Source organism: Dryobates pubescens, chromosome 20, assembly GCF_014839835.1.
Source record: "Dryobates pubescens isolate bDryPub1 chromosome 20, bDryPub1.pri, whole genome shotgun sequence".
NCBI classification, from domain to species: Eukaryota; Metazoa; Chordata; class Aves; order Piciformes; family Picidae; genus Dryobates; species Dryobates pubescens.
In genome coordinates, this window is record NC_071631.1 from 22,238,779 (window position 1) to 22,508,557 (window position 269,779).

General features: G+C 61.5%; 2 protein-coding genes across 2 annotated transcripts; both read left to right on the forward strand.

Annotated features, from left to right (window-relative positions):
• The first annotated feature begins 11,538 nt into the window (after nt 1-11,538).
• ELAC2 (elaC ribonuclease Z 2) lies at nt 11,539-33,819 on the forward strand. Its single transcript, XM_054171115.1, has 25 exons — nt 11,539-11,811; nt 11,887-11,937; nt 12,007-12,077; nt 13,347-13,411; nt 14,342-14,399; nt 14,819-14,887; nt 16,182-16,262; nt 16,329-16,403; nt 17,299-17,357; nt 20,068-20,126; nt 20,204-20,276; nt 21,236-21,348; nt 21,433-21,531; nt 21,982-22,120; nt 22,194-22,279; nt 25,046-25,155; nt 26,472-26,568; nt 27,490-27,628; nt 28,825-28,863; nt 28,993-29,102; nt 29,530-29,629; nt 29,708-29,828; nt 30,028-30,106; nt 31,294-31,438; nt 33,577-33,819. The coding sequence occupies exons 1-25, from the start codon at nt 11,543-11,545 to the stop codon at nt 33,817-33,819; spliced, it is 2,550 nt and encodes an 849-aa protein (XP_054027090.1). The 5' UTR covers nt 11,539-11,542.
• A 7,734-nt stretch (nt 33,820-41,553) lies between these two features.
• Nucleotides 41,554-234,360, forward strand: DNAH9 (dynein axonemal heavy chain 9). The gene is made up of 66 exons (XM_054170731.1): nt 41,554-41,659; nt 42,212-42,423; nt 42,815-43,048; nt 45,656-45,823; nt 48,493-48,609; nt 48,966-49,116; nt 50,166-50,280; nt 51,636-51,704; nt 53,340-53,466; nt 54,860-55,115; nt 56,910-57,151; nt 58,761-58,896; nt 61,978-62,174; nt 63,135-63,559; nt 67,065-67,287; nt 70,867-71,033; nt 72,531-73,401; nt 77,988-78,118; nt 78,289-78,415; nt 81,777-81,929; nt 83,128-83,253; nt 83,877-84,116; nt 88,412-88,572; nt 89,590-89,746; nt 91,217-91,321; nt 93,396-93,553; nt 94,501-94,639; nt 96,011-96,298; nt 97,520-97,730; nt 100,133-100,260; nt 101,432-101,540; nt 102,244-102,391; nt 103,822-103,996; nt 107,048-107,221; nt 108,006-108,213; nt 114,086-114,251; nt 115,659-115,761; nt 117,775-118,014; nt 119,215-119,376; nt 120,768-120,964; nt 122,706-122,868; nt 124,018-124,141; nt 127,399-127,541; nt 131,205-131,366; nt 133,622-133,855; nt 134,911-135,171; nt 139,046-139,471; nt 142,736-142,855; nt 149,181-149,369; nt 150,833-151,068; nt 152,530-152,652; nt 155,646-155,850; nt 162,653-162,817; nt 165,270-165,410; nt 168,773-168,943; nt 170,910-171,032; nt 191,297-191,490; nt 192,500-192,648; nt 195,708-195,835; nt 210,625-210,852; nt 212,746-212,937; nt 213,994-214,185; nt 218,267-218,437; nt 222,012-222,194; nt 232,380-232,769; nt 234,104-234,360. Exons 1-66 carry the CDS (start codon nt 41,584-41,586, stop codon nt 234,329-234,331), a joined length of 12,633 nt encoding a protein of 4,210 aa, XP_054026706.1. The 5' UTR covers nt 41,554-41,583; the 3' UTR covers nt 234,332-234,360.
• The last annotated feature ends 35,419 nt before the right edge of the window (nt 234,361-269,779 follow it).

Here is a 269,779-nt window from a genome sequence, read left to right on the forward strand (position 1 = left end):
TCAAAGGTCCCTTCCAACCCAAGCCCTTGCAGGACTCCATGGCTGAGGCTCAGAGCAGCTGGGGAAGCCTCATCTCTGTTTCCAGAGCCTGGTCAGCTGCAGTGGGAGAGGAAGCTGTCTGCATGCTGCTCACTGGCCTCACCTCAAGGCAGTGCCAAGCAGCTGTGTGCCACTGGCTGGGTGTGCAGTGGGCAGCAGAGTGACCTGCATGGAGCAGGGCCCTGCTCCTTCTCTGGCAGGGGCTGATCCAATTTCTGCTCTGACAGCCAGGGTTGAGGATGAGGGAGAGCCCAGCAGTGGGGTGAGGGGTGACTGCCTTTCTCTGGAGCAGAAAGCAATATCCCCTTGCCTGGGGGGACTGGGAGGGATTTGCCTCTGCAGGGGGTGACAGAGCCACACAGCTGCTGGGCTGGCAGATGGCCCTGGGGGCTGCCTCTGACTGCAGCTAAGAAATGTCAGCTCCTTCCTGATGAAGCTCCCTGGTAGGACCTTGCTGTCTGCTCTGAAGCATTCTGAACCCAAGCACTGCTCTGGCCCCAAGCACTGCTCTGGCCCCAAGGACTTTGTTCCTCTTTCCCCATTTGCTTTCCCTTTCCCTGGACACCCCAAGGTGTCCTGTCCCACTCTGGGAGGCTTGCCCCTCTCCTCCTTCAAGCTCTGTAGTTACTAGTTGAGAAGCAGCCTCTGCTCAGCACACTGCCACCGATGTGGGGACAAAGCACCTGCAAGTTCACCTCCTGGGGGCATCCTGCCAATCACCCCCGTGTGAATGCCACATTTATGGCAAAACCTTCCCTGCCAAAGGGCTCTCTGCCCCTGGGAGTCTGGCTGCATGTCACTGATGCTGCAGTGCAGCACTCGGAATCGAGGAGTCACAGAACTGCTCAGGGTGGAAGGGACCTCAGAGATCATCTCCTTCAAGCCCCTGCCCTGGGCAGGGACCCTCCCCCCAGCACAGCTTGCTCAGGGCCTCATCCAGCCTGGCCTGGAACACCTCCAGGCAGGGCACAGCCACAGCCTCCCTGGGCAGCCTGTGCCAGGCTCTCCCCACCCTGGTACTGAAGAACTTCTTCCTCAGCTCCACTCTAACCCTGTTCTGCCTCAGCTCCAAACCATTTCCCCTTGGCCTGGCTCAGACACCCTCAGGAGAAGTCTCTCTGCAGCCTTCCTGCAGGATCTGGAGTGCAGTCACACAGCACTTACAGGATGGCCAAGGGCTCAGGCCCAGCCAGCAGGGATTCAGGCAGGGCAGGTCCTGCCTCACCAACCTGATCTCCTTCCATGCCCAGGGGACTGCCTGGGGGATGTGGGGCAGGCTGTGGATGGAGTCTGCCTGGACTCCAGCAAGGCCTTTGCCACTGTCCCCCACAGCAAGCTCCTGGCCAAGCTGTCAGCCCCTGCCTGGGACAGCAGCTCTGAGCTGGGTGAGGAACTGGCTGGAGGCTGAGCCCAGAGAGTGGTGGTGAATGGTGCCACAGCCAGCTGGCAGCCAGGCACCAGTGGTGTGCCCCAGGGAGCAGTGCTGGGCCCCAGCCTGTTCAATATCTTTATTGATGATCTGGAGGAGGGCATTGAGTCCATCAGCAGTGAGTTTGCAGCTGACAGCAAGCTGGGGGCAGGAGTTGAGCTGTTAGAGGGTAGGAGAGCTCTGCAGAGGGACCTTGCCAGGCTGGGCAGATGGGCAGAGGCCAAGGGCAGGAGACTGAACACATCCAAGTGCCAGGGGCTGCACATTGGCCACAGCAACCCCAGGCAGTGCCACAGGCTGGGGTCAGAGTGGCTGAGAGCAGCCAGGCAGAGAGGGACCTGGGGGTAGTGGTTGAACATGAGCCAGCAGTGTGCCCAGGGGGCCAAGAAGGCCAAGGGCATCCTGACCTGCATCAGGAGCAGTGTGGCCAGCAGGAGCAGGGAGCTCATCCTGCCCTGTGCTCAGCAGTGCTCAGGCCACACCTTGAGTCCTGTGTCCAGTTCTGGGCCCCTCAGGTCAGGAAAGAGGTTGAGCTGCTGGAAGGTGTCCAGAGAAGGGCAACAAAGCTGGGGAGGGGTCTGGAGCACAGCCCTGGGAGGAGAGGCTGAGGGAGCTGGGGTTGCTTAGCCTGCAGAAGAGGAGGCTCAGGGGAGACCTTCTTGCTCTCTGCAACTCCCTGAAGGGAGGCTGTAGCCAGGTGGGGGTTGGGCTCTTCTGCCAGGCAGCCAGCACCATAACAAGAGGACACAGTCTCAAGCTGTGCCAGGGGATGTTTAGGCTGGATGTTAGGAAGAAGTTCTTCCCAGAAGGAGAGATTGGCCCTGGGGATGTGCTGCCCAGGGAGGTGGTGGAGTCCCCATCCCTGGAGGTGTTCAGGAGGAGCCTGGATGAGGCCCTTGGTGCCATGGCTGAGTTGATCAGATGGTGCTGGGTGAGAGGTTGGACTTGATGATCTCCAAGGTCTTTTCCAACCTGGTTAATTCTATTCTATTCTATTCTATTCTATTCCTTCAGGTGCTGGAAGGCAGCTCTAAGGTCCCCCCAGAGTCTTCTCTTCTCCAGGCTGAGCACCCCCAGCTCCCTATCCTCACGGCAGAGCTGCTCCAGGCCAGGCATGCACAGCAGGTTTGCTGCTAAAAGCCCCCCCTGGGGCTCTGCACAGCTGAGCTCAGCAGGATTTAGGACAAATCCCTGGAGGTTGTAAGGCCAAGCAAGAGGAGACCTCCTGCAGGACCTTGCTGACCACTGATCTGCACAACCTGCTTGCAGCACAAAGCACCTGGGGATTTGGGGATCTGAGAAGTCCTGTAGGGAGCCACATTCCCTCAGGAGCCTTGAGGAGAGAAGAGTTAGGAGGCTGCAGCCAGGTGGGGGCTGGGCTCTGCTCCCTAGCCTCAGGTGAGAGAAGAAGAGGAACTGGCCTGAAATTGTGCCAGGGGAGGCTGAGGTTGGAGAGGAGGGAAATTTTCTTTGCTGCAGAAGGGATCAGGGCCTGGCAGAGGCTGCCCAGGGAGGTGGTGGAGTCCCCATGCCTGGAGGTGTTGCAGCAAGCTGTGGCCATGGCTCCTGGGGCCAGGGTTTGGTGGCCATGGTGGGGCTGGGTTGGTGCTGGACTGGGTGAGTTGGAGAGCTTCTCCAAGCCAAAGAATTCCATCATTCTTTGAGTCTATGACTCTACATCAGCCCTTCTGGGAGCACTAGGAAGTGGTGTGGGCAGACAGCTGCTGAGAGGCTGGTGGCTGTGACACCATGGTTCTGGGGCCACTGTCACACAGTGACAGTCTTCCCCTCGTGGTGCATTGTATCTGCTGCAGGGCAGAGGCAGAGAAGAGCACTGCTGTGAGGAGGCTCCAGCCTTGTCCATGTTGCATGGTGACAGAAGCAGCAGGGTGAGCTGCCTGTGGAGGGCAGACACAGGGCAACTGCTGCTGCTGCTCAGATCAGCTCCTGTCATGGAATCAGAGAGTCCCAGCCTGGGATGGGTGGGAAGGGACCTCCAAAGCTCCTCCAGTCCACCCCCTGCAGCCAGCAGGGACAGCCCCAGCCAGAGCAGGCTGCTCACAGCCCCACACAACCTGCCCTGCACTGCTGCCAGCCATGGGGCAGCTCCCAGCTCTCTGGCCAGCCTGGGCCAGGCTCTCCCCACCCTCAGCACCAAACATTTCTCCTTCTCTCCACTCTCAAGCTCCCTCTCTGAGTTCCAAACCATTCCCCTGCCAGAGCAGGATTTCCCAGGGCAGGTCACACAGGAACACATCCAGGTGGGTTTTGGAAGCCTCTATTATGGGTTTGAGTACCTGGGATGTCAACCACAGAGTCCAGGGGGTAGAGAGGTGCAGGGCTGGACCAGCAAGTGAAATCCTTTGTTATTCCATTCCCAGAAAGCTGCCTCTGCCCTTTGCAGGGGAGCAGCAGAAGCAGCTCAGCCCTGCTTCAACTCCCCCTGCTCCCTTCCCCCCAGACTGCCAGCCCTCCTGGGCTGCAGGCAGTGGGCCCTGGAGCTGCTGCAAAGCTGATTTTAGCTGTGCCCCTCAGGCCTGGCTAGGGAGGCACAGGAGGGCAGTTGAGGCCCAGGGCTTGGGCTGGCTGAGGGAAAGCTTTTGGGAAGGTGGTGGCCTGGTGAGGCTTGTGGAGAAGGCCAGGCTGGAGAGCTGGGCTGCACATGAACCCTGGGGTACCTCTGCATGCCTTGGTGCTGCTGTGTTTGGTGTGAAGAGCAATTCCCTTGGCATTTCCAGTGCCCTTCAGTCCTGCTGGGAGTGTCTTCTTTACTCCTCTGGCAGGGGGTGAAGAGCATCTGCCTCGCTCCCTACAAACCCAAGACAGTCTCCAGAGAAGGAGACTCCACAGCCTCTCTGGGCAGCCTGCTCCAGGCCTCCAGCACCCTCACAACAGAGAACTTTCTCTGGCTGGGCACACTGAGAGAGCTGATTTGTCATCCTGCTGACTGGCACAGCAGCACAGGGAGCTAACCACAGGAGCAACTCCCCAGGGCTGTGAGGGAATCCTCACCTTTAGCAGGTGATAGCTCACACTTCCTTATGGAGCCACAGGACCCCAGAATCCCAGCATGGGGGGGGTGGGAAGGGACCTTGGGGCATCATCCAGTCCACCCCCCCTGCTCAAACAGCAGCAGCCAGGGCAGGGCACACAGGAACACACCCAGGGGGGGTTGGAAGCTCTCCACACCAGCAGACTCCACAACCTCTCTGGGCAGCCTGCTCCAGGCCTCCAGCACCCTCCCAACAAACAACTTTCTCCTCCTGCTCAGATCCAACCTCCTGGCTGCCAGTCTGTGCCCACTGCCCCTTGTGCTGGCCCTGGGCACCACAGGAAAACATCTGCTCCACAGGGGCTCAATCCCAGCTGCTAAGTTGCCATCTGACATCCTCTCCCCACTCCTCCCTCCCTCCCTTCCCAGCCTGCCACCTTCCTGCCCCCTTCCCAGCTGCTCACATCATCTTTGGTTCTGCAGCTTCCCCAGCCCTGGCTGCCCCTTCCTCCATCATGTGGAGAGCACTGGGCTGTCATCTGGCCAGGCCATGAGGGCTCCCTGGGTGCCTCAGCATGGAACAGCTGCTGACAGCCACATTTCAGGGTGGGTCAGGAATTGCTTTGCCCTCAGTGTTCCAAGCAACAAACTTCACAGGAGGCCTGAGTGAGCCACTGACCCAAGCCAAACCCCTCTGTGCTGCCCTTACCCTGCTCCTCTCATGAGCTGCAGCCTGTGTGCCTGCAGGGTGAGCAGTGCCAGTGGGGGCTGTTAGCAGGCAAGCTGAACCTTCTGAGGGTCCCTGAGATAAACATCATCCCTGGGCTGTCCACAGGCTCTTGGATATTGCTTTTCCACCTCTGCTGTGGCAGGGCTGATGCTGGCTGCTCAGCTGCATTAGTTACCCACACTCTGCCTCCCTGGGGGCTCCTCAGGAATTAGGGCCCAGGCTGGGGGCAGTTCCCTTACAGCCCCCAGGCAGTGCTGCTCTCACAGCAGATCTCCAGGCTGGGGTTGATCACTGCCTGTGATCCTCAGGAGATGGAGAGATGAGGCACTGGGGGGAACTGAGTCTGTAATGTGGGGGTTATTATCAAAGGTTCTGCAGACCTCCTCCAGGAGAGCTGCTTGCTGCCACAGCCCTCCCCAGCCTGCCAGGAGTTCAGCTCAGCTGTGGCTTCCCACATCAGCAGCAGTCCCTGCAGAGCTGCTCTGGGATCCCCTGGCCAGGCTGGAGCCATGGCTGAGGTCAGTAGGATAAGGTTCAACAAGGCCAAGGGCTGGGTCCTGCCCTTGGGGCACAGCAACCCCAAGATTGCTCCAGGCTTGGGGCACAGGGGCTGGAAATGCCCAGCAGAGAAGGCCCTGGGGGTGCTGGGGGACAGCAGCTGGAGAGGAGCCAGCAGTGCCCAGGTGGGCAAGAAGGGCAGCAGCAGCCTGGCCTGGAGCAGCAATGCTGTGGGCAGCAGGAGCAGGGCAGGGATGGTGCCCCTGGGCTGGGCACTGGGGAGGTCACAGCTTGAGTTTTGGACCCCTGAGTCTAATAAGGACATTTTGGTCCTGGAGCAGGTCCAGAGAAGGGCAACAGAGCTGGGAAGAGGTCTGGAGAACAGGGCTGGGGAGGGGCAGCTGGGGGAGCTGGGGGTGTTGAGCCTGGAGAAGGGAAGACTCCAGGGAGACCTTATTGCAGCCCTTCAGTACTTGAAGAGGTTGATCAGCAAGATGGGGACTTGGTTTAGTGGTCATGGTAGTGCTGGCAGTTGGGCTTGATGAGCTTGGAGGCCATTTCCAACCTTAGTGATTCCATGACTATGATTTGGAGCAGGGCCTGTGGTGCCAGCACCAGGGGCAATGGTTTGGAACTCAGAGAGGGAGCTTGAGAGTGGAGAGAAGGAGAAATGTTTGGTGCTGAGGGTGGGGAGAGCCTGGCCCAGGCTGGCCAGAGAGCTGGGAGCTGCCCCATGGCTGGCAGCAGTGCAGGGCAGGTTGTGTGGGGCTGTGAGCAGCCTGCTCTGGCTGGGGCTGTCCCTGCTGGCTGCAGGGGGTGGACTGGAGGAGCTTTGGAGGTCCCTTCCCACCCAACCCAGGCTGGGATTCCATGGTTCTATGCCAAACTCCCCCAGGGTGATGCTCTCAGTTTCCCACAAGCTCTCTCCCAGCAGCCCCAAGCCCTCTGTCACCACCTGGCAATCTGGGTCACAGCTGGAACTGCCCTGGCAAAACTGTGTCATGCAGCTGGTGAGTGCTGCAGGGACTGACTCTGGGCTGTCCCAGCCTCTCCACCCACAAAGCTGTGGTGCCAGGGCCACACTCACCCCAAACAAGGACCACAGCTGGAAAACAAAAGGACATTGCCCCTGACTTTGCAATCCTTCCCCTGTGTGAGCACCCAGGGAGCAGTGGCAGCTGCCCCACTGCCATCAGCCTCAGACCTGCTTCTGAGGGGTTTATTCCTGAGCACAGCACAACCTGCACAAAGCTGCTGAGATGCCACAAGTGGCTTGGTGAAGTCACAGCACTGAAAACTCTCCTGGGAGAGAAACCCAATGGAGCTGGGGGACACTGCCAGGAATCAGTCCATGGAATCACAGCATGGCTTGGGAGGGAAGAGATCATCCAGCTCCAGCCCCTGCCCTGGGCAGGGACCCCTCCCACCAGCACAGCTTGCTCAGGGCCTCATCCAGCCTGGCCTGGAACACCTCCAGGCAGGGCACAGCCACAGCCTCCCTGGGCAGCCTGTGCCAGGCTCTCCCCACCCTCACTGCCAACAATCTCTTCCTCCTCTCCACTCTCAGTCTCCCCTCTCCCAGCTCAAAGCCATTGTTCCTCAGCCTGGCACTCTCAGCCCTTGTCCAGAGTCCCTCCCCAGCTCTCCTGGAGCCCTTCAGGTCCTGCAAGGCTGCTCTGAGGTCTCCTTGGAGCCTTATCCAGGCTCAACAGCCCCAACTCTCCCAGCCTGGCCCCACAGGGGAGGCTCTGCAGCCTCTGCTCATCTCTGTGGCCTCTCCAGCAGCTCCAGGTCCTTCCTGTGCTGGGGGCCCAGAGCTGGAGGCAGTGCTGCAGGTGGGGGCTGAGCAGAGCAGAGCAGAGGGGCAGAATCCCCTCCCTGTGCTGCTGCTCTTCCTGCTCTGGCTGCAGCTCAGCACTCAGCTGGCTCTGGGCTGCCAGGGACCACTGCTGGCTCCTGGGGAGTTTGTCACCCCCTGACACCCCCAAGGCCTTCTCCTGCAGGCTGCTCTCAGCCACTCCTCACCCAGCCTGGATCAGTGCCTGGGATTGCCCTGCCCCAGCTGCAGGACCTTGCCCTTGGCCTTGTTGAACCTCCTGAGGTTGTCCTGGGCCCAGCCCTGCAGCCTGCCCAGGTCCCTCTGGATGGATCCTTCCCTGCAGAGTGGCAGCAGAGCCACACAGCTTGGTGTCCTCTGCAGCCTTGCTGGGGGTGCCTCAGTATCCCTGTCACCAGGGAAGATGTCCAGAGCACTGTCCCTGTATGACCCCTGGGGGATGCCACTTGCCACTGGTCTGCACTTGATGAGACACAGCACAGCTCCTCTTAGTTGTTTGAAAGCATTGGCTGGAGCTCCCCACACCAGCAGGGCTGAGCCCTGAAGAAGCTTTTGTGCTCCCAGAGTGGTATAAAAACAGGTACTAAGCACAACCCCCCTGTTTTCATGGTTCCTGGTAATTCACCTGAGCAGAAAATCACTGCCTCAGGGAGGAGGGGCTGGAGCAGTGGCACTCCCAGGGCACCCACCTTGAGGAACTCCACCTTTGGTTGGGGAGCAATTTGTGACCTAACAGGAGGAGCAACTCCTTTAACTGGAGGGAGCTGGAGGCCTGGAGCAGGCTGCCCAGAGGGGTTGTGGGGTCACAGGATCACAGAATCACCAAGGCTGGAAGAGACCTCAGAGATCATCGAGTCCAAGCTGTCCCCACAGACCTCATGACCAAACCATGGCACCAAGTGCCACATCCAATCCCCTCTGGAACACCTCCAGGGATGGGGACTCCACCATCTCCCTGGGCAGCACATCCCAATGGCTAACAACTCTCTCTGGGAAGAACTTTCTCCTCACCTCCAGCCTAAACCTCCCCTGGCACAGCTTGAGACTGTGTCCTCTTGTTCTGGTGCTGCTTGCCTGGGAGAAGAGCCCAACCCCCACCTGGCTACAGCCTCCCTTCAGGGAGTTGCAGAGAGCAATGAGGTCTCCCCTGAGCCTCCTCTTCTGCAGGCTAAGCAACCCCAGCTCCCTCAGCCTCTCCTCACAGGGCTGTGCTCCAGACCCCTCCCCAGCCTTGTTGCCCTTCTCTGGACACCTTCAAGTCTCTCAATGTCCTTCTTAAACTGAGGAGCCCAGAACTGGACACAGGACTCCAGGTGTGGCCTGAGCAGTGCTGAGCACAGGGCAGGATGAGCTCCCTGCTCCTGCTGGCCACACTGCTCCTGATGCAGGCCAGGAGTCTCCTTGTGTGGAGAGCTTCCAAACCCACCTGGCTGTGCTCCTGTGTGACCTGCCCTAGGTGACCTTGTCTTGTCTTGGATGATCCTCAGAGGTCCCTTCCATCCCCTGCCGTTCTCTGACCCCCTCAGGGTGGGTAGAGGGAGCAGAGCCAGGGGCTGGGAGCGAGGCTGGGCTGCAGGGCTGTGACGTGCAGAACGTGCATGAGCAGCACACTGGGCATGGCCTGCAGCAGACCTCTGATCTCATCCAGCAGTGGGGAAAGGCAGGGCAGGGTGCTGCTCTGAGCTATTGTGTGAGGAGAGGGGAGGCAGGAGGAGGGCCAGCAGTAAATGGGTTAGAGAGATGAAGAAGGACTGACAGAGCAAGATGTAAACAGCCACGGGGGGGATGTGGAGGCTGGGACAGGTCCCCCCCCCAAGGGCTTGCCTGGAGCACTGGGCAAGAGAGGGAGGAGCATTGGCACCGAGAATAAAGGGAGAGAGTGTTTGGAAAGCAAAGCATGGAGAAAGATAAGGATTGCCTTTGGAAGTAGGGAAGAGAAGGGATGTTGATGGTTGGGCTGTTTATGTTGGGGGACTCCGGTTACAGTGAAACTGAGTGGCTCTGTCTGAAGCAAAGGGAAAGCCCCCGAGGGCTCAGAGGGGGCTCAGAGAGCCCAGAAATAAACAGAGCTCTGGCCTGGGTTGCTCAGTGCTTGTAAACAGGCCTGAACAAGGCTCAGACGGGAGAGGAGCTGGGGAGCAAGTGGAGACTGGAGAACCAGAGGGTAATCTGGGGGCAGGGGGGCACTGGGAGGTCCAACCTCCTGCTCAAAGCTGGCTCAGATCTAAGGCTGAGTCAGGGTGCCCAGGGCTTTACCCTGCCAGGTCCTGACAAGCTCTGAGGAGTGGAAACCTGCAGCCCTGCTGCACACCTGACCCAGGGCCTCAGTTCTCATCTGGATGAGAGGACAAAGCACAGATCCAGGCTGGGTGAGGAGTGGCTGAGAGCAGCCTGCAGGAGAAGGCCTTGGGGGTGTCAGGGGGTGACAAAGTCCCCAGGAGCCAGCAGTGGTCCCTGGCAGCCCAGAGCCAGCTGAGTGCTGAGCTGCAGCCAGAGCAGGGAGAGAGCAGCACAGGGAGGGGATTCTGCCCCTCTGCTCTGCTCTGCTCAGCCCCCACCTGCAGCACTGCCTCCAGCTCTGGGCCCCCAGCACAAGAAGGACCTGGAGCTGCTGGAGAGGCTCCAGAGGAGGCCAAAGAGATGATCAGAGGCTGCAGAACCTCCCCTGTGGGGCCAGGCTGGGAGAGCTGGGGCTGTGCAGCCTGCAGAAGAGAAGGCTCCAGGGAGACCTCAGAGCAGCCTTGCAGGACCTGAAGGGCTCCAGGAGAGCTGGGGAGGGACTCTGGACAAGGGCTGGGAGTGCCAGGATGAGGAACAATGGCTTTGAGCTGGGAGAGGGGAGACTGAGACTGGAGAGGAGGAAATTGTTGGCAGTGAGGGTGGGGAGAGCCTGGCACAGGCTGCCCAGGGAGGCTGTGGCTGTGCCCTGCCTGGAGGTGTTCCAGGCCAGGCTGGATGAGGCCCTGAGCAAGCTGTGCTGGTGGAAGGGGTCCCTGCCCAGGGCAGGGGTTGGAGCTGGATGATCTCTGAGGTCCCTTCCAGCCCAAACCAGTTTGTGATTCTGTGAGCCTTTTCTTCTACCTGGCTGGCACCACCTGACATGCTCTGCCTCACCAAAGCCCTGTTGCTCACCAGCACTCACAAGGCCCCGGGCGATCCCCTCCCCCCTAGCCTGCCCAGCTGCACACCCTTGCTGTGACACAATCACAGGACGTATCGGGGTGGAAGGGACCCTACCAGGTCATCTTCTCCAACCCCCTGCAGGCAGCAGGGACTCCTCCAGCCAGAGCAGGCTGCCCAGGGACACAGCAAGGTTGATGTTGAATGTCTCTGGGGATGAGGCCTCAGCCACCCCCTTGGGCAACTTCCTCCTGATGTCCAACCTGGATCTCCCCTGCTCCAGTGTAAAACCACTGCCCCTTGTCCTAGCCCCACAGCCCTTCTGAACAGTGCTTCCCCAGCTCTCCTGTAGCCCTTCAGGTACTGGAAAGCTGCTCTCAGCTCTCCCCGGAGCCTCCTTTGTGAACGGCCGCAACTGCCTCATCCTGTCTGCAGGAGAGGTGTTCCAGCCCCGACCATCTGCATGGCCTGCACCGGACCCTCGCCAGGACTTCCGTGTCCTTCCTGTGTCCCTCTCCAGAGCTCCGGCAGCCCTTCGGGGCAGGTCCCGGCCGTGTGCCGGGCCGGGCCGGGCCGGGCCGGGGGAAAGCTGCGCTGGGTCCCACGGCTGCCGCGTGCGGACGTTGCTAGGCAACCGCGTTGCTAGGCGCCGGAGATGCTGCCGCCAAGCAGCGCCTCGCAGCACCGCCCCCCCGCGCAGGGGAGTTCCGATTGGCTAAGCAGAGACACGTGACAGCGGACGGTGGCCGGGATGGGCCCTGCAGCCTCTCCTCCGGGGCGGGTCGGTGTGGGAGCGTGTTCTTGCTTTCCATTGGTCCTCCCTCGTCACATGGCGGGGGCCTGCCGAGGCCGCCCCGCGCCGATTGGCAGCGCGGGGCGGGCGGGGGCGCGGCGCGGATGTGGGCCCTGCGGCGGGCGCTGTCGCCGGCGCTCGGCGTGGCGCGGCAGCCGCCGGCTCCTGCAGCGGGCCGGGCCATGGCCGAGGCCTCCTCGGCGGCGCGGCCGGCGCGGCGGCCCAAGGACGTGCCGCGGCACGTGTGGGCCCGCGAGCGGCGGCGGAGCGCGGGGACGGGCCTGGCGAGCCCCAACACCGTGTACGTGCAGGTGGTGGCGGCCGGCAGCCGCGACGCGGGAGCCTCGGTGTACGTCTTCTCCGAGTTCAACCGGTGAGTGTGCCAGCCCGCAGGGAGCCCCCGCTGCCGCGCCCCTCCCGGGCCCGTCCTGACCGTCCTTCCTCGCAGGTACCTCTTCAACTGCGGCGAGGGCACGCAGCGCGCCATGCAGGAGCACAAGTGAGTGGGGACCCGGGCGGGGGGCTCGGGGCTGCGGCGGGCTCGGCTCATCCCCCTCTCGCCCCTCAGGCTGAAGATCTCCCACCTGGACAGCATCTTCCTCAGCAGGGTGGCCTGGGCCAACGTCGGAGGGCTGCCGGGTGAGTGGGGGGGGGGCGGCTGCCGGCTTGTCCGGGGGGCTCCTCTCAAGGCCCGGCCGATGTCTGGGCCAGAGGTGGTGGCTTTGCAGGCCCCGTGGGGACTGGGCAGTGCAGGGGTAGTGGCTGGTAGTCGATCATCTTTGAGGTCGTGTGTAATAGTTGTGCTTCTCCCCTGCCGTGCTGGACGTGGGGCTGCTTTGGGTGGGGAGGGCAAAGAGCGGTGTCGGTGGTGCTGGGGTGGTGCTGTGGCGCTCTGCGGCGTGGGCTCAGCCCCAGTGACAGCGCAGGAGAACACGTGGTGGAAGAGGCACTGCCTGTGCTGCAGCATGGCCACATCCTCCCTCAGCCCCGGGAAGGGAAGGCGTTGGCAGTGTTGCAGTGCCGGCAGGGAGCTGTTGGAGTCAGGCTCACTTGAGACCAAAGCGTTTGCAGAGGTTTCAGACCCACTGCTGTCACAGAATCACACAATGGTGATTCTTGCTGCAACCCCCTGCCAGAGCAGGAGCACCCAGGGCAGGGCACACAGGAGCACAGCCAGGCTGGCCTTGAGAGTCTCCAGAGATGAGACCTGCTCCACCTCCTTGGGCAGCCTGCTCCAGGGCTCTGCCACCCTCCCAGCAAGGAAGTTCCTCCTCCTGTTCAGATGGAACTGCCTCTGGCCAAGCTGATGCCCAGTGCCTCTTGTCCTGCACCTGAGCCTGCTTGGGTCAGGCTTGGGCAGTGCAGGAGACAGCATTCCCTCTGCTGGCAGCAGTGACCTCTCAGGTCTGACTTTGCTCTTCCAGGCCCAAGTGTACCTACCTCTTGTCCTGTCACTGGGGACCAGAGACTCTGCCCCCATCCTCCTGACCCCCACCCCTTAGATATCTGTAAGCATTGCTAAGTTCCCCCTCAGCCTCCTCCACACTACAGAGGCCCAGCTCCCTCAGCCTCTCCTGTGACAGATGTTCCAGCCCTCAAAGCAGGGAGAGACCAGAACAGATCACTGGGGATCTTGTCTGCCAAAGTTCTGGAGGTCTCCTGGAAAGGAGGAGATTAGCAATCTGCTGAGGAACCTTGAGCCAAGGTGTGACTATCCAAGTCTGTCTGCTGAGGGCAGTGCCTTGCTGAGCCTGCCCCAGAGCTGAGGCAAGAGAGGATTTGAGACTGAGTTCAGCTCTGGGCTTTGTGCAGAGACTTGGCACTCCAGGGCCTGAGGAGGATCTGCCTTGTGAGAGCTGCCAGTGGTCAGTGGAGCTGTGACTAAGCTGCTTCTCTCCTCTCTTGTAGGGATGATCCTCACATTAAAGGCCATGGGGCTTCAGAGATGTGTTTTCCTGGGGCCACCAAAGCTGGTAAGGAGTGGGAACCCTCCAGAGCTGTCCCTGGAAGCAGGAGAGCTGCTGTCAGAGCAGTGAATCATTGTCCAGCTCGGGAATGCTGGTGTGAGTTAGTGCCAGCCAGAGGGCTCTGCCAGGAGGGCTGGCTCAAGAAAGCAGATCCCTTCAGTCCCAGGACAGCATCAGGCTTCTGCTCCTTGAATGTGTCCTGTCAGCTCTTGTTCTGGGGAATCATCTCTGGGGGGAGGGATGGCTTTTGTTCTCCTGTCTGCTGCCTCCTTGTTTGCTTTTGGTAGAAGCCTGCTCTCTGATCTCCTGCCTTGTGTGATCCTCACCAGCCTAAAGCTGTGTCTGAGATGAACATTTCCACCCCTCAGCATGGTTTTCAGAGAGTCCCAGCATGGGGAGGGCTGGAAGGGACCTCTGGAGCTCACCCAGTCCAACCCCACTGCCCCAGCAGGGCTCCCACAGCAGCTTGCCCAGGGGCACAGTGCCCAGGGGGGGTTGGAAGCTCTCCACACCAGGAGACTCCACAACCTCTCTGGGCAGCCTGCTCCAGGCCTCCAGCACCCTCCCAACAAACAACTTTCTCCTCCTGCTCAGATCCAGCCTCCTGGCTGCCAGTCTGTGCCCACTGCCCCTTGTGCTGGCCCTGGGCACCACTCAGCAGAGCCTGGCCCCAGCCTCCTGCCCCCCACACTTCAGGTGCTGAGCAGCACTGAGGGTTATTTCTCCTTCCACTGAGGTTTCATTTCCTTGCAGTGTCTGCTGCACAGGATGGGCAGAGTGCTGCTTGGCTCTCCTCTCCTCCTGAGATGGGACACCTGGCCAGGGCTCTCTGGGTGTGTGTTGGGATTTGCACTTCCCTGGGTGGCTGCAGCTGCTCAGGTGCTGCTGCACTGCAGCTCCCAGGCCTGGCCTCCTGACACAGAGTTTCTCTTCCAGCAAAACTATTTGAAAGCCATCAGGCTCTTCCCTGGCCCCCTGAAGAGGATGGATTTAGGTATGTAGGTCATGAGGGGGACATCAGCTTCTGACCTCTTTCTGTTTCAGCTGCAGCCAAGCTTGAACAGTAACAGCAGCAGGGTAAGTCCCTGTGGCTTTGACTCACTCCAGGAAAGCTTCAGCTGCCTGCTCAAACCATCCCAGAGCTGCTGCCAGCTCTGCCAGCCTGCCTGACAGCTTTGCTGGTAAAGCCCTCTGAAGGCACTGACAGAGGCTGCCAGTGAACTTCTCACCCTGCTGCCTGGGCTCTTTCCTGGGGGCTTTTCAGAGCTTTGATCACTGACTGCAGCTGGGGGGAGGACATTGAGCAGGGTTTGTTTAAGAAAGCCACCAAAGCTCTTTCCCTGGCTTGGGTTCTTGTGGAGGAGGAATCCTTTGTGCTGCAGTTGCTGATGCTGCTTTCTGCTCCCTTCCCAGCTGTGCAGCTGCACACAGAGCCTGAGTACAAGGATGAGACCATGACAGTGCAGCAAATACCTCTGACAGGTGAGCCTGGGGCAGCTGGGCTGGGGGAAGGAGTCCCTGCCCATGGCAGGGGGCTTGGAACTGGATCATCCTGAAGGTCCCTTCCAAGTCAACCTGTTCTGGGTGAGGCTGGAGTCAGGCAGGAGAAGCACTTGTTGGGTAGCTGTGCTTGAGGTGCTGGGAGGAGTGGTTCTGCTTGCAAGCCTCAGTAAGGAGAGGTTCAGTCATTGTGTGCTTGGCTCAGGAGAAGGATCCCTTGCAGAGGAGCAGGGCCTGCTGAGGCAGGGCCCTGGCAGTGCCTTTAGGGGTGGGCATAAAGGATGCCAGGTGGAGTGGCACAGGACTGAGCCATTCTCAGCCAGCTGAGTTTGCTCACTGCCCCAAACAGAGATCCTGAGAGCAGAGACACTTGGGTCACACCAGCCCCAGGAAGGCTGCAGGCCTGGGCAGGAGGGCTGGAAACTGCCCAGCAGAAAAGGCCCTGGGGGTGCTGGCCAGCAGCATCTGAACAGGAGCCAGCAGTGCCCAGCTGGGCAAGAAGGGCAGCAGCAGCCTGGCCTGGAGCAGCAATGCTGTGGGCAGCAGGAGCAGGGCAGGGATGGTGCCCCTGGGCTGGGCACTGGGGAGGCCACAGCTTGAGCCCTGGGTTCAGTTTTGAACCTCTCACTCAAGGACACTGAGGAGCTGGAGCAGGGCCAGAGAAGGGCAACAGAGCTGGGGAAGGGTCTGGAGAAGAGGGCTGGGGAGGAGCAGCTGAGGGAGCTGGGGGTGTTGAGCCTGGAGCAGAGGAGGCTGAGGGAGACCTCATTGCTCTCTGCAGCTCCCTGAGAGCAGGCTGCAGCCAGGTGGGGCTTGGGCTCTTCAAGCAGTTGGAATAAGTGATTGGACAAGAGGAAACTGTCTCAAGTTGCCCCAGGGGAGGCTCAGATTGGTCATGAGGAGCAATGTCTTCTCCAAAAGGGTCCCCAAGGCCTGGCCCAGGCTGCCCAGGGAGGTGGTGGAGTCTCCATCCCTGGAGGGCTTTCAGAGCTGTGCAGCTGTGGTGCTGAGGGCCAGGGTGGTGCCCTGGCAGTGCTGGGTAGCAGTTTGACCTCAATGCCTCTGCCAAGCCTAAGGGTTCTGTGGTTCAGTGGCTTGGGTGGCAGATGCCTCCTGAAAGAAGTGAGTGGGGAGTGCAAGGAGAGGTCAGCCTGGGAAGAGCTCTGTGTTCTGCTGCAGTTTAGTGCTGACTGTGATGGAGGAGGGGATGCTGCTCATACTGCTGTTGTCTGCCCCTTTGAGTGATCTTTGTCTGCTGTGATTGGATTTGGGACAGGAAAACCTCCAGCTGCTGAAAGTGCATTGCCTCAGAGCCCTGGAGCAGCAACCCAGGGAGGCAGCAGCCCCCAGGGAGGCAGCAGCCCCCAGGGAGGCAGCAGCCCCCAGGGAGGCAGCAGCCCCCAAGGAGGCAGCAGCCCCCAAGCAGGGCCTGGATCCCCAGGAGCTGCACAGCAAAGCTTGGAGGAGGACAAGGAAAAAGGCAGTCCAGAGAAAGCAGGTGAGGTAAATGGCCTGAGCCTTTGCTCTGCACACACAGCAGGATCAGGACAGGCTCCTGGCCTCTGGGCCCTCACTTGCACACTTCTGGAAGTGAGGCCTGCAGAGAAGCTCAGCTGAAGGATCAGTGGGGCAGAAGGAGCTCTGCTCCTTTGGAAGCTGACCTGGAAGTAATGAAGCCTGGACAGTAGGAGTGTCCTGTGAGGCCAGGCTGAGGGAGCTGGGGCTGTTCAGCCTGGAGAGGAGAAGGCTCCAGGGACACCCTAGAGCAGCCTGCCAGTACCTGAAGGGGGCTAGAAGGCAGCTGCAGAGGGACTGTCCCCAAAGGCCTGCAGGGCCAGGCCCAGGGGCAATGGTTTGAGATGAGAGCAGAGCAGATTGAGATTGGATGTGAGGAACAGGCTCTGCACCAGGAGGCTGCTGGAGCACTGCAGCAGGCTGCCCAGGGAGGTGGCTGAGGCTCCATCCCTGGAGCTGTTCCAGGTGAGGCTGGACAGGCCTCTGGGCAGCCTGATCCAGTGGAGGATGTCCCTGCTGAGTGCAGGGGTTTGGACTGGAGGAGCTGTGGAGCTCCCTTCCAACCCAACCCATGCTATGATTCCTGCTTGGGCTGTGATTAATCCTTGTGGCAGTCTGCCCTTGGCTGGAGTGGAGGTTCCAGCCTCTGATTTCATTTTGAGGGGGTGTTGGGATTGGGTTTGGGGGTGTTGGGCTTTACTTTGGTGTCTTGTAGCTAAAAATGTGGGCTGTGGCCTTAGGTGCTGCTCAGGTTCTGCTGCTGTGCTCCAGGCTGGCTGCCTGGTGGTGTTCCTGGTCACATTTTAGCCAGCTCTGAGCTGGTTTTGGCTTTAAGCAGGATGTTTGTGCTGGCTGAGTGGTTCTGCTTCCTTCTGCAGGTGAGCAGCAGTCCTGTGGCAGCCAACAACCTGAGCTGGTCATGGCCTTCCTCTGCAAGGTGAGCTGGGACACAGCCCTCAGAGGCAGGGTAGAGCCCCAGGAGGGCAGGGGTGGAAAGGACCTCTGGAGCTCACCCAGTCCAACCTGCCTGCCAGGGCACCCAGGAACACATCCAGGAGGGCTTGGAAGGACCCCAGGGAAGGAGACTCCACAGCCTCTCTGGGCAGCTGCTCCAGGGCTCCAGCAGCCTTCAGTTAAGGAGTTCCTCCTCATGCTTAGATGGAACTTGCTGTGTGCAGGGTTGTGGACTGGCTGTAGAGCAGGATCCCAGGGTGTTAGGGGTTGGAAGGGACCTCAGGAAATCATTGAGTCCAACCCCCCTGCCAGAGCAGCACCACAGAACCTCGTGCAGGTCACACAGGAACACATCCAGATGGCTCTGGGAGGTCTCCAGGGAGGGAAGGAGACTCCACAGCCTCTCTGGGCAGCCTGCTCCAGGGCTCTGTGAGGTCCTCCTCATGCTGTGGTGGAACCTCCTGTGCTGCACTTCCAGGGTCAGAGTGACTGCAGCATGAGTGGGGATGAGTCACAATGGAGGCTTTGGAGGTGTTCATAGACTCACAGAGCTGTCAGGGCTGGAAGGGAGCTCAAGGCTCAGCCAGTCCCAACCCCCTGCCATGGGCAGGGACACCTCACAGCACAGCAGGTTGCTCACAGCCACCTCCAGCCTGGCTGCAAACACCTCCAGGCAGGAGGCTTCCACCACCTCCCTGGGCAACCTGTGCCAGGCTCTCACCACCCTCCTGGGCAACAACTTCTTCCTCACAGCCAATCTCAATCTCCCCACTTCTAGTTTTGCTCCATCCCCCCCAGTCCTATCCCTCCCTGACACCCTCCAAAGTCCCTCCCCAGCTTTCCTGCAGCCCCCTGCAGATCCTGGAAGGCCACAATGAGGTCTCCTGGGAGCCTTCTCCTCTCCAGCCTGCACAACCCCAACTCTCTCAGGCTGTGCTCACAGCAGAGCAGCTCCAGCCCTCTGCTCCTCCTCGTGGCCCTGCTCTGGACACCTTCCAGCCCCTCCAGAGCCTTCCTGGCACAGAGGCTCCAGAGCTGGCCCCAGAGCTGCAGCTGTGGGCTCAGCAGAGTGGAGCAGAGGGGCAGAATCCCCTCCCTGCCCTGCTGGCCACACTTCTCTTGCTGCAGCCCAGGCTCTGCTTGGCTCTCTGGGCTGCAAGTGCTCCCTGCTGGCTCCTGCTGAGCTTCTCCTCCCCCAGCACCCCCAAGGCCTTACGGAGCAGCCAGTTAAGAGCACACAGGTTCCATTCTTGCTTAGTGCTTACAGTGGGGAGTTCTGTCCTGCTTGCTTGGCTAAAGAAGGGACTGAGAAGCAGCAGCACCTCCAATCCTGGCTTCAGTTTTGGGCCTGTCACTCCAGGCTGGGCAGGGACTGGCTGGAAAGCAGCCCTGAGGAGAGAGCCTTGGGGGTGCTGGGGGAGGAGAAGCTCAGCAGGAGCCAGCAGGGAGCACTTGCAGCCCAGAGAGCCAAGCAGAGCCTGGGCTGCAGCAAGAGAAGTGTGGCCAGCAGGGCCAGGGAGGGGATTCTCCCCCTCTGCTCAGCTCTGCTGAGACCACAGCTGGAGCTCTGGGTCCAGCTCTGGAGCCCCTGTGGCAAGAGGGATCTGGAGGTGCTGGAAGGTGTCCAGAGAAGGGCCAGGAGGATGAGCAGAGGGCTGGAGCTGCTCTGCTGTGAGGACAGACTGAGGGAGTTGGGGCTGTTCAGTCTGGAGAAGAGAAGGCTCTGAGGTGACCTCATTGTGGCCTTCCAGGAGCTGCAGGGGGCTCCAAGAAGGCTGGGGAGGGACTGCTCAGGATCTCAGGCAGTGATAGGACTGGGGGGAATGGAATGAAGCTGGAGGTGGGGAGATTCAGGCTGGAGGTGAGGAGGAAGTTCTTCCCCATGAGAGTGGTGAAGCCCTGGAATGGGTTGTCCAGGGAGGTGGTTGGGGCCCCAGCCCTGGAGGTGTTTAAGCCCAGGCTGGATGAGGCTCTGGCCAGGCTGATCTAGTGTGGGGTGTCCCTGCCCATGGCAGGGGGGTTGGAACTGGATGATCCTTGGGGTCCCTTCCAACCCTGACTGATTCTATGATACTATGAGGGACATTGAGGGCTGGAGCAGGTCCAGAGAAGGGCAACAGAGCTGGGGAAGGGTCTGGAGAAGAGGGCTGGGGAGGAGCAGCTGAGGGAGCTGGGGGTGTGCAGCCTGGAGCAGAGGAGGCTGAGGGAGACCTCATTGCTCTCTGCAGCTCCCTGAGAGGAGGCTGGAGCCAGGTGGGGCTTGGGCTCTGCTCCCAAGCAGCAAGTGACAGGAGGAGAGGCAATGGCCTCCAGATGCACCAGGGGAGGGTTAGGTTGAACATTAGAAGAAACTTCTTCCCTGAGAGGGTTCTCAAAGCCTGGCCCAGGCTGCCCAGGGAGGTGGCTGAATCCCCAGCCCTGGAGGGGTTTCAGAGCCCTGGAGCTGTGGTGCTGAGGGCCAGGTGATGGAGCTGGCAGGGTTGGGGTAATGTAGGACTGGATGATCCTTGGAGTCTGTCCCAGCCCCAGTGGTTCCATCACCTGGGGAGCCAGCAGGTCCACTCAGGGCCTTGGGGGTCACTTGGGGTGGTGGCTGTGGGGGGGCAGGGCTGGGGGGTGGCAGAGCAGAGCTCCCCTCCTGCCCCTCTGCCTCTGGGGCTGCTGCTGACTTTTTGTTCTTTCTGACTTTTCAGATCCACCCAAAGAAAGGAAAATTCCTGGCAGCTAAAGCTCAGGAGCTGGGCCTGCCAGTGTGAGTGTGAGCTGCCAGCTGGGCAGGGGCATGGCAGGCAGCTGGCTGCGGGCAGCTCACCTCGGTGTGCCTTGCAGGGGGACTCCAGCCATCCTGCCCATCATCACAGCTGTCAAGAACGGGGAGAGCATCACCTTTGAAGGCAGAGAGGTGAGGTGGGGCTCTGCTCTCTGCTGTGCCTGTGCCACCCTCCCTCCCTGCCCTTCCTGCAGGGTGTTTCCCCTCCCAGCAGCCGCTGGGCTGTCTTTGGCTGGGGGCTGCACACCAGGCTTGGCTGCTGCCTTCCTGCCTGTTCCTTCTCAGCCCTGCCCAGAGGCTGCCTCAGGGTTTGCTGGGTTGGAGCTCTGGGTGGCTGCTTTTGGGTCTTCTACCAGCCCCAAGATGTTGCTGAATGTGGCTGCAGCCCTGGAAGTGTTTCAGGCCAGGCTGGATGAGGCCCTGGGCCTCAGCCCTCGAGGTGTCCCTGCCCACGGGGCTTGGAGCTTCGATGATCTTCAAGGTCCCTCCCAACCCAAAGCATTCCATGAGTCCAGGTCTGGGAGGCTTCCAGGGGGATGATCAGGGATGGCCTCATTTGTGGCTGCTGTTTGCCAGAGCTTCTGCACCTCCTCCTGGAGCAGGCCTGGGAGTGCAGCCCTGCCTGCTGGAGGGCTGGGATTTGGATGGCTCCCTCCTGGCTCTGCAGCTCTTAGCCCCCAGGGAGCTCAGTGGGTCAGGGGTGCAGGGTCCATGGCAGGGAGAGGCACAGGCAGCTCTGGCTGTGTCCAGGTGAGGAGCAGGTGGAGATCCTCACCTGGGAGCCAGGGCTGCCAGCCTCTGCTGGCACAGGAATGTCTCAAAGCCTTTTCTTGTGTCTTGAGTACCTTTTGCTACCATCTGAACTTGCTGTGGGAGCCTGGGGGCTGCTGAAACTCCCTGACATGAGGCTGTGGTTGGCTCTGAGACCAGGGCTGGGGTTTACTGGTGTAGAGGAATGGAAAGCTGAGCAATGGGAGCAGGGCTGGGACTGGGGAGGGTGGGGCTGGCAGAGCAGCTGCCACAGGAGCTGGCTGCAGTGGTGTGAGGGAGGCTGGGGGGCTGTGGTGTGATCCCTGTGTGTCTGCCTGCAGCTCTCCCCTGAGGAGCTGTGCACCCCTGCTGACCCTGGCCCGGTGTTCCTCGTGCTGGAGTGTCCTCACCAGGGCTTCCTGGATGCCATCTGTGAAAATGAGACCTTCAGGAGGTAGCAGGGGCCTGGGGGTGGGCCTGGGCTTTTCCAGCCCAAAGGGCTGTGTGCCTGAAACCCAGGGACTCTTTTGTGTCCCAGGTACCAGGAGGGGCTTCCTGAGCACCAGGTGGCCTTGGTTATCCACATGACCCCGGAGCCAGTGCTGAGGGACAGCCGCTACCAGCACTGGATGCACAGGTACAGCTGCAGGGCTGGGGGGGAGCTGCAGGGGGGCTGGGGGGGAGCTGGGCTGCAGGGGGGCTGGGGGGGAGCTGGGCTGCAGGGGGGCTGGGGGGGAGCTGAGCTGCAGGGGGCTGGAGGTAAGCTGAGCTGCAGGGGACTGGGGCTGGGGGGGAGCTGAGCTGCAGGGGACTGGGGCTGGGGGGGAGCTGAGCTGCAGGGGGGGCTGGGGGGGAGCTGAGCTGCAGGGGGGCCTGGGGGGGAGCTGAGCTGCAGGGGGCTGGGGCTGAGCTGCAGGGGGCTGTGAGCTGCTGCTGCCTTGGCTGCCGGTGGCCAGCAGCTGCTTTTCCTGCAGCAGCAGTGCCTGGCAGCGTGGCCCTGGGGGCTCAGGTGGGGTGCTGGGGGAGTGCAGCTGCCCAGCTCTGAGGTGTTTGTGCAGCTCTGGTGCTCTTGCCTCTGCTCTGACAGATTTGGGCCTGGAACCCAGCACTTGGTGCTGAATGAGAACTGTTCTGCAGTGCACAACCCCCGCAGCTACAAGATCCAGACTCAGCTGAACCTCATCCACCCAGAGATCTTCCCTCTGCTCACCACCTACAAGAGCCAGGTAGGCCAGGCCCTGCTGGGCTGCCCCCCTGCCCTGAGCAGCAGGAGGTGCTTCAGGTCCCTTGTCCCCGCAGGAGGAGGAGGCAGTGTGCGGCGTGCCCCTGGTGCGAGCAGAGTGCCTCCTGAAGTACCACTTCAGGCCCCAGCAGGAGTGGCAGAGGTAGGTCTGCAGGCTTGGCCTTGCCAGCTCTTGGGGGGTGGCTCTCAGCAGCCTTTCAGTGTGAGCCTGTGGGGAGGGAGGAGGGAGGAGGCTGTGCTGAGATCCTCTGCACAGTGAGGAGCTTCAAGGCCTTGTCCAGGCTATGTGGTGCTGTGGCTCTGTGGGGCAGGGGGGGTGGGCTGGGGCTGGGGCCTGATGAGCTTTGAGGTCTTTCCCAACCTTTATCACTCTGTGATGATGAGCTGGGAGAGGGGAGACTGAGACTGGAGAGGAGGAAGAAGTTCCTAAGAGTGAGGGTGGGGAGAGCCTGGCACAGGCTGCCCAGGGAGGCTGTGGCTGTGCCCTGCCTGGAGGTGTTCCAGGCCAGGCTGGATGAGGCCCTGAGCAAGCTGTGCTGGTGGGAGGGGTCCCTGCCCAGGGCAGGGGATTGGAGCTGGCTGAGCTTTGAGGTCCCCTCTAACCCAACCCACTCTGGATCTGTGTCTCCTGCTGGTGGCTGCCAGCTGTGCCTGCAGGGATGTGTGCTGAGAGCAGCCCCTGGGCAGCGCTCTGAAGTGCTGCTTCTGTCCCCTCACTCTTCCAGCCTCCTGTGCTCCCCTGCCCTCCACTTTACCCTCATCTGCTGTGTACCCAGCCCTGGCTGTGGCCTGTCTGGGGAGCCCACTGAAAGCCTTACCAAGCTCTTTTGGAGCCTCAGATGGTGTCAGAGCTGGAAGCCCCAAGTGGAGAAACAGTTGCAGACTTCTCCACTGGTGCTGGCACTGTGGCAGGGGAGTGAAGCTGCTCAGTGAGGGTCTTAAGGGCAGGGAGCAGGTGGTGCCTGGGGAGAGCCACTGCTGTGGCTCACATTTCTGTCTCTGCTGGCCAGGAGGACCCAGATGCCAGGAGGAGCTGGAGTTTCTCTGCAGGCCTGTGGCAGGATCAGCACACAGGTCCCTTGTGCTTTGGAGTGCTGCCCAAGCCCCTGGGGTGGCTCTTCCACAGTGCCAGAGCTGCCTTGCAGTGCCCTTGCAGTGCCCTCTAGTGCAGGCAGCTCTGGGAGGGGACAGTGCCAGGAGCTTCCTGCCGCTCCACTTGGGTGGGATGACTTCTGTGGTGTGGTTCAGCCCAGCCAGGCCTTCGTGGCACATCCCTCACAGGCCTGGCTGTATCTTGCCCCACACCTCACCATGGAACTGCTGTGGAGGCTGCCAGGAGGCTGAAGGGCCTGGGACATCGGTGTGGGGAGGGAAGGCTGAGAGGCCTGGGGCTGGTGAGCTGGAGAAGAGCAGCCCCAGAGGGGAGCTGAGCAGTGCTCACAGCGGGGCAAGCAGCAGGGGCCAGGCCCTTGGCAGTGCTCTCCTGTGATGGGACAAGAGACAGTGGACACAAACTGGAACCCAGGAGGTTCCCTCTCAACTTGAGGAGAAGCTTGCTGGGTGTGAGGCTGCTGGAGGCCTGGAGCAGGCTGCCCAGAGAGGCTGTGGAGTCTCCTCTGGAGACTTCAAGCCCTGCCTGTGAGCTGATCCTGCTTTGGTAGGAGGGTTGGAGTCAGGCGCCAGAGGTCCCTTCCAAACCCCCCATGCTCTGGTTCCATGACCCTGTGTTGTGGGGCGGCACTGTGGGAGCGTGGCGTGGCACGGCGCTGTGGGGCGGCGCTGTGGGGCGGCGTGGCAGGGTGCTGTGGGGCGGCGTGGCAGGGTGCTGTGGCGTGGCACTGTGGGGTGGCGTGGCATGGCACTGCGCTGTGGGGCGGCGCTGTGGGAGCATGGCGCGGGGCGGCGCTGGGGAACGACGCTGCGGGAGCGTGGCGCGGGGCGGTGCTGTGGGGCGGCGCTGTGGGGCTGGGTGGCATGGTGCTGTGGCGTGGCCTAGTGCTGTGGGGCGGCGTGGCACTGTGGGGTGGCATGGCATAGCACTGTGCTGTGGGGCAGCGCTGCGGGAGCGTGGCGCGGCGCTGGGGGACGACGCTGCGGGAGCGTGGCGCGGCGCTGGGGGACGGCGCTGCGGGAGCGTGGCGCGGGGCGGCGCTGAGGGACGATGCTGCGGGAGCGTGGCGCGGGGCGGCGCTGGGGGACGACGCTGCGGGAGCGTGGCGCGGGGCGGCGCTGGGGGACGGCGCTGCGGGAGCGTGGCGCGGGGCGGCGCTGGGGGACGATGCTGCGGGAGCGTGGCGCGGGGCGGCGCTGGGGGACGGCGCTGTGGGAGCGTGGCGCGGGGTGGCGCTGCGGGAGCGTGGCGCGGGGCGGCGCTGGGGGACGGCGCTGCGGGAGCGTGGCGCGGGGCGGCGCTGGGGGACGATGCTGCGGGAGCGTGGCGCGGGGCGGCGCTGGGGGACGACGCGGGAGCGTGGCGTGGTGCTGGGGGACGGCGCTGCGGGAGCGTGGGGCGGCGTGGCGCGGTGCTGTGTCACACGGTGCTGCGGGGCAGGGCGGCACGGCGCTGCGGCAGCGTGCTGCGGCAGGCGCTGCGGGGCAGGGCGGCACGGCGCTGCGGCAGCGTGCTGCGGCAGGCGCTGCGGGGCAGGGCGGCACGGCGCTGCGGCAGCGTGCTGCGGCAGGCGCTGCGGGGCAGGGCGGCACGGCGCTGCGGCAGCGTGCTGCGGCAGGCGCTGCGGGGCAGGGCGGCTCGGCGCTGCGGCAGCGTGCTGCGGCAGGCGCTGCGGGGCAGGGCGGCTCGGCGCTGCGGCAGCGTGCTGCGGCAGGCGCTGCGGGGCAGGGCCGCACGGCGCTGCGGCAGCGTGCTGCGGCAGGCGCTGCCCTGCCCTGAGCCTGGCCTGTCTTGCAGAGATGCTGTGACTGTCTGTGACCAGGAGGCCTTTGTCAGCGAGGCCTTGGAGCTGCCTGACTTCCAGAGCCGTCTGAAGGAGTGCAAGGAGAGCCTGCCTGCCCTGCCCGGTAAGCACCAGCAGCTGCTCCAGGCCCAGGGGGCGCTCCTGGTGCCCCTGGCTGTGAGCCCGGGCAGAGCTGGCAGCATGCAGTGCCCTGGCTGCTCGGCAGCCCTCCTGGGGCTGTGCAGAGGATGGGCTTGGTGCAACCTGTTAGCTGCTTTCAGCTGGGCTTGGGCAGCTTTGTGCTTTGGGGATCAAGGGCACCCTTGGCCCATTTGCAGATGACCTCAAGCTGGGCAGGAGGGGGATTGCTGGAGGGGAGGGGGCTCTGCACTGGGACCTGCCCAGATGAGACCATTGGGATGAGGCTCAACAAAGCCAAGAGCTGGGTCCTGCCCTTGGGGCACACCAACCCCATGGATGCTCCAGGCTTGGTGCAGAGGGGCTGGAAAGTGCCCAGCAGAGAAGGCCCTGGGGGTGCTGGGGGACAGCAGCTGGAGAGGAGCCAGCAGTGCCCAGGTGGGCAAGAAGGGCAGCAGCAGCCTGGCCTGGAGCAGCAATGCTGTGGGCAGCAGGAGCAGGGCAGGGATGGTGCCCCTGGGCTGGGCACTGGGGAGGCCTCACCTCAAATCCTGGGTTCAGTTTTGGGCCTCTCACTGCAAGAAGGACATTGAGGGCTGGAGCAGGTCCAGAGAAGGGCAACAGAGCTGGGGAGGGGTCTGGGGAACAGGGCTGCAGGCTGGAGTGAGGCTTCTCCCAGCCCTGGGGAGGTTTCAAAGCCCTGGAGATGTGCTGAGGGTTTAGCAGGGCATGTGGTAGTGCTGGGTTTATGCTGGGCCTGGGTGGCCTTGAAGGTCTCTTCCAGTCTAAACCATTCTTTGAGTCAGGTTTTCTAAAGCTGCTGGGATTGGAGCTGAGCCTGGTGGGGGCTGTTGGAGACAAAGCCCCAGAGGCTGTCTCTGAGCTAGGCAGAGCTCTGCTCATGTTGAATGCTGTCCCAGCAGCCACCAAGTGCATCCTGGTGTCTGGGAGAGCTCCAGCCCCCTGTGTCCCTGCTGGATTCCAGCTGTGCTGCTGGCAGAGGTTTCATGCTGTCACCCAGCACCAGCCCTGACTCCTGGTTTCAGGAAGGGTCAGGGCATTGTAGAACAGGAGCCAGGTCCCTCCTGAAGTGGCAGCTGTGTGGGGGGCAGTGAGCAGAGGCCCTGCCTGGCCCTTTGGACATGCAGCTGTGTGTGACCTGCTTTCTGCTTCTGCTGCTTCCACCACCCCTGCAGCTGCAGGCAGGCAGAAGTGCAGCTGCTGGGGATTCAGAGCCTGTGGAGCCAAGTGCCTGTGTGGGCAGTGTGTGGGTAACAGAGCTTTGTGGTCTGCTTCCTGCAGGGGGTGTGGACTCCTACCCTGAGATTGTCTTCCTGGGCACAGGCTCTGCGATTCCCATGAAGATCAGAAACGTCAGTGCCACGCTGGTGAACACCAGGTACCCCCAGGCACCACACACCACTGCCCATGCCTCTTGCCACTGCCCCCAGGGGCTGCTCAGCATCAGCACCACAGCACAATGAGCTGTGCCCACAGACCATTGGGACAGTTAGGGCTGCAGAGCACAGAGAGGTTGCTGCCTTACCCCAGGAATGCTCCAGGCCTGGGGCAGTGTGGTTGGAAACTGCCCAAGAGACAGAGCTGGGGGTGTGGATCAACAGAGGCTGAGAATGAGCCAGGGGGTGCCCAGGTGGGCAAGAAGGGCAGCAGCAGCCTGGGCTGGAGCAGCAATGCTGTGGGCAGCAGGAGCAGGGCAGGGATTGTGCCCCTGGGCTGGGCACTGGGGAGGCCACAGCTGGAGTATTTGGTTCAGGTTTGAGCTTCTCACTCTCAGAAGGACATTGAGGGCTGGAGCAGGGCCAGAGAAGGGCAACAGAGCTGGGGAAGGGTCTGGAGAAGAGGGCTGGGGAGGAGCAGCTGAGGGGGCTGGGGGTGTTCAGTGTGGAGAAGAGGAGGCTGAGGGAGACCTCATTGCTCTCTGCAGCTCCCTGAGAGGAGGCTGGAGCCAGGGGGGGCTGGGCTCTGCTCCCAGGTAATCAAGAGATGGGGGGAGAGGAAATGGCCTCAAGTTGCTGCAGGGGAGGTTTAGGTTGGACATGAGAGGAAACTTCTTCCCAAAGTGGTTCTCAAAGCCTGGCCCAGGCTGCCCAGGGCAGTGGTGGAGTCCCCATCCCTGGAGGGGTTTCAGAGCTGTGGTGCTGAGGGCCATGGGTTAGCCTCAGTCAGGAGAGTCAGGGGGTGGGTGGATTGATGATCTCAAAGCTCTTGTCCAGCCCAAATGATTTTGTGATTCAAGTCCAGAGCCTTGATGGGCCCTGGTCAGAGCTCCTGCAGTGTCTTTGTGCCTTGTCTTCGGCAGCCCTGGGCGCTCCCTGCTGCTGGACTGCGGAGAGGGAACCTTCGGGCAGCTGTGCCGGCACTACGGGCAGGGCGTGGACGCTGTGCTGCGCCGCCTGGCGGCCGTCTTCGTCTCCCACATGCACACAGATCACCACTCGGTGGGTGCCAGCAGGGGCTGCTCTCTGCCTCTCAGCTGCAGGGACAGATGCTGCCTGCCCGGCTCCTGCCCTTGAACTTCCCCTTCCTGCTCCCCAGACACTCTTCCAGCTGTGTCTCTCACCCCCTCTTTGTGGCAGGGGCCCCTGGGGGCTTGTTGGGCTCCTCTCCATCTCTTTCTTAGCTGCACCCGTCCCAGCTCCCTCCAAGGGAATCACAGAGCCAAAGAATTGTTCTGGCTAGGAAAGACCTCTTGAGGTCCTTGAGTCCAGCTCTCACAGAAGCTCCAGGTGCTCTGCCCTGGCTTGGGGCAGGCTCTTGGCTGCTCTGCCAGCTCTTGTCTGCAGGCTACGCTTGGCCTGAGCTGTTGAGCAGACTTTGTGCTCTGCCCTTTCTGTCTGGGAGCAGACAGCAGGCCTGGGAGGGGCTGGGTGGCTGTGTGCTGCTGGCCAGAAGCAGTGCTGGGGCAGCTCAGCAGGCTCTGGCTGCTGGCAGTGCAGCAGCTAAGGATTTCTGCCAGGGTTTCCCCAAGGTGCAGCGTGCGGGGCCCGGGGGCGCCCGGCGGCGGTGTGCAGGGCCTGGAGGCCTCTGGCTGCGGCATGCAGGGCCCAGGGGCACCTGGTGGCGGCGTGCGGGGCCCGGGGGCGCCCGGCGGCAGCGTGCGGGGCCTGGAGGCCTCTGGCTGCGGCATGCAGGGCCCAGGGGCACCTGGTGGCGGTGTGCGAGGCCAGAGGCTTCTGGCTGCGGCATGCGGCGCCGAGCCGTGGCGTGCAGGGCCCGGAGGCCTCTGGCTGCGGCATGCGGCGCCGAGCCGTGGCGTGCAGGGCCCGGAGGCCTCTGGCTGCGGCATGCGGCGCCGAGCCGTGGCGTGCAGGGCCCGGAGGCCTCTGGCTGCGGCATGCGGCACCCAGCCGTGGCGTGCAGGGCCCGGAGGCCTCTGGCTGCGGCATGCGGCGCCCAGCCGCGGCGTGCAGGGCCCGGAGGCCTCTGGCTGCGGCATGCGGCGCCCAGCCGCGGCGTGCAGGGCCCGGAGGCCTCTGGCTGCGGCATGCGGCGCCCAGCCGCGGCGTGCAGGGCCCGGAGGCCTCTGGCTGCGGCATGCGGCGCCCAGCCGCGGCGTGCAGGGCCCAGCGGCGCCTGGCTGCAGCTTGCGGGGCCCGGAGGTGCCTGACTGCAGCTTGCTGCCTCCTCTCTGCAGGGGCTGTTGAACATCCTGCTGGAGCGGCGCAGAGCCTTTGTAAGTAGTGCTGCTGTGGCCCTGCTCTGGGCTTGCCCTGCAGGGAGGGGAGCTGCCCCCAGCCTTCCTCCAGGTGTTTGTGTGTCGGTGCACACCTCCTGCTGAGCTTCCCCCTCGCTGCCGTTGCAGGCAGCCCTGGGGCAGGCGTTCAGCCCCCTGTTTCTGGTGGCCCCTGAGCAGATCATGCCTTGGCTGCAGGAGTACCACAACCACTGTGAAGAGATTCTTGGAGACATCAAGTGAGTGCTGTGTGTGGAGAGGGCCTTCCTTGCTGGGTCCTTACCCGAGGCAAACTGCTGGCATCCATTCCCCACAGCCCTTTGCTGGGGGGGACCTTTGCCTCCTTCCCCTGGCTGTACAGTTAGGCTGTGCAGGTTGTTAAGGGGAGAGGCTTTGTTACTCACTTGTGCTACTCAGTGGAGGCTTAGGTTCAGCCTTTCCCTTTCCTTGGGAAAGAGAAGCTGGGTGAGGGAAGGAGCATTTGACAGTGGGGAAGAGGAGGGTGGCTGAGTTACTGTGCACTGGAGCAGTGAAAGCAGGGGGAGAAGCAGATGGTGCACAGAAAGCCTTGTCTGGAGTGAGCAGCAGGAGCAGTGGGCTGCTGCAAGATCATCTCAGGCTTTACTTTGTACCTGCCCTTAGTTCTCTCTTCTCCCCTCCTCACAGGTTGATTGCTTCCCAGTCCCTGGTGAAGGGCTGTGAGAACATCAAGCCCAAAGCCAAGTGGCTTGTCAGCTCTCTGCTGGAGAGCTACGACCTGGCTGAGGTAAGCTGGCAGGCTGCAGGCTCAGTGGCTGAGGGGGCAGAGGGCACCTGAGCTCTTACCACCTCTGTGCTTGCTCAGTTTCAGACTTGTGAAGTGCAGCACTGTAAAAACGCTTTTGCATGCTCCATGGTCCACAAATCTGGCTGGAAAGTTGTCTACTCTGGTGACACAATGCCCTGCAAGGCCTTGGTGCAAATGGGTAGGTGACAAAAGCCCTCCTCTGCCCGAAGAGCCTCTTGGAGGAAGGTCTCAAGCTGTTAGTGTCTGAGGTGGGCACCTCCAAACCCTGGGTGCTCTGCCTGCAACCCCAGGAGGGGCTCAGGGGGGATGAGAGTTCCTGAGGGCAGCTGCCCTGGCCAGTGCCCACCTGGAGATGCCATCTGTGCTTCTGTGCCCAGGGAAGGATGCGAGCCTGCTGATCCACGAGGCGACGCTGGAGGATGGCATGGAAAAGGAGGCCATAGAGAAGACACACAGGTGGGCTGTGCCCTGCTGCCTGCCCTGCTGGGAAGGCAAGGCTGCTGAGCTGGCTCTTGGCCTTGCAGCTGGTGGGCACCCAAGTCCCGTAGGTGGTTTTGGTGCTTGTAGAGCTCCTCAGCACTAAAAACGGAGCAGTAACCCTCAGTGCTCTGCTCAGCACAGGATCAGAGGCTGTTAGGGGCTGGAAGGGACCTCTGGAGATCAAGTCCAAGCCCCCTGCCAGAGCAGGAGCATAGAATCCAGCACAGGTCACACAGAACACATCCAGACAGGGCTGGGAAGGCTCCAGAGAAGGAGACTCCACAACCTCTCTGGGCAGCCTGCTGCAGGCCTCTGGGAGCCTCCCAGTGAAGAAGCTCCTCCTCATGTTGAGGAGCCTCCTGTGCTGGAGTTTCCATCCGTTGCCCCTTGTCCTGTCCCAGGGCACAGTGAGCAGAGGCTGTCCCTGTCCCTGTCCCTTCCTTCCTGACCCCCAGCCCTCAGATATTTGTAAACATTTTTTTAGATCCCCTCTCAGGCTTCTCCTCTCCAGACTGAACCCTCCCAGGGCTCCCAGCCTCTCCTCCCCAGGCAGTGCTCCAGGCATCCTTGGAGCCCTCCCTTGGACTCTCTCCAGCAGATCCCTGTCCCTCCTGAAGTGGGGAGCCCAGAGCTGGATGCAGTCCTCCCCAAGTGGGGGAAGCTTGTCAGGAGATGCTGGGCACTTTCCAGGCAGGCCAGCCCAAATGAGAGACCTGCTGCTTCATGGCACTCTAGGACTATGCCCAGGAGGTGGAAGAGCCATCCTGTCCCCACAGCTACCCACAGTTCAAACTGAGCTCTGCAGCCCAGGGATCCTGAGCTCTGCCTCCAGTGACCCTGAGCTGAGCTCCAGCAGAAGCAGGGGGCCCTGTGAGCAGCTTCTCTGAGCTGCCCACGAGGTGCAGTGCAGGGGGGCTAGGCCCAGTGTTTGGCTCAGCCCTGGCCCAGCCTGTGGAGCTCTCAGGTGCAGAGCTCCAGCTGATCACAGCTGCTCTCCTGTGCTTGGAGGGGTCTGGGGGCCAGGGCCTTGCCAGCAGTGCAGGCTGCTGGGGGAGGAGCCCTGAGCAGGGCCAGCTGGTGCTGGCTGAGCGCTGCCTGGCATCTGGGCTGGCGTGCAGGCCTGGCTCAGCCTGTGTGTGACCAGCCTGTGGTTGCTGTTGCAGCACCACCTCTCAGGCCATCCAGAGTGGGCTGAAGATGAATGCAGAGTTCATTATGCTCAACCACTTCAGCCAGAGGTATGCCAAGATCCCACTCTTCAGCGAGGACTTCAGCGACAAGGTCGGCATCGCCTTCGACCACATGAGGGTAAGCTGGGGGCTCCCAGCCAGCCTGGGGCACAGCCTTGGTCTCCCTGGGGCATGGCTGCTCAGGGGTGCAGGGCTCCCCTTGTCCTGATGGACCATCTGCTTCTGAGGAGCAGTGTCACAGGATCACAGCGTGGCAGGGGCTGGAAGGCGTCTCTGGAGATCATCCAGGCCAAGCCCCTGCCCAGGCAGGGGCACCCAGTGCAGGGCACCCAGGAGCACATCCAGGAGGGGGTTGAATGTCTCCAGAGATGGAGACTCCACCACCCCTCTGGGCAGCTGCTCCAGGGCTCCAGCAGCCTTCAATCACAGAAGTCCCTCCCCATGTTCAGATGAACTTCTGATGTCCCAGTTTGTGCCCACTGCCCCTTGCCCTGTCCCTGGGCACCACTGAAGCAAGCCTGGTCCCATCCTGCTGACACCCACCCTTGAGGTGTTGATCAGCACTGATCAGATCCCCCTCAGGCTGCACTTCTCCAGGCTAAACAGCCCCAGGGCTCTCAGCCTTTGCCCATCACAGAGCTGCTCCATGTACCCTCTCCACCAAGTCCCTGTCCTTCCTGAACTGGGGAGCCCAGAACTGGACCCAGAACTCCTGATGTGGCCTCACCAGGGCCGAGTAAAGGGGGATGAGAGCTTCCCTTGCCCTGCTGGCCACACTCAGTGCACCCCAGGACCCCTTTGGCTTTCATGACCACCAGGGCACATTGCTGGCTCATGGGGAACTTGTTGCCCCCCAGCACTCCCAGCTCCTTCTCCACAGAGCTTCTTCCCAGCAGCTCCCCCCTCAGCTCTCCTGCTGCAGGAGGTTGTTCCTCCCCAGGGGCAGGACCCTACCCTTGCCCTGGTTTGCCTTCATGAGGTTGCTCTGCCCAGCTCTGGTCAGGTCTGGCTGGATGGCAGCACAGCCTGAGGGGTGCCAGCCCCTGCTCCCAGTGACACAGGGACACTGTCCCAAGGACTCTCCACCCCTTTGTCCAGATCAGTGACAAAGATGTTGAACGGGGATGGACCCAGTGCCAAGCCCTGGGATTGTCCTCCACAAGGGCCACTTTTGCTGCTGGCAGTGGACATCAGCAGCATGAGGAGAGGGTGGCACAGAGTGAGGCAACTGCTGGTAGCTATTGAGAGCCCTAAGACACTGAGTACTTGCCTTGTGTCACCTCTGTGCTGTGCATGTTGCTCCCAGCTGAGAACCTCATTGTGCCACCATTCCACTCTCTTCTCACTGCTGTGCTGCTTCAGTGGCCACCTGCAGAAGACATCCAGGAGCCCACATCAGAGTGTGGTCACAGCAGTCAGAGTAACTCATTGATCAGCCAGGACTTGTACTGTGTCCACAGCCTTTCTTGTGAAGAAAGTGTCAACAGCTGACTGGAGAGGAGCCAGCAGTGCCCAGCTGGGCAGGAAGGGGGCACCAGGATCCTGCTGGCCTGGAGCAGCAATGCTGTGGGCAGCAGGAGCAGGGCAGGGATGGTGCCCCTGGGCTGAGCACTGGGGAGGCCACAGCTTGAGTCTTGAGTTCAGTTTTGGGCCTCTCCAAGAAGGACATTGAGGGCTGGAGCAGGTCCAGAGGAGGGCAACAAAGCTGGGGAGGGGTCTGGAGAGCAGGGCTAGGGAGGAGCAGCTGAGGGAGCTGGGGGTGTTGAGCCTGGAGCAGAGGAGGCTGAGGGAGACCTCATTGCTCTCTGCAGCTCCCTGAGAGGAGGCTGCAGCCGGGGGGGGGGTTGGGCTCTTCTGCCAAGAAACAACAGACAGGACAAGAGGAAATTGCCTCAAGTTGCCCCAGGGGAGGTTCAGGTTGGATGTGAGGAACAATTCCTTCCCCAAAGGCTTGTCCAGGCCTGGCCCAGCCTGCCCAGGGCGGTGCTGCAGTCCCCATCCCTGGAAGGGTTTCGAAGCCCTGGAGCTGTGGTGCCGAGAGCCAGGGTTTGGCGGTGCCCTGGCAGTGCTGGGTTAAGGCTTGGACTGGATGGCCTGGAAGGCCTCCTCCAGCCCAGACGCTTGAGTGGCTCTGAGCTGGGGCTGCGGGAGCTGCGAGCGAGGCCTGGCCGGCGCCGGGGCCGGCGGCACCGCCCCGAGCAGGCCCAGGGCAGGGCCAGGCCAGCGGGGCGCAGGTCTGAGGCCGGTGCCTTGCAGGTGCGGCTGGGGGACCTGAGCAGCATCCCGAAGCTGATCCCCGCCCTGAAGGCCTTGTTCGCGGAGGACATCGTGGAGATGGAGGAGCGCAAGGAGAAGCGCGAGCTGCGCCTGCTGCGGGAGACGGCCGCGCTGCTGCAGCGCCTGGCGGCCGGCGGCGAGCCCCAGCCCGCCGCGAGCAAGCGCAGGCAGCCCCCGCAGCAGCAGCCCCTGCCCGCCAAGAAGCTCAAAACGCTCAACTGAGGGCCCGGCTGCCCCGGGGGGCCCTGCTGCCCTGGGGGGCCCTGCTGCCCCGGGGGCCCTGCTGCCCCGGGGGCCCTGCTGCCCCGGGGGCCCTGCTGCCCGAGCCCTGCTGCCCGGGGGCTCGGCTGCCCAGGGCCCTGCTCCCTGCGGGCCTCGGGGCACCGCCGCCCGGGCGGCCTCGGCGCCTGGCCTTGCTTGGCCGGCCCCGGAGCTCCGTGGGCTGAAGCCACCGAGCAGGAGCAGAGCAGGCCCAGGCCCAGGCCCAGGCCCAGGCCCTGGCTCTCGCCGGCCCCTGTGTGGTTTTATCCTGCAGGCTGTTAGGAGGCAGCAGCAGCAGTGACCCCTGTGGGAGGTCAGGCCTGGGGAGCCCCTGTGGGGCCAGCAGCAGCCCCAGCGGCGTGAGCAGGCCTCGGGGGTGGGGAGCAGAACCCAGGGCCCAGGAAGTGCCACAATAAAAGGGGCCCTGGTTGAGCTTGAGGTTAGGTTAGGGGTGTGAGTGCTGCTGTGTTCCCATTTTACTCTGCTGATCCCTCTGGATCTCCAAAGGGTCCTCCAGACCCTTTGGTTAGGGTCTGAATAAACCTCTGACCTGGCTGACCTCAGGTGGCTGTTTCTGTAGTGTAGTTTCTGCTCTTGGTGTGAAGAGCAAGATCTCAGCCTGGTGCTGCGGCCTCCTGCCCCTTCTGGCCGTCTGTCCTGCCAGCAAAACCACATCTTGCCCCTGTCCCCCTCCAGAGAGGAGCTTCTCCTCTCCCTTCAAGCTGGTAACAACTGGAGGTGGCTTTGGAGGGGCTCCAGAACAGGCACCGGAGAGGTTCTGGAGCAGATTCCAGTTCTGGGTGCAGGAGCTGGGAAAGCTGAGGGGGAGGGTCTGGGGTTAAGAGGAGTGCTGTGGGGGCTTCCTGGGGGGCAGCTTTGCTCTTCCCCTACCACTGCTTTAACCACATGTGTTCAGGAGAGCTTGGCATGGCTCCAACCCAGGAGTTCATTTTCAGAAGTGACTCAAAGGCTCTGGGCCCCCAGGAGCCACTCAGCAAATGCCAGCAGCACATCCTAAACACTCAAGACTTCAGTGAAGTGATGGCAAATGAAGACACAGTGGCAGCCTGGAGCCTCTGGTCAATCCCATCTGCTTCAGTCTGCAGCAGAACCCGGGCACTGCCCCAGCTGGGTGCTGCAGAGAGGATCTGCTGGGCTGTGGGAGCTGAGTCAGGCTAGGCTATAGTGTGCAGGGGTCAGTGGGAAGTGGGGTGCCCAGGGCAGGGCACAGGTGCTGCTGGGACAAGACAAGCAGCTCCTGCCCTGCTCGGCGTCCCTGGGCTGCTTCTCTGGAAGGGAAGAGACTTCCGCTCGGGGAAAGGAGCAGCTCACACAAGGCTGTGGGAAGGGACAGGCGCTGGAGCCCACCTCGCAGGAGCTGCAGCTCCAGGTGGTTGATGCAAGGACGGTGCCGTCGGGAGCAGCGCGGTCTGGCTGGCCCCGGGCTGTGCTGGGAGCCGAGCGGGCCAGGGGGGCACAGCTGGAGCCAGGGAGGGCACAGCTGGATCCAGCCGGGGCTGCGGGGCTCAAAGCCCAGTCCGGCCGAGCCTCCTCGCTCAGGACGCCGGAGCCCGCCCTCGAATTCCCGACACGACGCCGGGGGCGGCTCCTCGGCATCCCCCGGGCGACGGCGACTCCTCCCCGTAAACAGTAGCCGGTGCCGGCGGGATGGAGAAGGAGGAGGCTGCGGCGGCTGCGGCGGACCCCGATGCCCATGCCGATGCCGACCCCGATGCCCATGCCGATGGCGACCCCGGAGCCGAGCGGCTGCGGCGGGCGGCGGAGCGGAGCCTGGGGCTGGCGGCAGGGCAGGGCGCGGCGGGGCCGGCGCTGCGGGGCTTGGCTGCCGGCGCGGCGGGGCCGGTGCTGCTGGCGGGGCCGGTGCTGCTGGCGTGGCGCGGCACGGACGGGCGCCTGGCGCTGGGGCCGCCGCCGCCGCCGCCCGGCCGCCGCAAGGCTCTCTTCTTCCTGCGGGGCCCCGGGCCCGGGGAGCCGCTCTGCGGGGACCTGCCTGCGGACCTCCTGCCGCACTTCGCCGCCCTCGTGGAGGAGGTGAGGAGCGGCCGCGGGGCTGCCTCTGCACCCGCTGATCCCTGACGGGGAGCAGGGGCTGGCACCCCTCGGGCTGCGCTGCCGTCCAGCCAGACCTGGCCAGGCTGAGAGCTGGGCACAGGAGCCTCACGACGCTCACCAAGGGCGAGGGTAGGGTCCTGCCCCTGCGGAGGAACAACCTCCTGCAGCAGGAGAGCTGAGGGGGGAGCTGCTGGGAAGAGCTCTGTGGAGAAGGAGCTGGGAGTGCTGGGGGGCAACAAGTTCCCCATGAGCCAGCAATGTGCCCTGGTGGCCAGGAAGGGCAATGGGGTCCTGGGGTGCACTAAGAAGAGTGTGGCCAGCAGGGCAAGGGAGGCTCTCATCCCTCATTTCTCTGCCCTGGTGAGGCTACATCTGGAGTGCTGGGTCCAGCTCTGGGCTCCCCAGCTCCAGGACGTGGATTTGCTGGAGAAGGTGTTGCAAAGGGCTACAGAGCTGCCGAGAGGACTGGAACAGCTCCCTCGTGAGGAAAGACCTGAGAGAGTTGGGGGGGTTCAGCCTGGAAGAGAGCAGCCCAAGGGGGATCTAATCAGTGCTGGTTCATACTTCAAGGGCAGGTGGCGGGAGGATGGGACCAGGCTTTGGCCAGTGGTGCCCAGGGACAGGCAGTAATGGGCACAGACTGGAACATCAGAAGCTCCAGCTAAAGACAGGGAGGAGCCTCTGTCAGTTGAGGGTGGTGGAAGCCTGGAGCAGCTGCCCAGAGATGTGGTGGAGTCTCCATCTCTGAAGACAACCCCCACCTGCACGTGTTCCTGTGTGACCTGCCCTGGCTGACCCTGCCTGGGGCTTGGGCTCCAGGATCTCCACAGGTCTCTTCCAACTCCTCCCATGCTGTGCCATGGTGATGGCACTGGGCAGTCCTGTGGGCCCCAGTGGTGGTGAATCTGGCACCCCAGAGGTGCTGCTCCCAGGCGACCCCAGAGAGGGTAGCCCTGGGCAGCCCTGGAAGCAGGGGCTGCAGGTGGTCCCAGAAGTGGTGCCCCTGGGTAGCCCTGGAGGTGGTGTCCCTGGGGGAGGTAGCCCTGGGCACCCAAGTGGAAGCCCTGCCTCCCACTGGTCCCCCTGAAGCCTAGCCCTGGGGTGGGGCACATGGTGGTGACAGTCCCCCCCTGGAAAGGGGCTGCTTGGCTCCCCTCCTGTCTGCTGATGTGTTTGCAGGCACAGCTCTGCCTTTCACAGCACCTCCTGCCTGCCAGGGGCCTTGGAATCCACTGGAACCTTCCAAGTTCTGACCCCTGTGGAGTCTGTGGGGCCAAGCCACACTGTGGCATCAGGGCAGGAGCTGCTTGAGGTGATCTGGCCCATCCCCTGCTCAAGCAGGGTCACCCAGAGCCGTTTGCCAAGGACCCTTTTGCCTTTTGAGTGTCTCTAAACAGGGAAACTGCACAACCTCCCTGAGCAACATCTGCCAGTGCTTGGGCACCCCACAGTGAGAGAGGTTCCTGATGTCCTTCTGGAGCCTCTGCAGTTCAGGGCCCTGTAGCCTCAGGGGGGCTGATGGTTCCAAAGGCATCTCCAAGAGGTTTGGGTGCTCTGTCCTCCCTGTGGCAGCATCCTGAGCCAGACAGCAGCACCTTGATGGATTCCTGGGGGCTCCTGACCTGGGCAGGTCCTGGCAGTGAGGTTTGGATGAGAAACCAGAGCAGCAGCTCGATCTGGGGAGCTCTGGTGGTGGGGCTGGGGTGTGAAGGTGGTGACTGGTGGATTGGATTCCCAGGAGCAGCTGCTAGGCTGCCTTGGTTTGGTGGGATAATGCCTGGTGTGCACAGGGCTCCTGTTGCCAGGTGTCTGCTGAGCCCAGGGGGGCCTGGCAGGGCTGCAGGGAGGGTTTGTGTTACAGCTCCTGAGCCAGGGCAGGCAGAGCCAATGGGCACTGCTGCAGGGACATCTCTGCCCTGCTCAGCCCCCACCTGCAGCACTGCCTCCAGCTCTGGGGCCCCAGCGCAGGAAGGACCTGGAGCTGCTGGAGAGGCTCCAGAGGAGGCCACCAAGATGAGCAGAGGCTGCAGAGCCTCCCCTGTGGGGCCAGGCTGGGAGAGCTGGGGCTGTGCAGCCTGCAGAAGAGAAGGCTCCAGGGACACCTCAGAGCAGCCTGCCAGGACCTGAAGGGCTCCAGGAGAGCTGGGGAGGGACCCTGGACAAGGGCTGGGAGTGCCAGGATGAGGAACAATGGCTTTGAGCTGGGAGAGGGGAGACTGAGAGTGGAGAGGAGGAAGAGATTGTTGGCAGTGAGGGTGGGGAGAGCCTGGCACAGGCTGCCCAGGGAGGCTGTGGCTGTGCCCTGCCTGGAGGTGTTCCAGGCCAGGCTGGATGAGGCCCTGAGCAAGCTGTGCTGGTGGGAGGGGTCCCTGCCCAGGGCAGGGGGCTGGGGCTGGCTGAGCTTTAAGATCCCATTTTTGATTCTACAGTTCCAGTCACAGCTGCAGAGAATCTCCAGCACCCTGGGGCTGCTGGGGCTGCTGGTGCTGCTGGTGCTGGTGGTGCTGAGCTCTTTGCCCCTTTTCCATCTGGTGTCTATCTGCAGCTATTTCACTCTTTCAGCCTCCCCCAGCCCAGCTGCACAGAGCACTGTTGTTTGTCACCAGGGACAACCTGGCTGTGCCAGGCTGTTGCCACAGGAGTTGCTACCACAGCTCAGCCAAGCCCAGAGCAGCTCAAGCCCAGCCCAGCCCAGCCCAGCCCAGCCCAGCCCAGCCCAGCCCAGCCCAGCCCAGCCCAGCCCAGCCCAGCCTGGCTGTGAGAGCTCTGCTGGCTGCAGCTTTGGGCAGTGGCCTGGGCAGTGCCTGTGCTGTTGACCTGCAGCAGTGCTGCTGTGGGGACCCTGAGTGACCCTCCCCACCAGCAGGCCCAAGGAGGCAGCAGGAGGTCTCCCTTGCAGCACATTAGGGGCTGGCCCCTGCCTGCCCTGCTCACCAGCCCTGCAGTGTGGACAAGCAGCAGCAGTGTTGTGAGGCCAAGAGGCCAAGGCCGTGGAGCTGTCTCCAGCTGCAGGTTGGAGAGGCTGGGAGAGCCTGAGCATGGGGCTGCTCACTTTGCTGCCTTCCACCCTTCCCAGCTGCTTGGGTTTGGGGAGGAGGGGTCAGGGTGGGCCTGCAGAGAGGCCCTTTCATCACCACCTAGAGTACTGAAGGGCAGGCTGGGCAGGGACTGTGCAGAAGGGCTGTGGGGATAGGCCCAGGGGCAATGGTTGGGAACTGGAGCAGGGCAGAGTTAGGTTGGAGCTCAGGAGGAAGTTCTGCACAGGGAGGCTGGGGAGAGCCTGGCACAGGCTGCCCAGGGAGGTGGTGGAGGCTCCATCTCTGCAGACATTCAGGATCAGACTTGATATGTCCCTGTGCAGCCTGCTCTGGCTGGAGGAGTCCCTGCTGCCTGCAGGGGTTGGGCAGGATGCCCCTGAGGGTCCCTTCCAGCCTGAGGCACTCTGAACCTGCCCTTCCTTCACGTTAGGCAGGGTCCTGCCTGGGCCATCCCTGGGTGTGGGTCTGTGGGCTTGGCCAGGAGAGCAGCTTGGAGCCTGCTGGCCTCTGCAGCACTGCTTGCTCCATGTGTGTCCCATGGCTCCTGCTGTAGGTGATTGTGCCCATCCTGACCAACAAGCAGAACCATCAGGGCTGGCCCAGAGCGGTGTCCGAGGACCTCAGCCGCCACGTCCACCGGCTCAGGAGCACTGCTCTCAAGGTGGTCGGCCAAGTGAAGGGCAAGACCCTGCTGCCTCTTCCAGCTGGCTCTGAGGGAATTGAGGACATTGATCTGGACAATGAGGACTGGTGAGGACCCCCCCTGGCTCTCCACTGGCCTTCCTCCTCTCTTGCATGTGCTGTGCCTTCTGGGGGCCCCCCTGCCGCTCCTGGGGAACTCTTCTTGCCCCTGACCCAGACTGCCAGGGAGGGCTGGGGCTGGGAGGGGGATTTTGTACCTACAGCTTCCTGCAGCTCTTCTCAGAGCTGTTCATGGTCCCATGGAGACCTCTGGAACCTGCTGGAATCTGGCCTCTTGGACAAGCCCTGCACTGCCCTGTGCTGCTCCTTTGGCTTTGAGCGCTGGGGGCCTCTCCACTCATAGTCACAGCTCTGGTAGCTGTCACCACCCTGAGGGTCACTTACAGCCTGTGAGGGACAGACTCTCACCTGCTCCCTGGGACAGGACAAGGAGCAAGGGATGTGAGCTGCAGCACAGGAGGTTCCACCTCAACACAAGGAGGAACTTCTTTACTGTGAGAGTCCCAGAGCCCTGGAGCAGGCTGCCCAGAGAGGCTGTGGAGTCTCCTTCTCTGGAGCCTTTCCAGCCCCATCTGGATGTGTTCCTGTGGCACCTGAGCTGGATCCTATGCTCCTGCTCTGGCAGGGGGCTTGGACTGGGTGATCTCTTTGGGTCCCTTCCAACCCCTGACATCCTCTGACCCTCTGACAGTCCTCAGGAGCAGTTAGCCACTTGCTGACAGATTGCAACCAGAGAATCATGTGGGCTGGAATGGCTGCCCGGGGAGGCTGTGGCTGTGCCCTGCCTGGAGGTGTTCCAGGCCAGGCTGGATGAGGCCCTGAGCAGCCTGTGCTGGTGGGAGGGGTCCCTGCCCAGGGCAGGGGGCTGGAGCTGGATGATGCCTTGCAGCCCAAATCATCCTGGGAGCTGCAGCTGCCCATGGGGTCACTTGCAGCTGCTCAGTGCACACCAAGCCATGTGGTCTGTCCCTTGCAGCTTGCAGCTGATAGACAAATCTCTTGTGCCTGCTGCTGAGTCAGCCATCATAGACTGGGGCCACCAGACCCAGGAAGCACTGAAGAAAGACTCTGCAGAGCCTCTGCTGCAAGGCACAAACCCCAGCCCCAAGGTGGAGCTGCAGTTCTGGAAGAACAGGTACCCTGGGCAGCCTGGCTGGGGCATGCTGGGCACTGCTGGGCACTGCTGGGCACTGGTGCTGCATGGAGGGAGAGTGGTGGTGCCAGGCAGAGCTGCTGCTGGGAGCTGAGAGCCTGCCTGAGGCTCATGCCAAGGCTGAGCTGAGGAGAATTGCTCCTGCATGGGAAGTAATCCTGACCCGAGAAGTGTCTGGGAGGTTCCCTGGGCACTGCCTGTGCTTGGCCCTGCCCCAGCACAGGGCTGCCCCTGGAGGGGATGCTCTGGGGCCCATCACTGCTGCCTGGGCTCCAGCCAGGGCAGCAGGAGCTGGGGGGCATCTGCAAGGGCTGCAGCTCAGCTGGCTGCTGCTCACCTGCTGCTGCCAGGGGAACTGCAGCTGCTCAGGAGGCAGGGAGTGGCATGGCCTCTTTGCCCCCCTTGTGCCACGTTGGCTCAGGCTGGGCCAGGGAAAGCATTTCCTCTGGAGAGATGTCTGCAGCACCTGCGAAGCACCCATGGCTTCCTTCAGCAGCCAGCAGCAGAGCTGCTCTGCTGCTGCACCACAGCTCTGTCTGTCTGTCCTGCAGGGCTGCCCTTGTCTCCTGCAGGACCTGCCTCCTGCTTCACCCCTGGCTCTCAGCCCCTGTGCAGCTGGAGGAGCGAGGCCCAGGGCAGGGGGCTGCTGTGGGGCCAGCTGCTGCTGCCCCAGCCTGGGGCTGTGACCTGTCTTGGTTCTGCAGGTGTGAGGACCTGGAAAGCATTTACCACCAGCTGACAACCAGGAGGGTCAGCAGCATGCTGGGGCTGCTGGAGAGAGTTGAGAGCAGCTATGTGCCAGCCTTCAAGGCCATGCTCATGGACGTGGAGGCAGGTGAGATGCTGAGGCCACCTCACCACAGTGCTGCCTTATGGCCTTTGTCCACAGCTGTTTCAAGCCCAGTGGTGGCACTGCTCACCTGGAGCCTGCTGTGACCACTGCAGCCTTCTTCCTGGCCTGCAGTGAGCCTGGGCTGGTTGTGCTTGGCCTGATGCTTTTGTTTGCAGGCTGGGCCAAGGGCCTGGAGCTCAGGGGGGGTGGGTTTGGGGCCTCACTCTGCTGCAGTAAAGCTTTGGCAGTGATGCAGCAGGACTCACCCCAGTGTTCACCAGCTCCTCTGGGGTCAGTCTGCAGCAGCTGAGGTGCAGAGTCACAGCATGGTAGGGCTTGGAAGGGAGCTCTGGAGACTGGGTCCAACCCCCTGCCAGAGCTGGAGCACCCAGGGCAGGTCCCACAGGGACACATCCAGGTGGGTCTGGAAAGGCTCCAGAGGAGGAGACTGCACAGCCTCTCTGGGCAGCTGCTCCAGGCCTGCAGCTGCCTCACACCAAAGAAGTCTCTCCTGGTGCTGAGGTGGAGCCTCCTGTGCCTGATTTCTTGCCACAGCTCTGAAGGAAGCTCAGGACATTCAGCTACACCTGGCACCTCTCAGGAGGCACCTGGAGGCCATAGAGACTGTTGAGTTCAGCAAGGTGAAGCCTCTCCTGGTGCCCCTGCTCCACGTGGTGTGCTTGCTCTGGGTCACTTGCAAGAGCTACAGGGTGCCCATGAGGATAGCTGTGCTGCTCCAGGAGATCTGCAACCTCCTCATCCAGCAGGTGTGTGCCTCTGCTGCCTCCCTCCTCCCTCCCCTCTTCCCTGGGATGCTGATTTTCAGCAGGAGAGGTTACACAGAATGGCAGAAGGGACCTCTGGAGCCAGAGCAGGAGCACCCAGGGCAGGGCACACAGGAGCACAGCCAGGCTGGCCTTGAGAGTCTCCAGAGATGAGACCTGCTCCACCTCCTTGGGCAGCCTGCTCCAGGGCTCTGCCACCCTCCCAGCAAGGAAGTTCCTCCTCCTGTTCAGATGGAGCTGCCTCTGGCCAAGCTGATGCCCAGTGCCTCTTGTCCTGCACCTGAGCCTGCTTGGGTCAGGCTTGGGCAGTGCAGGAGACAGCATTCCCTCTGCTGGCAGCAGTGACCTCTCAGGTCTGACTTTGCTCTTCCAGGCCCAAGTGTACCTGGCTCCAGAAGAGCTTCTGAAAGGGGAGGTGGAAGAGAGCCTGGGCAAGGTGCAGATGGTGCTCAGCATCCTGAATGGGTTCAAAGAGTCCTTTGAGGAGAGGAGGGAACAGCTGCACACCTACTATGAGCCAGGCCAAGAAGTGAGGCTCTGGGACTTCCCTGCCACCATGGTGTTTGCCAGGCTGGACAGCTTCCTGAGGAGGCTGCAGATGGTGGAGGTGAGACTCTGGCCTTCAAAACTCCTGCCCAGCTTCAGGAGACCTCTGGGGCTCTGCACTGCCTGGCTGGCATCTTCCCTTCTGCAGCTTCACCTCTCACCAGGGGATGCTGCTGCTCCCTTTGCTGTTAGGTCTCCTGCCAGAGCCAGGCTAGGACCTCCTCCTGGCACATCCTGCTTGGTGCATGTGTGAGATGCACAACTGTGGCCTTCTGGCCAAGTTGGCAGTGTCCTGTGGGGCTCCCTGCTCCTGCTGGGGCAAGGGAATGGAGGGTACTGGGAGCTGGGCTTTTCATGGCTGTAAATACAGCAATACCTCCCCTAGACTTCTCTTCCCACCAGGGACACCCTAGAGACACCTAGAGCTGGGCCCAGCCTGGCTGGGAGATGCCACAGGCTCCCCTTGAGGCTGCCCACTGCTGGGCTGTGCCACATGGACTGGAGGGGGGGCAGGGGCATCCCTTCACAGGGTCTGCCCAGCTGGGGTGCTGTGCTGCTGCCCTCCAGCTCCATTCCTCATCAACCATTTCCTCTTTCACCTCAGGAGACAAAGCAAGAGGCTTCTGGCTTAGTTTTGCCTTGAAAGGGATCTGTGCAGTGAACCTTAGAGTGCCAGCAGGGAGAGGCTGGAAGGGAGCTCTGGGCATCACCCAGCACAGTCCCTGCTCCAGCAGGGCACCCCCAGCAGCTTGCCCAGGGGCACAGTGCCCAGGGGGGGTTGGAAGCTCTCCACACCAGGAGACTCCACAACCTCTCTGGGCAGCCTGCTCCAGGCCTCCAGCAGCCTCCCAACAAACAACTTTCTCCTCCTGCTCAGATCCAACCTCCTGGCTGCCAGTCTGTGCCCACTGCCCCTTGTGCTGGCCCTGGGCACCACTCAGCAGAGCCTGGCCCCAGCCTCTTGCCCCCCACAGCTCCTTTAGCTCTTGCTGAGCATTGCTCAGCTGCCCTCTGGGGCTGCTCTTCTGCAGGCTCCCAGCCCCAGGGCTCTCAGCCTTTGCTGCTCCCAGAGCTGCTCCAGGCCCCTCAGCAGCTCCCCAGCCTGCCCTGGACTCTCTCCAGCAGTTCCCTGTCCCTCTGGAGCTGGGGAGCACAGAACTGGACCCAGGGCTCCTGATGTGGTCTCTCTAGCACAGAGCAGAGGGAGAACCTCCCCTGCCCTGCAGCTCCCAGTCTTGTTTCATGCCCCCTAGGACCCCATTGGCCTCCCTGCCCACCAGGGCACACTGCTGGCTCATGGGGAACTTGTTGCCCCCCCAGCACTCCCAGCTCCTTCTCTGAGGAGCTGCTTCCCATCAGCTCCCCCCTCACCTGGTGCAGAAGGTTGTTCCTCCCCAGGGGCAGGATCCTACCCTTGTCCTTGTACCACATCCCTGAGCCATGGCTGTCCTGGCTGTGACCCACCTGGCAGCCTCTGACTGGCACTGGCTCAGTGCCCCCTGTGCAGGGTGAAGCTCCATGGCCACACAGCTCTCCCTGCAGGGCTGTCCTGAGTTCAGTGTCAGCAGGATGGCCACCAGCACCTTCCTGTGCCTGAGATCAGCACAGCTCTGGTCCTCTGAGATAAAGGGCAAGCAGCCCTTGCCTTGGGGCTGCCAGAAGAGGTGGATGGGGTGGGGTGGTGGCAGGGCTGCCCAGTGCTGTGCCACAGCTGCAGGAGTGCAGCACTGCCCTCAGCTGTGGCACCTGAGGGGAAGGCCCTGCCAGGCTGCAGGGGAGGGGAGGGGAGGGGAGGGGAGGGGAGGGGAGGGGAGGGGAGGGGAGGGGAGGGGAGGGGAGGGAAGGGAAGGGAAGGGAAGGGAAGGGAAGGGAAGGGAAGGGAAGGGAAGGGAAGGGAAGGGAAGGGAAGGGAAGGGAAGGGAAGGGAAGGGAAGGGAAGGGAAGGGAAGGGAAGGGAAGGGAAGGGAAGGGAAGGGAAGGGAAGGGAAGGGAAGGGAAGGGAAGGGAAGGGAAGGGAAGGGAAGGGAAGGGAAGGGAAGGGAAGGGAAGGGAAGGGAAGGGAAGGGAAGGGAAGGGAAGGGAAGGGAAGGGAAGGGAAGGGAAGGGAAGGGAAGGGAAGGGGCCATAGAGCCATAGAATGGTTTGGGTTGGAAAAGGCCTCTGAGTTCCTCCAGTCCAACACCAACCCAACCATGGCCCCAGGTGCCATGGCCACAGCTTGCTGGCATGGGGCCTCCACCACCTCCCTGGGCAGTGCCATGTCCCCATCTTAGCAGCTAAGGTCAGCTGGGCAGGGTCAGCAGCATCCCCTGGGAAGGAAGAGGCCTGAGCAGGAGCTTTGGACACTTGAGGTTCCTGTCACTGTCAGAGTCTCAGCTAAGAGCTCTGCAGCTGTGCTGGCTGACATCTCAGGGGCTCCTTTCTCCTCTCCAGACACTTCACAGCCACTCTGCAGGTGGCACAGAGGCAGCAGCAGGTGCCACTGGGCAGGGACACCTTTGGCAGCTGCTGCCCAGCATCTCTCTGTGCCCTTTGTGCCACTCCTCCTGAGCCCCAGCAGTGTGCCTGGGGAGGTCCTTTGGCCTGGCACCAGCTCAGCTGTGTTGTGGCAGCTGCTGTCACCCTGGCTCAGCACCTTAACCTCTCTGTGTCTCCACTGACTTTGAAGGGGCTCCTGACCACTGCCCTGGACCTGATGAAGCTGGAGAAGCTGGAGTTCAGTGGGGTTAAAGGGAAGGCCCTGGGCCAGCAGGTGCAGGAGATGTGTGAGGAGTTCCAGGAGGCCTACAGGGTCTTTGCAGAGCGAACCTACAACTGCCTGGACCTCACCAACCTGGTAGGTGGCACCAGCTGGTGGGGATGCCAGCAGCCTCTGCATGTGCAGAGCAGCTTCCCCACCTCCAGCCCTCTGACCTCTTCCCAGCTCCCTCCTCACACACTCACAGCTTGCTTTGGGCTGGAAGGCAGCCTCCAAAGTCATCCTGTCCGACCCCTGCAGGCAGCAGGGACAGCTCCAGCCAGAGCAGCACAGGGACACAGCCAGGCTGAGCTTGGATGGCTCCAGGGCTGGGGCTCCACCACCTCCCTGGGCAGCCTGTGCCAGTGTCTCCCCAGCCTCCCTCTGCAGAACTTCCTCCTGAGCTCCAACCTAACTCTGCCCTGCTCCAGTTCCAAACCATTGCCCCTGGGCCTATCCCCACAGCCCTTCTGCACAGTCCCTGCCCAGCTGCCTGCAGCTCCCTGCAGGGATTGAACTGCAGCTCTGAGGTCTCCCTGGAGCCTTCTCTTCTCCAGGCTGCACAGCCCCAGCTCTCCCAGCCTGTGCCCCACAGCAGAGGCTCTCCAGCCTCTGATCACCTCTGTGGCCTCCTCTGGAGCCTCTCAGGCAGCTCCAGGGCTCTTTTGTGCTGGGGGCTCCACATCTGAACACAGCCCTGCAGGTGAGGGCTCCCCAGAGCAGGGCAGAGGGGCAGGATCCTCCTGTTAGGATCTGATCTGTCACTGAAGGGAAGAGAGAGCTGCTGGCCTGGCCTGCAGAGGTCTGGGGGTCCCTGCAGGTCTCCATGCAGCACATCTTGCTGGCTCAGGGCCTTGGAGCAGTGGCTGCTGGCAGTCCTGGACTCCAGCCCCCTCCAAGCTCTCCCTGCAGGGGCTGCCTGCTGCTGTGCAGGAGCTGCTCCCACAGCCAGGCTCTGCTCCTGCCCAGCTCAGCTGCTCCCTGGCCATGTGTTTGCTCCTGGTGGCCACAGGGCATCTTCTGCTCTCAGGATGTGGAGACCCCTGAGTGGTTATCATCACTGCTTCCACCAGAGGAACCTCCCCAGGCCCCTGGGGCAGGGCTCCATGCCCACCCAGTCCAGAGCTGCTCATGTGCCACCCAAGCAGGGCACAGCAAGGGTGCCAGGGGCCTCCCCAGTGCCTGTCCAGAGCCTCCTGCTCTTGGCTTTCACACCAAGCCTGGCTGAGCTCTGAGGGGAGGGTGGGAATGGCCCTGCTGAAGGGACCTGGGGCCCAGCTGGGAGGATGTCTGCTGCTGCCTGGCCTGTGTGCCCCGGGGCCAGGGTGCTGAGCCTGCTGAGCAGCTCCTGCTCAGGCCTTCCCACCCCCCAGAGCAGGCAGAGCTCAGACTTGGGTGGCCATGGGGAGGCTCCATGCTGAGCAGCTCCAGCTGGGCACTGCAGGGGGGGCAGCTGCCCATGGCAAACACCCAAGGGGGAGAGCACCCTGGGGGAAGCTCCTGCCCAGCAGCCTCCTGCTCTGCTCCCTCCTGGGCTGGGCTGAGGGATGGCCAGGATGGCAGAGGGGCACAGGGCTGGGCAGGGAGACACAGGGCTGGCAGTGGGACACAGAGCTGGGCAGGGAGACACAGGGCTGGCACTGGGGCACAGGACTGGCAGTGGGGCACAGAGCTGGCAGTGGGGCACAGGACTGGCTCTCTTAGCCCAGGGCCTCCCTGCAGGGCTGGCAGAGGCTGGCAGGGGCCGGCAGGGGCCGACAGAGGCTGGCAGGGGCCGACAGAGGCTGGCAGGGGCTGGCAGGGGCTGGCAGGGGCCGGCAGGGGCCGGCAGGGGCTGGCAGGGGCCGGCAGGGGCTGGCAGAGGCTGGCAGGGGCTGGCAGGGGCTGGCAGGGGCCGACAGAGGCTGGCAGGGGCCGGCAGGGGCTGGCAGGGGCCGGCAGGGGCCGGCAGGGGCTGGCAGGGGCTGGCAGGGGCCGGCAGGGGCTGGCAGGGGCTGGCAGGGGCCGGCAGGGGCTGGCAGGGGCTGGCAGGGGCTGGCAGGGGCCGGCAGGGGCTGGCAGGGGCCGGCAGGGGCTGGCAGAGGCCGGCAGGGGCTGGCAGGGGCTGGCAGGAGCTGGCAGGGGCCGACAGAGGCTGGCAGGGGCCGGCAGGGGCTGGCAGGGGCCGGCAGGGGCTGGCAGGGGCCGGCAGGGGCCGGCAGGGGCTGGCAGGGGCTGGCAGCCAGCTCAGCCAGCCCCAGCCCCCTGCCCTGGGTAGGGACCCCTCCCACCAGCACAGCTTGCTCAGGGCCTCATCCAGCCTGGCCTGGAACACCTCCAGGCAGGGCACAGCCACAGCCTCCCTGGGCAGCCTGTGCCAGGCTCTCCCCAGCCTCACTGCCAACAATTTCTTCCTCCTCTCCACTCTCAGTCTCCCCTCTCCCAGCTCAAAGCCATTGTTCCTCAGCCTGGCACTCCCAGCCCTTGTCCAGAGTCCCTCCCCAGCTCTCCTGGAGCCCTTCAGGTCCTGCAGCCTCCCCCACAAGCTCTCAGGACAATCTGTTCCCAGCCTGCCTGTGTTGTTGCCCCACTGCCCTGCAGCTCATCCCAGCCCCCCAGCAGGGCCCCCCAGGCTCTTGGCTCTGGGGCAGTGCAGTCCCCAGGCTCTGTGCGGCTTTGCCCTGCTGCAGCAGCTGAAGTTGTCCTCTGCTCTGGCCAACCTTCCTGGTGTCTGAGAGGAGTGACCTGTGGCTCTGAGCCTCACAACTCCCTGCCTTGCCTTCCCACAGGACTTTGAGCAGGACACCTTTGCCTTCCAGCAGAAGGCAGCAGAGCTCGAGGGGCGCCTGGGCACTGTCTTCAGCCAGGCTTTCAACGATGCCTCAGACCTGGAGCACACCTTCAAGGTTTGGCTGTTGTGTCCTTGCCCTTCTGTGGGAGGGAAATGAGGGCCCCTGTGGGCTGCCTTGGTGAGCATTGCACCAGCACCTGAAGGGAAAGCTGGGGAGGGACTCTGCTGCAGGCTCTCAGCCCCAGGGCTCTCAGCCTTTGCTGCTCCCAGAGCTGCTCCAGGCCCCTCAGCAGCTCTGCAGCCTGCCCTGGACTCTCTCCAGCAGTTCCCTGTCCCTCTGCAGCTGGGCAGCCCAGAGCTGGGCCCAAGACTCCAGAAGCTGCCTTACTACTACAGAGCAGAGAGGAAAGACCTTCTGTCACCTTGGGTTATGATTTTCTTCCCTTTTCTTTCCCTGCCTGTCCCCCCCAGGTGCTGGAGATGTTTGGCAGCCTGCTGGAGCGCCCAGGGGTGGCTGCAGATGCTGCTGACAGCTACTCTGTGCTGCTCCACAGGCTCAGCAGTGCCCTGGACCACGCTCAGCTGCTCTACTGCAGGCAGATGAAGGCTGAGCTGGAGCTGGGTGAGCAGCTGTGCCCACACCTCACCGGGCAGCAGACTCTCTGCAGGAGTCTGGGGGCAGGAAGCAATTTGCCTTTGTGATAAGGAACCCAAAACTTCCCAAACTCTGAATGTTTGCATCCTCTACAGCTCCTGGTGAGGACAGAAACACCTTGGCAAAGCCTGCTCAGAGTAGACCCATGGAGTTGTTTGGGCTGGAAGAGGCCTCTGAGCTCTGCCAGCCCAGCCCCAACCCAGCCCCACCATGGCCACCAAACCCTGGCCCCAGGAGCCATGGCCACAGCTTGCTGCAACACCTCCAGGCATGGGGACTCCACCACCTCCCTGGGCAGCCTCTGCCAGGCCCTGACCACTCTGGCAGCAAAGACATTTTTCCTCCTCTCCAACCTCAGCCTCCCCTGGCACAATTTCAGTCCAGTTCCTCTCCTTCTCTCACCTGAGCCTAGGGAGCAGAGCCCAAGCCCCACCTGGCTGCAGCCTCCTCTCAGGGAGCTGCAGAGAGCAATGAGGTCTCCCTCAGCCTCCTCTGCTCCAGGCTGCACAACCCCAGCTCCCCCTCCCCAGCCCTGTTCTCCAGACCCTTCCCCATCTCTGCTGCCCTTAGCAAAGCCAAGAATTCTTTGGGGGATTCTCCTTTCCCACTGTGTGTCCCTGGTGTGTGCCTGGCAGCAGAGCCTTCCCCCAGCAAGCCTGAGACCAGAGCCTTCTCTCCACACTTGGTGCTGCCCCAAGCACCCCATGGGACTTGCAGCCTGGCTCCTGTGCTCCCAGTGTAGGGCTCCCTTGTGATGTTGTAAAGCCAAGCAGTGGCTGTGCCCTGCCTGGGGGCGTTCAGGGCCAGGCTGGATGAGGCCCTGAGCAGGCTGTGCTGGTGGGAGGGGTCCCTGCCCAGGAGCTGGATGCTGGCTGGGGTCCCTTCCAGCCCAGCCCTTCCTGTGCCTCTCTGGAGGCAGCAAAGCAGAGCAGCTCTGTGCTGCTGAGCCTCGGGGGGTGTGCCTGGGGGGTCCCCAGGGCGCTCCTCACTCAGGTGCTGTCTCCATGCCTCCCCAGGCCGTGCCCCTGTGCACAGGAACATGCCCCCCGTGGCGGGAGCCCTGCGCTGGGCGGCGGAGCTGCGCGCCCGGATCCGGCTGCCCCTGTGCCGCCTGAGGAGCCTGCCGCGGCGGTGCGTGCTGCCTGCCCCTGCTCACTGCCTCTCCTGCTGCCTTCAGCAGCCGTGGGCAGGCTCACACCCTGCCCAGGTGGAGATGGGGGACCAGTGGTGTCCCTCAGGGCTCCCAGGGGGCAGGGGCTGTCCGGGGTCTGCAGCAGGAGGCTGGGGCAGCCCCAGTGAGCCTGCGGCTGGCACCAAGCTGAGTGGTGACCTCGGTAAGGCTGAGGGAGGGGACAGAGCCATCCAGAGGGGCCTGGGCAGGCTGCAGAGGTGGCCTGAGGAGAATCTCAGGAGCTTCAGTAAGGCCAAGGGCAAGGTCCTGCACCTGGGTCAGGGCAATCCTTGATAGCCAGAGTGGGGCTGAGGAGACTGAGAGCAGCCCTGCAGGGAAGGCCTTGGGGGGGCTGGGGGGCAGGAGCTGGGCAGGAGCCAGCAATGGGCACTGGCAGCACAGGAGGCCAAGGGCAGCCTGGGCTGCAGCCAAAGCAGTGTGGCCAGAGCTGGAGAGAGAGGATCCTGCCCCTCTGCTCTGCTCTGGGCAGACCTCACATGCAGGGCTGGGGCCAGCTGTGGGGCAACCAGCACAGGAGAGACCTGGAGCTGCTGGAGAGGGTCCAGGGGAGTCCACAAAGATGTTCATAGTGTTGGAGCACCTGGGGACAGGTTGGGAGAGTTGGGGCTCTTGAGCCTGGAGAAGAGAAGGCTCCAGGGAGACCCCAGAGCAGCCTTCCAGGACCTGAAGGGGACCTCCAGGCAGCTGGGCAGGGACTGTGCAGAAGGGCTGTGGGGATAGGCCCAGGGGCAATGGTTTGGGACTGGAGCAGGGCAGAGTTAGGTTGGAGCTCAGGAGGAAGCTCTGCACAGGGAGGCTGGGGAGACACTGGCACAGGCTGCCCAGGGAGGTGGTGGAGGCTCTGTCCCTGGAGACTTTCAAGACCAGGCTGGATGGGGCCCTGAGCAGCCTGCTGCAGTTGGAGGTGTCACAAGTGGCTGCTTCTGCAGTGCTGCTTCCTCCTGAGCCTCTCTGCTCTGAGCAGTGCTGGCTGCTGAGCTGGGGTTGCCAGGCTGTGTGTGAAGCTGGGACCAGGCAGTGTGCTGGGGAGGCCCCAGCAGCACTCAGCCCTTCCTCCACCCCAGGACCTGGCTGCTTGCAGGTTGCCATGCAGACATCTGAGAAGGGGCACACTGGGGAGCCTGGGTCCCAGCTTGGGCAGCCTGTGCACAGCAACATGATCTGGGGTTGATGGGAGGGGGTGGGGGCCAAGGGCCCCAGTCAGAGCCCTCCTGCAGTGCTGCTTGTTGCTGGAAGGGTGAATGCAGCCCCAGAGGGCTGAGCAGAGTGCTGACCTTGTCTGTTGTGCCAGCAGCTGCCTGGAGCCTGCTGAAGCAAGAAGGGTGGTAGAGAAGTGTGAAGGACTGAGCCAGCTGCTCGACAGGTAGGTGGTGGCTCAGGCAGGGCTCTAAGTGTCCTCCTCAGTGCCACCTGCCAGCACCTTTGCCAGCCCAGGGCCTGCAGCATCGCTTTCTAAGCCAGAGGCAGTTTCCTGATGAGAGAAGAGGAAGGCTGATGCTTCATGCCATGGTCTTCCTGGCATGCCCTGAAAGGGGAGGAGCAAGGGCTGTGCACCCTGGCAGAGATGCTGGACCAAGCCCTGTTTGATTCTGTGACCTCCAGCTGCCCTGTGGGGTGCAGAAGCTGCCCTGTGGGGTGCAGAAGCTGCTCTGTGGAGTGCAGAAGCTGCTCTGTGGGGTGCAGAGGCTGCCCTGTGGGGTGCAGAAGCTGCCCTGTGGGGTGAAGAAGCTGCCCTGTGGGGTGCAGAGGCTGCCCTGTGGGGTGCAGAGGCTGCTCTGTGGGGTGCAGAAGCTGCCCTGTGGGGTGCAGAGGCTGCCCTGTGGGGTGCAGAAGCTGCTCTGTGGGGTGCAGAGGCTGCTCTGTGGGGTGCAGAAGCTGCCCTGTGGGGTGCAGAGGCTGCCCTGTGGGGTGCAGAGGCTGCTCTGTGGGGTGCAGAAGCTGCCCTGTGGGGTGCACAGGCTGCTCTGTGGGGTGCAGAAGCTGCCCTGTGGGGTGCAGAGGCTGCTCTGTGGGGTGCAGAAGCTGCCCTGTGGGGTGCAGAGGCTGCCCTGTGGGGTGCAGAAGCTGCCCTGTGGGGTGCAGAGGCTGCTCTGTGGGGTGCAGAAGCTGCTCTGTGGGGTGCAGAGGCTGCCCTGTGGGGTGCAGAAGCTGCCCTGTGGGGTGCAGAGGCTGCCCTGTGGGGTGCAGAAGCTGCCCTGTGGGGTGCAGAGGCTGCTCTGTGGGGTGCAGAGGCTGCCCTGTGGGGTGCAGAAGGTGCCCTGTGGGGTGCAGAAGGTGCTGAGGTGGCAGCATGGTGCAGAGGCTTTGTTGCTTGGGTGGCTGGGGCTGACCTTGGTGTGTGAGATTCACACACAGCCACAGAGTGGGTTGGCTTGGAAGGGACCTCAAAGCTCAGCCAGCCCCAGCCCCCTGCCCTGGGCAGGGACCAGCACAGCTTGCTCAGGGCCTCATCCAGCCTGGCCTGGAACACCTCCAGGCAGGGCACAGCCACAGCCTCCCTGGGCAGCCTGTGCCAGACCTACCAGAGCCCTCTTCAGCCCTCTGCTTCCATCCCCAGTGGTGTCACTGAGCTCTTCAAGAGCTGCATTTCCCTGGGGCTGTTGGGGGCTCCCTGCAGTCCCTGTGCAAGAGGTGAGGGCAACTGCATCCATCCCTGGTGTCTGCTCTGGCTGAGCCTCCTGTCCTGCTTGGACACTTAGGGAGTGCCCAGTGACTGCTTATCCCTTCCTTCAGGCTGGATGCTCCTGCCAGGCTGGTTCCAAACCTAAAGCCTCTGCTAGAAGTGCTACTGAGAGAGATTTGCCCTCCTGGCTTGGTGCTGCCACTGGGCTTTGGGTGGCTGAATGTTTTGGGTGGCTGACTGAAGCCATGTTGTGTGTGGAGATGTTCTCCATGGGGGTTGCTGGTCCCCAGCCCTCAGAAATGGCCTTGGCTTTCACTGGGCTCTGCCTTGGGCTGCTGCCTTGGCAGCTCCATGGCTCTGTCTTATTTCTGGCAGGTATCAGGAAAAGCTCTTCATGAACTGGTCCCAGACAGTCTCTGAGAGGTCTCAGTACAACCTCACTCAGCCTCTCCTCCGCAGGGACCCAGACACCAAACTGCTGGCAGTGAATTTTGACCCCCAGGTGAGACCCCTGCAGCCTCCCTGCCTGAGGCAGGGCTCTGAGCTGTGCCCAGAGCTCTGCTGGGACTGCTGCTGGATCTGTGCTGGCTCCATGGAACCCCTCTGGGATAGGCAATGCCACTCTGCCATCCCCTCTGGGGGGCTTTGCCTCCTGATAAAACCCCAGGAGTGAAGCTCCAGCAGAGCCAACTCCTGCCCAAGGCAGTGGCAGAAAGTGCCTGAGGAGCCAGAGGGGTAGCTGGTGTCAGAGCAGGGCTGGTGGTGGTGTGGGGAGTGTTGGGCATCATCCACAGTGACAGGCTGGGAGAGCTGGGGCTGTGCAGCCTGCAGAAGAGAAGGCTCCAGGGAGACCTCAGAGCAGCCTGCCAGGACCTGAAGGGCTCCAGGAGAGCTGGGGAGGGACTCTGGACAAGGGCTGGGAGTGCCAGGCTGAGGAACAATGGCTTTGAGCTGGGAGAGGGGAGACTGAGAGTGGAGAGGAGGAAGAAATTGTTGGCAGTGAGGGTGGGGAGAGCCTGGCACAGGCTGCCCAGGGAGGCTGTGGCTGTGCCCTGCCTGGAGGTGTTCCAGGCCAGGCTGGATGAGGCCCTGAGCAGCCTGGGCTGGTGGGAGGGGTCCCTGCCCAGGGCAGGGGGCTGGAGCTGGCTGATCTCTGAGGTCCCTTCCAAGCCATTGTGTGACTCCAGGCTCTCCAGAGGTGGTTTCATGTTTTATGTAGCTGAAGTTTGAGCTTTCTGAAGGGGTATAAAAGGCCCAGGAGAGGTCTGGTTTGTTCCTCCAACACTGTGGCTTTGAATTTCCCTTCCTGTGGCCCAGGAGGCTTGCAGTGGATTTGGGATCTTCCCTCTGTCCCCTCCAGCCTGGCCCCAGCACTGTCCCTCCACCTCCCTCATCCTGGTTCAATAACCTCACTCACTCCATTCCCATCACAGCTCAGCCCTGCACTGAGTGCTGTTGCTTGGGCTGGGGGAAGGCTCCAGCAGAAGCCTTTGGTGGAAGGTGGCCACAGGAGGAGCTGAGCCATGGTTGGGTTTACTTTCCACACCCAGCCCAGCAGCAGAGCTGGAGCCATCTGAGCTGCCAGGCAGGGAGCTGCTGAGCTCTGCTGCAGACACCTCCTGCTGAAAGGCTCTTCTGAGTGCAGTGAGGGGACCAGAGCTCATCCTCAGGGCTTTTAAGGGCTGGGGCCTTAACAGAGCTGTCTTGGCTTTGGATGGGAAGAAAAGCAGAGGCAAAGAGCAATGGGGGATGGGTGGTGTGCCCAGGAGGGCTCCAGGCCCTCTTCAGAGCATGCAGCTCTGTGACCGAGGCAGCAGGGAGCCCTCAGCAGCTCTGAGCTGCCAGGTGAGAGGGGAGGATTGTCCTGTGCTGAGCTCTCTGCCTTGTCCCCACAGCTGGTGTCAGTGCTGAGGGAGGTGAGGTACCTGTCTGGGAGCCAGCTGGGAGCCATCCCCCCTGCTGCAGCAGACATCTACTGCTGCAAGGAGTCCTACCGGGAGCTGGTGGCCAAGCTGGAGCTGATGGTGAGCAGCTACAACAAGGTCCTGAGGACAGTGCTGGAGGTGGAATACCCTCTCATCCAGGGCCAGCTGCAGGACATTGACTTGAAGCTGAAAGAAGCAGAAGAAAGCCTGAACTGGAAGATGGAGGGTGAGCAGCTCTGGGCTGGGGCAAGGGCCACACACACCTGGGGCTCAGCAGAGCCCAGCTGCAGCTGCCAGCAGAGCCAGCACTGGGGAGGTGAAGGGCAGTGGATGGAAACCACAGCACAGGAGGTTCCACCTCAACAGGAGGAGGAACTTCTGCACTGTGAGGCTCCCAGAGCCCTGCAGCAGGCTGCCCAGAGGGGTTGTGGAGTCTGCTTCCCTGGAGCCTTCCCAGCCCCGTCTGGATGTGTTCTGTGTGACCTGTGCTGGATCCTATGGTCCTGCTCTGGCAGGGGGTTGGACTGGAAGCTCTCCAGAGGTCCCTCCCAAGCCCTCCCATCCTGTGAGCCTGTGAAGGGCAGCCCCCAGCTTGCCTGCCCCTTTCCATGCTCTGCTGGGGTGCCACAGGCTCCTGCCCCCTCCAGGCTGCGGGGGGCAGAGGCTGCCCTGTGGGCAGTGCCACTGAGCAGACAGCCAGAGTGGGGTCTGCAGGAGCTGGCAAGGTGGGCTGCAAGCATCTCCTCCCTGTGCCAGCCCAAGTGACCTCTTGTGTGGCTGTGTCTCTGAGGCACTGCTTGCTCACCCAGCTGTGCAAGGAGTGGCAGCCCCTGGCTTGCCCCAGTCAGATCTCAGATCTGCTGTAAGCCTCCTGGGCCACGAGAGGGGAAACTCAAAGCCACAGTGTTGGGGGAACAGACCAGCCCAGCCCCATCTGGCACTGGGCTGGACTGGGATAGGGCTGTTCAGCCTGGAGAAAAGGCAGAGGGGAGACCCTCTGGCTCTCTACATCCCCCTGAAAGGAGGTTGGAGTGAGGTGGAAGTCAGACCCTGCTCCCAGGGAATAAGTGACAGGATAAGAGGAAGCAGCCTCAAGTTGCCCCAGGGGAGGTTCAGCTTGGCCATGAGGAACAATTTCTTCCCCAAAGGGTTGTCCAGGCCTGGCCCAGGCTGCCCAGGGCAGTGCTGCAGTCCCCATCCCTAGGGAGGTTCCAAAGCCCTGGAGCTGTGGTGCTGAGGGCCAGGCTTTGGTGGTGGTTGCCTGGCAGTGCTGGGTTCAGGGTTGGAGTGGATGACCTGGAAGGCCTCTTCCAAGCTAACTCTTTCTGTCAGTCTGTGGCTTGTCCCAGTCAGAGCCAGGCCCTCCTCAGCAGCTTGTCCAGCAGGGGGAAATGCTGCAGCTGGAGCTGGGCTCTGTGCTCCATGACTCCAGGTGAGTGAAGCAGTGACCTTGCTTGGTCAGTTGTAAGTGCAGAGCCAGGGAAGCCACGGTGTCCTGCTGCTGCAGACAGGCTGCTCACAGGTGCCATGTCCTGATTCTGACATCAGGAGCTGGTGCCCTCTCCTGGGAACACACACAGCAGAAGCCCTCAGGCTGGAAAGCTCTTTCTCCATCACACAGGGGAGGCATTTCCCTGCAGGGGAAGCCCAAGGTCATCTAAAAGCAGCACTCAGCAGAAGCTGGGGCTGGCACAGCCCTGCTGGAGGGCAGTGCTGATGGCAGCAGGGACACTCAGCCTCTCCTGTTCATCCTCCCCAGTAGCAGCCAGTGGGAGACCAAACCTGGGCAGGGGGAGGTGGGAACTGTCAGCCCCCCCAGGGTGGTGGCAGCCCTGGCAGAGGACAGAAGGCCTTCAGGCTGGGCAGGGGGGAGCTGGCAGTGGCTCTGCTGGTCCAGGTGCTGTCTCTTGTGTCGCTGATGGGTGAGGAGTACCTGAGGCCACAGGGTCTCCAGGAGGCTGTGCAGGAGCCTGGCCCAGCAGCTCTGAAATGAGGACTCCATTGCTTCCTTTCCCAGCAGGGGTCTGGGATCACATCTCCAGGGTGGTGGATGCTATCCAGGACCTTGAGCAGAGGACACAGAGAGCCAGAGACAACGTGGAGGAGATCCAGACCACGGTGCAGTCGTGGGTGGCACCCATCCTTGAGAGGAAAGACTCCAAAAAGGAGTCCCTGCTGAGCCTTGAGGACTGCCAGGGCCAGCTGGAGAGACACTACAGCCTGGTCAGGGAGTCAGGGCAGAGGATTCACTCACTGCTGAAGGTGAGGGGGGAAGCTTCCACAGGGCTCTGCTGGCTTTTTGTAGGCTCTGTGCATCCTCTGCTCTGGTCACAGTGTCCAGAGCTGCTTCAGAGCTGCCCCTCTGCCCTCAGCTGGTGAGGTCTCACACTGAGCCCTGTGTCCAGTTCTGGGCTCCCCAGCTCAGGAAGGACAAAGAGACTGAAGGGAGTCCAGTGCAGATGCTGGGGGCACTGGAACAGCTCTCATGTGAGGAGAGGCTGAGAGCTGGGGCTGGGGAGCCTGGAGAGGAGGAGGCTGAGGAAGGATCTCATCACTGCCTACAAATATCTCAGAGGTGGCTGCCAGGAGGATGGGGCCAGGCTCTGCTCAGTGGTGCCCAGTGACAGGACAAGAGGTACTGGGCATGAACTTGACCCTAGGAAGCTTCATCTAAGCATGAGGAGGAAATTCTCTACTTGGAGGGTGGCAGAGCCTGGAGCAGGCTGCCCAGGGAGGTTCTGGGGTCTCCTTCTCTGGAGACTTTCCAACCCCCCTGGCTGTGTTCCTGTGTGCCCTGCCCTGGGTGCCCCTGCTCTGGCAGGGGGTTGGACTGGGTGAGCTCCAGAGGTCCCTTCCAGCCCCTAGCACTCTGTGAGCCTGTGATTCACCTTGCAGTTATCCCCCTTGCCTCCTTTGATAGTCACACCTGGTGTTCAGGGGGGAAGTGCTGTGCCTGTGTGGTGCTGAGCTGCTGCCTGGGCACTGCTGGGCACCCATCTGGGCAGGAACAGGAGCAGCTGCAGCCCAGACAGGAGCCTGGCTCCCAGGCCTGGCTGCTGTGGAGCCACTAGAGGGGAGTCGTGCATAGGCTTTGGGATCCTCCTGGGCAACCCCCTCGGAAATGCTTCCCTGGAAACAGAGCTGAGGCTGCCTGGGGCTGGGCTGGCTGCTGCAGCCCTCTGTCCCTCTGTGGAGCAGGAGGTGATGCTGATGGTCCAGGGAGAAGCTGAGTGTCAGGAGAAAAGCTGCTGGGCAGAGGCTTTCCAGTGGCTTGCAGAGCTGAGAGTCCTCTTGGCAGGCCAGGAGAGAGCCCAAGCTCTGCTCCTCACCTGCATGGAGTGAGGAGCTCTGCGTGGCAGATGCTGTGCACCTTGCCCTGCAGGGAGATTTCAGCTCCTCTGAGGGGCTTCTAAGGTATCCCCAGAGCCTTCTCTTCTCCAGGCTGAGCAGCCCCAACTCTCTCAGCCTGGCCCCATAGCAGAGGTTCTGCAGCCCTCTGCTCATCTTGGTGGTCTCCTCTGGCCCCTCTCCAGCAGCTCCAGGTCTCTCTTGTGTTGGGGACCCCACAGCTGGCCCCAGCCCTGCAGGGGAGGTCTCCCCAGAGCAGAGCAGAGGGGCAGGATCCTCTCTCTCCAGCTCTGGCCACACTGCTTTGGCTGCAGCCCAGGCTGCCCTTGGCCTCCTGTGCTGCCAGTGCCCATTGCTGGCTCCTGCCCAGCTCCTGCCCCCCAGCAGTATCTGTCTGTCTGGTTTCCTCCTCCAGGAGGCTGGTGCCTGGGTACTCAGTGGCATCAGTCCTTAGCTGTGGGCAGCTCTCCTGCAGGAGAGGCTCAGCCCTGCTGTATTTGAAGGAATCTTCTTTCTGTTCCAGGAAAACCAGAGCCTCTTGCTGGCAGACCCAGCATCTGACATCTGGAAGGCCTATGTGGAGTACTTGGATGAGATAGTCCTGGATGGATTCTACAGTGCCACTGAGTGCTCTCTCAAGTACCTCCTGGATAACACAGGTGCCTGCTGCTGCCTCTTCCCTGCCTGCCTCACAGCTTCTGCTTTCTGCTCTCCCTCACACAGGAGCTGCTCTCTCCTCCCTGGCTTTCTGCTCTCCCTCACCCAGGAGCTGCTCTCTCCTCCCTGGCTTTCTGCTCTCCCTCACACAGGAGCTGCTCTCTCCTCCCTGGCTTTCTGCTCTCCCTCACCCAGGAGCTGCTCTCTCCTCCCTGGCTTTCTGCTCTCCCTCACACAGGAGCTGCTCTCTCCTCCCTGGCTTTCTGCTCTCCCTCACCCAGGAGCTGCTCTCTCCTCCCTGGCTTTCTGCTCTCCCTCACCCAGGAGCTGCTCTCTCCTCCCTGGCTTTCTGCTCTCCCTCACCCAGGAGCTGCTCTCTCCTCCCTGGCTTTCTGCTCTCCCTCACCCAGGAGCTGCTCTCTCCTCCCTGGCTTTCTGCTCTGCCTCACCCAGGAGCTGCTCTCTCCTCCCTGGCTTTCTGCTCTCCCTCACACTGAGGAGCTGCTCTCTCCTCCCTGGCTTTCTGCTCTCCCTCACACAGGAGCTGCTCTCTCCTCCCTGGCTTTCTGCTCTGCCTCACCCAGGAGCTGCTCTCTCCTCCCTGGCTTTCTGCCCTCCCTCACCCAGGAGCTGCTCTCTCCTCCCTGGCTTTCTGCTCTGCCTCACACAGGAGCTGCTCTCTCCTCCCTGGCTTTCTGCTCTGCCTCACACAGGAGCTGCTCTCTCCTCCCTGGCTTTCTGCTCTCCCTCACCCAGGAGCTGCTCTCTCCTCCCTGGCTTTCTGCTCTGCCTCACCCAGGAGCTGCTCTCTCCTCCCTGGCTTTCTGCTCTGCCTCACCCAGGAGCTGCTCTCTCCTCCCTGGCTTTCTGCTCTCCCTCACACAGGAGCTGCTCTCTCCTCCCTGGCTTTCTGCTCTGCCTCACCCAGGAGCTGCTCTCTCCTCCCTGGCTTTCTGCTCTCCCTCACACAGGAGCTGCTCTCTCCTCCCTGGCTTTCTGCTCTGCCTCACCCAGGAGCTGCTCTCTCCTCCCTGGCTTTCTGCCCTCCCTCACCCAGGAGCTGCTCTCTCCTCCCTGGCTTTCTGCTCTGCCTCACACAGGAGCTGCTCTCTCCTCCCTGGCTTTCTGCTCTGCCTCACACAGGAGCTGCTCTCTCCTCCCTGGCTTTCTGCTCTCCCTCACCCAGGAGCTGCTCTCTCCTCCCTGGCTTTCTGCTCTGCCTCACCCAGGAGCTGCTCTCTCCTCCCTGGCTTTCTGCTCTCCCTCACACAGGAGCTGCTCTCTCCTCCCTGGCTTTCTGCTCTGCCTCACCCAGGAGCTGCTCTCTCCTCCCTGGCTTTCTGCTCTGCCTCACACAGGAGCTGCTCTCTCCTCCCTGGCTTTCTGCTCTGCCTCACACAGGAGCTGCTCTCTCCTCCCTGGCTTTCTGCTCTCCCTCACACAGGAGCTGCTCTCTCCTCCCTGGCTTTCTGCTCTCCCTCACACAGGAGCTGCTCTCTCCTCCCTGGCTTTCTGCTCTGCCTTCTGCAGCAAGTGCTGAGGGAACCTCCAGAAAGGAAGGGAGACTCCATCCCCCCAGCTGGAGCAAAGCCCTGCTCAGGGGGAGGGACACAGCCAGCCATGCTCCTGTAGCGGGGGGTAAGGGGCAGAGCACACAGAGGCAGCAGTGGCTGGGCAGCAGCCAGGTGAGCCAATGGGGCTGTTGTGGAGAGACTCAAGAGCTGCTTCTGCTGCACGAGAGAAAAAGCTGAGACATAGGATCATAGAATGGTGGAGGCTGGAAGGGACCTCTGCAGGTCACTGAGCCAACCCCCTGCCAGAGCAGGGCCACCCAGGGCAGGTCCCACAGGGACACATCCAGGTGGGTTTGGAAAGCCTCCAGAGATAGAGACTCCACAGCCTCTCTGGGCAGCCTGCTCCAGGCCTCCAGCAGCCTCACACCAAAGAAGTTTCTCCTCCTGTTGAGGTGGAGCTTCCTGGGTTCCAGCTTGTTCCTCATCCTATAGCCTGGCAGCAGTGCAAAGAGCCTGGCCCCTTCACCCTGGCACCCACCCCTCAGACAGCTGTAACCTCTGCTCAGGTCTGTGAAGGGAAGAGGTGGCTCCAGGAGTCACTCCATCAGACCTCCTGCCCAAGGCCCCCATGGAGGCTGAGAGCAGCTTGTGTCCAGCTGAAGCCTGCCTGCAGGGAGGCTGCATCCAGTCCCTCCCCATCCAGCTCCAAACACACAGAGGATGCCATGGCTGTGGCTGGCTGCAGTTTCCAGCTGCTGAGGGTGGTCAGTGAAAGAGCCTTTGGGTTCCTGGTGGTGCTCTGCTCTGCCAGTGCTGCTGGGCTGGACTTGCTGAGCTCTCAGGCTGCTCTGTGGTCAGCTGCAGGGCCTGCCCTCCCCGAGACTCCCCTCCTCCTCCAGCGCTTGTGTCTCATCTCTGCTGCTGCAGCGTGGCCAGAGCAGGGCCAGGAGGAGGAGCAGAGGGCTGGAGCTGCTCTGCTGTGAGCACAGCCTGAGGGAGTTGGGGTTGTGCAGGTGGAGAGGAGAAGGCTCCCAGGAGACCTCATTGTGGCCTTCCAGGATCTGCAGGGGGCTACAGGAAAGCTGGGGAGGGACTTCTGAGGGTGTCAGGGAGGGATGGGACTGGGGGGGATGGAGCAGAACTGGAAGTGGGGAGATTGAGATTGGCTGTGAGGAAGAAGTTGTTGGCCAGGAGGGTGGTGAGAGCCTGGCACAGGCTGCCCAGGGAGGTGGTGGAAGCCTCCTGCCTGGAGGTGTTTGCAGCCAGGCTGGAGGTGGCTGTGAGCAACCTGCTGTGGTGTGAGGTGTCCCTGCCCATGGCAGGGGGTTGGAGCTGGCTGAGCCTTGAGCTCCCTTCCAGCCCTGACAGCTCTGTGGCTCTTCTCCTGTGGGTCCCAGCAGCCAGTTCCCAGCAGCTGCTGCATGCTGTGTGCAGGCACAGTGCCCCTGGCCCCGGGGAGGTGTCTCTGCTCACAGCTGCCTGCAGCCCCTGCCCTGGCACGGGATGTGGGCGCTGGCTCCAGATGGCTTTGCTCCCCTTTGGCCCTGGCATGCCTGCTCTGCCCTGCAGATCCCGAGGCAGGGCTTGCTCCCCTGTTCGAGGTGCAGCTGGACTTGGTGGAGCCAGAGCTGGTTTTCCATCCCTCCTTGGACCCTGGTGCGAGCGATGGCTTCTATGAGATGATGGAAAGCCTCCTGGCCGGCATCTACCGCAGCTCCTCGCTGGTGCCGCGGCTGGCCCAGCACAGCGGCTGCCCGCACTACCAGGTGCCTGCTGCCGCCTGGCACTCGCGGCTGGCACTCGGGGGCGGCACTCGGGGGCGGCACTCGGGGATGGCACTTGGGTGTGGCATTCAGGGGCGGCACTCGGGGGCGGCACTTGGGTGTGGCATTCAGGGGCGGCACTCGGGGGCGGCACTCGGGGGCGGCACTTGGGTGTGGCATTCAGGGGCGGCACTCGGGGGCGGCACTTGGGTGTGGCATTCAGGGGCGGCACTCGGGGGCGGCACTCGGGGGCGGCACTTGGGTGTGGCATTCAGGGGCGGCACTCGGGGGCGGCACTCGGGGGCGGCACTCGGGTGTGGCACTCGGGGGTGGGACTCGGGGGTGGGACTCGGAGGTGGCACTCAGGTGTGGCACTTGGGGGTGGCACTCAGGGGTGGCACTTGGGTGTGGCACTCAGGGGTGGGACTCAGGTGTGGCACTCGGGGGCGGCACTCAGGGGTCGGACTTGGGGGTGGGACTCGGGAGTGGGACTCGGGTGTGGCACTCAGGGGTGGCACTCGGGTGTGGGACTCGGGTGTGGCACTCGGGTGTGGCACTCGGGTGTGGCACTCAGGGGTGGGACTCAGGTGTGGCACTCGGGGGTGACACTCAGGGGCGGCACTCAGGGGTGGCACTCGGGGGTGACACTCAGGGGCGGCACTCAGGGGTGGCACTCGGGGGTGACACTCAGGGGCGGCACTCAGGGGTGGCACTCGGGGGTGACACTCAGGGGCGGCACTCAGGGGTGGCACTCGGGGGTGACACTCAGGGGCGGCACTCAGGGGTGGCACTTGGGGGTGACACTCAGGGGCGGCACTCAGGGGTGGCACTTGGGGGCGACACTCAGGGGTGGCACTCGGGGGCGGCACTCAGGGGTGGCACTCGGGGGTGGCACTCGGGGGCGGCACTCGGGGGTGGCACTCGGGGGGTGCCCCCGGCTCAGGGCTGCGCGCTGCCCCGCAGGCTGACGTGGAGGCCATGCCGGAGCTGGCGGCGCTGCGGCGGGCGCTGCTGGCCCGGGTGCAGGCCGCGCTGGCCGCCTGCAGCCGGTACCGCGGCAGCCTGCAGCGCTTCGCCGCGCTCTGCGCCGAGGGGCGCGGGGAGGCCTGCGGGCAGCTCCCGCCGCGGGGCCGCGTGCCGGACGCCGCGCGAGCCGAGGCCCCGGCGCGGGAGGCGCTCCCGGCGGCGCCGCCCGGCCTGCGGCACTGCGAGGAGCAGATCGAGTCCTGCGAGAGGGTGGCCCAGGAGGTGAGCGGCATCCAGGCCTGCAGCGTCTGCCAGGGCTGGCTGCGGCTGGACGCGCGGCCGCTCAAGCGCTCCCTGCTGAGCGCCGTCCGCAGGCGCAGCCTGGTGTTCAAGCAGCATCTCGTGGACCACGTCACACACAGGTGAGAGCTGCCCCTGGCACTGCCGCCTCTCCTGACACAAGAGAGCTTTGCTGCCCCTGGCCTTTCACACCCAGAACCAACAGGCTGGCACAGCAGAGCGGGAGCAGACCCTGCCTCCGTGCCCGGGATTGCAGCAGGCCTGCTCCCGGCCAGGGCAATGCCAAGCACAGAGCCAGGCTGGGTGAGGAGTGGCTGAGAGCAGCCTGCAGGAGAAGGCCTTGGGGGTGTCAGGGGGTGACAAAGTCCCCAGGAGCCAGCACTGGGCCCTGGCAGCCCAGAGCCAGCTGAGTGCTGAGCTGCAGCCAGAGCAGGGAGAGAGCAGCACAGGGAGGGGATTCTGCCCCTCTGCTCTGCTCTGCTCAGCCCCCACCTGCAGCACTGCCTCCAGCTCTGGAGCCCCCAGCACAGGAAGGACCTGGAGCTGCTGGAGAGGCTCCAGAGGAGGCCACAGAGATGATCAGAGGCTGCAGAGCCTCCCCTGTGGGGCCAGGCTGGGAGAGCTGGGGCTGTGCAGCCTGGAGAAGAGAAGCTCCAGGGAGACCTCAGAGCAGCTGCCAGGAACTGAAGGGCTCCAGGAGAGCTGGGGAGGGACTCTGGACAAGGGCTGGGAGTGCCAGGATGAGGAACAATGGCTTTGAGCTGGGAGAGGGGAGACTGAGAGTGGAGAGCAGGAAATTGTTGGCAGGGAGAGGGGGGAGAGCCTGGCACAGGCTGCCCAGGGAGGCTGTGGCTGCCTCCTGCCTGGAGGCATTGAAGGCCAGGCTGGATGAGGCCTTGAGGAACCTGTGCAGGGGGCTGGAACTGGATGATCTTGTTCCAAGTCAACCTTTTCTAGGACTCCATGAAGCACTCCATGCCATCACATCTCCTGTATCTTCCATGCCCTGGTCTCTGCTGGGTCTGCTCTGGCTGAATGTCTCCCACAAGCAGCTCTATGCTCCTGCTGCCTCTGCCATCCCATGAGCTGCTGCTCCTGGGCCTTGCTGCTGGTGTTGTACAGAACATCTGCTTGTCCCTTCATCCTGCTCCAGCTGATCTCACCTCTGCCAGGGCTCTGAGCTCCCTCTGTGGAGTGTGACTTCAGCCCCCAGCAAGGCTGTGTCCAGCCCAGGAGACACTCACTCTGACTCTGAGGGCTCCTTTGAGTGCCCTCTGTGTCCAAAACAGAGACTGGGGCTGCCTGGCATGAGCTGCCATGGGGAGGTGATTTCAAGGTGACAAAAAGGAGGAGGTTCGGGTGCAGGTTTGCAGTTCAGGCTGTCCCCTCTCTGAAGAGCTGCTCTGTGCCAGCCTGTGCAGGGTCGTGCCCTGGGTGATTTATTGGACTAGGTGCAACTGCAGGAGGTTGCAAAATCCCCAAATCCCAGCATGGAGAGGCTGGAAGGGAGCTCTGGAGCTCACCCAGCCCAAGCCCTGCTCCAGCAGGGCACCCCCAGCAGCTTGCCCAGGGGCACAATGCCCAGGGGGGGTTGGAAGCTCTCCACACCAGCAGACTCCACAACCTCTCTGGGCAGCCTGCTCCAGGCCTCCAGCACCCTCCCAACAAACAACTTTCTCCTCCTGCTCAGATCCAACCTCCTGGCTGCCAGTCTGTGCCCACTGCCCCTTGTGCTGGCCCTGGGCACCACTCAGCAGAGCCTGGCCCCAGCCTCTTGCCCCCCACAGCTCCTTTGGCTCTTGCTGAGCATTGCTCAGCTGCCCTCTGGGGCTGCTCTGCTGCAGGCTCTCAGCCCCAGGGCTCTCAGCCTTTGCTGCTCCCAGAGCTGCTCCAGGCCCCTCAGCAGCTCTGCAGCCTCCATGGAAAAGCTCACAAAGAAATCAAACACTGCTCTGGAAGTGTTCGACAGCTCCCAGCAGTGAGGGCTGCTGAGTGGGGTGGCTGATGGGATCCTCTTTGTCCTTCTCAGCGGCAGCATTCCCTCAGGGAGTTTCTGCAAGGGAGGTTTTTGTGTGCTTAGAACACTTAGGGTTCTTAGGCGGAGTCCCTGACTCAGCAGCTTCGATTTCATTAGGTGAAGTATTTCGGGAACACTTCGGCCCAGCAGCTTGCTCAGCACTCAAATGGCCACTTAAGAGTTCTGAGAGGAAGAGAATGGCTGGAGAGGAGCAGAGCTGCAGGAGCCCCTTTGGGCCCCTTTGGCAGTGCCCAGGGGCTGGGATGATGAGCAGCAGGGTAGGCAGGCAGGGCATCATCCCCCAGATGCTCTCCTGGTCTCTGGTGATTTACAGCTCAGGGACCCTGAGGGACAGGCTGATGCCTGTGCATTTCTAGCCCCTGGGGGCTTTGTTTTCTCCTCCTTGCTTTCCTGAGCTGCTGTGGAGTTTTGCCCCTCACATCCTCCTGCAGCAGGCAGTTACCCTGGGAAAGGAGGCAGAGTGTGAAGAGCAGCCCCTGTTTGCTGCAGCTTTGCAGCCTCCCAGCTTGGGTTTGGGACCTTGTGTGGGGAGATACAAGGTGGAAGCTGTCCTTTAAACTCTGCCCCCCGAGCTCACAGCTCTCTGCTGTCCCCCTGCTCAGACACCTTTCCTCCAACATGAGAAACTGCCAAGGGCCAGGGCTGGGCTGGCCACCAGAGCAGTGCCAGAGGCTCTCCATGAAGCCTCTGCTTGCCAAAGGGAAGAGAAAGGGAAGCAGGGAGAGAGCCTGAGGGGGTGGGAAAAGAACTGACCCAGCTGGGATGGAGAGAAGAACAATGCCAGGGGACAGAGACACAGAGACACAAAGCAGTGTGGAACCCAAGCCCTGGTGGCACCACTGGCACCACTGCTGCTGGGGGCAGGCACTGGGCAAGTCCCAGCCTGGACTCAGCAGCAGATGGGAACCAGATCCAGGAGCTGGGTTCTGGCAGTGGATTGAGGATCCCAGGGATGGGGATGGAAGGCAGAAGGGACAGAGTCCTGCTGGGCCAGCAGCCAGGGAAGAAGAGGCTTGGCCCTGGGGATCCCTCAGCTTGCTCCTGAGGATGCCATCCATGGGCTGCACTCCCCTGGGGGGCAGCTGAGGGTGCCCTGTGCTGTCTGCTCCTCCCCACAGGAGCCACCTCTGCCTTCCTGCCCCCAAGGTGTGGCACCAGCTGTGGCAGTGCCCTTGGTGTGGCCAGGAGCAAGTCCAAGGCAGAGGCTCTCTGCAGCCCAGCCCTTGGCAGGAGCTGTCCCCATCAGCTGCTCCCTGCTAGCAGCAGCCCCTGGCTGTGCCAAGCTGCCCTGAAGTGCAGAAGGTGCCTCAGAGAGCAGAGCCTGAGCTGGGCAGGGGCAGCTCTGGGCAGGAGGGGCTCTGCTCCAGCTCACAGCAGGACATGGATTTATCTGTCCTTGGGGCAGCTGTACCACATCTTTGGTTTCCTTTGAGCATGAGTTGAGGTTCTGATGCCCCACATGTTGCCAGGCACTGGGCAGGGTTAGCCAGACCTTCCCCCTCTCCCTTGCCATCAGCTGCCTGGCCCAAGGCTGATGTTTCTTTCAGGTGGAGCTGCTCTCATTCTGTGCTTTCCTCTGTGTTCTGCAGCTTGGCTGACCTGGAGGAGTTCATCAAAACTGCTGACAAGGGTTTGAGCAAGAAGGTAGAAAAAGGAGACTCTGATGGCTTGGTGGAGGTCATGGGGCACCTCCTGGCTGTTAAAGAAAGGCAGAGTGTCACTGATGCCATGTTTGAGCCCCTGAAGCAAACCATTGAGCTGCTGATGTCCTATGAGCAACCACTGCCAGAGGAGGTCTACAGACAGCTGGAGGTGAGTGGAAACTTGTGGTGGACTCCAGATTGTGAGCAGCAGAGGTTCACAGACTCATGGGATGGGTTGGAAGGGACCTTCAAGGTCAGCCAGCTCCAGCCCCTGCCCTGGGCAGGGACCCCTCCCACCAGCACAGCTTGCTCAGGGCCTCATCCAGCCTGGCCTGGAACACCTCCAGGCAGGGCACAGCCACAGCCTCCCTGGGCAGCCTGTGCCAGGCTCTCCCCACCCTCACTGCCAACAATTTCTTCCTCTCTCCAGTCTCAGTCTCCCCTCTCCCAGCTCAAAGCCATTGTTCCTCATCCTGGCACTCCCAGCCCTTGGCCAGAGTCCCTCCCTAGCTCTCCTGGAGCCCTTCAGGTCCTGGCAGCTGCTCTGAGGTCTCCCTGGAGCCTTCTCTTCTGCAGGCTGCACAGCCCCAGCTCTCCCAGCCTGGCCCCACAGGGGAGGTTCTGCAGCCTCTGCTCATCTCTGTGGCCTCCTCTGGAGCCTCTCCAGCAGCTCCAGGTCCTTCCTGTGCTGGGGGCCCAGAGCTGGAGGCAGTGCTGCAGGTGGGGGCTGAGCAGAGCAGAGCAGAGGGGCAGAATCCCCTCCCTGTGCTGCTCTCTCCCTGCTCTGGCTGCAGCTCAGCACTCAGCTGGCTCTGGGCTGCCAGGGCCCAGTGCTGGCTCCTGGGGAGTTTGTCACCCCCTGACACCCCCAAGGCCTTCTCCTGCAGGCTGCTCTCAGCCACTCCTCACCCAGCCTGGTTTGTGCTTGGGATTGCCCTGTGCCAGGTTCAGGACCTTGCCCTTGGCCTTGTTGAAGTTCATGAGGTTGGTTTGCCTCTCCTCTGCAGCCTGCCCAGGTCGCTCTGGATGGATCCTTCCCTGCAGAGTGGCAGCAGAGCCACACAGCTTGGTGTCCTCTGCAGGCACCACTTGGTGTCAATCCTCCTGAGCTTCAGAACACGGCAGGAGGGCTCCAGCCCCCACTCCCTGTCATTAGAGGGCCTCAGTGTTTGGCTGTTGCAGGATGTGCCTCCACAGCTCCTGCAGTTTGGAGTCCTGTTGAGATTTCCTCCTGCAGCCAGCTGAAGCCTTTTGTTGTGTATGGAAACCAGAGAGGAGCTGGCTCCAGCTCCCACCCCTGCTCCTGCCCCAGCTGGCTGCATGCGGAATGCTTCTGTTAATTAGGGGAGATGGGAATTAGTGTGAAATAAGCCAATCCCTGGCACCTGTGTGGATGAGCAGGGTGATACTGGCACAGGAGTGGCCTTCTCATGGGACCTCAGCCACCCACTGGATCTGTGACACCAAACCTGCCTGAGCCAGAGGACATCACTGGCAGCAGCTTAGGAAAGTGTTTTGCCTCCTTCCCACACATGGCTCTGCTGAGGGAAGGCTTTGGGGGATTCATAGAGCCACAGAATCATTGTGGTTGTGATCTTTCAGACCATCCAGTCCAACCCTGAACCCAGCACTACACCCTGGCCCTCAGCACCACAGCTCCAGGGCTTTGAAACCCCTCCAGGGATGGGGACTCCACCACTGCCCTGGGTCAGGCCTTAACAACCCTTCTGGGGAAGAAATTGTTCCTCATGGCCAACCTAAACCTCCCCTGGGGCAACTTGAGGCTATTTTCTCTTGTCCTATCACTTGTTACCTGTGAGGAGAGCCCAACCCCTACCTTCCTCCAGCCTCCTCCCAGGGAGCTGCAGAGAGCAATGAGGTCTCCCTCAGCCTCCTGTGCTCCAGGCTCAACACCCCCAGCTCCCTCAGCTGCTCCTCCCCAGCCCTGCTCTCCAGACCCTTCCCCAGCTCTGTTGCCCTTCCCTGGACCTGCTCCAGCTCCTTAGTGTCCTTCTGGGAGTGAGGAGCCCAAAGCTGAACCCAGCACCTCAGCTGCAGTGCTGTGTGCAGGGCTGGAGCCTTCAGCACAGGAAGGACCTGGAGCTGGTGGAGAGGGTCTGGAGGAGGGCCAGGAGAATGCTCAGGGGGTTGGAGCAGCTCTGCTGTGAGGACAGGCTGAGGGAGCTGGGGGTGTTCAGCCTGGAGAGGAGGAGGCTCCAAGGAGACCTAACAGCAGCCTGCCAGTACCTAAGAGGGCTACAGGAAGGATGGAGAGAGACTGTTTGCAAAGGCCTGCAGGGACAGGACCAGGGACAATGGCTTCAAACCAGAGCAGAGCAACAAGTTCTCTGCTATGAGGGTAGTGGGACACTGCAGCAGGTTGCCCAGGGAGGTGGCTGAGGCTCCATCCCTGGAGATATTCCAGGTGAGGCTGGACAGGGCTCTGGGCAACCTGCTCCAGTGGAGGATGTCCCTGCTGAGTGCAGGGGGTTGGACTGGAGGAGCTGTGGAGCTCCCTTCCAGCCCAGAGCATTCTGTGATTCTTCTGCTAGAAGAGGTGAGGGATGTGGGGCAGCCTTTCAGGCACAGGACACAGCTGTGGCAGTGGCAGCAGCACACAGCTGAGTGCTTCATGCACTGCTGGGCATGGTGGGAGGCCCAGGAACCATCACTGCCTGCCTTCTGGGGGCTGCTTTCTCCAGGGAAATGGGGAGGGGGGCCTGGAGCTGGGACTGAAAAGTGCCAGAGAGAGACCCCCTCAGGAGGGACTGGTCCCCCTCTGCTGCCTCAGACCTGCCTCCAGCTTGTTTCCCCTCTTCCCATAGTCTCAGTGGCTCTGCTTCCATGTCCTTGGTTATGTGAACTGGGAAGGCAGGAAACCCACAGCCTGGGCTGGCACAGCAGCTGTGGCAGGGAGAGTCCTTAGCTGCTGTCAGTGTCTGGGCCTCAGAAGCCTGATGAGGAGAAGCAAAATCCCTTGCTGAAGGGAGGGTTGATCAGCAGTGCTGTGCATGGCTGCTTGGGTGCAGACCTGAGGAAGAAACCAGTCCTGGACACCAGTCCTGACATGGGAAACACAGGCTGCAGGGCCTGACACAGAGAGCACTAGAAATCATGGAATGCCAGCCTGGGTTGGGTGGGAAGGGACCTTCAACCCCCCTGCAGCCAGCAGGGACAGCCCCAGCCAGAGCAGGCTGCTCACAGCCCCACACAACCTGCCCTGCACTGCTGCCAGCCATGGGGCAGCTCCCAGCTCTCTGGCCAGCCTGGGCCAGGCTCTCCCCACCCTCAGCACCAAACATTTCTCCTTCTCTCCACTCTCAAGCTCCCTCTCTGAGTTCCAAACCATTGCCCCTGCTGCTGGCACCACAGGCCCTGCTCCAGAGTCTGTGCCCAGCTTTATTCTTGGCTGCCAGAAGGCTCCCCTGGAGCCTTCTCTTCTCCAGCCCCAGCTCTCCCAGCCTGTCCCCACAGCAGAGGTTCTCCAGCCCTCTGATCATCTTTGTAGCCTCCTGTGGATCCCATTAGGTCCAGGTCCTTCCTGTGTTGGCTGCCCCAGAGCTGGCCCCAGCCCCGCAGGTGAGGTCTGCCCAGAGCAGAGCAGAGGGGCAGGATCCTCCCTCTCCAGCTCTGGCCACACTGCTCTGGATGCCCTGGGCCCCCGTGCTGGCAGTGCCCGTTGACAGCTCAGACGAGGCCACGGCCCGGCAGCAGGCGCTGCCCGCCAGCGGTGCCCTTCTGCTTGCAGGAGCTGCCAGAGCGGTGGAGCAGCCTGAAGAAGCTGTCCCAGGGGGTGAAGCAGCAGGTGGCTCCGCTGCAGGCCAGCGAGATGGCCGCGGTGCGCCGCAGCGCCGCCGCCTTCGACGCCCAGCAGCAGAGCTTCCGCCAGAGCTTCCGCACGGAGGCGCCGTTCAGGTACGGCAGAGCCGGCGGCGGGGCGCGGCACGGGGCGGGCGGCGGGGCGCGGCTCCGGGCGGGCGGCGGGGCGTGGCTGCGGGCGGGGCGGCTGCGGGCGGGCGGCGGGGCGCGGCACGGGGCGGGCGGCGGGGCGCGGCGCAGGGCACCGCCGGGCGCTCGGCACAGCGCTGGGCACGGCATGGCGCAGCTGGGGCTGTGCAGCCTGGAGAGGAGAAGGCTCCAGGGAGACCTCAGAGCAGCCTGCCAGGACCTGAAGGGCTCCAGGAGAGCTGGGAGTGCCAGGCTGAGGAACAATGGCTTTGAGCTGGGAGAGGGGAGACTGAGAGTGGAGAGGAGGAAGGAATTGTTGGCAGTGAGGGTGGGGAGAGCCTGGCACAGGCTGCCCAGGGAGGCTGTGGCTGTGCCCTGCCTGGAGGTGTTCCAGGCCAGGCTGGATGAGGCCCTGAGCAAGCTGTGCTGGTGGGAGGGGTCCCTGCCCAGGGCAGGGGCTGGGGCTGGATCCTCTTGAAGGTCCCTTCCAACCCAATCCATTCTGTGACTGTGAATCCAGAGTGTCCTTGGGCCCCTGCTGTTTGTAGAATAGAATAGAATAGAATAAACCAGGTTGGAAGAGACCTTCAAGATCATCGTGTCCAACCTATCAACCAATCCAACACCACCTCATCAACTAACCCATGGCACCAAGCACCCCATCAAGTCTCCTCCAACTCATACCTGCTCTTGGTGCCTGCTCTGCCTGGGCTGTGTGGTCCCTGGGGCACTGCCCAGTGTCAGCAAGGGGCTGAATCTGGGTGCTGACTGCACAGCATCTGTCAGTGGTGGTTGTGCCCCAGTGCTGGGCACTGGGGAGGCCACACCTCAAATTCCAAGTTCACCTCAAATTTTGTGCCTCTCACTGCAAGAAGGACATTGAGGGCTGGAGCAGGTCCAGAGAAGAGCAACAAAGCTGGGGAAGGGTCTGGAGAACAGGGCTGGGGAGGAGCAGCTGAGGGAGCTGGGGGTGTTGAGCCTGGAGCAGAGGAGGCTGAGGGAGACCTCATTGCTCTCTGCAGCTCCTGAGAGGAGGCTGGAGCCAGGTGGGGCTTGGGCTCTGCTCCCTAGGCTCAGGTGAGAGAAGGAGAGGAAATGTTCTGTAATTGTGCCAGAGGAGGCTTAGGTTGGAGAGGAAGAAGAAGTTCTTTGCTGCCAGAGTGGTCAGGGCCTGGCAGAGGCTGCCCAGGGAGGTGGTGGAGTCCCCATGCCTGGAGGTGTTGCAGCAAGCTGTGGCCATGGCTCCTGGGGCCAGGGTTTGGTGGCCATGGGTGGACTCAATGATTTCCAAGCCAAACAACTGTGTGACTCTCAGGTGGTGCTGGCAGTGCCACGTGGCTGTGCCATCGGTGTGCCCTGCAGAGCTTTCATCTCTGCTGTGTCTCACCAAGGCACTCTTTGGTTTGTGTTTGCTTTAGAAGCTGTTTCTGATGTCACTGATCAAGAACAAACATTTCTGTCTAGGTTTGACACCCAGAAGCCTTATGAGCTGCTGGATGCCAAGCAGGTGGAGATTAAAGCAATGGAGGCAGCCATGGGCTCCATCCAGGAAGCAGCTGGGCTCTTTGAAGTCATGGTGCCAGACTACAAACAGCTGAGGCAGTGCAGGAAGGAGCTGTGTCTGCTCAAAGAGCTCTGGGACATGATCTCCCTTGTCAACACCACCCTTGAGGCCTGGCAGACCACCAAGTGGGCGGCAATCGACGTGGAGAGCATGGATCTGGAGTGCAGAAGGTTTGCCAGAGAGCTGAGGAGTCTGGACAAGGAGGTGAGGGGCTGGGACGCCTTCAGCGGGCTGGACGGCAGGGTGAGGAACACGCTGCGGGCGCTGCGGGCCGTGGCCGAGCTGCAGAGCCCCGCCATCAGAGACAGGCACTGGGGCCAGCTGGTGCAGCTGACAGGGGTGAGCTTTGTGATGGACTCCACCACCACCCTGGCTGACCTCCTGCGGCTCAACCTGCACGACTTCGAGGACGAGGTGCGCGGCATCGTGGACAGGGCGGCGCGGGAGATGGGCATGGAGAAGGTGCTGGGGGAGCTGCAGCTGACCTGGGGCTCCATGGAGTTCCGCTATGAGCCTCACCCCAGGAGCGGCGTCCCGCTGCTGAAGCCGGATGTGGAGCTCCTGGAAACCCTGGAGGACAACCAGGTGCAGCTGCAGGGCCTGCTGAGCTCCAAGGGCATCGCTTTCTTCCTGGAGGAGGTGGCCGGCTGGCAGCGGAAGCTGGCCGCCGCCGACTGCGCCATCGGCCTCTGGTTCCAGGTGCAGCGCGCCTGGGCTCACCTGGAGAGCATCTTCCTGGGCTCAGAAGATATACAGACACAGCTGCCCCAGGTAGGAGCCCCAGGGATTCTGCCTCCCTGGTGGGAGGTGCTGAGGGAGAGCCTCCCTGCAGCAGGACCGGGTCATGGGTCACAGAACGCCTCTGGTCAGCAGGGAGCCTCCAAGGGCATCCTGTCCTACCCCTGCAGGCAGCAGGGACAGCTCCAGCCAGAGCAGGCTGCACAGGGACACAGCCAGGCTGAGCTTGGATGGCTCCAGGGCTGGGCCTCCACCACCCCCCTGGGCAGCCTGTGCCAGTGTCTCCCCAGCCTCCCTGTGCAGAACTTCCTCCTGAGCTCCAACCTAACTCTGCCCTGCTCCAGTTCCAAGCATTGTCTCTCATCCTGTCCCCACAGCCCTTCTGAACAGCCCCTCCCCAGCCTGCCTGCAGCTCTTAAAATGCAGCTCTGAGGTCTCCCTGGAGCCTTCTCTTCTCCAGGCTTGTGATGGGTTGCAAATTGCCCCCAGCAATGGCCAGGGCAGCTCAGCGGGAGGCACGTGGAGCTGTGCTTGGCAGCAGGGGTGCCAGCTGCAGAGGCCTGCAGGAGTGTGTGCAGACAACACTGACAGGGGAGTACAATTGACAAACAGCACAGGAACCCCCTGGACAAAAGCAGGGGGCTAATAATAGCTTCCCCACACCCTGCCCCCTTCCCTCTTCACCCCTGTACACAAGGGACAAGAGAAGGAGCAGAGAGTTGTTTTGTTAGAGCCTCAGCCACAACAGGAGCACAGCCAAGGGCAGCAAAGCCAAGCAGAAGCCAGAGCTGCTGTCTGCTAGAGCAGGGAAGCTGAAGAGAGAGAAAGTCACCCTACACAGCCAGCCTGTGTTTGTCATCTATCCAGTGGGAATAGTTGGGATTTAGCCTTGTTTTCCTCTTTACACCCAGGGGGTGATTGCCATCCTGCCACTTTCTGTCCAAGAGCTGTGGGACACAGCCTAGACCTACCCCAAGGCTGCACTGCCCCATCTCTGCCAGCCTGAAGGTCCTCCCTTTGGAGGGGCTCCTCTCCTTCTGCCTTCCTGGCTGGGAGGCTCCCTCAGAGCTGTGGTGGTTCCCCTGGTGCTGCCCCCGGGGTGGTTGTGCTGTGGGTGGTGGCTGAGCCTTGCTGGGATGCTGATTCCTCCCTCCCACTGCTGTGTCACAGACCCAGAGCTCCTGCAGCATGAGCTGCTGGCTCCTCAGGGCAGCAGGCATGTCCCTGCTCTCCTCAGAGGGAAGGGGACTGGGCTGCTCACTCAGACATTGCAAACTGGCACACCAGAGCTGGCACCAGGCAGCTTGGCTGCATCCCCTTCTCTGCCCATGGTGCTGGGCAGGGAGAGGGCAGCTGCTCTCCACCTCCTGCTCCAGAGGGTGGAACAGTCATGGGTGACCTCCCCAGGGCTGCCCTGGAACCAGCTTCCAGCCTGGTTCCAGATTCCCTTCCTTACAGAGAAAACCCTGCTGGGCACCCACATCCATACTGGGCACTGCCAGAACCCCAGCAGGGAGAGGCTGGAAGGGAGCTCTGGGCATCACCCAGTCCAGTCCTGCTCCAGCAGGGCACCCCCAGCAGCCTGCCCAGGGGCACAGTGCCCAGGGGGGGTTGGAAGCTCTCCACACCAGGAGACTCCACAACCTCTCTGGGCAGCCTGCTCCAGGCCTCCAGCACCCTCCCAACAAACAACTTTCTCCTCCTGCTCAGATCCAACCTCCTAGCTGCCAGTCTGTGCCCACTGCCCCTTGTGCTGGCCCTGGGCACCACTCAGCAGAGCCTGGCCCCAGCCTCTTGCCCCCCACAGCTCCTTCAGCTCTTGCTGAGCATTGCTCAGCTGCCCTCTGGGGCTGCTCTTCTGCAGGCTCTCAGCCCCAGGGCTCTCAGCCTTTGCTGCTCCCAGAGCTGCTCCAGGCCCCTCAGCAGCTCTGCAGCCTGCCCTGGGCTCTCTCCAGCAGTTCCCTGTCCCTCTGGAGCTGGGGAGCCCAGAACTGGGCCCAGGGCTCCAGACATGCCCCCACTAGGGCAGAGCAGAGGGCAAGAACAACCTGCCCTGCCCTGCTGGCCACACTCTTCTTTGTGTACCCCAGGACCCCATTGCCCTTCCTGGCCTCCAGGGCACGTTTCTGGCTCATGGGGAGCTTGTTGTCCCCCAGCACTCCCAGGCCCTTCTCTGCAGAGCTGCTCTCCAGCAGGTCCCCCCTCAGTGTCCTGCTGCAGTAGCTGCTCCTCCATGGTGCAGTCCCTCCTCTTGCCCTTGCTGTCCCTGCCTTCCACTCAGCAGTGGCCTGCAGCTGTCTGTGTCACTGCTGTCCCCATCCAGGTGCAGGGTCACTGGCAGCAGTGCCAGGGGACTGACACCCCGGAGGGGATGTGCTGAGCCCACTGCCACCTGGACCAGTCTCCACCCTGCCCCCAGCCCTTCCCCCTGCCCTGCTTGGGCTGTGCCTTGCTGAGCTGGGCAGAGCTGCAGGCACCCCTGGCTCCCTGGGCAGGCTGAGGTGCCCATAAGCAGTGCCCCAGAGGCTGCACCATGTGCCAGGGAGCTCTGGCATCCTGCAGCTACCTAATGGCAGGTGGTAAATCACATCATGGATTCATCCTGCCTCCTGCTGGGCAGCTGCCTGCACCTCAGTGCCCATCTGGCAGGTGGCACCAGTCAGCCTCCTCCCTCCCTGAGAGAAAGCTGACAGCCCCTGGGGGCTGAAGCTGCTCAGGATACATCCAGGGCTGGGGCAGGGTATGGGGCAGGGTATGGGGCAGGGTATGGGGGCTGGCTGTGGGGGCAGGCTGTGGGGGGCTGGCTGTGGGGGCAGGCTGTGGGGGGCTGGCTGTGGGGGGCAGGCTGTGGGGGGCAAGGTATGGGGGCTGGCTGTGGGGGCAGGGTATGGGGACTGGCTGTGGGGGGCTGGCTGTGGGGGGCAGGGTATGGGAGCAGGCTGTGGGGGGCAGGCTGTGGGGGGCAGGGTATGGGGGCTGGCTGTGGGGGCAGGCTGTGGGGGGCAGGCTGTGGGGGGCAGGCTGTGGGGGCAGGGTATGGGGGCAGGCTGTGGGGGCAGGCTGTGGGGGGCAGGCTGTGGGGGGCAGGCTGTGGGGGCTGGCTGTGGGGGGCTGGCTGTGGGGGGCAGGGTATGGGGGCAGGCTGTGGGGGGCTGGCTGTGGGGGGCTGGCTGTGGGGGGCAGGGTATGGGGGCAGGCTGTAGGGGGCAGGCTGTGGGGGCAGGGTATGGGGGCAGGCTGTGGGGGCAGGCTGTGGGGGGCAGGCTGTGGGGGCAGGCTGTGGGGGGCAGGCTGTGGGGGGCAGGCTGTGGGGGCAGTCTGTGGGGGGCTGGCTGTGGGGGGCAGGCTGTGGGGGCAGGGTATGGGAGCAGGCTGTGGGGGGCTGGCTGTGGGGGGCAGGCTGTGGGGGGCAGGGTATGGGGGCAGTCTGTGGGGGGCTGGCTGTGGGGGGCAGGCTGTGGGGGCAGGCTGTGGGGGGCTGGCTGTGGGGGCAGGCTGTGGGGGGCAGGCTGTGGGGGCAGGGTATGGGAGCAGGCTGTGGGGGGCAGGCTGTGGGGGGCAGGGTATGGGAGCAGGCTGTGGGGGCAGGCTGTGGGGGACAGGCTGTGGGGGGCTGGCTGTGGGGGGCAGGCTGTGGGGGGCAGGCTGTGGGGGCAGGCTGTGGGCCAGCTCTGGGTGCAGGGAGGGCTGCAGCCCCAGCTCAGCACAGCTTTGCCCTGGCAGTGTGAGCAGAGCCTGGGGAGCTGTGCTCAGTGTCCTGCCTCGCTCAGGAGGGGCAGGAGGGAGCAGCAGAGCCCTTGTGGCCACAGCCTGCTTTGGTCCTCCTGCCACCCCCAGGAATTCAGGGTCCCTGTTAGGCACAGAGCAAAACTCAGCATAGACTCACAGCATGGGCTGGGTTGGAAGGGACCTGAAAGCTCAGCCAGCCCCAGCCCCAGCCCCCTGCCCTGGGCAGGGACCCCTCCCACCAGCACAGCTTGCTCAGGGCCTCATCCAGCCTGGCCTGGAACAGCTCCAGGCAGGGCACAGCCACAGCCTCCCTGGGCAGCCTGTGCCAGGCTCTCCCCACCCTCACTGCCAGGAATTTCTTCCTCCTCTCCAGTCTCAATCCCTCTCCTCCTGTCCTCTGCTGGGGTTCCCATGGCCTTACTGAAGGCAAGGGAGGGCTCTGCTCTGCCAGAGTCATCATTGCCCTGCCAGGGATGGGCACTGGGATGCCTACACCATGGCAAGAGGGCAGGAATGAACTCCCCTGAGGTCAGCAGCCTTTCCCTCATGGCAGCATCTCCTGCTGCTGTGGCCAGTGGAGCTTGATACTGCCTCTGGGCAGGAAGAGCTGTGAGGAGCATTTAGAGAGGAGCTGGCTCCCAGGAGAGTGGTTGGTGCTGGGCATTGGCCTCTGCATGGCTGAGTTATCCAGGACCTGTCTGGGGTGCAGGGGCAGCTGCCCCGTGGGGAACGTGCTGTGGACACCTGGCTGGAAGAGCACTTGTGAGCTGCTGGGCAGGAGCCTCTGTGCTGGACAGCAAGCCCCCTGCCCCTCTGCCCCCAGCCCAGGGGCAGTGCCTGCAGGCTGGGCTCTCACACATCCTTTGCCCTCGCTCTGCTCCTGCTCTCAGGACTCCAAACGCTTCGAGGGGATCGATGTGGACTTCAGAGAGCTGGCCTGGGAGGCCCAGAGAACCCCAAACGTGCTGGAGGCCACCAGCAAACCTGGGCTGTCCCAGCAGCTGGAGGACATTCAGAGCAGGTAGGCAGAGCATCAGGAATGCCAGGGTTTGGGCAGAGACTCCAAAGAGTTTAACCTGTGCTCCAGGAAGCCCTTCCTCCCCCTCCTCCCTCCCTCTTCTCCTCTTCCTCCCTCCCCTCCCCTTCTCTGCCCTCCTGTCCCAGGCTCTGCTCACCTGCTTTGTCCCCCAGGTTGTTGCTGTGTGAGAAGGCTTTGGCTGAGTATTTGGACATGAAGAAGTTGGCCTTCCCCAGGTTCTACTTCATTTCTTCTGCAGATTTATTGGATATCCTCTCCAATGGCACCAACCCCCAGCTGGTGAGCCTCATCCTGCAGCCCCTTTGCCACTGATGCCATCTGGGAGATGCTGTCTTGGGACTCCTCTGGAGCTTGGCTTTCCTGGAGTGCTTTGTCTCCCACCCTCCCTTGGCTGGGTGACAGCTCCCTCACAGCTGGCATGTCTGAAGGGCAGCACCTGCACTGTGTGCTGCCTGATCCCACCCTGGTGCCCTTTGCAGAGGGTTCTGAGAGCACTGCCCAGAGCAGAGGGTGGCAGGGGGTTTGTTCCTGCTGGGCTGCAGGGAGGTGGGAGGAATTCATCTGGAGATCTCGGCCCAGATCTGTTGCTGACCTTAGATCCCCAACCTGAGATGCCCCCAGACATCATCTGCTGCTCAGAGAGCCACTTGCACATCCCAGGGTGGAGGTGCTGGTGCCTTGCAGGGGGCTCTTATTTAGCCACAAGAGTCATTTCCTAGGCAGCTGCTGCTTGCTTCCCCCAAGGAGAGGCCTTGGGGATGCCTGCAGAGGTGAGAAGAGCTCAGCATGCAAGAGGCAGGGCAGCTGGAGGCCAGGCAGTGGCTCTGGGCTGCCTCTGGTCCCTGGGCAGCTCAGGGGCCAGGCTTTGGGTCTGACCTCCTGCACCAGGTGCCTGAGGGGCTCCTGCTCTCCAGGCTGGCTTCTGGAGCTGGTGCCTGAGTGCCATGTGAGGGGGAATCACTCCACATGGACCAACCCTCCTGGGCTCTGCACTGAATGGCTGCAGCACAGAACCATGGAACAGGCTGGGCTGGGAGGGACCTGACTCTGCCCTGGGCAGGGACCCCTCCCACCAGCACAGGCTGCTCAGGGCCTCATCCAGCCTGGCCTGGAGCACCTCCAGGCAGGGCACAGCCACAGCTTCTCTGGGTGACCTCTTCTAGGCTCTCCCCACCCTCAGCACCAAACATTTCTCCTTCTCTCCACTCTCAAGCTCCCTCTCTGAGTTCCAAACCATTGCCCCTGCTGCTGGCACCACAGGCCCTGCTCCAAACTCTGTCCCCAGGTTTCTGCTTGGCCCTTTCAGCACTGCAAGGCCACCAGAAGCTCTCCCTGGAGCCTTCTCTTCTCCAGACTGAACAAGCCCAACTCTCTCAGCCTGGCTCCCAGCAGAGGGATCACCCTCAGCTCATCTTCATGTGCTCCTCCAGCCCCACTCCAAGTCCACATCTTTCATGTCCATTGTGCTGGGGAGGGACTTGCAGTGACCCTTCCTGGCTTGGGAGATGGCTTCACTGTGCTCTTCCCCCATTCCCCAGAGCAGCACAGGCACCTCCTGACCACAGTGGGCAGAGGTCAGCAAGAGCTAAAGGAGCTGTGGGGGGCAAGAGGCTGGGGCCAGGCTCTGCTGAGTGGTGCCCAGGGCCAGCACAAGGGGCAGTGGGCACAGACTGGCAGCCAGGAGGTTGGATCTGAGCAGGAGGAGAAAGTTGTTTGTTGGGAGGGTGCTGGAGGCCTGGAGCAGGCTGCCCAGAGAGGTTGTGGAGTCTCCTGGTGTGGAGAGCTTCCAACCCCCCCTGCTCAAGCAGGGCTCTGGTGGCAGCATGGCACCAAGGGCTGGAGCCCATTCTGTGGGCCAGGGTCTGAGCATGGGCAGTGAGGACTTGTGCACAGAACCTTCTGGATGTAAGGGAGGGTTTCATAGAATCTCAGAATGGTTTGGGGTTGAAGAGCTCTGCATGCTCAGCCAGTCCAACACCAACCCAACCCATGGCCACCAAACCATGCCCCCAGGAGCCATGGCCACAGCTTGCTGCAACACCTCCAGGCATGGGGACTCCACCACCTCCCTGGGCAGCCTCTGCCAGGCCCTGACCACTCTGGCAGCAAAGAAGTTTCTCCTCCTCTCCAACCTCAGCCTCCCCTGGCACAATTTCAGTCCAGTTCCTCTCCTCTCACCTGAGCCTAGGGAGCAGAGCCCAAGCCCCACCTGGCTCCAGCCTCCTCTCAGGGAGCTGCAGAGAGCAATGAGGTCTCCCTCAGCCTCCTCTGCTCCAGGCTGCACACCCCCAGCTCCCTCAGCTGCTCCTCCCCAGTCCTGCTCTCCAGACCCCTCCCCAGCTCTGTTGCCCTTCTCTGGCCCTGCTCCAATGTCCTTCCTGGAGTGAGGTCCCCAACCCGACCCCAGGACTGGGGGTCTGGCAGCCTCACTGCTGCTCTGCCTCAGGCTTGGAAGGAGGCAGCCTGCTCTGGGGGGCAGCTGAGGCCCCTGTGCTGCTCAGAGCTGCAGGATCTGCTCCTGCCTGAACATGTGCAAGCAGACCACTGAGCTGTGCCACTGTGAGGGACAGGCTGTGAGGGCTGCTCTGATCCTTCAGGAGTCTCTGCCTGGAAGCAGCAGAGCAGCAGACACCATGGGCTGCCACCCATGGGAGCTGCCCATCTCCCCCTCTCTGGCTGTCACTGAGAGAGGCAGCTCCTGTCTGGGCCTGCTCTGGGACCTTGCCATGGGCACATGAGGCCTGGCAGAAGCCACCTTGCTGTTGGCAGTGGTGTGTGGCACAGGCAGGGAAGTGTTGTGTGCGCCGCACTGAGCCGGAGGAAGCCTGAGTGACCTTCTCAGCTCGCAGCAGGCAGCTGCTGGTGTTGGGAGCCCACAGCAGCCACATCTGATCACCCTGGTGGCTTTTCAGACCCAGCTGGCTGTGAACAGGGCAGGACTGGGCTGCTCTTTGCCTTCTGGAAGAGTGCTTATGGTCAGGATGGCTGTTAGGTAGGAGCTCTGGGTTGTTGTCAGGACATCAGGCTGGATGTGACCCTCAAATGTCATCCTCTGCAACCCCCTGCAGTCAGCAGGGACACCTTCAACTCGAGCAGGTTGCTCAGGGCAGCATTAAGTTTGACCTTGAATTGCTCCAGGGCCTGGCCTCAACCACATCCCTGGGCAGCCTGTGCCAGTCTCTCACCTCTCTCAAGGGCTCCTTCCTCCTCTCCAGTCTCAATCTCTCCTCTCCCAGCTCAAAGCCATTGTTCCTCAGCCTGGCACTCCCAGCCCTTGTCCAGAGTCCCTCCCCAGCTCTCCTGGAGCCCTTCAGGTCCTGGCAGCTGCTCTGAGGTCTCCCTGGAGCCTTCTCTTCTGCAGGCTGCACAGCCCCAGCTCTCCCAGCCTGGCCCCACAGGGGAGGCTCTGCAGCCTCTGCTCATCTTGGTGGCCCTCTCTGGAGCCTCTCCAGCAGCTGCAGGTCCTTCCTGTGCTGGGCCCCGGAGCTGGAGGCAGCACTGCAGGATGTATTACCGGAGGCAGCAGGAGAGGCTCTCCCTGCAGTGCTGCAGGCAGGGTGAGGGAGGAGGCTCTGCCCCCACGGTGGCCTCCCTGCTGCTGGGCCCCTCCCAGTCACTGCTCCTCCCTTTCCTCTTGCAGGTTCAGAGACATCTTCCCAAACTCTTTGACAGCTTGGCCAGGCTGGAATTCCAGCTGGATTCTGAGCAGAAGCCAACCAAGGTCGGGCTGGGGATGCACAGTGGAGAGGAGGAGTACGTCAGCTTCAGCCAGCCCTGCGACTGCAGCGGCCAGGTGGGAGCAGAGACCTTGTCTGCCATGGGCTGGGTGGGAAGGGACCTCCAAAGCCCCTCCAGTCCACCCCCTGCAGCCAGCAGGGACAGCCCCAGCCAGAGCAGGCTGCTCACAGCCCCACACAACCTGCCCTGCACTGCTGCCAGCCATGGGGCAGCTCCCAGCTCTCTGGCCAGCCTGGGCCAGGCTCTCCCCACCCTCAGCACCAAACATTTCTCCTTCTCTCCACTCTCAAGCTCCCTCTCTGAGTTCCAAACCATTGCCCCTGCTGCTGGCACCACAGGCCCTGCTGTCAGAACTGCTCTCCTGCCCCTTGTGTGGCCAAGATGTCTTAGAGCTTCCCAGCTCCTCTTTTGAATGGTGAGGAAGGCTGGAGGTGAGGTTCAATTTGATTCCTCCTCACACCACATCCCCTGCTGCCACTCTGACAGACCCTCACCAGGGCTGGGTGCTGTCACAGGCCACTGAGGGAGGAAGGTCTGTGGCCTTCTCCTGACAGTGAAACTTCCTGGGAGGTGCTGAAGCTGGGTTGTGCAGCTTGTGACAGGCAGCCCTGGTAAGGAGGGGTGCAGGATAAAACCAAACTGAGCAGCTCTGAGGGGCATCATGGGCAGGAGCAGGGCTTCTCCTTTGCCAGTCTTCCTCTTTTCACTGGATGAGATCAGGGCTGAAATGGAGAATCACAAATGGTAGGGGTTGGAAGTGACCTCTGAAGATCACTGAGTCCAAGCCCTGCTCCAGCAGGGCACCCCCAGCAGCTTGCCCAGGGGCACAATGCCCGGGGGGGTTGGAAGCTCTCCACACCAGGAGACTCCACAACCTCTCTGGGCAGCCTGCTGGGCAGGCTGGGCAGGGACTGTGCAGGAGGGCTGTGGGGATAGGCCCAGGGGCAATGGTTTGGAACTGGAGCAGGGCAGAGTCAGGTTGGAGCTCAGGAGGAAGTTCTGCACAGGGAGGCTGGGGAGACACTGGCACAGGCTGCCCAGGGAGGTGCTGGAGGCTCCAGCCCTGGAGCCATTCAAGCTCAGCCTGGCTGTGTCCTGGGCAGCCTGCTGTGGCTGGAGCTGTCCCTGCTGCCTGCAGGGGTAGGACAGGATGACTTTGGAGGCTCCCTTCCCAGCCAGTGCAGTCTGTGGCTCTGTGATTACCAGAGGGGCTTGGGTGCCAATGTGTTGCTGTGCTTCCATCTCCTCTCCAGGTTGAGGTCTGGCTGAACCATGTGCTGGACAGCATGAGGGCCACAGTGAGAGCCCAGATGGCAGAAGCTGTCATGGCTTATGAAGAGAAGCCAAGGGAGCAGTGGCTCTTTGACTACCCTGCCCAGGTATCTGCCTCTGCTCCTCATCTCCACACAGCTGCCAGTGGGAAAGGCAGCTCTGGGCTTCCCCTCCAGCTCTGACCCTCCCCTCCTCCAGTGATGGCCTCCTGCTGTGGATGGGGATGTGTCTGGCCTCCACAGTCCCAGCCAGGAGAGAGCCAGGAGGAGTTGTCCTTTACCCTGGCAGTCTTCTGATGGAGTTTCCAGGCTGAGCTCCGTGCTCTGATGGGGGTCCTGGGATGATGTGCACTTGGTTGGCTTGCAGAGCCTGGGGCTTGGGCAGTGCCTGCGGCACCAGGGGTCAGGGGAGCTCTCTGCACCCCAAGGAGTGAGAGCTGCAGCAGGAAAACCAAGTGGTGGGGCCTGGTGAGGGCAAAGAGCCCCTCAGACACTCCCCTGGCTGCCTTGTGGCCTCCTGCTTCTCCCCTGCTGCTGCACCGAGCGTGTGGAAGCTGCTGGTGCACTGAAACAGGTCTGCTGAAGGAGTCTGCTCCTGAGCTGAGCTCTGAGCCTCACAGAGCAGATCCCTCAGGTCCTGTCTGCTGTGGCTGCTGTGTGCAAAACACTTGATGGCATGGGCACTTCAGCTGCCAGCCTTCAGGCAGCTCTGCTGCTCTCCATTGCTCTAGGTGGCCCTCACCTGCAGCCAGATCTGGTGGACCACCGAGGTTGGGATCGCCTTCAGCAGGGTGGAGGAGGGCTATGAGAATGCCATGAAGGAGTACCACAAGAAGCAGGTGGCCCAGCTGAACAGCCTGGTGACCATGCTGCTGGGACAGCTCTCCAAGGGGGACAGGCAGAAGATCATGACCCTGTGCACCATCGACGTGCACGCCAGGGACGTGGTGGCCAAGATGATAGCGCAGAAGGTGAGTGAGGGCTGCTGCCCTGGCTGCTGCCCTGGCTGCTGGCCTGGCTGCTGGCCTGGCTGCTGGCCTGGCTGCTGCCCTTCCTGCTGGCCTGGCTGCTGCCCTTCCTGCTGGCCTGGCTGCTGCCCTGGCTGCTGCCCTGGCTGCTGGCCTGGCTGCTGGCCTGGCTGCTGCCCTTCCTGCTGCCCTTCCTGCTGGCCTGGCTGCTGCCCTGCCTGCTGGCCTGGCTGCTGGCCTGGCTGCTGGACTGGCTGCTGCCCTGGCTGCTGGCCTGGCTGCTGGACTGGCTGCTGGCCTGGCTGCTGGCCTGGCTGCTGCCCTTCCTGCTGGCCTGGCTGCTGCCCTTCCTGCTGCCCTTCCTGCTGGCCTGGCTGCTGCCCTTCCTGCTGGCCTGGCTGCTGGCCTGGCTGCTGCCCATCCTGCTGGCCTGGCTGCTGGCCTGGCTGCTGGCCTGGCTGCTGCCCTTCCTGCTGCCCTTCCTGCTGGCCTGGCTGCTGGCCTGGCTGCTGGCCTGGCTGCTGCCCTTCCTGCTGGCCTGGCTGCTGGCCTGGCTGCTGGCCTGGCTGCTGCCCTTCCTGCTGCCCTTCCTGCTGGCCTGGCTGCTGGCCTGGCTGCTGGCCTGGCTGCTGGCCTTCCTGCTGCCCTTCCTGCTGGCCTGGCTGCTGCCCTTCCTGCTGGCCTTCCTGCTGGCCTGGCTGCTGCCCTTCCTGCTGCCCTTCCTGCTGGCCTGGCTGCTGCCCTTCCTGCTGGCCTGGCTGCTGGCCTGGCTGCTGCCCTTCCTGCTGGCCTGGCTGCTGCCCTTCCTGCTGCCCTTCCTGCTGCCCTTCCTGCTGCCCTGGCTGCTAGCCTGGCTGCTGCCCTTCCTGCTGCCCTTCCTGCTGGCCTGGCTGCTGCCCTTCCTGCTGCCCTTCCTGCTGCCCTTCCTGCTGCCCTTCCTGCTGGCCTGGCTGCTGCCCTTCCTGCTGGCCTTCCTGCTGGCCTGGCTGCTGCCCTTCCTGCTGGCCTGGTTGCTGGCCTGGCTGCTGGCCTGGCTGCTGGCCTGGCTGCTGGCCTTCCTGCTGGCCTTCCTGCTGCCCTTCCTGCTGCCCTTCCTGCTGGCCTGGCTGCTGCCCTTCCTGCTGGCCTGGCTGCTGGCCTGGCAGGACAGCCAGGAGGCTGTTCCAGCAGGAGACACAGCTCTGAATTTACTTCTGCAGTGCTTGTTGTGAGGAGGCAGAATCCTCCACAAGCCTGAAGTGCTGCTCTGTGCCATGACCCTGCAGCAGCAAGGGGCTGCTTGTATCTGCCACAGGCTGGTACTGGGAGGGTGACCCTGTGCTGGTGGAGGATGAGGTTGTGTTGGGAGGCTGCTGGATGCTGGTGGAGGATGAGGTTGTGTTGGGAGGCTGCTGGATGCAATCTCAGTTATCACTTTATTCAGAATCCAGCAGGGAGAGGCTGGAAGGGAGCTCTGGGCATCACCCAGCCCAAGCCCTGCTCCAGCAGGGCACCCCCAGCAGCTTGCCCAGGGGCACAGTGCCCAGGGGGGGTTGGAAGCTCTCCACACCAGGAGACTCCACAACCTCTCTGGGCAGCCTGCTCCAGGCCTCCAGCACCCTCCCAACAAACAACTTTCTCCTCCTGCTCAGATCCAACCTCCTGGCTGCCAGTCTGTGCCCACTGCCCCTTGTGCTGGCCCTGGGCACCACTCAGCAGAGCCTGGCCCCAGCCTCTTGCCCCCCCCAGCTCCTTTAGCTCTTGCTGAGCATTGCTCAGCTGCCCTCTGGGGCTGCTCTTCTGCAGGCTCTCAGCCCCAGGGCTCTCAGCCTTTGCTGCTCCCAGAGCTGCTCCAGGCCCCTCAGCAGCTCTGCAGCCTGCCCTGGACTCTCCCCAGCAGTTCCCTGTCCCTCTGGAGCTGGGGAGCCCAGAACTGGCCCCAGGGCTCCAGATGTAGCCTCGGCAGTGCAGAGGAGAGGGGGAGGAGAACCTGCCTTGCCCTGCTGGCCACACTCTTCTCTTTATAAAGCCAGGAAAAGCATTCAGGCTCTTTTTGGGGGCCATGCTTGACCTGGTGTGGGACCTTTGGGTGTCTCTTGTCCTGCACACATCTCCAGTGCTGCTCCCCTGTCCCTGAAGCTGCAGTGTGCAGCCCTGCAGGCGGGTGGGAAGGTGCCCTGCAAGTGCTGGTTGTGGCTCTGCTCCTCTGTGTCCTCCTGGAGGACAGCAGGCTGCTTGCAGGCCTCCTGCCTGCACGGCTCAGCTGGCACTGGTGGTGCTCTGGTCCAGGCTGTGGTGAAGCCTGTTGGCTGTGGAGAGAGTGCTGGCCATGGCTGTCCTTGTCACCCAGTGCCCAGCCCTGCCAGGCGAGCTGCAGAAGAGGCAGGAGCCTCCTCATGGCCTTCTGTCTTCTCATGAAGAGCCTTTTTGTGCTGCTCTCCTGGGCACTGCCCTCCTCCCTCACCAGCACCACTCTGAGTGGGCAGGGAGTGACCTCTCCCAGCAGCTGGCAGGGAGGTTTCCTTCCTCACCAGGGCTGCCCTCGCTGCGGCGCCCAGCCCAGCCCTGGCTCTGCCCTGCTGCCCCGGGGGCTGTGCTGAGGTGCCCAGCTCTGCCCTGCTGCCCTGGCAGTGTGCTGAGGTGCCCAGCTCTGCCCTGCTGCCCTGGCAGTGTGCTGAGGTGCCCAGCTCTGCCCTGCTGCCCTGGCAGTGTGCTGAGGTGCCCAGCTCTGCCCTGCTGCCCCAGGGGGTGTGCTGAGGTGCCCAGCTCTGCCCTGCTGCCCTAGGGGTGTGCTGAGGTGCCCAGCTCTGCCCTGCTGCCCTGGGGGTGTGCTGAGGTGCCCAGCTCTGCCCTGCTGCCCCGGGGGTGTGCTGAGGTGCCCAGCTCTGCCCTGCTGCCCTGGGGGGTGTGCTGAGGTGCCCAGCTCTGCCCTGCTGCCCTGGGGGTGTGCTGAGGTGCCCAGCTCTGCCCTGCTGCCCCGGGGGTGTGCTGAGGTGCCCAGCTCTGCCCTGCTGCCCTGGGGGGTGTGCTGAGGTGCCCAGCTCTGCCCTGCTGCCCTGGGGGTGTGCTGAGGTGCCCAGCTCTGCCCTGCTGCCCCGGGGGTGTGCTGAGGTGCCCAGCTCTGCCCTGCTGCCCTGGGGGGTGTGCTGAGGTGCCCAGCTCTGCCCTGCTGCCCTGGGGGTGTGCTGAGGTGCCCAGCTCTGCCCTGCTGCCCCGGGGGTGTGCTGAGGTGCCCAGCTCTGCCCTGCTGCCCCGGGGGGTGTGCTGAGGTGCCCAGCTCTGCCCTGCTGCCCTGGCAGTGTGCTGAGGTGCCCAGCTCTGCCCTGCTGCCCCGGGGGTGTGCTGAGGTGCCCAGCTCTGCCCTGCTGCCCCGGGGGTGTGCTGAGGTGCCCAGCTCTGCCCTGCTGCCCCAGGGGTGTGCTGAGGTGCCCAGCTCTGCCCTGCTGCCCCGGGGGTGTGCTGAGGTGCCCAGCTCTGCCCTGCTGCCCCAGGGGTGTGCTGAGGTGCCCAGCTCTGCCCTGCTGCCCCGGGGGTGTGCTGAGGTGCCCAGCTCTGCCCTGCTGCCCTGGGGGTGTGCTGAGGTGCCCAGCTCTGCCCTGCTGCCCCGGGGTGTGCTGAGGTGCCCAGCTCTGCCCTGCTGCCCCGGGGGTGTGCTGAGGTGCCCAGCTCTGCCCTGCTGCCCCGGGGGGTGTGCTGAGGTGCCCAGCTCTGCCCTGCTGCCCTGGCAGTGTGCTGAGGTGCCCAGCTCTGCCCTGCTGCCCTGGCAGTGTGCTGAGGTGCCCAGCTCTGCCCTGCTGCACTGGGGGTGTGCTGAGGTGCCCAGCTCTGCCCTGCTGCCCCGGGGGTGTGCTGAGGTGCCCAGCTCTGCCCTGCTGCCCTGGCAGTGTGCTGAGGTGCCCAGCTCTGCCCTGCTGCCCTGGGGGTGTGCTGAGGTGCCCAGCTCTGCCCTGCTGCCCCGGGGGTGTGCTGAGGTGCCCAGCTCTGCCCTGCTGCCCGGGGGGTGTGCTGAGGTGCCCAGCTCTGCCCTGCTGCCCTGGCAGTGTGCTGAGGTGCCCAGCTCTGCCCTGCTGCCCCGGGGGTGTGCTGAGGTGCCCAGCTCTGCCCTGCTGCCCCGGGGGGTGTGCTGAGGTGCCCAGCTCTGCCCTGCTGCCCCGGGGGTGTGCTGAGGTGCCCAGCTCTGCCCTGCTGCCCTGGCAGTGTGCTGAGGTGCCCAGCTCTGCCCTGCTGCCCCGGGGGTGTGCTGAGGTGCCCAGCTCTGCCCTGCTGCCCCGGGGGGTGTGCTGAGGTGCCCAGCTCTGCCCTGCTGCTCTCTGTTGCAGGTGGACAGCGCCCAGGCCTTCCTGTGGCTGTCCCAGCTGCGGCACAGGTGGGCAGAGGAGGAGGGGCACTGCTATGCCAACATCTGTGATGCCCAGTTCCTGTACTCCTACGAGTACCTGGGCAACACGCCGCGGCTGGTGATCACCCCCCTGACCGACAGGTGAGCCTGGGCACGGCTGCCCCTGCCAGCCTGGAGCCCCAGCGTGGGCTGGCTTGGGAGGGATCTCAAAGCTCAGCCAGCTCCAGCCCCCTGCCCTGGGCAGGGACCCCTCCCACCAGCACAGCTTGCTCAGGGCCTCATCCAGCCTGGCCTGGAACACCTCCAGGCAGGGCACAGCCACAGCCTCCCTGGGCAGCCTGTGCCAGGCTCTCCCCAGCCTCACTGTGCAGAGCTTCCAAAGCATTGCCCCTGGTCCTACCCCCACAGCCCTTCTGAACAGTCCCTCCCCAGCCTGCCTGCAGCTCCCCTGCAGATGCAGCTGAGGTCTCCCTGCAGCCTTCTCTTCCCCAGGCTGAGCAGCCCCAGCTCTCCCAGCCTGTCTTTGCAGGAGAGGTGCTCCAGCCCTCTGGTCATGCTCATGGTCCTCCTCTGGACCTGTCCAGCAGTGCCATGTGCTTCTGAAAGCTCTGTGGTTTGGGCAGGGATTACAGCCAGCCCCATGGACACCAGCTGTCCATCACCAGCTGGAGAAGCTGTGGGGCTTGCTGCAGTGTTGAGTGGCTCTCTGTCAGCCATCTGACTCTCCTGTGGTTCCCTGTCCCTCTTAAACTAGGACTGGGCACAGTGCTCCAGATGTGGCCTCAGCAGTGCAGGGCAGAGGGGAATTGGAACCTCCCTCCAGCTGCTGGCATCCAGGCCACTGCCTGCCAGCTGAGCAGGCTTCTGTCAGCATGGGGAGTGGGATCCCTTGGGAAGCATGAGGAGGGTCCTTCAGCAGAGCTGAGCTTCTCCCATCCTGTCTGGAAGTGGTGTGAGGAGCCAAAGCCCCGAGGCAAGGAGCTGGGCTGACCTTGGAGAAAGGGGAGCTGGGCAGAGCTGCTGCTGCGTGCCCAAGGGGACCTTCAGCTCAGGCTTGCACCCTGGGGGGCTCCTGGGCCCTGCTCTGCAGCCCAGCAGTGAGCTGTTGGGCCAAGCCTCAGCCTCTTTGCTTTCTCCCCTCCTGGCTGGCTGTGGCAGGTGCTACATCACCCTGACCCAGTCTCTGCACCTCACCATGAGCGGAGCCCCCGCGGGCCCTGCGGGCACTGGCAAGACCGAGACCACGAAGGACTTGGGGCGAGCCCTGGGCATCATGGTCTATGTCTTCAACTGCTCTGAGCAGATGGACTACAAGGTACTGCTGCACCTCAGCCTGCCTGGGCTGATGGAACCTGAGGATGAGAGGGGTGCAGCTGAGATCACCCTGATCCACCACCTCTCCTCAAATCCTGCTACTCTTTGTGTTCAGCTCCTTTGTCTCCTCCTCTTGCTACTCAACTCCTTTTCCTCCTGCTCCTCCTTTTCCTTCCCCAAGACCTGCACAAGGCTCTTCAGTAGGCAGAGACTCAAACTGTCTCTCTGCCTCATTAAGCCTTCCTTCTGGGGTTCCATTCCACATGAAAGGCTTCCAACACATTGCTCTGTCCTGTTGAGACCGAGGCTCTGCCCTGGCTGGTTGTCCTTGGCACCCACAGCAGGGGAGGGATCTGTCCTGGTTTCCTCAGCTGCTCCCCAGAATAAGGCCAACATTCACAGAATCCCAGAACACATCAGGCTGGAAGGCAGCCTCCAAAGTCATCCTGTCCAGCCCCCTGCAGGCAGCAGGGACAGCTCCAGCCAGAGCAGGCTGCACAGGGACACAGCCAGGCTGAGCTTGAATGGCTCCAGGGCTGGGGCTCCACCACCTCCCTGGGCAGCCTGTGCCAGTGTCTCCCCAGCCTCCCTGTGCAGAACTTCCTCCTGAGCTCCAACCTAACTCTGCCCTGCTCCAGTTCCCCACCATTGTCTCTGGTCCTACCCCCACAGGCCTTTCCCCCCATGTGTGCTGAGCCCTCAGCCACTGCAGCCTACTGCAGGCTGACTCGTGGGTTGTGGATGGGAAGTGACCTCTGGAGATCATCTCATCCAATTCCCTGCTGAAGCAGAGTCACAGAATGGTTTAGGTTGGAAGGGACCTTCAAGATCATCCAGTTCCAAACCCCCTGCCACCAGCCCAGGCTGCTCAGGGCCTCATCCAGCCTGGCCTGGAACACCTCCAGGCAGGGCACAGCCACAGCCTCCCTGGGCAGCCTGTGCCAGGCTCTCCCCACCCTCACTGCCAACAATTTCTTCCTCCTCTCCACTCTCAGTCTCCCCTCTCCCAGCTCAAAGCCATTGTTCCTCAGCCTGGCACTCCCAGCCCTTGTCCAAGTACCTCCCCAGCTCTCCTGGAGTCTCCTGCATGGTCACCCAGAGAGCTTGCCCAGGCTCACAGTGTCCAGGCAGGTTAGGAGTCCCTGCTGGGCTGAGTCTGCTCTCTGCTGGGCTGGCACAGTGCTGTGATTTTGGTGACCTCAGCTTGTGGGCTGTGCCAAGAGTGGGGCCAGCAGGACCTCCAGCAGGACCTCCCAGGTGAGCCTTCAGCAGCCCCAGGGCAAACAGTGCAGGGCTGTCACTGCTGCCCCTGAGCTGTTCCTGCTGCCCCTCTGTGCCTCTCTCAGTCCCACCACAGGTTCCCCAGTGCTGCAGGCAGCCAGGCTGGGCACTGCAGGCCATTTGTGGGCTGCAGTTGGTTCCACTGCTGATTTCCTTCTTTAATTGTTGTGTTTTCTCCTTCCTTTTTCAGTCCTGTGGGAACATTTACAAAGGCCTTGCCCAGACAGGAGCCTGGGGCTGCTTTGATGAATTCAACAGGATCTCAGTTGAGGTCCTGTCTGTGGTGGCTGTGCAGGTGAGTGCAGAAGTGCTGGGAGATAGCTACAGCCAGGGCAGAGCTGGGTAGTCAAGAAGGCCACCAGCAGCCTGGCCTGGAGCAGCAGTGTGACCAACAGGAGCAGAGCAGTGATGGTGCTCTTGTGCTGGGCACTGGTGAGGACACAACTCCAGTGCTGGGTTCAGTTTTGGTTCCTCACTCCCAGAAGGACACTGAGGGCTGGGGCAGGGCCAGAGAAGGGCAACAGAGGTGGGGAAGGGTCTGGAGAGCAGGGCTGGGGAGGAGCAGCTGAGGGAGCTGGGGGTGTTGAGCCTGGAGCAGAGGAGGCTGAGGGAGACCTCATTGCTCTCTGCAGCTCCCTGGGAGGAGGCTGCAGCCAGGTGGGGGCTGGGCTCTTGTCCCTCATCTCAGGTGAGAGAAGGAGAGGAAATGTCCTGAAATTGTGCCAGGGGAGGCTGAGGTTGGAGAGGAGGGAAAAGTTCTCTGCTGCCAGAGTGGCCAGGGCCTGGCAGAGGCTGCCCAGGGAGGCTGTGGCTGTGCCCTGCCTGGAGGTGTTCCAGGCCAGGCTGGATGAGGCCCTGAGCAAGCTGTGCTGGTGGGAGGGGTCCCTGCCCAGGGCAGGGGCTTGGAGCTGGATGGCCTTTAAAGTCCCTTCCAACCCATCCCATTGTGTGAATCTGAGAGTCTCCAGTGGAGCTCTGTGCAATGGCTTTGGAGGCTCCTCCAGGCCCAGGGGCATCACTGCCATGAGCACAGTGTGGTGTCCCTGAGAGCTGCTGGGTGGCAACCTGGTGCCTGGGACCCACAGCAGGTCTGCAGCCCTCACTTGTGTGCTTGCCCAGGGTACCCTGTGGGTGTGGAGCAAAGCCAGGAGCAAGCTCTCTGAGCTGTGCCTGGCTCCACAGAGTTTTCCTTGGGGAATCCTTTCCTGGCTCCTCAGCTGATCCCTTCAGTGCATTGGGGGGGGGAGTGCTGTGTGCAGCCCAGCAGAGTCTTCCAGAAGTGCTGGGGCTGCCCTGCCCATCACCTGCAGAGCCCCAGCCCTGTGTGCTGCCACACAATGAGACACTCAGAGAAGTGTTTCAGCTGGAAAAGGCCTCAGAGGTCATGGAGTCCAACCCTCAGCCCAGCAGCTGGCACTCAGGGGCACTCAGGACTCTGGGAGCAGGATGGCACCAAGGGCTGGAGCCTGTCTGAAGCCCTGCAGAGGGGTCAGGGTGTGAGCAGGGACAGTGAGGACACAACCATGGCCCTAAGCTCCTCCAGGGACAGGGACTCCACCACTGCCTTGTGCCAGTGCCCACTGAGCCTTTTTGCTGTTCTCCATCCTACACCTCCCCTGCTGCACCCTGAGGCCATTTCCTCTCCTCCTTGCCCAAGCCCCACCTGGCTCCAGCCTCCTCTCAGGGAGCTGCAGAGAGCAATGAGGTCTCCCTCAGCCTCCTCTGCTCCACATTAACTCCCCCAGCTCCCTCAGCTGCTGCTCCCCAGCCCTGTTCTCCAGCCCCTTCCCCAGCTGTTTCTGGCCCTGCTCCAGCCCTCAATGTCCTTCTTGGAGTGAGGGCCCCGAACTGAACCCAGTTTCAAGGTGCAGCCTCAGCAGTTCCCAGGCCAGGGCTGACTGCCTTAGGTGCTGGCTGTGCTCTGGGTGCCTGTTCCCCATCTCATGCTCCTGAGCTGGAGCTCTGGGAAGCCTTTGGTGGTGGTTGTACCGGGAGGTGTGCTGGGAGGTGTCCCAGAGAGGATGTCACAGCCAAGGCAAGATGCAGGCAACTCTGGGGACATTTCCTGCTCCTGAGCTGCTCTTTCTGACCCATGCAGCTCAGTGACTTATGGAGAGGAGCCCTTGCAGCTCCTTTGCACTTTGCCTGCCCAGCCTCTTCAGCTCTCCTCGCTGCTCCCTCAGGCTTTGATTGCGATGGGAGGGTGCTGTGGGCAGCCAGAGTTACTCCAGGCGGTGTCTAAAGCTTTATATGGTCAGTAAAACTCCAAAGCAATGCTTGGCCCCCTGCTCATGGCCCAGGGGTAAGGTCCTGCTGCCTGCTGTGTCCTCCACGAGCCAGCCCCAAGCTGTGGCTGTCCTGGTTCCTAGGTGAAGAGTGTGCAGGATGCACTCCGGGAGAAGAAGAAATCCTTCACTTTCCTTGGGGAGGAGATCAGGCTGGTGCCCTCAGTGGGCATCTTCATCACCATGAACCCTGGCTATGCAGGGAGGACTGAGCTGCCTGAGAACCTAAAAGCTCTCTTCAGGTGAGTGCAGCTTTCTGACCTCTGTAAGTCTGGCAGAGGTTGGCTTTGGGAACCTGAAGGCTTGGCTTCATTTCCTTGGGAGTTCATCTGTACTGCATTGCTGTGCCTGGGCTGGGGCACTGCCAGGCAGGAATCCAGACTGGGCAGGGAATGGACAGAGCAGGGCTGAGGAGAAGGACTTGGGAGTGCTGGGTGAGGAGAAGCTCAGGATGAGCCAGCAGTGTGTGCCCCCAGCCCCAGCCTGGCCTGGGCTGAGCCCCAGCAGTGAGGGCAGCAGGGGCAGGGAAGGATTCTGCCCCTCTGCTGGGCTCTGCTCACAGCCCTGCAGTGCTGGGGCAGCTCTGGAGCCCTCAGCACAGACAGGGACCTGCTGCAGCAGGGCCAGAGGAGGCCACAGCAGTGCTGGCAGGGCTGGAAGCCCTCTGCTGGGAGCCAGGCTGAGAGAGTTGGCCTTGGGCAGCCTGCAGAGGAGAAGGCTCCAGGGAGAGCTTCTGGCAGCCTTCCAGGATTTGAAAGGGGCTTCAGGAGAGCTGGGGAGGGACTCTTGACAGGGGTGGGGAGTGACAGGATGAGGGACAATGGCTGCAGACTGGGAGGAGCTGGGTTTGATATTAGAGAGAAACTGAAGTGCTCAAAGCCAGGTTGGGGTCTTGAACAATCTGAGGTGTCCCTGCCCATGGCAGAAGGGTTGGACCTAGATGATTTCTCGGGTCCCTTCCAAGGCAGACCAGCCCAAGGGGCTGTGATTCACAGACAGGTTCAGCCTTGCCCAGCAGCCTGGCTCTGGGAAGGCACAGGATGGGCAAAGGAGCTTTGACCCTTGCCATGGGAAAGGCAGAGTGGGACCTAGCTCAGAGGAGAAGACCTGGAGGATAAACCTGCAGGCCCACTGCCCCCAAGGCCTGTAGTCAAGGGATAGCTGCCCTGCAGTGTGCCTCTCTCCCTAGGCCATGTGCCATGGTGGTGCCAGACCTGGAGCTGATCTGTGAGATCATGCTGGTGGCTGAGGGCTTCCTGGAGGCGCGGGCGCTGGCCAGGAAGTTCGTCGCTCTGTACCGGCTCTGCAAGGAGCTGCTGTCCAAGCAGGTGAGCCTGCCGCTGGGGGGCGCTAGCCGTGCCTGCTGAGCTCCTGAGGCAGCAGCACCGGGGGCTCTGCTGCTCAGCTCCCTGCTGAGGCTTCCCAGCCTTCCTGCAGTGCCTGCGCTTGCAGCAGCCTCTGGGACAGGAGCTGCTTTGTGGGCATCAGAGCAGTGCCTCTGGGAAGTGGTTCCTGCAGCACCTGGGGGTCACACACAGTGGGGGTCACACACAGTGGTGTTCACACAGTGCTGGTCACACACTGGTGGTCACACAGTGCTGGTCACACAGTGCTGGTCACACACTGGTGGTCACACAGTGCTGGTCACACAGTGCTGGTCACACTGTGCTGGTCACACGGTGCTGGTCACACACTGGTGGTCACACTGTGCTGGTCACACGGTGCTGGTCACACAGTGCTGGTCACACACTGGTGGTCACACTGTGCTGGTCACACGGTGCTGGTCACACAGTGCTGGTCACACACTGGTGGTCACACTGTGCTGGTCACACAGTGCTGGTCACACAGTGCTGGTCACACACTGGTGGTCACATGGTGCTGGTCACACTGTGCTGGTCACACAGTGCTGGTCACATGGTGCTGGTCACACACTGGTGGTCACACGGTGCTGGTCACACGGTGCTGGTCACACACTGGTGGTCACATGGTGCTGGTCACACTGTGCTGGTCACACGGTGCTGGTCACACACTGGTGGTCACACGGTGCTGGTCACACGGTGCTGGTCACATGGTGCTGGTCACACACTGGTGGTCACACGGTGCTGGTCACACGGTGCTGGTCACACACTGGTGGTCACACGGTGCTGGTCACACACTGGTGGTCACATGGTGCTGGTCACACGGTGCTGGTCACACACTGGTGGTCACACGGTGCTGGTCACACGGTGCTGGTCACACACTGGTGGTCACACGGTGCTGGTCACACGGTGCTGGTCACACGGTGCTGGTCACACACTGGTGGTCACATGGTGCTGGTCACACAGTGCTGGTCACACACTGGTGGTCACACGGTGCTGGTCACACGGTGCTGGTCACACACTGGTGGTCACACGGTGCTGGTCACACAGTGCTGGTCACACACTGGTGGTCACACGGTGCTGGGCACACGGTGCTGGGCACACGGTGCTGGTCACACACTGGTGGTCACACGGTGCTGGGCACACGGTGCTGGGCACACGGTGCTGGTCACACACTGGTGGTCTGAACACCTGACGTGTTTGGCACTGTGCTGCTGTCCCTGTGGGCATCTCCCCTGCGCAGGTGGCGCTCAGGGCTCGGGCTGGGGGTCCGGCCCACGGTGCTGCCCCCTGTGTTGGCCGTGGTGCCGTGAGCCCCCAGCGCCGCTCTCGCCCCCGCAGGATCACTACGACTGGGGCCTGCGCGCCATCAAGTCGGTGCTGGTGGTGGCCGGCGCGCTGCGCAGAGCGGAGCCGGGGCGGCCGGAGGAGCAGGTGCTGCTGCGCTCCCTGCGCGACGCCAACCTGCCCAAGGTGGGGGGCGATGACCTCCCGCTCTTCCTGCGCCTCCTGGCCGACCTCTTCCCGGCGCTGGAGGTGCCGCGCCGCCGCGACCCGCGCTTCGAGGCCCTGCTCCGGCAGGCGCTGCTGGACCTCCAGCTGCAGCCCGAGGACAACTTCCTGCTCAAAGTAAGACCAAAGCCTCGCTGCTGCCCCTGCGTCCGGCGCAGGGAGCTGCTGGAGCGCGTCCAGAGCGGCCCAGAAGGCGTCCTGCAGGCAGCTGGGCAGGGGCTGTGCAGCGGGGCTGTGGGGGTAGGACCAGGGGCAAGGGTCTGGGACTGGAGCCGGGCAGAGTTAGGTTGGAGCTGAGGAGGAAGTTCTGCTCAGGGAGGCTGGGGAGAGCCTGGCACAGGCTGCCCAGGGAGGTGGTGGAGGCCCCAGCCCTGCAGCCATTCCAGGTCAGGCTAGACAGGATCATGAGCAACTTGATCTGGTTAGAGGTGTCCCTGTGGGGCAGGGGGGTTGGCCAAGATGCCCTTTGCAGGGTCCCTTCCAACCTGATGAGTTCTGTGACTCACTCTCTGATTCTCTGAAGATGATCAGAGGCTGCAGCACCTCTCCTAAGAGACAGGCTGAGGGAGCTGGGGTTGTTCAGCCTAAATAGGAGAAGGCTCTGGGGAGACCTTGGAGCAGCCTTCCCATGCCTGCAGGGGGTTACAGAGGAGCTGGCAGGGGGCATGTGGCAAGGGTGTGGAGGGGCAGGACAAGGGGCAGTGGCTTCAGACTAGCCAGAGCTGGGTTCAGATGAGACATTGGGGAGCAATTGTTTGCAGTGAGGGTGGTGAGGCCCTGCAGCAGCTTGCCCAGGGAGGCTGTGGAGCCTGCAGAGAGTCACAGGGCCTTGAGCAGCCTGGTCTAGCTGTTCCTGCCCACGGCAGGGGGCTGGCACTGGGTGATCTCTGGGGTCCCTTCCCAACCAGAGTGTTGTGTGACTCTGGGGTTGCAGTCACCATGCTGTCTCAGTTGTCTTTGCTTCTCCAGGAGGGCTCTGCAGGCAGATCTCGGTGGAGGACACTCAGATGCTGGGTCTGGTGCAGTTGCATCCTCCCCTAACGCCAGCACTGGCTCAGCCCCTGAGCTTCCAGAGCAGCTAACTGCTGTAGGCTGGTGGAAGCAGGGGCCCTGGAGAGCAGAGCCTTGCTGGCTGGTGACTCTCAGGTGTCTCTGGGGCTCTGTCTCAAGGCTGAGGACTTCACCCACCCTGCTCAGCGTGGCTGGGCCAAACCGAGTGTTGGGTCCATTTGTGTCTCTGGGCCACATCTTCCTGCAGAAGAGGCCCAAGGGGAGGTATGCTGCAGGCCTGGGCTCCAGCCAGGGGTCTGTGTGTGAGCTCTGGGGCTTCTCCCCCAGGTGGTGCAGCTGGAGGAGCTGCTGAGCGTCCGGCACTCCGTCTTCGTGGTGGGCAGCGCCGGCACAGGCAAGTCCCAGGTGCTGAGGGCCCTGCACAGGACCTACCAGATCATGAGCAGGAGACCAGTCTGGGCAGACCTCAACCCCAAGGCTGTCACCAACGATGAGCTCTTTGGCATCATCAACCCTTCAACAGGAGAGTGGAAGGATGGTAAATGTCTTCTCCTGCCCTGGTCTGTGGGTGAGGGAGGCTGTTGCCACTGGCCTCCCTGAGCAGCAGCAGGATGGTTCTGTGCAGGGTCTGAAAGCTGGGGAGGGGTCTGGAGAACAGGGCTGGGGAGGAGCAGCTGAGGGAGCTGGGGGTGTTGAGCCTGGAGCAGAGGAGGCTGAGGGAGACCTCATTGCTCTCTGCAGCTGTCTGGAGATTGAGGACTCCAGGGTTTGAGGAGTTCCCAGGACAGGAGGACAATCCCTGCCCTGCTCCTGCTGCCCACACCATAGGATGCTGGTGGCCTTCTTGGCTCCCTGGGCACTGCTGGCTCATCAGCCAGCTGCTGACCCACACCCCCAGGAGCTTTCCTGCTGGGCACTTTCCAGCCCCTCTGCCCCAGAGCCTGCATGGGGTTGGTGTGGCCCAAGTGCAGGAGCCAGCACTTGGCCTTGCTGAGCCTTGTTGAGCCTCATGCCCTTGGCCCAGGCTGCTTTCAGGGGTGCTGGCAGGACTCCTGCCCAGGCTTCAAAGCAGTGTTTGCTGCATTCCCCACTTCTGTTCCTTGTTGGCAGAGGGGGTCTCACCCCAGCCTGCCAGGGGTGATGTGCCCTGAGGGACCAGCCCCTTCTTGTCCTGTTTTCATCCTGTCACCCCTTGCCTTAGCACCAGTTGAGAAGGTTACAGGTTAGGTGGTGAAAGCTCCCACAGGGAGCCCTCAAAGTGTTCTTTGTAGAACCAAGCCCTTCTCTCAGTGCCAGGGGTGCTCTGTGCTGAGGTCAGGGCCTTCCTGGTGCTGTCAGGGTGCATGTGAGGGAGGCAGAGCTGCTCTGGGGCTGCTGCTGACACCACTGACCTTGGAGGGGTTCCCAAGGTGTGAGGAAGAGGGAGGAGGCAGAGGCAGGGAGATGTTATCCCAGGCTGGGTGCCTGTTCCAGGGGAGCTGCTTTGCAGTTGTGCTGCACAAGCTTGGCCCTCAGCCATGTACTGCCCCTGGCTGTCCCTGCCCTGGATCACACAGAAATAGCTTGGCCTGGGGGGGAAGGGTTTGTCCCACCTCACCAGGAGAGAGGCTGTGGTGTGCTGTTTGCCTGATGCAGAGCTGAGTCTCCCCAGGCTCCTCCACCAGAGTGGTTTGTGCAGGTTGCCTTTGCTCTGCAGTGCTGCTGCTCTGTTCCCAGCCTTCCTGCTCCTCTTAGCATTCATTATTTACTCCCCTGGAGATGAGGATCCTCTCCTTCTCCTTCATTCCACTGACATTTGTGCTGTCACTCACTGCCAGTCTCTGCTTGTTCTCCCCTCAGTCTCTCTAAGGCCATGACCCAGGCTCAGTGCATCTTCATTTCCCTGAGACTCTGAGCACTCAGCAGAATTGCCCAGGCCTCTTCAGATGTTTTGCTCTTCCTTTTGTGAGCCTTCCCTTCTTTTGCCCCTGAGTGTCTGCTCTCCCCTTGTCTCAGCCCTTGCAGAATCAGAGAATCAGAGAATTGTTTGGGTTGGAAAAAGCCTCTGAGATCTTCCAGTCCAACCCAGCCCCAGCATGGCCCCAGGAGCCATGGCCACAGCTTGCTGCAACACCTCCAGGCATGGGGACTCCACCACCTCCCTGGGCAGCCTCTGCCAGGCCCTGACCACTCTGGCAGCAAAGACATTTTTCCTCCTCTCCAACCTCAGCCTCCCCTGGCACAATTTCAGTCCAGTTCCTCTCCTTCTCTCACCTGAGCCTAGGGAGCAGAGCCCAAGCCCCCCCTGGCTGCAGCCTCCTCTCAGGGAGCTGCAGAGAGCAATGAGGTCTCCCTCAGCCTCCTCTGCTCCAGGCTGCACACCCCCAGCTCCCTCAGCTGCTCCTCCCCAGCCCTGCTCTCCAGCCCCTTCCCCAGCTCTGTTGCCCTTCTCTGGATGTGCTCCAGCTCCTCAGTGTGGGATGAGGGCAGGGTTGCTGTGATCTTGTCTCCTTTGTCAACCTCTTTTTGTTCCTAGACCTCCATACCTCAGTTTCTCTCTGTAGACTTAGGAAGAGGCTGCCCAGGGAGGTGGTGGAGTCCCCATGCCTGGAGGTGTTGCAGCAAGCTGTGGCCATGGCTCCTGGGGCCAGGGTTTGGTGGCCATGGTGGGGCTGGGTTGCTGTTGGACTGGAGGAGCTCAGAGACCTTTCCCAAGCCAAACCATTCTGTGATTCCAGGATTCTGGGGGGGAATGAAGCTCCTGTGTAGGTCTGCAATCATCACTGATAATGGTTTCTCCCTGCAAAGCTCCATGTCAGTGAGGCTGATGCAGAGGTGCAGGGAGCTGTGGATGCTCTGGGGGAAAGCTTGGATTAGGATCAGTTTTAGTAGGCTTCTGAAGGCAGCTGTGAGCAGACATAGCAGCATCAGAGCTCCTCAGCATCTTCTGTCACCCCTCAGGGCTGTTCTCATCCATCATGAGAGAGCTGGCCAACATCACCCATGATGGACCCAAGTGGATGGTACTGGATGGAGATATTGATCCTATGTGGATTGAATCACTTAATACTGTGATGGATGATAACAAGGTAATGAAGAGCAGAAGGCTCCAGGGAGAGCTTCTGGTGGCCTTGCAGTGCTTCAAGGGCTGAGCAGGGAGCTGGGGACAGACTCTGGAGCAGGGCCTGTGGTGCCAGCAGCAGGGGCAATGGTTTGGAACTCAGAGAGGGAGCTTGAGAGTGGAGAGAAGGAGAAATGTTTGGTGCTGAGGGTGGGGAGAGCCTGGCCCAGGCTGGCCAGAGAGCTGGGAGCTGCCCCATGGCTGGCAGCAGTGCAGGGCAGGTTGTGTGGGGCTGTGAGCAGCCTGCTCTGGCTGGGGCTGTCCCTGCTGGCTGCAGGGGGTGGACTGGAGGGGGTTTGGAGGTCCCTTCCCACCCAAACCATTCTGTCACTCTATGAACTTGAGTTGCAGAGGCAGGCACACCTGAGCTGTGTGACTCTTGGAGTCACAGACTGCTTGGGCTGGAAGGGGCCTTCAAGAGGATCCAGCTCCAGCCCCTGCCCTGGGCAGGGACCCCTCCCACCAGCACAGCTTGCTCAGGGCCTCATCCAGCCTGGCCTGGAACACCTCCAGGCAGGGCACAGCCATAGCCTCACTGGGCAGCCTGTGCCAGGCCCTCCCCAGCCTCACTGTGGGGAATTTCTTCCCAGGGAAATGCAGGAGCTGCAATGACAGCAGCAGCCCTGGAACCAGCCAGTTGTGTTTCTTCAGACATCAAATGTTACTGCAGAAGGAAAATGGTGCTTGAGACACAAGGCTCAAGGCTTCTTTCCATTGGTTGAGTGAGGGCTCACTTCCCAGAGGCCACAAATGAGCAGCCACAAATGTCCTGAGCACTACTTCAGTCCTTCAAACACCATGGACGTTGTAGGTGCTTCCTGCCTGGCTTCCTTCCAGGCCAGGCTGGATGAGGCCCTGAGCAAGCTGTGCTGGTGGGAGGGGTCCCTGCCCAGGGCAGGGGGCTGGAGCTGGATGAGCTTTACTGTCCCTCCCAACCCAACCCATCCTGGAGTGGGGTCCTGACCCTGCTGCTCTTCCCCACCCTGCAGCAGAGTTCTGAGCCGCGGAGCAGAGGAGCTGTTAGGAACCAGCTGCTGTGCCCTGCAGGAGCTGGGCTGGCAGCAGCCAAGCACTGGAGTGCAGCATGCTGGAAGCTTTGAACTCTTCCTGGAGAGGTGTCAGTCTGTCTGTCTGTGCAGGTGCTGACCCTGGCAAGCAATGAGAGGATCCCCCTGCCCCCGAGCATGAGGCTGCTGTTCGAGATCAGCCACCTGCGCACGGCCACCCCTGCCACCGTCTCCAGGGCAGGTCAGCCCTGCCCTCAGCTTCCAGGGGGGCTGCATGGACTGAGCAGCTCCTGCTGCCCCCAGCCAGCCCCTTCCTGGCCAGCTTGGTGCCTCTTGAAAGTTACCAGGCTGGCATCACTGATGCCTTTGGTGGAGAGGGTAGATCCCTGAACTAGATGGACAATGAGGAGCTCCTGAGCCCAGATCCGTGGGGGGGGGAAGTGTCAGCAGCTTGGAGTCACCCAGAGCTCCCTGCCTGCTGCTGGGTGCTGCTGCTGGGTGCTGCTGCCCGCTGCTGGGTGCTCCTGGCTCCAGCACTGCTGGGGGAGGGCTTCCTGTGCTGCAAGGTCCTGTGTGGATGTGATGAGCAGAGCACAGGCTCTGTCCCAGAGAGCTCCTGACCTGCAGAAGCTCATGAAGGGTGGGGGAAGGGAGTGAAGGGGTCCCTTACTTATGCCCAGGGGAAATGGGGTCCAGAGCAATGAGGTGACTCAGGCCATGCTCTGCAGCTTGGGCAGGGTCAGGAGAGCTGTCCTGGTGCCCTGAGAGCAGCCTCTTCACTGCCCCTGCTTCTGCTCTGCAGCAGAGCAGGAGGGCTCAGCAGTGGGCACTCAGGTGGACTGCAGAGGGTTTGGCTGTCTGCAGGGAGCTGAGGAGTTCTGCTGGAGGTGAGGAACAATCTGCTGTGTGGTTAATGTGTGGCTTCTCTGCCCTTGGGCCCCAAGGCATCCTGTACATCAACCCCTCAGACCTGGGCTGGAGCCCTCCAGTCAGCAGCTGGATTGACAGGAGGGAGATCCAGGCTGAACGAGCCAACCTGACCATCCTGTTTGACAAGTACCTGCCTGCCTGCCTGGACACCCTCAGGACGAGGTACCACCTGCACACAGCATGGCCTGCCCTGCTGAGGCCTGGGGGACACTCTCCAGCTCCCACACCAGCTGTGCTGTGCTGGGGTTGGGATCCCCCTTGCTCCTCAGAGCCCTGAGCATCACAGGCTCCAGGGACTCACAGCATGGGTTGGGTTGGAAGGACCTTAGGAATCATCCAGCTCCAGCCCCTGCCCTGGGCAGGGACCCCTCCCACCAGCACAGCTTGCTCAGGGCCTCATCCAGCCTGGCCTGGAACACCTCCAGGCAGGGCACAGCCACAGCCTCCCTGGGCAGCCTGTGCCAGGCTCTCCCCAGCCTCACTGCCAACAATTTCTTCCTCCTCTCCACTCTCAGTCTCCCCTCTCCCAGCTCAAAGCCAGCACCTCCCTCCAGCCCTTATGGGCAGCCTGCCCCTCCCTCCAGCCCTCCCCTGTGCCCCTATCAAGAGGATCAAAGATGACAAAAAGCTGGAGCTGGGGCCTGCTTCTCACTGCCATGGCTCCTGTCTGTGCCTGGCCCCTGGGGGCTCTCTGTGCTGCCTCTCCTGGCACTGCTGCTGGTGGTGTGGCACAGCAGGGCTGAGCTGTGCACACCACTGGCAGGTGGTTTCCAGCAGGGGTTGATCCTGGGCCCACTGCTGTCTGACATCTTCGTGGGTGACAGGGACACTGGGACAGAGGCACCCCAGCAAGGCTGCAGATGGCACCAAGCTGTGTGCTGCTGGAGGGAAGGATCCATCCAGAGGGACCTGGGCAGGCTGCAGGGCTGGGCCCAAGCCAACCTCAGGAGGTTCAACAAGGCCAAGGGCAAGGTCCTGCAGCTGGGGCAGGGCAATGCCAAGCACAGAGCCAGGCTGGGTGAGGAGTGGCTGAGAGCAGCCTGCAGGAGAAGGCCTTGGGGGTGTCAGGGGGTGACAAAGTCCCCAGGAGCCAGCAGTGGTCCCTGGCAGCCCAGAGCCAGCTGAGTGCTGAGCTGCAGCCAGAGCAGGGAGAGAGCAGCACAGGGAGGGGATTCTGCCCCTCTGCTCTGCTCTGCTCAGCCCCCACCTGCAGCACTGCCTCCAGCTCTGGGGCCCCCAGCACAGGAAGGACCTGGAGCTGCTGGAGAGGCTCCAGAGGAGGCCACAGAGATGAGCAGAGGCTGCAGAACCTCTGCAGCCTTCCAGCACCTGAAAGGGCTCCAGGAGAGCCTGGCACAGGCTGCCCAGGGAGGCTGTGGCTGTGCCCTGCCTGGAGGTGTTCCAGGCCAGGCTGGATGAGGCCCTGAGCAGCCTGGGCTGGTGGGAGGGGTCCCTGCAGGGGGCTGGAGCTGGATGGTTTTGAAGGTTATTTCCAAGCCATGCTGTGACTCTGTCCCTTGCCTCCCTGGGCTGTCTGTGCCCCTGCTGCTGTAGCTGTGTGGTTTCCCAGCCTCTCCATTTCCTTTCCTTAGATTTAAGAAGGTCACTCCCATTCCTGAGCAGAGTGTGATTCAGATGCTGTGCTACCTGCTGGAGTGCCTGCTGACAGAGCAGAGCACACCTCCTGACTGCCCCAAGGAGCTCTATGAGCTCTACTTCGTCTTCGCTGCCGTCTGGGCCTTCGGTGGATCTCTGTTTCAAGACCAGGTCAGAAGGGAGATGCTACCTCAGCCCCCCTGACACAGCACTTTGGTCTTCTTGGTGGTGTTCTTGTGCCCTCCACAGCTCAGTGCTTGTATTGCTGATAGCATTTCCTGAGGCTCTCAATAGAGACCTTCCAGACCAACCATTGATCCTCCACTGCCAGGTCACTACCAAGCCATGGTCCTCAGCCACGGTTTGAAACCCCTCCAGGGTTGGAGACTCCACCACTGCCCTGTGCAGCCTGCTCCAGGACTTGACAAGCTTTCTGGGGAGGAAATTGTTCCTCATCTCCAACCTAAACCTCCCCTGGAGCAACTTGAGGCACTTTCCTCTTGTCCTGTCTCTTGCTCCTTGGGAGAAGAGCCCAAGCCCCACTCCCCATCAGCTGCTCCCTGCTAGCAGCGGCCCCTGGCTGTGCCAAGCTGCCCTGAAGTGCAGACAGTGCCTCAGAGAGCAGAGCCTGAGCTGGGCAGGGCCAGCTCTGGGCAGGAGGGGCTCTGCTCTAGCTCCAGCAGGGCATTTCTCCCCCAGTGCTCCCCAGGGCAGGGGGCTGTGGTGCCCACCGTGTGCTTGGCAAGGCGTGCAGGGCAGCTGTTGCCCAGGGTCCTGCAGCAGAGGTGGGGCAGGGCACTGAGCTCACTGTGCAAGCTCTAAAGGCAGACTGTAGGCCCAGCTCCTGAGGAGACCCAGGGGCTCCAGAGCCTGCCTGTACAGAGGGGCACAGAGGGGAGGTGCCAGGAGCATGGCTGCCCTGGGGCCGCAGGGCACTGCCGGAGCCCCGCAGGGCACTGCCGGAGCCCCGCAGGGCCAGGGGCCCACAGCCCTCCTCTGCTGCTCCCTGCCTGCAGTCCTGCTTCCCCGAAGTGCTGTAGCTCAAGAGGAGGCCAGAAGGCAGCAGCTGAGCCGCAGTGTGGCTGCCGAGGAGGCTCTGTGCTGCGGTGCAGGCTGTCCCCGTGGCTGCCGGCAGAAGCAGGCTCCAGGAACCAGCCAAGGTCTCTTTAGGCCTGGGCACATCTTCCTCCCCTGGCAGCTGGCCCAGGCACACCAAGGACCAGGGGGGAGGAATCGCTGAGGGGGATAAGCAGGAGTGCTGAGGGGAGAGGAGGCACAGGCAGAGCTGGGCTGAGTGAAAGGCAAAGGGCCAAACCCCTCTCTCAGTTGAGAACAAGAGAGATTTGCTCTCCCCCAGGGGCAGAGGGGAATCCCTCCAGCAGGGGCTGGGGGAGCTCTGCATGGGCAGGCTGCTCACAGCCGCACAGAGCAGTGCAGAGCACACCACAGGCACTGGAAGCCAGGCTCTGGGCTCAGGACAGAAGCTCACTAAGCCAAAGCTCCCACAGACCTCGCTCTAAGCCAGGCCAATAAACCCAGGCCTTCATGCCCCACCCCCAGGGCACACCAAACCACTGTGATGCAGCCCAGACTTGGCTTGGCAGCTCCAGGGCCCAAGCAGGCAGCTCCAGAGCCCCAAGCAGGCAGCTCCAGGGCCCCAGGCAGGCAGCTCCAGAGCCCCAAGCAGGCAGCTCCAGAGCCCCAAGCAGGCAGCTCCAGGCCCCAGGCAGGCAGCTCCAGAGCCCCAGGCAGACAGTTCCAGGGCCCCAAGCAGGCAGCTCCAGGCCCCAAGCAGGCAGCTCCAGGGCCCCAGGCAGACAGCTCCAGAGCCCCAAACAGGCATCTCCAGGGCCCCAATTGGGCAGCTCCAGGGCCCCAATTGGGCAGCTCCAGGGCCCCAAGCAGGCAGCTCCAGGGCCCCAATTGGGCAGCTTCAGGCCCCAAGCAGGCAGCTCCAGAGCCCCAAGCAGGCAGCTCCAGGGCCCGAAGCAGGCAGCTCCAGAGCCCCAAGCAGGCAGCTCTAGGGCCTGAAGCAGGCAGCTCCAGAGCCCCAAACAGGAAGCTCCAGGGCCCCAAGCAGGCAGCTCCAGGCCTAACTGGCAGCATTGGAAAGGCTGCCCCCAGGCCTCCCCTGCAGAGAGCAGAGCCTGTGCTGGGGGCAGAGAGGGAGGGAAAAGGGAAGGAAGCTGAAAGTGCAGGCAGTGTTATAGGGGGGAAGGCCTTCAGCTCCTGGCCCCAAGTCTGCACCATGGGGTTCTTAATGGTACCCAAGTCCCAAACCACCCCAGGGCACTGGGCTGGGGGAGGTCCCTGCCCGCTGGGCTGGGGTCAGCAGCAGTGCCCAGCACTGGGGATGGCAGCAGTGCCCGGCACCAGGGTCGGCGGCAGTGCCCGGCTCCGGGGTCGGCGGCAGTGCCCGGCACCAGGGATGGCAGCAGTGCCCGGCATCGGGGTCGGCGGCAGTGCCCGGCACCGGGGATGGCAGCAGTGCCCGGCACCGGGGATGGCAGCAGTGCCCGGCACTGGGGTCGGCGGCAGTGCCCGGCACCAGGGATGGCAGCAGTGCCCGGCATCGGGGTCGGCGGCAGTGCCCGGCTCCGGGGTCGGCGGCATTGCCCAGCACTGGGGCCGGCAGCATTCCCTGGCACCGGGGTCGGCGGCAGTGCCTGGCAATGGGGTCGGCAGCATTCCCTGGCACCGGGGTCGGCAGCATTGCCCGGCACCGGGGTCGGCGGCAGTGCCCGGCACCGGGGTCGGCAGCAGTGCCCAGCACTGGGGCCGGCAGCATTCCCTGGCACCGGGGTCGGCAGCATTGCCCGGCACCGGGGTCGGCGGCAGTGCCCGGCAATGGGGTCGGCGGCAGTGCCCGGCACCGGGGTTGGCAGCAGTGCCCAGCACTGGGGCCGGCAGCATTCCCTGGCACCGGGGTCGGCGGCAGTGCCTGGCACCGGGGTCGGCGGCAGCGCCCGGCACCGGGGTCGGCGGCAGTGCCCGGCACTGGGCTCGGCAGCATTGCCCGGCACCGGGGCCGGCAGCATTGCCCAGCACTGGGGCCGGCAGCATTGCCTGGCACCGGGGTCGGCGGCAGTGCCCGGCTCCGGGGTCGGCAGCAGTGCCCGGCAATGGGGTCGGCAGCAGTGCCCGGCAATGGGGTCGGCAGCAGTGCCCGGCACCGGGAGATGGCTCCTCACTGACAGCTTTGCTCCACTTTGTGTCTTGCAGCTCGTGGACTACAGGGTGGAGTTCAGCAAGTGGTGGGTGGCAGAGTTCAAGACCATCAAGTTTCCCTCCCAGGGCACAGTCTTTGACTACTACATCGATCCAGAGACAAAGAAGTTTGAGCCTTGGTCTAAACTTGTTCCCCACTTTGAATTTGACCCAGAAATGCCATTACAGGTGAGTGACCCTTGCAGGCCTTTGGTCTGGGTTTGAGTGGTTCCCATGGGTGCTCTGATGAAGTCTCGTTGAAGGTCAAGCAGCTCGTGGTGAGGAAGCAGAGAATCACAGCATGGGAGGGGTAGGAGGGGACCTCTGGAGAGCATCCAGTCCAAGCCCCCTGCTAAAGCAGGGACACCCAGGGCAGGTCACACAGAGGCACAGCCAGATGGGGCTTGGGAGTCTCCTGACAAAGAGACTCCACAGCCTCTCTGGGCAGCCTGCTCCAGGCCTCCAGCACCCTCACAACAAACAACTTTCTCCTGTTGAAGAAGAACTCCCTGGGTTCCAGTTCTTGTCTGTTGCCCATTGTCCTATCACAGGACACCACTCAGCAGAGCCTGGCCCCAGCCTCTTGCCCCCCACAGCTCCTTTAGCTCTTGCTGAGCATCGCTCAGCTGCCCTCTGGGGCTGCTCTTCTGCAGGCTCTCAGCCCCAGGGCTCTCAGCCTTTGCTGCTCCCAGAGCTGCTCCAGGCCCCTCGGCATCCTTGGAGCCTCCCCTGGACTCCCTCCAGCAGATCCCTGGGGAGCCCAGGCCCGGCCCAGAGTGTGGTGTGGGAAGGGCAGGGGGCAGGACTCCCTCCCCCGGCCGTCCGGCCACGCTTGACGCCCCCCGGGCTGGCATCGGTGCCTCCCCGGCGTGAGCTGGGAACTGAGGTCACCTCACCCAGCCCTGGCTGCTCCTGCCCAGGAGGGGCTGTGGCAGGGCTGGGGGCACTGACCTGCCTGCCCTGCCCCTCGCAGGCCTGCCTGGTGCCCACCGCCGAGACGGTTCGGGCGCAGTACCTGCTGGAGCGGCTGCTGGCGCGGCGCCGCCCGCTGCTGCTGGTGGGCAGCGCCGGCACCGGCAAGACCCTGCTGCTGCAGCACAGCCTCAGCCTGCTGCCCCCACAGGCATACCTGCTGCAGAAGGTCCCCCTCAACTACTACACCACCTCTGCCATGCTGCAAGGTAAGGCACTGGCTCTGCCTGGCAGGGCTCCAATGGCCTGCGGGACCTGCGGGGCTGCGGAGCGGGGTCTGCAGTGCGGGGCTGGGAGCAGGACCCCAGGGCTGAGCTGGCCTTGTCCCCAGGGGTGAGCTGGCCCTGACCCCAGGGGTGAGCTGGCCCTGTCCCCATGGGTGAGCTGGCCCTGACCCCAGGGGTGAGCTGGCCCTGTCCCCATGGGTGAGGAGCTGCCCCTGTCCCCATGGGTGAGGAGCTGGCCCTGACCCCATGAGTGAGGAACTGGTCCTGTCCCCATGGGTGAGGAACTGGTCCTGTCCCCATGGGTGAGCTGCCCCTGTCCCCATGGGTGAGCTGGCCCTGTCCCCATGAGTGAGGAACTGGCCCTGCCCCTATGGGTGAGGAGCTGCCCCTGTCCCTTCGATTCCAAGCCAGGAGCAGGGGCTGGCACCCCTCAGGCTGTGCTGCCATCCAGCCAGACCTGACCAGGCTGAGAGCTGGGCAGAAGAACCTCGTGAAGGTCAACCAGGGCAAGGGTAGGGTCCTGCCCCTGGGGAGGAACAACCTCCTGCAGCAGGACATCTGAGGGGGGAGCTGCTGGGAAGAAGCTCTGTGGAGAAGGAGCTGGGAGTGCTGGGGGGCAACAAGTTCCCCATGAGCCAGCAATGTGCCCTGGTGGGCAGGAAGGTCAGTGCTGTGCTGAGGTGCATGGTGGAGGCTGTGGGCAGCAGGTTAAGGAAGGTTCTACTCCTTACTGAGCCCAGTTCTGGGCTCCCCAGTTCAAGGGAGGTAAGGAACTACCAGGAAGAGTGCAGGGAAGCTACACTAAAGGGCCTGGAGCAGCTCTGGGAGCAGCAAAGGCTGAGAGCCCTGGGGCTGAGAGCCTGCAGAAGAGCAGCCCCAGAGGGCAGCTGAGCAATGCTCAGCAAGAGCTAAAGGAGCTGTGGGGGGCAAGAGGCTGGGGCCAGGCTCTGCTGAGTGGTGCCCAGGGCCAGCACAAGGGGCAGTGGGCACAGACTGGCAGCCAGGAGGTTGGATCTGAGCAGGAGGAGAAAGTTGTTTGTTGGGAGGGTGCTGGAGGCCTGGAGCAGGCTGCCCAGAGAGGTTGTGGAGTCTGCTGGTGTGGAGAGCTTCCAACCCCCCCTGGGCACTGTGCCCCTGGGCAAGCTGCTGGGGGTGCCCTGCTGGAGCAGGGCCTGGGTCTGGGCGAGCTCCAGAGGTCCCTTCCAGCCTCTCCCTGCTGAATTGTGTGCCATGTGTGGGCACTGCAGTGAGCCCTCCAGCCTCTCAGCCCCACTGTGGAACTCTCAGGTCAGCAGAGCTCTGCTTTTGTGGAAGTTGACTGTGTCCAGCTGGAGGATTTGAGTTCTGCACACCAGGGCTCTGGTTCAGGGCTGTGCCCACACACAAGCCTCAGCCTGCTGCTGCTGTTCTGCCCAGCACACAACTCAGACTTGCCTTGGGATGTGTCTCCAGTAGTCTTTGAGCCTGTGCTGGACAGGTTGGGTTTCCAGGCTAGGATCCAAACTGTCCTCAGGTGCCAGTGGAGTTGTGCAGGCTGTAAGCCAGGGCTGCTGCTCCTGCTGCTGTGCTTTGCATCCTGCTGGAGCCCAATGTGCTCCCCTGGAGCAGAGAGAACAGAATAGAATTAACCAGGTTGGGAGAGACCTTTGAGATCATCCAGCCCAGCCTCTCCCCCAGCACCATCTGATCAACTCAACCATGGCACCAAGGGCCTCAGCCAGGCTCTTCCTAACCACCTCCAGTGGTGGTGACTCCACCACCTCCCTGGGCAGCACATTCCCATGGCCAATCTCTCTTGCTGGGAAGAATTTCTTCCTAACATCCAGCCTGAACCTCCCCTGGCACAGCTTGAGGCTGTGTCCTCTTGTTCTGGTACTGCTTGCCTGGGACATCAGGTCCCACATCCCCTCCTCCCCAGGGGGCATGGGGCTGGCTGGCCCTAGTGGAGCTCAGGGCCTCAGGGAGGTGCTGGCCCTGGGGAAGTCAGGCAGTGTAGAATGAAGTTTGGGACCAAGGTAAGGTCAGCTCTCTGTGTGAGCTCTTCAGAGCTGAGGGCAAGGAGAGAGTCACTGCCAAGTGGCTCCCTTTGGTAGCTCCACATTGAGCTGACCTGGAGAGAGAGAGAATCATTTCCCCATCTGTTCCTTACCCAGGGATGACTCAGCTTGCTTTGCTCTGAGCTGTGCCAGCTCTCCCCAGAAACCAAAGCACCTCCTTTCCCTGCCCTGCCTTGGCACAAGTGCCCCTGGGCAGCCCTTTGCTCCTCCAGCTCCTGCCCAGCTGGAGAGCAGGCATTTAACCTTCCCCACCTGGGTTGTTGTTGCCCAGGTGGTGCTTTGGTGGGACACAGTCACAGCCCAGACTGGTGCTGAGGGCAGTGAATGCCCAGCTGAGCTCTGCCAGGCTCCCAGCCCCACACAGCACAGGTGTTGGAGGTTTCCCTCTGGGGCTGCTCTGCTTCCAGAGAATCACAGCAAGGCCTGCTTGGAAAAGGAGTCCACCCCCAGCTCCTGTGTGACCTTCTCTAGGGGACCCTGCTGTGGCAGGGGTAGGGCTGGCTGAGCTTCTGAGATGCCTTCCAGCCCCTACCCTGCTGTGGATCTGGGCCTCTGGGAGCACCTCCCTGTGCACAGCTTAGACCTTGTCCCTGAGCTCCTCTTCCAGAGAGGTGGCAGAGCAGGCTCAGCCCATGCCCCCCAGCCTGGGGCCACATCAGCTTCGTGGGGCAGGTCTGCTGCTGCCCACCCTGCCAGGCTCTCATGCCCATCAGCCCTGCCCAGTGTGGATGCAGAGTGTTGAGATTAGTGGCCTGCAAGAAGAGAAGTGGCTAAGGTCAGCTCAGCTCACAGCCCTCAGCTGTCTGATGCTTCTAACCCCCTTCCTCCCTCCCTGCTGCCCCTTTCCCTTTTAACCTTGACTCCTTGAGCTGTCTGTCTGTCCAGCTGCCTGGGTGGGGGAACATGAGCTCACTTATCTCCATCTGGATGGGCTGCTGTGGAGCTCTGTCCAGGTGTGAGGAGCTCTGTCCAGGTGAGGAGCTCTGTCCAGATGTGAGGAGCTCTGTCCAGGTGAGGAGCTCTGTCCAGGTGAGGAGCTCTGTCCAGATGTGAGGAGCTCTGTCCAGGTGTGAGGAGCTCTGTCCAGGTGAGGAGCTCTGTCCAGGTGTGAAGAGCTCTGTCCAGGTGTGAGGAGCTCTGTCCAGGTGAGGAGCTCTGTCCAGGTGTGAGGAGCTCTGTCCAGGTGAGGAGCTCTGTCCAGATGAGGAGCTCTGTCCAGGTGTGAGGAGCTCTGTCCAGGTGAGGAGCTCTGTCCAGGTGTGAGGAGCTCTGTCCAGGTGAGGAGCTCTGTCCAGGTGTGAGGAGCTCTCTCCAGGTGTGAGGAGCTCTGTCCAGGTGTGAGGAGCTCTGTCCAGGTGAGGAGCTCTGTCCAGGTGTGAGGAGCTCTGTCCAGATGAGGAGCTCTGTCCAGATGTGAGGAGCTCTGTCCAGGTGTGAGGAGCTCTGTCCAGATGAGGAGCTCTGTCCAGATGTGAGGAGCTCTGTCCAGGTGTGAGGAGCTCTGTTCAGGTGAGGAGCTCTGTCCAGGTGAGGAGCTCTGTCCAGGTGTGAGGAGCTCTGTCCAGGTGAGGAGCTCTGTCCAGGTGTGAGGAGCTCTGTCCAGATGTGAGGAGCTCTGTCCAGGTGTGAGGAGCTCTGTCCAGGTGAGGAGCTCTGTCCAGATGTGAGGAGCTCTGTCCAGGTGTGAGGAGCTCTGTCCAGATGTGAGGAGCTCTGTCCAGGTGTGAGGAGCTCTGTCCAGGTGAGGAGCTCTGTCCAGGTGTGAGGAGCTCTGTCCAGGTGAGGAGCTCTGTCCAGGTGAGGAGCTCTGTGCTGGCAGACCTTGCACCATGGTCCTGCTTGCTCCAGCCATGAGCTATAGGCTAAGAGGGCAACTTACTCTGTGGGACAGGGGAGAGTCACAGCATGGGATGGGTTGGAAGGGACCTCAAAGCTCAGCCAGCCCCAGCCCTCTGCCCTGGGCAGGGACCCCTCCCACCAGCACAGCTTGCTCAGGGCCTCATCCAGCCTGGCCTGGAACACCTCCAGGCAGGGCACAGCCACAGCCTCCCTGGGCAGCCTGTGCCAGGCTCTCCCCACCCTCACTCTCATTTCTTCCTCCTCTCCAGTCTCAGTCTCCCCTCTCCCAGCTCAAGGTTCCTCCTCCTGGCACTCCCAGCCCTTGTCCCCAGGAGCAAGACCCTGCACTGGTCCCCACTGAGCTCCAGGAGGTTCTTACCAGCCCTCTCCTTCAGCCTGTCCAGGTCTTCCTGGGGGTGCTTCTGCATTCTGGACTCTGCACCTCCCCACTCATTTTGGTGTCATCTGCAAACTTCCTGGGGGTGCTCTTGATCCCAGCATGCAGCTCCCAGGGTCTCAGAGGCAGAGCTGTGGAGCCTTTGGAGTTCCCCTGCAGCTTGCCCAACGTGCCACTGGCTCCCCCCTGCCTGCGCTGCACTCTGATGAGTTTCCTACAGCCCTGTTCCACCTCAGAAGGGGCTGATTGGAGATGTTAATTAAGGACTAATTAAATTGACATTAAATGCTCATTTGAAACACTTAATTTAGCTTGCTACCAGAACTGTCAGCTTTTGTGCTTCTCTGGAAGGGGGAGAGAGGAGCTGCAGCAAGGGAAGTGTTCAGCATTTTGCTCAGCACAGCTCAGTCCTGGGCCCAGCTGTCAGGGCCATGGCTCAGCTCAACCTGCAGTGCTGGGAAAGCCACAGGCTGCAGAGCACCCAGGCAGCAAACCCCAGGGCTGTGAAAGTGGCCTGGAAAACAGAGAATGTGAGTCTTCAGAGAGTCTCAGCTTGCACTGGCTTGGAAGGGACACTCAAGGGCATGCTGGCCAACCCCTCCTGCAGGCAGCAGGGTCACCTCCAGCCAGAGCAGGCTGCCCAGGGACACAGCAAGGCTCAGCTTGGATGTCTCCAGGGTTGGGGCCTCAAACACCTCTGGGTGCAGCCTGTGTCAGTGTCTGAGATCCCTTCCAGGGCAGAAATATTTCCTGAGCTCCAGCCTGAGCCTCCCCTGGGGCAGCCTGGAACCATTGCCTCTGCTGCTGTCCCTTGGCACCAAGGAGCAGAGGCTGCCCCCTCCTCACCCCAACCTCCCTGCAGGGAGCTGCAGAGAGCAAGGAGGTCTCCCTCAGCCTCCTCTGCTCCAGCCTGAGCACCCCCAGCTCCCTCAGCCCTTCCTCACAGCCCAGGGGCTCCAGGCCCTTCTCCAGCCTGGCTGCCCTGCTCTGGACACCTCCAGCCCCTCAATGTCCTTCCTGCAGGGAGGGCCCAGGGCTGAGCACAGCCCTCCAGCTGTGGCCTCCCCAGTGCTGAGCACAGGGGCATGGTCACCTCCTGCCCCTGCTGCCCACCCTGCTTCTGACCCAAGCCAGGCTGCCAGTGGCTTTGGCCCCCTGGGCACTGCTGGCTCCTGCTCAGTGACTGCCAACCAACACCCCCAGGGCCCTCTCCCAGCTGCAGCTTTCCAGCCACACCTCCCCAAGCCTGTAGCTCCCCATGGGCTTGCTGTGACCCAGGGGCAGGACCTGGCCCTTGGCCTTGTTGAGCTTCATCCAATGAGCCTTGGCCCATGGCTCTCACCTGCCCAGATCCCCTCTCAAGCCTCCCTCCCCTCTAGCAGATGGACACAGCCACCCATCTGGGTGCCATCTGCAGACTCCCTGAGGCTGCCTCAATGCCCTCACCCAGATCAGTGACAAAGACACTGAAGAGCACAGGGCCAGCCCTGGGGACACCACTGGTGGCTGGGAGCTCCTGAGTCCCTCAGCAGCTGAACTTTGCTCCTCTGCCTCCACACAGGTGTCCTTGAGAAGCCCCTGGAGAAGAAGGCTGGCAGGAGCTATGGCCCAGCAGGCAGCAAGCAGCTGGTGTACTTCATTGATGACCTCAACATGCCCCAGGTGGATGCCTACGGCACAGTGCAGCCCCACACCCTGCTCAGGCAGCACCTGGACTATGGCCACTGGTAGGAGGCTACCTGGGCTGGGTCAGATTGGACCTTTCTGGCCATGGCTCCTTCTCAGCCATGCTGGAATCACACAGCCATAGAATGGGTGGAGTTGGGAGGGACCTCCAAAGCTCCTCCAGTCCACCCCCTGCAGCCAGCAGGGACAGCCCCAGCCAGAGCAGGCTGCTCACAGCCCCACACAACCTGCCCTGCACTGCTGCCAGCCATGGGGCAGCTCCCAGCTCTCTGGCCAGCCTGGGCCAGGCTCTCCCCACCCTCAGCACCAAACATTTCTCCTTCTCTCCACTCTCAAGCTCCCTCTCTGAGTTCCAAACCATTGCCCCTGCTGCTGGCACCACAGGCCCTGCTCCAGAGTCTGTGCCCAGCTCTCTGCTCAGCCCTTGAAGCACTGCAAGGCCACCAGAAGCTCTCCCTGGAGCCTTCTCCTCTGCAGGCTGCCCAAGGCCAACTCTCTCAGCCTGGCTCCCAGCAGGGGGCTTCCAGTCCTGCCAGCACTGCTGTGCCCTCCCTTGACCTGGAGGCATCCCTGGACTCCAAGTGAGACCTTTTCTCTGCCCCCACTCCCTCCCACAACCACCAGAGAACATAATGATGGCTTTCAAGGGCACCATAAGGTGACCTGGACATGGCCAAGCCAGGCCACTCAGACTGTGCCTTGCTGCAGGGCACTGCAGAACCCTTAGTGGTGAGGTGTTTGTGTCATCTACTCATAAGAGCTGGGAGCTCCTCACTGCCCTCTCCATCAGTCCCTACCCTTCCTCCTGCTCACAGATTCATCTCAGGCAGGGCCTGGGTGCTTCTGAAGCCATCTGGCCAATTTACAGCAGAGAGCAGCCAGAGGCAGCAGCCAGCACCTCTGGAGTGCTCACACAATCACAGAATCTCTTTGGCTGGAGGAGAGCTTCAAGATCATCCAGAGCAAGCTTCAACCCAGCACCCAGAGCCATAGCAGAGAGGTCCCTGCAGGGCCCTGACCTCGGTCTGGCTGCAATTCTGGGCTGCCTCATAGAATCCCAGACTGGGTTGGGTGGGAAGGGACCTCCAAAGCTCCTCCAGTCCACCCCCTGCAGCCAGCAGGGACAGCCCCAGCCAGAGCAGGCTGCTCACAGCCCCACACAACCTGCCCTGCACTGCTGCCAGCCATGGGGCAGCTCCCAGCTCTCTGGCCAGCCTGGGCCAGGCTCTCCCCACCCTCAGCACCAAACATTTCTCCTTCTCTCCACTCTCAAGCTCCCTCTCTGAGTTCCAAACCATTGCCCCTGCTGCTGGCACCACAGGCCCTGCTCCAGAGTCTGTGCCAACCCATTCTGTGGCTCTGTGATTGCCATCCCAGGCAGGGGTGTGAGGCAGAAGCTGCTTCCTGACTGTGTGGTCACCCTGCTGCTGCTTTTGTTTTGCTCAAAGGTATGACAGGAGCAAGCTGACCCTGAAGGAGATCAGAAATGTGCAGTATGTGGCCTGCATGAACCCCACTGCAGGGAGCTTCACCATCAACCCTCGGCTGCAGGTACAGCCCCAGCTGCGGCGGGCACCGAGCTGGGCTCGCTCCGGGGCATGGGGTGAGCACCACTGCCAGGTCCTCCCAGCAGGGCTGCAGATGACACCAAGCTGTGTGGTGAGGTTGACACACAGGAGGGATGGGATCCATCCAGAGGGACCTGGGCAGGCTGCAGGGCTGGGCCCAGGACAACCTCAGGAGGTTCAACAAGGCCAAGGGCAAGGTCCTGCAGCTGGGGCAGGGCAATGCCAAGCACAGAGCCAGGCTGGGTGAGGAGTGGCTGAGAGCAGCCTGCAGGAGAAGGCCTTGGGGGTGTCAGGGGGTGACAAAGTCCCCAGGAGCCAGCACTGGGCCCTGGCAGCCCAGAGCCAGCTGAGTGCTGAGCTGCAGCCAGAGCAGGGAGAGAGCAGCACAGGGAGGGGATTCTGCCCCTCTGCTCTGCTCTGCTCAGCCCCCACCTGCAGCACTGCCTCCAGCTCTGGGCCCCCAGCACAAGGAGGACCTGGAGCTGCTGAGCAGATCAGAGCAGATAAGAGGCTGCAGAACCTCCCCTGTGGGGCCAGGCTGGGAGGGCTGGGGCTGTGCAGCCTGCAGAAGAGAAGGCTCCAGGGACACCTCAGAGCAGCCTGCCAGTACCTGAAGGGCTCCAGGAGAGCTGGGGAGGGACTCTGGACAAGGGCTGGGAGTGCCAGGATGAGGAACAATGGCTTTGAGCTGGGAGAGGGGAGACTGAGAGTGGAGAGGAGGAAGAAATTGTTGGCAGTGAGGGTGGGGAGAGCCTGGCACAGGCTGCCCAGGGAGGCTGTGGCTGTGCCCTGCCTGGAGGTGTTCCAGGCCAGGCTGGATGAGGCCCTGAGCAAGCTGTGCTGGTGGGAGGGGTCCCTGCCCAGGGCAGGGGCTTGGAGCTGGATGACCTTTAAGGTCCTTTCCAACCCCCTCTGTGATGCTGTGAGGGTGCTGTGATCTCCTTAGCAGCAGTGGCATGGATCTGTTCAGTGTCTGCAGTTCCCTCTCCCCTGGTTTGCTTTATCCTCACATTCTCCTGCAGAGTTGGAGCAGGCAGTCCCTGCCAGCCAGCTTCACACCTCCTGCTCCATGCAGCCAGATCCTGCCTTCCTTTAGCTTTGTTGCCCTTCTCTGGACACCTTCCAGCAGCTCAACCTCTTTCCTAACCTGAGGAGCCCAGAGCTGGACACAGCACTCAAGCTGTGGCCTCAGCAGTGCTGAGCACAGGGCACAATGACCTCCCTGCTCCTGCCGGCCACACTGTTCCTGCTGCAGGCCAGGATGCCCTTGGCCTTCTTGGCCCCCTGGGCACACTGCTGGCTCATGTTCAACCAGCACCCCCAGGTCCCTCTCTGCCTGGCTGCTCTCAGCCACTCTGTCCCCAGCCTGTGGCACTGCCTGGGGTTGCTGTGGCCAATGTGCAGCCCCTGGCACTTGGATGTGTTCAGTCTCCTGCCCTTGGCCTCTGCCCATCTGTCCAGCCTGGCAAGGTCCCTCTGCAGAGCTCTCCTACCCTCTAACAGCTCAACTCCTGCCCCCAGCTTGCTGTCAGCTGCAAACTCACTGCTGATGGACTCCATCCCCTCCTCCAGATCATCAATAAAGATATTGATCAGGCTGGGGCCCAGCACTGATCCCTGGGGCACACCACTGGTGCCTGGCTGCCAGCTGGCTGTGGCACCATTCACCACCACTCTCTGGGCTCAGCCTCCAGCCAGTTCCTAACCCAGCTCAGAGCTGCTGTCCCAGGCAGGGGCTGACAGCTTGGCCAGGAGTTTGCTGTGGGGGACAGTGGCAAAGGCCTTGCTGGAGTCCAGGCAGACTCCATCCCCAGCCTGCCCCACATCCCCCAGGCAGTCCCCTGGGCATGGAAGGAGATCAGGTTGGTGAGGCAGGACCTGCCCTGCCTGAGCATTCTGTGACTCTGTGTCCACACATGGAGTCCCCAGGGACATTTTGCCAGAGGTGGTTGCCCATCCCTCTGACTCTTCTGTGTCTTTCCTTTCTCTTCCTCAGCGTCACTTCTGCACCTTTGCTGTCTCCATGCCTGGCCAGGAGGCCTTGGCCAGGATCTACAGCACCATCCTCATGCAGCACCTGTCCAGTGGCAGTTTCTCAGGGGCTGTGCAGAAGTCAGCTCAGCAGCTGGTTGCCCTGGCCCTGGCCCTGCACCAGAAGGTGGCTGCTGCCTTCCTGCCCACAGCCATCAAGTTCCACTATGTGTTCAACCTGAGAGACCTCTCCAACATCTTCCAGGTGAGTGCAGGCTGTCCCCTGGCACATGCAGCTGTGCCAGTGCCACGAGAGCTCGTGGAGCTGTGTCCCCCCAGTCCAGCTGGCCTTGGTGGGCACACCACTGCCTCCCAGCAAGCAGTGGCACAGAGTGTGTGTCCCTGAGCCAAAGGGGTGACCTTGGTTGGGTCTGGATGGATTCCAGGATGGATTCATGATGCTGAGGAGCATTAGAATCATAGAATTGCCTCAGCTGGAGAAGCCCTCTGAGATCATCCAGCCCAGCCACTGGGCTGAGATGAGAGGATGATGATGATGATGACTGGAGATGAGGAAGGAATTCCTGCCAGTGAGGGTGGGGAGAGCCTGGCACAGGCTGCCCAGGGAGGCTGTGGCTGTGCCCTGCCTGGAGGTGTTCCAGGCCAGGCTGGATGAGGCCCTGAGCAAGCTGTGCTGGTGGGAGGGGTCCCTGCCCAGGGCAGGGGCTTGGAGCTGGATGATCATGAAGGTCCCTTCCAACCCAACCCATGCTGTGGTTCTCTGAGGACCAGCAGCCCAGGCAGGCTGTGTGTGTGGGGCTGGCTGGGGTGTGCAGATGAGCCCAGGGAACATGACCTGCTCTGGGAGGCTGCAGGTACCAAGGGCTGTGTTCTGCAGGGGCTTTGAGCAGAGGCTCATTCAGAAGCTCAGCTGCAGGCTGCTCTGACAGCTGCAGTGCTGCAGCTCCTCTGCAGTGTGGTAGCTGAGTGCTGGCTGAGGTTATTCCCTCTGGGGCAATGGAATCATAGGATCACAGCAACATTTTAGCTGGAAGAGACCTTTCAGATCATCCAGTCCAACACTGACCCAGCACTGCCAGGGCACCACCAGACCATGGCCCTCAGCTCAGGATCTACACAGCTCCACTACTGCCCTGGGACAGCCTGGGCCAGGGCTGGACAAACCCTTTTGGGGAAGAAACTGTTCCTCATGGCCAGCCTAAAAACTCCCCTGGCACAACTTGAAGCCTTATTTCTTGCCCTGTCCCTTGTTCCCTGGGAGCAGAGCCCAGCCCCCACCTGGCTGCAGCCTCCTCTCAGGGAGCTGCAGAGAGCAATGAGGTCTCCCTCAGCCTCCTCTGCTCCAGGCTGCACACCCCCAGCTCCCTCAGCTGCTCTTCACAAGACTTTGGCTCTAGCCCCTCCACCTCAAGATGGTTTTACTGACCCTCTGTGTTCTCCACAGGGCCTCCTGTTCTCCAGCCCTGAGTGTGTGCAGCAGCCCCAAGACCTGGTGAAGCTGTACCTGCACGAGTCCAGCCGGGTGTACAGGGACAGGATGGTGGAGGAGAAGGACTCTGCAGCCTTTGACAGGATCCAGCTGGAGATGGTGAAGAGGTTCTATGATGTAAGTGGTGAGGTCCATAGCTCACAACAGCCATGCTCACAAGGGAAGAGGCTCCTTGGCAAAGCCAAGTGTGGCCCCCAGGTCTGCCCATCTCCAACTCTCCTCAAGGACAATGTTCTGATGGGACCTCAGGAGCAAAATCTGTCACCTGTGTCCTGGGATGCAACAGCTGTGACATGGTCACTGCTGCAGGCCATGAGGACACTGGGAAGGGACAAACACAGCAGAGAGTGTGCTCCTCCAGCTCCTGCATGGAGCAGCCTGAGCCATGCCTGTTGCTGCAGGGCTGTTCTTGTGGCTGTGTTCTTCTAGGGTGAGAGCAATGGGTTGGAGCAATGTCAGCAGTGAGGCTTCTTCCCTTCCTCCTCTTCCCCTCTTGTTCCTCTTCTCTCTATTCCAACATGCAGGTGCAACTGTATGAGCAGACCCTGGCATCTCCTGGAAAGCTGGCATGGAGCTCTGCTTGTTAGCATGGAATCCCAGCCAGGGCTGGGTGGGAAGGGACCTCCAAAGCTCCTCCAGTCCACCCCCTGCAGCCAGCAGGGACAGCCCCAGCCAGAGCAGGCTGCTCACAGCCCCACACAACCTGCCCTGCACTGCTGCCAGCCATGGGGCAGCTCCCAGCTCTCTGGCCAGCCTGGGCCAGGCTCTCCCCACCCTCAGCACCAAACATTTCTCCTTCTCTCCACTCTCAAGCTCCCTCTCTGAGTTCCAAACCATTGCCCCTGCTGCTGGCACCACAGGCCCTGCTCCAAAGTCTGTGCCCAGCTCTCTGCTCAGCCCTTGAAGCTCTGCAAGGCCACCAGAAGCTCTCCCTGGAGCCTTCTCCTCTGCAGGCTGCCCAAGGCCAACTCTCTCAGCCTGGCTCCCAGCAGAGGGCTTCCAGCCCTGCCAGCACTGCTGTGGCCTCCTCTGGCCCTGCTGCAGCAGGTCCCTGTCTGTGCTGAGGGCTCCAGAGCTGCCCCAGCACTGCAGGGCTGTGAGCAGAGCCCAGCAGAGGGGCAGAATCCTTCCCTGCCCCTGCTGCCCTCACTGCTGGGGCTCAGCCCAGGCCAGGCTGGGGCTGGGCTGGCAGTGCTTGGTGCTGGCTCAGCTCCAGCTCTGCACCCCCAGCACCCCAAGTCCTTCTCCTCAGGGCTGCTCTCCTGCTCTCCATCCCCTGCCTGCACTGATACCTTGGGTTGCCCTGCCCCAGGTACAGGATTTAGCACCTGGCCTTGTTGAGTCTCAGGAGGTTCACACAGTGCCAGCTCTCCAGCTGGGGCAGGTCCCTCTGGCTGACTTCCTGTCCCCCTGCCATGGCAGCTGCTCTGCAGGGGGCATCTGCAGCCTCCCTGAGGCTGCCTCCATCCCACTCTCCTTACAGCAGCTCTTTCTCTTTGCTTTGGCAGGACATGGAGGACACTCTAGAGCAGGCCAAGAGACTGAACATCTATTGCCACTTTGCTAAGGGTGTAGGGGAGCCCAGCTACAGGCCAGTGCCATCCTGGGAGGAGCTGCACCAGATCCTTGTGGAAGCCTTGGACAACTACAATGAAGTCAATGCTGCCATGAACCTGGTGCTGTTTGAGGATGCTATGTGCCATGTGTAAGGGGACTTGCTGCCTTTAGGGGCTCCTCATTGCATTTGTCTGTGCAGAGTGCTGCTGTGAGGCTCCCTGGAGGGTGTGGAGGTGCAGAGTCAGAGCTGGGGGTGTGCAGGAGCCTCACCTGCCCTCGTGGCATGGTCAGCACCACTGCCCTGCTTGCCCAGCTGCTCTTGGGAGGGCACTGCAGCCAGCAGGAGGCTGCCTGGGGCTGGCAGAGGGAGCACTGCAGGCTGGGGGTCCACTCTGCTTGCTCTTGTGGTATCCTTGGCCCACGATGCTCTGCATCTGACACAGACACTGATGGGAGGAGACTGCTCAAGAGCTTTGTGGGGTTCACCTGACAGCCACTGCAGAGCCACTCAGGCTGCAGTGCCCCAAATGCTCTCACAGCTGCCTCACAGCTGGCTGTGCACAGCCCCTGGGTGGGGGTTCTGAGCAGCACACAGTGGGTTGGCTTGGAAGGCACCTAAGTGTCCCTGCTCCAGCCTAACTCTGCCCTGCTGCAGCCTAAACCTGTCCTGCTCCAGCCTAAACGTCCCTGCTCCAGCCTAACTCTGCCCTGCTCCAGCCTAAACCTGTCCTGCTCCAGCCTAAACGTCCCTGCTCCAGCCTAACTCTGCCCTGCTCCAGCCTAACTCTGCCCTGCTCCAGCCTAAATGTCCCCTGCTCCAGCCTAACTCTGCCCTGCTCCAGCCTAACTCTGCCCTGCTCCAGCCTAACTCTGCCCTGCTCCAGCCTAAATGTCCCCTGCTCCAGCCTAACTCTGCCCTGCTCCAGCCTAACTCTGCCCTGCTCCAGCCTAACTCTGCCCTGCTCCAGCCTAAATGTCCACTGCTCCAGCCTAAATGTCCACTGCTCCAGCCTAAATCGTCCCTGCTCCAGCCTAAATGTCCCTGCTCCAGCCTAACTTTGTCCTGCTCCAGTTCCAAACCCTTGCCCCTGGTCCTAGCCCCTCAGGCCTTTCCCCCCAGAGTGTGCTGAGCCTTCAGCCACTCAGCCTGCTGAAGGCTGCCTGTTGGGTTGTGGGTGGAAGGGCCCTCTGGAGATCATCTAATCCCAGCTGCCTTCAGAAGAGAAACCTTTCCTGGGGCATGCATCCAGGCCCTGAATCCTGTGCCTGCATCTCAGTGTGATGAGCTTCCTCTGGCCTCCCTGGGAAGATGTCCCAGCCTCCACCTCCAGGGAGCTCTGCCAGGCAGGTGACAGGACCAGGGCAAGGGTTTGGGACTGGAGCAGGGCAGAGTCAGGTTGGAGCTCAGGAGGAAGTTCTGCACAGGGAGGCTGGGGAGACACTGGCACAGGCTGCCCAGGGAGGTGGTGGAGCCCCAGCCCTGGAGCCATCCAAGCTCAGCCTGGCTGTGTCCCTGGGCAGCCTGCTCTGGCTGGAGCTGTCCCTGCTGCCTGCAGGGGTTGGACAGGATGCCCTTGGAGGATCCCTTCCAGCCCACTGCCACCTGGGAATCTGCAAAGGGTTTCCCATGCTGAGCTGCCTCCCACCCCTGCCCCCAGCTGTGCCCTTTGCTGAGCTCTGGCAGCCCCGGGCATCGCTGGCTGCCCCGTCCCGTGGCTCGGCATTCCCCCTCCCCTCCCCAAGCCATGTTTCAGCGGGTGGATGCGGGCTGGCGGGCGCGGGGTGGGGGGGAGCAGGGCGGGGCCGGGCGGGGCCGGGCCGGGCGGGGCCGGGCGGGGCCGGGCGGGGCAGGGCCATCACTAACGCGGGCTGTGCGCGGCGGGCTGGAGCTGCCGCATCAGCCGCATCCTGCAGGGGCCCCGCGGGAACGCGCTGCTGCTCGGCGTGGGCGGCAGCGGCAAGCAGAGCCTGGCCCGGCTGGCAGCCTTCATCAGCGCCCTGCAGGTGTTCCAGATCGCTCTGAGGAAGGGCTATGGCATCCCTGACCTGAGGGTAGGTGACTCTTAAGCTTGAGCTGGAGGGGAAGGAAATAAAGAGCAGAACCTGCCCTGAAAGCTTCACCTTGCTGTGTGCTGAGCGACCCGCGGTGGGGCCACCGAGAAGCCCCAAACCCCTCTGTGGGAGCAGCAAAGGCTGAGAGCCCCCAGAGGAGCAGCCCCAGAGGGCAGCTGAGCAATGCTCAGCAAGAGCTAAAGGAGCTGTGGGGGGCAAGAGGCTGGGGCCAGGCTCTGCTGAGTGGTGCCCAGGGCCAGCACAAGGGGCAGTGGGCACAGACTGGCAGCCAGGAGGTTGGATCTGAGCAGGAGGAGAAAGTTGTTTGTTGTGAGGGTGCTGGAGGCCTGGAGCAGGCTGCCCAGAGAGGTTGTGGAGTCTCCTGGTGTGGAGAGCTTCCAACCCCCCCTGGGCATTGTGCCCCTGGGCAAGCTGCTGGGGGTGCCCTGCTGGAGCAGGGCTTGGGCTGGGTGAGCCCCAGAGGTCCTTCCAACCCCACTCACACTGGGATGCTGTGAAACAGCTTTTCCATGTGAGCAGGTTCTGCACTGAGTGGGGACTGGAGGGTGAGTCCTGCTCAGACTGGAAGAGGAGGAAAAAGACAGCTGAAGAAATCTGTGTTTGAGCCAAGTGTCCTCCTTCCTTCCTCACAACCAACCAAATGGGAGAAAAACCAAACCCCAAACCCAAAGCCCAAACCCCAGAGGTTTCTGCTTGTGAGAGCAGAGAGTCCCACAGCATGCAGACACCCAGGACCAACAGGTCCAGTCCCTGCTGTCTCTCCCAGCCCCTGTGCTGCTCTGAAACTAGAGGGGAAGAGTTGGAAGGGACCTCAAAGCTCATCCAGCTCCAGCCCCTGCCCTGGGCAGGGACCCCTCCCACCAGCACAGCTTGCTCAGGGCCTCATCCAGCCTGGCCTGGAACACCTCCAGGCAGGGCACAGCCACAGCCTCCCTGGGCAGCCTGTGCCAGGCTCTCCCCACCCTCACTGCCAACAATTCCTTCCTGCTCTCCAGTCTCAGTCTCCCCTCTCCCAGCTCAAAGCCATTGTCCCTTGTCCTGGCACTGCACCAACCACTTGTAGCTGTGTTGCAGTCCATGCTTTGCAGAAGAGAGCTGCAGCCCTCCTGCCTCTGCTTTGCACCCCAGGCAGACCTGGCGAGCCTGTACCTGCAAGCCGGTGTGAAGAACGTGGGCACCGTGCTGCTGCTGAGCGAGGCACAGGTGGCTGAGGAGCAGTTCCTGGTGCTGGTGAACGACTTCTTAGCAACAGGTGGGGCTCTCCTGCTTGGCCTTCTCCTCTGCTCCTTGCCAGTGAGGCTGTGCACATGGAGCTCCAGGGCACACAGATAAGCAATCTGTGAACCAGGTGACAAGGTGCTTGGGCTATGGTCTAGGGCAAAAGCAGTGCTGAGGTCTCCTTGGTGAGGGGGAACTCAGTCACAGGATCACAGAATGGGTTGGGTTGGGAGGGACCTTCAACACCCTCCAGTTCCAACCCCTTGACATGGGTCTCAGTCTCCCCTCTCCCAGCTCAAAGCCATTGTTCCTCAGCCTGGCAGTGTCCAGAGTCCCTCCCCAGCTCTCCTGGAGCCCTTCAGCTACCGGGAGGCTGCTCTGAGGTCTCCCTGGAGCCTTCTCTTCTCTAGGCTGCACAGCCCCAACTCTCCCAGCCTGGCCCCACTGGGGAGGCTCTGCAGCCTCTGCTCATCTCTGTGGCCTCCTCTGGAGCCTCTCCAGCAGCTCCAGGTCCTTCTTGTGCTGGGGGCCCCAGAGCTGGGGGCAGTGCTGCAGGTGAATCTAAGGTTTTGAGTTGTTTGGCATAGTGGTTACAGAAGAGTGAGTCCAGGTGCCAAGCCTTTGCCTCCTCTCAGGAGCTCCTCAGCTCAGGTCTGTGTGGCTGCCTGTGCCACTGGGGTGGCAGTGCCCAAGGGAGTGTGGAGCTGGGGCACCAGGCCCTCACTGGGCAAGCCAGGGTGGGTGCTTCCCCAGAGTGCCCTGAAAATCACTGCTGCTAATCGCCAGCCACTTGCTGACTTCAGTCAGGGGTGGGAAGAGCCCAGCTGGCTCAGGTGACCTCATGGGTGGTGAGAAGTGGAGAGCTCACAGCATGGTGGGGTGATAGCTTGTGAGGAACTCCAGAGTTCTGTGGCTGTAAATTGGCCAGATGGCTTCAGAAGCACCCAGGCCCTGCCTGAGATGAATCTGTGAGCAGGAGGAAGGGCAGGGACTGATGGAAAGGGCAGTGAGGAGCTCCCAGCTCTTATGAGTAGATGACACAAACACCTCACCACTAAGGGTTCTGCAGTGCCCTGCAGCAAGGCACAGTCTGAGTGGCCTGGCTTGGCCATGTCCAGGTCACCTTATGGTGCCCTTGAAAGCCATCATTATGTTCTCTGGTGGTTGTGGGAGGGAGTGGGGGCAGAGAAAAGGTCTCACTTGGAGTCCAGGGATGCCTCCAGGTCAAGGGAGGGCACAGCAGTGCTGGCAGGGCTGGAAGCCCCCTGCTGGGAGCCAGGCTGAGAGAGTTGGCCTTGGGCAGCCTGCAGAGGAGAAGGCTCCAGGGAGAGCTTCTGGTGGCCTTGCAGAGCTTCAAGGGCTGAGCAGAGAGCTGGGCACAGACTTTGGAGCAGGGCCTGTGGTGCCAGCAGCAGGGGCAATGGTTTGGAACTCAGAGAGGGAGCTTGAGAGTGGAGAGAAGGAGAAATGTTTGGTGCTGAGGGTGGGGAGAGCCTGGCCCAGGCTGGCCAGAGAGCTGGGAGCTGCCCCATGGCTGGCAGCAGTGCAGGGCAGGTTGTGTGGGGCTGTGAGCAGCCTGCTCTGGCTGGGGCTGTCCCTGCTGGCTGCAGGGGGTGGACTGGAGGAGCTTTGGAGGACCCTTCCCACCCAACCCAGTCTGGGATTCTATGAGGCAGCCCAGAATTGCAGCCAGACCGAGGTCAGGGCCCTGCAGGGACCTCTCTGCTGTGGCTCTGGGTGCTGGGTTGAAGCTTGCTCTGGATGATCTTGAAGCTCTCCTCCAGCCAAAGAGATTCTGTGATTGTGTGAGCACTCCAGAGGTGCTGGCTGCTGCCTCTGGCTGCTCTCTGCTCTCTCCATCTTTGTCTTTCTCACTCAGTTCACTTCTTATCACTGCTTAAGAGCCAGACCAAGGCACAGCTTTTAGTCTGTCTGATCAATCAGCAGGTTTCTGATCTGTGTCTTCTCATCCCTGATCAGTGCTGATGTTGGCAGCAGCTCACTCAGCCATGATGATCTCCATCAGAGCAGAGCCCCCAGCTGAGCAGGTGACAGATGAAGGAGTGATGAAAACCCCCTCCCTTGGGCACAGTTATGGCAGGCACTTGCAGAACTCTTCCATTTCTGAAGGCTCTGATAAGATTTCTGCTTTTAAACCTTTTGGTGACCTGGGAGTTATTTGCCTGTGCAGATGGCAGGGACCAGCTGCAGCTCTCCACAGAATGGTTTGGGTTAGAAAGGACCTCTGAGATCATCCAGCTCCAAGCCCCTGCCCTGGGCAGGGACCCCTCCCACCAGCACAGCTTGCTCAGGGCCTCATCCAGCCTGGCCCTGAACACCTCCAGGCAGGGCACATCCCTGGGCAACCATATTGTACATGGAACCAATTCATTTGCAAACCCAAAGTCGTTTCATTGCTCTGTGGGGCACATCAGGGACTGCATTTTGCCTTTGTGGTCTCATGAGCAGGGTGGCTCTGATAAAAAAGGATCTTTGCACATTGGAGCAGCAATGCTGTGGGCAGCAGGAGCAGGGCAGGGATGGTGCCCCTGGGCTGGGCACTGGGGAGGCCACACCTCGAATCCTGGGGTCAGCTTGGGTCCTCTCACTGCAAGAAGGACATTGAGGAGCTGGAGCAGGTCCAGAGAAGGGCAACAAAGGTGGGGAAGGGTCTGGGGAGGAGCAGCTGAGGGAGCTGGGGGTGTTGAGCCTGGAGCAGAGGAGGCTGAGGGAGACCTCATTGCTCTCTGCAGCTCCCTGAGAGGAGGCTGGAGCCAGGTGGGGCTTGGGCTCTGCTCCCCAGTCTCAGGTGCTAGAAGGAGAGGAAATGTCCTGAAATTGTGCCAGGGGAGGCTGAGGTTGGAGAGGAGGAGAAATTTCTTTGCTGCCAGAGTGGTCAGGGCCTGGCAGAGGCTGCCCAGGGAGGTGGTGGAGTCCCCATGCCTGGAGGTGTTGCAGCAAGCTGTGGCCATGGCTCCTGGGGCCAGGGTTTGGTGGCCATGGTGGGGTTGGGCTGATGGTTGGACTGGAGGAGCTCAGAGGCCTTTCCCAACCCAAACAGCTCTATCCTCTGGTTGTTTTCCATCTGCTTTTACAAGTTTGCTCCCACAAGTGTGCATTTGCTAGCAGCTGAGCTGCTGTGGCTCTGTGCTGCTGCTGGGGCCCTTGGGCTCCTGCCACAGTGGTGATTCTCCAGGAAGAGGCTTCCCTGAGTGCCTGTGAAGGGAGGCAGCTGAATCCCTCTGCCCTACAACACGCAGAGCAGAACCAAGCTCTGCCCTCTTCTCTTAGGTGAAATCCCTGACCTCTTCCCTGAGGAGGAGGTTGAGAACATCATCAGCAGCCTGAGGAGCGAGGTGAGGGCCCGGGGGCTGCTGGACTCCAGGGACACCTGCTGGAGGTTCTTCATTGAGAGAGTGCAGCGGCAGCTGAAGGTGAGAGAGCAGGGGGAGCCTGGGGCCTCACCACCCGCCTGGGGCAGGGGCAGAGGCTGGAGGGGTTTGGGCCACCTTGCAGGGAGGTCAGACTGCAGCCTGCAAGGCTTCTCTGCCTATTGACCACATGGACTGGGGTTGTGCCCGTGAGCAGGACTACAGCATAGGAAGTGCTCTCTGTCACCCCTGCTGGGGCTGAGACAGCCCCAGGAGAGCCACCAAGGTGAGCAGAGGCTGCAGAGCCTCCCCTGTGGGGACAGGCTGGGAGAGCTGGGGCTGTGCAGCCTGCAGAAGGCTCCAGAGAGACTTCAGAGCAGCCTCCCAGGACCTGAAGGGCTCCAGGAGAGCTGGGGAGGGACTTTAGACAAGGGCTGGGAGTGCCAGGGTGAGAGGGAATGGATGGAAGCTTGAGGAGGGGAGATGGAGACTGGAGATGAGGAAGAAATTCTTTGCAGGGAGGGTGGGGAGAGCCTGGCACAGGCTGCCCAGGGAGGCTGTGGCTGTGCCCTGCCTGGAGGTGTTCCAGGCCAGGCTGGATGAGGCCCTGAGCAGCCTGTGCTGGTGGGAGGTGTCCCTGCCCAGGGCAGGGGGCTGGGGCTGGATGAGCTTTAAGCCTTTCCATCCCAACCCACTCTGTGAATCTATGAACAATTTCCCTTGGAAAAGCTGAGCAGGACCAAGCTTTGCCTTTCCACTGTCAGACCTTGCAGAGGGCTCCCACTGGGCTGTGCAGGATTAGGTTTTACTCCTGGAAGAGTTTCCCAAGGGAGCTTCATGGTGTTGAAAGTCCACAACCAGGAGCATTAAAATCTCATCCTCTGAAAGTGCTGGGAGCTGAGTGGGACACCTCAACAGTTCCATGACTCTCATTCTGCTCCAGGATTTCCCCCCCTGCAGCCCACATTCCAGCACACAAAGATGTTGTGCATATGTCTTAAGGTCCCACAACAGTTTCAGGGCTTCCCAGGTGCATGGAGAAAATACAGGGCAGGAGGCCTGAGACTCTGCCCTGGTGCTGTGAGCTGGCAGCAGGTGAGCTTTGCTGTCTGCTCAGTGAAAGCCTCTGCTCCTCACCCTCTGCTGGCTGTGTTTTGGTGGGACCTGCTCACTCAGGCAGGGTCCTGGAGGACTTGTTTAGGGAGAGGGTCTGCTCAAGAGTTGATTTGAGGGGGGACCATGCCACAAGGGCAGGGCATCCAGCCCTCTTCTTTCTGCCCTCTCCCCCTGCAGAGGGCAATTTCTAATGGGTGCTGCTGCAGGTTTGTAGCTCTTCAGCACCTTGGCTGTCTTCTGCCTGCTGGCAGTCCCTAGATCTATCCCTGCTGAGCTGTGAGGTGCAGTGGAAGGGCAGTGGGGATGTGATTTACTCGAGGCTGGTCCCTCCTCCTTGTCTGTGCTCCCTAAGGAATGCTGCAGCAGATGGCTGGGGTCAGCTGGGAAGTGCTCCTTGGCCCCAGGGGTTGGTGATGGCATCAGACCCTGTGCAGGGAGCTGATCAAGCTGTGGCTGATCCAGGGCACGCTGGAGCTCTGGGAGCAGCACAGGAGCGCAGCTTGGCCCAGCAGGGCACTCACACAGCTTCTGCCTCAGGGTCTTGAGAGAGGCAGCACAGGTGCAGAGGAGCTTTGGAGCTGGAGAGCTTCCTGAGGCTGCAGCACAGAGGTGCCCAGGGCTGTGCAGGGCAGGAAGGGTTTGCAGGATGCCCTGTGTGTGAGCACAGGGAGGCCATGGCAGAGGGGCAGAGCTGCCTCTTCTGAAGCGGCAATGCAAACAGGTTTGTGACAGGCTGGACTCAGCAGCTGCTGAGAACTGGATCTGAGCTCCTGGGGGAGCAAGAGGTGATGCTTCTGCCCTCCCTCAGGGCCAGGTGTTGCAGCTTCACCGGGTGGTGGCAGCTTCAGATTCATGGAATGGTTTGGGCTGGAAGGGACCTCAAAGCTCATCCAGCTCCAGCCCCCTGCCCTGGGCAGGGACCCCTCCCCCCAGCACAGCTTGCTCAGGGCCTCATCCAGCCTGGCCTGGAACACCTCCAGGCAGGGCACAGCCACAGCCTCCCTGGGCAGCCTGTGCCAGGCTCTCCCCAGCCTCACTCTCATTTCTTCCTCCTCTCCACTCTCAGTCTCCCCTCTCCCAGCTCAAGGTTCCTCCTCCTGGCACTCCCAGCCCTTGTCCAAGGTCCCTTCCTGGCTTTCCTTCCTGGCTTGAGGTTTCTCTAAATAATTTCTCATTCTGCTGCAAACAGCTTTTGAGTTTGAGCCACCTCAGCCCCTTCCACTGAGATCTTTCCAGGTGGGCTCGAGGTGCTGCCAGGAGAATTTAGCTCCATTCACTTTAATCGCTGGTTGCAGCAGTGGAGTCTGGATGCCAGAACCCTGCTGGGTGAAGCTTTGTGTCAAGAGGTTCTATTAAAGCCTGAGCAGCAGTCAGTGAGTGCCAGGCTCTGCTTCTGACCATGGCAGTGCTGGCACCAGGGCTGGGGTTCAGTGCAGGGAACAGCTGTGTTTGCTCCCGGGTTAGGCCTGCCCAGCCCCTCCTCGCTGCCTTGCAGTGCAAGGACTGAAGGATAGAGGCTGCTGTGTCCTTAGCTGGGGGTGGAGGCTGCTGGAGGGTGGGAGGCGGCTGGTGGGGGGTGGGGGGGGGGCGGGGGGGAGGGTGGGGGGAGGTTGCTGGTGGTGGGTGGGTGGTGATAGTGGGGGGGTGGGTGGTGATAGTGGGGGGGTGGGTGGTGATGGGTGGGTGGTGGGGGGGGGTGGGAGGTGGCTGGTTGGGTGGTGATGGGGGGGTGGGAGGTGGCTGGTTGCGGGGGGTGGTGGGAGGGGGGAGGTGGTAGGGGGTGGGAGGTGGGTGGTGGTGGCTGGGTGGTGATGGGGGGGGTGGGAGGTGGCTGGTTGGGGGGGGTGGTGGGAGGTGGGTGGTGGTAGGGGGTGGGAGGTGGGTGGTGGTGGCTGGGTGGTGATGGGGGGGTGGGAGGTGGCTGGTGGGGGGGGGGAGGTGGGGGGTGGTAGGGGGTGGGAGGTGGGTGGGGGTGGCTGGGTGGTGATGGGGGGGGTGGGAGGTGGCTGGTTGGGTGGTGATGGGGGGGTGGGGGGGTGGCTGGTTGGGGGGGTGGTGGTGGGTGGGGGGGTGGGAGGTGGGTGGTGGTGGGTGGGTGGTGATGGGTGGGTGGGGGGGGTGTGGGAGGTGGCTGGTTGGGGGGGTGGTGGGAGGTGGGTGGTGGTAGGGGGTGGGAAGTGGGTGGTGGTGGCTGGGTGGTGATGGGGGGGGTGGGAGGTGGCTGGTTGGGGGGGGTGGTGGGAGGTGGGGGGTGGTAGGGGGTGGGAGGTGGGTGGTGGTGGGTGGGTGGTGATGGTGGGGGGCGGGTGGTGATGGGTGGGTGGTGGTGGGGGGGTGGGAGGTGGCTGGTTGGGGAGGTGGTGGGAGGTGGGTGGTGGTAGGGGGTGGGAGGTGGGTGGTGGTGGGTGGGTGGTGGGAGGGGGTGGGAGGAGGGTGGTGGTGGGTGGTGGTAGGGGGTGGGGTGGGAGGTGGCTGGGGGGGGGGGTGGGGAGGAGGGTGGTGGGAGGGGGTGGGAGGGTGCGGGGGCGAGGGGGGGAGATCTCCTGTTGGGAGTGTCTGGGAGGGTCCAGGCCGGGCCGTGCGGTTGACCTGCCCCCGCCTGCCCCGCAGGTGGCGCTGTGCTTCTCGCCGGCCGGCGGCCAGCTGCGCGCCCGCGGCCGGAGGCTGCCCGCGCTGCTGGGCTGCGTGGCCGTGGACTGGTTCCAGCCGTGGCCGCGGCAGGCGCTGGAGGCGGTCAGCCTGCGCTTCCTGCGCGACGCCGCCGCCGTGCCGGTGAGCTCCTCCCTGCCGCGGCCGCCGGGCCCGGGCTGCCGGCCACGGCTCAGCGCTGGCCGCCCGGGCCCGAGCTCTGCCTGCCGAAGGACAGAGAAAGGGAAGCAGGGAGCGAGACTGATGGGGTGGGGAAGGAACTGACCCAGCTGGGGTGGAGAGAAGCGGAGTGCCCAGGGGGCCAAGAGGGCCAAGGGCATCCTGGCCTGCAGCAGGAGCAGTGTGGCCAGCAGGAGCAGGGAGCTCATCCTGCCTTGTGCTCAGCACTGGTTAGGCCACATCTTGAGTCCTGTGTCCAGTTCTGGGCCCCTCAGCTCAAGAAGGACATTGAGAGACTTGAAGGTGTCCAGAGAAGGGCAACAAGGCTGGGGAGGGGTCTGGAGCACAGCCCTGTGAGGAGAGGCTGAGGGAGCTGGGGTTGCTTAGCCTGGAGAAGAGGAGGCTCAGGGCTGACCTCATTGCCCTCTACAGCTACCTGAAAGGTGGCTGTAGCCAGGTGGGGGTTGGGCTCTTCTCCCAGGCACCCAGCACCAGAACAAGAGGACACAGTTTCAAGCTGTGCCAGGGGAGGTTTAGGCTGGAGGTGAGGAGAAAGTTCTTCACTGAGAGAGTTGTTAGCCATTGGGATGTGCTGCCCAGGGAGGTGGTGGAGTCCCCAGCCCTGGAGGTGTTCAAGAGGGGATTGGATGTGGCACTTGGTGCCATGGTCTGGTCATGAGGTCTGTGGAGACAGGCTGGACTCGATGATCCTTGGGGTCTCTTCCAACCTTGGTGATACTGTGAGACTGTGAAGAACAATGCCAGGGGACAGAGACACAGAGACACAAAGCAGTGTGGAACCCAAGCCCTGATGGCACCACTGGCACCACTGCTGCTGGGGGCAGGCCAGAGAGGCAGCAGACAAGTGGTGCAGAAAAGAAGCTGAGCTGTGGTTGTTGCAGGGCACCTGCCCTTGGCTCTCCACACTGGGGGCTCAGCTTCTGTGGTTGTCGTGGGCAGAACTAGGTCAAATCCTGCCTGATCTCATAGCATGGTTTGGTTGGAAGGGACCTTAAAGCTCATCCAGTCCCATGGTCAGGGACCCCTCCCACCAGCACAGCTTGCTCAGGGCCTCATCCAGCCTGGCCTGGAACACCTCCAGGCAGGGCACAGCCACAGCCTCCCTGGGCAGCCTGTGCCAGGCTCTCCCCACCCTCACTGGGTGCCTCATCCAGGCTCTTCCTAAACACCTCCAGGGATGGGGACTCCACCACCTCCCTGGGCAGCACATCCCCAGGGCCAATCTCTCTTGCTGGGAAAAACTTTCTCCTCACCTCCAGCCTAAACCTCCCCTGGCACAGCTTGAGACTGTGTACTCTTGTTCTGGTGCTGGGTGCCTGGCAGAAGAGCCCAACCCCCACCTGGCTACAGCCTCCCTTCAGGGAGCTGTAGAGAGCAAGAAGGTCTCCCCTGAGCCTCCTCTTCTGCAGGCTAAGCAACCCCAGCTCCCTCAGCCTCTCCTCACAGGGCTGTGCTCCAGACCCCTCCCAGCTTTGTTGCCCTTCTCTGGACACCTTCCAGCAGCTCAACATCTGTCCTGACCTGAGGGGCCCAGAACTGGACACAGGACTCCAGGTGTGGCCTAAGCAGTGCTGAGCAGTGCTGGCCACACTGCTCCTGATGCAGGCCAGGATGCCCTTGGCCTTCTTGGCCCCCTGGGCACACTGCAGGCTCCTGTTTAGCTGCTGTCCACCAGTACCCCAGGTCCCTCTCTGCCTGGCTGTTCTCAGCCACTCTGTCCCCAGTCCTTGTCCTGGCACTCCCAGCCCTTGCCCAAAGTCCCTCCCCAGCTTTTTTGTAGTCCTCCTCCTGGTGTCAGCCTGCAGCTGGGCTGAGGAGGACCCAGCTCCATTCCTGTAGCTTTTGTGGGCTGGATTGTGAAGGATAAAGCCTTCAGTGTGTCTCTGGCTCAGTGTGTGCCTGAGGAGGCCACAGCCCTGCCTCAGAGGGGGAGATTGTGTAGAGCTGAATGTTGGAAGTATTGCCTGGAATAAGATGAAGGGTGAGATAAAAAGATCTCCAGAGAGGGCTGGAGCCCAGAGGCAGAGAGAGTTGCTCCAGAGATAACAGATGGCAAGGGCTCAGCTGAGATGCTGCAGCCTGCAGTTAGCTGCAGCACCACAAAAAGCTGATGAATGCCTTTCTCTCCAGCCCAGCTCTGTGCTAGATGGAGTTATCCCCTCTAAAGCAGTCTCTCCTTGGCTTCCCCTGCTCCCCAGGCCTCCCTGCAGGGCTCCATCAGCCAGTTCCTGGCCCATGTGCACAGCAGCGTCAGCCAGGCCTCCCAGCTCTACCGCAGCCGCCAGCGCCGCTACAACTACACCACCCCCAAGTCCTTCCTGGAGCAGATCAAACTCTACCACAGCTTGCTGAGCAGAAAGGGCAAGGACCTGAAAGCAAAGATGGAGAGGCTGCAGAATGGCCTGGAGAAGCTGAACAGCACCTCTGCCCAGGTGAGCAAGCCCTAGGGCCCAGCGCCCCTGAGGTGCCTCCTGTGGCTCTTAAGGACATCTCTGGGGCCTGCTTCTAAAGGAGAGCTGTGATGGCTTGAGGGCAGGCTGCAGGAGAAGGCCTTGGGGGTGTCAGGGGGTGACAAAGTCCCCAGGAGCCAGCACTGGGCCCTGGCAGCCCAGAGCCAGCTGAGTGCTGAGCTGCAGCCAGAGCAGGGAGAGCAGCAGCACAGGGAGGGGATTCTGCCCCTCTGCTCTGCTCTGCTCAGCCCCCACCTGCAGCACTGCCTCCAGCTCTGGGCCCCCAGCACAGGAAGGACCTGGAGCTGCTGGAGAGGCTCCAGAGGAGGCCACAGAGATGAGCAGAGGCTGCAGAGCCTCCCCTGTGGGGCCAGGCTGGGAGAGCTGGGGCTGTGCAGCCTGGAGAAGAGAAGGCTCCAGGCAGACCTCAGAGCAGCCTGCCAGGACCTGAAGGGCTCCAGGCAGGCTGGGCAGGGACTGTTCAGAAGCCCCAGAACCTGTGAGTCTTGCAGGTTTTGCTGTGGCAGGAGGATAAAGGAACACAAAATTGACACCTGGCTGGAGCAAGGTGGGCTGAGGAGGGCCTGGTGATGGGCTCCAGGTCTGTGCCGGGGCTCCAGGCCTGTGCCGAGGTTCCTGGCTGTGTAAAACACATCCTGTGAACAGCTGAAATGAAAGCTTCCACCTGCTCCCCACTGGGTCCTGCTCCCTGCACCATTTGTGGTGCCCTGGCACCTCTGCCCAGGCAAGAGAGGTGGGACCAGCTCCTTGGCAGCAGTTCCTGCTGGTGCTGTGTGCCTCACTGCTGGCAGGCTGCCCTGTGCACGGACCATGGCACAGGCCTGGTGCCCCAGCTCTGCCCCAAGCAGCCAGGAGCTGCAGAGCAGCAGCTGTCCTGTGCTGCCAGGACAGAGCCTGCTTTGCACACTGGCCCTCCCCAGCACTGGGCAGCACCCAGCACCACTGCAGAGCAAGGCCCTGCTGCTGGGCAGGGCAGGGGGCAGGCTGCTGGCTCTCCATCTCTTTCCTCCCTCTAGGTGGAGGAGCTGAAGGCCAAGCTGGCAGTGCAGGAGGTGGAGCTGAAGCAGAAGAACGATGATGCTGACAAACTGATCCAGGTGGTGGGGGTGGAGACAGAGAAAGTGAGCAAGGAAAAGGCAGTGGCTGATGAGGAGGAGCAGAAGGTGGCACTCATCACCCAGGAGGTGGAGCAGAAACAGAAGGACTGTGAGGAGGACCTGGCCAAAGCTGAGCCTGCCCTGGTAGCTGCCCAGGAAGCACTGAACACCCTCAACAAGGTAGGGAGGAGAATCCACCTCCTGCGTTGTGAGGGTGCTGTGCCATGGCCCAGGTCTGGGGGCACTGTATTGGCCTTTCTCCAGCTTCTTCCCAGCTGGCACATCCTGGTCCTGGTGTCACTGGGAGCAGCCACAAGGCTGCATCAAGTTGCCCTTTACTCATGCCCATGGGGAGCAGGAGGAGCTGGCACCTCCTTTCCACCTCCACTGCTCCTCATCCTGTCCCACTGGGAAAGGGAGCTCACCTTACTGTCACCCTTGCTCAGCACCCAGGGAGGAGAGTCTCAGAGGGATCAGCAGTGCTGTGCCTCTGTCCTGCTGCCCATGCTCAGGCCTGTGCCAGCCTGGAGGAGGACAGGCAGGGTGCAGGGCTTCAGGGCATGGGCACAGGCTGGGTCCTGCCCCAGGCTTGTCTGAGGCTGTCCCCCCTGAGCTGCAGGAACAAAGCTGCAGGAGAGGCTGCAGGTGCCCCCAGGGTGAGTGGCACTCAGCTGTCCTGAGGGGGCTGTGGCAAGGAGCTGGTGGCAGCAGGCAGCTGGGGTAGGTGAAGCCTGAGCATCCCTTTGCTTCAGTGAGAGACACTGCCAGGGAGCCATGGCCTGGCAGAAGCCTGGGCTGGCACAGCTCTTCCAGGCCGAGTCCAACCACTCTGTAACCCTGCCAGGTCTGCTGCTAAACCATGGCCCTCAGCACCACATCTGCTTGGCTCTTCCATCCCACCAGTGCCCTGGGCAGCCTGGGCCAGAGCTTGGCAGCCTTTTGGGGAAAGAAATTGTTCCTCATGTCGAAGCTAAATCTCTGAGGGTGCAACTTGAGGCCATTTCCTTTGTCCTATCACTTGTTACCTGGGAGCAGAGCCCAGTCCCCACCTGGCTCCAGCCTCCTCTCAGGAGCTGCAGAGAGCAATGAGGTCTCCCTCAGCCTCCTCTGCCCCACACTGAACACCCCCAGCTCCCTCAGCTGCTGCTCCCAAAATGTGTGCCTAGACCCCAGAAGCTGCTCTAGGGCAGCTTTGTTGTCCCTCTCTGGACCTGCTCCAGCCCTCAGTGTCCTTGGGGTGAGGGGCCCCAAAGTGAGCACAACACTCATGAGGCCTCCCCAGTGCCCAGCCCAGGGGCACCATCCCTGCCCTGCTCCTGCTGCCCACAGCATTGCTGCTCCAGGCCAGGCTGCTGCTGCCCTTCTTGCCCAGCTGGGCACTGCTGGCTCCTCTCCAGCTGCTGTCCCCCAGCACCCCCAGGGCCTTCTCTGCTGGGCCCCTCTGCCCCCAGCCTGCAGTGCTGCAGGAGGTTGTTGTGTCCCAAGCCATGAGCAGCCAGAAGAATGCTGAGGAAAGGGTCAAAAGCTTCACTGAAGTGCAGGTCACAGGAGGCAGCTCTGAGCCATCAGGGCCAGGCTCTCCTCAGTGGTGCCCAGAGGAGGCTCCACCTGAGCAGGAGGAGAAACTCCTTTGTTGTGAGGGTGCTGGAGGCCTGGAGCAGGCTGCCCAGAGAGGTTGTGCAGGCTCCTTCTCTGTTCAAGAGCTACCTGGCTGTGTCCCTGGGTGCCCTGCCCTGGGTGCCCCTGCTCTGGCAGGGGCCTGGACTCAATGGTCTCTGAAGGTCCCTTCCACCCCCCCTGCTGTGAGTCAGGGCTGGCTTTCTCTTTCCAAGCTGTCAGCACCTGTGGTTTGCTGCAGGTTGTTTTGCCTTTTGTTCCTGCAAGGGAAGGAACTCTTCAAAGGGAAGATTTTTGTCTCCTCATTGGTTTGGGGCTGGAGCTGCAGAGTTTCTCATTAGGTGAAGGTGAGGGAGCTGCAGGGATTGTCTCCAGGGAGCTGTAAAGTGCTGATAGCAGAGCACAGGGAGGGCTGACCTCCCTTAGCTGCTGATCAGAGATGCATCAGGGAGCTTGCCCTGCTTGCTGACTTCAATAAGCAGCAGCAGTTCTGTCTGCAGCTCTGGTTTCCCTCCACCAGCCCAGTGGTGGTGTTTGGAGAGCACTGTCAGAGGCAGCACTAATGGGGGAGCAGTGGCAGAAGCTGGCTGTGGTGTGCAGCACTGAGCAGAGAGTCAGCTGCCAGGGTCCCAGGCAGGGTGTGGATACAGGGACATCCCCTTCTGGGGAGGGGGCAATGGGGAGAGGGTGGTCCTGGGATTGCCCTCCCCTGCCTGTGGGTCTCTGCTTCATAGACTCACAGCATGGGATGGGTTGGAAGGGATCTCAAAGCTCAGCCAGCCCCCTGCCCTGGGCAGGGACCCCTCCCACCAGCACAGGCTGCTCAAGGCCTCATCCACACAGCATCACAGAACCACCAAGGTTGGAAGAGACCTCAGAGATCATCGAGTCCAAGCTGTCCCCACAGACCTCATGACCAAACCATGGCACCAAGTGCCACATCCAGTCCCCTCTGGAACACCTCCAGGGATGGGGACTCCACCACCTCCCTGGGCAGCACATCCCAGCGGCTGACAACTCTCTCTGTGAAGAACTTTCTCCTCACCTCCAGCCTAAACCTCCCCTGGCACACCTTGAGCCTGTGTCCTCTTGTTCTGCTGCTGGGTGCCTGGGAGAAGAGCCCAACCCCCACCTGGCTACAACCTCCCTGCAGGGAGTTGTAGAGAGCAAGAAGGTCTCCCCTGAGCCTCCTCTTCTGCAGGCTAAGCAACCCCAGCCCCCTCAGCCTCTCCTCCCAGGGCTGTGCTCCAGACCCCTCCCCAGCTTTGTTGCCCTTCTCTGGACACCTTCAAGTGTCTCAATGTCCTTCTTGAACTGGAGTCCAGAACTGGACACAGGACTCAAGGTGTGGCCTAACCAATGCAGAGTACAGGGCACAAGGACTTCCCTGCTCCTGCTGGCATCCAGCCTGGCCTGGAACAGCTCCAGGCAGGGCACAGCCACAGCCTCCCTGGGCAGCCTGTGCCAGGCTCTCCCCAGCCTCACTGCCAACAATTTCTTCCTCCTCTCCAGTCTCAGCCTCCCCTGTTTGAGACTGGCACAAAGCACTCTCAGGAGCTGTCCTGCAGCCAGAGCTCAGTCTGTGCCCTCCTGGCGAGGAGTGAAGTCCTTGGTCAGTGCTGCCCAGTGTCTGCTCAGCTTACAGTGAGCAGAAGGCAGTGACAGACTCAAAAGCAGTGAACTCCTCATGGCTGCAGGGAGTATCCCCTGGATATCAGGAATATCCTCATGGCCCTCAGTACCACATCTCCAGGGCTTTGAAACCCCTCCCCCTGCACAGCCTGGGCCAGGCCCTGACTGCCCTTTGGGGAAAGAAGTTGCTCCTCATGGCCAACCTGAACCTCCCCTGGTGTAACTTGAGGCTGTTTCCTCTTGTCCTGTCACTTCTTACCTGGGAGGAGCCTCCCTCAGCCTCCTCTGCTCCAGGCTGCAGACCCCCAGCTCCCCAGCCCTGCTCCCCAGACCCTTCCCCAGCTCTGTTGCCCTTCTCTGGCCCTGCTCCAGCTCCTCCATGTCCTTGGAGTGAGGGCCCCCAAGCTGGCCCCAGGATTGGAGTTGTGGCCTCACCAGTGCCCGGTGCAGGGCATGGTCACTGCTGGCCACCACGCTGCTGCCCCAGGCCAGGCTGCCGCTGGACTTCTTGGCCACAGGAAGGTTTCCTTTTCCCTTCTCCTCACCGTCTGAGAGGGCAGGGACCCTTCTGCGCCCCCAGGCAGCAGAGCAGGGCAGGAACCCTTCTGCGCCCCCAGGCAGCAGAGCAGGGCAGGGTGGGGGCTAGGGGGGCCGCCGCGCCGGTGCCACGGGCTGCCGGGGCCGGCCGAGGAGCAGGCTGGCACCGGCTCGGGGGCGACGCTCAGGCCCCGCCGAGCCTCTCCTGCCGGGGGCAGGCAGCACGCCCCCCGCTCCTCGTCTGACCACCTCCCTGTCCCCTCCGCAGAAGAACCTGACGGAGCTGCGGTCCTTCGGGTCGCCGCCGGCGGCGGTGGGCAAGGTGCTGGCGGCGGTGCTGGTGCTGCTGGCGCCCGCGGGCAAGGTGCCCAGGGACCGCAGCTGGAAGGCGGCCAAGGGCGCCATGGCCAGGCTGGACGCCTTCCTGGACTCCCTGCTGCGCTTCGACAAGGAGAACATCCCCGAGAGCTGCCTCAGGGCCCTGCAGCCCTACCTGCAGGACCCGCAGTTCAGCCCCGAGCTGGTGAGCGCCAAGTCGCTGGCGGCGGCCGGGCTCTGCTCCTGGCTGCTGAACGTCCTCCGCTTCCACCAGCTGCACTGCCAGGTGCAGCCCAAGCGCCAGGCCCTGGCCGCCGCCGACGCCGAGCTGGCCGCCGCCCGCGACAAGCTGGCAGCCGTCAAGGCCAAGATCGCTGTAAGTGCTGCCCCGGGGGGCACCCGGCCGGGGGCACCCCCGCCGCGGGCGGCTGCTCCTCTGCCCCTGGCAGCGGGCAGCCGGAGGGGCTGCAGCCCCGGGCTGAGAGCCCTGCGGCTGCTGAGCAGGGAGAGGAGCAGCCCCGGGGGGCTTGTTGATAGTGATCATGGCTGCATAATCATTAATTAACATCACTAAGTATCTGAAAGGGGTGGGGGGGGGGGAATCAGAAGGGGCCAGGCCCTGCTCAGGGGTGCCCAGGGCCAGCACAAGGGGCAGTGGGCACAGACTGGCAGCCAGGAGGTTGGATCTGAGCAGGAGGAGAAAGTTGTTTGTTGGGAGGGTGCTGGAGGCCTGGAGCAGGCTGCCCAGAGAGATTGTGGAGTCTCCTGGTGTGGAGAGCTTCCAACCCCCCCTGGGCATTGTGCCCCTGGGCAAGCTGCTGGGGGTGCCCTGCTGGAGCAGGGCTTGAGCTGGGTGAGCTCCAGAGGTCCCTTCCAGCCTCTCCATTTGCTCTGTCTGTGATCCACTTCTAGCTTACAAATCCAACCTAAATCCTGCAGCTCTTCCTGCTGCAGCTGAAGGAGGGTGGGCACAGCAGCTGAGGCAGGGCTGCATTTAGAGGTCTTTAGCATCAAATTCTGCCGTCTCAGCTGAGAAATGTGCTGCTGGAGAACTCTTTTCATCCCTGCTCAAAGCCTTCGATGCCTGAGCTTTCCTGCTTCCTTCCTCTTCCTTCTGCAGAGGTGGGGCAGTGTCAAGGGCAGTGCCAGGCCGTGGGGAGGTGGCACCCCCTGGCAGACCTGGCTGGCTGAGGGGGGATTTCCCCTCTGCAGCTGGGGGTGACCCAGCCTGGGGCGGGGTGCAGGTACAGCCTTGCTTATCAAGCTGGCATCCCTAGGACAGCTTCACCGAGCTGCTGCTGACCCGTGGCTGCCCAGGAGGGCCCCAGGCTGCCCCAGCCCCACCTTCAGCGCTGAATGAGACAATGCTGCTTGTCAAACCACCGAGCACCTCTCCCTCCCCCTGGGCTGCCCGGCAGAGCCTGCTGCCGGCCCGGGGGGCTGGAGGGAGGAGCAAGCTGAGCGCTGGCTGCCTGCTGTGCTCCTGTGGAGCATGGCTGGGGGGCAGCTGCAGCTCTGCTCTCCCAGATGCTCCCTCAGCAGCACAGGCCTGCGTGAGGGGGCTCTGCCCAGAGCAGCCCAGCACAGAATGCTTCAGCCTGGAAAGGTCCTTGGAGATCGCTGACTCCAAGCATTAACTCACCACTGCCAAGGCCACTGCTGAACCCTGGCCCTCAGCACCACATCTCCAGGGCTCTGAGACCCCTCCAGGGATGGGGACTCCACCACCTCCCTGGGCAGCCTGGGCCAGGCCTGGACAACCCTTTTGGAGAAAAAAATATTCCTCATGTCCAACCTAAACCTCCCCTGGGGCAACCTGAGACCATTTCCTTTCCTTCTGCCACTTGCTACCTGGGAGCAGAGCCCAACCCCCCCCTGGCTGCAGCCTCCTCTCAGGGAGCTGCAGAGAGCAATGAGGTCTCCCTCAGCCTCCTCTGCTCCAGGCTCAACACCCCCAGCCCCCTCAGTGCTCCTCCCTAACCCTGTGCTCTGGAGCCTAGGAGCTGCTCTAGGGCAGATTTGTTGCCTTTCTTTGGATCTGCTCCAGCTCCTCACTGTCCTTCTTGCAGTGAGGGACCCAAAGCTGAACCAAATACTCCAGCTGTGGCCTCCCCAGTGCCCAGCCCAGGGGCACCATCCCTGCCCTGCTGCTGCTGCTGCCCACAGCATTGCTGCTCCAGGCCAGGCTGCTGCTGCCCTTCTTGGGCACTGCTGCTCACCCTGGCTCCTGTTCTGCATCCCCAGGGACCTCTGCACCTCCCTGTGCACACATTTTTGTGCTGAGCAGAGCCTGCTTTGTGCTCTGCAGTGCCCAAGGAGCTGCAGCTCTCTCTGATGTGATCCTTTTTCACTCTCAGGGCTGCTTCCAGCATGCAGCTCAGTGCTGAAGTGATTCAGCAGCAGCTCAGCCTCCTGTGGTGTGTGCTGGGTGCAGATAAATGGGTTATTAACCAGCTGTGAAATGCTGCAAGTGCTTGTGGGAGCCCTTGGCTTGCTTCAGAGCAGCCTGTGGACAGCTGTGGCCAAGCAGAGGGCTCCTTTGCTTTTGGCTCTCCAGGTGGTTTGGGCCCCTTGCAGCTGACCTGCACCTCCCCTGGTCACAGTGCTGGGGCAGCTGCTCCACAGCAGTGACCCTCAGCAGCACAGTTGGTTGGCTTCTTTGTTATGTTTGTAGCAAGAGGGTGTGGGAGGTTGGCTTGGAGATGGTTCAGGCACAGTTGCAGCTGCTCAGGGAGCCCACGGAGGGATTTGAGCACCGAGTGGTGAATCAGCAGAGCTTGGAGGGCTGAGCTGAGACCAAGGGAGCTGCAGCAGCAGGGAGCACAGAATCCTCTGTGCTCAGTTCCCTGCTCAGCCACAGCACCTGTCAGAGGCACTGGACACAAGGACTCCATTCCCCAGTTTAAATTCACCCCAGGACAGAGCCCCAGCTCTGGGGGTTCTCTGCCATGTGAGTTACAAGCAGGTAACATCCCTGCTCCACCTTGGCTCCTGGTGCTGCAGCACTGCAGTGCTACATCCTGCAGTGCTGGGGCAGCTCTGGAGCCCTCAGCACAGCCAGGGACCTGCTGCAGCAGGGCCAGAGGAGGCCACAGCAGTGCTGGCAGGGCTGGAAGCCCTCTGCTGGGAGCCAGGCTGAGAGAGTTGGCCTTGGGCAGCCTGCAGAGGAGAAGGCTCCAGGGAGAGCTTCTGGTGGCCTTGCAGAGCTTCAAGGGCTGAGCAGAGAGCTGGGCACAGACTTTGGAGCAGGGCCTGTGGTGCCAGCAGCAGGGGCAATGGTTTGGAACTCAGAGAGGGAGCTTGAGAGTGGAGAGAAGGAGAAATGTTTGGTGCTGAGGGTGGGGAGAGCCTGGCCCAGGCTGGCCAGAGAGCTGGGAGCTGCCCCATGGCTGGCAGCAGTGCAGGGCAGGTTGTGTGGGGCTGTGAGCAGCCTGCTCTGGCTGGGGCTGTCCCTGCTGGCTGCAGGGGGCTGGGACTGGAGGGGGTTTGGAGGTCCCTTCCTGCCCAAAGCAGTCTCTGGGTGCCAGGCTGGGCAGTGGGAGCTGTGGTGGAGCCTGGACAGCCTGGCTGCCAGGTGAGTCCCCTCTGGAGGTTTGCTTTCAAACCCTGCTGCTATCTTCTCTTTGTTCCTCTCCTGCAGCGCCTCAGTGAGAACCTGAGGAAGCTCACAGCCAGGTTTGAGAAGGCCACAGCAGACAAGCTCAAGTGTGAGCAGGAGGCTGAGGCAACAGCCTGCACCATCGCCCTCGCCAACCGCCTGGTGAGTGCCGGCAGCTGCCGCCGGGGCCCCGGGGGGCTGCTGAGCTGCCTGCCCTGGGCAGAGGGCTCTCACACAGCCACAGCATGCACTGGAGCAGAAGGGAGCCTCCAAGGGCATCCTGTCCAGCCCCCTGCAGGCAGCAGGGACAGCTCCAGCCAGAGCAGGCTGCACAGGGACACATCAGATTTGAGCTTGAATGTCTCCAGGGCTGGGGCCTCCAGCACCTCCCTGGGCAGCCTGTGCCAGTGTCTCCCCAGCCTCCCTCTGCAGAACTCCCTCCTGAGCTCCAACCTAACTCTGCCCTGCTCCAGTTCCAAACCATTGCCTCTGGGCCTATCCCCACAGTCCCTGCCCAGCCTGCCTGCAGCTCCCTTCAGGTACTGGAAGGCTGCTCTGAGGTCTCCCTGGAGCCTTCTCTTGATGGCACCAAGGTGCAGCTGAAACACCTGAGGCACAAGATCCTTCCAGGGGGACCTGGACAAGCTGGGGAAGTGGTTCTGTGTGGCCATGAGGTTCAGCAAGGCCAAGTGGCTTGGACAGCCCCTGATATCAATCCAGGCTGGGATGGAGGGCTGGAGAGCAGCCCTGAGGAGAAGGCCCTGGGGGTGCAGAGCTGGCCATGAGCCAGCACCGAGCGCTGCCCAGGGCTGAGCCCCAGCAGTGTGGGCAGCAGGGCTGGTGGTGCCCTGGCAGTGCTGGGTTAACAGCTGGGCTTGATGATCTTCACAGCCTCTTGCAAGCAGAACAGTTCTGTGGTTCTCTGCCTCTGGAGGGGGTCTCAGAGAAGCAGCAGATTTGGATCTCTTTTCTCTACCCCCCGGGGGAGGTTTCTGCTTTCATCTTCCTCAGGTTAATTCTGACTGAAGGCTTCCAGAGCCTTTAATTAAGCCAGCAAAAGCTGCTGTTTGCCTCTCAAAGAGCCATTTGTGTTTCTGGGGAGATCCTGCTGGATGCTTCCCTGCCTCTGCTTACAGAGCCCTGCTCAGTGTGGGCCGTGGAGGTCAGCAGTGGCTCTTGGAGGAGGCAGGAAACAGCAGAACACAAACTGCAGAAAGAAAGTGTCTCATGGAAGGAAACAGAGAAATGGTTTGAGCTCTGCTGCTGGAACCCTGCCTTGTGTCTGTGTGCTTCACACTGAGCACAACTTCAGCTCCCCCCATTAGCAGCACCTCAAAAAGCAGAGCAGGAATTTCACAGGGCCAGGGCAAACTGCATGAGGCCAACAAGCCCCAGGGCAAGGTCCTGCAGCTGGGTCAGGCCAACCCCAGGCACAAAGCCAGGCTGGGGGCAGAGTGGGCTGAGAGCAGCCCTGAAGAAGGAGGCTTGGGGGTGCTGGGTGCTGAGCAGCTCCCCAGGAGCCAGCAGTGCCTCCTGCAGCCCTCAGGCAGCTGTGTGCTGGGCTGCAGCCAGAGCAGGGTGGGCAGAGGGCAGCAGAGGGGATTCTGCCCCTGGGCTCTGCTCAGACCTCACCTCCAACCCTGCCTCCAGCTCTGCTGTCCCCAGCAGCAGAAGGACACAGAGCTGCTGGAGAGAGTGCAGAGGAGGCCACAAAGATGCTCCCAGGGCTGGAGCAGCTCTGCTGGGAGCACAGGCTGAGGGAGCTGGGGCTGAGCAGCCTGCAGAGGAGAAGGCTCCAGGGGCACCTCAGAGCTGCCTGGCAGGGCCTGAAGGGATCCTGCAGGAAGGCTGCAGGGGGACTGATCCTGAGGGGGGCTGAGACAGGCCAGGGGGTAATGGTTTGGAGCTGAGGCAGAGCAGGGTTAGAGTGGAGCTGAGGAAGAAGTTGTTCATTGTGAGGGTGGGGAGACTCTGGCACAGGCTGCCCAGGGAGGCTGTGGCTGTGCCCTGCCTGGAGGTGTTCCAGGCCAGGCTGGATGAGGCCCTGAGCAGCCTGTGCTGGTGGGAGGTGTCCCTGGGCATGGCAGGGGTTGGAGGGGATGAGCTCTGAGGTCCCTTGCAGCCTGAGCCCTTCTGTGAGTCTGTGGTTTCTAGAGCTGGGTGCTCAGCATGGAATTCTTGACTTGAATCCTGGCTCCTCAAGCTCAGGTCCAGCTGTGCTAGGGACCAAGGGCACCCTGTGGGCTTCTGGGCTGGGGCTGCTCTTTGTGTTTGAGCTGCTGTAGAAAAGTGCTCCTTGAAACACTTGAGGATTGTAGTTTCTACAGGCTTTGTAAAGCTCCACAGTGCCCCTGCAAGTGTTCTGAGTCTGAAGCCAAGACATGGCAGAGGCCTCAAGCTTTGGACAGGCTGCCTGGGGCTGCAGCTGTGGCTCTTGTGTTGCTGCCTGCAGAAGTCCATGGGCTGACAGCACCAGGTTTGTGCCACAGGCAGTGTAGCCTGGGTGAAGGAACAGGAAGGTTTGCACTTGGAAGTGTGCTCCTCAGCTCAGCCATGGAGTGGGACTGAGCCCAGGCTCCAGCTCAGCACCTGCAGGGCAGCAGCACTTGATCAGGTCCTCTGCTGGTGCTGGGCCACAGCCTGAGCAGTTCAGTACCTTAGCACAGGATCCTGAAATCAGAGACTCAGGGAATGGTTTGGGTGGGAAGGGACCTCCAAAGCTCCCCCAGTCCCAGCCCTGCAGCCAGCAGGGACAGCCCCAGGCAGAGCAGGCTGCTCACAGCCCCACACAACCTGCCCTGCACTGCTGCCAGCCATGAGGTCTCCCTGGAGCCTTCTCTTCTGCAGGCTGCACAGCCCCAGCTCTCCCAGCCTGGCCCCACAGGGGAGGCTCTGCAGCCTCTGCTCATCTTGGTGGCCTCCTCTGGAGCCTCTCCAGCAGCTCCAGGCCCTTCCTGTGCTGGGGGCACCACAACTCCATGCAGTGCCAGCCCCCAGCAGCAGTTTTCCCCGAGGCTGAAGCTCCCTCTCCTTTCATCAGGGGAGGAACAGCAGAGCCAGGGGGAAGGAAATCTTTATCTAGGCTCACACCAAACTGAGACATCAGATGAGTGGCAGAGTTGTGGCAGTGCTGAGCAGGAGCAGTGCTGAGCAATGCCCTGGATTCTGCTGGAACAAAGCTGTGAGGTTTCTATTGATCTCTAGCTGGTAAACATCCTCTGCCACACTGTGCTGGCTGATGATAGCTGCTGAGAGATAAGAGGCTGAGGGCTTGGGGAGGCAGTGTCAGCACTGGGCCTTTGTACAGCAGAGGAGGGGCAGTGGAGCTGCATCCTGGCTGGCTTTGAGAGATGAATCCACACAGGGCACCACTGAGGGGCTCCTGGTGCTACAAACAATCCACAGCTTCAGAGACTGCAGCCAGGGAAGCAAACAAGGAGGAGCACCAGAGCTGTGCCCCATTCAGTGGCTGCTGCTGCCAGGTCTCCAAATGCAGAGCTCTGGAAGGAGATCAGAGCAGTGGTGGGAGCCCTCCTGGAGCTGCAGGAGGCTGTGAAACCCTCTGCCTGCTGCTCCCTCACTGCCAGCCCTGCTCACCCTGCCCAGCTCTGCCAGGAGGGCACTGCCAAAGAGAGCAAGACACAGCAGCCCCCAAGGCACTGGGTGACCCCTGGACAGCACTGCCTGCAGAGGGCCTCCATGGCTGCCCACAGGAGCTGAGGGAGCAGAGCCCAGCCCCCACCTGGCTCCAGCCTCCTCTCAGGGAACTGCAGAGAGCAATGAGGTCTCCCTCAGCCTCCAGGCTCAACACCCCCATCTCCCTCAGCTGCTCCTCCCCAGCCCTCTTCTCCAGACCCTTCCCCAGCTCTGTTGCCCTTCTCTGGCCCTGCTCCAGCTCCTCAAGGTCCTTCTGGGAGTGAGAGGCCCAAACTGAGCCCAGGATTCAAGGTGTGAATCTCATTTGCTGTGCTCTTTCCCTTCATACCTTACCTCACTAACTGCTTATCAGATAGTCCTGGACCATCCTGGCCTCAGGGGGCAGGTCACAGCTTTTGCCCAGTCCCCATTTCAGACCCAGTACTGCCCCCCCTGTGACCCAGAGTGATATTCCATGGGGCTGGAGCCAGGTGGGGGCTGGGCTCTGCTGCCTGCTCTCAGGTGAGAGAAGGAGAAGAACTGGCCTGAAATTGTGCCAGGGGAGGCTGAGCTTAGAGAAGAGGAAAAATGTCTTTGCTGCCAGAGTGGTCAGGGCCTGGCAGAGGCTGCCCAGGGAGGTGGTGGAGTCCCCATGCCTGGAGGTGTTCAGCAAGCTGTGGCCATGGCTCCTGGGGCCAGGGTTTGGTGGCCATGGTGGGGCTGGGTTGGGGTTGGAATGGGTGAGCTCAGAGGCCTAACCCAACCCAACCCAACCCAACCCAACCCAACCCATGATCCTGTGACTCAAAGGCTCTGGGACTCTGTGAGCTCCATGCTCCCAGAGGCAGACTTCCCCCCTCCCAGCCACACTGAGCTGTGTGCTGAGGTCAACATGCTGGAGGGAAGGGATGGAGAGACACCTGGGTGGGCACTGTGTGAGCATCATGAGGCTCAACAAGGGCACATGCAAGGTCCTGCACCTGTGACAGGGCAACCCCTGGTACCAATCCAGGCAGGAGAGCAGCCCTGAGGAGAAGGACTTGGGGTGCTGGGGGTGCAGAGCTGGAGCTGAGCCAGCACCAAGCACTGCCAGCCCAGCCCCAGCCTGGCCTGGGCTGAGCCCCAGCAGTGAGGGCAGCAGGGGCAGGGAAGGATTCTGCCCCTCTGCTGGGCTCTGCTCACAGCCCTGCAGTGCTGGGGCAGCTCTGGAGCCCTCAGCACAGACAGGGACCTGCTGCAGCAGGGCCAGAGGAGGCCACAGCAGTGCTGGCAGGGCTGGAAGCCCTCTGCTGGGAGCCAGGCTGAGAGAGTTGGCCTTGGGCAGCCTGCAGAGGAGAAGGCTCCAGGGAGAGCTTCTGGTGGCCTTGCAGAGCTTCAAGGGCTGAGCAGGGAGCTGGGCACAGACTCTGGAGCAGGGCCTGTGGTGCCAGCAGCAGGGGCAATGGTTTGGAACTCAGAGAGGGAGCTTGAGAGTGGAGAGAAGGAGAAATGTTTGGTGCTGAGGGTGGGGAGAGCCTGGCCCAGGCTGGCCAGAGAGCTGGGAGCTGCCCCATGGCTGGCAGCAGTGCAGGGCAGGTTGTGTGGGGCTGTGAGCAGCCTGCTCTGGCTGGGGCTGTCCCTGCTGGCTGCAGGGGGCTGGGGCTGGGTGATCCCTTGGCTCCTGGGAGGGGAGAGCTGAAGAAGGAAAGCAGAAAGTGCTGCTGGGCCCTGGTGACAGAGGCCTGGGAGCAGAGGGCTCCTCCCCATGGCAGGGATGTTTGTAGAGCATCTTCCCTGCAGGAGGGTGAGTGTGCAAGTGGCCTGGCCCCGTGCAGTGTGCCCCCAAATCCTGCAGGGCAGCTGCTTGCTGCTGGGCTGTGCTTTGGCTTGAGCCAGCCCTGCCTGTGCCCTGCCTGGGCACCACCTGTGCCCTGTCTGTGCCCTGCCTGTGCCCTGCCTGGGCACCACCTGTGCCCTGCCTGTGCCCTGCCTGGGCACCACCTGGGCACCACCTGGGCCCTGCCTGTGCCCTGCCTGGGCCTTGCCTGCACCCCACCTGGGCACCACCTGTGCCCTGCCTGTGCCCTGCCTGTGCCCTGCCTGTGCCCCGCCTGGGCACCACCTGTGCCCTGCCTGTGCCCCGCCTGTGCCCCGCCTGTGCCCCACCTGTGCCCCGCCTGGGCACCACCTGGGCCCTGCCTGTGCCCTGCCTGTGCCCCGCCTGGGCACCACCTGGGCCCTGCCTGTGCCCCGCCTGGGCACCACCTGTGCCCTGCCTGTGCCCTGCCTGTGCCCCGCCTGGGCACCACCTGTGCCCTGCCTGTGCCCTGCCTGTGCCCTGCCTGTGCCCTGCCTGTGCCCCGCCTGGGCACCACCTGGGCCCTGCCTGTGCCCCGCCTGGGCCCTGCCTGTGCCCTGCCTGGGCACCACCTGTGCCCTGCCTGTGCCCTGCCTGTGCCCTGCCTGTGCCCTGCCTGTGCCCCGCCTGGGCACCACCTGGGCCCTGCCTGTGCCCCGCCTGTGCCCTGCCTGGGCACCACCTGGGCCCCGCCTGGGCCCTGCCTGGGCCCTGCCTGTGCCCTGCCTGGGCACCACCTGGGCACCACCTGGGCCCTGCCTGTGCCCCGCCTGTGCCCTGCCTGGGCACCGCCTGGGCCCTGCCTGTGCCCTGCCTGTGCCCTGCCTGGGCACCGCCTGGGCACCACCTGGGCCCTGCCTGTGCCCTGCCTGTGCCCCGCCTGGGCCCTACCTGGGCACCACCTGGGCCCTGCCTGGGCCCTGCCTGGGCCCTGCCTGTGCCCTGCCTGTGCCCTGCCTGGAGGAGCTGCTGCAGCACCCCTGGCCTGACCCTGTGTGTCTTGGGCGGCTGTAGGTCGGGGGCCTTGCCTCGGAGAAGGTGAGGTGGGCTGAGGCTGTGAAGGACTTGCAGCAGCAGCAGAGCAGCTTGTGTGGAGACCTGCTGCTGGTGTCAGCCTTTGTGTCCTACCTGGGCTACTTCAGCAGGAAGTATCGGCAGGACCTGCTGGAGGGCAGCTGGAAGCCCTACTTGCAGCAGCTGCAGGTAAGCCCTGCTTGCTCTGAGCCCCTTTCCTGCTGCACCTCCTGCACCAGCCCTCCTGCTGCCCACAGGGGATGCCTCAGACAGGGCAGCCCCCGGGGGACTGGCACCAGTGTCCCCTCCCAGCTGGAGTGAGGGGCAGGGCAGAGCTGCAGCCGGCTGATTCCTCTCAGGGGAAGGGGTTGTGGTGGCCTTGCTCCGTGCATTGTGCCCTGAGTCCTCCATGCACAGAGGCAGGGACCCAAACGTGGAGCCCTTGCTGTGCTGTTTGCACCAGGCCTTGGGGCTGACACGGGGAGATAGCTTCAGGGAGTGGTTTGGCTTGGAAGGGACCTTCAACACCATCCAGCTCCAGCCCCTGCCCTGGGCAGGGACCCCTCCCACCAGCACAGACTGCTCAGGGCCTCATCCAGCCTGGCCTGGAACACCTCCAGGCAGGGCACAGCCACAGCCTCCCTGGGCAGCCTGTGCCAGGCTCTCCCCACCCTCACTGCCAACAATTTCTTCCTCCTCTCCACTCTCAGTCTCCCCTCCTCAAGCTTCCATCCATTCCCTCTCACCCTGGCACTCCCATATCCAGAGTCCCTCCCCAGCTCTCCTGGAGCCCTTCAGGTCCTGGCAGGCTGCTCTGAGGTCTGCCTGGAGCCTTCTCCAGGCTGAGCAGTGTGGAGAGTGCAATGCTGGGAGCAGGCAGAGCTCACTGCTGGCTCTGCAGCAGGCTTGGAAGAACTCCAGATGGTTCCTGATGCCTGCTGCAGGCTCTGTCCGTGCTGGCTGTGCCTCTCAGCTGGCTCTAGCTGTGTCTGGATGTTTGGAGCAGATGGAGACTGTCATGCTACCAACTCCTTGAGTGTTTCTGTAAGTGGTAGCAGGTCCTCCTCTCCAGCAGCAAACACAAGTGCTGCTCTCCTGCAAGACTGCTCTGCCTCAGCTTCAAACCATCCCCCCTTGGCCTGTCTCCAGACACCCTCAGGAAAAGTCTCTGCAGCTTTCCTGCAGGTACTGGAAAGCTGCTCCAGGTCCTCCTGGAGCCTTCTTCAGGCTGAACACCCCCAGCTCCCTCAGCCTGTGCTCACAGCAGAGCTGATGCAGTCAGGAGACAGCAGCAGGGGCAATGGTTTGGAACTCAGAGAGGGAGCTTGAGAGTGGAGAGAAGGAGAAATGTTTGGTGCTGAGGGTGGGGAGAGCCTGGCCCAGGCTGGCCAGAGAGCTGGGAGCTGCCCCATGGCTGGCAGCAGTGCAGGGCAGGTTGTGTGGGGCTGTGAGCAGCCTGCTCTGGCTGGGGCTGTCCCTGCTGGCTGCTGGGTTGGACTGGAGGAGCTCTGGATGTCCCTTCCCACCCAGCCCATCCCCAGCAGCTCTTCCTTAGCTGCCCTGCTGCAGTGCTGTCCTGGCTCAGCTCTGGCCTGGGGTCTCCTCAGTGCTCCCTGGCCGCTCAGTCGGCAGAGCCTCTGCTTGCCCCGCAGGTGCCCATCCCCACGAGCGCCGGGCCGGAGCCCCTGGCGCTGCTGGCCGACGCGGCGGAGGTGGCAGCCTGGCAGAACCAGGGGCTGCCCGCGGACCTCACCTCGGCCCAGAACGCCTCCATCCTGCTCAGCTGCCAGCGCTGGCCCCTGCTGGTCGACCCCCAGCTGCAGGGCAGCAGCTGGATCAAAGCCAGGCACGGGGAGGAGCTGCGGCTGATCCGCATGGGGCAGGAGGGGTAAGCAGCAGCGGCGATGGTGCCCTGGGCTGGGCACTGCGGCGGCCACAGCCTGAATCCTGGGCTCAGCTTTGGGCCTCTCCCTCCAGGAAGGGCATTGAGGGCTGGAGCTGGTCTAGAGAAGGGCAACCAAGCTGGGGAAGGGTCTGGAGATAGAGGGCTGGGGAGGAGCAGCTGAGGGAGCTGGGGGTGTGCAGCCTGGAGCAGAGGAGGCTGAGGGAGACCTCATTGCTCTCTGCAGCTCCTGAGAGGAGGCTGCAGTCAGGTGGGGGCTGGGCTCTGCTCCCTAGGCTCAGGTGAGAGAAGGAGAGGCAATGTCCTGAAACTATGCCAGGGGGAGGCTGAGGTTGGAGAGGAGGGAAAAACCCAAAGCTGTGTGGTGGTGTCAATACAGCAGAGGGATGGGAAGTTATCCAGAGGGAGCTGGACCTGCAGAGGTGCTGCCCAGGGGAGCCTCCTGAGGCTCAGCAAGAGCAAGTGCAGGTCCTGCACCTGGGCTGAACAGTCCTCACTGTCAGCACAGGCTGGGGAGGAGGGGACAGAAAGCAGCCCTGAGGAGAAGCACTTGGGGGTGCTGGTGGGGGAGAAGCTGGGCAGGAGCAGGCAGGGTGAGACTGCAGCAGGCCAAGGGCAGCCTGGGCTGCATCCAAAGCAGCATTGCCAGAGAGCCAGAGAGGAGATTCTGGCACTTTGCTCTGCTCTGGGGAGACCTCAGCTGCAGGGCTGTGTGCAGGGCTGGAGCCCTCAGCACAGGAAGGACCTGGAGCTGGTGGAGAGGCTCCAGAGGAGGGCCAGGAGAATGCTCAGGGGGTTGGAGCAGCTCTGCTGTGAGGACAGGCTGAGGGAGCTGGGGGTGTTCAGCCTGGAGAGGAGGAGGCTCCAGGGAGACCTAAGAGCAGCCTGCCAGGACCTGAAGGGGGCTACAAGAAGGCTGCAGAGAGACTGTTCCCAAAGGCCTGCAGGGGCAGGACCAGGGGCAATGGCTTCAAACCAGAGCAGAGCAGACTGAGATTGGGTATCAGGCAGAAGTTCCTCACTATGAGGGTGGTAGAACACTGAGCAGGTTGCTCAGGGAGGTGGCTGGGGCCCCAGCCCTGGAGATGTTCAGGGTGAGGCTGGGCAGGCCTGGGCTAGTTGGGGATGTCCCTGCTGCCTGTGGGGAGGTCACACTGGGTGGCCTTTGGAGGTCCCTTCTGGCCTGCACCATTCTATGATTCATTGCTGCCAGAGTGGTCAGGGCCTGGCAGAGGCTGCCCAGGGAGGTGGTGGAGTCCCCATGCCTGGAGGTGTTGCAGCAAGCTGTGGCCATGGCTCCTGGGGCCAGGGTTTGGGGGCCATGGTGGGGCTGGGCTGCTGCTGGTGTTGATTCAATGCTCTTGGAGGACTTTTCCAACCCAAAGCATTCTATGAATCTTGCTGCCAAGCATCAGCTCCAGCTTACAGCAGTGCTGTCTCCCACAGGTATCTGGAGAGGCTGGAAGCAGCCCTGGCTGCAGGGGATGTGGTTCTGCTTGAGAACCTGGAGGAGTCTGTGGACCCTGTGCTGGGACCCTTGCTGGGGAGAGAAACCATCAAGAAAGGAAGGTGAGGCTGGGGGAGGTCCAGTGCCTGTGTGACTGTTGTGTGTGCCCCTGGGCTTTCTGCTGCCCACTCCCAGCCTCAGCACCACTGCCACCCTGCCCTCCCCAGCTGAGCACTGCAAACCAGCAGAGGAAGTGCAGTCTGCATGGCTTTGAAATAAAGCCAGCTGCTTCCTTTGGCTGGGCAGTGCCACTCAAAGCTCATGGGGGAGAGAGCCCTGGAATTCCTCCTCTGCAGTGCCCTTGGTGGTGCTCACTGGCTGCCCTGACACTGAATTGTGACCAAAATAGCTCTTGCTGTGGGAAGGCAAAGGAGCCCTGGATGGCAGCAAGTGCTGCACATGCCCAGGAGTGCAGCTGCAGGTGGGAGTGTGAGGGGGATCTGTGCTCCTTAAGGAGGTCAAGTGCTTCATGACAGCTGCTGGTCACCCTCCAGCCCAGGGGAGGCCAGCAGCAGGGGCAGGAGGGAGCTCACCTCCTCCTCCTTTGGGTGCAAAATGAGCACATTTGCAGTGCCTGCCCAGAGAGCAGCAGCAAACCAAACCTCCCTGGGTGCTGTTCCTGTGGCAGCTGCAGGCTTCTGTGAGAAGCTGCTAGAAGCTTCTCCTCTGTCCCATGCAGCCAGTGCCAGCTGGCCCCAAGGGGCACCTGCTGCTGGCCAGGGCCATCAGGGGTGCTGGCAGCACCTCTGGGATAAGTTCAGGAGGGAAGTCAGCTGGAAGAGAGGAGTGAGGGCCTGTGAGAGAAACAGCTCTGCAGACACCAAGGTCACTGAGGAGGGAAGGGGAAGAGGAGCTCCAGGTGCTAGGGCAGACCCCCCCTGCAGCCTGGGCTGAGGAGCATGGTGAGGGAGATCTGCAAGCCCAAGAGAGAGGTCCCCACTGCAGGACCTCAGATAGCCACCTGCAGCCCAGGGAGGTCCCCACTGCAGGAGGGGGCTGAGAGCCCACAGGAAGCACATGCTGGAGCAGGCTGCTGGCAGGACCTGAGACCTTCCTGGGGCCCCATTGCTGGAGCAGGCTGCTGGCAGGACCTGAGACCTTCCTGGGGCCCCATTGCTGCAGCAGGCTGCTGGCAGGACCTGAGACCCTCCTGGGGCCCATGCTGGAGCAGGCTGCTGGCAGGACCTGAGACCTTCCTGGGGCCCATGCTGGAGCAGGCTGCTGGCAGGACCTGAGACCTTCCTGGGGCCCATGCTGGAGCAGGCTGCTGGCAGGACCTGAGACCTTCCTGGGGCCCATGCTGGAGCAGGCTGCTGGCAGGACCTGAGACCTTCCTGGGGCCCATGCTGGAGCAGGCTGCTGGCAGGACCTGAGACCCTCCTGGGGCCCATGCTGGAGCAGGCTGCTGGCAGGGCCTGAGACCTTCCTGGGGCCCATGCTGGAGCAGGCTGCTGGCAGGACCTGAGACCTTCCTGGGGCCCATGCTGGAGCAGGCTGCTGGCAGAACCTGAGACCTTCCTGGGGCCCATGCTGGAGCAGGCTGCTCCTGAGGGATTGCACCCTCTGGAAGGATCCACACTGAGCAGTTCATGAAGAGCTGCAGCCTGTGGGAACAACTCACGATGGAGAAGCCCCTGGAGGGCTGTCTCCTGTGGAAGGGACCTCATGCTGGAGCAGGGTGTGAGGATTCCTCCTCCTGAGGAGGCAGGAGCAGCAGAGATGATGTGTGGGGAGCTGACCACAGCCCCTGTTCCTGTGCCCTGTGCCACTCCTGGGGAGGAGGAGGAGGAGAAACCAGGGGTGAAGCTGAGCCCAGGAGAAGGGGGAGGGGATGAGAGCATGTGCTGGGATTGAGGTTTGAGGTCTCATTGTGCCCCCTGCTGAGTTACATGAACTGCTCTGTCTGCTGGCTCCCTGTCCTTGCCTGCAGCCCTGAGCCTTTCCTTAGGTCATCTTCCCTCTGCTGCTAAGGAGGGCAGCGGTGGAGCAGCTTTGGGGGGCACCTGCTCTGCAGCCAAGGTCATGCCAGCACCCTGGTGCTCAGCACTGCACCTGGCCAGGGCCTCTTTGGCTGTTGTCCCTCTGGCTCTGCAGAGTGGCTCAGTGCCTCCAGCAGCCCAAGGGCTGGGCAGGCTCCCAAGAGCCCAGCACAGGCTGAGCTCTGGGCCTGCTGCCCTGCCTCCTGCTGGGCTCCTGCTCCTGCCTTTGTGCAGGGAGCAACAAAAAGCCTCTTAAACTCTGCCCTTCCTCTTCCTTGACTTCTCTGAGGGTCCCACCATGCCCCACCATGGCCACCAAACCCTGGCCCCAGGAGCCATGGCCACAGCTTGCTGAACACCTCCAGGCATGGGGACTCCACCACCTCCCTGGGCAGCCTCTGCCAGGCCCTGACCACTCTGGCAGCAAAGAACTTCTTCTTCCTCTCCAACCTAAGCCTCCTCTGGCACAATTACAGAACATTTCCTCTCCTTCTCTCACCTGAGCCTAGGGAGCAGAGCCCAAGCCCCAGCTGGCTGCAGCCTCCTCTCAGGGAGCTGCAGAGAGCAATGAGGTCTCCCTCAGCCTCCTCTGCTCCAGGCTCAACACCCCCAGCTCCCTCAGCTGCTCCTCCCCAGCCCTGCTCTCCAGACCCTTCCCCAGCTCTGTTGCCCTTCTCTGGTGCTGCTCCAGCCCTCAATGTCCTTCTTACAGTGAGAGGCCCAAAACTGACCCCAGGATTTGAGGTGAGGCCTCCCCAGTGCCCAGCCCAGGGGCACCATCCCTGCCCTGCTCCTGCTGCCCACAGCATTGCTGCTCCAGGCCAGGCTGCTGCTGCCCTTCTTGCCCACCTGGGCACTGCTGGCTCCTCTCCAGCTGCTGTCCCCCAGCACCCCCAGGGCCTTCTCTGCTGGGCACTTTCCAGGCCCTCTGCCCCCAGCCTGGACCATCCATGGGGTGGCTGTGCCCCAAGGGCAGGGCCCCAGGAAGTGTTTGGTGCTGCTGACCTCAGCCCCATGTCCCTTGGCTTTAGAGGAGGTCAAGGGAGCCCTGCTCACTCTGCTCTGCCCTCCTGCAGGTGCCTCAGGCTTGGGGACAGGGAGTGTGACTTCAACCCCTCCTTCCGCCTGATCCTGCACACCAAGCTGCCCAACCCCCACTTCCCCCCCGAGCTGCAGGCCCAGTGCACCCTGATCGACTTCAGCGTCAGCAGGGAGGGGCTGGAGGAGCAGCTGCTGGCCGCCGTCGTCAGCATGGAGAGACCTGACCTGGAGCAGCTGAAGGTCAGCAGCAGGCAGCCCCTGCCGGGGGCCGGGAGGGATAGCAGCAGCAGCCACAGCCAGGCTCTGAGGGCCATCGGTCAGCAGCATCGTGGCAGTGCCATCCCCGGGGCAGGGCAGTCCCAGGCACTGATCCAGGCTGGGCAGGGACTGGCTGCAGAGCAGCCCTGGAGAAAAGGCCTTGGGGGTGCTGGGGGAGGAGAAGCTCAGCAGGAGCCAGCAGGGAGCACTTGCAGCCCAGAGAGCCAAGCAGAGCCTGGGCTGCAGCAAGAGAAGTGTGGCCAGCAGGGCCAGGGAGGGGATTCTGCCCCTCTGCTCCACTCTGCTGAGACCACAGCTGCAGCTCTGGGGCCAGCCCTGGAGCCTCTGTGCCAGGAAGGATCTGGAGGGGCTGGAAGGTGTCCAGAGCAGGGCCAGGAGGAGGAGCAGAGGGCTGGAGCTGCTCTGCTGTGAGCACAGCCTGAGGGAGTTGGGGTTGTGCAGGCTGGAGAGGAGAAGGCTCCCAGGAGACCTCATTGTGGCCTTCCAGGATCTGCAGGGGGCTGCAAGAAGCTGGGGAGGGACTTTGGAGGGTGTCAGGGAGGGATAGGACTGGGGGGGATGGAGCAAAACTAGAAGTGGGGAGATTGAGATTGGCTGTGAGGAAGAAGTTGTTGCCCAGGAGGGTGGTGAGAGCCTGGCACAGGCTGCCCAGGGAGGTGGTGGAAGCCTCCTGCCTGGAGGTGTTTGCAGCCAGGCTGGAGGTGGCTGTGAGCAACCTGCTGTGGTGTGAGGTGTCCCTGCCCATGGCAGGGGGTTGGGGCTGGCTGAGCCTTGAGCTCCCTTCCAGCCCTGACAGCTCTGTGAGTCTAATGGTGTCTCCTGTGCCCAGAGGCAGGGATCACAGCACTGCAGCTTCCCAGGGTGGAGGGGACCTCAAGGATCACCTGCTCAGACCTCTGCTGGCTAAAGCTGACCAGACTAGACAAGTCTAGGCAAGGCAAACTGCCCTGCTCCCTGTCCAGCTGGACACTACCAGTGACCAGTGCTGGGGGCTCCACCACTGGCCTGGGGAGAAGATTCCAATGGCTGAATGTTCTCATGGTCAAAAATGTTCCTGTGGCCAGCTGGAGTCTCCCCAGAGGCTGCTTGTCCCCAGCCCCCCTGGCTGTGCCACAGGACTCCCAGGGAAGAGTCTCCAGCTTCCTGGTAGCCACCCTGGGGCATGATCAGAGGAGCATGGGGTGGTTTGGCTTGGAAGGGGCCTCTGAATGTCATCCAGCCCAATGTCCCTGCAGGGAACAGGGACAGAGAATCACAGAGTCACAGCATGGTAGGGGTTGGAAGGGACCTCTGGAGATCACCCAGTCCACTGCCCCCCAGGGCAGGTCACACAGGAACACACCCAGATGGGTCTGGAGAGTCTCCAGAGGAGGAGGCTCCACAGCCTCTGAGGCAGCCTGCTCCTCTGGAGCCTCTCCAGCAGCTCCAGGTCCTTCCTGTGCTGGGGGCTCCATACCTGGCCCCAGCCCTGCAGGTGAGGTCTGCCCAGAGCAGAGCAGAGGGGCAGGATCCTCTCTCTCCAGCTCTGGCCACACTGCTTTGGCTGCAGCCCAGGCTGCCCTTGGCCTCCTGTGCTGCCAGTGCCCATTGCTGGCTCCTGCCCAGCTCCTGCCCCCCAGCCCCCCCAAGGCCTTCCCTGCAGGGCTGCTCTCAGTCTCCTCAGCCCCAGCCTGGAGCTGTACTGGGGATTGCCCTGGCCCAGGGGCAGGACCTGGGTGCAGGAGCTCTGTGCTGGGGCCCAGAGGGCACTGTGAGCTCAGCACTGGGCTGCAGACACTGCTAAGAGCCATTTTGCTTTGGTGTTTTGTGCTGAGGCTGGTTGGGGCTTGCCCACAGTCAGCACAGGGAGGTCATTAAGTGCTGCTGTGCCAAGGTCTGTCCCTCAGCCTCAGCAGCACTGCTGGCAGTGGTCACTGGCACAGGAAGACAAACCCCAGGCTGTGTGCAGCCAGGAAATGTGCAGCACTCCCCTCCTGTGCTGGGCAAGAGCTGCTAGGAGGAGTGGAAATGATGGGAAGCAGAGATGGCATCTTTTGAGGCCCCTGCTGCAGCACTGGGGAGGCTGAGGAGCTGGGATGCCCTTCAGAAGGCACTGAGCAGCTGCAGGTTGCTCTGGGATGTGATTTTCTTTCCCTCTGAGAATGTTTCAGCTCTTCCTCATCACAGCCACATGTCACAGAGCCCTCTCTTCCTGCCTTCCATCTCATCCATTTCCCTCCTGCTGCAGCCCTGCTGCCCCAGCAGGCATCAGGCAGGAGAACAGCAGCCTGGTGTTGAAGATGTTCCCTGAATGGGGAACCACTTGGGCCCAAAAGTCTTCTCCCTCCTGGGAGAAAAGCCAAGCTTTGGCTCCTTAGCCATGGGGAGGGGGCAGTGCCTGGGGCTGCACTGACCTCTGCAGAAGCCTCTGGCCAGGGACTCAGAGCCTGCTTTTACCTCTCCTCCATTTACTGGTGTGGAAAAGAAGCCACTCAGGCTGTGTCTGAGAGCTGGGGAGAGCTCCTTGGAGGCACAGATGTGAACCTTTGGGTGTCCCAAAGGAGAGGCAGTGCCTGGCTGTGTTTCAGTGCCCCCTTTGCAGCCTGGAACAGAAGGGCAGGGGAAGGGCCTGTGGGCAGGGGGAGGTGACTCCTGTGGTGCTGAGGTCAGCAGCTTGCTGTGGGCAGAGATGGAGCCCAGGACTGGTGGTGATGACCTCCTCACAGCTCACCCAGCAGCTCTCACTAGCCCAGTGCAAGGCTTGGTCAAATGCTCTCTCAGCACAGCTTCCTTCCACAGCCCTTTCCCAGTCCCTGCTCCTTCTTCCCTTTGGAGCCACCCTGTCTGACCCACAGGCTTGTGCTCCTCTTGCAGGGGGTGCTCAGAACCTCAGGCCACAGCAGCACTCTGCCACGTGTGGGTTCTGCCCTGGCCTGGCATTCAGGGCAGGCTGAAGCAGGTCAGGGCAGCAGAGCCCTGGCAGGGAGCCAGTCACAGCTACCAGCAGCTGAAACCAGGTCAGGCCAAGGCAAGCAGAGCCAAGTGCTGAGAGCTTCCCTCTGGGCTCAGGACAAACCCTCTGCCCTTCCCTTATCCTCACTTGCAGCTTCCCTCTGAGGGGCAGCTGTGCTCCATCTGCTGATGCCACTGCCTGGGGGCCAAGCAGCTCCAGCTCTGGCTGCCTCACTGCAGGCACTGCCAGGGGCTGCCCAGGGAGGTGGTGGAGTCCCCAGGCTGGGGGTGTTCAGCAAGCTGTGGCCATGGCTCCTGGGGCCAGGGTTTGGTGGCCATGCTGGGGCTGGGCTGCTGGTCTCAGAAGATCTCAGAGGCCTTTTCCAACCCAAACCATTCTGTGGCTCCCTGACTGGAGTGTCTCAGTGGCACTTGCCTCAGGCTCACTGCTTGGTGCTCAGCACAACCCTAAGGAATGTTTTGGAGCTGCTGGAGAGAGTGCAGAGGAGGCCCCAGGGATGCTGCCAGGGCTGGAGCAGCTCTGCTGGGAGCACAGGCTGAGGGAGCTGGGGCTGTGCAGCCTGCAGAGGAGAAGGCTCCAGGGGCACCTCAGAGCTGCTGCCAGGGCCTGAAGGGATCCTGCAGGAAGGCTGCAGGGGGACTGATCCTGAGGGGGGCTGAGACAGGCCAAGGGGAAATGGTTTGGAGCTGAGGCAGAGCAGGGTTAGAGTGGAGCTGAAGAAGAAGTTGTTCAGTACCAGGCTGGTGAGGCTCTGGCACAGGCTGCCCAGGGAGGCTGTGGCTGTGCCCTGCCTGGAGGTGTTCCAGGCCAGGCTGGATGAGGCCCTGAGCAAGCTGTGCTGGTGGGAGGGGTCTCTGCCCAGGGCAGGGGCAGGAGCTGGCTGAGCTTTGAGCTCCCTTCCAGCCCAACCCACCCTGTGAAGCTGTGGCTTTGGCCTCCCAAGCTGCAGGGGGATACAGCATGGGGAAGGGTCCTGCCCTGCTGGCTGAGAGGAGCTCCCTGCCCAGGGGCTGTGCTGGGCACCACTGAGGCTCCCCTGGCACAGAGGAACTCTGCAGCACTGGGCAGAGAATACAGCAATGGCTTTGCTCTGCCCTCTGCTTCATGGTGCCAAAGGGCAGGATCAAAGCAGGAGGAAGGGCAGGAGAGGAAGGGCAAGAGGGGAAGGGCACTGCTGTGGGTGAGGCAGGGAGGGCACTGCTGTGGGTGAGGCAGGGAGGGCACTGCTGTGGCTGGGGCAGGGAGGGCACTGCTGTGGGTGAGGCAGGGAGGGCACTGCTGTGCCTGGGGCAGGGAGGGCACTGCTGTGGCTGGGGCAGGGAGGGCACTGCTGTGGGTGAGGCAGGGAGGGCACTGCTGTGCCTGGGGCAGGGAGGGCACTGCTGTGCCTGGGGCAGGGAGGGCACTGCTGTGGCTGGGGCAGGGAGGGCACTGCTGTGGCTGGGGCAGGGAGGGCACTGCTGTGCCTGGGGCAGGGAGGGCACTGCTGTGGGTGAGGCAGGGAGGGCACTGCTGTGGCTGGGGCAGGGAGGGCACTGCTGTGGCTGGGGCAGGGAGGGCACTGCTGTGGGTGAGGCAGGGAGGGCACTGCTGTGGCTGGGGCAGGGAGGGCACTGCTGTGGCTGGGGCAGGGAGGGCACTGCTGTGGCTGGGGCAGGGAGGGCACTGCTGTGGGTGAGGCAGGGAGGGCACTGCTGTGGCTGGGGCAGGGAGGGCACTGCTGTGGGTGAGGCAGGGAGGGCACTGCTGTGGCTGGGGCAGGGAGGGCACTGCTGTGGCTGGGGCAGGGAGGGCACTGCTGTGGGTGAGGCAGGGAGGGCACTGCTGTGGCTGGGGCAGGGAGGGCACTGCTGTGGCTGGGGCAGGGAGGGCACTGCTGTGGCTGGGGCAGGGAGGGCACTGCTGTGCCTGGGGCAGGGAGGGCACTGCTGTGGGTGAGGCAGGGAGGGCACTGCTGTGGGTGAGGCAGGGAGGGCACTGCTGTGGCTGGGGCAGGGAGGGCACTGCTGTGGGTGAGGCAGGGAGGGCACTGCTGTGGGTGAGGCAGGGAGGGCACTGCTGTGCCTGGGGCAGGGAGGGCACTGCTGTGGCTGGGGCAGGGAGGGCACTGCTGTGGCTGGGGCAGGGAGGGCACTGCTGTGCCTGGGGCAGGGAGGGCACTGCTGTGCCTGGGGCAGGGAGGGCACTGCTGTGGCTGGGGCAGGGAGGGCACTGCTGTGGCTGGGGCAGGGAGGGCACTGCTGTGGGTGAGGCAGGGAGGGCACTGCTGTGCCTGGGGCAGGGAGGGCACTGCTGTGCCCTTTCTAGTACTCCTCTCCTGGCACAAGAGGTTGGAGGCTCCAGAGGGAGCTGTGTCCCAGCACTGATCTGTCTCAGCTGTCCAATTCCAGGCAGTGAGCTGCACTGTGAGGCTCTCACAGCTCACAGCCTGCTTTGGGCTGCACAGACCCTCCAGGGGCATCCTGTCCTACCCCTGCAGGCAGCAGGGACAGCTCCAGCCAGAGCAGGCTGCCCAGGGACACAGCAAACCTGATCTTGAATGTCTGCAGGGCTGGGGCCTCCACCACCTCCCTGGGCAGCCTGTGCCAGGCTCTCCCCAGCCTCCCTGTGCAGAACTTCCTCCTGAGCTCCAACCTAACTCTGCCCTAAAGCTTCCCAGCACTGCTGTGGCCTCCTCTGGCCCTGCTGCAGCAGGTCCCTGTCTGTGCTGAGGGCTCCAGAGCTGCCCCAGCACTGCAGGGCTGTGAGCAGAGCCCAGCAGAGGGGCAGAATCCTTCCCTGCCCCTGCTGCCCTCACTGCTGGGGCTCAGCCCAGGCCAGGCTGGGGCTGGGCTGGCAGTGCTTGGTGCTGGCATTTTCACCCCGTGGTGCTCACTGCTGGGTCACTGCTGCTGATGGGGAGAGGCATGTGCAGAGCTTGCCCCCAGGACAAGAAGCTGCAAGGACCATTCAGGCTGCCCTGAGCACCACAAATGATTGCTTCTGAGGTGGGGATGCAGGACATGGTGAGGCAGCAGTGTGCCCTGGTGGCCAGGAGGGCAAATGTGGTCCTGGGGGCACGATGAAGAGTGTGGCCAGCAGCCAAGGGAGGTTCTCCTGCCTCTCTACTCTGCCCCAGTGAGGCCACATCAGGAGCCCTGGGGCCAGTTCTGGCTCCCCAGCTCCAGAGGGACAGGGAACTGCTGGAGAGAGTCCAGGGCAGGCTGCAGAGCTGCTGAGGGGCCTGGAGCAGCTCTGGGAGCAGCAAAGGCTGAGAGCCCTGGGGCTGAGAGCCTGCAGAAGAGCAGCCCCAGAGGGCAGCTGAGCAATGCTCAGCAAGAGCTAAAGGAGCTGTGGGGGGCAAGAGGCTGGGGCCAGGCTCTGCTGAGTGGTGCCCAGGGCCAGCACAAGGGGCAGTGGGCACAGACTGGCAGCCAGGAGGTTGGATCTGAGCAGGAGGAGAAAGTTGTTTGTTGTGAGGGTGCTGGAGGCCTGGAGCAGGCTGCCCAGAGAGGCTGTGGAGCCTCCTGGTGTGGAGCCTTTCCAGCCCCACCTGGCTGATCCCCAGAGGTCCCTTGCAGCCCCTCCATGCTGGGAGAGGATGGAGCAAGGTCCTTCCCTGGGCTCAGGGCTCCTGGTGCCTCTGTGCTGTTGAGGCCTTCCCTGGGCTGGTTGGCTGTGCAGCCATCTCCAAGCTGTGCCCATGTGCAGGGGTCTGAGAGCAGAGCAAGCAGCAGGGCCTCTGGCAGTGCCAGCCAGGAGCTGCAGGTGGTTGATGCTTCCTTTGCCAGGGCTCTTGTGGCTGACCCTTGTTGAGTTTGTTGCTTGCAGTCAGAGCTCACAAAGCAGCAGAACAGCTTCAAGATCACCCTGAAGAGCCTGGAGGACAACTTGCTGTCCAGGCTGTCATCAGCATCAGGCAACTTCCTGGGGGACACTGCCCTGGTGGAGAACTTGGAGACCACCAAGCAGACAGCTGCAGAGATTGAAGAGAAGGTAGGGAGGCAGTGCTGGCCTGCAGAGGAGATGTGTGTGATGGGATCTGGGGGAATTGAGGGTGGAACACTTCTGGTTTACTCAGCTCAGCTCTGCCCCTGCTGCTGAGCAGGGGGCAGGAGGTGGTGTGCATGGGAGTGCCCTGTGCAGCTCCAGGCCCCCAGCACTCAGCAGCTCCTGGCTCTTGAGTGACCTAAGGCTGAGAGAAAATGTCAGTGCCTGATGTAAAGACAACTGAATGTACCCAGTGCATCAAGGCAGCTTGAAGCTGCTCCCCTGCAGCCCTGAGCACAGCACACTGCTCCCTGGAGATGGATCTGAGTGCTGAGCAGGGACTGCAGTCTGCTGAGTGTGCAGTCTGGAGAGCATCAGCAGGGGCCTGGGGGCTGCACAGCCTCCCCCTGGCTATGAATCAGCCCTGCCTTTATCTCTGCTGGGTCAGCATGGCCCCCTGCCCTGCCCTGCCCTGCCCTGCCCTGCCCTGCCCTGCCCTGCCCTGCCCTGCCCTGAGGAGAGGTGAGGCAGCTGCACATGGAGCTTCCTCTGCTGCTGAGGGGGCTTGAGGAGTGTGGTTTGCAGAGCAGGGCTGGGCTAAGGTCCCTTTAATGCCAGTCCCAGAAGGGGAGAATGGGTTGGGTTGGAAGGGAGCTCAAAGCTCATCCAGCTCCAGCCCCTGCCCTGGGCAGGGACCCCTCCCACCAGCACAGCTTGCTCAGGGCCTCATCCAGCCTGGCCTGGAACACCTCCAGGCAGGGCACAGCCACAGCCTCCCTGGGCAGCCTGTGCCAGGCTCTCCCCACCCTCACTGCCAACAATTTCTTCCTCCTCTCCACTCTCAGTCTCCCCTCTCCCAGCTCAAAGCCATTGTTCCTCATCCTGGCACTCCCAGCCCTTGGCCAGAGTCCCTCCCCAGCTCTCCTGGAGCCCTTCAGTTCCTGGCAGCTGCTCTGAGGTCTCCCTGGAGCCTTCTCTTCTCCAGGCTGCACAGCCCCAGCTCTCCCAGCCTGGCCCCACAGGGGAGGTTCTGCAGCCTCTGATCATCTCTGTGGCCTCCTCTGGAGCCTCTCCAGCAGCTCCAGGTCCTTCCTGTGCTGGGGGCTCCATACCTGGCCCCAGCCCTGCAGGTGAGGTCTGCCCAGAGCAGAGCAGAGGGGCAGGATCCTCTCTCTCCAGCTCTGGCCACACTGCTTTGGCTGCAGCCCAGGCTGCCCTTGGCCTCCTGTGCTGCCAGTGCCCATTGCTGGCTCCTGCCCAGCTCCTGCCCCCCAGCACCCCCAAGGCCTTCCCTGCAGGGCTGCTCTCAGTCTCCTCAGGCCCAGCCTGGATGGATGCTGAGCACTGCCCTGACCCAGGGGCAGGACCTTGCCCTTGGCCTTACTGCACCTCCTGAGCTTCTCCTCAGGCATCTCTCTGCATGTGCTGAGCCCTTCCCTGCCCAGTCCCCACTGCAGGGCTGGCTGAGCTGGTGGCTCAGCACTGCCTGTGTCACAGGACAGAGCCTCAGATAGCCCCTGAGAGGCTCAGGAGTCTCAGTGTGTGCTGCTGCAGTGGAGTGAAAGGATGAGCATGGCTGGCACAGTGCTGCTGGAGCTGCCAAAGGCAGACCCCTGGCCAGCAAGGTCTGGGGGGGGAATGCTGATGAGGAAAGGCAGCAAACACTTAGAGGTGAGCAGCTCCCAGCCCCTGGAGGAGCTGCCTGCAGAGCAGCACTGGGGCTGTAGTGCAGGGATGGTGCCCCTGGGCTGGGCACTGGGGAGGCTGCACCTCAAATCCTGGGGTCAGTTCTGGGCCTCTCACTCCAAGAAGGACATTGAGGAGCTGGAGCAGGGCCAGAGAAGGGCAGGAAAGGTGGGGAAGGGGCTGGAGAAGAGGGCTGGGGAGGAGCAGCTGAGGGAGCTGGGGGTGTTGAGCCTGGAGCAGAGGAGGCTGAGGGAGACCTCATTGCTCTCTGCAGCTCCCTGAGAGGAGGCTGCAGCCAGGGAGGGGCTGGGCTCTGCTCCCCAGTCTCAGGTGAGAGGAGGAGGAGGGTGGGAGTAGGCATCTCAAGCCTGGCTACACCTTCAGCCTCAAGTTGCCCCAGGGGAGGCTCAGGTTGGATGTTAGGAACAATTCCTTCCCAGCAAGGGCTCTCAGGCACTGGCCCAGGCTGCCCAGGGAGGTGGTGGAGTCCCCAGCCCTGGAGGGGTCTCAGAGCTGTGTGGCTGTGGTGCTGAGGGCTGTGGTGCTGAGGGCAGTGGCTCAGCAGCAGGGGTGGCTTGGTGGGCTCTGGGTGGGGGCTGGGCTGGATGAGCTCAGAGGGCTCTCCCAGCCTCAGCAGCTGAGTGGCTCTGTGGCTCCCAGGCAGGGGCTGGTCCCTGGGGGCTGCCCCTGCTTGGCCTCATGGCTGGTGTGTAGCCAGGCTGCATGCCCAGGGCTGTGCTCACAGGGATCCTGTCCTGTGTTTGCCCCCCAGGTGCAGGAGTCCAAGGTGACAGAGGCCAAGATTAACGAGGCCAGGGAGCACTACAGGCCTGCAGCTGCCAGGGCCTCTCTGCTCTACTTCATCATGAAGGACCTCCACACCATCCACCCCATGTACCAGTTCTCTCTGAAGGTGCTGTGGCCTGGGAGCCTCTGCTGCTGCTTCTCCTCTTCCTCAGCTTCAGAGCCTCTGGGGCCTGTTGAGCTCCCAGGCACAGCAGTGACCTAACCTAAAGCCTTCAGCTGCTTTGCTTTGTGATGTTTCCTGTGGTCTGTTTCTGTCTCCTCTTGGCATCCTCTGCTCTTGTGCTGTGTTTGGTGCTGCCTGGCAGGGCTTTGACCTCAGCTTGGTTCAAACACTGAGCAGAGCACAGACATTGCTGCCCTCAGTTCAGCAGCACCTCCCAAGAGCCAGGGAGCAGTGGTCTGAATGCCCAAAGGAAAGGTCCCTAGGGCTGTGTTGGGTGCTGGCCATGGGCCTGGGTCCCTGCTCAGCTCCACATCTGCCAGGTGTGAATTTGGCCACATGTGGTCAGGTCTGACCTGTCCTCTCACCCTGGGGCAGCAGAGCCCAGAGGGAGGCCCACAGCTTGTGTGGGAAGGAGAGCAGGGCCAGGGCTGCAAGTTCCTTCACACCATCCCAGAATGGTTTGGGTTGGAAAAGGCCTCTGAGGTCATCTGAGACCAGCAACCCAACCCCAGCATGGCCCCAGGAGCCATGGCCCCAGGAGCCATGGCCACAGCTTGCTGGAGCACCTCCAGCCATGGGGCCTCCACCACCTCCCTGGGCAGCCTCTGCCAATCCCTTGCAGCAAAGAAATGTTTCCTCCTCTCCAACCTCAGCCTCCCCTGGCACAATTTCAGTCCAGTTCCTCTCCTTCTCTCACCTGAGCCTAGGGAGCAGAGCCCAGCCCCCCCCTGGCTCCAGCCTCCTCTCAGGGAGCTGCAGAGAGCAATGAGGTCTCCCTCAGCCTCCTCTGCTCCAGGCTGGGGGCTGGAGGTCACATGAGAAGGCATCTTGGGCTAGAGCTCCTTCTAAGCAGTGTCTACCCTTGGCCAGTGCCCTGGAAAGAAGAGAGGAGAGGATGCAGCATTCTGAGCCTCAGCACAAAGACAGTTTCCCTTTTGGTGTCTATGGGTCACAGTCACACTGGGCTGGAAGGGAGCCTCAAAGCTCATCCTGTCCAGCCCTGCACTCAGCAGGGACACCTCCAAGAGGATCAAGATGCCCAGAGCCAGGTCAAACCTGACCATGAATATCTCTAGGGACAGGGCCTCAACCTCAGGAAAAGAGACAGAACATCTTCTGTGCAGTGTGCCCTGGGCAGGATCCATCCCTCACTGCTGCACAGGAGCTGCAAGGGCCTGCACCTGGCTGAGGCAGCCCTTGGCACCAGCCCAGGCTGGGGGTGAGGAGACTGAGAGCAGCCCTGCAGGGAAGGCCTTGGGGGGGCTGGGGGGCAGGAGCTGGGCAGGAGCCAGCAATGGGCACTGGCAGCACAGGAGGCCAAGGGCAGCCTGGGCTGCAGCCAAAGCAGTGTGGCCAGAGCTGGAGAGAGAGGATCCTGCCCCTCTGCTCTGCTCTGGGGAGACCTCACCTGCAGGGCTGGGGCCAGGTATGGAGCCTCCAGCACAGGAAGGACCTGGAGCTGCTGGAGAGGCTCCAGAGGAGGCCACAGAGATGATCAGAGGCTGCAGAACCTCTGCTGTGGGGACAGCTGGGGCTGCTCAGCCTGCAGAAGAGAAGCTCCAGGGAGACCTCAGAGCTGCAGTTCAATCCCTGCAGGGAGCTGCAGGCAGCTGGGCAGGGACTGTGCAGAAGGGCTGTGGGGATAGGCCCAGGGGCAATGGTTTGGGACTGGAGCAGGGCAGAGTTAGGTTGGAGCTCAGGAGGAAGTTCTGCACAGGGAGGCTGGGGAGACACTGGCACAGGCTGCCCAGGGAGGTGATGGAGCCCCAGCCCTGGAGCCATCCAAGCTCAGCCTGGCTGTGTCCCTGGGCAGCCTGCTCTGGCTGGAGCTCTCCCTGCAGGGGTAGGACAGGATGCCCCTGAGGGTCCCTTCCAGCCCAATGCAAGCTGTGGCTAGCAGAGGCAGCACTTCCCAAGGCTTCCCCTTCCAGCTCCTGCATTTTGTGTGCTTGTGGTTTTGCAGCCCCCAGCACTGTGTGGATACCCAGGGAGTGGAGGGCTGCAAAGCTTTCACCTGCTCACCTCTGCTGCCAGGTCCCCAAGCCAGGGCCAGGCAGAGGATGTTCCCTTCCTCCCCTCACAGCCCATTAGAAGCTGGAGCACTGCAGGTTCATCTGCTGCTCTGCAGCATGGCTGAAGACACTGTAAAGCCATGCTGAGCAGGGGGATGCATTCTGTGGCTGTTTCATCCTGCAGAGGGTAGCAAATGCTGCTTTCATTTGTGGAGGCCTCATTGCCCCTCCCCAGAAATGCTGCTGCCTCCCCCCCTGCCTCCTGCTCCTGCTGGCAGCTTGGACTGGCCCAGACTGTGCCCAGGGCTGGGTCCCTGCGTGTGGAACCTCTGAGCTGCTCATCAGGAGCTGAGCTTTCTCTGCCCTTTCCACTTGCAGATGGCAATTGGCCACTGGCCCTTCCTCAGCTGGCTCTGTAGGGTCTTTGTCTCTTCTCATTTAAATCAGAGATGTGGTTCCAGGAGCCCTTAGTGTCTTGAGGAGGAGCAACTGCCTCAGCTTCAGTGCAGGCTCCCACCCCTGGGGGGACCTCACTGCCTTCTGAGTCCCCTGCCAGTGATGTACCTGCCCCTCTCACCAGGCCTCTGCTGAAGCCACACACCAAACACACAGCTTAGAGCCAGGCTGGAAGGGACCCTCCAAGGGCATCCTGCCCAGCCCCCCACAGCCAGCAGGGACAGCCCCAGCCAGAGCAGGCTGCTCACAGCCCCACACAACCTGCCCTGCACTGCTGCCAGCCATGGGGCAGCTCCCAGCTCTCTGGCCAGCCTGGGCCAGGCTCTCCCCACCCTCAGCACCAAACATTTCTCCTTCTCTCCACTCTCAAGCTCCCTCTCTGAGTTCCAAACCATTGCCCCTGCTGCTGGCACCACAGGCCCTGCTCCAGAGTCTGTGCCCAGCTCTCTGCTCAGCCCTTGAAGCTCTGCAAGGCCACCAGAAGCTCTCCCTGGAGCCTTCTCCTCTGCAGGCTGCCCAAGGCCAACTCTCTCAGCCTGGCTCCCAGCAGAGGGCTTCCAGCCCTGCCAGCACTGCTGTGGCCTCCTCTGGCCCTGCTGCAGCAGGTCCCTGTCTGTGCTGAGGGCTCCAGAGCTGCCCCAGCACTGCAGGGCTGTGAGCAGAGCCCAGCAGAGGGGCAGAATCCTTCCCTGCCCCTGCTGCCCTCACTGCTGGGGCTCAGCCCAGGACACTTCAGATGATCCCCAGGAGCACAGAGTCTCTGGAAACCACCAGTGCCCTTCCCCTCCCCACCAGTGCCCTTCCCCTCCCCACCAGTGTCCTCCTTCTCCCCCCCAGGCCTTCAGCATGGTGTTCCAGAAGGCCATAGGGAGGGCAGCCGCTGCCGAGAGCCTCTCGGGGCGCCTGGAGAGGCTGCTGGACAGCATCACCTTCAGTGCCTTCCAGTACACCACCCGAGGGCTCTTTGAGTGTGACAAGCTGACCTACACTGCTCAGCTCACCTTCCAGGTAAGCAGCCCCAGCTGCACTGCTGCCCTCCCCAGCTGGGGGAGCAGGCATGCAGAGCATGCTGACAGTGCCTCAGCAGCCCAGCAGCAGCCAGGAGGGCCGGGCAGGTGACCTGCACCTCTGCCTGCCTCACTCACAGGAGCACAGCATGGCAGGGGCTGGAAGGGACCTCTGCAGGTCACCCAGCCCAACCCCCCTGCCAGGGCAGGACCACCTAGGGCAGGCCACACAGCAACACATCCAGGCAGGCCTTGAAAGCCTCCAGAGCAGGAGGCTCCACAGCCTCTGCTGGTGTGGAGTGCCACAGGTGCTGTGTTTGCTGGCAGCTGGAGAGGAGCTGAGCCAGGGGCAGGGCAAGCTGCTCCGGAAGGTTATTGGAGTCACAGCATGGGTTGGGCTGGAAGGGACCTCAGAGATCAGCCAGCCCCAGCCCCCTGCCCTGGGCAGGGACCCCTCCCACCAGCACAGCTTGCTCAGGGCCTCATCCAGCCTGGCCTGGAACACCTCCAGGCAGGGCACAGCCACAGCCTCCCTGGGCAGCCTGTGCCAGGCTCTCCCCAGCCTCACTGCCAACAATTTCTTCCTCCTCTCCACTCTCAGTCTCCCCTCTCCCAGCTCAAAGCCATTGTTCCTCATCCTGGCACTCCCAGCCCTTGTCCAGAGTCCCTCCCCAGCTCTCCTGGAGCCCTTCAGGTCCTGGCAGGCTGCTCTGAGGTCTCCCTGGAGCCTTCTCTTCTGCAGGCTGCACAGCCCCAGCTCTCCCAGCCTGGCCCCACAGGGGAGGCTCTGCAGCCTCTGCTCATCTCTGTGGCCTCCTCTGGAGCCTCTCCAGCAGCTCCAGGCCTCTCTTCTGTTAGGGGCTGCAGAAGTGGCTGCAGTGCTGCAGGTGAGGCCACCCAGCAGCTCAGTGCAGTTCTCAGTCTGTCAGCAGAGCTGGAGCCCTTTGTGTGTCCCTCTGCTGACCTCAGATTCAGTCAGTGAGCAATGCCTGCATGATGCTGTGCAGCTCTTCTGAGGTTTGTGCAGTGAATGCCTCCAAGGGCCCTGAGAGGAGGAGTGCAGAGCTGAGCCCTGTCTGAGCTGCTGCAGCACTGCAGGCCTGCTGAACCTTCAGCCAGTGGCTGCCAGCACCCTGCTGGCTCCACACAAGCAAATGCCCTGCAGGAGGCAAGGCCAGGACCTGGACACAGAGGTACACATGGGAAAGTGGACTCCAAGAGTACACCTCTAGGTCAACAGCTTCATCAGTGACCTGGTTGAAGGGACAGAGTCCCTCAGCCAGTTTGCTGAGGAACCCAAGCTGGGAGCAGGGGCTGGCACCCCTCAGGCTGTGCTGCCACCCAGCCAGACCTGGCCAGGCTGAGAGCTGGGCAGAGCAACCTCATGAAGGTCAACCAGGGCAAGGGTAGGGTCCTGCCCCTGGGGAGGAACAACCTCCTGCAGCAGGACAGCTGAGGGGGGAGCTGCTGGGGGACAAGGTCACCAAGAGCCAGCAATGTGTCCTTGTGGCCAAGAAGGCCAAAGGGGTCCTGGGGTGCACTAAGAAGAGTGTGGCCAGCAGGGCAAGGGAGGTGCTCCACCCTCTCTACTCTGCCCTGGTGACCTGGAGTCCTGGGTCCAGTTCTGGGCTCTTCAGCTCAAGAGGGACAGGGAACTGCTGGAGAGAGCCCAGGGGAGGCTCCCAGGCTGTGTGTGTGCTGGCAGGGACTTGCCCCCAGCCTGCTGTCTCTGGCCTGCATCAGAGCCCTTTCTGCATAGTTTTCTCCAGACTAGCTCCTCTCCTGTGGCCAAACTCCATTCCTGTTCAGGTCCTTTACTGGGGGACCCAAAGCACCTCCATGGTATGTCCCAGCTGAGCCCTCTGGGTACCCTCCAGCCCCATGTTTGACCCTGAGCTGCTGTGCTGCAGTGTGGTGCTGCCTGTGGCCTGGCTGCTCAGGGCTGACCTCCTTGTTTGGCATTGCAGATACTTCTGATGAGTCAAGAGATCAGCCCAGTGGAACTGGACTTCCTGCTGAGGTACCCAGCAGAGCCTGGAGCCACAAGCCCTGTGGAGTTCCTGTCTGACCACTCCTGGGGAGGAATCAAGGTAGCTGCTTCACTTGGTGGTGTGACAGCAGCATCCCTTATCTCCTCTGAAAGCCTTTCAAGCAGCCTTCAGCTTGGTCCTCAGAGCACTGGGGAACAAAGTCCTGATGATAGATGAGAAGCAGCACAAAACCACCCCAGGGCTGGAGAGCTGTGTAGGCAGATGAGCTCTGGGAGCTCTTCATGGCTGGACCCCAGCTGATCTCTGTGTCCCCAGCAAGGTGACATTTCCCCACTGAGCTTTAGGCCTCTCCATAAGGCAGGAATGAGGCCATCCTCTGGGGGCTGTGGTTGGAGGGTGCACAGGACATGGGGATCCTCACTGTGTGTGGGAGGAGGTGGCTTGCTGGGAAGGAGATAGACAAGGGCTGGGAAGGTGCTGAGGGGACTGGAAGAGAAGGCTCTGGGGAGACCTCAGAGCAGCTTCCACCACCTGAAGGGACTACAGGAAGGCTGCAGAGGGACTGTCCCCAAAGGCCTGCAGGGCCAGGCCCAGGGGCAATGGTTTGAGTTGAGAGCAGAGCAGATTGAGATTGGATGTGAGGAACAAGCTCTGCACCAGGAGGCTGCTGGAGCACTGGAACAGGCTGCCCAGGGAGGTGGCTGAGGCTCCATCCCTGGAGCTGTTCCAGGTGAGGCTGGGCAGGGCTCTGGGCAGCCTGATCCAGTGGAGGATGTCCCTGCTGAGTGCAGGGGGTTGGACTGGAGGAGCTGTGGAGCTCCCTTCCAACCCAAAGCATTCTGTGACTCTTGGATCTCTCTGATGAGAGAACTGGAGGAGGTTACCTGAGGGGGATCTGATCAGTGCTGATCAACACCTCAAGGGTGGGTGTCAGCAGGATGGGACCAGGCTTGCTTCAGTGGTGCCCAGGGACAGGGCAAGGGGCAATGGGCACAAACTGGGACATCAGAAGTTCATCTGAACATGGGGAGGGACTTCTGTGATTGAAGGCTGCTGGAGCCCTGGAGCAGCTGCCCAGAGGGGTGGTGGAGTCTCCATCTCTGGAGACATTCAAACCCCTCCTGGATGTGCTCCTGGGTGCCCTGCACTGGGTGCCCCTGCCTGGGCAGGGGCTTGGCCTGGATGATCTCCAGAGACGCCTTCCAGCCCCTGCATTCTGTGTGACCCTCTGCAGGGATGTGCTAGGGATGGAGCAGTGACAACTCTGGCTCAGAAGAAGGTCCAGCAGCTGCTGTGTGCTGGGTGAGGAAGGGCCCTGCAGGCCCAGCCTGTCTGTGCAGCCTGCAGGCCCAGCCTGTCTGTGCAGCCTGCAGGCCCAGCCTGTCTGTGCAGCCTGCAGGCCCAGCCTGTCTGTGCAGCCTGCAGGCCCAGCCTGTCTGTGCAGCCTGCAGGCCCAGCCTGTCTGTGCAGCCTGCAGCCCAGCCTGTCTGTGCAGCCTGCAGGTGCAGCCTGTCTGTGCAGCCTGCAGGCCCAGCCTGTCTGTGCAGCCTGCAGGCCCAGCCTGTCTGTGCAGCCTGCAGGCCCAGCCTGTCTGTCCAGCCTGCAGGTGCAGCCTGTCTGTCCAGCCTGCAGGTGCAGCCTGTCTGTGCAGCCTGCAGGCCCAGCCTGTCTGTGCAGCCTGCAGGTGCAGCCTGTCTGTGCAGCCTGCAGGTGCAGCCTGTCTGTGCAGCCTGCAGGCCCAGCCTGTCTGTGCAGCCTGCAGGTGCAGCCTGTCTGTGCAGCCTGCAGGCCCAGCCTGTCTGTGCAGCCTGCAGGCCCAGCCTGTCTGTGCAGCCTGCAGGTGCAGCCTGTCTGTGCAGCCTGCAGGTGCAGCCTGTCTGTGCAGCCTGTCTGTGCAGCCTGTCTGTGCAGCCTGCAGGCCCAGCCTGTCTGTGCAGCCTGCAGGCCCAGCCTGTCTGTGCAGCCTGCAGGCCCAGCCTGTCTGTGCAGCCTGCAGGCCCAGCCTGTCTGTCCAGCCTGCAGGCCCAGCTGTCTCAGCCCTGCTCCCCTTTGTCAGCAGAGGCAGGCTGCTGGAGCAGGCCTGCTGCAGAAGGGTGGGATTTGTTTTCTGGAAGAGGGCAAAACGTTCTTCAGGTCTGGCATGGTCCTTCCCACCCTGCTGCATCTCAGATTGTGCCTTTTGCTGTGGCTTCTGCTCAGCCTCTGTCCCCTGCTGCTTCCTTCCCAGCAGGCTGCCTCTGTGGGGCATGGCTCTGGTGCTCAGAACTGAAGGCTTCCTCAGCTCCCTCAGATCTTCCCCTGGCACACTGAGTTTTCTCCTCCCCTCCCTCCCACCATGCTTCACAGAGAGTGGCTCCTGGAGGGTGACCAGAGAGGACATCTTCATCCAGGCTCCACAGCTCTGCTGTTCTTTGCTGTCTGCACTGGCTGGGAGGCCTTGCAGGACTTCTGCTGCCACATGCAGTGCCCTGGGAAAACTGACTGCCCCTGGCTTGGCTGGGTGGATGCTTCACTGGCTTAGAGCTGGCTGATGGCCAGACCCAAGGAGTGGTGGGCCTGGAGTCCTCCCCTGTTGGTTGCTGGTCACCAGGAGTGTTCCCTAGGGCTCAGAGCTGGAGCCAGTTCTCTTCAATGTCTTTATCAAGGATGAGGGATTGAAGGCAGCCTGAGTAAGTTTGAGAGGACACCAAGCTGGGTGGCAGTGTGGATCTGCTGCAGGGCAGGAAGGCTCTGCAGAGGGATTTGGCCAGGCTGGAGCCATGGCTGAGGTCAGTAGGATGAGGCTCAACAAAGCCAAGGGCTGGGTCCTGCCCTTGGGGCACAGCAACCCCATGGATGCTCCAGGCTGGGGGCACAGGGGCTGGAAAGTGCCCAGCAGAGAAGGCCCTGGGGGTGCTGGGGGACAGCAGCTGGAGAGGAGCCAGCAGTGCCCAGCTGGGCAAGAAGGGCAGCAGCAGCCTGGCCTGGAGCAGCAATGCTGTGGGCAGCAGGAGCAGGGCAGGGATGGTGCCCCTGGGCTGGGCACTGGGGAGGCCACAGCTTGAGTGCTGGGTTCAGTTTTGGGCCTCTCACTCCAAGAAGGACATTGAGGGCTGGAGCAGGGCCAGAGAAGGGCAACAGAGCTGGGGAAGGGTCTGGAGAGCAGGGCTGGGGAGGAGCAGCTGAGGGAGCTGGGGGTGTGCAGCCTGGAGGCTGAGGGAGACCTCATTGCTCTCTGCAGCTCCCTGAGAAGAGGCTGGAGCCAGGTGGGGCTTGGGCTCTGCTCCCCAGTCTCAGGTGAGAGAAGGAGAGGAACTGGCCTGAAATTGTGCCAGGGGAGGCTGAGGTTGGAGAGGAGGAGAAATTTCTCTGCTGCCAGAGTGGTCAGGGCCTGGCAGAGGCTGCCCAGGGAGGTGGTGGAGTCCCCATGCCTGGAGGTGTTGCAGCAAGCTGTGGCCATGGCTCCTGGGGCCAGGGTTTGGTGGCCATGGTGGGGCTGGGTTGGGGTTGGACTGGGGGAGCTCAGAGGCCTTCTCCAGCTCAAACAGCTCTGTGATCCTCTGCCCTTCCAGGCCAGCTCTTGCTAGGCTGGGCTGAGCTCCCTGGGGCAGTGCTGTGTTTAAGGCAGCACAGAGCTGTGAGCTGCAGAGTGCAGGTCAGAAGTGAAATGCAGCTGCTGGCTCTAACCCCAGGCACCCCCAGCCATCTCCAGTGGCAGCAGGGCATCCTTCCTGCCAGCTGTGGCTGCCTCAGCAGGACTGGCACCTCAGTCTCCTCAGGGGGCATGGGGCCTCATCCTGCACATGGTGCAAAGGTCTCAGTCACTTCTTCAGCCTCAAATAAGCTTGGGACCTGTGGCTCAGGCAGCTCTGCTCTTGCTCTGAGCAGAGGAATTGAAAGCCTTCTGCACCCTTCCTTGAACCTTCTGCTCCTCAGCCAGCAGCAGCTGGATTGTTGTTCATCCTGGGGAGGCAAATTAGTTGGACACTGAAGGTCAGCAAAGAGCATGAGGGAGGCTGAGCCTGGCAGCAGGGCTGGGGCTGTGCTGCCTGCATGGGCTGTGTGTGCACAGTGCTGCTGCAGGACCATTCAGGCTGCTCAGCCCTGCCCTGCCCCTGCTCACCTGGCCATGTGGGAAGGGAATGGCAGAGGGCAGCTCCTCTGGAGCCCTCCTGGCTTGGCATTCTCCACTGCTTGGGTGTGGGCAGCAGGGCAAGGGAGGCTCTCCCTCTGCTCTGCCCTGCTGAGGCCACACCTGGAGTATTGAGTCCAGTTCAAGGGAGAGAGAGAACTGCTGGAGAGAGTCCAGGGCAGGCTGCAGAGCTGCTGAGGGGCCTGGAGCAGCTCTGGGAGCAGCAAAGGCTGAGAGCCCTGGGGCTGAGAGCCTGCAGAAGAGCAGCCCCAGAGGGCAGCTGAGCAATGCTCAGCAAGAGCTAAAGGAGCTGTGGGGGGCAAGAGGCTGGGGCCAGGCTCTGCTGAGTGGTGCCCAGGGCCAGCACAAGGGGCAGTGGGCACAGACTGGCAGCCAGGAGGTTGGATCTGAGCAGGAGGAGAAAGTTGTTTGTTGGGAGGGTGCTGGAGGCCTGGAGCAGGCTGCCCAGAGAGGTTGTGGAGACTTCAAAAGCATCCTGGATGTGCTCCTGTGTGAGCTGCCCTGGGTGCTGCTGCTTTGGCCCAGGGGTGGGACTGGATGATCTCTGGAGGCTGCTTCCAGCTCCTACCATTCTGTAATTCTAAGCTCACACAGTCTGAGCATCAGCCCAGCTCCAGCACTGCCACCAAGCCATGGCCCCAGGTGCCATGGCCCCTCCTTTCTTAACCACCTTCAGAGATGGTGAGCCCTGCAGTTCCCTGGCAGCCTGTTCCACTGCCTCTGCAGTCTGCTGCAGGCCTCAGGTGCCTGCAGCTTCCCTGCTGTCCCTCTGAGCTGCACACCCCCAGGAGCTGCACTCCTGTCACTGGGCTGGGCTGGCTTGGTGGCTTTCAGCATTTGCACAGAACCACAGAACCAACCAGCTTGGAAAAGCCCTCAGAGATCATCCAGTCCAACCTAGCACCTAACACCCAACACCTCCTGATGACTAACCCATGGCTCCAAGGGCCACATCCAAGCCCCTCTTGAACACCTCCAGGGACAGACACTCCACCACCTCCCGGGACAGACACTCCGCCACCTCCCTGGGCAGCACATCCCATGTCCAGTCTCTCCTGCTGGGAAGAGTTTCTTCTTCACCTCCAGCCCAAACCTCTCCTGGCACAGCTTGAGACTGTGTCCTCTTGTTCTGGGGCTGGGTGCCTGGCAGAAGAGCCCAACCCCCACCTGGCTACAACCACCTTTCAGGGAGTTGCAGAGAGCAATGAGGTCTCCCCTGAGCCTCCTCTTCTGCAGGCTAAGCAACCCCAGCTCCCTCAGCCTCTCCTCCCAGGGCTGTGCTCCAGACCCCTCCCCAGCTTGTTCAGATGGTGAGTTGTGGATTTCAGGGCCTGGATGCTGCTCAGGTTGCCTCTGGTGATGGCTGTGTGCTGCTCTGGCTCTGCTGTCCTGGCTGGTGTCAGCTCTCTGAGGGTTTCAGCTCTGGGCACGTGCTCGGTGCTGCCAGGGCTTGGCCAGCGCCGGGGCTGGAGGCACACTTGGAGCTCAGTCCTGTTCTGTCTCAGCCTCCTATAATTAGGTTAATTAGTCATGGCTTCCACACAGCTCATTAGCAGGCAAAAATCTTCTTTTCTTTCATCAGGGAGCTTAAGTGCTGTAAGAAATTGTTTCTTCAACACAGCTTTGTGCAAGGAGCCTTTCAGAGCCCGGCCTCAGCACTGTGCTGGTGTCTCACAGCTGCACTGCAGAGGCTCCTGCTGCCCACAGGCTGCTCAGGCCAGGGCTGCCAGGCCAACAGACAGCAGCACTGGCATTTGGGGCCCATTCTCTGCCTCCCAGTTTGGGTGCATCAACTTCAAAGGAGAGCTGATTAAATGTTGAGGACTCTGGGTATGCAAATAGCCTGGTGTGAGTGGGCTAATTACTGACTGCTGCTCCTGGGTTAATAAACTAATTGGGCTGAGAGACCTTGAGAGCTGGGAGGCTGTTGGCAGCTCATGGCATTGGAGCATACAGTCATAGAATCCTAGAATGGAATGGTTGGGGTAGGAAGGGACCTCCAAAGCTCCTCCAGTCCACCCCCTGCAGCCAGCAGGGACAGCCCCAGCCAGAGCAGGCTGCTCACAGCCCCACACAACCTGCCCTGCACTGCTGCCAGCCATGGGGCAGCTCCCAGCTCTCTGGCCAGCCTGGGCCAGGCTCTCCCCACCCTCAGCACCAAACATTTCTCCTTCTCTCCACTCTCAAGCTCCCTCTCTGAGTTCCAAACCATTGCCCCTGCTGCTGGCACCACAGGCCCTGCTCCAGAGTCTGTGCCCAGCTCTCTGCTCAGCCCTTGAAGCACTGCAAGGCCACCAGAAGCTCTCCCTGGAGCCTTCTCCTCTGCAGGCTGCCCAAGGCCAACTCTCTCAGCCTGGCTCCCAGCAGAGGGCTTCCAGCCCTGCCAGCACTGCTGTGGCCTCCTCTGGCCCTGCTGCAGCAGGTCCCTGTCTGTGCTGAGGGCTCCAGAGCTGCCCCAGCACTGCAGGGCTGTGAGCAGAGCCCAGCAGAGGGATGCAGAATGGAGATGATTGGTTCTGGGCTGTTAGAAGAAAAGATCTTCTCAGTGGCCATGGCTCCAGATCTCTGGTTTGGGTCTGCCCCTGCATGCCATCCAAAGACAGAGCCTTTCAGCTGCTCCTTGCCTCACAGGAGAAGACTCTGCCTGCAGCAAGCTCTCTCTGCTGGGTGCTCCTCCAAAGATGAGCAGCAATTGATGCTGCTGGAGGGAAGCAGCCCCACAGAGCTCCAGGCTGGCTCCACACATCACAGAGGTGTGCCTCTGGCTCAGCCAGGGAGTCAGTCCCCACATCCCCAGGTGCTGATGCCTTGGGATTATCCACACTTACCTCTGTGTGCAGACCTGTCCTCCTGCAGAGGCTGCCCCCTGACTTCCTGGGTCCTGGCAAAGGTTGAGCAGAGCAGAGGGGCAGCATCCCCTCCCTCAGCCAGCTCACAGGCTGATATTTCCTCCTCCAGCTTCTCCCAAGTTCAGCAGAAAGCTTCACAGAGCTTTGCCCTGCAGCTTGTGCCAGGGAGGCTCAGTGTTTCCCCCTGCAGGAACCCCCCAGCCCTGCCTCACAGGGATTGTAGGCAAGGGCTGAAGCTTGGCTTAGATCAGCTGAGAGACTTGGGGAGTCAAAAGGGAAGGTTCAGGCTTGCTGGTGCTGCTTCAAGCCTGAAGCAGGACCTGAGGGCTCGAGAGAAGCTGCTCTGGGCTCCTGGGGATCCTGGTCCATCACTCAGCCTGTGTGGGGAGAAGGTGGAAGGTGTGGAGGGAGGTTGGTTAGCTCTGGAGCAAGGGGAGGCATCAGCAGAGGACACAGCCTTTAACCTTGGTGCAAATCCTGCCCTGGGGGCACTGCAGGGTGGGTCAGGAGCAGGAAGGGGCTAAAATGTTAGTGCTCAGTGGCAATGCCCTGGCTGAGTGACTGCCTCTGGGGCTTGGCTGAGGGAGCTGGGGGTGGTCAGTCTGGGCAAGAGGAGGCTGAGGGAGACTTCATTGCTCTCTGCAGCTCCCTGAAGGGAGGTTGGGGTGAGGTGGGGGTTGGGCTCGTCTCACCTGCAACAAGGACAAGAGGAGATGGCCTCAAGCTGTGCCAGGGGAGGCTCAGGTTGGATGTTAGGAACAATTCCTTCCCAGCAAGGGCTCTCAGGCACTGGCCCAGGCTGCCCAGGGAGGTGGTGGAGTCCCCATCCCTGGAGGGGTCTCAGGGCTGTGTGGCTGTGGTGCTGAGGGCTGTGGTGCTGAGGGCTGTGGCTCAGCAGCAGGGCTAGCTTGGTGAGCTGGGTGGGGGCTGGGCTGGATGAGCTCTGAGGTCTCTTCCAGCCTCATCAATTCTGTGCTTCTCTGAGCAGAGCTGGTTGGTCCAGCTCCAGGGGCTGTCTCTTGCAGCTGTTTAAGCCATCCCTGAGAAGCCAGAAGTGTTCCTTTGCTCTCAGTGAGGTGTTCTGACTTCTGTTCCATTTGCACTGTGCTTTACTCCCCCCCTGTGCTGCCTGTGCCTGGCTGGGAAGTTGGCATTCCAGCATCCCAGAGCAGTGATAGTGCTGCAAGCATCACTGTGCCTTTGGGAGCTCAAGTGTGCTGCACACTCATTGGTAAGGTAAGCAGCAGCCAAGCCATGCACCCAGACAGTTCCTGACCAGCAAGCAGAGACAGCAGGGCAAGGGAAGCTCTTCTTCCACTCTGTTCTGCCTTAGTGAGGCCACATCTGGAGCCCTGGGGCCAGTTCTGTGCTCCCCAGCTCCAGAGGGCCAGGGAACTGCTGGGGAGAGTCCAGGGCAGGCTGCAAAGCTGCTGAGGGGCCTGGAGCAGCTCTGGGAGCAGCAAAGGCTGAGAGCCCTGGGGCTGAGAGCCTGCAGAAGAGCAGCCCCAGAGGGCAGCTGAGCAATGCTCAGCAAGAGCTAAAGGAGCTGTGGGGGGCAAGAGGCTGGGGCCAGGCTCTGCTGAGTGGTGCCCAGGGCCAGCACAAGGGGCAGTGGGCACAGACTGGCAGCCAGGAGGTTGGATCTGAGCAGGAGGAGAAAGTTGTTTGTTGGGAGGGTGCTGGAGGCCTGGAGCAGGCTGCCCAGAGAGGTTGTGGAGTCTCCTGGTGTGGAGAGCTTCCAACCCCCCCTGGGCACTGTGCCCCTGGGCAAGCTGCTTGGGCTGGGTGAGCTCCAGAGGTCCCTTGCAGCCCCTCCATGCTGGGATGCTGGGGGCCATGCTCACAGGGCAGAGCTCCCCCAGGCTGGGTGTGGGCAGCTCTGGATGCTCTCCACACTGATGGTTCCCAGCTTTCCTTTGTGATCTTTCCTGCAGTGTCTCCTCCCTGCTGCATGCAGCTGTGTCCTGTGGGAGCAGGGAAGCAGTGCAGCCACAGCCACCCCGGCTCGGAGTCCTTCTTCCTCCCAGGCACTTCCCCTGCTCTGTTTCAGAAGGATTTTCTCTCTGCAGCTCTGCACAGCTGCTGGAAGAGCCTTGGTTAGTGACTGCTGCTGGGTAATGAGCTCTAAATCCCCCATGCAGCCGCGGAGGAGGGGCAGAGCAGCAGAGTGCTCTGCTAACTCCCTATTGATCACTCGCAGAGCCCAGCTGATCGGCTGGGGGGGGGCTGAGGAGCTCAGGCCCCAGCTCAGTGCCTTTGCACCGGGGAGGGGGGGTGGGGTGCTTTGTCTTTGACAGGAGAACACAAAGCTCTCTTCCAACCTGAGCTTCTGGGTTGTGCTTTGGAGGACTTTCTGTACTCTCCCTTCTTGTCAGAGCCTCCCTGTGACACAGCCTGCTGCCTGCACTGTGCTCTCTGCATCAGCAAGGCTCTTTGATGGGCTGGTCAGGTCTTGCAGCTCCCAGCTTGCCTCTGCCACTCATCACAGCTCCAGTCAGAGCCTTCATTAAATACCTGCCAGTAATTCAGCTCCTCAGCTGTGCATCTCTGACAGACAGCATGGGTTAGGACACCTCGAGGTGCCTTCATCTGCTCTCATCTGGAAGTCTTCTGAGGACACTCCCAGCCCCTCAGCAGCACTCCAGTCACAGAGGGCTGTTCCAGTGCTCCATCCCTTCAGCAACTTTCACCCTTCCCTTTCTTCCCATTTGCTTTCTTCCCTTCCTTTTTAACCTCCTTGCTGGTGTTTGATGTTGAGCAGCAATACACCAACTGTTTGGAGGAGGACTTTGTGGTTTTGCTGGCCAGGTGGAAATGGAGGCTTCCCTGCATTGGCTCTGCAGCAGTGTCAGCCTCTCTGCTTCAGCTCTCAACTCTCTCACACAACCACAGGGCTGTTTGGCTTGGAGAAGGCCTCTGAGCTCACCCAGCCCAACACCAACCCAGCCCCACCATGGGCACCAAACCATGCCCCCAGGAGCCATGGCCACAGCTTGCTGCAACACCTCCAGGCATGGGGACTCCACCACCTCCCTGGGCAGCCTCTGCCAGGCCCTGACCACTCTGGCAGCAAATGATTTTTTTCCTCTCCTCTCCAGGCCAACCCTCCCCTGGCACAATTTCAGGCCAGTTCCTCTCCTTCTCTCACCTGAGCCTAGGGAGCAGAGCCCAAGCCCCACCTGGCTCCAGCCTCCTCTCAGGGAGCTGCAGAGAGCAATGAGGTCTCCCTCAGCTCAACACCCCCAGCTCCCTCAGCTGCTCCTCCCCAGCCCTGTTCTCCAGACCCTTCCCCAGCTTTGGTGTCTGTGCTGCTTTGAACCTTAGGTGGAGTTTAAGAGCTCAGATGATAATGAAATGAAATGAAAGGAGAGGAAATGAAATGGAATGGAAAGGGAAGGGAAGGGAAGGGAAGGGAAGGGAAGGGAAGGGAAGGGAAGGGAAGGGAAGGGAAGGGAAGGGAAGGGAAAAATAAGGGGAGTAGGGAAAAGGGAAGGTGTTGAATCTATTGAAGAAATAGTCTGGAGTCAGTTTGGAAGCAGGAAAGTAAGTTTGTTAAGAGTAAATCCATCCAGCAGCAGCAGGGAGGGGGTACCAGGGTGAGGGATAAGGGTAAGTGGGAGCATACACAAAGCCAAGCCTGGATGGCCTTGGATCCCCCTGGCTGTGTGTGGATTCAGCCCCTTAGAGAAGCCTGGATGCAGCAGGGGGAGGCCAGGGCTGGCCACAGCAGAGCCAGCAGCAGCTGTTGGGCCTCTGGAGCAGGCAGAGGACAGAGAGCAGAGGGCAGCAGTGGTCTCCTGTTTCTAGGCTTGCTGGGCAGGAAGGGGCAGTGGAGCAGACCCCCTGTGACCCAGGGGACCTCTCCTGCTGGGAGGGGGCATCCAAGTCCCTCTCTGTCCCCTTGGGAAGCAGGGCTCTACCAGCCCTCCCCCAGGCTGGTGTGACCCAGCTCATTGCCCTTCTCTAGACCTGCCCCAGACCTTCAATGTCCTTCTTGCACTGAGGCCCAAAACTGAACCCAGCACTCAAGGAGTGGCCTCCCCAGTGCCCAGCCCAGGGGCACCATCCCTGCCCTGCTCCTGCTGCCCACAGCATTGCTGCTCCAGGCCAGGCTGCTGCTGCCCTTCTTGCCCACCTGGGCACTGCTGGCTCCTCTCCAGCTGCTGTCCCCCAGCACCCCCAGGGCCTTTTCTGCTGGGCACTTTCCAGCCCCTCTGCCCCTAGCCTGGAGCATCCATGGGGTTGGTGTGCCCCAAGGGCAGGACCCAGCCCTTGGCTTTGTTGAAGCCTCTCTACCCTCTAGCAGATGGACACAGGCACCCAGCTTGGTGCAGGCTCCCTGAGGCTGCCCTCAACTCCCTCACCCAGCTCATGGCACAAAGCCTGCTGTCAGCTCAGCACTTTGATCACCCAGCTCATGGCACAAAGCCTGCTGTCAGCTCAGCTCTCTGAGTGTAAGTTTCATTTGCCCTCCCAATGGAAGCAAAGTGCAGGCAGTGCTTCATCAGAGCTTCTAGATATCAAATATAGCCCCAGGTTTCAACTGGGAGCTCCCTCTGGAGCCCAAAGATGATCAGAGTGCTGGAGCACCTCTGCTATGGGTTAGACTGGGAGAACTGGGGCTGTCCAGCCTGGAGAAGAGAAGGCTCCAGGGGGACCTCAGAGCTGCATTTCAATAGCCAAAAGGGACATGCAGGAAGGCTGGGGAGGGACTCTGCAGAGGCCTTCTCTTCTGCCAAGACTCCAGTGATACAACCAGAGGAAATGGCTTCAAGTTGCCCCAGGAGAGGTTTAGGTTGGAGATGAAGAACAATTTCTTCCCCCAAAATGTCACCAGGCCCTGGCCCTGGCTGCCCAGGGCAGTGGTGGTGCCCCTGTCCCTGCTGCCCTGGCAGTGCTGGGTTAAGGCTTGGACTGGATGCTCTGGAAGGTCTCTTCCCAGCAAAGTGATTCTGTGGTTCTCATCCTCAACAGGGGCTGAGGCTGTGGCTGTGCCTCAAAAGGTCTCTGTGAGGACACAGAGCCAGAGGCATTGAAAGCCTTCCAGTGGGTGAGATCCTGGAGCAGATGCTTCAGCTGAGCTCTGCCAGTGCATGAGATGGATTTTCTCTGGAAGGTTAGCTCTGCACTGGCCAAGTGCTGGCCCAGCTGTGCCTCACAGCAGCCACCCCCCAGGGACCTTCTCAGAACTACTCCAGTGTCACCCTGCAGCTGTCAGCAGGGACCCACAGCCAGCTTCTGCCTCTGGCTCTGCCTCCAGATCTGCTGGGGAGCAGCACAGAGTGGGGAGGCAGGAGGAGGAGTGTGGCTGGCAGAAGAGCCTGGCTGGCAAGGGCCCTTCCCAAACCAGCTGAGCAACCTGGCAGGCAGGGCCTGGACAGTGTCACCAGGAGCCTGGCTGTGAAGCAGCCAAGGATGAGAGTTTGGTGGTTATGGCAGAGATGGTGGCTGGCACAGAGCCAGGCTGGGTGAGGAGTGGCTGAGAGCAGCCTGCAGGAGAAGGCCTTGGGGGTGTCAGGGGGTGACAAACTCCCCAGGAGCCAGCACTGGGCCCTGGCAGCCCAGAGCCAGCTGAGAGCTGAGCTGCAGCCAGAGCAGGGAGAGAGCAGCACAGGGAGGGGATTCTGCCCCTCTGCTCTGCTCTGCTCAGCCCCCACCTGCAGCACTGCCTCCAGCTCTGGGCCCCCAGCACAGGAAGGACCTGGAGCTGCTGGAGAGGCTCCAGAGGAGGCCACCAAGATGAGCAGAGGCTGCAGAGCCTCCCCTGTGGGGCCAGGCTGGGAGAGCTGGGACTGTGCAGCCTGGAGAAGAGAAGGCTCCAGGGAGACCTCAGAGCAGCTGCCAGGAACTGAAGGGCTCCAGGAGAGCTGGGGAGGGACTCTGGCCAAGGGCTGGGAGTGCCAGGCTGAGGAACAATGGCTTTGAGCTGGGAGAGGGGAGACTGAGAGTGGAGAGGAGGAAGAGATTGTTGAGCTGGGGCTGTGCAGCCTGCAGTGGAGAAGGCTCCAGGGGCACCTCAGAGCTGCCTGCCAGGGCCTGAAGGGATCCTGCAGGAAGGCTGCAGGGGGACTGATCCTGAGGGGATCTGAGCCAGGCCAAGGGGAAATGGTTTGGAGCTGAGGCAGAGCAGGGTTAGAGTGGAGCTGAGGAAGAAGTTGTTCATTGTGAGGCTGGGGAGAGCCTGGCACAGGCTGCCCAGGGAGGCTGTGGCTGTGCCCTGCCTGGAGGTGTTCCAGGCCAGGCTGGATGAGGCCCTGAGCAAGCTGTGCTGGGGGGAGGGGTCCCTGCCCAGGGCAGGGGCTGGGGCTGGATGGTCTCTGAGGTCCCTTCCAGCCCAGCCCATGCTGTGATTCTAAGACTCCTGAAGGTATTTCCAGCCATGGGAGCCTCTGCCTCTCTGGGTCCTGCATTTGGCTGTACCCTTGGTAGGGAATTTGCTGTTGAGTTGAATAATTGAGGTGAGGCAGCTGGTCAGGAAAGAACACCTTCAGAGCATGAATGATGCAAACCCCTGCCCAGGATGGGAGAGGTGGCAAAGAATGAATCCTCTCCTCCATTCATCCTTGCAGTTAATAGCAGTGCTCAGGTGGAGCCATCCATCTGCCTGAGCATCTGCTTCCTGCATGCTCCAATCCATCAAGCAAGCCAGCTGCAGCTCTGCCTCCACCTCTCTGCCAGGAGCTGTCTGTCTCCAGCTGGGTTTTCTCCACCCCATTTGGGTGTCCTGCACAAAACAGAGCAGAGGAAATGAGCAATGCCTGCAGAACCTCGCAGTGGGAGACCTGCAGAAGGTGTGTGGGAGAGCCCTGGGGTTCCTCCCCAGCCTCAAGCAGCCATCCAGCTGCTCTGCTTCCCCCTGCTGCAAACGTGCATGCCCCAGTGGTGTGGGCAGCAGGAGCAGGGCAGGGATTGTGCCCTGTGCTGGGCACTGGGAGGCCACACTCCAAGCACTGGGCTCAGTTTTGGGCCTCTCACTCCAAGGACATTGAAGGCTGGAGCAGGTCAGAAAAGGGCAACACAGCTGCCCTGGAGCAGCTCCACAGAGTCTGTGAGGAGCAGCTGAGGGAGCTGGGGTCGGCCTGGAGAGGAGGCTGAGGGAGACCTCCCTGAGAGCAGCCTGCAGTGAGCTGGGGCTTGGACTCTCTTTCCTAGGATCAGGTGATAGAAGGAGAGGAAATGACCTCAGGCTGCCCCAGGGGAGGTTCAGGTTGGCCATGAGGAACAATTTCTTGCCCAGAAGCCTTGTCAAGGCCTGGCCCAGGCTGCCCAGGGCAGTGCTGGAGTCCCCATCCCCGGAGCTGGGGTGCTGAGGGCCAGGGCTCGGTGGTGCCCTGGCAGTGCTGGGGAATGGCTGCTTTAAACTGAAATGAGATGTGGTGGAGGCTTCATCCCTGGGGAACTCAAGGGCAGCCTGGCTGTGTCCCTGTGCTGCTGTGGCTGGAGCTGCCCCTGCTGCCTGCAGGGCTTGGGCAGGATGCCCTTGGAGGCTGCCTTCCAGCCCGGTGCACTCTGTGACTGTTTCCTTCCCAGCCTTGCCAGGCTGTGTGGGGCACAGAGGGACACTTGATGCCCAGGGTGTCCCTCAGAGAGCTCAGCTCTGGGAGCAGAGGCTGACTTTTGTTAAAGCAAAGCAGGGAAGGAGCCTAAGACTGAAAGCTTGAAGGTGAGGCCTCAGGAGTCAGGAGAGCTTACTGAGAGCCCTCCCTTGGGTTGCTTTTGGTGATGCCCTCCCAGCCTGTTTAGATGCCAGTCTGATGGCTGCTGGGGAAGCTGGTCTGCAGGTGGTAGGAGCTCAGGCTGGGTTCCAAGGGCACTCTCTCTGCCAGTGCAGGGCATGCTTCTGAGAGGCTGTTTGGACTTCTCTTGCCCCAGAGCTCTTCTAGAGTCAGATGGCTCTGGGCCAGGGTGCATTAGGCTGTGGAAATGGTGGGAAATCCTAAACACTCCTTTTTAACAGCATCTTCTTTACAGCTGGGGGGAAGAAAGAGTGGAGGTGTTCTCAGAGGTCTTATCCTTCCAACTGGAGCAGGCTGGCCACATCAGGCCTGACCTTGAATGTCTGCAGGGCTGGGGCTCCACCACCTCCCTGGGCAGCCTGTGCCAGTGTCTCCCCAGCCTCCCTGTGCAGAGCTTCCTCCTGAGCTCCAACCTAACTCTGCCCTGCTCCAGTTCCAAACCATTGCCCCTGGACCTATCCCCACAGCCCTTCTGCACAGTCCCTGCCCAGCCTTCCTTTAGGTCCCCTTCAGGTACTACAAGGCTGCTCTAAGGTCTCCCTGGAGCCTTCTCTTCTGCAGGCTGAGGGAGACCTCCTTGCTCTCTGCAGCTCCCTGCAGGGAGGTTGGGGTGAGGAGGGGACAGCCTCTGCTCCTTGGTGCCAAGGGACAGCAGCAGAGGCAATGGTTCCAGGCTGCCCCAGGGGAGGCTCAGGCTGGAGCTCAGGAAATATTTCTGCCCTGGAAGGGATCTCAGGCAGTGGAAGAGGCTGCCCAGGGCAGTGCTGCAGTCCCCATCCCTGGGGGTGTTCCAGCAGTGTGGAGCTGGGGCTTGGGCACAGGGTTTGGTGCTGAGCCTGCAGTGCTGGGTCAGGGGTTGGACTGGGTGAGCTTGGAGCTCTCTTCCAGCCAGGTCTCTGCTGTGATTCTGTGAGCAGCCCCAGCTCTCCCAGCCCTCTGCTCCCCTCGGTGGCCCTCTGCTCTGAGAGCACCATGAGCCTTGCCGTGGTGTGAAGAGCTCTCTCTGCCGGCAGAGTCTCACTTGGAGATCTGAGCTGTTCTCAGCTCTCAGAGATGATTAGTGTGGGATGGGAGGCAGGAACTGAGTCCTCCAGCCCTTTTTCTTTTCTTTTGATCACTGTTTCTTGGCTCTCTGCATTCCCATGACAACTCTGATGGACCAAGGCTCCTTCCTTCCCGTGCTGCCAAGCCCAGCCAGGCTGCAGAGGCTGCTGGGCAGGACCCAGCTGCTGGCCCAGGGCTCCATCCCCTCTGGCACTGCTGCTGCTTGCTGCCCACAGCTCCTAGGGGGGTTCAGAGCAGAGGTACTGGAAAGTAATTCATACTGAGGGCGAGATGAGGGATGGAGCTGGCTTGCACTGCTCTGCCTCCTAACTATCAGTATCTCTTATTAACACCATCACTGCTAATGGATGTAATTACACTGGGTGACTAACCAAGATGGGGCTGCTAATTTATGTAACAGACTTTCTCCTGGCAATTAAAGCTTCCTTGCTTCTGCAACAGGTTGTTCAGCGAGAGAGAGACTATCAGCTCTGATTACAGGTCTGTCACTCAGGGAGAGGAAAGCAGCTTCCCAGAGCCCTCCACCGAGAGGCTTCCCCGAGCTGCAGCAAAGTTCTGAGGAGGAGGCTTTCAGCCAGGCACCTCCAGAGCCAGCAGTGCTGAGATGTTTGATGTAAGCACTGGCAGGGAGGAGTCCCTTGACTTCCACACCTGCCACTGTGTGCTGGTCAGCTGGGAGAGCTGCCTCAGGTGTGCTTATGGCAGATGAGACCCCAGGGCACTGTTCCTGTGGGACTCAGCTCCTGTGGGACTCAGCTCACAGATTCATGGAACCACAGGAAGGCCTCATCCAGCCTGGCCTTCAGCACCTGTAGGCAGGGCACAGCCACAGCCTCCCTGGGCAGCCTGTGCCAGGCTCTCCCCAGCCTCACTGCCAACAATTTCTTCCTCCTCTCCACTCTCAGTCTCCCCTCTCCCAGCTCAAAGCCATTGTTCCTCAGCCTGGCACTCCCAGCCCTTGTCCAGAGTCCCTCCCCAGCTCTCCTGGAGCCCCTTCAGGTGCTGGGAGGCTGCTCTGAGGTCTCCCTGGAGCCTTTTCCAGGCTGCACAGCCCCAGCTCTCTCAGCTTTCCACAGTGGAGCTGTAGGGGATGTGAGCTGGAGCTGGTCAGCTGGAGTGCTGCCTCCAGTCCTGGTCCCCACTGTACAAAGAAAGAAAAAGATGTGGACAGGCTGGGAAGTGTCCAGGGAAGGGCCAGGAGAAGGATCAGAGGCCTGGGAGCCCTCTGCCCTGGGAGGGAAGGCTGAGAGAGCTGAGGTTGTTCAGCCTGGAGGAGAGAAGGCTCAGGGCAGACCTTACTGCCAGGGACCAGGACATCAAGGGAGGCCACCAGCAGCATGGAGACTCCCTTGGGACAAGGAGTCCCATGGCAGAGCCAAGGCTGCTGGGGACAAGGTGCTGCTGGGGACATTGCATTGGGCTCCATGAGCACAGCTGGACACTGGAATCATCTCCCAAGGGAAGTGGTGGAGTCCCTGCCCTGGGCAGCTGGAAGGCTCAGCCTGACAGGGTGCTGGGCCAGCAGCAACTGGGCTGTGAGCTGGAGAGGTTGGAGCAGATGGTCCCTGGGGTCCCTGCCAGGCTGTGACTGTGAATGCTGTGGTTCACCTCTGCCCATCCAGAAGCTTCTGCTTCACTCCCAGTGAGTCTGTCTGCATAGGAAGCAGCTCATTGCCTCTCTTCCATAGCTCCATTACCTCTGCCACTTCATCTTCAGCTGCCTGCAGCTTCAGCTTTGCAAAGCTCCTCGGAGATGTTTGCTGCTGGCAGAAGTTTGCTTCAAAGCAGAGGACCTTAGCAAGCTGTGCAGCACACTGCCACCACTTGTGAGGAAGAGAATTTGGGTTCTCCCCTCCTCTGCATAACATTCAGAGCTGCTGCTTCCCAGCCACAGATGCAGCTGCATTGCCAGTGGCCTCCTCAGGGCTTTGCTGCCTTCCCCCAGCTCTTCTCCAGGCTGGGCTTCAGCTGCCTGCATCTGCTGCAGGCATGGAGTCAATCTCTGCCTACATTTGGCAGGTGGAAATCTGAATGATTTGCTTTCCACAATGGCACAGGAGGGTGAGGCAGGGTGGTACAAACTGGGAGCAGGGGCTGGCACCCCTCAGGCTGTGCTGCCATCCAGGGAGACCCTGCCAGGCTGAGAGCTGGGCAGAGCAACCTCATGAAGGTCAACAAGGGGACCTGCCCCTGGGGAGAAACACATCCTGTGACAGGAGAGCTGAGGGGGGACCTGCAGGGAAGGAAAGCCATGGAGAAGGCCCTGGGAGTGCTGGCAGTGAGCCAGCAATGTCCCTCATGGAGAAGTGCCCTGGTGAGACCACCTCTGGAGCCCTGGGGCCAGTGCTGGGCTCCCCAGCTCCAGAGGGACAGGGAACTGCTGGAGAGAGTCCAGGGCAGGCTGCAGAGCTGCTGAGGGGCCTGGAGCAGCTCTGGGAGCAGCAAAGGCTGAGAGCCCTGGGGCTGAGAGCCTGCAGAAGAGCAGCCCCAGAGGGCAGCTGAGCAATGCTCAGCAAGAGCTAAAGGAGCTGTGGGGGGCAAGAGGCTGGGCCCAGGCTCTGCTGAGTGGTGCCCAGGGCCAGCACAAGGGGCAGTGGGCACAGACTGGCAGCCAGGAGGTTGGATCTGAGCAGGAGGAGAAAGTTGTTTGTTGGGAGGGTGCTGGAGGCCTGGAGCAGGCTGCCCAGAGAGGCTGTGGAGTCTCCTGGTGTGGAGAGCTTCCAACCCCCCCTGGGCACTGTGCCCCTGGGCAAGCTGCTGGGGGTGCCCTGCTGGAGCAGGGACTGTGCTGGGTGAGCTGCAGAGCTCCCTTCCAGCCATGCTGGATTATGGGATGGTTTGTGGAGGTTTGTGGAAAGGAAGCAGCCAGCCTGGCACAGTTTGAGCTCTGTGGCTCCATGATCACCAGGAGCCCCAAGGGATGTCTCAGTGCTCTGCTTTCCCCCAGAGCATGCAGCAGACACTGCCTGGGAAGTGGGGAGAGAGAATCACTGCCTGTGTGTAAAGGTGAGGGGAATGGACTCTGCAGCTGTGAAATCCCTTGAAGCCAGCCTGGGTGAGCAGTGCCTGGCCCTGGCTGTGCTTAGCTCTGAGCAGGGGCACTCTGGCTCCACAGGGACATTCTCCACCCGGGGAGATGTTTGCAGCACCCTTCCCTTGGTGCCTCCTGGGTCAGGAAGGGAACTTTGCTCACAGGAGTGTCAGTGATGTGCTCTGCTCTCATCCATGGGCTCCCAGCTCCCAGCTGCCATCCAAACCAGGCATTTCCTGGGCAGCTGAGAGCAGCAAGGGCTTGGCACCTGGCATCTTTCACTTCTGGTTTCAGGACAGCAGGGCAGGTTTCTCCTCACCCTAGGCTGTGGAGGGCTGCATTGTGTGTGAGGCCAAATCCCTTCCACCATTCTGTACCATCAGCTCCAAACTCTGTCTCAGCAGCTGTGCTGCAGCAGGGAAGGTCTGAATGCTGTCTGTGGCATGTGGGGAAGGCATTGCCAAGGGCCAGGGCTGGGCTGGCCACCAGAGCAGTGCCAGAGGCTCTCCATGAACCTCTGCTTGCCAAAGGGAAGAGAAAGGGAAGCAGGGAGAGAGCCTGATGGGGTGGGAAAGGAACTGACCCAGCTGGGGTGGAGAGAAGAACAATGCCAGGGGACAGAGACACAGAGACACAAAGCAGTGTGGAACCCAAGCCCTGAAGGCACCACTGGCACCACTGCTGCTGGGGGCAGGCACTGGGCAAGTCCCAGCCTGGACTCAGCAGCAGATGGGAACCAGATCCAGGAGCTGGGTTCTGGCAGTGGATTGAGGATCCCAGGGATGGGGATGGAAGGCAGAAGGGACAGAGTCCTGCTGGGCCAGCAGCCAGGGAAGAAGAGGCTTGGCCCTGGGGATCCCTCAGCTTGCTCCTGAGGATGCCATCCATGGGCTGCACTCCCCTGGGGGGCAGCTGAGGGTGCCCTGTGCTGTCTGCTCCTCCCCACAGGAGCCACCTCTGCCTTCCTGCCCCCAAGGTGTGGCACAAGCTGTGGCAGTGCCCTTGGTGTGGCCAGGAGCAAGTCCAAGGCAGAGGCTCTCTGCAGCCCAGCCCTTGGCAGGAGCTGTCCCCATCAGCTGCTCCCTGCTAGCAGCAGCCCCTGGCTGTGCCAAGCTGCCCTGAAGTGCAGACAGTGCCTCAGAGAGCAGAGCCTGAGCTGGGCAGGGCCAGCTCTGGGCAGCAGGGGCTCTGCTCTGGCTCACAGCAGTGCTGTGAGAGAGATCCTCGAGGAAGGCTCTCACATGCAGCATGGTTGTAGAGCTGACATCCTGTGGGAGGCTTCAGACACCTTTCAGTTCAGAGAACCTTCCAGCCCTGGGATCCATCCTCGGTTGTGCTTCCCCATGGCATTGCCGGTGGCCTGTGTTGGCTCCTGGTTCTGTGAGTGTCCTGGCAACAGGGTCGGGAACGGGCCTGATCCTGGTGGGTGAGCAGCAGCTCCCAGGCTCCAGCTATGACCCTTCTGGTGGAGCAGAGGATGAGCAGCCTGGGCTGGCAGAGAGGGGGCTGGGGGCAGGGCCCCTCCGGAGAGCTCTGCGGGACTCTTGCAGGCTCTGTCGGCCATGGAGCAGTTCCGGAGCCTGGACCGGGACATCGAGGGCTCTGCCAGGCGCTGGAGGAAGTTTGTGGAATCTGAGTGTCCTGAAAAGGAGAAATTCCCTCAGGAGTGGAAGAACAAAACAGCTCTGCAGCAGCTCTGCATCCTGAGAGCCCTGCGGCCGGACCGCATGACCTACGCCCTCAGGTAGGGGCCGGGAGCAGCCTGGCCGCAGCTGCAGGGGCAGCACAGCGAGGGGGTTCTGCCCCTCTGCCCTGCTCAGCCCCCACCCTCAGCACTGCCTCCAGCTCTGGGGACAGCACAAGAAGGACCTGCAGCTGATGGAGGAGGCCATGAGGGACAATGGCTTTGAGCTGGGAGAGGGGAGGCTGAGAGTGGAGAGGAGGAAGAAATTGTTGGCAGTGAGGGTGGGGAGAGCCTGGCACAGGCTGCCCAGGGAGGCTGTGGCTGTGCCCTGCCTGGAGGTGTTCCAGGCCAGGCTGGATGAGGCCCTGAGCAAGCTGTGCTGGTGGGAGGGGTCCCTGCTCAGGGCAGGGGGCTGGGGCTGGATGCTCTCTGAGGTCCCTTCCAACCCAACCCATGCTGTGATGCTGTGAGCTGATCTCTCTAGCAATAGCTCTGTCAGGAAGCAGCCAGCACTTGTGCTGAGCTCTTGCACAGCTGATGGGTTCCACTGTTTCCCCTTCTCACTTCCTTTCATTTGTCAGATATCCCAGACCCCAGCATGGCTGGAAGGGACCTCTGGAGCTCACCCAGCCCAAGCCCTGCTCCAGCAGGGCACCCCCAGCAGCTTGCCCAGGGGCACAATGCCCAGGGGGGGTTGGAAGCTCTCCACACCAGGAGACTCCACAACCTCTCTGGGCAGCCTGCTCCAGGCCTCCAGCACCCTCACAGCAAAGAACACATCCAGGTTGGCTTTGAAAGTCACCAGAGAAGGAGATGGAACCCCCTGGGCTGCAGGCTGTGCCTGTTGCTGTGCCCTGTTTCTTTTCACCCCTGTCCAGACCCAGCTCTGCTGCTGGCTGGCAGCTGCAGCTGCCCAGGCTGCAGAGGCTCTCTCAGACCCCTTCGTCCTCACGTTCCCAGCTGGGGTCCGGTGGCTGTGTGTCAGCAGAGCCAAAGCTCAGTGCCAGGCTGCAGCACAAGCTCCGTTCTCAGCTGCAGGGCGCTGGCAAAGCTTCTCTCTTCCTGGCAGGGATTTTGTGGAGCAGAAGCTGGGCAGCAAGTACGTGGTGGGGAGACCCCTGGACTTTGCAGCGACCTTTGAGGAATCAGGACCTGCAACCCCCCTGTTTTTCATCCTGTCCCCAGGAGCTGACCCACTGAAGGATGTGGAGAAACAAGGTGAATGAATCCTGGCTGGAGGCACAGCACAGCCCTGCTGTGAAGCTTCTGCATGATTGTCCTGCCAGGACCGTCCTGGGCTTGGCCTTTCTCTCTGTGGATAATGGAGCAATCAGTTCCAAATAGATTACAGTTGCAGGGAGGTGCCTGGGGGGGGATTTCTTGCTGCTTTTTCCTTTCCTTTCCTTTCCTTTCCTTTCCTTTCCTTTCCTTTCCTTTCCTTTCCTTTCCTTTCCTTTCCTTTCCTTTCCTTTCCTTTCCTTTCCTTTCCTTTCCTTTCCTTTCCTTTCCTTTCCTTTCCTTTCCTTTCCTTTCCTTTCCTTTCCTTTCCTTTCCTTTCCTTTCCTTTCCTTTCCTTTCCTTTCCTTTCCTTTCCTTTCCTTTCCTTTCCTTTCCTTTCCTTTCCTTTCCTTTCCTTTCCTTTCCTTTCCTTTCCTTTCCTTTCCTTTCCTTTCCTTTCCTTTCCTTTCCTTTCCTTTCCTTTCCTTTCCTTTCCTTTCCTTTCCTTTCCTTTCCTTTCCTTTCCTTTCCTTTCCTTTCCTTTCCTTTCCTTTCCTTTCCTTTCCTTTCCTTTCCTTTCCTTTCCTTTCCTTTCCTTTCCTTTCCTTTCCTTTCCTTTCCTTTCCTTTCCCTTTCCCTTTCCCTTTCCCTTTCCCTTTCCCTTTCCCTTTCCCTTTCCCTTTCCCCTTCCCCCTTCCCCTTCCCCTTCCCCTTCCCCTTCCCCCTTCCCCCTTCCCCTTCCCCTTCCCCTTCCCCTTCCCCTTCCCCTTCCCCTTCCCCTTCCCCTTCCCCTTCCCCTTCCCCTTCCCCTTCCCCTTCCCCTCCTTCCCCTTTCCCCCTTCCCCTTCCCCTTCCCCTTCCCCTTCCCCTTCCCCTTCCCCGTCCCCTTCCCCTTCCCCTTCCCCTTCCCCTTCCCCTTCCCTTTCCCTTTCCCTTTCCCTTTCCCTTTCCCTTTCCCTTTCCCTTTCCCTTCCTTGTTTTTGGATCTTCATCTGAAGTTTCAGTTCAGTTTGTTTCCTTGCTGCTCTGCCTGCATCCCCACTGTGCTTCACACTGCAATGATTCTGAGCTGCTCTTGCACACAGCCCATAATTTCTGTCAGAGGTACCCAAGAGGCTGTCAGGGTGATGCTGGGGAAGGCTGCACCAGCCCAGCCTCAAGATCCTCTCTAGCTCAGGATTCCATGATACCTGAAATCTCATGGAGGATCAGTAAGGAGAGCTGCAAGATCCTGCAGCTGGGTCAGGAGCTTCTCATCAGTGCAGGCTGGGGCTGAGGAGACTGAGAGCAGCCCTGCAGGGAAGGCCTTGGGGGGGCTGGGGGGCAGGAGCTGGGCAGGAGCCAGCAATGGGCACTGGCAGCACAGGAGGCCAAGGGCAGCCTGGGCTGCAGCCAAAGCAGTGTGGCCAGAGCTGGAGAGAGAGGATCCTGCCCCTCTGCTCTGCTCTGGGCAGACCTCACCTGCAGGGCTGGGGCCAGCTGTGGGACAACCAACACAGGAAGGACCTGGAGCTGCTGGAGAGGCTCCAGAGGAGGCCACAGAGATGAGCAGAGGCTGCAGAGCCTCCCCTGTGGGGCCAGGCTGGGAGAGCTGGGGCTGTGCAGCCTGCAGAAGAGAAGGCTCCAGGGAGACCTCAGAGCAGCCTGCCCCAGGACCTGAAGGGCTCCAGGAGAGCTGGGGAGGGACTCTGGCCAAGGGCTGGGAGTGCCAGGCTGAGGAACAATGGCTTTGAGCTGGGAGAGGGGAGACTGAGAGTGGAGAGGAGGAAGAAATTGTTGGCAGTGAGGGTGGGGAGAGCCTGGCACAGGCTGCCCAGGGAGGCTGTGGCTGTGCCCTGCTTGGGGACATCCAAGCTCAGCCTGGCTGTGTCCCTGGGCAGCCTGCTCTGGCTGGAGGTGTCCCTGCTGACTGCAGGGGGGTTGGACAAGATGCCCCTGGAGAGTCCTTTCCAAGCTGATGTAATCTGTGACTCTGTGAATCCTGGCAGGCACAGGGCCCCAGGCAGCTCTCACAGACCTCATGTCAGCTGCCTGCTCAAAGCTGGAGAGGTTCTTGCCCTTGCAGCTGCTGCCCTGGGGTGTCTCAGGCTGCATTTCCCTGCCCACTTCTTGTTCAAAGCCTGCTGAAGCTGCAGGAAATGATTTTCATTTCCTATCACTGTAAATGTATTTTCACCCCAGGCTGCAGGGGAGGATGCTCTGCACACAGGAGGAGCTTTGCACTCATGCACATTACTGCACCGTTGTGGGATGGAGCCTTGTAATTAAAAGTAGGCTGGGAGCAGCCTCTTGTTTCAGTGCTTTGGCAGGGAGTGTGTGAGAGCTAAGAGCTGAGAGAGCTCTTCTGGGAGCATGCTTGATAGTCCCAGCAGGGTGAGCTTGGAAGGGAGCTCTGGGCATCACCCAGCCCAAGCCCTGCTCCAGCAGGGCACCCCCAGCAGCTTGCCCAGGGGCACAGTGCCCAGGGGGGGTTGGAAGCTCTCCACACCAGGAGACTCCACAACCTCTCTGGGCAGCCTGCTCCAGGCCTCCAGCACCCTCCCAACAAACAACTTTCTCCTCCTGCTCAGATCCAACCTCCTGGCTGCCAGTCTGTGCCCACTGCCCCTTGTGCTGGCCCTGGGCACCACTCAGCAGAGCCTGGCCCCAGCCTCTTGCCCCCCACAGCTCCTTTAGCTCTTGCTGAGCATTGCTCAGCTGCCCTCTGGGGCTGCTCTTCTGCAGGCTCTCAGCCCCAGGGCTCTCAGCCTTTGCTGCTCCCAGAGCTGCTCCAGGCCCCTCAGCAGCTCTGCAGCCTGCCCTGGACTCTCCCCAGCAGTTCCCTGTCCCTCTGGAGCTGGGGAGCCAGAACTGGCCCCAGGGCTCCAGGTGTGGCCTCTTGTTCAGATGGAACCTCCTGGGTTCCAGTTTCTGCCCTTGCCTCTTGGAGCAGCACTGGCAGGAGTCTGGGCTCAAGGAATCCAGGCTGAGCTGTGCCTGGCTGCTGCTGCATGAGCTCTGCTCTGCTCTGTGGCCACGCAGGGGAAATGCTGAGCCTGGCTCTTTCCTTTCAATTTCAGGGAGGAAACTTGGTTACACATTCAACAACAGGAACCTCCACAACGTGTCCCTTGGGCAAGGTCAAGAGGTGGTTGCTGAACGAGCTCTGGAGCTGGCTGCCAAGGAGGGGCACTGGGTCATCCTGCAGGTAAGCAGCACTCGGTGGGGGGCTGGGCACATCCCCCTGAGCTGCTGGGAGATGGGACAGGAGTGCCCTGGGGAGCAGCAGGGGTTCATCAGGCACATGGACCTGGTGCAGCATGTCCACAGGAGCCCAGTGAGATGAGCAGAGGCTGCAGAGCCTCCCCTGTGGGGCCAGGCTGGGAGAGCTGGGGCTGTGCAGCCTGCAGAAGAGAAGCTCCAGGGAGACCTCAGAGCAGCCTGCTAGGAGCTGAAGGGCTCCAGGAGAGCTGGGGAGGGACTCTGGCCAAGGGCTGGGAGTGCCAGGCTGAGGAACAATGGCTTTGAGCTGGGAGAGGGGAGACTGAGACTGGAGAGGAGGAAGAAATTGTTGGCAGTGAGGGTGGGGAGAGCCTGGCACAGGCTGCCCAGGGAGGCTGTGGCTGTGCCCTGCCTGGAGGTGTTCCAGGCCAGGCTGGATGAGGCCCTGAGCAAGCTGTGCTGGTGGGAGGGGTCCCTGCCCAGGGCAGGGGGCTGGAACTCAGGGGCATCCTGTCCTACCTGTTCTTCATTGGGTTTCTGGTAAGGAAAGGAGCTTAAAGTGCTGGCTTGTGAAAGGGGAAACAGGGCTTGGGAATCACAGTGGTTGGAAGGCAGCCTCCAAAGTCATCCTGGCCAAGCCCTGCAGGCAGCAGGGACAGCTCCAGCCAGAGCAGCACAGGGACACAGCCAGGCTGAGCTTGGATGGCTCCAAGGCTGGGGCTCCACCACCTCCCTGGGCAGCCTGTGCCAGTGTCTCCCCAGCCTCCCTGTGCAGAACTCCCTCCTGAGCTCCAACCTAACTCTGCCCTGCTCCAGTCCCAAACCATTGCCCCTGGGCCTATCCCCACAGCCCTTCTGCACAGTCCCTGCCCAGCTGCCTGCAGCTCCCCTGCAGGGATTGAACTGCAGCTCTGAGGTCTCCCTGGAGCCTTCCCTTTGCTGTGGATTTTAGAATCATTATTTATCACTGAATTCTTTGGGTAAAACTAGATGAAGACAAAGCTCTGAGCCCTGGTGCAGGCCCCAGGCCTGCTGTGGGATTTCAATCCAGTGCCACTGATATTTTGATCTGAATTTTGGGATATCTGCACAAGCTCACAGCATCACAGCATGGGCTGGGTTGGAAGGGACCTCAGAGATCATCTCCTCCAACCCCTGCCATGCCCAGGGACCCCTCCCACCAGCACAGCTTGCTCAGGGCCTCATCCAGCCTGGCCCTGAACACCTCCAGGCAGGGCACAGCCACAGCCTCCCTGGGCAGCCTGTGCCAGAGCCTCACCACCCTGGTACTGAAGATCTTCTTCCTCAGCTCCACTCTAACCCTGCTCTGCCTCAGCTCCAAACCATTCCCCATGACCTGTCTCAGACCCCCTCAGGATCAGTCCCCCTGCAGCCTTCCTGCAGGATCCCTTCAGGCCCTGGCAGCAGCTCTGAGGTGCCCCTGGAGCCTTCTCCTCTGCAGGCTGCAGAGCCCCAGCTCCCTCAGCCTGTGCTCCCAGCAGAGCTGCTCCAGCTCTGGGAGCATCTTTGTGGCCTCCTCTGCACTCTCTCCAGCAGCTCTGTGTCCTTCTGCTGCTGGGGACAGCAGAGCTGGAGGCAGGATTGGAGGTGAGGTCTGAGCAGAGCCCAGGGGCAGAATCCCCTCTGCTGCCCTCTGCCCACCCTGCTCTGGCTGCAGCCCAGCACACAGCTGCCTGAGGGCTGCAGGAGGCACTGCTGGCTCCTGGGGAGCTGCTCAGCACCCAGCACCCCCAAGCCTCCTTCTTCAGGGCTGCTCTCAACCCACTCTGCCCCCAGCCTGGCTTTGTGCCTGGGGCTGGCCTGACCCAGCTGCAGGACCTTGCCCTGGGACTTGTTGGCCTCATGCAGTTGGCTGTGGAATGCTTTGTGTGTGGGAGCCTCAGTGCCAGCTCCCTTGCAGGGCTGGCAGAGGAGGTGTCCTTGAGGGCTGGCAGCCTGAGACACCCACACAAACAGCCTCTCTTGAAAACAAGCTCTAATAAAAATAGAAGGGAGAATCAGATCAAGGAACATGATGTGCTCCTCTCTGAGGCCCACAGCCTCTCCAGCCCAGAATATTAAGAGCCTGGGAGAGGAACCTGCAGGTCCAGCAGCCAGGCTGGGTAATGAATCTGTCAGAGCAGAGGCTGCCATCTGCCTAGCAATTAGCAGATCCCTTAGCAGCTGTACTTAAAAGGGGAAATTGCTGGAGCCAGGGAGTGAGCCCAGGCTCAACAAGGTGCAAAGTTTCAGAAGGCCAAGCTTTGAAGGACAAGAGAAGTAAGGAGCTGTGTGGAGGGAAGCTCTGGACTGTGAGGCTGGGGGAACACTGCAGCAGGCTGCCCCAGGAGGGGAGACCTCACCTGCAGCTCCCTACCAGCCCCTCTTGGTCTCTTCTGCCAAGGAACAAGAGGAAACAGCCTCAAGTTGCACCAGGGGAGGTTCAGGTTGGGTCAGAGGAGCAATTTCTTCCCAAGCAGGGCTGTCCAGCTTTGGAAGGGGCTGCCCAGGGCAGGGGTGCAGTCCCCATCCCTAGAGGGGTTTCAGAGCCCTGGAGCTGTGGTGCTGAGGTGCCCTGGGCAGTGCTGGGGTAAGGGAGGCTCCATCCCTGGAGACATTCAAGGTCAGGCCTGCTGGGGCTCTGAGCAACCTGCTCTAGCTGGGCATGCCCCTGTGAGTGCAGGGCTGCTGGACAGGGTGCCCTGTAGAGCTCCCTCCCAACCCAGTGCAGTCTGTGAGCCTGGGATAAGTGTACTAAGCAAAGGAGGCTGAGGGGAGACCTTCTGTGTCTCTGCAGCTCCCTGGAAGGTTGTAGGGAGCTGGGCTTGCTCTGTTCAGCCAAGGAACAAGAGATAGGAGAAGAGGAAATGGCCTCAAGTTGCACCAGGAGAGGCTCAGTTGGATATGAGGCAGAATTTCTTCTCTGAAAGGGTTCTGGAGCCCTGGCAGAGGCTGCCCAGGGAGGTGGTGCAGTCCCCATGCCTGGAGGGGTTCAGCAAGCTGTGGCCATGGCTTGGGGGCCATGGTGGGGCTGGGTTGGTGCAGGACTGGGTGAGCTCAGAGGCCTTTGCCAGCCCAAACAATTCCATGATGGCAAAGCTGCCTGAGCTGTGCCCAGTCCCCTGCTGCCAGTTTGTGATCTCTGGCTGCAGAGAATTCATGTGCAGAGCTCCCCCCACAGCTCTGCATCCCCCAGAGCAGCTCCAGTGCTTTCTGCAGACACATTCCCTGCCCAGCTCCTGCATCCCCCAGAGCAGCTCCAGTGCTTTCTGCAGACACATTCCCTGCCCAGCTCTGCATCCTCCAGAGCAGCTCCAGTGCATTCTGCAGACACATTCCCTGCCCAGCTCCTGCATCCTCCAGAGCAGCTCCAGTGCTTTCTGCAGACACATTCCCTGCCCAGCTCTGCATCCCCCACAGCAGCTCCAGTGCTTTCTGCAGACACATTCCCTGCCCAGCTCCTGCATCCCCCACAGCAGCTCCAGTGCTTTCTGCAGACACATTCCCTGCCCAGCTCTGCATCCTCCAGAGCAGCTCCAGTGCTTTCTGCAGACACATTCCCTGCCCAGCTCCTGCATCCCCCAGAGCAGCTCCAGTGCTTTCTGCAGACACATTCCCTGCCCAGCTCTGCATCCCCCACAGCAGCTCCAGTGCTTTCTGCAGACACATTCCCTGCCCAGCTCTGCATCCCCCACAGCAGCTCCAGTGCTTTCTGCAGACACATTCCCTGCCCAGCTCCTGCATCCCCCACAGCAGCTCCAGTGCTTTCTGCAGACACATTCCCTGCCCAGCTCTGCATCCCCCACAGCAGCTCCAGTGCTTTCTGCAGACACATTCCCTGCCCAGCTCTGCATCCCCCACAGCAGCTCCAGTGCTTTCTGCAGACACATTCCCTGCCCAGCTCTGCATCCCCCAGAGCAGCTCCAGTGCTTTCTGCAGACACATTCCCTGCCCAGCTCCTGCATCCCCCACAGCAGCTCCAGTGCTTTCTGCAGACACATTCCCTGCCCAGCTCCTGCATCCTCCAGAGCAGCTCCAGTGCTTTCTGCAGACACATTCCCTGCCCAGCTCTGCATCCCCCAGAGCAGCTCCAGTGCTTTCTGCAGACACATTCCCTGCCCAGCTCTGCATCCCCCACAGCAGCTCCAGTGCTTTCTGCAGACACATTCCCTGCCCAGCTCTGCATCCTCCAGAGCAGCTCCAGTGCTTTCTGCAGACACATTCCCTGCCCAGCTCTGCATCCTCCAGAGCAGCTCCAGTGCTTTCTGCAGACACATTCCCTGCCCAGCTCTGCATCCCCCACAGCAGCTCCAGTGCTTTCTGCAGACACATTCCCTGCCCAGCTCCTGCATCCCCCACAGCAGCTCCAGTGCTTTCTGCAGACACATTCCCTGCCCAGCTCTGCATCCTCCAGAGCAGCTCCAGTGCTTTCTGCAGACACATTCCCTGCCCAGCTCTGCATCCTCCAGAGCAGCTCCAGTGCTTTCTGCAGGCACATTCCCTGCCCAGCTCCTGCATCCTCCAGAGCAGCTCCAGTGCTTTCTGCAGACACATTCCCTGCCCAGCTCTGCATCCCCCACAGCAGCTCCAGTGCTTTCTGCAGACACATGCCCTGCCCAGCTCCTGCATCCTCCAGAGCAGCTCCAGTGCTTTCTGCAGACACATTCCCTGCCCAGCTCTGCATCCCCCACAGCAGCTCCAGTGCTTTCTGCAGACACATTCCCTGCCCAGCTCCTGCATCCCCCACAGCAGCTCCAGTGCTTTCTGCAGACACATTCCCTGCCCAGCTCTGCATCCTCCACAGCAGCTCCAGTGCTTTCTGCAGACACATTCCCTGCCCAGCTCTGCATCCCCCACAGCAGCTCCAGTGCTTTCTGCAGACACATTCCCTGCCCAGCTCCTGCATCCTCCAGAGCAGCTCCAGTGCTTTCTGCAGACACATTCCCTGCCCAGCTCTGCATCCCCCACAGCAGCTCCAGTGCTTTCTGCAGACACATTCCCTGCCCAGCTCTGCATCCCCCAGAGCAGCTCCAGTGCTTTCTGCAGACACATTCCCTGCCCAGCTCTGCATCCCCCAGAGCAGCTCCAGTGCTTTCTGCAGACACATTCCCTGCCCAGCTCCTGCATCCTCCAGAGCAGCTCCAGTGCTTTCTGCAGACACATTCCCTGCCCAGCTCTGCATCCCCCAGAGCAGCTCCAGTGCTTTCTGCAGACACATTCCCTGCCCAGCTCCTGCATCCCCCACAGCAGCTCCAGTGCTTTCTGCAGACACATTCCCTGCCCAGCTCCTGCATCCCCCAGAGCAGGTCCAGTGCTTTCTGCAGACACATTCCCTGCCCAGCTCCTGCATCCTCCAGAGCAGCTCCAGTGCTTTCTGCAGACACATTCCCTGCCCAGCTCCTGCATCCCCCACAGCAGCTCCAGTGCTTTCTGCAGACACATTCCCTGCCCAGCTCCTGCATCCCCCACAGCAGCTCCAGTGCTTTCTGCAGACACATTCCCTGCCCAGCTCCTGCATCCTCCAGAGCAGCTCCAGTGCTTTCTGCAGACACATTCCCTGCCCAGCTCCTGCATCCTCCAGAGCAGCTCCAGTGCTTTCTGCAGACACATTCCCTGCCCAGCTCTGCATCCCCCACAGCAGCTCCAGTGCTTTCTGCAGACACATTCCCTGCCCAGCTCCTGCATCCTCCAGAGCAGCTCCAGTGCTTTCTGCAGACACATTCCCTGCCCAGCTCCTGCATCCTTGCTACCATCCCCTCTTTGGCTGCATCCACTCCTCCTTGTCACTCCTCCTGGCACCTCAGTACAGCACAGGATGCCCTCAGTGCTGATCAGCTTAGAATCATTCCCTCAGTGGCTGGTAGGAGCTGACAGCTGCTGCTCACTGCTGTCACCTCAACACAGGCTGCAGCAGCCAGGGCTCAACCTCCTAACTCCAGGAAGCAGGTGGAGGAAGAGGCTGCCAGTGGAGGATGGGAAGGCTGCAGCCCAGGCTGTGCAGGCTGGCACTGCCCTGCTGCTGCATGCTCTTCTCCTGGGCTCTTCCTCTCTCTTACTACATCTCTGTGGCTCTTTGAAATGCTCTGGGCACAGAGTTTGCTCCACCCCTCCCTCACCACAGGCTTTGTGCTTTCAGAGGGAGTTGGTTGCTTGGACCCAGGGGGGTCACTCATCCCCTGGAATCCTCACAGCAGGCAGGGGGTGCAGCAGCAGCAGGCAGGGGGTGCAGCAGGCAGGGGGTGCAGCATCAGGCAGGGGGTGCAGCAGGCAGGGGGTGCAGCAGCAGCAGGCAGAGGGTGGTGCAGCAGCAGGCAGGGAGAGGTGCAGCAGCAGGCAGGGGGAGGTGCAGCAGCAGCAGGCAGGGGGAGGTGCAGCAGCAGGCAGGAGGTGCAGCAGCAGGAAGGGGGAGGTGCAGCAGCAGCAGGCAGGGGGTGCAGCAGCAGGCAGGGGGTGGTACAGCAGCAGCAGGCAGGGGGTGCAGCAGCAGCAGGCAGGGAGAGGTGCAGCAGCAGGCAGGGAGAGGTGCAGCAGCAGGCAGGGGGAGGTGCAGCAGCAGGCAGGGAGAGGTGCAGCAGCAGGCAGGGAGAGGTGCAGCAGCAGGCAGGAGGTGCAGCAGCAGCAGGCAGGGGGAGGTGCAGCAGCAGGCAGGGGCAGGTGCAGCAGCAGGCAGGAGGTGCAGCAGCAGGCAGGGGGAGGTGCAGCAGCAGCAGGCAGGGTTGCAGCAGCAGGCAGGGGGAGGTGCAGCAGCAGCAGGCAGGGGGTGCAGCAGCAGCAGGCAGGGGGAGGTGCAGCAGCAGCAGGCAGGGGGTGCAGCAGCAGCAGGCAGGGGCAGGTGCAGCAGCAGGCAGGGGGTGCAGCAGCAGCAGGCAGGGGCAGGTGCAGCAGCAGGCAGGGGGAGGTGCAGCAGCAGGCAGGGGGAGGTGCAGCAGCAGCAGGCAGGGGGAGGTGCAGCAGCAGGCAGGGGGAGGTGCAGCAGCAGGCAGGGGCAGGTGCAGCAGCAGGCAGGAGGTGCAGCAGCAGCAGGCAGGGTTGCAGCAGCAGGCAGGGGGAGGTGCAGCAGCAGCAGGCAGGGGGAGGTGCAGCAGCAGCAGGCAGGGGGAGGTGCAGCAGCAGCAGGCAGGGAGAGGTGCAGCAGCAGGCAGGGGGAGGTGCAGCAGCAGCAGGCAGGGGGAGGTGCAGCAGCAGGCAGGGGCAGGTGCAGCAGCAGGCAGGAGGTGCAGCAGCAGGCAGGGGGAGGTGCAGAAGCAGCAGGCAGGGGGAGGTGCAGCAGCAGCAGGCAGGAGGTGCAGCAGCAGGCAGGGGGAGGTGCAGCAGCAGCAGGCAGGGGGAGGTGCAGCAGCAGCAGGCAGGGGCAGGTGCAGCAGCAGCAGGCAGGGGGAGGTGCAGCAGCAGCAGGCAGGGGCAGGTGCAGCAGCAGCAGGCAGGGGGAGGTGCAGCAGCAGCAGGCAGGGGGAGGTGCAGCAGCAGCAGGCAGGGGTGGGTGCAGCAGCAGGCAGGGGCAGGTGCAGCAGCAGGCAGGGGATGCAGCAGCAGGCAGGAGGTGCAGCAGCAGGCAGGGGGAGGTGCAGCAGCAGCAGGCAGGGGGTGCAGCAGCAGCAGGCAGGGGGAGGTGCAGCAGCAGCAGGCAGGGGGTGCAGCAGCAGCAGGCAGGGGCAGGTGCAGCAGCAGGCAGGGGGTGCAGCAGCAGCAGGCAGGGGCAGGTGCAGCAGCAGGCAGGGGGAGGTGCAGCAGCAGGCAGGGGGAGGTGCAGCAGCAGGCAGGGGGAGGTGCAGCAGCAGGCAGGAGGTGCAGCAGCAGCAGGCAGGGTTGCAGCAGCAGGCAGGGGGAGGTGCAGCAGCAGCAGGCAGGGGGAGGTGCAGCAGCAGCAGGCAGGGAGAGGTGCAGCAGCAGGCAGGGGGAGGTGCAGCAGCAGCAGGCAGGGGGAGGTGCAGCAGCAGGCAGGGGCAGGTGCAGCAGCAGCAGGCAGGGGGAGGTGCAGCAGCAGGCAGGAGGTGCAGCAGCAGGCAGGGGGAGGTGCAGCAGCAGGCAGGGGGAGGTGCAGCAGCAGCAGGCAGGGGGAGGTGCAGCAGCAGCAGGCAGGGGTGGGTGCAGCAGCAGGCAGGGGCAGGTGCAGCAGCAGGCAGGGGCAGGTGCAGCAGCAGCAGGCAGGGTTGCAGCAGCAGGCAGGGGGAGGTGCAGCAGCAGGCAGGAGGTGCAGCAGCAGCAGGCAGGAGGTGCAGCAGCAGGCAGGGGGAGGTGCAGCAGCAGGCAGGGTTGCAGCAGCAGGCAGGGGCAGGTGCAGCAGCAGGCAGGAGGTGCAGCAGCAGGCAGGGGCAGGTGCAGCAGCAGGCAGGAGGTGCAGCAGCAGCAGGCAGGGTTGCAGCAGCAGGCAGGGGGAGGTGCAGCAGCAGGCAGGAGGTGCAGCAGCAGGCAGGGGGAGGTGCAGCAGCAGGCAGGGGCAGGTGCAGCAGCAGGCAGGAGGTGCAGCAGCAGGCAGGGTTGCAGCAGCAGGCAGGGGGAGGTGCAGCAGCAGGCAGGGGGTGCAGCAGCAGGCAGGGGCAGGTGCAGCAGCAGCAGGCAGGGGGAGGTGCAGCAGCAGCAGGCAGGGGCAGGTGCAGCAGCAGGCAGGGGCAGGTGCAGCAGCAGCAGGCAGGGGCAGGTGCAGCAGCAGCAGGCAGGGGCAGGTGCAGCAGCAGCAGGCAGGGGGTGCAGCAGCAGGCAGGGGGAGGTGCAGCAGCAGGCAGGGGCAGGTGCAGCAGCAGGCAGGGGGAGGTGCAGCAGCAGCAGGCAGGGGGTGCAGCAGCAGGCAGGGGGTGCAGCAGCAGGCAGGGGATGCAGCAGCAGCAGGCAGGGGTGGGTGCAGCAGCAGGCAGGGGCAGGTGCAGCAGCAGGCAGGGGCAGGTGCAGCAGCAGCAGGCAGGGGGTGCAGCAGCAGGCAGGGGCAGGTGCAGCAGCAGGCAGGGGTGGGTGCAGCAGCAGGCAGGGGCAGGTGCAGCAGCAGCAGGCAGGGGGAGGTGCAGCAGCAGGCAGGGGCAGGTGCAGCAGCAGCAGGCAGGGGGTGCAGCAGCAGGCAGGGGGAGGTGCAGCAGCAGCAGGCAGGGGCAGGTGCAGCAGCAGCAGGCAGGGGGTGCAGCAGCAGGCAGGGGGAGGTGCAGCAGCAGCAGGCAGGGGCAGGTGCAGCAGCAGCAGGCAGGGGGTGCAGCAGCAGGCAGCAGGCAGCTGTGAGTGCATCTTGCCTGCTGCTTTGCAGGCCTCTGGCAGTGCAGTGATCCCCAGCATGGAGAAGCAGAGAGGCCTCAGGCTTGGAAGAGACCTTTCAGCTCATCCAGTGCCAGCCTTACCCAGCTCTGCCAGGGCACCCCTGAGCCATGGCCCTCAGCACCACATCCCCAGGGCTTTGAATCCCCTCTGGGTCCAGCCCTGGGTCCAGGCCTGAGTGCTGCCCCAGCCCTTCCCCATGTGCAGCAGTGTGTGCCTGCAGCCCCCCAGCCTCTGCTCCTCAGCTTGCCCTTCCCTGCAGCTGCTCCTCCTCTGCTCCAGTCCTGGCTGGGATTGCTCCAGGAGCAGCTCATGAGAGGCACCTGAAGCCTGCAGGAGGAAAGCCAGAAGCAGCTTTCTGTGTTCTCATGAAGGCTTTCTGGGTGCTGCTGTCTGCTCAGACCATAAAAGCTCCATCCCAGGGCAGACCAAAGTGCTGCCAGCCCAGCTCCCTGCCCCTGGGAAGCCACTTCCCTGATCTGAGTTGTATAAACATTGCTGCCTGGATCTAAGCTCAGCTTCCTCCTCTGATCCTCTCAACTTGCACAGAGCCCTGAGGCAGCCAGTTCAGAGCTTGGCTGCGTGGCAGAGAGCTGCCAGGCTGGCTCTGCTGCTCCCTGCATCCTTGTGCCTCACTCCCCCCTCCCCCTCATCTCCTCTCTCAGAACTGAGGAATCATAGACTCACTGAATGGCTTGGAGGGGACCTCAAAGCTCATCCAGCTCCAACCCCCTGCCCTGGGCAGGGACCCCTCCCACCAGCACAGCTTGCTCAGGGCCTCATCCAGCCTGGCCTGGAACACCTCCAGGCAGGGCACAGCCACAGCCTCCCTGGGCAGCCTGTGCCAGGCTCTCCCCACCCTCACTGCCAACAATTTCTTCCTCCTCTCCACTCTCAGTCTCCCCTCTCCCAGCTCAAAGCCATTGTTCCTCAGCCTGGCACTCCCAGCCCTTGGCCAGAGTCCCTCCCCAGCTCTCCTGGAGCCCTGCTCAAGGGCTGCTCTAAGGTCCCCCTGCAGCCTTCTCTTCTGCAGGCTGCACAGCCCCAGCTCTCCCAGCCTGGCCCCACAGGGGAGGCTCTGCAGCCTCTGCTCATCTTGGTGGCCTCCTCTGGAGCCTCTCCAGCAGCTCCAGGTCCTTCTTGTGCTGGGGGCCCAGAGCTGGAGGCAGTGCTGCAGGTGGGGGCTGAGCAGAGCAGAGCAGAGGGGCAGAATCCCCTCCCTGTGCTGCTCTCTCCCTGCTCTGGCTGCAGCCCAGGACATGAGATGAGGCAGCCCAAGGTGTGAGCCTGTCCCACCTCAGTGTCTCCTTGAGCAGAATCCAGGGCCTTTGGGGCACAGGGAAGTGAGCAGAGGCTATTGGGTTTAGGGTGGATGCATAACAAGGTCTGCAGCTTTATTCTGGGCCCCTTGGCTGGCACTGGATTGCTCTGTGTCTAACACTGAGCTGTGCAGAAGGTCACTGGGAGACTCTGAGGCCTCTTCCCTGGCTGCTCTCTGAGCCCTGTGGCTGTGCAGCTCCCAGGCTGGGGTTCTGCTGCCAGCCTTCTGCAGTGCTTTGCCTCCAGGCTTTATTGTCAGTGCTTGAAAAGGCTTTGTCCTGAGGTGGTTCTGGCAGCTCACTGATGGTTTGTCCTTTCAGGTGCCTCTTGAAGGCGGTGAGCAGCTCAGGCTCCACCAGGAGCTGCCCACCCCTCTTTTCTGTGTCCTAGCCAGCTGGTAGCTGGAGCCATAGAGTCATTGGAAAAGGTCTCTGAGGTCATTGAGTCCATCCACAACCCAACCACCAGGACACTGAACTATAGCCTGCAGGGCCACATCTACAGCTTCTGGCACACCTCCAGGCATGGCAGTGCCTCCCCTGGCACAGTTTCAGGCCAGTTCCTCTCCTTCTCTCACCTGAGCCTGGGGAGCAGAGCCCAGCCTGGCTCCAGCCTCCTCTCAGGAGCTGCAGAGAGCAAGGAGGTCTCCCTCAGCCTCCTCCTCTCCAGACTAAATGTGAGAGCTTCACTCTTGCCAGCAGCACTGTTGGTAGCTGCAGCACCAAGAGCTGGTGCTGAGGGAGGCTCAGGTGTGGAGTGGCCTCACGGAGTCAGCTCCTCCAGCACCCCTTGTGTGGAGGCAGTGTGGTGAGCTGCCTGCTGGAGCTCCCCCTTCCAGACCTGAGAGGAGGCTGTGGTGACAAGCTCAGCTGTAGCTCTCCCCTCTCAGCTGTCTGGGGAGGGTTGGCATCTTCAGACTCCTGATTTATTTCTAACTCCTCCTTTCCATGTGCTGATCAGTGGGGAGGGAGCTGGGCTGGGAGCTGCCTGAGGGGCAGAGCTCAGAGGGCTGTGGTCAGTGCTGCAGAGCTCAGGTCAGAGGATCATGGAAGCAGAGAATGCAGCAGGTTGGAAGGGACCTTTAGAGGCCATCGAGTCCACCCCCCCTGCAGACAGCTAGAGCAGGTTGCTCAGAGCCAAGCCTGACCTTGAATGTCTCCAGGGATGGGGCCTCCACCACCTCCCTGCCAGCCTCCTCTGCACTCCAGCAGCTGCTGGCCACTTCAAATCACACACTGATAGAATGCTCTGGGCTGGAAGGGAGCTGCAAGGCTCCTCCAGTCCACCCCCTGCAGGCAGCAGGGACATCCTCCACTGGAGCAGGCTGCCCAGAGCCCTGCCCAGCCTCACCTGGAACAGCTCCAGAGAAGGGAGCTCAACCCCCTCCCTGGGCAGCCTGCTGCAGTGCTCCAGCAGCCTCCTGGTGCAGAGCTTGTTCCTCACAGCCAAACTCAATCTGCTCTGCTCTCATCTCAATCCCTTGTAGCCCCTGATGTCCCCAGGACTGGGCCCAGTCCTGCTCAACATCTTCATAGTGTCTTGGATGAAGGGATGCAGTGGCCCAGCAGGCAGTGTGCTGCTGATGCCACACTGGGAGGAGTGGTGAGAGACCCTCAGGCTGTGGGGCCATGCAGTGGGACCTGGCCAGGCTGCAGAGCTGGCTGGAGGGGAACTGCTGCAGCAGGGAGACCCTCCCTGAGCGCTGCAGTGAGCTCTGCAGTGAGCACTGCTGTGCAGCTCTGCAGTGGCCATGCCCTGAGCTTTATGTGCTCTCTGGCAGGGGTCTGGGAAGGCTTTGTGCTGATGTTCCTGGGTTCAGAATGTTGCTCATTGCAGCACAGCCTGGGCCTGGTGTGCCTGGACTCTGAGCTGCTCTCTGCTTTCTCATTTGGACACAATTTCCACTTCCTGAGGAGGGTCATTTGACTCCTAATAGTCTCCATTATGCTGCTGTTTAACCGGCAGAGCTGCTCTCTGCTCCCTTTCACAGGTGATAAATGCTTATCCTAAGCCTCTAACACTGCTCCTTGCTGCAATTTCCTCCCCCCCTGTGAGCAGTTTGTCTTCCTGGCGGCCGCTGTTCATCTCAGCCCAGCCAGTTCCTTGTCCTGCCTTTGGATGGCATAAATCACCCTGCAGAGTGCTGCTGCCACAGCTCCACACAGCCTGCTGCTAGCCCTCCCCTCACACAGCCACAGGGACTCTCCAAGGGCATCTTGTCCAACCCCCCTGGGACACCTCCAACTACAGCAGGTTGCTCAGGGCCACAGTTTGACCTTGGATGTCTTCAGGGACACCTCCCTGGGCAGCCTGTGCCAGTGCCTCCCCCCCTGCCCTGTGCACAGCTTCCTCCTGATGTCCAACCTACCTCTCCCAGCTCAAAGCCATTGTTCCTCATCCTGGCACTCCCAGCCCTTGGCCAGAGTCCCTCCCCAGCTCTCCTGGAGCCCTTCAGCTACTGGGAGGCTGCTCTGAGGTCTGCCTGGAGCCTTCTCTTCTGCAGGCTGCACAGCCCCAGCTCTCCCAGCCTGGCCCCACAGGGGAGGCTCTGCAGGCTCTGATCATGTTGGTGGCCTCCTCTGGCCCCTCTCCAGCAGCTCCAGGTCTCTCTTGTGTTGGGGACCCCACAGCTGGCCCCAGCCCTGCAGGTGAGGTCTCCCCAGAGCAGAGCAGAGGGGCAGGATCCTCTCTCTCCAGCTCTGGCCACACTGCTTTGGCTGCAGCCCAGGCTGCCCTTGGCCTCCTGTGCTGCCAGTGCCCATTGCTGGCTCCTGCCCAGCTCCTGCCCCCCAGCACCCCCAAGGTGCAGGGCTGCTCTCAGCCTCATCACCCCCAGCCTGGATTGATACCAAGGGTTTCCCTGGCCCAGGGGCAGGACCTTGCCCTTGGCCTTATTGAACCTCCTGAGCTTCTCCTGAGCTCACCTCTGCAGCCTGTTGATGCTCCTCTGTATCACTCAGAGTCCTGCTGAATTTTCTGAGGTCTGTGCAATCAGCTTCAGGAGCAGATAAAGATTTGATGGCAAAGGTCTTGGTAGAACAACCTACAGGGCTCCCCCCCCACTAACTGCCTTTGAGGGTCCTCATTCTCTTAACAAATGTTTTTGTTTGAGCTTGCTGGATCTGGGGAGAGCTCTGCTCCAGCAGCCATCTAGAGCAGCAGCAAGGAGAGTGTCTGACCTGGCCAGGCTGAGAGCTGGGCACAGGAACCTCATGGGGGTCCCCAGGGCAAGGGTAGGGTCCTGCCCCTGGGGAGGAACAACCTCCTGTAGCAGGAGAGCTGAGGGGGAGCTGAAGGGAAGAGCTCTGTGGAGAAGGAGCTGGGAGTGCTGGGGGGCAACAAGTTCCCCATGGGCCAGCAATGTGCCCTGGTGGGCAAGGGTCAATAGGGTCCTGGGGTGCATTGAGTGTGGCCAGCAGCTTGAGGGAGGTTCTCCTCCCCCTCTACTCTGCCTTAGTGAGACCACATCAGGAGCCCTGGGGCCAGTTCTGGCTCCCCAGCTCCAGAGGGACAGGGAACTGCTGGAGAGAGCCCAGGGCAGGCTGCAGAGCTGCTGAGGGGCCTGGAGCAGCTCTGGGAGCAGCAAAGGCTGAGAGCCCTGGGGCTGAGAGCCTGCAGAAGAGCAGCCCCAGAGGGCAGCTGAGCAATGCTCAGCAAGAGCTAAAGGAGCTGTGGGGGGCAAGAGGCTGGGGCCAGGCTCTGCTGAGTGGTGCCCAGGGCCAGCACAAGGGGCAGTGGGCACAGACTGGCAGCCAGGAGGTTGGATCTGAGCAGGAGAAAGTTGTTTGTTGGGAGGGTGCTGGAGGCCTGGAGCAGGCTGCCCAGAGAGGTTGTGGAGTCTCCTGGTGTGGAGAGCTTCCAACCCCCCCTGGGCACTGTGCCCCTGGGCAAGCTGCTGGGGGTGCCCTGCTGGGGCAGGAGGGTTGGGGTGGAGATCTCCAGAGGTCCCTTCCAACCCTTGTGGGATTCTGTCTTGCTCTGTGCTTGTCCCCAGGGCCCCAGTCATGTCTTGCTTCACTGCTGGTGCTCCACACTGACTGCTCTGAGTTTGCAGGTGCTTGGTGCCCTGGGCTGTGTGGGCACTACCAGGGCACTGCCGAGTGCCAGAGCAAGGCCTTGGTGGCTGCTCTGGATGGATGCTGGGATGGATTCCACTCCTGCTCAGTGCAGGTGGAAGCAGGGAGCACTAACACAGCCTTGCCCCCTCTTGCCCTGCAGAACATCCACCTGGTGGCCAAGTGGCTGAGCTCCCTGGAGAAGCAGCTGGAGCGGCACAGTGAGGGCAGCCACCCGGGGCTGCGCGTCTTCCTGAGCGCCCAGCCCTCCCCCTGCCCCCTCAGCCACTGCATCCCCCAGGCCATCCTGCAGAGCTCCATCAAGATCACCAGCGAGGCCCCCAGCGGCATGCAGGCCAACCTGCACCAGGCCCTGGACAACTTCAGCCAGGTGGGAGCTGGGCAGGGCCCCCTCAGCTGCTGCCCAGCAGCCAGGAGCCCAGTTAGGGGAGGGGGCTGGGGGCACCCTGCAGGAGTGGCTTGGAATCCTGCAGTCTGGAGCCAACAAACCTTCCCCTTCCCCTTCCCCTTCCCCTTCCCCTTCCCCTTCTCCTTTCCCCTTCTCCTTTCCCCTTTCTCTTCCCCTTCCCCTCAGCATGGGCATGACCCATAGAGGATGCAAGGTCTGGAATGATGCATGCAGAGATGTGTCACTGCTTTGGGTGGGAAGGGACCTCCAAAGCTCTTCCAGTCCACTCCCTGCAGCCAGCAGGGACAGCCCCAGCCAGAGCAGGCTGCTCACAGCCCCACACAACCTGCCCTGCACTGCTGCCAGCCATGGGGCAGCTCCCAGCTCTCTGGCCAGCCTGGGCCAGGCTCTCCCCACCCTCAGCACCAAACATTTCTCCTTCTCTCCACTCTCAAGCTCCCTCTCTGAGTTCCAAACCATTGCCCCTGCTGCTGGCACCACAGGCCCTGCTCCAAAGTCTGTGCCCAGCTCTCTGCTCAGCCCTTGAAGCTCTGCAAGGCCACCAGAAGCTCTCCTTGGAGCCCTCTCCCCTGCAGGCTGCCCAAGGCCAACTCTCCATTCTGTGCTGCCTGTGCCAGGCAGACCTTGCATCATAGTTTGCTTTTCTCTCCATACAACCTCTTGCCACCTGGGACCAGGAAAGAGCAGCCCCAGTCTGTTGGGGCCCTCCATGGGCCAGAGAAATGGAGGCAGCTCCCAGCTGGTTCTGCTCTCAGGTGCTGGCTTGGAGGGAATGCTGAGTGCTGGAGTGCTCAGTGCTGAGCAGTGAGGTGGAGAGGCAGCAGCAAGGATTGATGCTGGCAGCCAGGGATGATGATTCCATTCTTGCCTACTGGCATTCATCATGCTGAACTCCACTTGAAGTCCTGGAGAGGATGGGAGGGGAGAGCCTTCAGCCTGAGCAACATTTTCATCCTGCCTCTGCTGGTTTCAATCAGAGTGATTAGCATTTTGTAAATGGCTGGAGCCCTCCGTGGGAGGTGCTGGGTGGGACCCTTCACACCTCACTGCCCAGCTCCCTGCACCCACTGGATCTTCCAAGTTAGCTCTCAGCTGAGCAGCCACAAAGAGGGAGCCCTTGTTCTGCACAGGGAGCATTGCTCTGCCTGGGAGCTGCAGCACAACTGAATGGAGAGGCTGGAGGAGCCTGGGCTCAGCTCTCACTCTGCTCCTCCAGCCAAGCTCCCTGGGAAGTCCAGGGGCCTGTTCTGAATCGAGGAAGGTGCTCAGCACATGTTTGAAACAGTTCTTCATCGGGTTCCTGATAAGGAAAGGAGCTTAAAGTGCTGGCTTGTGAAAGGGGAAACAGGGCTTGGGAATCACAGTGGTTGGAAGGCAGCCTCCAAAGTCATCCTGGCCAACCCCCTGCAGGCAGCAGGGACAGCTCCAGCCAGAGCAGGCTGCCCAGGGACACAGCCAGGCTGAGCTTCAATGGCTCCAGGGCTGGGGCCCCCACCACCTCCCTGGGCAGCCTGTGCCAGTGTCTCCCCAGCCCCCCTGTGCAGAACTCCCTCCTGAGCTCCAACCTAACTCTGCCCTGCTCCAGTCCCAAACCATTGCCCCTGGTCCTATCCCCACAGTCCCTGCCCAGCTGCCTGCAGCTCCCCTGCAGGTCCTGAGCTGCAGCTCTGAGGTCTCCCTGGAGCCTCTCTCTGCAGGCTGAGCAGCCCCAGCTCTCCCAGCCTGGCCCCATCTGCCCAGCCCTCTGACCATCTTTCTGGCTCTATCAGGTCCACGTCCTGCTGCAATCTCTGAGGGCTGCTGGGCCTGAGCACAGTGTGGGCTTACCCAGCCTGTCCCTCTGCTGTGTTGCAGGACACCCTGGAGCTGTGCAGCAGGGAGAAGGAGTTCAGGAGCATCCTCTTTGCCCTCTGCTACTTCCACGCCGTGGTGGCTGAGCGGCGCAGGTTTGGCCCCCAGGGCTGGAACCGCCCCTACCCCTTCAGCACCGGGGACCTCACCATCTCTGTCAACGTGCTCCACAACTACCTGGAGGCCAGCCCCAAGGTGTGTGAAGCACAGGAGGGCTGCCCAGGGGCTGCCCACCACCGGCTGCCTATTGCTGGAGCTCCTGGGAAGTGTCCCTGGATGCCCTTCCCTTGGTCCCATTGGGTTTAGCCCTTGGCAGCTCCGGAGGGCTCAGTGTGAGATGGGAGCCTGCAGTGCAACTCACTGCAGCTTCCAAACCAGAGCAAATCTTGCCTCTGGTCTTCTGCTGGGAATGCAGAGTGGGCTTTGGGCTAGCAGAGAGTTGCATTTCAGTGGGAGCTGCAGGTGACCTCTGCTGTGCTCCAGTGAGCCTTGGGCAGGATTTGACTGCTCCTAACGGCTGTGTACTCAGAAAACCAAAGCAGCCAAGTGGAACCTTGACTGTGCAGATCAGAGCTCAGTGCTGGCACCTGCAGCTCAGCAACAGGGCTGGTGGAGCTCTGGGGTCTGAACTCCTGCCCTGAGGCACTGCCACAGGCTGCCCAGGGCAGTGGTGGAGTTGCCATCCCTGGAGGGGTTTAAAAGGTGCTTGGATAAGGAACTTAGGGACATGATCTAAGAGGGACACATTGGGTTATGGCTGCTTAGAGTATGGTTGGGCTTGAACTGATGGAGAGAGTCCAGAGGAGGCCATGAAGATGCTCAGAGGGCTGCAGAGCCTCCCCTGTGGGGCCAGGCTGGGAGAGCTGGGGCTGTGCAGCCTGCAGAAGAGAAGGCTCCAGGGAGACCTCAGAGCAGCCTCCCAGGACCTGAAGGGCTCCAGAAGAGCTGGGGAGGGACTCTGGACAGTGCCAGGATGAGGAACAATGGCTTTGAGCTGGGAGAGGGGAGACTGAGAGTGGAGAGGAGGAAGGAATTGTTGGCAGTGAGGATGGGGAGAGCCTGGCACAGGCTGCCCAGGGAGGCTGTGGCTGTGCCCTGCCTGGAGCTGTTCCAGGCCAGGCTGGATGAGCAAGCTGTGCTGGTGGGAGGTGTTGATCTTTAAGTCCCCTTCCAAGCCAAAGCATTTAGGATTCCATGGGTCTCAGGATGAGTTCCAAGCAGGGCATCCTGTGAGGCTCTGCTCCTCTGCAGGTGCCCTACGCTGACCTGCGCTACCTCTTTGGGGAGATCATGTATGGAGGCCACATCACTGATGAGTGGGACAGGAGGCTGTGCAGGACGTACCTGGAGGAGTTCATTAAGCCAGAGATGATGGAGGGAGAGCTCCTCCTGGCCCCAGGATTCCCCCTCCCGGGCACCATGGACTACAATGGCTACCATCAGGTAGGTGCTTTGCTCTGGGATGTCTCCAAAGCTGCCCTGATTGCTGCCTGGGGAGGCTGCAACAGCACTGCAGAGGGTGACACAGCTGCTGGTAGGGCACAGAGCCAAGGGATTGTTTCACTTGGAGAGACCTTTAAGATCTTGGTCAGGGCAGCCCTTGGCACCAGCCCAGGCTGGGTGAGGAGACTGAGAGCAGCCCTGCAGGGAAGGCCTTGGGGGTGCTGGTGGGGAGGAGCTGGGCAGGAGCCAGCAATGGGCACTGGCAGCACAGGAGGCCAAGGGCAGCCTGGGCTGCAGCCAAAGCAGTGTGGCCAGAGCTGGAGAGAGAGGATCCTGCCCCTCTGCTCTGCTCTGGGCAGACCTCACCTGCAGGGCTGGGGCCAGCTGTGGGGGATGCAGCACAGGAGAGACCTGGAGCTGGGACCTGAAGAGAATCCAGAGGAGGCCACAAAGATGATGAGAGGGCTGGAGAACCTCTGCTATGAGGAAGAAGTTGAGGCAGCTGGGGCTCTGTAGCCTATAGAAGAGAAGGCTCCAGGGAGACCTCAGAGCTGCAGTTCAATCCCTGCAGGGAGCTGCAGGCAGCTGGGCAGGGACTGTGCAGAAGGGCTGTGGGGATAGGCCCAGGGGCAATGGTTTGGAACTGGAGCAGGGCAGAGTTAGGTTGGAGCTCAGGAGGAAGTTCTGCACAGGGAGGCTGGGGAGACACTGGCACAGGCTGCCCAGGGAGGTGGTGGAGCCCCAGCCCTGGAGCCATCCAAGCTCAGCCTGGCTGTGTCCCTGTGCAGCCTGCTCTGGCTGGAGCTGTCCCTGCTGCCTGCAGGGGTAGGACAGGATGATCTTGGAGGGTTCCTTCCAACCCAGTGCAATCTGTGATCCTTTGAATCATCCAGTCCAGCACCAACCCAACCCCACCATGGCCACCAAGCCATGGCCCCAGGAGCCATGGCCACAGCTTGCTGCAACACCTCCAGGCATGGGGACTCCACCACCTCCCTGGGCAGCCTCTGCCAGGCCCTGAGCACTCTGGAAGCAAAGACATCTTTCTCCTCTCCAGCCTGGCACAACTGGAGGCTCTCTCCTCTGCTGAGGGTGGACAATATCAATTCCCATTATGTTCTGTCTCTGGAGATGTTTCTGCATTCCCTGGGATGAACCAATGGTGACTTGCTGCTTCATGACAGGCTCCTTCTGTTCACTCATGAAGGGAACAACTGCATCAGTTCTGGAGCTTGGAGCAGGGCTCCTGGCAAATGACATCCAGGCAGTGTTGTTTGCCACAATGGCCCTTTGGAGCTCCTTTGATCATCAGCTTTGATGGAAAGCACTGAAGGCTGTTGTTGATCCACTCACTGACCTCATCTGTGCACACAGGCAGCAGCAGGGATGGGCTCTGGGTGTTGTTCATGAAATTTAACTACTGGAATCTCAACTCCCAGGAGAGACTGCAGGATATTGAAGCTGAAATGCAGAGTGGATAATTGCTAGAGAAGGTCCAGGCAGGAGGGATGGAGCCAAGGCAAACATCAGCAATTACTGCAGTGAGACAGCAGCAGGAGAAGCTGCCCTGGAAGCACTGCACTGCTCCTTCCCCACCATTACCCTGGGGGTCCAGCACAGGGAGCCTGGGCTGGCTCAGCTGGGTGATGACTCCAGACCTATGCAGCCAGAGTGCCCTGGGCTCTGTATCTGACACTTGGTCCTACCCTTGGGGCACAGCAACCCCAAGATTGCTCCAGGCCTGGGGCAGAGGGGCTGGAAAGTGCCCAGCAGAGAAGGCCCTGGGGGTGCTGGGGGACAGCAGCTGGAGAGGAGCCAGCAGTGCCCAGGTGGGCAAGAAGGGCAGCAGCAGCCTGGCCTGGAGCAGCAATGCTGTGGGCAGCAGGAGCAGGGCAGGGATGGTGCCCCTGGGCTGGGCACTGGGGAGGCCACTCCTTGAACACTGAATTCAGTTTTGTGCCTCTCACTCCAAGAAGGACACTGAGGGCTGGAGCAGGGCAACAGAGCTGGGGAAGGGTCTGGAGACTCTGGGAAAGTTCTGAGGAGGAGCAGCTGAGGGAGCTGGGGGTGTTGAGCCTGGAGCAGAGGAGGCTGAGGGAGACCTCATTGCTCTCTGCAGCTCCCTGAGAGGAGGCTGCAGCCAGGTGGGGGCTGGGCTCTCCCTAGTCACAAGTGGCAGGAAATGGCCTCAGGTGGCACCAGGGGAGGTTGAGGTTGGACATTAGAAAAAACTTCCTGTCTGAAAGGGTTCTCCAAGCCTGGCCCAGGCTGCCCTGGGAGGAGGTGGAGTCCCCATCCCTGGAGGTGTTTAGCGGAGGCAGACCTGTGCTGCTCCGGGCTGCACTGCTGAGGGCTGTGGGCTGCGGTGCCGAGGGCTGCGGTGCCGAGGGCTGCGGTGCCGAGGGCTGCGGTGCTGAGCGCTGCGCTGCCGAGGGCTGAGGGCTGCGCTGCCGAGGGCTGAGGGCTGCGCTGCCGAGGGCTGAGGGCTGCGCTGCCGAGGGCTGAGGGCTGCGCTGCCGAGGGCTGAGGGCTGCGCTGCTCAGGGCTGCGCTGCCGAGGGCTGAGGGCTGCGCTGCCGAGGGCTGAGGGCTGTGCTGCCGAGGGCTGAGGGCTGCGCTGCTCAGGGCTGCGCTGCCGAGGGCTGAGGGCTGTGCTGCTGAGGGCTGCGCTGCCGAGGGCTGAGGGCTGTGCTGCCGAGGGCTGAGGGCTGCGCTGCTGAGGGCTGAGGGCTGCGCTGCCGAGGGCTGAGGGCTGCGCTGCCGAGGGCTGAGGGCTGTGCTGCCGAGGGCTGAGGGCTGCGCTGCTCAGGGCTGCGCTGCCGAGGGCTGAGGGCTGCGCTGCCGAGGGCTGAGGGCTGTGCTGCCGAGGGCTGAGGGCTGCGCTGCCGAGGGCTGAGGGCTGCGCTGCCGAGGGCTGCGCTGCTGAGGGCTGAGGGCTGCGCTGCCGAGGGCTGAGGGCTGCGCTGCTGAGGGCTGCGCTGCTGAGGGCTGCGCTGCTGAGGGCTGCGCTGCTGAGGGCTGAGGGCTGCGCTGCCGAGGGCTGCGCTGCTGAGGGCTGCGCTGCCGAGGGCTGAGGGCTGCGCTGCCGAGGGCTGAGGGCTGCGCTGCTGAGGGCTGCGCTGCTGAGGGCTGAGGGCTGCGCTGCCGAGGGCTGCGCTGGTGAGGGCTGCGCTGCCGAGGGCTGAGGGCTGCGCTGCCGAGGGCTGCGCTGCTGAGGGCTGCGCTGCTGAGGGCTGTGCTGCCGAGGGCTGAGGGCTGAGGGCTGTGCTGCCGAGGGCTGAGGGCTGCGCTGCTGAGGGCTGAGGGCTGCGCTGCTGAGGGCTGCGCTGCCGAGGGCTGCGCTGCCGAGGGCTGCGCTGCTGAGGGCTGTGCTGCCGAGGGCTGAGGGCTGCGCTGCTGAGGGCTGCGCTGCCGAGGGCTGCGCTGCCGAGGGCTGCGCTGCTGAGGGCTGTGCTGCCGAGGGCTGAGGGCTGCGCTGCCGAGGGCTGAGGGCTGCGCTGCTGAGGGCTGCGCTGCTGAGGGCTGAGGGCTGCGCTGCCGAGGGCTGCGCTGCTGAGGGCTGCGCTGCCGAGGGCTGCGCTGCCGAGGGCTGCGCTGCTGAGGGCTGTGCTGCCGAGGGCTGAGGGCTGCGCTGCTGAGGGCTGTGCTGCCGAGGGCTGAGGGCTGCGCTGCCGAGGGCTGAGGGCTGCGCTGCTGAGGGCTGCGCTGCTGAGGGCTGAGGGCTGCGCTGCCGAGGGCTGCGCTGCTGAGGGCTGCGCTGCCGAGGGCTGCGCTGCCGAGGGCTGCGCTGCTGAGGGCTGTGCTGCCGAGGGCTGAGGGCTGCGCTGCTGAGGGCTGAGGGCTGCGCTGCCGAGGGCTGAGGGCTGTGCTGCCGAGGGCTGAGGGGTGCGCTGCCGAGGGCTGAGGGCTCCGCTGCCGAGGGCTGAGGGCTGCGCTGCCGAGGGCTGAGGCTGCACTGCCGAGGGCTGTGGTTTCCCCCCAGCCTTGGCAGAGCCAGAGCAGGGCTGGGCTGGGGGCCTGAAAGGGCTTTCCCAGGCCAAGCAGTCGTGTCTCTCTACCCTCCCCTGGCTCTCTCTGCGCAGTACATCGATGCAGCCCTGCCTCCGGAGTCTCCTCACCTCTACGGCCTCCATCCCAACGCTGAGATTGGTTTCCTCACCCAGGCCTCGGAGAAGCTCTTCCGCGTGGTGCTGGAGCTGCAGCCGCGCGGCGGCGGCCAGGGGGACGGAGGAGAGGGCACCAGGGAGGAAACGGTGAGAGGGGCAGGGCAGGGCTGCTGCATCCCTTCCAGCCTGGTGGGGAGAGCCTGGCACAGGCTGCCCAGGGAGGCTGTGGCTGTGCCCTGCCTGGAGCTGTTCCAGGCCAGGCTGGATGAGGCCCTGAGCAAGCTGTGCTGGTGGGAGGGGTCCCTGCCCAGGGCAGGGGGCTGGAGCTGGCTGAGCTTTGAGCTCCCTTCCAACCCACAGCACTCCATGGATGAATTTTGCCTCCTGTCCCATCCTGCCTGGCTGAGGTTTGTCTCCCAGCTGCTCAGTGCAGCCTGTGCTGCCTTGGCTGGATGCAAAGCACCTCTCTGCTGGCAGCAGCCTGATATTATGCAGCACATCAGCAGGGTTGGATGTAATTGGAGTATTGTCAGTAATAGGACAGTGGCTTTTAATTACCCCCTGAACCTCAGTGCCTTCATTATCATCTTGTGAAGACTTTGCAAATAAACCTTCTGTGGCCTCTGCAGTCTCTGAGCCACCAGTCCCTGTGTGCCAGGCCGTGCCTGGCATAGCAATGGGCTCCCTCAGCACACCAGCTGCCATGTGCCACCCAGGCCTCAGCCCACCACTGACTGATCCCACCGGCTCCCACCCAGCTCCCCTGCTCCCAGGGGCCTTGTAATTCCTCCTTTCCAGCTGATCTCCACTGCTGTGCCCATGTACTGGCTGATCCCAGCCCTTCCTCTCAAAGCTCACAGCTCATCACAAGCTGCCCCACACATTGAGAACAGGCTCTGAAAGCAGCCAACACCTGCCCAGCTCTGTGTGCCTGCAGCCCTAAGGGCCCAGCTCTGTGTCTCCAGCTCTGTAGCTCAATGAAGGGCTCGCAGAAAGCTCAGCTCCAGGCTTCCTTTGGCTTGGTGTGGAGCTGGAGAGCCTGCTGCTGGCACCTAAAGGGCTTTCAGAAGAGCTCTGTGTGTTCAGTACCTGCTGGAATGTGATGTGAGGGAAATAATCCAGACCTAGCAAAGCCAGAGGAGATGCTCAAGCACAGCAAATCACAGAATCATAGCCACAGACAGGTTTGGGTGGGAAGGGACCTCCAAAGCTCCTCCAGTCCACCCCCTGCAGCCAGCAGGGACAGCCCCAGCCAGAGCAGGCTGCTCACAGCCCCACACAACCTGCCCTGCACTGCTGCCAGCCATGGGGCAGCTCCCAGCTCTCTGGCCAGCCTGGGCCAGGCTCTCCCCACCCTCAGCACCAAACATTTCTCCTTCTCTCCACTACCAATCTCCCTCTTTGGCTTCCAAACCATTGCCCCTGTCACAGCAGGACAAACTCCCTCCCAGTGTAAGTACATCTTCTCCCCTTCCAGCCTTTAGACTCTGGAAACACAATTAAGCAGCTGGGCCAGAGAAGCAAAGTGATGAGTGATGGAGCCAGCAGTGGTGTCCCAGGGCATGGCTGCCCTGCAGAGCCTTGGTGACAGCCAAGAGGAAGGGCACAGCGACACAGAAGTCCTCAGGGCTTTTGTGACCTCTCTGAGCAGCTGCCTGGGAGCAATCTGAGTGTGGGCACTGCACTGCCTGCTGCCTGGGAGGGGGCTGCACAGCTCCTTGACTTGTTCTAGTTAAGAGACAATAGATTTGGCTGGTGAAATAGAATTCCATGGCCTGGATGTTGTGCTTCCTGATGCCTGGAGCCAGAGGTGAGACAGGGCACAACAACCTCTTCACTTTCAGCACCCCAGCAGCCTGCCCTGAGTGGAGTCTGCACCCCTGCAGGCATTCAACTCCCACTGGCTGTGCTCCTGTGTGACCTGCCCTGGGTGGACCTGCTCTGGCAGTAGGCTTGGCCTGGACAATCTTTAGAGGTCCCTTCCAGCCCCTGCCATGCTGTGACTCTGGAGCTATCTCCCTCATTATCTGGGCTGTAGCTGGTGCTGGTTGTGTCCCTTTCACTTGGTCCTTGCATGAGAGCTGGCTCAGAGATGTCTCTAAGCTCCTCCAGCTGAGGATTTCCAGCCCCTGCTTTGCCCAGGGTGGTTGTAGGGAAGCTGTGAGCCTGGCACCTTCCTGAGGCTCTGACAGCTCTGGTTGCTCCCACAGGTTTCTGAGGCCACTTTGCAGCTGGTGTGGGAAACAAGCAGAGACAGAGGGACTGGCAGGGCAGTGTCACATCAGAGCTCTCTCCTGCACTCAGGGTGCAGCTGAAGGCATCTCCAGCTGTAGCAGCCATCTCCTTGCTGGCTGCAGGAGCAGCCCACACATCATCACCTCTCTGTCTGACACCACTGGGGCCTGGGAAGAGCACTTGGGAGGAAACAGAGCACAGACTCTAAAACAGGAGTGCAATGAACATGGCAATAAAACCACCCTGAGCTGCCTCTGCCTTGGCCACTGTCTGGCACCTGGCACTGGCAGAGGCTGTGCACATCAGGTTGTAGAATCATAGAGTGGTTGGGTGGGAAGGGACCTCCAAAGCTCCTCCAGTCCACCCCCTGCAGCCAGCAGGGACAGCCCCAGCCAGAGCAGGCTGCTCACAGCCCCACACAACCTGCCCTGCACTGCTGCCAGCCATGGGGCAGCTCCCAGCTCTCTGGCCAGCCTGGGCCAGGCTCTCCCCACCCTCAGCACCAAACATTTCTCCTTCTCTCCACTCTCAAGCTCCCTCTCTGAGTTCCAAACCATTGCCCCTGCTGCTGGCACCACAGGCCCTGCTCCAAAGTCTGTGCCCAGCTCTCTGCTCAGCCCTTGAAGCTCTGCAAGGCCACCAGAAGCTCTCCCTGGAGCCTTCTCCTCTGCAGGCTGCCCAAGGCCAACTCTCTCAGCCTGGCTCCCAGCAGAGGGCTTCCAGCCCTGCCAGCACTGCTGTGGCCTCCTCTGGCCCTGCTGCAGCAGGTCCCTGGCTGTGCTGAGGGCTCCAGAGCTGCCCCAGCACTGCAGGGCTGTGAGCAGAGCCCAGCAGAGGGGCAGAATCCTTCCCTGCCCCTGCTGCCCTCACTGCTGGGGTTCAGCCCAGGCCAGGCTGGGGCTGGGCTGGCAGTGCTTGGTGCTGGCTCAGCTCCAGCTCTGCACCCCCAGCACCCCAACTTGATGTGGCCCCTTGCTGTTCCCTTGTGCTTCCCTTCCATGGCTCTGTTAGCTCAGTGCCCAGTTCCTGTCCTCAGCTCTCTGTCCATGCCCCCCAGCAATGCAGCTCCTAAGCTCTTGTGTCCTGGGGCTCATCTGAGGCTACAGCCCCATACCCCTGCTTGCCTTGCACAGGCTTGAGGCCCCAGGGGCTGCCACATGTCACAGTGGCATTGTCCAAGCAGCATTTGGAAGGCTTCTCATCTGACATCAGCTTCTGTAAGCAGCTGGATTTTCATGGCATGGAGCAAGCCCTTGGGAAGGTGCAATGGAGGCTTTCAAAGCCCACCTGGATGTGTTGTGTGTGACCTGCCCTGGGTAACCCTGCTCTGGCAGGGGGGGGTGGAGTGGTGATCTGCCTGCTGTGCTGCCCAGCACAGCTGAGCTGCTGCTGGGGGAGCAGTACCTGGCAGGTGGAGCTGAGGCAGCTGGAGAAGCTCCATGGGTCAGTCACTAACATCCCTCTCCCTTTTCCCTTCTGCTGCCAGGTGAAAGCTCTCCTGGAAGAGATGTTAGAGAAACTGATGGATGAGTTCAACATGGCAGAGCTGATGGCAAAGGTGGAGGAGAGGACTCCCTACGTGGTGGTTGCCCTGCAGGAGTGTGAGCGCATGAACCTCCTCACCAGCCACGTCAGGAGCTCGCTGCAGGAGCTGGACCTGGGGCTGAAGGTAGCAGCTCAGGGGGCTGGAAAGGGGGCTGCAGAACCTCCCCTGTGGGGCCAGGCTGGGAGAGCTGGGGCTGTGCAGCCTGCAGAAGAGAAGGCTCCAGGGAGACCTCAGAGCAGCCTGCCAGGACCTGAAGGGCTCCAGGAGAGCTGGGGAGGGACTCTGGCCAAGGGCTGGGGGTGCCAGGATGAGGAACAATGGCTTTGAGCTGGGAGAGGGGAGACTGAGACTGGAGAGGAGGAAGAAATTGTTGGCAGTGAGGGTGGGGAGAGCCTGGCACAGGCTGCCCAGGGAGGCTGTGGCTGTGCCCTGCCTGGAGGTGTTCCAGGCCAGGCTGGATGAGGCCCTGAGCAAGCTGTGCTGGTGGGAGGGGTCCCTGCCCAGGGCAGGGGCTGGAGCTGGATGCTGTCTGAGGTCCCTTCCAACCTAAGCTGTTCTCTGACTCCATGATTTGAGGTGGCTGAAGCTCTGCAGGGCTAAGACTGCTTCTAAATCCCTGCTGCATTGTGCTGCACACTCTGCAGCCTGGCTCCACGGTGGCTCAGACACTTCTGCCTTGCACTCACTGCTGATGCTTCTTGTCTTAAGAGGGAGACAAACCACAGAGGCTGTGTGGTGGCCCAGCATGCCCAGTCCATGTGGAATGTGCTGATGTTTCTGCACTCAGGGCTTAGAAACAGATTTCCTTTATTTCCTAGCATGAGGGCAGTGGAATTGAAGTCTGTTTCCTGAGACAGGGCAACAGAAGTGATTTAATGTTTCAATCCTGGAGGTGTAATTGCAGCAGGGACAATGTGCAGCCATTGGGTGAGCTGGACTTGAGCTGCTCAGCACTGCTGGGGAGGGTGAGTGGGTTCATGAGCTTCAGTACAGCACAGCAGCACAGGCTGCACATTTCTGCCCCAGACCCTGCCACTGATCAAGGAGGGATGGGGCCTGCAGCAAAGGCTTGACCCCAACAGCCTCAGTACCTGTGCTGTGGTTCAGAGACACCTCAGGGCCAGGACTTACCTTGGTTTCAGCAAGGCTGTGGACAGCCTCTCCCACAGCATCCTCATGGGCAAGAGCAGGAAGGGTGGCTTGGAAGAGTGGGAGGTGAGGAGGGTGGAGAGCTGGGTGAGCAGCAGAGCTCAGAGGGTTGTGGTCAGCCACAGGTGGAGGCCTGCAGCCAGTGGTGTTCTGCAGGGGCCAGGGCTGGGCCCAGTCCAGCTCAGCACCTTTGTCAGTGAGCTGGATGAGGGGACAGAGTGGAGCCTGTCTGCTGGCTGGGAGCTGTGCCTGGCACCCCTCAGGCTGTGCTGCCACCCCCTGAGACCTGGGCAGGCTGCAGAGCTGGGCAGAGGAGCCTCATCAGGAAGGTAATAACCTCCTGCACCAGTACAGCTGAGGGGCTGAGCTGCTCCTGTGTGGAGAATGTCCTGGGAATGATGAAGGAGGAGAAGTTATCCATGGGACAGCAATGTGCCCTCGTGGCCAGGGGTGCCCTGGGGTGCATGAAGAAGAGTGTGGTCAATAGGATGAGGCAGGCTCTCCTCCCCCTCTGCTCTGCCCTGGTGAGACTACAGCTGCAGTATTCAGTCCAGTGCTGGGCTCCCCAGCTCCAGAGGGACAGGGAACTGCTGGAGAGAGTCCAGGGCAGGCTGCAGAGCTGCTGAGGGGCCTGGAGCAGCTCTGGGAGCAGCAAAGGCTGAGAGCCCTGGGGCTGAGAGCCTGCAGAAGAGCAGCCCCAGAGGGCAGCTGAGCAATGCCTGTCAGGAAGGGGTCAGGCTCTTGCCAGAGGTGTCCTGGGGTAGGACAAGGGGCAGTGGGCACCAACTGGAACTCAGGGAGGTGCTGCACCCTTACCTGCTGGTTACTGCTGAAAGCATGAGGCTGCTCAGAGGGGTTGTGGAGTCTTCTTCTCTGGAGAGATTCCAAACCCATCTGGATGCATTCCTGTGTGACCTGCCCTGGCTGTCCCTGCTTGAGCAGAGGCTTGGACCTGATGATCTCCAGAGGTCCCTTCTGTGGTGCTCTGAGTGCTGAAGTGCAGCTGAGCAGCAGCACCTATTGCTTCTTCGTCTTAGGTATGCTGAGAGACTAACCTGAAGGGTCTGAGAAACCACCAGTGGGCAATTCTTCTGTGCCTGCAAGCAAAGATCCCTGTGGGGCCCTGTGGTGGGTTGAGGATTTCCCCCAGCATTGCACTCTGCAGAGCAGCTCAGCTGGAAGCAAATGAAGCTGTGCTTACAATCTGCACAGGAGTGCAAGCAATCTGTACAAACACCCAGGACTGACACCAGCTACAGATCTTACAATGGGTGAACAGCACAAGGAGCCCTGCTCAGAGCCCAGGGGAAGCTGCCAGCTGCTCCCTCCCTGCCTCCTTCTTACCACCCTGTACAGAAGGGACAAGAGAAGGGAGCAGAGAAATTAGACTTAGCCAAAACAATGCAGCCAAGGTCAAGCAGATCACAGAATCCCAGAGCTGTCAGGGCTGGAAGGGAGCTCAAGGCTCAGCCAGCCCCAACCCCCTGCCATGGGCAGGGACACCTCACACCACAGCAGGTTGCTCACAGCCACCTCCAGCCTGGCTGCAAACACCTCCAGGCAGGAGGCTTCCACCACCTCCCTGGGCAGCCTGTGCCAGGCTCTCACCAGCAAAGAGCAAGAGAAGAGAGAGGTTGGTGTGGGACAGCTCGTTTTAGTGCCCTATCTCTTCCAGTTGGATGGTTTAGAATTGTCTTTAGTTTCCTTTTCACACCCACTGGTGGTTTAGTTACAGATTTGCTTTCTGAGCAAGATCTGTGAACAATTTCTAAGGCATAGGCTCCAACTACCCCAGGCCCTGCACAGGTGAGGTAGATGTTGTGCATGGTCCACAGCACTGCCCAGCAGCCCCACTGAGTCCTTCCCAGGTCTTGAATGCCAAAGCTCTGGGAAAAGAAGGCTGCAGGGAGACCTCAGAGCAGCCTCCCAGGACCTGAAGGGCTCCAGGAGAGCTGGGGAGGGACTCTGGCCAAGGGCTGGGAGTGCCAGGCTGAGGAACAATGGCTTTGAGCTGGGAGAGGGGAGACTGAGAGTGGAGAGGAGGAAGAAATTGTTGGCAGTGAGGCTGGGGAGAGCCTGGCACAGGCTGCCCAGGGAGGCTGTGGCTGTGCCCTGCCTGGAGGTGTTCCAGGCCAGGCTGGATGAGGCCCTGAGCAAGCTGTGCTGGTGGGAGGGGTCCCTGCCCAGGGCAGGGGGCTGGGGCTGGCTGATCTCTAAGGTCTCTTCCAACCCAACCCATGCTGTGGCTCTCTGGATCTGTGAACTAGAGCCAGGGCAGCCTTGGTCCTGCTGTTGGCTCTCCATGGGCAGTGCTGCCTCAGCTGGGGACAGCCACCAGGTTTTAACTGTCCCTTCAGAGCAGCAGGCCCTGGGGTGGAGGATCTTCAGTGGCAGCCTGTGGAGGAGGAGAGTTTACCTACCAGGACCCACAGATGTCAGAAGAGAATAAACAAGAGGCAGAGGCAGCAGGGCTGGTGGCTGGGAGCTGCCTGTGTGAGGAGAAGGCAGCTTGGAAATGTCAGGGCTGATTTGAATGTTTGAATAATTCATTGTGTGTGCAGCAGAAAGTGATTGTTTGCTCCAAAAATAGGAGAAATCTCATGGAGAGGAAGAGAAATTGCAGCAGCCTGGTGGCCATCAGCAATAGCTGCCAGGTTGTGTCTCTGGTCAGACCAGAGGCTGGGCTGCATGGCACTGGCTGACCCAGGGGCAGCTTTCATGCAGTCTCAGAATGGTTTGGGTTGGAAGAGACCTCCAAGCTCACCCAGTCCAACACCAACCCAGCCCCAGCATGGCCACCAAACCCCAGGAGCCATGGCCACAGCTTGCTGAACACCTCCAGGCATGGGGACTCCACCACCTCCCTGGGCAGCCTCTGCCAGGCCCTGACCACTCCTGAAGCAAACAAATTTTTCCTTCTTTCCAACCTCAGCCTCCCCTGGCACAACTTCAGGACATTTCCTCTCCTTCTAGCCCCTGAGACTGGGGAGCAGAGCCCAAGCCCCACCTGGCTGCAGCCTCCTCCCAGGGAGCTGCAGAGAGCAATGAGGTCTCCCTCAGCCTCCTCTGCTCCAGGCTGCACACCCCCAGCTCCCTCAGCTGCTCCTCCCCAGCCCTGCTCTCCAGACCCTTCCCCAGCTCTGTTGCCCTTCTCTGGACCTGCTCCAGCCCTCAATGTCCTTGGAGTGAGAGGCCCAAAACTGAGCCCAGTGCCTGAGGAGTGACCTCCCCAGTGCCCAGCCCAGGGGCACCATCCCTGCCCTGCTCCTGCTGCCCACAGCATTGCTGCTCCAGCCCAGGCTGCTGCTGCCCTTCTTGCCCACCTGGGCACTGCTGGCTCCTCTCCAGCTGCTGTCCCCCAGCACCCCCAGGGCCTTCTCTGCTGGGCACCCTCCAGCCCCTGTGCCCCCAGCCTGGAGCATCCATGGGGTTGCTGTGCCCCAAGGGCAGGACCCAGCCCTTGGCCTCGTTGAGTTTCATCCCAGGGGCCTCATCCCACGGCTCCAGCCTGGCCAGGTCCCTCTGCAGAGCCTTCCTGCCCTGCAGCAGATCCACACTGCCACCCAGCTTCAGTGTTGGAGAACCCTCCAAAAGGAGGATGATAAATACCTGGGAGGTCCCAGTGCAGGTCAGAGGCTGGCTGGGTACTGCTGTGCCTGAGGGGAAGGCTCCAGGGCAGCTCAGCAGTGCCCAGCAGTACTTCCCAGAGGGTGCCAGGGGATGGGAGCAGGCTTTGGGCAGCGCTGCCTGGTGAGGGGGCAAAGGCTAATGAGCACAAGCTGGAACATCAGGAGCTCCTCTGAACATGAGGAGAGACTTTCTGTTGAGAGTAGCAGAGCACTGGAGCAGGCTGCCCAGACACATGGTGGAGTCTCTGGAGTCCAGGCCCACCTGGGGGCTGCCCTGGGCAACCTGCCCTGGCTGCCCTGCTCTGGCATGGGGATGACTGCAGCCTCTGTGCTCAGCACTGCTGAGGCCACACCTGGAGTCCTGTGTCCAGTTCTGGGCTCCTCAGGTTAGGAAAGAGGTTGAGCTGCTGGAAGGTGTCCAGAGAAGGGCAACAAAGCTGGGGAGGGGTCTGGGGCACAGCCCTGGGAGGAGAGGCTGAGGGAGCTGGGGTTGCTTAGCCTGCAGAAGAGGAGGCTCAGGGGAGACCTTCTTGCTCTCTGCAACTCCCTGAAGGGAGGTTGTAGCCAGCTGGGGGTTGGTCTCTTCTCGCAGGCACCCAACACCAGAACAAGAGGACACAGTCTCAAGCTGTGCCAGGGGAGGTTTAGGCTGGAGGTGAGGAAGAAGTTCTACACAGAGAGAGTGATTGCCCATTGGGATGTGCTGCCCAGGGAGGTGGTGGAGTCCCCAGCCCTGGAGGTGCTCACAAAAGGCTTGGATGTGGCCCTTGGGGCCATGGGTTTGTTGGGTGAGAGGTTGGACTTGATGATTCCTGAGGTCTTTCCCAACCTGGTTGATTCTGTGATCTCCAGAGGACCCTTCCAACCCTCAGCACTCTGTGTTGTGAGCCTGCTCATCCTGAGGGAGGGCTTCCTGCCAGGCTGGCTGTAATGCAAATTGCTTCCAGCACTGGGAAGCAATAATGATAATAATAAATAACGAACTAAAAAGCAAGGAACTAAACCACTCCTGACACATGTTGGTGTTCAGCATCTGAAATGCAAATGTCTGCATTAATTCTGTGTTGCCAGCTCCAGGAGAGAGCTGCTGCAGATGCTCTGAGCCCTCACAGGGGACCCCAGGCAGTGTGCTTGAGTGCCCAGGCTTCAGAACCCTGCTTTGCTTCAGCCTCCCTGAGAACTGCCTCAGCTGATTCATCTGCCTGCTGAAAGCAGAGCTGGGCTGATCTGTGGTCACCAGGGCTGTGTCTTCACACCAGCTGAGCTCCTTCCACACAGCTGGCAAGGGTTTTCCCCCCACACTTGAAAACCTGCCCAGGAGAACAGAATGCTTCTGCCTGCTGAGGTCTCTCTGGCTCCTGCCTCGTGGTTCTCAGGGCCCTGATGTGCCCAGGGCAGAACTTTGCTCTGCAGGTTTCCCTTCTTCCTGCAGGGTCTTGCCATGGCTGTAGCCAGAGCCCAGCCTGCTGAGCAGGGCCTCCAGTGCCTGAGCTCTGCTGGAGTGAGAGGTGATGCCCTGGGCTGCTGGCAGACAGAGTGTGGCTTGGTAGCCAGATAAGTGGAAGAAAGTGTGTGCCCAGGAGGCCAAGAAGGCCAGCAGCAGCCTGGCCTGCAGCAGCAATGGTGTGGGCACTGATGGTGCTCCTGCCATGGGCACTGGGGAGGCCACAGCTCAAGTCCTGGGTTCAGTTTTAAGGCCCTCAGTAGAAGAAAGCATTGAAGGGCTTGGAGCAGGTCCAGAGGGGCTGGGGAGGAGCAGCTGAGGGAGCTGGGGGTGTTGAGCCTGGAGCAGAGGAGGCTGAGGGAGAGCTCATTGCTCTCTGCAGCTCCCTGAGAGGAGGCTGCAGCCAGGTGGGGCTTGGGCTCTGCTCCCAGGTAGGGCAGGACCAGAGGAGTTGCCCCAGGGGATTTTTCAGTTGGACTTGAGCAACAATTTCTTCCCCAAATGAGGGATCAAGGCTGCCCCAGGTGAGGCCCCCACCCCTGCAGGGGTTTCAGAGCTGTGCAGCTGTGGTGCTGAGGGCCAGGGTTTAGTGGTGCCCTGGCACTGCTGGCTTCATGGCTGCTCTGGAAGGTCTCATCCAGCCAAAACAATTCTGTCATTCTTTGACTCTCTGAGAACTTGTGGGCTAGGAGTGAAGAAGGAGTCATGGAATCACAGCAGGGGTTGGAAGGGGCCTTAGAGACCATCCAGCTCCAGCCCCCTGCCCTGGGCAGGGACCCCTCCTACCAGCACAGTTTGCTCAGGGCCTCATCCAGCCTGGCCTGGAGCACCTCCAGAGATGTGCTGTCCACTTCTTGCTTTTAGCTTCAAGGCTGTTGAAACAAAATCCTCCTTAAAGCCTTTGTGCACAGAATTTCCTCTGTCCAGCAGCAATCTCTTCTCTGGGGGAAACCTTCCACCTTCAGATGCTTTAAAAGCTTACTGCTCACAGCTGCTCCTCTTTGGAGCAGAGGTTTACTGCTGCCTTACAATCAAAGAGTCACAGAATCCTTTGGGTTGGCAAAGCCCTTTAAGTCCAACCATTCAATAACTCTTCCAAGGCTGGGGCTAAACCCTGGCCCTCAGCACCACATCCACACAGCTTTGCAACCCCTCCAGGGTGGGGACTCCACCAGCTCCCTGGGCAGCCTGGGCCAGGCTTTGAGACCCCTTTCAGGGAAGAAGTTTCTTCTAGTGTCTGACCTAAACTTCCCATGGTGCAACTTCAGACAGCTTCCTCTTGTGCTATTGCTTGTTTTGGGGACAAGAGCCCAAGCCCCACCTGGCTCCAGCCTCCTCCCAGGGAGCTGCAGAGAGCAATGAGGTCTCCCTCAGCCTCCTCTGCTCCAGGCTGCACACCCCCAGCTCCCTCAGCTGCTCCTCCCCAGCCCTGCTCTCCAGACCCTTCCCCAGCTCTGTTGCCCTGCTCTGGCCCAGCTGCAGGACACTGATGTCTCTCTTGTACCAGTCCCTCCTGCTGAGAGATGAAGGTTCCCTAGGACAGGGATTCCTGGATGTCAAGCCATAGATCTCTGATGGGGGCAGCTCTGAACTGGGGCCTCAGGGCTTCAGGGGCCTCCAGCCCCAGGGCAGTACAGAAGTGCTCCCAGCTCCAATCTGAAGTGAAAGGTGCTGGGGAAGCACAGCCCCTTGGATCCCTGCTGGCCTGAGAACAGCAGTGTTACTGTGGATGTTCAAAGGCTTTCACAGGAGCAAACCAGACCAAAACAGGGTAGAAAGAAAGAAAAAGGCTAAGAGCTAAAGAGGCAGAAATGCTTGAGTGGACATTTCCAGTGCCTGAATTCAGCTGATCCCCTTCCTCCTGTTGAGCAGACACAGTGTGAGGCAGGTGTGCATTTACAGGGTCACAGAATCATGGAGTGGTAGGGTTGGAAGGGAGCTCTGGAGCTCACCCAGTGCAAAGCCTGCTCCAGCAGGGCACCCCCAGCAGCTTGCCCAGGGGCACAATGCCCAGGGGGGGTTGGAAGCTCTCCACACCAGGAGACTCCACAACCTCTCTGGGCAGCCTGCTCCAGGCCTCCAGCACCCTCCCAACAAACAACTTTCTCCTCCTGCTCAGATCCAACCTCCTGGCTGCCAGTCTGTGCCCACTGCCCCTTGTGCTGTCCCTGGGCACCACTCAGCAGAGCCTGGCCCCAGCCTCTTGCCCCCCACAGCTCCTTTAGCTCTTGCTGAGCATTGCTCAGCTGCCCTCTGGGGCTGCTCTTCTGCAGGCTCTCAGCCCCAGGGCTCTCAGCCTTCCCTCTTCCCAGAGCTGCTCCAGGCCCTTCATCATCCTCACATCCTCCCCTGGACTCCCTCCAGCAGTTCCCTGTCTCTCCTGAACTGGGGAGCCCAGAGCTGGGCACAGCTCTCCTGCTGTGGTCATACCAGGGCAGAGCAGAGGGGGAGGGAAGCTCCCTTGACCTGCTGGCCACAATCTGTGGAATGCACCCCAGGAGGCCACTGGGCTCTTGGCCATGAGGGCACACTGCTGGCCCATGGAGAACTTCCTGTGCAGCAGGACTCCCAGCTCCTTCTCCATGGAGCTGCTGTCCTGGTGCTCTTTCTGTAGGCTGTCGGCCAGCAGGTCCCAGTGCTGCAAGCACAGCAGTGAGGTTAGCCCAGAGCCCTTCTCATGACTCCCAGGCCTGGGACCCTCTGCTCTCTGCAGGGTGCTGCCCTGGAGCAAGCCCTTGCTAGCCCAGGAGCACTGCCAGGCTGCTTTGCCCTCGCTCTCGGTCACTCAGCCATGAGCCTTCCACTCGTGGTGCCAGCTGCCACCACCAGCTTCTGCCCTCCACGGCCTGCTTGGGGGCCGGGCTGTGATCTTGTCCTGCTGTAGGCTGTCAGTGTGATGTGCAGGTCAGAGCTCTGCAGGGCATGGTCAGCAGAGCAGCAGGCTGCAGAGATGTGGCAGTGCTGGCTGCTGACAAGCACTGCTGAACGTCTCCTGGGCTCGCTTCAAGAGGATTAAACTTTGTGCTAAAGCTTCCCAGAGTGCTGTGGCCCCGGCAAAGGGCACCTCTGCTGACCTGATGGCTGGAGGCACTGAACCCCTGGGAGAGAGCAGGTGCAATGCTGGAATCTGAACAGGCTGACCCAGTTCCCTCAGCCTCCTCCCCAGCCAACTGCTTGCACTTAATCTCTCCAAAAGCACTCAGCCCCAGGCAAAGAGAAAGAGTCAGATCCATTTAGGGCAGCTGATAAGGGACAAAAGGCAGCATCCACAGTGCCAACCAGGCACTGCCCTGCTGTGCCCCTGCAGCTCAGCACTGGGTGTGCAGGGATTGAGGCTGTGGAGGGCATCCTGCACCAGCTGAGGCTGCACTGCAAGCTCTTGGCTTTGCAAACTGTTTGGCTTGAGTGGCTCAGCCTCACAGATCAGCTGCTCTGCAGATCAGCTGCTCCAACCCCCTGCCCAGAGCAGGGGCAGGCACACAGAGGCAGAGACTGCATCCAGCTGGAAGGAACCCTCAAAGGTCATCTTGTCCAACCCCCTGCAGTCAGCAGGGACACCTCCAACCGCAGCAGATTGCTCAGGGCCACATCAAGTTGGGGTGCTGGGGGTGCAGAGCTGGAGATGAGCCAGGACCAAGTGCTGCCAGCCCAGGCAGCAGCCTGGCCCAGGCTGCCCAGAGAGCTGGGAGCTGCCCCATGGCTGGCAGCAGTGCAGGGCAGGTTGTGTGGGGCTGTGAGCAGCCTGCTGTGGCTGGGGCTGTCCCTGCTGGCTGCAGGGGGTGGGCTGGAGGAGCTTTGGAGGTCCCTTCCAGCCTAAACCTGTTTGTGATTCAGTGAAAGAAACAGAAAGAGCCCTGGGCAGCTGAGGCTCTCCCCTGCTGGCTGCCACTCTGCACACACTGCCAGCTGACTTCCCAGCAGGCAAGATGAGGATGAAGGAGTGTGGCACAGAGGGTGTCCATGAGAGCCCCAAGCTCCTCAGGAGCGTTCCCAGTGTGGGCACTGGCGGCCGTGTGCTGCCCTGCCCCGGCTGCTGCCGGGCTGTGCTCCCAGGCTCCCAGTGCTGACTGTGCTCTCCTCCCTCAGGGGGAGCTGACCATGACAAGTGAGATGGAGAGCCTGCAGAATGCCCTCTTCCTGGACATGGTGCCCGAGGCCTGGCTGAGGAAGGCTTACCCCTCCACCGCCAGCCTGGGCAGCTGGTTTGCCGACCTCCTGGCCCGCATCAAGGAGCTGGAAGCCTGGACGGGAGACTTCTCCTTGCCCTCTGCAGTGTGGCTGGCTGGGCTCTTCAACCCCCAGGCCTTCCTGACAGCCATCATGCAGTGCACAGCCCGCAGGAACCAGTGGCCTCTGGACAGGATGACCTTGCAGTGTGATGTGACCAAGAAGAGCAGAGAGGACCTTGCCGGCCCTCCTCGGGAGGGAGCCTACGTCCATGGGCTCTGCATGGAGGGAGCTCGCTGGGACGCACAGGTGAGCTCCACAGGCTCTGTGCCCGGCCCAGGCTGCTCTCCTCCCCTCAAGCCTCCTCTTCTCCCCTGCTCCCTCAGCTGCTCCTCCCCAGCCCTGTTCTGCAGACCCTTCCCCACCTTTGTTGCCGTCCTCTGGACCCGCCCCAGCCCCTCGACGTCCTGCTTGGAGTGAGGAGCCCCCACCAGACACCTCAGGGAGATTTCCACCCTTGTTAGCCCAGCAATGTGCTGAATGGTGCTTGGCAATTAGCCCTGAGGAGCTGTCAGCAGCAGCAGGAGATCTGATCAAAGCCCAGGCTCAGGGAAGCCAGCTGCGGGGTTGGAAGGAGCTCCTTGAGCTGCTGGATAATTTGCTTCTGCTCAAGGCATTACAGGAATGATTCTGTGTTTGTTCAGCAGGCTGGATCCATGGAATCCTAAACCAGGGCTGGCATTACCACAGCTTAGTCTAACAGATGGCATTAGCACAATTAAAGGGAGGTGTGCTGGCAGAGGGATTAGTCCTTTGCACTCATCTGCAGGGCTGAAGGGGCTGCTGGAGGGGCTGCTGGAGGGGCTGAGCCTCGTCCCAGAGCTCTGATCTCAGAGCATTTGAAATAGCCATGGCAGGAGAAGCTGAGCTGCAGCAGGAGGTGCCTTCTGGAGCACTGAGGAGTGGGTTCCACATCAAAATTTGATTGCATTTGGCCTCATCGAGGGATGTGTGGAACAGCTCAGTGTCAGAGAGAGGAGCAGGACCAGCCAGAGGCTCAAGTCAGAGAGGCAAGCAGCTGAGTTCCTGCCCTGACAGCCTGCCGGCCTCCCCTCTGGCCTCCTCACTCCAGGGAGGACAGCGAGATGCTGGAGTTGGCCAGAGAAGAGAACCAAGCTGCTGAAGGGCCTTGAACACAAACCTTGTGAGGAGCAGCTGAGGAAGCCTGAGCTGTTGAGCCTGGAGCAGAGGAGGCTGAGGGAGACCTCCTTGCTCTCTGCAGCTCCCTGAGAGGAGGCTGCAGCCAGGGGGGGTTGGGCTCTTGTCACAGTACAGGGGCATGATCTTTTCATTAGGCACTGGGCAACAAGAGCTTGGCCTCAAGCTGTGCCAGGGAGGCTCAGGTTGGGTGTTGGGAACAATTCCTTCCCAGCAAGGGCTCTCAGGCACTGCCCAGGGGGGTGGTGGAGTCCCCAGCCCTGGTGGCATCCCAGGCTGGGGCTGGGGCTGGCTCTGGCTCATCTCCAGCTCTGCACCCCCAGCAGCTCCAGGCTCTCCACAGCTCCCCAGGAAGAGCAGCTGGGGCAGACACTGCAGAGGCTGCTGGATGTCTTGGTCTCTAACTCAGCTCCCTTCCTTTGCAGGCCGGGCTCCTCAGGGCTGCCAGGCTGAAGGAGCTGTGCCCAGCCATGCCTCTCATCTTCCTCAGGGCCACCCCTGCCGGCAAGGCAGAGCCCTGCAGCCTCTACCCCTGCCCTGTCTACAGGACGCGCCAGCGGGGCCCCACCTATGTCTGGACCTTTCACCTGAAGACTAAGGAACCTCCTTCCAAGTGGGTGCTGGCTGGGGTGGCACTGCTGCTGCAGGGCTAGGCTCAGAGCAGCTCAGTGCCAGATCCCAAACAGAATCACACAACCAAGCAGGTTGGGAAAGACCTTTGGGATCATCCAGTCCAACCTCTCCCCCAGCACCATCTGATCAACTCAACCATGGCACCAAGGGCCTCAGCCAGGCTCTTCCTAAACACCCCCAGGGATGGAGACTCCACCACCCCCCTGGGCAGCACATCCCAGTGGCCAATCTCTCTCTCTGGGAAGAATTTTCTTCCTCAGACCCAGCCCAAAGCTCCCCTGGCACAGCTCGAGGCTGTGTCCTCTCCTGCTGCCACTGGCTGCTGGGGGAGGTTCAAAGTGGTTTGGTTTCCAAAAGGATTCCTCATTGTTATGCTGATCCTCAGGACCAACCCAAGCTCCATAGCCTGGGCAGCACCTGCAAGGTGGTGGCAGAGGAGCAGAGGGCCACAGGGAGCAGATCCTTGGCTGCTGCAGGTCAGTGTCCTGTAACTCCCACACTGCAGCACTGGAACCTCCCAGCCCACAGCCAGAGAGCTGCAAGCTCCAACCTGAGATAATCATTGAAGACTAACAGCCAGAGCTGGAAGCCAGGCCCCAGCCCCCTGAGCCCTGAGCCTGTGTGACCCCAGCTCCCAGCCACAGCTTCCACCCCCAGGGAGTGCTAAGCCCAGAGCTGACTTCCATGCTGATTCCTGTGATCCAGAGCAGTTCTCCGAGGCAGTGACCTGCTCCAAAATCCTCCAGCAGTTCCTTCCTATCCAGCAGTGTCTCTTTGGCATGTGGGCTGTGGTGGAAGCTGGGAGGTCAGGAGGTGTGGAGCCAGAGCCTTTCTTGCTGATAGTTACAGTTTAGAAGCAGTGCAAATCCTCTTCAGCATCCAATGTCCTTCCTGAGAGCTCCAGCACCAGGGGCTAAGGAGAGCATCTCAGAGGTACTAATAAAACCCATTCGTGCTGGCCTTAGCCTCTGAAAGCTGCCTGCAGGCTTGGCTCACATTTACTCTCAGAACCCCTGCAGGGTGGGGTGGGAAGGGACCTCTGGAGCTCTCCCAGACTGAGCAGGAGTGGAATCCATCCCAGCATCCATCCAGAGCAGCCACCAAGGCCTTGCTCTGGCACTCAGCAGTGCCCTGGTAGTGCCCACACAGCCCAGGGCACCAAGCACCTGCAAACTCAGAGCAGTGTGGAGCACCAGCAGTGAAGCAAGACATGACTGGGGCCCTGGGGACAAGCACAGAGCAAGACAGAATCCCACAAGGGTTGGAAGGGACCTCTGGAGATCTCCACCCCAACCCTCCTGCTCCAGCAGGGCACCCCCAGCACTGTGCCCAGGGGCACAGTGCCCAGGGGGGGTTGGAAGCTCTCCACACCAGGAGACTCCACAACCTCTCTGGGCAGCCTGCTCCAGGCCTCCAGCACCCTCCCAACAAACAACTTTCTCCTCCTGCTCAGATCCAACCTCCTGGCTGCCAGTCTGTGCCCACTGCCCCTTGTGCTGGCCCTGGGCACCACTCAGCAGAGCCTGGCCCCAGCCTCTTGCCCCCCACAGCTCCTTTAGCTCTTGCTGAGCATTGCTCAGCTGCCCTCTGGGGCTGCTCTTCTGCAGGCTCTCAGCCCCAGGGCTCTCAGCCTTTGCTGCTCCCAGAGCTGCTCCAGGCCCCTCAGCAGCTCTGCAGCCTGCCCTGGACTCTCCCCAGCAGTTCCCTGTCCCTCTGGAGCTGGGGAGCCAGAACTGGCCCCAGGGCTCCAGATGTGGTCTCACTAAGGCAGAGCAGAGGGGGTGGAGAACCTCCCTTGCCCTGCTGGCCACACTCTTCTTCATGCACCCCGGGACCCCATTGCCCTCCCTGGCCACCAGGGCACATTTCTGGCCCATGGGCAACTTGTTGCCCCCCAGCACTCCCAGCTCCTTCTCCACAGAGCTCTTCCCAGCAGGTCAATGCCCTCTGTGTGGGGATGCCTGCAGGGTCAGGCTGGACTGATGCATCCCTTGGCAGCACTGCAGGAACAGAGCAGGCCAGAGCTGCTGTTTGTGGAGCAGAGAGCACAGGGGCTGGCAGGGGGCAGGCACAGAGGGCACTGCCCTGGGCTGCAGCAGCTGTGTGCCTGGGTGCTGGGCAGTGTGAGAAGTGAAGCAATGGAGCCTGGCAGTGCTCTCTGTGCAGCCTGCAGCCCCACTGCACAGCTCAGCACCCTGCTTCTGGCTGCTGCTTGCTGCTGCTCCTCATCTGGGGCAGTGTCCTCACCAGGCAAGGTCTCCTGGGCTCCTCACCGGTGGGCACTGCTGCCACCCCTGAGTTCACTGCAGGTCCCAGCTCCTGTGTCAGCAGGAGGCTGTGCAGAGGGGAGGAGATCTCACCCACAGCCTCCCTGGGCAGCCTGGCCCAGTGTCTCAGCACCCTCGCTGTGAATTGCTCAGGGCAGCTCTGCACAGCCCTGTGCCCTTCACTTGTGGCTGCACCCTTTCAGCTGCCCTGATCTCAACCCATGAGTTCTCACACTGCTGCCCCCATGCCACCAGGAGCTGGGGAGGTTGTGGGGCTTGGCTGCCTGCTGGGCTTGAGCCATGGCAGTGTTCCTGTGGCAGTGTTTGCTTTCTCAGAGCCTCACATCACACTGAGCAGCTTCATGAGTGGCCTCAGCACATGCTGCTGGGGACACATTCAGCTCTCTGCCAGTCCAGCAGAGCCACTCTGCTCTGGGGAGACCTCACCTGCAGCACTGTGTCCAGCTCTGGGGCCTCCAAAACAAGAAGGACATGGAATGGTTGGAGCAGGTCCAGAGGAGGCCACCAAGGTGCTCAGAGGGTTGGAGAACCTCTGCTGTGGGCACAGGCTGGGAGAGCTGGGGCTGTGCAGCCTGCAGAAGAGAAGGCTCCAGGGAGACCTCAGAAGGACCAGGACCTGAAGGGCTCCAGGAGAGCTGGGGAGGGACTCTGGACAAGGGCTGGGAGTGCCAGGCTGAGGAACAATGGCTTTGAGCTGGGAGAGGGGAGACTGAGAGTGGAGAGGAGGAAGAAATTGTTGGCAGTGAGGGTGGGGAGAGCCTGGCACAGGCTGCCCAGGGAGGTGGTTGAGGCCCTGTCCCTGGAGACATTCCAGGGCAGTCCTGGTGTGTCCCTGGGCAGCCTGCTCTGGCAGCCTGCTCAGTGCAGTCTGTGACCAATTCTGAACCAGTTCTCCCCAGGCCACATAGGAGAGGGAAGCCCTCAGGCTGTGCTGCAGCCCTCAGTGACTGCTTTGCCCCCAGCAGCACAGCAGCTGACCTGCAGGCATGGGGAGGTGCAGAAGCCTTCTCTTGGCCTCCTGGGTGGAGGTGAGGTGGGAAGAAGTTTCATAATTGCAGGCAGTGTCTCCAAGGTCCAGCTGCAGAGAGCTGCTGATGGCTGTGGCTTAGCAGAAGACATCTGCAAATATCTCAGGTGAGGGAGAGAGCTTCTCTAAGCCTCCTGCTCTGAAATGCCTCTTCAGCCATAAGTGAGGGATCAGAATGTGCAAGACCACCCCACAGCTAATGAGTGCCTGGCTGGAAGAGGTCTGTTAGCTGGGGAGAGCTCTGCTGTGAAGGGAAATCCTCCCCAGTGGAATTGAAAAGCTGCCAATTAGGAAGTGCAAACTGCTCCCTGCCCACAGCCTGGCAGAGCCAGGAGCAGAGAGCTCTCCTCCTGTGCCACCCTGCAGGAGGCTCAGCTGCACCAGCTCTGCTGAGTGACACAGCCAACAGGAGTGGGAGCTGCACCAAGGGCTCTGTGCCCCAGGGAGTGCTGCTGGGGTTTGTCTTCAGTGCTGCTCTGCCCAGCAGCTCCTCCCTGGGAAGGGTTTCCTGTCCCACTGGAGGCTGTGGCTCTGCTAACATCACTCTGCTGCTCTTCCAAGCCCCTCTCCCTTGCTCCATCCTACCAGGGCCTCTCTCTGCTTGGTGGTTTCCTCCAACACAGAATCATTCAGGCTTGGAAAAGCCCTTCAAGACCATGGACCTCCTTTGAGACCATTGCCCCTGCTCTGCCAAGTGCACCACTGAGCCATGCTCACCAGCAGCACCTCTGCCAGGCATGGGGACTCCACCACCTCCCTGGGCAGCCTCTGCCAGGCCCTGACCACTCTAGCACCAAAGACATTTTCCCTCCTCTCCAACCTCAGCCTCCCCTGGCACAATTTCAGGCCATTTCCTTTCCTCTCACCTGAGCCTAGGGAGCAGAGCCCAAGCCCCACCTGGCTGCAGCCTCCTCTCAGGGAGCTGCAGAGAGCAATGAGGTCTCCCTCAGCCTCCTCTGCTCCCCAGCTCCCTCAGCTGCTCCTCCCCAGCCCTGTTCTCCAGACCCTTCCCCAGCTCTGTCCTTCTCTGCTCCAGCCCTCAATGTCCTGCTTGGAGTGAGCACAGCACCTGAGGTGTGGCCTCAGCAGTGAGGAGTCCAGAGGGCTGACCAGGGCTGGTGGGCAGCTCCCTGGCAATCTGCACCCCTAGGTCCCTTTCCCCTGGACAGCTTTGCAGCCACTCTGCCCTGTGTCCCTACCCACAGGAAAGGAGAAGCTGAGCAGCTCCCCAGGCACTGGTTGCTCTTTCCAGAGCATCAGGCTGTGCTGCTGTGCTGGCAGCAGCAGAGCAGTGGGCTGGTGCCAGGAGAGTGGCTCCAATTGTTTCATTACAGATAGCTGCCTGCATAATTCAGCAGCTGGGCAGGCAGGCAGTGGGCAGATATTTATAGATACTAGAAATGTCACCAGGGTGCTCATTCTTCATCCTTTGAGCAGCATCACAGGAAAGAGCTGGCTGCAAAATGCTGCCAGAGGATGCTGAATAATTTGGTGCTTTAGGGGGAGGAGAAGAATTCCCTGACAGGAGTGAGACTCTGCAGCCCTATCTGCCCAGGCCAGGCAACTGACCCCAGGCTCCCTGGGGCCAGGCATCACTCACAGCTGGCAACTGCCTGCTCAGGAGCCACCCACTGGCACCTCCAGCACACACCTCCCTCCCCAGGCTTTGCCCTCATCTGAGCTGCTCTTTGGCTCAGCCCTGAAGGCTCTTGTCCCCAGGGACAGCACAGGGCTGAGGCTCCAGGGCTGGTGGAAGGGGTTGGAAGGGACCTCAAAGCTCAGCCAGCTCCAGCCCCCTGCCCTGGGCAGGGACCCCTCCCACCAGCACAGCTTGCTCAGGGCCTCATCCAGCCTGGCCTGGAACACCTCCAGGCAGGGCACAGCCACAGCCTCCCTGGGCAGCCTGTGCCAGGCTCTCCCCACCCTCACTGCCAACAATTTCTTTCTGCTCTCCACTCTCAGTCTCCCCTCTCCCAGCTCAAAGCCATTGTTCCTCATCCTGGCACCCCCAGCCCTTGTCCAGAGTCCCTCCCCAGCTCTCCTGGAGCCCTTCAGGTCCTGGCAGGCTGCTCTGAGGTCTCAGGTTGTGAAATGGACTTGAGATGTGCCAGGGGAGGTTCAGGTTGGATATAAGGAAGAATTTCTTCAGAGAAGAGGTTCTCAGGGATTGGCAGAGGCTGCCCAGGGAGGTGGTGGAGTCACCATCCCTGGAGGGGCTCAAGAGATGCCTGGCCATGGCAGCTGGGGCTATGGTTTGGTGGCCATGGTGGTGCTGGGTTGCTGTGGGACTGGATGAGCTCAGAGGCCTTTGCCAACCAAACCAATTCTGTGGTTCTGAGATTCTTTCATCTCCTCTGCTGAAGAGGTTTCACTGCAGCATCCTGCTGGAGAGTCATCAAAAGCCTGCAGATGTGGGAGTGCAGATGTGGGGAGGTGACTGTAGGAGATGGGCAGGGTTTGGAGGGCCTCAGGAAATTTCCCAGCCCATGAGGGGATGTGGAGGTGAGATGAGAGCTGTGGAGCTGCAGCCTGGCAGCTGAGCTGCACAGAGACAGCTTTGAGTTCCAAACCATTGCCCCTGCTGCTGGCACCACAGGCCCTGCTCCAAAGTCTGTGCCCAGCTCTCTGCTCAGCCCTTGAAGCTCTGCAAGGCCACCAGAAGCTCTCCCTGGAGCCTTCTCCTCTGCAGGCTGCCCAAGGCCAACTCTCTCAGCCTGGCTCCCAGCAGAGGGCTTCCAGCCCTGCCAGCACTGCTGTGGCCTCCTCTGGCCCTGCTGCAGCAGGTCCCTGTCTGTGCTGAGGGCTCCAGAGCTGCCCCAGCACTGCAGGGCTGTGAGCAGAGCCCAGCAGAGGGGCAGAATCCTTCCCTGCCCCTGCTGCCCTCACTGCTGGGGCTCAGCCCAGGCCAGGCTGGGGCTGGGCTGGCAGTGCTTGGTGCTGGCTCAGCTCCAGCTCTGCACCCCCAGCTCCCCAGCTCCTTCTCCTCAGAGCTGCTCTCCAGCACCTCATCCCAGCCTGGACTGATTCAGGGGATTGCCTTGAGCCATGTGCAGGCCTTCCACTTGGCCTTGCTGAACCTCCTGATGTGCACACACAGCCACTTCTCCAGCATGTCCAGGTGCCCCTGGGTGGATCTTGTCCCTCAGGTGTGACAACTGCACAGCTCAGCTTGGTGGCATCTCCAACTGCTGAGGGTGTCTGGATGCCAGCACATCACTGACCAAGCTGGTTAGGGACACTGGTCCCAGGTCAGAGCCTGAGGGGCAGCCCTTGTCACCAGTCAGTCCTAGGGGCAGAGCTGAGGTCTCCCTGGCCCTGCAGGCACAGGGAGAGTGCAGCAATTGCCTTTGCTTCTGTGCCCATCCCTGCAGGGTACCCCCAGCCTTCCCCATCTGGCTGTGCACACTGCACTCAGGCCTCTGCCTCCTGTGCTTCAGCCCTGGGGGTGCATCAGCTCCTCAGGGAAGGAGCCTCCAAGGCTAATGAGAAGAACTAATCCTGCCCCCCCTTGGAGATCCCAGTGGCTCCAGAACCATCTCATGCTCAGCTCCCCCAGCTGTTTGCTCTGCTTGCCCCCAGGCCTTTGCTCCTTTGCTGGTCTGTGCCAGCCTGGGTGGCTCTCTGCTCTCTTGGCTCTTGCAAGTCATTTGTCCCCAGCTTCTTTGGCTTAGGACCAGCTGGTCTAAGTCAATGACAGCATCTGGTGTCAGCCCAGGTGGGAGAGGGTAAGCCAGGACCTGAGGCAGGTGGCTGAGGAGTCCTGGAGCAAAGGGTCAGGCCCTGCACAGGTGATGGTGTGTGGGGCAGAGGCAGCCCTGCAGATTAATGAGAGCCACCGGAGTGCCAGCTGGGCCACAGCTGGCTTCAGACCTCTGCAAGTGGGAGCAGTGCCAGGAGGCAGGGGAAAGGGATAACTGGTGTGAGCTGATGAAGGCAGCAATAGAAAGCTCTGTCAACACTGACAAGGCATGAGTGGAGGAGGGCTGTGCAGGGCCCAGCCCAGCCCCTGCAGGCTCCATCTGCACACAGTGCTGGGTCTGGATTAAGGTTAAACCTGTGCCTACAGAACAGGCCAGGACTGGTGTTCAGTGAGCCACAGCAAGAGAGCTTCCTCCCAACCCTGGCCACCACCTATCACAGAGCCATAGAATGGTTTTGCCTGGAAAAGACCCTCAAGCTTGTCAGGAGTGAGTGGAGCACCTCCCCTGTGGGGCCAGGCTGGGGCTGCTCAGCCTGCAGAAGGGAAGGCTCCAGGGAGACCTCAGAGCAGCCTTCCAGACAGGGCTCCAGGAGAGCTGGGGAGGGACTCTGGGCAAGGGCTGGGAGTGCCAGGAAGAGAGGCTGGGGAGAGCCTGGCACAGGCTGCCCAGGGAGGCTGTGGCTGTGCCCTGCCTGGAGGTGTTCCAGGCCAGGCTGGATGAGGCCCTCCCTGTGCTGGTGGGAGGGTTTGAACTGTGAGCCCCCCCTCCCCCCAGCTCCCTGGGCAGCCTGCTTCAGCACCCAGCCAGCACCCACCTGTGCTCAGCCACCCATCCCCAGGCTCCTGCTGAGCTGAGCACTAGGTGGCAAGCAGTGAGGACTCCTCCAAACAGCCCTGTGGCTCCATCTCCAGATCCATGCTAAACCCTTCAGCTCCCTGGTGTGTTGCACACATCATGCACAGCATCACTGCAGGCAGCCTGCTCCAGGTGCAGAGGTCCCTGCTGGCTGCAGGGGCTTGGACTGGATGACCTTTGAAGGTCCCTTCCAACCCAACCCATTCCATGAGTCTATGACTATTTATCACTCTTTATGATTTGTCTAAGACCTACTGGCAGCCAGAAGGCCTTCTCCTGGGACATCGAGGTGCATCCAGCTCTTCCCTGGCAGAGGAGCACAGCCTGACAACTGCCTCCATGGAATCACACAATGCTAGAGGCTGGAAGGGACCTCTGGAGGTCATCCAGGCAGAGAATCATAGACTCAGCCAGGTTGGAGAAGACCTCAGAGATCATCATGTCCAAGCTGTCCCCCAGCACCTCCTGACAACTGAACCATGGCACCCAGTGCCACCTCCAGGGATGGGGACTCCACCACCTCCCTGGGCAGCACATCCCAATGGCCAACAACTCTCTCTGGGAAGAACTTTCTCCTCACCTCCAGCCTAAACCTCCCCTGGCACAGCTTGAGACTGTGTCCTCTTGTTCTGGTGCTGGGTGTCTGGGGGAAGAGACCAACCCCCACCTGGCTACAACCTCCCTTCAGGGAGCTGTAGAGAGCAGGAAGGTCTCCCCTGAGCCTCCTCTTCTCCCTCAGCCTCTCCTCCCAGGGCTGTGCCCCAGACCCCTCCCCAGCCTTGTTGCCCTTCTCTGGACTCCTTCAAGTCTCTCAATGTCCTTCTTGAACTGAGGAGCCCAGAACTGGACACAGGACTCCAGGTGTGGCCTGAGCAGTGCTGAGCACAGGGCAGGATGAGCTCCCTGCTCCTGCTGGCCACACTGCTCCTGATGCAGGCCAGGATGCCCTTGGCCCCCTGGGCACACTGCAGGCTCATGTTCAGCCTACTATCAACCACTACCCCCAGGTCCCTCTCTGCCTGGCTGCTCTCAGCCACCCTGAGCCCAGCCTGTGGCACAGCACTGTACACACAAGGGAGAAGAGAAAGGAGCAGAGAGATGTTAGAGTTAGCCAAAGCCCTGCAGCCAGGGTCAGGCAGAAGCCCAGAGCTGGCATCTCCCAGAGCAAAGCAGCCAGAAGGGAGAGCAGTGGTTCAGCAGCCTCACTGCCGTGGTGGCTGGCTGCCCAGGGGCTGGCCAGAGCTGGCTCTGCTTCCCTTGGCACACCCAGCAGGGATGTGGTTGCATTTTACTGCCTTCTGTCCAGGAGCTGTGAACAACTGTGAAGGCCTAAAACTCCTACAGCGTGGCAGCTGCTCTGCCCGGCTCCCCCAGTGCCCCCTGTGCCCCTTGGCACAGCCTGGCTCCAGCCCTGCACATCTCCATCCCCAGCACTGAGGGCAGCCCTCAGGCTGCTCTGCTCCCAGCTCCCAGCCCCAGCTGCCTCAGCCTGGCCTCCCAGGAGGTCTTCCACTGCCTGCTGCAGCGCTGGGGCTCTGGGATGGGCTCTCTCAAGCAATTCCCTGAGGTCCTTCTGGAGCTGAGGGGCTCAGACTAGACACAATATTCCTGACGTGGCCTCAGCAGGGCAGGGCAGAGGGGCAGCAGAACCTCTCTGACCACCACAGCCCTTCTAATGGCCCCCAGGATGCTCTCAGCCTTCTGGGCCACAAGGGCACACTGCTGGCTCCTGGCACCCTGGGCTCATGGCTCCTGGGCAGCCCACAGAGGTAGCTCCCAGGGCTGGGAGCGAGGTGGCTGTGGGCTGGCAGAGCCAGAAGGAAGGTCCTGGTCACCAAGGGAGCTTCTGGGAGTTGCTGCCTGAAGACCCTGTGCACAAAAAGAGGATTCTGGTGCTTGCCCAGGTCATGGCAGCCAGAAGGGCTGTGCTGGGGAACCAAGATGCATCAGTTCCTCTCTGTCAGGGGAGAACAGCCCCAAGGGAAGCACATGGTTGCCCAGTTCCACAGTAGAGACTGCACAGAGCAGCTCAGCTTCCACTGCTGCTGGCAGAGGGGTCAGAAGGTGTGTGTGAGAGCACTCTTGGAGCAGTTGGTGGCTGAGCTGCAGCACAAACCTCTCTCCCTCCAAAGCACTCTGGGGAGGTGAGGATGCTCTGGCAGAGCAGGGGGTGCCAGCTGGTGTTTCAGGCTGCCTCTGGGGCTACTGCTGTGTGAGCAGTGAAACCACAGCAGGGCAAGGACTCATTCAGAAGGGACACCTCAGAATTATTGAGAGAAGAATCACAGTCACAGAATGCATCAGCTTGGGAGGGACCCTCAGGGGCATCCTGTCCTACCCCTGCAGGCAGCAGGGACAGCTCCAGCCAGAGCAGCACAGGGACACAGCCAGGCTGAGCTTGGATGGCTCCAGGGCTGGGGCTCCACCACCTCCCTGGGCAGCCTGTGCCAGTGTCTCCCCAGCCTCCCTGTGCAGAACTTCCTCCTGAGCTCCAACCTAACTCTGCCCTGCTCCAGTTCCAAACCATTGCCCCTGGGCCTATCCCCACAGCCCTTCTGCACAGTCCCTGCCCAGCTGCCTGCAGCTCCCTGCAGGGATTGAACTGCAGCTCTGAGGTCTCCCTGGAGCCTTCTCTTCTATAGGCTACAGAGCCCCAGCTGCCTCAACTTCTTCCTCATAGCAGAGGTTCTCCAGCCCTCTCATCATCTTTGTGGCCTCCTCTGGATTCTCTTCAGGTCCCAGCTCCAGGTCTCTCCTGTGCTGCATCCCCCACAGCTGGCCCCAGCCCTGCAGGTGAGGTCTGCCCAGAGCAGAGCAGAGGGGCAGGATCCTCTCTCTCCAGCTCTGGCCACACTGCTTTGGCTGCAGCCCAGGCTGCCCTTGGCCTCCTGTGCTGCCAGTGCCCATTGCTGGCTCCTGCCCCCCAGCACCCCCAAGGCCTTCCCTGCAGGGCTGCTCTCAGTCTCCTCAGCCCCAGCCTGGGCTGGTGCCAAGCCAAGCAAGGTGCAGGATCTTGCTCTTGGCCCTGTTGAACCTCATGAGGCTCTCCTCAGCCACCTCTCCCCCTGTCAGGTCCCTCTGGGTGCCACCCTGTCCCTCTGGGTGCCACCCTGTCCCTCTGGGTGCCACCCTGTCCCTCAGCCACATCAGCCAGCTGGGTCCCACTGGCACACCTGCAGAGGGTGCCTCAGTCTCACTGTCTCCAGGAGGAGCTGCTTAGTTCTGTAGGTGCTTCTTCCCCTTCATCCTTCCTGCTCACCACCTTCTTTCCCGTGCTGAGGGAGCCTGGCTCCAGCTCCCAGCCCCTGCTGTCTGCTGAGGAGCCCCTGAGAGCTTGGTGCTTCTGCAGGTGCAGCACTCAGCTGCAGGGAGCACTCTGCCTGCCAGGTGGCTCCTCAATTAACAGAACAGCTTTCAAACCCTTCCAAGTGTCCTCTCCTACCCTCAAATCATTTTTATGGCTCCTCTGCCTTTGCCTCCTTCTCATCACCCCTCCAACGTGTGCAGTGGCCCCAGCCCAGGCACCTCCAGCGCCCAAAGGGACCTCTGGGCCCCTCCTGCCCTGCTGGGACAGCCAGGGGCAGAGTTGGCTTTCCTGCTGCTGAATCAGCCTGAGCTGCGCTGCTCCCCTGGCCCCTGAAGCCAGGACACTGCTGCTGGCTTGGGGAGCAGCTTCAGGCATGGCTGCAACAGCTGCTAGGGCTTGGCACCAGGGACCACAACTGGCACCAGGGACCAGAACTGGCACCAGGGACCAGAACTGGCACCAGGGCCCAGAACTGGCAGCAGGGACCAGAACTGGCACCAGGGCCCAGAACTGGCACCAGGGCCCAGAACTGGCACCAGGGACCAGAACTGACACCAGGGCCCAGAACTGGCATCAGGGACCAGAACTGGCACCAGGGCCCAGAACTGGCATCAGGGACCAGAACTGGCATCAGGGACCAGAACTGGCACCAGGGCCCAGAACTGGCATCAGGGATCAGAACTGGCACCAGGGACCAGAACTGGCACCAGGGCCCAGAACTGGCATCAGGGATCAGAACTGGCACCAGGGACCAGAACTGGCATCAGGGACCAGAACTGGCACCAGGGACCAGAACTGGCATCAGGGCCCAGAACTGGCACCAGGGACCAGAACTGGCATCAGGGATCAGAACTGGCACCAGGGACCAGAACTGGCACCAGGGCCCAGAACTGGCACCAGGGATCATAACTGGCATCAGGGACCAGAACTGGCATCAGGGAGCAGAACTGGCACCAGGGCCCAGAACTGGCACCAGGGACCAGAACTGGCATCAGGGACCAGAACTGGCACCAGGGACCAGAACTGGCACCAGGGACCAGAACTGGCACCAGGGATCAGAACTGGCACCAGGGACCAGAACTGGCATCAGGGACCAGAACTGGCATCAGGGACCAGAACTGGCACCAGGGATCAGAACTGGCACCAGGGACCAGAACTGGCATCAGGGACCAGAACTGGCACCAGGGATCAGAACTGGCACCAGGGACCAGAACTGGCACCAGGGATCAGAACTGGCACCAGGGACCAGAACTGGCACCAGGGATCAGAACTGGCACCAGGGACCAGAACTGGCATCAGGGACCAGAACTGGCATCAGGGATCAGAACTGGCACCAGGGACCAGAACTGGCATCAGGGATCAGAACTGGCATCAGGGATCAGAACTGGCACCAGGGACCAGAACTGGCACCAGGGCCCAGAACTGGCATCAGGGATCAGAACTGGCACCAGGGACCAGAACTGGCATCAGGGATCAGAACTGGCACCAGGGATCAGAACTGGCATCAGGGCCCAGAACTGGCACCAGGGACCAGAACTGGCACCAGGGACCAGAACTGGCACCAGGGCCCAGAACTGGCACCAGGGACCAGAACTGGCACCAGGGACCAGAACTGGCATCAGGGCCCAGAACTGGCACCAGAGACCAGAACTGGCACCAGGGACCAGAACTGGCACCAGGGCCCAGAACTGGCACCAGGGACCAGAACTGGCACCAGGGCCCAGAACTGGCACCAGGGCCCAGAACTGGCACCAGGGACCAGAACTGGCATCAGGGACCAGAACTGGCACCAGGGACCAGAACTGGCACCAGGGACCAGAACTGGCACCAGGGATCAGAACTGGCACCAGGGACCAGAACTGGCATCAGGGACCAGAACTGGCATCAGGGACCAGAACTGGCACCAGGGATCAGAACTGGCACCAGGGACCAGAACTGGCATCAGGGACCAGAACTGGCACCAGGGATCAGAACTGGCACCAGGGACCAGAACTGGCACCAGGGATCAGAACTGGCACCAGGGACCAGAACTGGCACCAGGGATCAGAACTGGCACCAGGGACCAGAACTGGCATCAGGGACCAGAACTGGCATCAGGGATCAGAACTGGCACCAGGGACCAGAACTGGCATCAGGGATCAGAACTGGCATCAGGGATCAGAACTGGCACCAGGGACCAGAACTGGCACCAGGGCCCAGAACTGGCATCAGGGATCAGAACTGGCACCAGGGACCAGAACTGGCACCAGGGATCAGAACTGGCACCAGAGACCAGAACTGGCATCAGGGATCAGAACTGGCACCAGGGACCAGAACTGGCACCAGGGACCAGAACTGGCACCAGGGCCCAGAACTGGCATCAGGGACCAGAACTGGCACCAGAGACCAGAACTGGCACCAGGGACCAGAACTGGCACCAGGGCCCAGAACTGGCACCAGGGACCAGAACTGGCACCAGGGACCAGAACTGGCATCAGGGACCAGAACTGGCACCAGAGACCAGAACTGGCACCCGGGATCAGAACTGGCACCAGGGATCAGAACTGGCATCAGGGACCAGAACTGGCACCAGGGATCAGAACTGGCACCAGAGACCAGAACTGGCACCAGAGACCAGAACTGGCACCAGGGACCAGAACTGGCACCAGAGACCAGAACTGGCACCAGGGATCAGAACTGGCACCAGGGACCAGAACTGGCATCAGGGATCAGAACTGGCACCAGGGATCAGAACTGGCATCAGGGCCCAGAACTGGCACCAGGGACCAGAACTGGCACCAGGGATCAGAACTGGCACCAGGGACCAGAACTGGCATCAGGGATCAGAACTGGCACCAGGGACCAGAACTGGCACCAGGGCCCAGAACTGGCACCAGGGACCAGAACTGGCACCAGGGACCAGAACTGGCATCAGGGACCAGAACTGGCACCAGGGATCAGAACTGGTACCAGGGACCAGAACTGGCACCAGAGACCAGAACTGGCACCAGGGATCAGAACTGGCACCAGGGACCAGAACTGGCATCAGGGATCAGAACTGGCACCAGGGCCCAGAACTGGCACCAGGGACCAGAACTGGCACCAGGGACCAGAACTGGCACCAGGGACCAGAACTGGCATCAGGGACCAGAACTGGCATCAGGGACCAGAACTGGCATCAGGGATCAGAACTGGCACCAGGGATCAGAACTGGTACCAGGGACCAGAACTGGCACCAGAGACCAGAACTGGCACCAGGGACCAGAACTGGCACCAGGGACCAGAACTGGCATCAGGGACCAGAACTGGCATCAGGGATCAGAACTGGCACCAGGGATCAGAACTGGTACCAGGGACCAGAACTGGCACCAGAGACCAGAACTGGCACCAGGGACCAGAACTGGCACCAGGGACCAGAACTGGCATCAGGGACCAGAACTGGCACCAGAGACCAGAACTGGCACCAGGGATCAGAACTGGCACCAGGGACCAGAACTGGCACCAGGGATCAGAACTGGCACCAGGGACCAGAACTGGCACCAGAGACCAGAACTGGCACCAGAGACCAGAACTGGCACCCGGGATCAGAACTGGCATCAGGGATCAGAACTGGCACCAGGGACCAGAACTGGCACCAGGGACCAGAACTGGCACCAGAGACCAGAACTGGCACCCGGGATCAGAACTGGCACCAGGGACCAGAACTGGCATCAGGGACCAGAACTGGCACCAGGGACCAGAACTGGAATGAATCACAGCATGGGTTGGGTTGGAAGGGAGCTCAAAGCTCAGCCAGCCCCAGCCCCTGCCCTGGGCAGGGACCCCTCCCACCAGCACAGCTTGCTCAGGGCCTCATCCAGCCTGGCCTGGAACACCTCCAGGCAGGGCACAGCCACAGCCTCCCTGGGCAGCCTGTGCCAGGCTCTCCCCACCCTCACTGCCAACAATTCCTTCCTCCTCTCCAGTCTCAGTCTCCCCTCTCCCAGCTCAAAGCCATTGTTCCTCAGCCTGGCACTCCCAGCCCTTGTCCAGAGTCCCTCCCCAGCTCTCCTGGAGCCCTTCAGGTCCTGGCAGCTGCTCTGAGGTCTCCCTGCAGCCTTCTCTTCTGCAGGCTGCACAGCCCCAGCTCTCCCAGCCTGGCCCCACAGGGGAGGCTCTGCAGCCTCTGATCACCTTGGTGGCCTCCTCATGTTCTTCTCCACCAGCTCCAGGTCCCTCTCCCGTTAGGGGCTGCAGCAGTGGCTGCAGGGCTGCAGTGAGGTGTGGGCAGAGCAGAGGGGCAGAATCCCCTCCTTTGACCTGCTGGCCACACTGCTTGTGGTGCAGCCCAGGGCATGGTTGGCTGTTTGGGGTGGAGCAGCAGAACAAGAGGGGTGCAGGCTGGAAGTGGGGAAAAGTTGACTTCCCTCTGGTGTTGTCCTGGCAGAAGGACAGAAGATGTCTGTCCTGTGGTTCTGTCCTACCTCTCCAGCACCCTGCCCTGCAGTACTCAAAGCTCATGCTGCAGCCATCTGTCCTGCTGCTTTGCTGCAGGCTGTGTGCACACAGAGGTGAGCGTGGCACAGCCTCTGGCAGCAGGCAGGGAAGGCCAAGGCCCCTAGGGGCACATCCAGAGAAAGGGAAGGAATCACATCTAGAAGTTCTTCAGCTTCCTGTCCAGCCAGGGATGGCTCTGTGCTCAGAGGTCATGGCCTCAAAGAACTCTCCCAGGTGCCCCCCACGGGTGCTGCAGACCCCCAGCTCACAGCCCTGCCTGTGTTAGCAGCACTGCTCTACCAGCCTCAGCTCCCCCAGGCTGCTGTGGCCATGCCCACAGCCACCACATCTGCTCCATCTCCGTGCCAAAGCCTTTGTGCTTCGGGTTAGGGCCACCCTGTCCAGCACAGCCCTCCTGTGAGGGCCAAGGCTGCTCTGGGCTGCACCACACACGGAGAGCCAGCAGGCAGCTCAGCCTGCGGGCACATCTGAGGCTGCTGGCTCAGAGTTGTGCCTCTGTAGGGTAATCACAAATCAAGAAGGTGGCTGAATGCCTCTGAGACAGGGAGGAGTTGACTGGGGCTGCATGGGAAGCCCTCCAACTGCACTGCAGAGGGCCCAGACACTGCCTGCAGGCTCCCAGCAGCAACCAGACTCTGCCTGCAGGCTCCCAGCAGAGCCCAGACTCTGCCTGCAGGCTCCCAGCAGAGCCCAGACTCTGCCTGCAGGCTCCCAGCAGCAACCAGACTCTGCCTGCAGGCTCCCAGCAGTGCCCAGACTCTGCCTGCAGGCTCCCAGCAGAGCCCAGACTCTGCCTGCAGGCTCCCAGCAGAGCCCAGACTCTGCCTGCAGGCTCCCAGCAGCAACCAGACTCTGCCTGCAGGCTCCCAGCAGAGCCCAGACTCTGCCTGCAGGCTCCCAGCAGCAACCAGACTCTGCCTGCAGGCTCCCAGCAGAGCCCAGACTCTGCCTGCAGGCTCCCAGCAGCAACCAGACTCTGCCTGCAGGCTCCCAGCAGAGCCCAGACTCTGCCTGCAGGCTCCCAGCAGCAACCAGACTCTGCCTGCAGGCTCCCAGCAGAGCCCAGACTCTGCCTGCAGGCTCCCAGCAGCAACCAGACTCTGCCTGCAGGCTCCCAGCAGAGCCCAGACTCTGCCAGCAGGCTCCCAGCAGGCTCCCAGCAGAGCCCAGACTCTGCCTGCAGGCTCCCAGCAGAGCCCAGACTCTGCCTGCAGGCTCCCAGCAGCAACCAGACACTGCCTGCAGGCTCCCAGCAGCAACCAGACTCTGCCTGCAGGCTCCCAGCAGCAACCAGACACTGCCTGCAGGCTCCCAGCAGAGCCCAGACTCTGCCTGCAGGCTCCCAGCAGAGCCCAGACTCTGCCTGCAGGCTCCCAGCAGCAACCAGACTCTGCCTGCAGGCTCCCAGCAGAGCCCAGACTCTGCCTGCAGGCTCCCAGCAGAGCCCAGACTCTGCCTGCAGGCTCCCAGCAGAGCCCAGACTCTGCCTGCAGGCTCCCAGCAGCAACCAGACTCTGCCTGCAGGCTCCCAGCAGAGCCCAGACTCTGCCTGCAGGCTCCCAGCAGCAACCAGACTCTGCCTGCAGGCTCCCAGCAGAGCCCAGACTCTGCCTGCAGGCTCCCAGCAGCAACCAGACACTGCCTGCAGGCTCCCAGCAGCAACCAGACTCTGCCTGCAGGCTCCCAGCAGAGCCCAGACTCTGCCTGCAGGCTCCCAGCAGAGCCCAGACTCTGCCTGCAGGCTCCCAGCAGCAACCAGACACTGCCTGCAGGCTCCCAGCAGCAACCAGACTCTGCCTGCAGGCTCCCAGCAGAGCCCAGACTCTGCCTGCAGGCTCCCAGCAGCAACCAGACTCTGCCTGCAGGCTCCCAGGAGCAACCAGACTCTGCCTGCAGGCTCCCAGCAGAGCCCAGACACTGCCTGCAGGCTCCCAGCAGCAACCAGACTCTGCCTGCAGGCTCCCAGCAGCAACCAGACTCTGCCTGCAGGCTCCCAGCAGAGCCCAGACTCTGCCTGCAGGCTCCCAGCAGAGCCCAGACTCTGCCAGCAGGCTCCCAGCAGAGCCCAGACTCTGCCTGCAGGCTCCCAGCAGAGCCCAGACTCTGCCTGCAGGCTCCCAGCAGCAACCAGACTCTGCCTGCAGGCTCCCAGCAGAGCCCAGACTCTGCCTGCAGGCTCCCAGCAGCAACCAGACTCTGCCTGCAGGCTCCCAGCAGAGCCCAGACTCTGCCTGCAGGCTCCCAGCAGCAACCAGACTCTGCCTGCAGGCTCCCAGCAGAGCCCAGACTCTGCCTGCAGGCTCCCAGCAGCAACCAGACTCTGCCTGCAGGCTCCCAGCAGAGCCCAGACTCTGCCTGCAGGCTCCCAGCAGAGCCCAGACACTGCCTGCAGGCTCCCAGCAGAGCCCAGACTCTGCCTGCAGGCTCCCAGCAGAGCCCAGACACTGCCTGCAGGCTCCCAGCAGCAACCAGACTCTGCCTGCAGGCTCCCAGCAGAGCCCAGACTCTGCCTGCAGGCTCCCAGCAGAGCCCAGACTCTGCCTGCAGGCTCCCAGCAGAGCCCAGACTCTGCCTGCAGGCACCCAGCAGAGCCCAGACACTGCCTGCAGGCACCCAGCAGAGCCCAGACACTGCCTGCGGGCTCCCAGCAGCAACCAGACACTGCCTGCAGGCTCCCAGCAGAGCCCAGACTCTGCCTGCAGGCTCCCAGCAGCAACCAGACTCTGCCTGCAGGCTCCCAGCAGCAACCAGACACTGCCTGCAGGCTCCCAGCAGAGCCCAGACTCTGCCTGCAGGCTCCCAGCAGAGCCCAGACTCTGCCTGCAGGCTCCCAGCAGCAACCAGACTCTGCCTGCAGGCTCCCAGCAGCAACCAGACTCTGCCTGCAGGCTCCCAGCAGAGCCCAGACTCTGCCTGCAGGCTCCCAGCAGAGCCCAGACTCTGCCTGCAGGCTCCCAGCAGCAACCAGACTCTGCCTGCAGGCTCCCAGCAGCAACCAGACACTGCCTGCAGGCTCCCAGCAGAGCCCAGACTCTGCCTGCAGGCTCCCAGCAGCTGATCATTTGCATTCACCTCGGGCAAGAGAGGTGCTGTGGAAAGCAGATTGATGGCCTGGTCCCACATCTCACCACATCCCTCTCACCACAGCCCTCTCACCACATCCATCTCACCACATCCATCTCACCACAACCCTCTCACCACATCCATCTCACCACAGCCCTCTCACCACATCCCTCTCACCACATCCCTCTCACCACATCCCTCTCACCACAACCCTCTCACCACATCCATCTCACCACATCCATCTCACCACAACCCTCTCACCACAGCCCTCTCACCACATCCCTCTCACCACATCCATCTCACCACATCCCTCTCACCACAGCCCTCTCACCACATCCCTCTCACCACAGCCCTCTCACCACATCCATCTCACCACATCCCTCTCACCACATCCATTTCACCACAGCCCTCTCACCACATCCATCTCACCACATCCATCTCACCACATCCATCTCACCACATCCCTCTCACCACATCCATCTCACCACATTCATCTCACCACAGCCCTCTCACCACATCCATCTCACCACATCCATCTCACCACAACCCTCTCACCATATCCATCTCACCACAGCCCTCTCACCACATCCATCTCACCACATCCATCTCACCACAGCCCTCTCACCACATCCATCTCACCACAGCCCTCTCATCACAGCCCTCTCACCACAACCATCTCACCACAAGCATCTCACCACAAGCCTCTCACCACAACCCTCTCACCACATCCATCTCACCACAGCCCTCTCACCACATCCATCTCACCACATCCCTCTCACCACATCCATTTCACCACAGCCCTCTCACCACATCCATCTCACCACAGCCCTCTCACCACATCCATCTCACCACATCCATCTCACCACATCCCTCTCACCACATCCATCTCACCACATCCATCTCACCACAGCCCTCTCACCACAACCCTCTCACCACAGCCCTCTCACCACATCCATCTCACCACTGCCATCCCATCAGAGCCATCTCATCATCTCTTGGATGTCCCCTGTCACCTGCTGCCAGGCTGCCAAGGCTGGGTGAAGCTCCTGTGCTGGCACCCCCAGTGCTCAGGGCTGTGCCAGGAAGGGGCACAGCAGGTCACACACAGCATGGCAGGCTTGGAGTGAGTGCTGCTCCTGAGGTGGTGCATGGCCCAGCCCGCAGGCTGCAGGCTCCAGGGGACACCCAGGGGACACACACCCAGGGGACACACACCCAGGGGACAGCCAAACCTGCCCAGCCTTGAGATGGTCCTCGAGTGTGAGCAGCTCTCATGCACACAGGTGGTGAGCAAATCAAGCATGGTGTCACACCCTGAGTGACTGCATCCTGGGCTCAGGGAACTGCTGAGGCTGGGAGAGCCCTCTGAGCTCAGCCAGCCCAGCCCCCACCCAGAGCCCACCAAGCCAGCCCTGCTGCTCAGCCACTGCCACTGCACCACAGCCCTCAGCACCACAGCCCTCAGCACCACAGCCACACAGCTCTGAGACCCCTCCAGGGCTGGGGACTCCACCACCCCCCTGGGCCAGTGCCTGAGAGCCCTTGCTGGGAAGGAATTGTTCCTAACATCCAACCTGAGCCTCCCCTGGCACAGCTGGAGGAAGCAAATTTGCTCCTGGCAAAGCCACAGAGGATGCCAGGAGCAGAGGCCCAGGTGAGGGTTGCTCAGCAGGGGCAGAGATGCAGAGGAAGGTTCCCTGCCGCTTGGGCTGCCCCAGCGGGGAGGCAAAGGAGGCCACTGCTGGCGGAGGCAGCAGCAAGCTGTGCCTGCTGGAGACAGGAGCACCCCTGCTGCCCAGGGCTGAGGCCCTGCAGTGAGAGCTCTGTGGGCTCAGAGCCAGGCCCTGTGGAGCTGGAAGAGGCCTCTGAGCTCACTCAGCCCAGCCCCAACCCAGCCCCACCATGGCCACCAAACCCTGGCCCCAGGAGCCATGGCCACAGCTTGCTGCAACACCTCCAGGCATGGGGACTCCACCACCTCCCTGGGCAGCCTCTGCCAGGCCCTGACCACTCTGGCACCAAAGAAGCTTTCCCTCCTCCCCTGGCACAATCCCAGGCCATTGCCTCTCCTTCTCTCACCAGGTACTGGCGAGAGGCTGCCCAGGGAGGCTGTGGAGCCTCTGGCTCTGGGGACTTTGGAGGCCCATCTGGATGTGCTGCTGTGTGATGTGCCTCAGGTGATCCTGCTCTGGCAGGGCATGGACCCTCTGGTCTCCAGCAGTCCCTTCCCTTCTGTCACCCCTACCTCCCCCCACATGTCCCTGGAGCCTTCTCTTCTGCAGGCTGAGCAGAGCCAGCTCTTGCAGCCTGGCCCCACAGGGGAGGTGCTCAGCCCTCTGAGCACCTCTGTGTTGTGCTTGGCCCCCTGGGCACACCCTGGGTCACATCCAGCTGCTGGGCTCTGCTCAGTGGTGCTCTGTGAAAGCACAAGGGGCGAGGGACACAACCTGGAAGCCCCTGTCACAGAGTCACAGAATCAGAGCATGGCAGGGGGTGGAAGGAAGCCCTGGGGATTATCCAGACCAACCCCTCTGCCAGGGCAGCACCACCCAGGGCAGGGCACACAGGAACACAGCCAGGCAGGTCTTCAAAGGCTCCACAGAAGGAGACTCCACAACCTCTCTGGGCAGCCTGCTCCAGGCCTCCAGCACCCTCCCAGCACAGACAGACCACACCATCCCTGTTCAAGGTTCTCAGGCAGTCCTCATTTCCCCTCCTAGTCCTTGGAGAGGGGTGGGAGCAGCTCTCCAGTCCCATGGGGAGAGCTGTTGATGTGCAAACAGCAGCAGCAGAGAGCCCTGCTGAAGACCTCCTTCCTTTGCTGGCAGCAGGCAGCTCACTTGGTCTCTAATGAGTGCTGAGGCTCTCTCCTGCCATCACTCACAGCAATTACTCAGACACTTTGGGTCCCCAGCTGCCAGCTCAGCATCAGAGCCTGCTGAACGCTGTGACACTGCACCAGGCATGACAGGAGAGGTCCATCAGTGGCTCAGGCTGGCAGAGCACCCTGGGACCTGCCATGAGCACAGTGAGTTCCTTGCCTCCTCTTCAGCTTTGGGAATAGCCTGCAGCAGACAGGATGAGAGGAACTGGCCTGGACTTGCACCAAGTTGTTTAGGTTGGACATGAATCCTAGAATCATTAAGGTTGGAAAAGGCCTTCAAGGCATCAACACAACCAGAGCCCAGCTACCATGGCCACTGAGCCATATTCTGAGGCACCACATCTGCTCCAGGCACGTTGGCTCCACCACCTCCCTGGGCAGCCTGGGTGAGGGACAATTTCTTCCCCAAAAGGGTTGTCAAGGCTGGCACAGGGTGCCCAGGGAGGTGATTGGAACCTCATCCCTGGAGGCACTGCAGAGCTGCAGAGATGTGGTGCTGAGGGACATGGCTTAGCTAGAGCCTGGCTGGGTTTGCTGATGCTCCAGGCAGGGGGATCCTGGGGGGGCTGTGAGCTTCAGCAGGCCTGAGCATAGGGCAAATGAGGTTTGTTGGCCTCAAAGCCACTCAATGAGAAGAAGAACTCGCAACTAAGGCAGCAGTAGCAGCTCCCTCCCAGCCTGCTATCCTATCCCATCCCAGGAGACTAAATCTTGTCTCTCTTGATGTGAATCAGCAAAGACAAGAGCTCCTTTGCTGCTTGCCCAGCCAGCAGCTGCTGTGTGCTGGGCAGAGGCTGCTGGGTGAGGGCTCTGGCATGTGCACAGACAAGATCCTCTCTAGCCAGCAGCTCCCCTGGGAAGGGAGGGTGGTGCCAAGGACAATGGTTTCACCACCTGGAGATACCTAAGGAACTGTACAAAAGACCTGAGCAATACTGGCTCAGGAGGAGGGCCAGGCCTGGGCAAAACAAAGACAACACCAGGAGAGCAAAGCACAGAGACATCACCACGCAGCCTGGAAGCCCCAGGCCAGGAGGAAGCCTAAGCTCCTCCTGCTGCAGCTCCTGAAGAGGCTGCTCAGAGAAGGGCCTGGACTTGGGCTTTGGGATCTCTGCCTCCCCTCCTCCAGTGGAGGACAGCCCAGCCAGCAAGGCAGCAGCCTTCCTCCACACACCCAAACCCTCTTGGGGGTGGTGATACAATTCCTTTCCTCTTCTCTCTCCCTCTTCTCCCTCTCTGTCTCTCTTATCTCTCTGTCTCTCTCATCTCTCTGTCTCTCTCTCCTTCTGTTCCATCCACTTTATTCTCTTCATCAGTAGCCTCAAGGGCTGTTGGTACTTTGGCCTCGTTTGTGCCTCTAATTTCCTCACCTGGGAGCATTCAAAAGGAGTGAGGCTCTTACCCTCTCTGGACCAAGACACCCATACCTTCAGGACCTGAAGGGCTCCAGGAGAGCTGGGGAGAGACTTCTGACAAGGGCTGGGAGTGCCAGGGTGAGGGACAATGGCTTGGAGCTGGGAGAGGGCAGACTGAGAGTGGAGAGGAGGAAGAAATTCCTGAGAGAGTGTTACAGGCATGTGGTGGGTTGAAAATTACTCCCCCCAGAATAAAGCTGCCAGACTAGCTCAGGTTTTGGAAGCACATGAAGCTGTACCCACAAGCTACCTGCAATCTAGACTCATGAGATGCAGTGAGTATGTACAGAGTGCACAATGGATGTGCAGTGCGGAGAGATTTACAGCACAGCAACTCCTCAGAGTCCCCCTGGGTGGATCCAGGGGCCCTGTTCACTTCCTCCCCCCACTCCCTCCTTCCCATTACCTCACACAGAGTCAGAACAGAGAACCATGGCAAGGCCATGGGAGAGAGAGAAGTTGCAGGCAGAAGCAACAGGGGAAGGAAAGAGCAAGACCCTGCCCTATAGCCCAGTAGCAACCCAGAGAATTCTCGAGACCTCAGCATGTTCTCCTTTCACACCCAAGGGACATCATTCTCAGCCTTTGCAGTCAGGAGCCAGGATAAAGTTTCCCCTTCAAACTGCAACAGTGAGGCTGGGGAGAGCCTGGCACAGGCTGCCCAGGGAGGCTGTGGCTGTGCCCTGCCTGGAGGTGTTCCAGGCCAGGCTGGATGAGGCCCTGAGCAGTCTGGGCTGGTGGAGGTGTCAGGGGCTGGAGCTGGGGGATCCCTCCAGCCCAGCCCATGGCTGTATGGTAGCAGCAGCATGGGACACAAGGCTTCAGCTGTCCTTATTCACAGGCAAGGGAGGGGCTGGAGTGCCAGCTACAGCCTGCTGCTTGGGCTGCTTCTTGTACCACCCTCTAGAGAACAAAAAAACCAACCAGCCCAAACCAGGGCCCAGGTAAACCCCTGTGAGAGCTGCACTGCTCCTCCAGCCATGCCAGCCTGTGTGAAGCCAGCAGTGAAGCCTTCTGCAGCCATGACCTGCAGAGCTGAGCACAGCACAGGATAACTCCAGCTGTCCTGCTGCAGGATTACAGGCAGCCAAAGGAGCCTGAATTACTCTTAATATTTGTAATGGGCTTCAAAGGAGATGGAGCAGAGCAGCCACAGAGCAGTGCTGACTGGTGCAGGAAGAGGCCTCATGCAGAAGACACCATGATTGATGCAGAGGGACTGGAGGAGAGTGATGGCTTCCTGATGGAGGGATGGCTCCTGGCTAGCCAGCAAGGGGCCCTTGTCACTAACTACATTTTGGGTTGTAGCAGAGATGTCCCAGGATTTAAAGCTGCCTCAGATCCTTCTGCTGCTTTGCCTGCACTCTTGTGTAAATGTGTGACTGGTGCCATGGCAGCTGGGGCTGGAAGGGACCTCTGGAGATCTCCACCCCAACCCTCCTGCTCCAGCAGGGCACCCCCAGCAGCCTGCCCAGGGGCACAGTGCCCAGGGGGGGTTGGAAGCTCTCCACACCAGGAGACTCCACAACCTCTCTGGGCAGCCTGCTCCAGGCCTCCAGCACCCTCCCAACGAACAACTTTCTCCTCCTGCTCAGATCCAACCTCCTGGCTGCCAGTCTGTGCCCACTGCCCCTTGTGCTGGCCCTGGGCACCACTCAGCAGAGCCTGGCCCCAGCCTCTTGCCCCCCCCAGCTCCTTTAGCTCTTGCTGAGCATTGCTCAGCTGCCCTCTGGGGCTGCTCTTCTGCAGGCTCTCAGCCCCAGGGCTCTCAGCCTTTGCTGCTCCCAGAGCTGCTCCAGGCCCCTCAGCAGCTCTGCAGCCTGCCCTGGACTCTCTCCAGCAGTTCCCTGTCCCTCTGGAGCTGGGGAGCCAGAACTGGCCCCAGGGCTCCAGATGTGGCCTCACTAGAGCAGAATAGAGGGGGTGGAGAACCTCTCTCAAGCTGTTGGCCACTCTCTTCATGCACCCCAGGACCTCACTGGCTTGTGGTGGCAGGTCAGTGATCATGGAATCACAGACAGCTCTGGCTTGGCAGGCACCTTTAAGTGCATAAAGGCCAAGTCCAACCCTTAAGCTGGCACTGCCAAGGCACCACTAAACCCTGGCCCCTCAGCACCACACCTACCCAGCTTTCAAATCCCTCCAGGGATGGGGACTCCACCACTGCTCTGGGCAGCCTCTTCCAGTGCCTCACACATTCACTGGATGCTGTGATCAAGCTGAGGTGGCTGCTGTGTACATGGACAGCATCACTCACACTCTTCTTGTGTTGGTCTGCCCTGGCTAGAAGCAGAGACTTCACAGGATGGCTCCTGAAGCACAAAGCCATGACCCACAGGCAAGTGGTTGGGTTAACTGCAGCTGAAAACTCAGAATAGATCCAGGAAAGGATCACCCAATGGAACCCCCTGAGGCCAGCAGGGACAGCCCCAGCCAGAGCAGGCTGCTCACAGCCCCACACAACCTGCCCTGCACTGCTGCCAGCCAAGGGGCAGCTCCCAGCTCTCTGGCCAGCCTGGGCCAGGCTCTCCCCACCCTCAGCACCAAACATTTCTCCTTCTCTCCACTCTCAAGCTCCCTCTCTGAGTTCCAAACCATTGCCCCTGCTGCTGGCACCACAGGCCCTGCTCCAAAGTCTGTGCCCAGCTCTCTGCTCAGCCCTTGAAGCTCTGCAAGGCCACCAGAAGCTCTCCCTGGAGCCTTCTCCTCTGCAGGCTGCCCAAGGCCAACTCTCTCAGCCTGGCTCCCAGCAGAGGGCTTCCAGCCCTGCCAGCACTGCTGTGGCCTCCTCTGGCCCTGCTGCAGCAGGTCCCTGTCTGTGCTGAGGGCTCCAGAGCTGCCCCAGCACTGCAGGGCTGTGAGCAGAGCCCAGCAGAGGGGCAGAATCCTTCCCTGCCCCTGCTGCCCTCACTGCTGGGGCTCAGCCCAGGCCAGGCTGGGGCTGGGCTGGCAGTGCTTGGTGCTGGCTCAGCTCCAGCTCTGCACCCCCAGCACCCCAAGTCTGGTGTCCAAAGGTGACTTCACACATCTCTGCTGCTCTCACAACTCTCCTCTCAGCATCCTTCAGTCTCCTGCTGCTGTCCCTGGCACAGAAGCTGGGGGAGATGATGGCTAAGGGGTAGGTCACCCAAGGCACATTGGTTAGAGGGCAGGTTGTTGGTGCAGCTCTGACAGCTGAAGGAGAACAACTCCTTCCTGGGGAAACCTTTGGGGGTTGGAGCCTGGGTAACCACAGTGAGCTAGAGACAACCTGCTGTGCCTGGGAGGCTTTGCTGGTGGAAGTCTGGCAGTGCAGTTGTCCTTTGGAACAAGGCAGAATTAGGTGACTGGACCCAACAAAAGCCTGGCCAGGGGGCAGCTGCTGTTAGACACCTATGGCAGCTTGCTCTGAGACATCTAACTTCCATCTCCTGAAGCAGGGACAGACAGCTCCTGCCCTCAGAGCCTGAAGTGGCCTGAGCTGTGATGCAGACAAGCAGAACTGTGATCACTGCAGGCACCTCAGTGCAGCACAGCACCCTGCAGCATCCCTGAGGAGATCCAGCTCCTCAGGGGCTCTGAGCCAGCAGTTTGGCTCTAAACCTTCTGAAAGGGCCTGAAGCCAGCACTGAGTGGGTTTGTGGCCTGGGGTAGGCTCGTGCCAAGCACGAAGAGACAGCAAGATGAGCAGAAAGCCTTCCTGGCCACGCTGGGAGAGTGAACTGGGCACAGGCTGCCAGCCCCCTGGGAGCTCTGTCCTCTGCCCTGCCCCTGCCCTGCTCTCCCACAGCAGCTCTCTGCCTGCTGCTCTTTGGGCAGATGCTGAGCTTTGTGGGCAGCCCCAAGTTCAAACCATAGCAAACCAAAACTGCTTCCCAAAGGCAGAGGCAGGGAAGAAGAGTGACCTCCTGGCACTGTGACAGGGAGATAGGAACTGTGTCGTGTTCCCAACCTGCTCCTGACTCACTGAACAGCCTCCCTGGCTGTCACTGGGGTGAGTCACTTCCAAAGGGCTCTCCTTACAATGTCCTCTCTGCCTCTGCAGGGAAGAGCAATGCTCCTGAAGGCTCCTGGGAGGCTCCATGAGTTATTAAATGTCATGAAGAGTGTCACTGCCTGGGAGGAACCTCCTTGTGGAGACAGGCCCCACCTTCAGGGGCACTTCCAGGTTTGAAGTAAGCTTCAGCCCACAGAAGAGCTCCCCAGGGTGGAGGGTTTGTGAGCACAGTGTGAGCAAGGGGGTGTCCTGCTCAGGGACCTCCCCTGCAGGAGCATCACTCAGCATCAACAAGGCAAAGGGCTGGGTCCTGCACTTGGGGCTCAGCAATGCTCCAGGCTTGGGGCAGAGTGGCTTGGAACTGCCCAGCAGAAGAGGACAGCAGCTGAAGGTGAGCCAGGGAGTGCCCAGGAGGCCAAGAAGGGCAGCAGCAGCCTGGCCTGGAGCAGCAATGCTGTGGGCAGCAGGAGCAGGGAGCTGATCATCCTTCAGGACTCTTCACTGCTGAGGCCATACCTCAAATCCCAGGTTCATTTTTGGGCTCATGACTCCAAGAAGGACATTGAGGGCTGGAGCAGGGCCAGAGAAGGGCAACAGAGCTGGGGAAGGGTCTGGAGAGCAGGGCTGGGGAGGAGCAGCTGAGGGAGCTGGGGGTGTTGAGCCTGGAGCAGAGGAGGCTGAGGGAGACCTCATTGCTCTCTGCAGGGGTTTGGGTTCTTCTCCCTGGTGACAGGACAAGAGAAATGGCCTTAAGCTGCACCAGGGAAGGCTTAGGCTGGGCATTAGGACATTTTTTTCCACAGGAAGGGTTCTCAGGCACTGTCCCAGGCTGCCCAGGGAGCTGGTGGAGTCCCCATCCCTGGCTGTGTTTAAAAGCCAGGGAGATGTGGTGCATGGGGATATGGCTTGGCAGAGTGGGGTCAGGGGTTGGACTCTTGGAGGTCTTTTCCAGCCTAAATGGTTCTGTGAGTCTGTTTAGCAGCCCCACAACAGTTCCTGCAGCAAGGAGCAGCACACATCTGCTCTCTCTTTGCTGGCCTGCTCCACTGATGGTCTGTCCAGCCTCAGCCTTCCTCAGCTGCTCCCTCTGATGCTGGATTCCAAGAGCTCTTTAACATCCTGCCCTTTTCACCTGCTTTAAAAGTGCTGCTGCCCAGTGGCCTCTCAGCCTCTCACTATCAACTCAAATGCTGAGCTTAGAAAAAGCTTTGCTGAGAAGCAGTTTCCTAGCTCAGTTTTGAGTTGGATTCCTTCTCCCTTATGGTGTCTCCATCCACCCCAGAAGCCCTGCTGCAGGTCCTGCAGGTCTGCTTTCCTCTGTGGCTTTCTGGCCTTCCCTGTGCTGAGCACCCAGCCTGCCCTTGCTTCAGGAGTTCCCTCTGTTGTTTGCATCTCAAACCCTCTGTTTGTAGTCTGTTTGTAGCCTGTAGCAGTCAGGCTTCCATCTCTGCTTCTGAATTGCTCAGCTGAGGCTTGGAAAGTGGTGGTCTTGTGCTGGGTTCTGCCAAATGCCACTTGGCTTTGAAACCCACTCCAGCCACTGAGATCTGTCAGTTCCCCTCTGCTGCTGCATCCCTTTGACATCATCTCTCTCAGACCAGCAGCAGCACACGATGCAGTACTGGAGTGCCAAGGGCCAGGGCTGGGCTGGGCTGGCCACCAGAGCAGTGCCAGAGGCTCTCCATAAGCCTTCTGCTGCCCAAAGGGAAGAGAAAGGGAAGCAGGGAGAGAGCCTGATGGGGTGGGAAAGGAACTGACCCAGCTGGGATGGAGAGAAGAACAATGCCAGGGGACAGAGACACAGAGACACAAAGCAGTGTGGAAGCCAAGCCCTGAAGGCACCACTGGCACCACTGCTGCTGGGGGCAGGCACTGGGCAAGTCCCAGCCTGGACTCAGCAGCAGATGGGAACCAGATCCAGGAGCTGGGTTCTGGCAGTGGATTGAGGATCCCAGGGATGGGGATGGAAGGCAGAAGGGACAGAGTCCTGCTGGGCCAGCAGCCAGGGAAGAAGAGGCTTGGCCCTGGGGATCCCTCAGCTTGCTCCTGAGGATGCCATCCATGGGCTGCACTCCCAGACACTCTTTTCCATGGCATCCACCAGAGTATGATGAAGTCACACCTTGCATTTCAGGGACCTCATGTGGGGTGGTGCCCAGGGCACTGGGCTCCCTGTGCCACCAGCAGAGCTCCTGCAGGGATCACTGAGTGAGGGCAGAGCAGAGAGGCTGCGGAGGGCTGGCCAGCAGGCAGCAAGCTGCTCAGCAAGGGACTGAGATGAACAAGCACAGGAGGTGGGGGCAGGGGGATTTATTGTGCTGTGAAGTAAGAGCTGGCTCCAGCCTCCTCTCAGCCATCACAAGCTCTCAACACCATAAATCCTGCTGTTCTCTTCAACACCTTTTATGGGAAGTGGAGAAATTAGCTAATTCCCCATTGCTCCCTCCCCACTTATTAGTGCTGCAAAGAATTGGGTAATCATGAATAGAGCTGCCAGGCAAAATGAAACTTCTCCCTTCAAAATGCAGCTTAATTAACTCTGCTGGTGTCCTCTGCTGCTTAGCAAGAGCTGCTCCTGCCTGGCTGACTCTGAGCTCTGCTCTTGCAGAGATGGGAGGCCACAACACTGTCCTGGCCCAAGGGCTGCAGAAGGACTTTGTCTTCCCACTGCATCTGTCCTGGAAGACTCACAGAATGGTTTGAGTTGGAAGGGACCTTAGAGACCATCCAGTCCCAGCCCCCTGCCCTGGGCAGGGACCCCTCCCACCAGCACAGCTTGCTCAGGGCCTCATCCAGCCTGGCCTGGAACACCTCCAGGCAGGGCACAGCCACAGCCTCCCTGGGCAGCCTGTGCCAGGCTCTCCCCACCCTCACTGCCAACAATTTCTTCCACCTCTCCAGTCTCAATCTCTCCTCCTCAACCTTCAATCCCTTCTCTCTCATCCTATCACTACAGCCCCTTGGACACAACTGGTGAGGAGAGCTTCTCCAAACCCTTCAGCATAGTCACAAGCTGCCAGCAGATCCATGCTGGGGGTGAGGCAGCACTCACAGTGCCTGCCCTCCTCCTCCCCAGTTCTGGGCTGGGACAGTGCTGCTGGCTCCAGCTCTTTCATGCCCAGGAATCCTTCTCAATTAGCAGCTCTCACATTTGTAATGTAAGCAAATTTGCATAATGCTGAATGCCAATTCATATGAAAATTGAGATATAAAAGTTGTCTTTTTCTTCTCTGTCCCCTGGCATTGTTCTTCTCTCCATCCCAGCTGGGTCAGTCCCTTTCCCACCCCCTCAGGCTCTCTCCCTGCTTCCCTTTCTCTTCCCTTTGGCAAGCAGAGTCTTCATGGAATGCCTCTGGCACTGCTCTGGTGGCCAGCCCAGCCCTGGCCCTTGCCACCAGGTTAGCAATGAGGAACCCCAGGATCAGAGCTGGTAGAAATGACCTCCCCAGGCTCACCTTTCCTGGCAGCAGTGGGGGCTGTTTCGTGAGGAAAAGGCTTTGGCCTCCTCAGCTCTTGTCACATCTCACTGGGGAAGCTCCTGGGGGTGTAACACTGCCAACAGCCAACAGCAAAGACTGCTGGGCTTCCAGAGCTGTGGAACAGTCCATGGCAGCCCAAGGCTTTCTGGATGGAGGATACTCAAATCCTGGGTTCAGTTTTGGGCCTCTCACTCCAAGAAGGACATTGAGGGCTGGAGCAGGTCCAGAGAAGGGCAACAGAGCTGGGGAAGGGTCTGGAGAACAGGGCTGGGGAGGGTTCTGTATCTGACACTTGGTCCTACCCTTGGGGCACAGCAACCCCAAGATTGCTCCAGGCCTGGAGCAGAGGGGCTGGAAACTGCCCAGCAGAGAAGGACCTGGGGGGGTGCTGGGTGCCAGCAGCTGAAGAGGAGCCAGCAGTGCCCAGCTGGGCAAGAAGGGCAGGAGCAGCCTGGGCTGGAGCAGCAATGCTGTGGGCAGCAGGAGCAGGGCAGGGATGGTGCCCCTGGGCTGGGCACTGGGGAGGTCACTCTTTGAACTCTGAATTCAGTTTTGTGCCTCTCACTCCAAGAAGGACACTGAGGGCTGGAGAAGGGCAACAGAGCTGGGGAAGGGTCTGGAGAACAGGGCTGGGGAGGAGCAGCTGAGGGAGCTGGGGGTGTTGAGCCTGGAGCAGAGGAGGCTGAGGGAGACCTCATTGCTCTCTGCAGCCCCCTGAGAGGAGGCTGGAGCTGGGGGGGGGGGGGGTTGGGCTCTGCTCCCTAGGCTCAGGTGATAGGAGGAGAGGAACTGGCCTGAAATTGTGCCAGGGGAGGCTGAGCTTGGAGAGCAGGGAAAATTTCTTTGCTTCCAGAGTGGTCAGGGAGTGGCAGAGGCTGCCCAGGGAGGTGGTGGAGTCCCCATGGCTGGAGGTGCTCCAGCAAGCTGTGGCCATGGTGGGGTTGGGTTGGTGTTGGACTGGATGAGCTCAGAGGCCTTTTCCACCCTGACAGTTCTGTTATTGTGTGAGGGTGAATCACAGCTCAGGGATACCAAACTAAAGCAGGGCAACCTCACAGTAGGACCTTCTGGGTTTGCAAGACCAAATGCTGCAGCCAGCAGAGATCTCAGGCTTCCCCCTGCAGTGCTCTGCAGTGAGCTGGTAAAATGCAGCAAATGAACCTGTGACCACCATGGCTCCTGCTGGCCCTGCCCCAAGCATTCCAACAGAGGCTCTGTAGCCACACACAGAAGTAAAGACCTCTGCCTTTCAAATGCTGCTTGCACGGGCTGGGGAGGCTGCCACAACAATTGGCACTGGGGGCATCTGGTTGGTTGGAAGGAAGGGAAGGAAGGGAAGGAAGGAAGGGAAGGAAGGGAGGGAGGAAGGAAGGGAGGAAGAAAGAAAGAAAGAAAAGAAAAGAAAGAAAGTAAAGGCAAAGAAAGAAAGAGAAAAAGAAAGAAAGAAAGAAAGAAAGAAAGAAAGAAAGAAAGAAAGAAAGAAAGAAAGAAAGTAGTAAACAAAGAAGGAAAGAAAGAAAGAAAGAAAGAAGGAAAGAAAGAAAGAAAGAAAGAAAGAAAGAAAGAAAGAAAGAAAGAAAGAAAGAAAGAAAGAAAGTAAGAAAGAAAGAAGGAGAAGGAAAGAAGAAGGAAAGAAAGAAAGACAGAAAGGAAGAAAGAAAGAAGGAGAAGGAAAGAAGAAGGAAAGAAAGAAAGAAGGAAAGGAAGAAAGAAAGGAAGAAAGAAGGAAAGAAGGAAAGAAAAGAAAGAAGGAAAGAAAGAAAGAAGGAAAGAAAGAAAGAAGGAAGGAAAGAAAGAAGGAAAGAAGGAAGGAAAGAAAGAAAGAAGGAAAGAAAGAAGGAAAGAAAGAAAGAAAGAAGGAAAGAAAGAAGAAGGAAAGAAAGAAGGAAAGACAGAAAGAAGGAAAGAAGGAAAGAAAGAAAGAAAGGAAGAAAGAAAGAAGGAAAGAAAAGAAAGAAGGAAAGAAAGAAAGAAAGAAAGAAAGAAGGAAAGAAAGAAAAGAAAGAAAGAAAGAAAGAAAGAAAGAAAGAAAAGAAAGAAGAAGGAAAGAAAGAAGGAAAGACAGAAAGAAGGAAAGAAGGAAAGAAAGAAAGAAAGGAAGAAAGAAAGAAGGAAAGAAAAGAAAGAAGGAAAGAAAGAAAGAAGGAAAGAAAAAGAAAGAAGGAAAGAAAGAAGGAAGGAAAGAAAGAAAGAAAGAAAGAAAAAGAAGGAAGGAAAGAAAGAAGGAAGGAAAGAAAGAAAGAAAGAAAGAGAAAAAGAAAAAGAAAAAGGAAGGAAGGAAGAGAAAGAGAGAAAGAGAAAGAAGGAGAAAGCAAGCAGGGAAGCAAGGGAGCTAAAGGAAAGCCAGCCAGAGGCATCTGTTTCTCTGTTGAAATTGCCTTTATTCTCCTTGTTTGTAACCCATAAATAGTTGTTACTGACAAAAGTGGAAAAATCCGTAGTGTAGGTCTTTGCTAAACTGCTCTAGTGTGGCACAGTACACCCAGGGTGTGCTTTTACAGGGGGTATAACAACCAGGGTAACACAGAGAAAAACAGGCCAGTGCTGCTCGCCTGGAATCCTGTTCAACGGTTCACCAGCAGTCTGCGCCCAGCTGCAGACACAAAGGTTCTTCCTCTTCAGGACCACTGGATAACAAACACAGAATCCATAAGCTGGGCTAAGCACACAAAGGAGCACTTCACCCTCTTGGGGAACCTCGTCCCCAGACTGCGAACGGCAGGGCGGGAAGTGTCTTTGCTCAGAGCCGAGAAAGTCTTGCTACAAAAAGAGGTCTAAAGAGGGCTGCGGACAGAAGGTGGTCAGGAGCTGGTCCGAAGCAGAGGGGTGGGGTGGTGGAAGCGTAGCCCTCCCTGCAGCGGAGGTGGTGGTGGGGATGGGGACCTCCTGGACGTGGTGTGGAGACACAGGGCATGGCTTGGCTCGCAGCTGAGAGCAGAGATTGCTTCCAGGCTGACACTGAGGTGCTCCAGCGGCAGGCTCCGACTTGCCCCTCACCCCGAGCTGCCAGGGGTGGCCCGGCCGGGTTTTGGGTGGGCACCTCCTTGACAACCACAAACCGGCTAAGAGAGGCTGGGAACAACACCTTCCACCATCCACTCACAGACACACGGCGCGGAGCGCAGGCTTATTGCTACCGCCACCTTCCGTGCCAGTATTGAAGCCTCTTTCTCGCCTCTTTCCCCCACTGCCCTCCCACCCCTCCGGAACAGACCTGAACATGACAGCTGGCAAGGGCCAGGGGACTTCAGCAGAATCCCTGGCACCAGCCTGAGCACTAAACCTGAAACAAAGCTGAGCCCAGCAGCTCCAGCGCGTGAAGACAGCAAAGGGGTCGCGGATTAGACGCTCGCGTCAAACGCCACCAAGGTTACCCTGTCTCACGGTGATTTTCTCTGCTGGGGTGGGAGGAGATGCCAGGAACTACCCCTCTGTGGCCCAAAGCTCGATGCCAGGCTCCTGCAGATTCCTGGTGGGAACGCTGCTGACAGAGATAAGAACAGAAATGGGCCTGTGGGAAGCGCAGGCGGGCGGCACCAGCTTTGCGGCCAGCGGTGGGCTTAGGCTGGTGGTCGGGCTCAGCGGTCTCAGAGGTCTGTTCCAACCCAAACAAGTCTCTGATTCTAGAAGAGTCTATATGGTTCTATAAGACAGAAAGTGAATCTAGGCCAGGAAAGGAGGGCCTACTCCTGGGGAACTCACTCTCCTTGTTTCTTCCCCCCCACCCCCTCCCACCCCCATCCCCACGTAACAGATCATCGTCTACAAAAGGAAGATTAAAACCTTGGAAAATAGCTTGGTTTTCCTTAAAACACCACTCCCTGCTGCCAGGAGGCTTCTAGGACAACATTTCTGTTCCATGTGGTGCTCCCTGTGGTTCTTTATAAACAGTTTTCCACATTTTGAAGAGGGATTCAGTAGAGTTTGGAAGCTTTGATCGGCAGAGGGTCAGTCGGGACCTCGCGGTTGGCACCTGGCAGCATGCCCGTGTGCTGGGCTGGGCACGCACTCAGCCACGGAGATGTGGGCATCAGACAGCTCTATCACATCCAGAGCAGCTCACTGCAATGAATCCTCCCTTTGCAGGAAATCAGATCAACTTTTCTACATCACCCTCCCTCCCCCAGTCCCTCCACATGCACCTCTGGGAGGTGGCTGCTCCACAGATGGCTCTTTCCACCTGTGGGTTGGAGGAAAAAAGGACAGATCAATTCTTCAGTGTCTTAGATGAATCAAGGCAGATTCTGTGCAGCTGTACAGAGGAAGGGACTGCTTCCTGCCTTTCTCCCAAGCACTGAAGGTTGGGGCAACTCAGCCAGGAAGAGAAGAGATCCGAAAGGTCCAAGAGAGAGCAGGTAGCAGCATCACTTATTGCTGCTGCCTGCTGGGGACCCTGACCAGGAGGAGAGCAATGGGGAATGTGGGGAACGGCATCCCCAGCCCAGCCCCAGCACTCTCATTCTGAGCAGGCACTGGCTTGTGACATACTTGATGTGGCAGGACAATGGTGGCACACCAGGTCACTACAGATGCTTTGCTGTTCTACAGTGTCTGCTGGCAGGGGGTCTCAAAGCACTTGGTAGCCATCGTGGTAGCCCTCATAATGCCTCTGTGCACAGCGCTGCCATCATCATCACCTGCTGAGCATGGGCAGCCAAGGTGGTGAGGACCAGGCTGTGGATCGTGACACCCAGGCCCGCCCCCACAGTCCTTTCAAGTGACAGACTCTCAGCATGAGGAATAAGGACAGAAAGGAATGACACAAGGACAGCTGTGTGTGCTGCAGTGCCACTGCTCTAGCTGCCATCCAGCCCAGCACACATGGGAGGGCACAGTGCCCAGGGACAGACTGTGGCCATCCATGGCACGGTGCCCTCCCAGGGAAATTGGCTGAAGATTTGCTGTGGAGGTGGCAGAATCCCTGCAGCGGTTTGGCCTAGAAAAGCTTTGTGATGGTTCTTGTGGGACACACCTGCCTGACCCAGCTGAGTGAGTGG

Coding starts and splice junctions, on each gene's coding strand:
- ELAC2 (XM_054171115.1), top strand. CDS start 11,543: ATGTGGGCCCTGCGGCGGGCGCTGTCGCCGGCGCTCGGCGTGGCGCGG. Junction 17,358..20,067: donor TCATGGCCTTCCTCTGCAAG/GTGAGCTGGGAC, acceptor CTGACTTTTCAG/ATCCACCCAAAGAAAGGAAA. Junction 29,630..29,707: donor AGAGCTACGACCTGGCTGAG/GTAAGCTGGCAG, acceptor GTGCTTGCTCAG/TTTCAGACTTGTGAAGTGCA.
- DNAH9 (XM_054170731.1), top strand. CDS start 41,584: ATGCTGGGGCTGCTGGAGAGAGTTGAGAGCAGCTATGTGCCAGCCTTC. Junction 48,610..48,965: donor ACCTGGAGCACACCTTCAAG/GTTTGGCTGTTG, acceptor TGTCCCCCCCAG/GTGCTGGAGATGTTTGGCAG. Junction 78,416..81,776: donor ATGGCACCAACCCCCAGCTG/GTGAGCCTCATC, acceptor TTCCTCTTGCAG/GTTCAGAGACATCTTCCCAA.